The sequence below is a fragment of the Bombina bombina genome, chromosome 4 (genome assembly GCF_027579735.1).
Source record: "Bombina bombina isolate aBomBom1 chromosome 4, aBomBom1.pri, whole genome shotgun sequence".
Classification (NCBI taxonomy): Eukaryota; Metazoa; Chordata; class Amphibia; order Anura; family Bombinatoridae; genus Bombina; species Bombina bombina.
Genome location: NC_069502.1, coordinates 1,053,058,334 through 1,053,346,691, shown reverse-complemented (window position 1 = coordinate 1,053,346,691; position 288,358 = coordinate 1,053,058,334). Strand labels below are relative to the sequence as shown.

General features: G+C 40.0%; 3 protein-coding genes across 3 annotated transcripts; 2 read left to right on the top strand and 1 right to left on the bottom strand.

Annotated features, from left to right (window-relative positions):
• Positions 1 to 1,497: 1,497 nt before the first annotated feature.
• RPS27A (ribosomal protein S27a) lies at positions 1,498 to 7,478 on the top strand. The gene is made up of 5 exons (XM_053712193.1): positions 1,498 to 1,568; positions 3,224 to 3,278; positions 6,301 to 6,386; positions 6,641 to 6,772; positions 7,291 to 7,478. Exons 1-5 carry the CDS (start codon positions 1,521 to 1,523, stop codon positions 7,438 to 7,440), a joined length of 471 nt encoding a protein of 156 aa, XP_053568168.1. The 5' UTR covers positions 1,498 to 1,520; the 3' UTR covers positions 7,441 to 7,478.
• Positions 7,479 to 59,084: 51,606 nt separating this feature from the next.
• On the bottom strand, positions 59,085 to 228,006 carry MTIF2 (mitochondrial translational initiation factor 2). The gene is made up of 14 exons (XM_053712192.1): positions 227,912 to 228,006; positions 222,257 to 222,488; positions 209,301 to 209,421; positions 195,236 to 195,407; positions 176,988 to 177,148; positions 175,994 to 176,170; positions 166,392 to 166,531; positions 148,175 to 148,299; positions 147,870 to 148,074; positions 146,772 to 147,024; positions 97,847 to 97,987; positions 84,890 to 85,054; positions 67,592 to 67,732; positions 59,085 to 59,306 (listed from the first exon to the last, which is right to left on the bottom strand). The coding sequence occupies exons 2-14, from the start codon at positions 222,479 to 222,481 to the stop codon at positions 59,137 to 59,139; spliced, it is 2,196 nt and encodes a 731-aa protein (XP_053568167.1). The 5' UTR covers positions 222,482 to 222,488; positions 227,912 to 228,006; the 3' UTR covers positions 59,085 to 59,136.
• A 473-nt stretch (positions 228,007 to 228,479) lies between these two features.
• On the top strand, positions 228,480 to 239,522 carry LOC128655768 (prolyl-tRNA synthetase associated domain-containing protein 1). Its single transcript, XM_053709341.1, has 2 exons — positions 228,480 to 228,630; positions 238,734 to 239,522. The coding sequence occupies exons 1-2, from the start codon at positions 228,550 to 228,552 to the stop codon at positions 239,160 to 239,162; spliced, it is 510 nt and encodes a 169-aa protein (XP_053565316.1). The 5' UTR covers positions 228,480 to 228,549; the 3' UTR covers positions 239,163 to 239,522.
• Positions 239,523 to 288,358: the final 48,836 nt, after the last annotated feature.

Here is a 288,358-nt window from a genome sequence, read left to right as displayed (position 1 = left end):
ACAAATACTATGGCACACATTTAAAGTTCTACTTTTTCTGTGGGGCTACAAAAACTGGTGCAGGGAACCGCATGTTCCCATCCCTGGTCTAAAACATTCTTCATTCTCAATACGCCCTCTATGACACTAATCTATGGAACTTCTGAGCACTTTGTCTTTCTAACACTTTCTAAAGCTTGAAAGCCAATTATTTGTTTGCTGTGCTATCTACCAAACAAACCCTTATGACTTTCACTAATAGATATTTTTCAATATGTTAAACCTTCTGATGTTAAGACAATAAACTCATTGAAATTGTAATATAACATATTTAATATGTGTATTTAAACAAATTTGCAATATCAATTAATAATTTATTCTGCCCACTTTACAAGTAATTTAAATTTAAGTTTTCTTATTTTCAGAACTGAAATGCACACTGCAGACTTGTCAATGCTAACCATGCTACATATATGTACGTCATTTGATTTAGCAAAAATAATCAGATCACTACAAAACAATGTAATGCTTGCTAACATAATGACTGTGGCTAGCCTTGTAAATACTAGTGATTAATGTACTAATTATATTAATGTATTTACATTTTCAACTCTTAAAATATAAAAAAAAAATCAGATCCCCAACTCCTGAGGAGACTTTCTCGCTTTGGTCACAAAAAGGGTAAAAATCCCATGAAAGTGATAAATATTCATTCAAATTAGAGACAAATTTCAAGATTAAATATAACTCAAGATAACGTTTTGCACATTTTGTTTCACTAGTGTTGCCCACAGTTACCTCTCCCTGTGCTCCCGGACTTACTATGCTCTTGATCATGCACTTCAACATTATATTATTGGGATATATGCATTGACAACAGTTACTAGGGATTCTTTTAGGGGCGTGGTTTATATGTTTTGGGAATGGTTTTGCATTATTTTACCAGAGACAATGCATTGTGGGAAGTGTAGTTTATAACTGTCGTCAATTACGATATTCCAGACAGTTTATTACTTGTATAACTAATTAAAAAAACACTACTCCACGTGATATGACCTGTGCGTATTCACATAACATCACACTTGTGGTAAAACTGACAGTGAAACCCCAAAACTTAAAATCCAATACGCAACATTACTATAAATCCCATAATGCAACGCACTAATAGGTATCCACGAAATGCATCAATACAAATAACGTCTTCAATTTATATCTTTTAATTACCATATATGTTTTAGTACGTATAAACATGTTTTAAATCCAAGAAATAATTAGCGCTGTGAGTAATGTGTCTTCTCTACAACAGGCACTGACTTAGTCACCTGTCTCCGCCCACACCCCTGCAAAGAACTAGGAAAACCCCGTGCGGCCGGAAGGAGGCCCTCTTTTCAAGATCCGCCATCGGGAGTAGGTGAGCGGTGTGACTGAGCGCTGGTGAATTGGTTAATATACCGAGCGAGTCTGACCCCATAGGGTGGTTTAGTTGTGGCTGCTCGTGGTATAACATTCCCTTTCTTCCTTCAGGTGGATCCGGCAGCAAGATGCAGATCTTCGTGAAAACTCTCACGGGGAAGACCATCACCCTCGAGGTGCGTGCAGCCAGCATGGCGAGCAGAAAGTCTTAGCGTTGCGAGTGCCTGCGGTGTCGCATCCCTGTGTGGGATAGTATGTCCGCGCATTGTGATGCGCACGTGTGTAGCGCCTGAGATGCACAACTTCACCGCAATCTGCCAAATGCATCCTATGGGCCTTGGGTATTAGCACGGGCTGACAATGACAGGGCACTTACATTGGCTAATCAAGTGTTTGCTTCATGTTTTATAAACCGTGCCCTTTCCTAGATGCCCCAAACATCTAAAGTAGGCTGAAGAAAAAAATGAAAGCAATGTGAATTAGTTACTGATTATGTCACTGCTGTCCCCATGTATCCCAAAGTGGACTCCAATGTGTTGTAGTTCCCTCTGCCATACACCAACATATTTCTAGTTCTGTCTCCTGAAGTGCACTGCAAACCTAGTACAGTTTGATATACTGCATCTGTGTATGCACTGTCTACTTAAACTTGTCATTGGGGGTAAATATTAAGCAAATGATCAGGTTTAAAGAGACACTAAACCCAATTTTTTTCTTTCATGATTCAGATAGAGCATGCAACTTTCTAATTTACTCCTATTATCAAATTCTCTTGGTATCTTTATTTGATATTCAAGAATGTAAGTTTAGATGCTGGCCCATTTTTGGTGAACACACTGTTGTTCTTGCTGATTGGTGGATAAATTCACCTACCAATAAATAAACATGTGCTTTCCATGGTTCTGAACAAAAAAATAGCTTAGATGCCTTTTTCAAATAAAGCAAGAGAACAAAGAAATGAATAGGAGTAAATTAGAAAGTTGCTTAAATTTGCATACTCTATCTGAATCACAAAAGAAAAAATTTGGTTTGTGTCCCTTTAAGAGCATATTAATGTGAGTTTGTATTCCTGCCTTAGCCCACATACACTTGTAATTGGTGATAGTATGATAAATGGGTAATCACTCAACCTTAAAATTACTTTCATTTACTTATTTGGGATAAAAAAACGCCTTCCACTATATAGCTTTCTTCTTTTGAACATCAGGCTCAGCTGGTACATTCCCTTGCCATGTGAGTTTTGTGCATTACTGTTGTATAAGCTTCAGGTTGGATATGAGCACACTGGCACATACTGGAATAATTTACAGGGGAGTGTATGGAGCTTTAGAGAGTGTTGTAGGCAGTGCTGACTTTGACAGTAGCAAAAGAAAAGCTACCCTATGGAAGGTATTTCTTAAAAAATACCATTCACCCAGTCTTAAATTTATCCTTCTGAGCATAAGTTTTGTGATTTGCCTTCAGATACTTGTAGTTTACTTTAAGTAATTCTGTAACTTAGAAACTGCTTTAAAAATAAATACCATAACATAAGATCATCTTTTTGAAGAGTAACCGTTTAGGAAGTGCTTTTTGATGGGCAACTCCCCCCCCCCCCCATAATTTTTAAGAGCCAATACAGAAAAACGAATACCAGGGATATGTATTTATCTTGGAAATCTTAACTTTTAATTTTAGAATTCTGATTAACTTTTTTCTTAGCACTATTCTGAAAATAGGCCTCTAGGTTTGTTAAACATTGCTGTGATGGTTAGGGGGGAAATACTTATAAGCTGTTGCTGTCTGTGGTTTTCTTGAATTTAGTTTGACTAACATTGTTTTCATTCTATAGGTTGAGGCCTCCGATACTATAGAAAATGTCAAGGCTAAGATTCAGGATAAGGAAGGTATAGTATTGCATAAATCACACATACATTTGTCATAATGCTATTTCCTGAACCATTAAAATGACAGTAAAGTCAAAATTAAACTTTCATGATTCATACAATAAAATACTTGGCGTTTGTTCCTTATCCTGTGAGTAAACCTAGTTAGGCTCATGTACACGCCTTGTGCACTATATGTGCACATTGCAGCAATCACTAAAGTTAGGATTATACCGATACTAGTATCAGTGCCAATACCAAGTATTTAGATGGGTACTTCTACTCATGCAGATACTTAAACCGATACCTCCACTTCCTACCCATATGCCATCTTGTGGCATTTTTCAACCTGCAAGTTCCCATTTAATTTTAAGCTGGAGTGAAGACTTAAACATAAATTGTTCACTTCTGTTCCGCCAATACAAATTGCTGTTATTTGTGTTATTGTATGTTTGAGAGCAGTGCTCCAAAAGCTGCTACTATACAGCTGGAAGCCTACCTGGGATGGGTTGCACCGATACCATTTTTTTAAGACCGAGTACAAGTACCGATTCTTGTTTTCAAATACTCGCCGATACCAATTACCGATACTTTTTTTTTTTATGTCATGTGACAGTTTACCAAGCACAATACAGACTAATTATTTAAGATTCCTTCTTTATAATTATCAAGGGCTGTAGCTCAAAAGACATTATGAAATAATAAAACAGGTTTTATTTGTCACAAAGTTCACAGAACATGTTTAGAAATAAAAATATTACAATAAAATATATTAACAACAATAAATAACAAATATAAAATTGCAACCAACCAAAAGTGCCATTCAGTAACAAATAGAACAGAATACTGTTTAATCATGGTGAACAACACTATGGGCTAGATTACATTTGACTGGTAAGCTTTACCAATGCTCTCATTACACGTTCTACTCCATTAAAGGCTATGGAGTTGGAAATGTGAACAGAGCATTGGTAAAGCTTACCAATTAAATGTAATCTAAATCTAGTCCTATAATTGCAGGATGAGTGTTCATTGGGATTAACTTAATTTTTCCTATGAGTACTCTTCCTGCAATTATATAAGCTAAGATGTTCCTCAGAGTACAGTATGTTTTGAACATAATTGTGCAAGATGAAAACTAGCAGTATAAAAGGCAATCTAGCAATTAGAATAATTTTTCAAAAGTTAGTGGCAAGTTCTTTTTAAGGAACAGAAGCATCTCTGCATGTTCAGCTATAAGTCTGTTTTTGGTATCAGTAAGGAGGTTCAACTTTCCACACTACTGCATGGGGCAGAAATATATTTTTGGGCCATTTTAGCCAGAGCTGGAAATCTCAGTTTATTAACTGCCCAGTACTTCAGGGGTTTGTCTAAACAATGTAAAGTAATCTCTCCTACAATAATACAATTAAGAGCAATTTGTATTGGCAGAACAGTAGTAAACAATTTTTAGTTTAGTCTCCACTCCAGCTTTAAATGAAATGGGAACATGCAGTTTGAAAAAAACACCACAAGATAGCATATGGGTAGTAAGTGGAGGTATCGGTTTAAGTATCGGTGCATTTGCACGAGTACTCGTGCAAGTACTTGGTATCTGTACCGATACTAGTATCGGTACTAGTATAGGTATCGGTGCAACCCCATAGATCACTGTACCTCATTCAGACAAACCCCTGAAGTATTGGGCAGTTAATAAACTGAGATTTCCAGCTCTGGTTAAAATGGCCCAAAAATATCTTTCTGACCCATGAAGTTGTGTGAAAAGTGACTTGTTCAGCTTAGCATCAAACGTCCTTACTGATAAAAGAAAGACTTATAGCTGAACATGCAGAGATGCTTTTGTTCCTTAAAGGGACATTAAACACTAAATACATGCTAGATAGAATGATGCATTCAAAGAAAAGATTAGTCCATGAGTAACATGTAGATGTATTTTTTTAAGTTTCATTAGTTGTTTAAAAAGTGACAAAATAAGTGTAAAGTTTTAGTGTCTATAAAACACTGGGAGCTGCCATGTTGTAACTTGTGTTACCTTCTCTGCTGTGGCCAATTAGGGATAGTTATAAATAGGTCACTAGAGTGTGCAGCCAATGGTTGTGCTGGATTTAACAGTGTTCTGCACTTCCATTTCTAACAGGAACTGAAAAGCTCACAATTTCAGAATGGAATTACAGGCAAAGAGGGCAAAATAAATAATGAAAGTATATTGCAGAGTTGTTTTATATATACAATTTATCATTTTATATTACCATCTCAAAGTGTTTAATGCCCCTTTAATAAGAACTTGCCACTAACTTTTGAAAATGATTCTAATTGCTAGATTGCCTGTTATACTGCTAGTTCTCATCTTGCACAATTATGCTCAAAACATTCTGTACTGAGGAACATCCTTAGCCAGGGCTGGACTGGGGAAAAAAAGCAGCCTGGAAAAATATGAAGACCAGCCCTATTTTCTGTTGTCAGTAGAATGCAAATGCCCCGTTTTTTTTTTTTTGTTTTTTTTTTCCTCTCAAAGGGGATTACTGGGACACTGTCCCCAATGTTTTTTTTTCCAGAATTAAATTATATTACTTTGTATTAAATACAAATGTCAGGTTGATGTAATATAGGCACCCTACTACCCAATTGCGTTAGTCTCTATTGTGCTTGGTAAACTTGTGACTTAAAAAAAGTATCGGTAATTGGTATCGGTGAGTATTTAAAAAGGTGTCGGTACTTTTAGTACTCTGTCTTAAAAATAAAAAATGGTATCGGTGCAACCCTAACTTCAGTTACAATTTGCTAAAAACATGTGCATGCTTCTGAGTTTCTCTGAGCTAACTTAGGTTTTTTCCTCAACAAAGGAAACAAATTGATGTTCTTCTCAATCTAAAGCATTGAAGTTTAGTTTTGCTTTAATTACCCTTTAAATGTAAAATAGCATTTTCATAACCTAGAGCTGTACAAGACTTTTACAGTACAACACTACATTTGCTCTGTTCCGGTGCTAATACTGTTCTTTTAGTGGAAAGTTAATTGAGTTTGTACTTTTTGCTGTCTCTAGGTATCCCCCCTGATCAGCAGCGATTGATCTTTGCTGGCAAGCAGTTGGAAGATGGTCGCACTCTTTCCGATTACAACATCCAGAAGGTTTGTTTTACATAGTTTTGTGTTTACTGAAAATTGTAATTTCTTACAGAAATGGTAAAGGCTTTTTATCCCATCAAATGTACTCAAGTACATGCTGCTTAGTGAATGTAATGCATGTTTGAAGAAAGTGTTGGAGCAAGCTACATTTACTACGCCGTCATCCACTAATCATTCATAGCGGTGTACTTAAACACAGTATTTAGCAGTATTAGTGCATGTGCCAACTCGGCTTACTTGTTTTTGTCTCCTGGCAGGAGTCTACTCTTCACCTTGTGCTGAGGCTCCGTGGTGGTGCTAAGAAGAGAAAGAAGAAGTCTTACACCACTCCCAAGAAGAACAAGCATAAGAGAAAGAAGGTCAAGCTTGCTGTGCTTAAGTATTACAAGGTAAGGCCTTTCATATGCTGTTTCGTTATTGCTATGCTTATGTAGCTCTAGAGTTACTGTCTAAAGTTTAACGGCACAATCTAATGCAATAAAATACTCTACTAAACAAGCTTACTATGTAGCACCTAAAGAATACAGATGAGAATAGCGCAGATCTAAACCCTTAGCTCTTAAATACCCTGCTCCCATAGGCAGGTTAAAGTAGATAGAACAAATGGTGTATAATAGAGCGCTCACAGCGAAAGGGGAAGACAAAATGTATTCATCTACAATGACAATTCACACACCTTATTAAAGAATATATCAAGTTTTATAAATATTCTTAGTGTGACCGGTCACATTTTTATTTAATTGTAAAATTAAATTTTTTTGATTTTTTCATATTAGTGTGAATATTGTCATTGTCACTTTTTAAATAAAAATTCTCTGCAATCCTTTAATGTATAAATCTTACCACTAAGCTAATGTTATATCATTCTGCGTAATGTTCTGACCCTTTAATTTTTATTTTCCTTTAGGTTGACGAAAATGGCAAAATCCACCGCCTGCGTCGTGAATGTCCTTCAGATGAGTGTGGTGCTGGAGTTTTCATGGCTAGCCACTTTGACAGACATTACTGTGGAAAATGCTGTCTGACATACTGCTTTAATAAGCCAGAGGATAAATAAATGTACATTTCTTATTAAATGAATCCACATTTACCATGTCTTTAGTCAGATTTTTATTTTTTTCTTTACACTTTTCTACCTTTTCATCTATGCAATTTTATAGTTCAAATGTAGGAGCAAGAATATGTAGTTGCCAGGCCCCTTTTAGGTAGACTGCATATAAATCATTGGGGGGGGGGGGGGACACAAAATTGTAGGTGGCTCCTTAAATGCCTCCTGTTGGGTGCAAACAAGTTTTTTCCATTTGTGTCCTTGCTAAAGACGTATACAAATTTTCTGATAGTTTTACACAATTCTTTCTAATGACTGCATGCTGGATTTTTTTCACACAACTGTGTGGGGTAGGTAATTAAAACAATCCAGCAATGTTTGAGCTAGGGAAATACTACACATAAATATTATCCTCAGGAGGGCAGGCTAGAGTATTGTGTTCTATAAATATTTAGAGAAGTAATTGGAGACAATGGACGTATAAAAAAGGCTATAAGACTGCATATTTAACAAGGTTTTAACAATATTGTTTGTGCTTTATTTACCTGTCCCTATTTGTCCTCAGTAGGAGAGACGAGGGCAAACTAGTTTAAACATGGTGGTGCCAACTAACTTTAAGAAACTAAAGTTCTTTATAAAAACTAAACATTTCACTTGTGTCTTAAATAAATATTTGAAAGGGACAGTTGGCACCAAAAACGTGTTTGTGTTTAAAAAGACAGGTAATCCCTTACCCATTCCCCAGTTTTGCATAACCAACAGTTATATATTTTCACCACCGTGATTACCTAGTATCAGCCTCTGCAGACTGCCCCTTTATTTTAATTTGTGACAGACTTGCATTTCAGGCAATCAGTGCCCTCTCATAAGTAACTCCACAGGCATGAGCACAGTTGCCTATATAGCCCACAAACAAACGCCCTCTATCTGTGGAAAAAACTGTCAAATGCATTCAGATAAGACAGTCTTCGAAAGGGCTTAGAAATTAGCATATGAGCCTACCTAGGTTTGGCTTTCAACTAAGAATAAGAGATAAGGCAAATTTGATGCTAAAAGTAAATTGTAAAGTTTAAAGTAACATGGTCTCAAATAGATAATCTGTTTACCTGCAATCACTGGCATAATTTAACATTGTATAGGAGCAGGGCCTGTCAATCACTCTTAACAAAAAATTTTTGTTGGGAGAGCATAAGAACCAGGAACTGGTTATGAAGTTTGCTGTTGCAGACTTCTGTGATATGCAGGGTTTGGGATTCTTGTGGACAAAGAAAAAAAAAAAAAAAAAAACCTGCTTAATTCCTAGAAGCAGCTTCTAAGACCAATACAAAATTAACAAATATGCAAAGGGGTGTGGTTGTAAGAAGAACCTAATTCTGATCCTGTAAAAAAAAAAAAAATCCTTGGAAAGACTCATATTAAAGGGATAGTGAAGTTCAAATTAAATTTTCTTGATTCAGATGGGGCATGTCATTTTAAACAACTTTCTAATTTACTTTTATTAAATTTGCTTTATTCTCTTGTTAGTTGAAAGCTACACCTAGGTAGGCTCATATGCTAATTTCTAAGCCCTTGAAGGCCGCCTCTACATCTTACAATTTTTCACAGCTAGAGGGTGTTGGTTCACGTGTTTCATATAGATAACATTGTGCTAATACACGTTAAGTTATTTAAGTCAGCACTAATTGCATGAAATGCAAGTGTCAAAAAACCTGAGATAAGGAGGCAGTCTGTAGAGGCTTAGATACAAGGTAATTACAGAGGTAAAAAGTATATTTATATAAGTGTTGGGTATGCAAAACTGGGTAATGGTAAATAAAGGGATTATCCATCTTTTTAACCCCTTAATGATGCTTGTCATACAGGGTACGTCTTACACAAGCTGGTCTTTAAAGACCAGCGACGTACCCTGTACGTCGTTAAGGGTTTCAAGCGACTAGAAGCGATCATGATCGCTTCCACCCGCTTTCAAGGTATTGCAGTGATACCTCAATATTGAGGCATCACTGCAATACCTTTTTAGGCACACCGATGCAGAGAGCCACTCTGCATCGGCCAGTGATGGTGCAGATTGTTGGTGGGTGGGAGCCATTGCAGGGAGGTGGGTGGCCCATCACTGGGGAACTTCCTTCCGGCTGTTTACTATGCCGGGAGCATGCGATCTAAGGCAATTGTGCTGTGAATTTTTTTTTTGCTGGAAGAGGGTGGTGGGTACAGAGGAGGGGTGATCAAGGAGTGATCTGGGAGGGGGAGGGTATGGAGGGGGGCAGCTACACTACAGAAAATGTTAGGTTTAAAAAACAAAAATTAAGTTATTTTGCAAAGTGGGTACTGGCAGACAGCTGCCAGTACCCAAAATGGTGACTAATAGTGGGTGGAGGGTTAGAGCTCTTTGGGGGGGATCAGGCAGGTTGGGGGCTAAGGGGGGATCCTACACAGCAGAATATGATTTTTAATTTTTTTTTTATTATTTAAAAAAATAATACTTATTTTAGTACTGGCAGACTTTCTGCCAGTACTTAAGATGGTGGGGAAAATTGTGGGGGAGGGAAGAGAGCTGTTTGGGAGGGATCAGGGGGTGGGATGTGTCAGGTGGGAGGCTGATCTCTACACTAAAGCTAAAATTAACCCTTCAAGCTACCTAATTAACCCTGTCACTGCTGGGCATAATACAAGTTTGGTGCGCAGCGGCATTTAGCGGCCTTCTAATTACCAAAAAGCAATGCCAAAGCCATATATGTCTGCTATTTCTGAACAAAGGGGATCCCAGAGAATCATTTACAACCATTTGTGCCATAATTGCACAAGCTGTTTGTAAATAATTCCAGTGGGAAACCCAAAGTTAGTGAAAAAGTGAACAATTTTTTTTATTTGATCGCATTCGGCGGTGAAATGGTGGCATGAAATATAACAAAATTGGCCTAGATCAATACTTTGGGTTGTCTACTACCCTAAAGCTAAAATTAACCCTACAAGCTACCTAATTAACCCCTTCACTGCTGGGCCTAATACAAATGAGGTGCTTAGCGGCCTTCTAATTACCAAAAAGCAATGCCAAAGCCATATATGTCTGCTATTTCTAAACAATAGGGGATCCCAGAGAAGCATTTACAACCATTTGTGCAATAATTGCACATGTTGTTTGTAAACAATTTCAGTGAGTAACCTATTTGTGAAAAAGTGAACAATTTTATTTATTTGATCACATTTGGCGGTGAAATGGTGGCATGAAATAGACCAAAATGGGCCTAGATCAATACTTTGGGATGTCTACTAAAAAATAAAAATATACATGTCAAGGAATATTCAGGGATTCCAGACAGATATCAGTGTTCCAATATAACTATGCTATTTCCAAACCATTTTTTTTCTCCAAAATAAGCAAAAGTGCTATTTGTACTTATTGCCCTATAACTTACAAAAAAAGCAAAGAACATGTAAATATTGGGTATTTCTAAACTCAGGACAAAATTTAGAAACTATTTAGCATGAGTGTTTTTTGGTGGTTGTAGATGTGCAACAGATTTTGGGGGTCAAAGTTAGAAAACGTGTGTTTTTCCATTTTTTCATATTTTATAATTTTTTTATGGTAAATTGTAAAATATGATTAAAATAATGGTGTCTTTAGAAAGTCCATTTAATGGTGAGAAAAACGATATATAATATGTGTGGGTACAGTAAATGAGTAAGAGGGAAATTGCAGCTAAACACAAACACCGCAGAAATGTAAAAATAGCCTTGGTCCTTAAGGGAAAGAAATTGAAAAATGTCCTTGTCCTTAAGGGGTTAAACGTTTTTGGTGTGGACAAATTGAAATCAGGATCGTGAGATTTCAATCATTGAATTGGGTCTGGGGGGCGTCCCTATGACACTAGAAACACCCTCCAGACCGCAATCAAATCCAGGAAGCGCTGTTGGCTTCATGACAGCTCTTGGCTATGATGTATAACGGCGCTAAAGCCCAGCGCCATTTTGACAGAATATAACGGCGGTGAAAGGTTAAGTGTGAAGTACAGTTTTGGGGACTTATTAAAAAGGAAATTAAGAATTGGGGTTCTGAAAAGAGCTACACAATTAAGGGGATGGAGGATTTATACTATTGGGAAAGGTTAGCCAAATTAGGGCTGTTAACTTTAGAAAAGAGTTGGCAGGAGCACCCATTTTTTTTTCCAGAAATTGTGACTGACAAGGGACATGAAAAACATTTTTTTTTTTTCTTTCATGATTTTAGATACCATTTTAAAAGTTTCTAATTTATCAAATGTGCGTCATTCTCATGTTTTTCCTTTGTTGAAGAGATATGTAGAAAGGTAATGTGCACATTTCTGCAGCACTACATGACCGGAAATAGTGCTCTTCCTAATCTATAACTTGCAAAACTGCTTCCATATTAGTGCTGCAGGCACATTCACACTCCTGAATTTACCTTCATGCTTTTTAACAAAGAACAAGAAAACAATTTTATAATAGAAGTAAATTGGTTTACAATTTAGAAAAAAAACATCTGAGGCCAATTTGGGACATATATGTAGTTTTGTGAACTAGAAAACCCACAATTTTAAGAAACCTTTCAGCAAATGAGGACAAAGTAAAGTATACTGCAGATATTACAATCTGAAAGTGATTGAATCCCCTTTAATGGGACAGTCTACACCAGAATTTTTGTTGTGTAAATCAATAGATAATCCCTTTATTACCCAATCCCTAGTTTTGCATAACCAACAGTTATATAAATACACTTCTTTTTTTTTTACCTCTGAATACCTTGTATCTAAACCTCTGCAAACTGCCCCCTTATTTTAGTTCTTTTGACAGACATCCATTTTAGCCAATCAGCTGGCTCACTGGAACTCCATGTGCGTGAGGACAGTGATATCTATATGACATGCATGAACTAACACCTAGTGGTGAAAAACTGTCAAAATGCCCTGAGAGAACATATGAACCTCCTAGGTTTAGCTTTCAACTAAGAACACCAAGAGAATGAAGCAAAATTGGTGATAAAATTAAATTGGAAAATTATTTAAATTATATTCTCTTTTTTTTTTTTTAGTAATTTTTCTTTTATTGAAAATAAGAAAACAGAAAAGACAAAAACAAATCTCTAATAAAAATATGCCACACAGGGCAAAATGACAGGTTTGATAAAGATACAAATATATGTACATTAAATACAAAAGAGGAAAAAAAAGAGTTAATGTCATACACATAATATTGACATACATTGACCGTTTATATTATTATATTAATGAGCTGAACTTAGTAGCCTATGTCTTTCAGTCGTCTTAAAATAAAAAAACTACACTTAATATTGCAAGAATAAAAGACGACTAGACATAGTATCATAACTCAAATAGTGTAGACTAACTCAAGCAATAATAACCATTAGGGCACAATTGAGGTTTATAATACATAAATATCATCTTAGCTTAATACACTTAAGCCATAAGGACCCAAAAAGAAAATAACTTAACAGTCTAGAGCTCATCATTTTAACTTGATAGATCTGAAGAAAAGAAAAATAGTTTTTTACCTCTTACTTAGTTCAGTTTCCCTATCAGAGAAAAAAAAGAAAAAAAAAAAAAAGAAAAGGAAAATTAAATTCCTCCTCTCTCCCCCGCCCCCCCTCTCCCCCCACCCCCTCCCCTCTCAGTCAGCGCTGAAGCCATCATTGTGAATGATCGTTATCTTGGTTCATAGCACTCCTATTCCCTGTAACTGGAAATCCATGAAGCCGGAAATTCACCATGCAATACAAAATCTGCGAAACTATCTGAGCTTAAAAATGGGAATAAGATACGTTTTTGGATGGATAAGGTATAGGACTTAATTATGGGTAACCAGTCCAAAATGAACTTTTTTATTTTTTTTTCATTAGAGGATTTAAGGTGAAAAGATTCAAAAATTATTTGATTCTGTATCTCTTGCGTAACCATAGCGAAGGAGGGTACATACTTTGATTTCCAATTTTTTGTGATGAGATGTCTAATAGACATAATAATGGATACTAGAGTTTTTGATCTCAGAGGAGAATCATTGACATGGATATTTAGAAAGATGATATTTTCTGAGTTAAATGAGACTACAGTGGCATAGTGTATTTTTAACCAGAAGGAAAGTTTGTTCCACAATTGTTTTAATTTTGGGCAATAGTAAAACATGTGTAAAAGGTCTGCCTTGAAATATGTACATCGGGGGCATTTAGCAGATTGTGAGCTATACATTTTTGCCAGCCTAACAGGTGTTATATATGACCTATTTATGATTTTAAAGTGAGACTCTTTCCAGCTGGATGGAATTCGACATTTGTTTACTAAAGTACAACTATCCTTTAATTCTCCGTCTTCCAAGTTTGGACAATCTTGTGACCATGAAGCAGAGATATCATTAAGACTGAGTAGATTCTGCTTATTGAGCATAATGTCATACATGAGAGAAATTGAAGTTGATCCCGTTTTGTATTTCAGAATACATTTTTTGATATCAGACCATGCTAGGCATCGATCCAGCTCCCAATTATGTTTATTGAGGTAGTGTCTTATCTGAAAATAAGCAAACATATCCTGTCTGGAGAGGTCAAATTGCGTGACAAGAGACTCAAATGAACATATATAGCCATCCTCGTGAAAAATTTGATATAAATTAATGAGTCCTTTATCCGCCCATTTCTTAAAAGTTACCTGAGAATAACCAGGGGAAAAATCGACCATTCCAATTATTGGGAGTAATTCGGAAAAAGAGTAATCAACACCAGTAATTGAGCAAAATTTCTGCCAAGCTCTAATAATGTTATTTATAGTTATCAATCCCTTGATATTATAGGGTAACTCCTTTACTGGACAATGCAAACTAGCTTTAACAGAAAAGGGAGTTATCATATAATTTTCCATTATCGAACATGAAAAAATATTTGTGTCCGCTAACCAGTCTATGGCGATTTTGGCTAAGCAGGCGATATTATAATATTGTATATTTGGCAACGCTAGTCCCGCGGAATCACGTGAGTTCATTAGTTTTTTTAGTGCAATACGTGGTTTCTTATTTTTCCAAATAAATCTAGAGAAGAAAGAATATAATTTATGTTGGTCTGTCGCAGGGATCAGTAAGGGTAGGTTCTGAAGTGGGTATAATAACCGAGGAAATACGATTGTCTTAATAAGGCTAACACGCGCTGATGTCGATAAAGGTAGAGAAGTCCAATTTTCTAGATCAGTTTGAATTTTCTTTATCAAAGGAGGGAAATTTAACTTATACCAGCAATTGGGATTGGGATGAATATAAATGCCTAAATATTTAAGTGTTTCCGATATTTGGAACGGGAAGTTAAACTTAGCACGGCTATCCTTTTTAATCCACATTAGTTCACTTTTTTTTTAGTTGATTTTATAACCTGAAAATGAGCTAAAAGTGCTTAGGCAATTTAAGAGAGCAGGAATTTCTTGGACAGGATCTCCTATGAATATCAGTAAATCATCTGCGTAGATTAGAAGTTTTAAAACTTGTGGGCCAATTCTAATACCGCTAATAATGTCTCTAAGCCAAATTGCTAATGGTTCGAGAGCTATATTGAAAAGAAATGGCGAGAGAGGGCAGCCTTGCCTAGTACCTCTACCTAATGTCAACGCAGGAGAGACATTAGAGTTAACTAAAAGATATGAGATTGGGTTTCTATAGATATTGTGTATGAATCGAGTAAATTGATTTCTAAAGCCAAATTGTTCGAGCGCTCTAAATAGGTGATTCCAAGCGATTGCGTCAAACGCTTTTTCGGCGTCGAGGCTAATTAGGGCTTTATCTTGTTTCGCTTGTGTGAGTTGTGTTGGATCAGTATTATACATGTAATCTATACATGTTAGAACTTTGCGGATACTTTTTGAGGAATTCCTAGAACTCATAAAGCCTGTTTGGTCGGGGTGTATTATTTTATCGAAAGAAATCGAGAGCCTGGAAGCTATGATTGAAGTTAATATTTTGTAATCTGTATTAAGGACAGATATAGGTCTGTAAGACGCAGGGTCTTCCGGGTCTTTATCTTTTTTAAGGATTAAGGAAATATTTGCAGCAGTAAAATATTTTGAAATTGGTTGATCATTAGTGAAATAATTATTAAAAAGTTTTTCCAGAGACTCTACTATTTCCTCCGACAAAATTTTGAAGAATTCAGCTGGAATACCATCGGGACCCGCTGCCTTGTTTAATTTAGTCTTGGTTATAGATTTTCTAATTTCCTCTTGGGTTATAGGGGCATTTAATATTGCTATGTCTGTGTCTAACATTTTCGGAAGATTAATCCTGGACCAAAACCTATCTTCTTGGATTGTATCTGGTTCTATTCCAGTATATAATTGTTGATAGTAAGTATGGAAGAAATTAACAATTTTATTCGGGTCCGAGTATCTTTGGATCCCTGACTTTATAGCCAAAATATAATTTTTCTTTTTCCTATTTCTGGTTAATTTGGCTAGGAATTTAGCGGAACAGCCATGAAAGCCTTTAAAAAGAAGATTATTTCTTGTTTCTACCTCTTGAATTTTTTGCTTTATTACAATATCCCTTTCCTGCCTAGCTTCAATATATTTCTTCCAATTTTGATCATTACGCAGATTATTATACCTTTCATAGGCAATTTTGATTCGATTTGCTAATAGTGTCTCTTGTGCGGCCGATTTCTTTTTTATGGTACTCAAATAAGCCTTTATCTCTCCTCTTATGACTGCTTTAGCAGTTTCCCAAAAAATCTCTATTTTATTAATATAGGTTATGTTGTTTTCATAGTATTCTCTCCAAGTTTGTCTCAGCCAGATCTTAAATCTGGGGTTATTGTACAAATATTTAGGGAAATAGAACGTGAAATTATTACTCTTATGTTGACTCAAAGAGGGAAACAGGATCGATATACTAGCATGGTCCGATATGGCAATATCGTGTATCTGGGGGGTTAACCTAAATATAGATAAAGATTCGGATATTAAAATATAATCGATTCTCGAAAATGTCCTATACGTTTTGGATTCACAAGTGAATTTCCGAGAGTCGGGATTTTTAATTCTCCAAATATCGACAAGTTTCATCTTATTACAAAAGGATCTGAAATATTTAGCTTGCCGATCATATTCTTGTTTGTTTCTAGTGTCAAATCTATCAAGATCAGTAGATAGAGACATATTAAAATCACCCCCGACTATAACATTTTGGTTAATATGGGGAAATAGTTTAGACTGGATTAATTTCCAAAATTTGGATGAAAATTTGTTAGGAGCATATATATTGCATACAAATATTCTGGCCTCATGGATTTGAATTTGTACTAAGAGAAATCTAGCTTCTGGGTCCCTTTCTATGTTCAAAATCTTATAAGTCAAGTTTTTATTAATTAAAATTGCAACTCCATTTTTTCTAGAGGCGCATGGGGTTGCTATGACTTCCCCAACCCATTTAGACTGAAGTTTAGATATTTCAACATCTTTAAGGTGGGTTTCTTGTAGGAAAACAATTGAAGGGTTTAATTTCCCCAGTCTTTGAATAACTGTTTTACGTTTTATTACTGAGGTTATTCCTCCTACATTCCAGGAAAGGAGCTTAAATTCCTCAACTAAGTTAAATCCTGTAGTGGCCATCAACTAAAATAGGAATATTTGAATTCACATATATATCTACCAATAGCTGGTAACTATAGGATGGGGGGGGATAGGGGGAGGGAGAGAGAGAGGAAAAGAAGGAGAGATAGGAGAGAAGGGAGGAAGAGAAAAAAAAAAAAAAAAAAAAAAAAAAAAGCAAGAAAAAACAGAACAAATAAAATACTGAACTTAAAATTTACATTAGGAGCCATCTGAAAGATATTTCTGCGCTTCTTCTACAGAGCCAAGAGATATCCTGTTACCTTCCTTCAATATTATAATCCTTGCGGGATAAACCATCCGTGCATTTTCTCCTTTATTAATCAATTGGGTACAGAAGGGGGCCATACTTTTTCTCTTGAGAGCGGTTTCATTAGAGAAATCCTGAAATAACAGAATCTTCTTGCTTGCTATAGTGAATGTTTCTAGTTTTTTAAATAGTTTGAGAATTTGAAGTTTATCCTGAAATCTAAGGGTTTTAAAGATACAGATTCTATTTCTAGGTGATCCATCTTGATTGACCCTTCTAGGGCCTATTCGATGGGCTCTTTCTATTGACAGGGGGAGAAGGTGGGGGGGAACCCTAAAGCTTGTGGGAGGACTGTTGAGGAAAAGTGCAGCAGGTCCTCAAATTCTGGGGTATCGGGTAAGCCGACAATTCTAATATTATTACGCCTGGAGCGATCTTCCAGATCCTCCAGGCGATTTTGTAAATTACAGATTTTGTCATCTTGTTTTTGTAATATATTTTCTTGTGTGTTTACCAGATCTTCTAAGTCTGAAATTCTGGTTTCAGCCTCAGTGATTCTAGAAGCGAACTGTTTCACTTCTGAGGAGATTACCTCCAGCCTTGATGTAATATTTGATAGGTCTTTTTTGATAACATCAAATTGGGGTATAAACAATTGACTTAGCTGTGTTATCAATAATTGTGTATCGAAAGGGTTTATCTGGGTTTCTAGGGAGGAGTCTGAACTAACCTCCATTAGTTTATTTTTTTTGTCCTTAGTTTTGGCAGGCATTATGGGTGAATTGTGTTTCACCTGGGTGACAAATTTTTCCATTAAGTGAGTGATTCTTAGTGTTATTGTGCCTAAAAATTAATAAGAAAACGTGTAATACCCTGAATAGGGGGGGTGATATCAGAAAATGTTTAAAACCAAAAAAGATAATATTGTGTATCTAGACCAAAAAGAAAAAAAAATTTTTAAGTGTATTTCCTTCCTTTTTCTTTTTTTTTTTTTTTTTTTTTTTCCTTTTTTTAAATAGTGAAGTGTTTTTTAAAGCCTGCAAGAGTTAGGTGACAACATACAACGGGGGAGCAACGGATTTTGCTAAGTCTCCTCAATAACTACTAGACTGACAGCTCTGGACTTCTAAGTGGCAGTGGGAGAATATGCAAATAATATGAGTGACAGTGTGGTAATACTGCTTATGTTGTGACAAATATGTGTATTTTCAGTTTCGAAGCCACAATATGTCTGGTACCTTTGAAAAAAAACTTTATCTGTCGATTGATAACAGATTCTACAACATGTATATCAGCAATATATTAATTATCCTTATAGGTCAGAGGATAAATCATAGATAGATGAGAACCAGGAAAAACAAATGAACAAATACCCCAGGATACAAGACCCGGACAGCAGCTGCTAACACTCCCAGTTACAAACTTATATATATTATTAGTTTCTGTCCCAAGATTTACTAAGTACCTCAGATAGGAACAGTGCAATCGGTTTAACACCTGTACATAACTTCTATTGTATTATGAGCATTTTCTATGAAGACGATATGATTATAAACATGATTTTTATATGACTTTTTGCCTTCAGATATCTAACAGGAAAAAAAAAGAGATAGAATAAAAAATGCAAAAAAAAAAAGAAAAACAAAAGTCATTGATGATAGCAACCCAATGTTCAGGGAAAAAGTGAGGTAGAGTCAATTCAGTTTATGCTGAGAATTTCAGAAAAACAAAATCGTAATAAAGGCCAGAATGGCTCAGATACTTGCGTAGCCCAAGATAGAACAGGAACTTCTTCTTTTGTAGTAAGGGTAAGTAAGGTCCAACTGATAGTGTCGTGTCAGAAGAGGTGAACGGCACTCCTGCACCGCCAGCCGATTGGAGAGTAACAATGTAAGCACTACCTCGTGATAAGGTAAGAGGAGCCGGGCCAGGCCGGCAAATTATAGCTTTCCTTGACGAGATGTCTCCCTGCCCGGTGTCTCTCTTTGATCCGGCCCCAGTTCAGACGGGGGGAAGGCTTAACGGGCTTAAGATAGACAGCTGGTAACGAGGATTTCTTCTTATGTACCGTTAGCTAAATGCGGAGCAATAGAGTTACCACTTCCCAGCGGTAAAATAAGGAGAGCCGGTCCAGGTCAGCAGGTTATAACTTTTCCTTATCGGAATGACTCCCTGTCCGATGCCTCTCTTTAGTCCATCCACACCTCTGACCAGAGAAAGATTTACCCGACTTGGAGTAGGCAGCAGGTAGCAGGGATTTCTTTACGGGTCGTCTGCGTCTCTTACATGATATGTGCACTGTCTGGCGCTATTTCTCGGCCTTTCACCCCTCCCTCGAGGGAGCCGGACAGCAGAGTGGCCTCCCGCTTTAGATTTAGCAGATCGTGGGTTTTCACTGTGGCCGGCTACATCGGTACTATATATGGCGTCTGTACCTCTTTAGTGGACCTGCGGCTATTGTAGCTTTACCGGTCAGTATTGGAGCTGTAGCCTCTTTTTCTGTAGAAAGCACTTTTTCTTGAAAACTATAGCGATTAGGCTCGCTTTAGTGTGGCGTCTGTCTGATGGCTCTAGACGCAATGGGACCTTCGACGGTATCTCCAACACACAAGCTGTGGCCGTGGCGAATCGGCCTAACGCCACTCAGGGACTTCTGTGCCAATGGGCCGAATCTCGGCTCGGTATCCGCTCGGAAATCGGTCCTCCTTCCCGGCAAGGAAAGCGGCACTGCGGCTTGATAGAAACGCTTAGCTAGCGAGTCGGGCTCCAGCCTGCCTGACTCTCTAAGCTCCGCCCCGGAAGTCCAAAAAAAGCAGGACTCTTTTTCTTTCTATATTCTCTATCTGAATCATGAAAGCTTATTTTGGACTGGACTGTCACTTTAAACATCTAGCAACAAACGTTTTCACTAAGACAAATCACTGCAGTATTCTTTGCCAGAGGTGTTAGTGACTGCCAATACAGTGACTTTACTGAGATTTTCCCATAGTGCACTGGTTTTCAAACCTATTTTCAGGATTACCTTGGATGAGAGCAGGTAAAATAACCATGTTTACTAATCAGCTGATTATTTCACTTGTGCTCCAGTTCAGATAGCCTCAAAATCTGACCTGTTAGGGATGTCTGAGGATCGGCTCGGAAACCAATGCCATAGAGGAAGAGTCCATGATACGCCTGATATTTTTAGTTGAGTAAAAACATAATTCATATCTTAACTAATAAAATAATTTATTCCATTGTGGCGAGAGTTTATGAGCTGTTACAAATGGGATATACATTCCTACCGGGAGAAGGCAAAGTTTCCAGAAGCCTATAAAACCCCTAACTCATACCTCAGTTTGACGTATAGCTAATCGTTATGGTGTTAAGAAGTAAAAAGTCAAAAAAAATTAGGAGCAGGAAAAAAAAGTGCTTTTAACAAAAAAAACACAAATGGGTCGGGCCTTGTGGAGTCTTGCCGCCATGAAAGAAATTAATTTTTTCAGGTAAGACATACATTTTTTTTCCATATAGGTGGCAAGAGTCCATGAGCTGTTACTTATGGGATATAATACCCAAGATGTGGAAGTCCACGAATAACAATAAAGGGAAGGATTAAAATAAAACCAGGTTTTTTTTGCTGAGAAATAATTTTTTAAAACCCCAAAAATGTGTTTGATGACAATCTCAATATGTAGGCACAATTATCAAATCTAGACAACTGCCTGAAGGACCTTTCTATTAAAGGATGCTTCTGCCGAACTTAAAACATAAAAATTATAACATTTAGTAAAGGTATGCAGGGAAGACCAAGTGGCTGCTTTGCAAATTTGATCAATTGAAGCCTCATTCTTAAAAGCCCAAGATGTGGCAACTGATCTAGTAGAATGAGCTTTAATTATCTGTGATGGAGGCTGATCCGCCTCCAAATAAGCTTTGTGAATCAAACGTTTCAACCAAGAGCCTAAAGAAGTAGCAGAGGCCTTCCGGCCTTAGGACCAGAAACTAAAACAAAGAGACTAGAAGTCTGCTGAAATCCATAGTAGCATCAACATAATATTTAAATGTTCTAACAACATCCAAAGAATGCATAACATTTTCAGAAGCATTTTTTGGATTAGGACACAAGGATATAATGTTAATTTTCCTATTAAAGTTGTGTGAGGATAAAACTTTAGGCAAACATTTAAATGTAGTCTGCAAAACAACTTTATCTTTATGGAAAATCAGATGAGAATCAAGATAGAGCACACAATTCAGACACTTTCCATGAAAATAGTTTAATATCCAATTTATACATAAATGCTCAAAAGAAGGAGCCTGTACCACTTTTAATACTAGGTTAGGACACCAAGGAGGAGAAATAGGCCTAGTAACAGGTTTAATCCAGATTAAAGCCTGAACAAAACCATGAACGTCAGGAAGTTTTAGCAATCTTCCTATGAAATAATACAGAAAGCAGAGATTTGTCCTTTTAAAGAACTGGCAGATAATTCTTTATCTAAAATAGGGCTTCCTAAACTTTTTCCACTCGTGACCCCTTTTCGCACGAGAAATTTTTTATGTGACCCCAGGTATATAAAATAGGTATACAAATCAAACATTTACTGATAATAAATCATATTCAACTTGCCTCTTCATACTCATACTCCCCCTTCTATGCTCACTCACCTTCCATGTTTAAGCCCCTTCCATAGTCGTCCTTCATATTCATACCCCCTTCACACTCATTACTCCCCCCTTCAATGCTCACTCCCCTGCACCTCCCCTGTTCTTTCCATACTTCCCCTTCATATTCACAATTATACTTCCCGCTTCCATGCTCACTCCCCTGCACCTTCCATACTACCTCTTTATATTCATATCCCCTTCCATACTCATACTTCCCCTTTTCATGCTCATACTCCCCCCTTCCATGCGTCGTCCTTCATATTCATACCCCCTTCACACTCATTACTCCCCCCTTCAATGCTCACTCCCCTGCACCTCCCCTGTTCTTTCCATACTTCCCCTTCATATTCACAATTATACTTCCCGCTTCCATGCTCACTCCCATGCTCCTTCCATACTCCCCCTTCATATTCATACCCCCTTCCATGCAAGTTACTAATTGACTCCTATGTGTTTGTTTACGGATATTCATAAAATCTGGTTTGTTTCCTGCATGCAAGGAAAGAAAAACTGAATAGCCCTGGTCTGGGAGATTTTGATTGCATCTTAAAGTCTTTGTCTTCACAGGATTGGATCTCTTTGAAACCCAAACTTGGGAAACAAAAACTGTAGAAGGCTTGATGAAGTACATCTGATAACACCTGAAACAATGTTGCTTACCCAGGGACCATGTTAATATGTGAGCCATGTAGACAGGGAAAAAAAACACCTTCATGGGAGTTTGACACTGATTTCTAAGAGTAGCTACCAGTACTCTCGCTTACAATTCTTCCAAAGATAGGACCCCTACCATACCTGCTGGAGTACTTGGAGTGTGTGCGATGGCACAGTTCGCACACCCCTAAGACCGGCCTTAAGATCGCGGGATGAAATATGAAATCAGGAGGCCCCTTCTTACACAGGCCTCCCTTAATTTTTCTCGACCCCATATGGGGTTGCAACCCACAGTTTAAGAAGGGCTGATCTAAACCAATCTGCAAAAACTGAAGAATCCTAAGAAATTCTAAAATAATGCCAGACATAATCATGGTTGCTACACCATGAAATATAAGTTTTCCAAACTTTGTGATACATTTTCCTAAAAACAGGTTTGCAAGCCTGAATCAGTGTGAATCATTCGATCTCCATGCCATCAAGTGTAGAGACTTGGAAGATCTGGATGGTAGAAGGGACATTGAGACAGGTGGAAGAGGCTATGGTGGGCAACTGGACATTCGGACCAGGTCTGCATACCAAATCCTGTGAGGCCACCCCTGGGGCTATTAGGATTACAAATGATTGTTCATCACTGCTGTAACATTGTCTGAACCCAGAGATAAGGTTCCCTTTTCAGTAGAGGCCAAGCCTGAAGGGCCCTGAAGAGTGAAGAGAGTTCAAAAACAATGATTGATAACCTCACCTCCAGAGGATTTCAAACTCATTGTAATGTCAGAGACCCCCAGACAGCTCCCCATCCTGATAGACTTGCATCTGTGGTGATCACAGACAAGGTAGGACAAGCAAAAGAAGCCCCCTGAGCAAAAGACTGGTGATTCAGCCACCAAGTCAGAGATAGGTGCGTGCTGGGATCTAAGAAAATCTTCTTGGGATATCTTGAGTATAATTCTTGCAGCATACAAAGCTGAAGAAGTCTCATATGAAAGTGAGCAAATTGAATTGCGTCCAAAGCTGCAATCATGAGATCTAGTACTTCCATACGCAGAGCCACTGAAGGCAAAGAGAGAGACTGAAGATTCAGACAAGCTAATATCAATTATATTTGTCTCTTTTCTGTCAAAGAAACAGTCATGGACAGTTAATTTATCCGGAAACCTAAAAAGGTGACCTTTGAGGAATCAAGGAACTCTTTGGTAAATTAATCCTCCAACTATGTCTTTTAAGAAACAACAATAGTTGTGTTGTGGGAAATTCTGCTAAATGAAGATTGGATTGGGATGTGAAGGTAAGCATCCTGTAAATATATTGTTCCCATAACGTGACCTTGTTGAACAAAAGGCAGAATAGTCCTGATAATTCCTTTTTGAAAGTTGGGATTCTTACAAATTTGTTTCGTTTTCAGATCCAAAATTGTTCTGAAAGTATTTTCCTTCTTTGGTACAATGAAGAGATTGGAATAAAATACCATCCCCTGTTCCTGCAAAGGAACTGGAACAATTACTCTCACATATTTTAGAACTGAGACTGATTGTAGAAAAGTCTGAGCTTTTATAGAATGTTTTAGAATATGGGTGAAAAAGAAGGTCTTATTTTGAATCCAATTCAATATCCCTGAGAAATAATGTTTTGAATCCAGGGATTTTGGACAGATTGTAATCAAGCATTCTGAAAAAGGTTTCATCTGCCCACTAGCAGGTGTACTGGGCTGAGGGAGGACTGTTTTCTATTCTGATTGAAGGTATGAAAACTATTGGGAGCTTTAAATTTTCCTTTTGAATTTTTGTATTACCTCCAGTAATAGTAGAAATAATAGAATCCAGTTGAGACCCAAACAATTTCTTTCCTTGGAAAGAAAGGGACAGTAGTCTAGTTTTAGACACAATATGTCAGCATTCCATGGTTTAAGCCATATAACTCTTCTGGTAAGAATAGATAGAGACATGCTTTTGATGTTGATTTTCATATCAAATACTGCATCGCAAATAAAATTGTTTGCATTTTTAAGAAAATTTAATAAATTAGAATATTCAGGGTCAGTGGATAACTGCTGTGCAAGACTGGTTAACCAGAAAGTAGAAGCAGCAGCCACATCAGGAATAGATATAGCTGGTCTAAAAATATAGCCAGTATGTAAAAGTTTTCTGTCTAAAGGGTCTTTAAAAGAAGTACTGTCTTCTAGAGGAATAATAGCGTGTTTAGCCAGAGTGGAAATGACTCTATCAACTTTTGGAACCGTTTCCCATAACTCTAAGTTAGCAGCAGGTAGAGGATATAGTTTTTTAAACTTTGTAGAAGGGTTAAAAGAGATACCTGGTTTAAACCATTTCTTAGCAATCATATCAGAGACAGCATCAGGTATAGGGAAATATCAGGGAGATTGACAACAGTTTTATATACTGAATTTAATTGATTACAGGGTTTATCATCAGAAGGTTTAGCTTCTTCAATCATTACACTCTGTTCCAAATTATTATGCAAATTCTATTTCAGTGTCACAAAGATTACATATTTTTTTTCTTCAGTTTAACTCATGGATGGCATTGTGTCTCAGGGCTCTTTTGATCACTGAAAACAATCTCAGACACCTGTGATAATTAGATTGCCAAGTGAGCCCAATTAAAGGAAAAACTACTAAAGGAGGGTGTTCCATATTATTAAGCAGAGCACCATTTTCAAGCAATATGGGGAAGAAAAAGGATCTCTCTGCTGCCGAAAAGAGTGAAATAGTTCAATGCCTTGGACGAGGTATGAAAACATTAGATATTTCACGAAAACTTAAGCGTGATCATCGCACTATTAAGAGATTTGTGGCTGATTCAGAGCACAGACGGATTTGTGCAGATAAAGGCACATTGAGGACAATTTCTGCCAGATCCAGGCATCAGATCAAGAGAGCAGCTGCTAAAATACCATTACATAGCAGCAAACAGATATTTGAAGCTGCTGGTGCCTCTGGAGTCCCATGGACATCGAGGTGTAGAATCCTCCAGAGTGTTGCAACTGTGCATAAACCTTCCATTCGGCCACCACTAACCAATGCTCACAAGCAGAATAGGCTGCATTGGGCAGAAAAATACATGAAGACTAATTTTTAAACAGTCCTGTTCACTGATGAGTGCTGTGCAACCCTGGTTGGTCCAGATAGATGGAGTAGTGGATGGTTGGTGGACGAACACCCTGTTCCAACAAGGCTGCGACGTCAGCAAGGCGGAGGTGGAGTCATGTTTTGGGCCAGAATCATGGGAAAAGAGCTGGTCGGCCCCTTTAGGGTCCCCGAAGGTGTAAAGATGACCTCTGCAAAGTATGTGGAGTTCCTGACTGACCACTTCCTTCCCTGGTACAGAAGGAAGAACTATGCTTTCCGTAATAAAATCATCTTCATGCATGACAATGCACCATCTCATGCTGCAAAGAATACCTCTGCATCAATGGCTGCTATGGGGATAAAAGGAGAGAAATTCATGGTGTGGCCTCCATCCTCCCCTGACCTCAATCCTATTGAGAACCTTTGGAGCATCCTCAAGCAAAATATGTATGAGGGTGAGAGGCAGTTTACATCCAAACAGCAGCTCTGGGAGTCTATTCTGACATCTTGCAAACACATTCAAGCAGAAACTGTCCAAAAACTCACAAGGTCAATGGATGCAAGACTTGTGAAGCTGCCATCAAATAAGGGTCCTATTTTTAAAAATGTAACGTGACCTGTTAAAATGTTTAAAAAGTTAAAATGTTGTTCAAAGTTTGATTGAAATAGTTTTTGATTTCAGTAAATATGCTGCAAGCACAACAAATGACAATTTTCAGTTCTTTACAACCTATAAAGTGTTTTGAAACTTACTGTGCGTAATAATTTGGAACAGTGCATTGTAAGTTTTTTATTTTGAAAAAAAATACTGTTATCACTAGGTTTGTTCAATAAAATTTTAATTGTACTCTTAATAGTTGATAACATGAGAATTATGCTGACTGTTGTTTACATCAATTATTTAGGTAAATGAGAAAGATATCATTGGCATAATAATTTGGAACAGGGTGTAAAGTGACTAAGACTTCCTTCAAAAGAGAACAAATATGTTAAATTTTAAATAAAAAGGAGGAATTATCAGGTTCTACATCCTATGAGGGAGCCTCACTGGTAGAGAAATCCTCATCATTCGAAGATACTTCAGTATGTTGTAGGGCAGTACTTATATTACTGTTAGAAGGTAAAATTGGATCTGACCTTTTTCGCTTATTTGAAGGCATTAATGCAGCCATTGCCTTGGAAATGGCAGTAGAAATGAACTGATTAATTGCTGGAGGTGTGCCATCTGCATCTATCTGCAAGGAGGAGACAGTAGGTGCATTAGTGCACATACAAACATCATTAGATTGATCGGTATGTGATAAAAAATCTTAACATGAGTCACATAAATGAGCTGAACTAATTCAGTTGTTTTACAATAAGCACACTTAGCTTTGGTAGAAAGGTGTTCATGAGACTCAACTCCTATGGTAAATTTAGGGACAGATTGGTGCTGCTCTATTATGGCAATAAAATAGATTAATGCAATAAATACTATTGTTACCCCCTTAAGGCAAGCTTTATGAGGAAAAGGAAAAATATGCCCCCTTTATATAGCATTGCATAGACGTAAAAACCCTAAGCAAAAACAGCCTAGTTCAATTCAAAGACATTGATGCGCCATTCCTTCCACATAGTATGTTGCGCCAATAGAGGCGCAAGTTTGAATTTCTAAGAGCACGACATTTGGTACGCAAATCAGTACTATTAGATGCGGGCTGTCTACGTGAAAAAAAGGCTGAGCATATAAGCGCCAGTGAAAAAATGGCGCAAACCCAATGCATAAATATGGGCCAGGTTAAACGCGCATTTACGTGCGCATGTGAAAATTTTTGCGGCATAAAATAAGAAGCAAAAAACATATCAGCAGAGGTAATAGAGTAGGAGTATAACGTTGATCTGTAAAGGGAGGCAGAAGAAGAATCCCTGCAACCGAATTTACAGAGAGCCTATTAAGGATTTCCCATGAGATGTAAACATTGTATCATGAGGCAGTACTACCTTCTTATCCCTCTGACAAGCATTGTACTCTGAGGGGAACTGGGCTTCAATATGCTCTGAAGCGCCTTTCACTGAAGTAATCAAGCACTTCATCATGCTTCAACCACCTCCAACGGAGACAAAGTTTAAAACTGAGGTATGAGTGAGGTGGGAGGGGTTTTATAAGCTTTTGAGGTTTGGGAAACCTTGCCTCCTCCTGGTAGGTATGTATATCCGATACGTAACAGCTTGTGGACTCTAGCCACCTATATGAAAGAAAAATGCCATTTTGGAGATAATGCAATAACCTCTACTTTCTTTCTCAGTATATTAACTCCTTAGTGACAACAGCACTTTTCAATTTTTTTACAGTTTGGGACCAGGGCTATTTTTACGTTTAGCTGTTATTTTCCTCTTACTCATTTACTGTACCCACACATACTATATACCGTTTTTTTCTCGCCATTAAATGGAATTTCTAAAGATACCATAATTTGCATCATATCTTATAATTTACTATAAAAAATTGTAAAATATGATGAAAACATTTAAAAAGACACACTTTTTCTAACTTTGACCACCAAAATTTTTTACGCATCTACAACCACCAAAATACTCCCATGCTAAATAATTTCAAAATTTTATCCTGGGTTTAGAAATACCCAATGTTTACATGTTATTTGCTTTTTTTGCAAGTTATAGGGAAATAAGTACATTTTTTTTTATCAAAATTAGCGATTGTTACATTGTAACACTGATATCTGTCAGGAATCCCTGAATAACCCTTCACATAAATATATATTTTTTTAGTAGACAACCCAAAATATTGATCTAGACCCATTTTGGTATATTTCATGCCACCATTTCACCACCAAATGCGATCAAATAAAAAAACTTTAGGTTTCTCACTGAAATGATTTACAAACAGCTTGTGCAATTATGGCACAAATGGTTGTAAATGCTTCTCTGGGATCCCCTTTGTTCAGAAATAGCAGACATTTATGGCTTTGGCATTGCTTTTTGGTAATTTTGCACACCACACTTGTATTATGCCCAGCAGTGAAGGGTTTAATTAGGCAGCTTGTAGGGTTAATTTTAGCTTTAGTGTAGAGCATCAGCCTCCCACCTGACACATCCCACATCCCACCCCCTGATCCCTCCCTGACCCCTCTCGTCCCTCCCCCACCTCACAATTGTCACCACCATCTTTAGTACTGGCAGAAAGTCTACCAGTACTAAAATAAAAGTTTATTTTTTTATAGATTTTTATTTTTAATAACTAAATGCTTAGTTGGATCCTCCCTTAGCCCCCAACCTCCCTGATCCCCTCAAACAGCTCTCTAACCCTCCCCCTCTACCTATTTATCGCCATCTTGGGTACTGGCAGCTGTCTCTTTTTTTTATAATTATACCCCATTTTTCTGTAGTGTAGCTTTCCCCCCTCAATACCCTCCCCCTCCCAGATCCCTTTCCCAATAATTAATTCTTTATTTCCCCCCTCCCTCTCCCTCCTTCACTGTATACTATAGTCGCTGTACTGAACTCCCACTAAGTATCGCCCCTCTCGCGTGCTCCCGACGACCTCGCCGTGCTTGGCATGCCTTCGGTCGTTAAGGGGTTAAAGGGACATAATTACTCATAGGCTAAATCAGCTTGAAAGTGATGCAGCATAACTGTAAAAAGCTGACAGGAAAATATCACCTGAGCATCTCCAGACATCCCAACTCTCCATGAAGTTCAGGGAGTCTCCCTCATTGTAATAGTGGCTCCCTGACACCCGCAAATTAAATGCAATCTCCCTGAAACTACAAGTACCATGATCCAACGTGGCCCAAATCCGGAAACAGTGTTTCTTTAAGGAATGCCTCAAGTTGCGGTGACGTCATCGAGCAGGAAGGCGCTGTCACATCAAGTCTGTCTTTACTTTAGCACAAGCTGGGACGCTATGGAACCCCCAAAGGATGCATCAGTAACCAAAAAGACCCCACTGATTTGAATAAAATAAAACACAAATACTAGCTTATTTACTGCACACAATTAAAGGGACAGTTTACTCAAAAAATTCTCCCCTTTAGTTTGTTCCCAATTATACACTTTACCTGCTGGAGTGTACTTGTTTACAAGTATTTCCATTACCTTATATTGGCATTTGAAATAGTTTATTTAGCCTGTGGCATCCCATCCTGGAAGTTTTTGGCCTTGAGGCCATGCTGTGTTAACACAGACAGTAAAATAAATTACACTCCCAGTGGGTTATAGAAGAGATACAGTAATAAAATGTTAATTTTTTGTTCTCTCCAAGTATTGGCGATTGGTTTATGGACAGATATATGATAAAGAAGCAGGTATATGTACACAATGTGATAAAGTAATAAGAACTGATTATACCTACAAGCTCAACCCATTTTATTAGCTTGTGTCTTAAAAACACAAAACCAGCTAATTCATATACACAAATAAGCTTTCAAAAAGCAAATCTCATACATTTTATACCCTGCAGCTAGTAAAAAAGTAATTAGAAACACATTAAGGGAAAAACAATTTTATAGTATACTGTCCTTTTAAACTTTGTATTCTAAAATAGTTGAGCATTCAACAAGCATACGATCACTGGAAAATAGGTTTATACGATCACTGGAAAATAGGTTTGTTGTATGTGGTTGTGTAATAAAGCCATGTTTTTTAAATCTGAGTTTAATTGGAAGCTACTTTATTGATACTTTAATGATAAGTCTCTATCTTATTTAGGGTTTCCAGTTGTCTAGTATATAAATATATATATATATATATATATATATACATACACAACTACCACCCTATTTCCCTACTCCCTCTTGCCTCAAAGCTCCTCGAAAAGCTAGTTTATGCACGCCTATCTCATTTCCTTATACTAAGCTCTCTTCTTTTTTTTTTTTTTTTTATATTTTTATTGTGGTTTGAGTCAAGGCATACAAATTTTGAATGTCATTGCGAATCTAGTTACAGAACAAATGTGAGAACATAAGGGTATTAATGCTAACAGCGTAACTAAAATAGAGCGAGAGATATATATATTACATCTTTGCATGACATAAAATAAGAGAAATACAAAACATTGTTTGCCAAATATTACGGTTCACCTACATCATAATCTCATGAGGCCACTCTTGGACCTCCCAACATAGTGAGAACTGCCATGCTTTAGTAGGTACATCTGATATAGGATAGACCTCTCTTGGGTCTCCCAGAGAAACCACATTTTAGTTTTTGTTTTTTATGCATATTGAATTATGTAAACAATGTTACTCAATACATATAAAATAGTTTTATCAAGGTGAGATTAAAATTACCAGTATAAGGATTTCTGCAAATGCTTATGTGAGATATATTGATAACGGGAAATTATCTACTTAGGGAACTGTGCAATCTCAAAAGGGAAAGATCCCACAAAGTGAGATAATTTCTCCAACATAGGTGTGTCCGGTCCACGGCGTCATCCTTACTTGTGGGATATTCTCTTCCCCAACAGGAAATGGCAAAGAGCCCAGCAAAGCTGGTCACATGATCCCTCCTAGGCTCCGCCTACCCCAGTCATTCTCTTTGCCGTTGTACAGGCAACATCTCCACGGAGATGGCTTAGAGTTTTTTAGTGTTTAACTGTAGTTTTTATTATTCAATCAAGAGTTTGTTATTTTGAAATAGTGCTGGTATGTACTATTTACTCAGAAACAGAAAAGAGATGAAGATTTCTGTTTGTATGAGGAAAATGATTTTAGCAACCGTCACTAAAATCCATGGCTGTTCCACACAGGACTGTTGAGAGCAATTAACTTCAGTTGGGGGAACAGTGAGCAGTCTCTTGCTGCTTGAGGTATGACACATTCTAACAAGACGATGTAATGCTGGAAGCTGTCATTTTCCCTATGGGATCCGGTAAGCCATGTTTATTACGATCGTAAATAAGGGCTTCACAAGGGCTTATTAAGACTGTAGACTTTTTCTGGGCTAAATCGATTCATTATTAACACATATTTAGCCTTGAGGAATCATTTTATTTGGGTATTTTGATATAATAATATCGGCAGGCACTGTTTTAGACACCTTATTCTTTAGGGGCTTTCCCAAAGCATAGGCAGAGCCTCATTTTCGCGCCGGTGTTGCGCACTTGTTTTTGAGAGGCATGGCATGCAGTCGCATGTGAGAGGAGCTCTGATACTTAGAAAAGACTTTCTGAAGGCGTCATTTGGTATCGTATTCCCCTTTGGGCTTGGTTGGGTCTCAGCAAAGCAGATACCAGGGACTGTAAAGGGGTTAAAGTTACAGGCAACATCTCCACGGAGATGGCTTAGAGTTTTTTAGTGTTTAACTGTAGTTTTTATTATTCAATCAAGAGTTTGTTATTTTGAAATAGTGCTGGTATGTACTATTTACTCAGAAACAGAAAAGAGATGAAGATTTCTGTTTGTATGAGGAAAATGATTTTAGCAACCGTCACTAAAATCCATGGCTGTTCCACACAGGACTGTTGAGAGCAATTAACTTCAGTTGGGGGAACAGTGAGCAGTCTCTTGCTGCTTGAGGTATGACACATTCTAACAAGACGATGTAATGCTGGAAGCTGTCATTTTCCCTATGGGATCCGGTAAGCCATGTTTATTACGATCGTAAATAAGGGCTTCACAAGGGCTTATTAAGACTGTAGACTTTTTCTGGGCTAAATCGATTCATTATTAACACATATTTAGCCTTGAGGAATCATTTTATTTGGGTATTTTGATATAATAATATCGGCAGGCACTGTTTTAGACACCTTATTCTTTAGGGGCTTTCCCAAAGCATAGGCAGAGCCTCATTTTCGCGCCGGTGTTGCGCACTTGTTTTTGAGAGGCATGGCATGCAGTCGCATGTGAGAGGAGCTCTGATACTTAGAAAAGACTTTCTGAAGGCGTCATTTGGTATCGTATTCCCCTTTGGGCTTGGTTGGGTCTCAGCAAAGCAGATACCAGGGACTGTAAAGGGGTTAAAGTTCAAAACGGCTCCGGTTCCGTTATTTTAAGGGTTAAAGCTTCCAAATTTGGTGTGCAATACTTTTAAGGCTTTAAGACACTGTGGTGAAAATTTGGTGAATTTTGAACAATTCCTTCATGTTTTTTCGCAATTGCAGTAATAAAGTGTGTTCAGTTTAAAATTTAAAGTGACAGTAACGGTTTTATTTTAAAACGTTTTTTGTACTTTGTTATCAAGTTTATGCCTGTTTAACATGTCTGAACTACCAGATAGACTGTGTTCTGAATGTGGGGAAGCCAGAATTCCTATTCATTTAAATAAATGTGATTTATGTGACAATGACAATGATGCCCAAGATGATTCCTCAAGTGAGGGGAGTAAGCATGGTACTGCATCATTCCCTCCTTCGTCTACACGAGTCTTGCCCACTCAGGAGGCCCCTAGTACATCTAGCGCGCCAATACTCCTTACTATGCAACAATTAACGGCTGTAATGGATAATTCTGTCAAAAACATTTTAGCCAAAATGAACACTTATCAGCGTAAGCGCGACTGCTCTGTTTTAGATACTGAAGAGCATGACGACGCTGATAATAATGTTTCTGAAGGGCCCCTAACCCAGTCTGATGGGGCCAGGGAGGTTTTGTCTGAGGGAGAAATTACTGATTCAGGGAACATTTCTCAACATGCTGAACCTGATGTGATTACATTTAAATTTAAGTTGGAACATCTCCGCATTCTGCTTAAGGAGGTATTATCCACTCTGGATGATTGTGACAAGTTGGTCATCCCAGAGAAACTATGTAAAATGGACAAGTTCCTAGAGGTGCCGGGGCTCCCAGAAGCTTTTCCTATACCCAAGCGGGTGGCGGACATTGTTAATAAAGAATGGGAAAGGCCCGGTATTCCTTTCGTCCCTCCCCCCATATTTAAAAAATTGTTTCCTATGGTCGACCCCAGAAAGGACTTATGGCAGACAGTCCCCAAGGTCGAGGGAGCGGTTTCCACTTTAAACAAACGCACCACTATACCCATAGAGGATAGTTGTGCTTTCAAAGATCCTATGGATAAAAAATTAGAAGGTTTGCTTAAAAAGATGTTTGTTCAGCAGGGTTACCTTCTACAACCAATTTCATGCGTTGTCCCTGTCGCTACAGCCGCATGTTTCTGGTTCGATGAGCTGATAAAGGCGGTCGATAGTGATTCTCCTCCTTATGAGGAGATTATGGACAGAATCAATGCTCTCAAATTGGCTAATTCTTTTACCCTAGACGCCACTTTGCAATTGGCTAGGTTAGCGGCTAAGAATTCTGGGTTTGCTATTGTGGCGCGCAGAGCGCTTTGGTTGAAATCTTGGTCGGCTGATGCGTCTTCCAAGAACAAGCTACTTAACATTCCTTTCAAGGGGAAAACGCTGTTTGGCCCTGACTTGAAAGAGATTATCTCTGATATCACTGGGGGTAAGGGCCACGCCCTTCCTCAGGATCGGCCTTTCAAGGCAAAAAATAAACCTAATTTTCGTCCCTTTCGTAGAAACGGACCAGCCCAAAGTGCTACGTCCTCTAAGCAAGAGGGTAATACTTCTCAAGCCAAGCCAGCTTGGAGATCAATGCAAGGCTGGAACAAGGGAAACAGGCCAAGAAACCTGCCACTGCTACCAAGACAGCATGAAATGTTGGCCCCCGATCCGGGACCGGATCTGGTGGGGGGCAGACTCTCTCGCTTCGCTCAGGCTTGGGCAAGAGATGTTCTGGATCCTTGGGCGCTAGAAATAGTCTCCCAAGGTTATCTTCTGGAATTCAAGGGGCTTCCCCCAAGGGGGAGGTTCCACAGGTCTCAGTTGTCTTCAGACCACATAAAAAGACAGGCATTCTTACATTGTGTAGAAGACCTGTTAAAAATGGGAGTGATTCATCCTGTTCCATTAAGAGAACAAGGGATGGGGTTCTACTCCAATCTGTTCATAGTTCCCAAAAAAGAGGGAACGTTCAGACCAATCTTAGATCTCAAGATCTTAAACAAGTTTCTCAGGGTTCCATCGTTCAAGATGGAAACCATTCGAACTATTCTTCCTTCCATCCAGGAAGGTCAATTCATGACCACGGTGGATTTAAAGGATGCGTATCTACATATTCCTATCCACAAGGAACATCATCGGTTCCTAAGGTTCGCATTCCTGGACAAGCATTACCAGTTCGTGGCGCTTCCTTTCGGATTAGCCACTGCTCCAAGGATTTTCACAAAGGTACTAGGGTCCCTTCTAGCTGTGCTAAGACCAAGGGGCATTGCTGTAGTACCTTATTTGGACGACATTCTGATTCAAGCGTCGTCCCTTCCTCAAGCAAAGGCTCACACGGACATAGTCCTGGCCTTTCTCAGATCTCACGGATGGAAAGTGAACGTGGAAAAGAGTTCTCTATCTCCGTCAACAAGGGTTCCCTTCTTGGGAACAATAATAGACTCCTTAGAAATGAGGATATTTCTGACAGAGGCCAGAAAAACAAAGCTTCTAGACTCTTGTCGGATACTTCATTCCGTTCCTCTTCCTTCCATAGCTCAGTGCATGGAAGTGATCGGGTTGATGGTAGCGGCAATGGACATAGTTCCTTTTGCGCGCATTCATCTAAGACCATTACAACTGTGCATGCTCAGTCAGTGGAATGGGGATTATACAGACTTGTCTCCGAAGATACAAGTAAATCAGAGGACCAGAGACTCACTCCGTTGGTGGCTGTCCCTGGACAACCTGTCACAAGGGATGACATTCCGCAGACCAGAGTGGGTCATTGTCACGACCGACGCCAGTCTGATGGGCTGGGGCGCGGTCTGGGGATCCCTGAAAGCTCAGGGTCTTTGGTCTCGGGAAGAATCTCTTCTACCGATAAATATTCTGGAACTGAGAGCGATATTCAATGCTCTCAAGGCTTGGCCTCAGCTAGCGAGGGCCAAGTTCATACGGTTTCAATCAGACAACATGACAACTGTTGCGTACATCAACCATCAGGGGGGAACAAGGAGTTCCCTAGCGATGGAAGAAGTGACCAAAATCATTCTATGGGCGGAGTCTCACTCCTGCCACCTGTCCGCTATCCACATCCCAGGAGTGGAAAATTGGGAAGCGGATTTTCTGAGTCGTCAGACATTGCATCCGGGGGAGTGGGAACTCCATCCGGAAATCTTTGCCCAAGTCACTCAGCTGTGGGGCATTCCAGACATGGATCTGATGGCCTCTCGTCAGAACTTCAAAGTTCCTTGCTACGGGTCCAGATCCAGGGATCCCAAGGCGGCTCTAGTGGATGCACTAGTAGCACCTTGGACCTTCAAACTAGCTTATGTGTTCCCGCCGTTTCCTCTCATCCCCAGGCTGGTAGCCAGGATCAATCAGGAGAGGGCGTCGGTGATCTTGATAGCTCCTGCGTGGCCACGCAGGACTTGGTATGCAGATCTGGTGAATATGTCATCGGCTCCACCTTGGAAGCTACCTTTGAGACGAGACCTTCTTGTTCAGGGTCCGTTCGAACATCCGAACCTGGTTTCACTCCAGCTGACTGCTTGGAGATTGAACGCTTGATCTTATCGAAGCGAGGGTTCTCAGATTCTGTTATCGATACTCTTGTTCAGGCCAGAAAGCCTGTAACTAGAAAGATTTACCACAAAATTTGGAAAAAATATATCTGTTGGTGTGAATCTAAAGGATTCCCTTGGGACAAGGTTAAGATTCCTAAGATTCTATCCTTCCTTCAAGAAGGATTGGAAAAAGGATTATCTGCAAGTTCCCTGAAGGGACAGATTTCTGCCTTGTCTGTGTTACTTCACAAAAAGCTGGCAGCTGTGCCAGATGTTCAAGCCTTTGTTCAGGCTCTGGTTAGAATTAAGCCTGTTTACAAACCTTTGACTCCTCCTTGGAGTCTCAATTTAGTTCTTTCAGTTCTTCAGGGGGTTCCGTTTGAACCCTTACATTCCGTTGATATTAAGTTATTATCTTGGAAAGTTTTGTTTTTAGTTGCAATTTCTTCTGCTAGAAGAGTTTCAGAATTATCTGCTCTGCAGTGTTCTCCTCCTTATCTGGTGTTCCATGCAGATAAGGTGGTTTTACGTACTAAACCTGGTTTTCTTCCAAAAGTTGTTTCTAACAAAAACATTAACCAGGAGATTATCGTACCTTCTCTGTGTCCGAAACCAGTTTCAAAGAAGGAACGTTTGTTGCACAATTTGGATGTTGTTCGCGCTCTAAAATTCTATTTAGAAGCTACAAAGGATTTTAGACAAACATCTTCCTTGTTTGTTGTTTATTCCGGTAAAAGGAGAGGTCAAAAAGCAACTTCTACCTCTCTCTCTTTTTGGATTAAAAGCATCATCAGATTGCTGTGGCTTCCACATGGGCCTTCAAGAACGAGGCTTCTGTTGATCAGATATGTAGGGCAGCGACTTGGTCTTCACTGCACACTTTTACCAAATTTTACAAGTTTGATACTTTTGCTTCTTCTGAGGCTATTTTTGGGAGAAAGGTTTTGCAAACCGTGGTGCCTTCCATTTAGGTGACCTGATTTGTTCCCTCCCTTCATCCGTGTCCTAAAGCTTTGGTATTGGTTCCCACAAGTAAGGATGACGCCGTGGACCGGACACACCTATGTTGGAGAAAACAGAATTTATGTTTACCTGATAAATTACTTTCTCCAACGGTGTGTCCGGTCCACGGCCCGCCCTGGTTTTTTTTTTTAATCAGGTCTGATAATTTATTTTCTTTAACTACAGTCACCACGGTACCATATGGTTTCTCCTATGCAAATATTCCTCCTTAACGTCGGTCGAATGACTGGGGTAGGCGGAGCCTAGGAGGGATCATGTGACCAGCTTTGCTGGGCTCTTTGCCATTTCCTGTTGGGGAAGAGAATATCCCACAAGTAAGGATGACGCCGTGGACCGGACACACCGTTGGAGAAAGTAATTTATCAGGTAAACATAAATTCTGTTTTTTCATGCAGATTGGATTGTGTAAACAGGTAACATAATACATGGAAATATACTTTTAACAAGGTAAAATTAACAGTATAGAGATCTGAAATTTTCTGTGCTGACCAACCTGAAAAAGTATGTAAACTCAGGACAGCTTGTGTAACATGGTTAAAATGTACATGCCAAATGTTTTACTCAGCACTGATATGTAGTGCCTATCTTAGAGCCTGCTAGATGAGCATCCTTTTTTTATGTATAATAGTTCCCAACTGGAATGGGGGGACTAAAAGAATATATGGAAAATTGCAACTGTGCACTGCGAGAAGTCAATAATTGCATTTCCCCCTAATGACTTGCTAGGCAAACAGTAGGTATATTGTGGGGTCTAGGCTAATCAGCACAGCGGGGGGGGGGGGGAGAGGGGGGCATACTGTGATCTAAATCCCTCAAATTATTTTAGATGTCTCAAAATGTGGTGCAGGTCTGTAAAAGCAATATCAGTAAAAGTGCTTACATACTTAACTGCAGTCTAGACCGAGCATTATTCCAAACCTCCTGTATGATATAGAGACTAGATATATAACTATGTATATAGAGCACCGCCCCGGCCGCAGGCAGCGCACCACCACACAGTGGGTTGATAATAAAAGTATAGTGAGTGTTTAGAGAACATATATTTTGAGGTTCATTTAGTTTCTGGAAAGTAACATACAGTGCTGTAATGCAAAGCTGTAACATGCTAACTATAAGGGAAAGATAGAGCTTGCAAAGTAATAAGGGAATCCCCTATCCCGCTGTGGCTATGCGCCTCTGCGTAGAACCAGTGTAGTATTGGCTTAGGATAGTAAGTTATGATCAATTAAGGTTTTGCGCGGGGAGTCTCTATGCCAGTGGGAGCGTGCTATGTGGAACTTCATACCTATACAAGCAACAGTGCAATCATGGAGAGAACAAAACCGACAAACATTTAGAGGCAAACAATAAAGAAATATATACTGCATCACACATTGTTAGCATAAAGGGTTGTAGCAAAGGAGGTCTCAAACAGGGCTGTAAATAACATAAGTATTTATCGTAACTCAGTTCACTCATGACCGGGTCTAAGTCTAACCAATTCCGGTGCGGATCCTCCTGTAAGAATCAATTTTACCCGACAGTTGCTGCACCAGGGGTCTGAGCCATGAGCATGCAGTGACCGGAGGACAGCATCTCTGCCTCCGGATAGTGTCCCAATTGAGCAGCAATGAAGCAGAATAGCAAGGGGTCATTGGAAGCTGCAAAATCACTAAGGCGCAATGCGGTTGCGACCATATGTCTCCCTGAACTTGGGATGAATGCTCAGCAGGGGCTCTCTTGTATTTTCTTTCCCCAGCTAACAGTAATGGTGATTGGATAACTGCAGTACCGTTGTTACTGATCCCTGCACAGGTTGTGTTTCTGCCGGTAGTCCATTCAGTGTTCACAGCCGCGAGCTCCCCATTGCCTGTTTTTGGACCTATGATAGTAAGTGCCCTATCTTTTTCAAGCAGGGTTGGTGTGTAGCACTGGGGCCCCAGAGCGCCGTCACCCATACACAGCTCCAAAATAGGTCTGACTGAGATAACTTGCTGGGAAGCTATATAACCGCCTGTGTTAAATGCTAGAGCCATCTCTTCCTCTAAGGCCGCGTGGTGATCCGACAGCAGATTGCGCAGCACTTGTAGCACGGCATTGGCACTCATCTCGTTCATAGTAACCTTCTGTATAGGTTGTCCGGCCAGCACACTGAACAGGATATCATAAATAGCACTGATATTCTCCTAATGCTTTGTTAGAAAAATCACACCTGATTCTTTGCTCTCAGCACTATGTGCTGCCTAACGACAAGGCCCAAGTGTGCCTCGCCGGGGGGTAAGATGAAGGCCTCAACCTTACTGCTGGCTCCGGGTGCTCACAGTCGTCTCTATCCTTAAAGCTTGGGCTCATCTGATACAGGATATGTGAGGGGTCAATAAGCTGAGTGAATTGCTAGCAGATTAGCCGTCTGGAGCAAAATAACAGTCAAAAATAGCTAGAATGCTGGTGCAGAGTGTTAGTGTGCGACCTATCATGGCCACCTCCCGGAAGTTCCCCTAAGCTATCTTCTTGACCCACTGCAATCTGGATTTCGTTCCCATCACTCTACAGAGACAGCAATTGTCAAGGTTACCAAAGACTTACTTACAGCAAAATCCAAAGGCCACTTCTCTCTGCTTATCCTCCTTGACCTGTCTGCAGCGTTTGACACTGTTGACCACCCTCTTCTGCTCCAAACCCTCCAATCCTTCGGCATCTGTGACACAGCTCTCTCGTGGTTCTCTTCCTACCTGACTAACCGTACATTTAGTGTAGCCTTCTCCGGAGCATCCTCTGCCCCGTTACCACTTTCTGTTGGGGTACCTCAAGGCTCTGTCCTTGGTCCCCTTCTCTTTTCAATCTACACGTCATCACTAGGTTCCTTAATAAAGTCCCATATGTTTCAATACCATTTGTATGCCGATGACACCCAAATCTACCTCTCTGCACCAGACCTACCTCCTTCCTTACTAACCCGTGTCGCTAACTGTCTTTCTCACATCTCATCTTGGATGTCCTCTCACTACCTTAAGCTAAATCTCTCCAAAACTGAACTCCTTATTTTTCCCCTTTCTTCCAATGTCTCCACCCCCACAATTTCTATAACTATTGATAATTTCATCATTACCGCTACCCCGCACGCCCGATGTCTTGGGGTCACACTTGATTCAGATCTTTCCTTCACTCCTCACATTCAGTCCTTGGCTAAAGCCTGCCACTTCCACCTTAAAAACATCGCTAAAATTAGACATTTTCTTACACAAGATACAACCAAGATTTTAATCCACTCTATCATCCTTTCCCACCTTGACTACTGCAACTCCGTCCTCTCTGGTCTACCTAGCTGCCGCATAGCTCCTTTACAATCCATTATGAATGCCTCTGCCAGGCTCATCTTCCTTACTCGTCGCTCTTCATCTGCTGCACCTCTCTGCCAATCCCTTCACTGGCTTCCTCTTGCCTCTAGGATTAAACATAAAATCCTCACCCTGACATATAAAGCTCTCAACTGCACTGCTCCCCCCTACATCTCAGAACTTGTCTCTAGATACTCTCCCTCCCGTCCCCTTCGATCAGCTCAGGATCTCCTCCTCTCCTCCTCTCTTGTTACTTCCTCACATTCCCGTTTACAGGACTTCTCCAGACTGGCCCCTATCTTGTGGAATTCCCTGCCTCGCTCCATAAGACTCTCCCCTAGTTTTAACAGCTTCAAGCACTCCCTAAAAACTCTACTATTCAGGGATGCATACAACCAACACTAACCTTTCCTAACTCCATTGCTTTCCCCTTTAACCCCTTAGAATGTAAGCCTATGGGCCCAGCTGTTTACAGATGGCTTCATAACCGACTACAACAGTGAAACTCTCGGCAGGGCCCTCTACCCACTTGACCCCTACAAAAGCTATCCTGTACACCGACTATGTTAATAGCGCTGCAGAATCTGTTGGCGCTCTACAAATACCTGATAATAATAATATATATACACACAGAGAAAAGTCCAGCACTCACTTACAAGCTCTCAGCTAAGATTAAAAGCAAAAATGGAAGGGTTAGTTAACGCATTAGGCCAAATGGGACAAGCCCAGGTACTACGTCAAGGTCCCTTCCAAAAACCTGGGACCCTAAATCAGCCACACAATGAAAGCTCTCAATCCAACAAACTGGGAACAAGTGAAGGGTGCACAGGCTTATGCAATCACCCCAGACAAATACAAAACACGGAAGGTGACTTTTATCACTTTTTCAAGGCATCGGATTTATGATATTTTTACATAGTGAATTCATTTATCTGCGACACGAGATCACTTTAGAATTCTACACGGATTTATTATAGACTTTCCATCACAGACTTTTCTTTTCTGGGACTAACCAAGCATACCACTAATGTGGTCCGTTCATCATTTCTATTATATTGTCTTTTATCGTACTGTTTTTTATATGTTTTTTTATATATTTAAAGCTCATTGTACACATGGTTCCATGTTATATATTTTAACACTGTGGAATACTACTCTTTTTATAGATACAGAATAAATATGTTTTAATAGACATAGCATTGTAATAGTTACAGCATTCAACTTAAAAATGGAATCATATATGTTTTAAGATAACCATGAACTTTGCACACATTGTACTCTAATTTGCCCCAGCCTTTTTTAGTGCACTTCTAAATTATATCTCATTATTAACTCTTTCTGGGGTAGCTAGGTACCTCATTCATTTGAGGAGCAATATAGGCAGACATACACCTAGCACTAGGTTATTCAACACCTCTTTTACTGTTATCCCATGAGATTTCATAGTAAACCTCCTTAAACTAAATAGGGAAATAACATGCATGAGGCACACTCCTTTGCAGGTCCCAGGACAGACATACTAAGTTGCTGTTTAAAGTTCTTCACAATAGGGTGTGAATACTTAGGACATTTTGAGGTAAAATAACTTTCTTTTTTACATAGAGATGTTCAGGTGATATTTTCTAGTCAGCTTTTTACAGCTATGCTGCATCACTTTCAAGTGTTTCAACATTTGGGTATCATGTCCCTTTAAGTAAAGATGCATACCAGGAGACAAGTTTCTTTATAATTTGTCAAACTGCTGATAGCCCTTTCGGTGAGAGGTCTTAATTATGTAGTTGGTGACCTCCAAACCCCCCACCCACCCCTGTTGCCTCTGTAAAGTGAGTCTGATTAGGCATAAAGGAAGAATAGGGATTGGTAGGATGATATTTATTAGATCGTGATGTAATACAGCTTCTGGATTAAACCCACAAAAGTTGTTTTCATTTAAATGCATAGATCATAAATACAGAAAAAAGGCAGTACCATGTCAGCCAGTGTTTTCAAAGAAAGTAAAAGTCCTTTAGTGAGAAAATAGCTAATAGTATTTTCAGATTGATTCTACAGGTATGTTTGCAATATTATTTTAATGGATATTGGTGAGGCTGAATACTTGATATATATAAGCATAAACTAGTAGCTCTACCTTAATTACACTGTGAGGGAGCTAAAGACAGTACAGTAGACTAAATCTAATCTCATGCTGATGATATGGCAACAGCCTAGACAACATGACTAAATCTAATCTCATGCTGATTATATGGCAACAGTAAGCCTAGACAACATGACTAAAGCAGATCTAAAAAAAACTTATTGATTCTGGGAAATGTAGCTCTTCCTCTTGGCCTGCAGATATTCCCAGCAAATCAAAATCATTATGTTCCAAAGATTTGTACTTCTAGCACAGCTGCAGCTTTATAACATTGACAAGCAGTTGCGCTAATGTATTACTGAAATCAGTTTTTTTTTCTCAGTTCTTCAAGCATCCATAACAGGCCAAATTGTAATTCCATGCCTGCTCTGGTCAGCTGCTTGCGCGCTGTGACTGACCTGCTTGTTGTTAGCTAGGGAAATTCTTAGAATCTGGCCAGTTATGGACATGTGAGGACTGGAGTTAAGAAACACTGATAGAAGGGGCCCGATCACATATGCAGCATTGGGCGCAAAAGCCTGTGTCGCAAATTTTTAGTCGAATCTAGCGATCTCATATACAGCGCAGCATACAAGTTACACACGTATATTTTAGCCTTCTCCCACATTTTTTACTCCCATAAACTAACATAGAGCCGGTGACGCGAGTCGGTATCACATATTCAGCGCAAGGACTTACGCTCGCAGAATGGAGAACTTTTACTCCAATTCCACCTCGCCACACATAGGCAGGTGCAGCAAGCCTTGCGCTGACTAAAAAAGTATCGTAACTACCAGGAAGCCTTAATAAACACCTAACGCATGCGCAATATCTAATCCCTAATCCGCCAACCCACACATCGCAAAGTAAATTAAAAAAGTATTAACTTCTAATCCACCAAACCCCCACAACGCAAAGTATCTAATAAAAGTATTAACCCCTAAACCGCCATCCACCCACAACAAAAAACGAATTAACCTATTAACTTCTAAACCGCCAACCCCCCACATCACAAAGTATTAATATAATAGCTAAGCCCCCTAACCTAACACCCCCTAAATGAACCCCAATTAAAATACACTAACATAAAATAACAAAATACTAACTACTTAAAAATGTATTAAAAATTACCAAAAAAATCCTAACTTTACATTAAAATAAAAAATCCTAACATTACAAAAAATAAAAAAAGCTAAGATTACAGAAAATAACAAACTAAATTATCAAAAATAAAAAAAGTTATTCCTAATCTAATACCCCCTTAAAAAAAACACCCCAAAAAAAAAAGACCCCTAAGCTAACAATAAACTACCAATGACCCTTAAAAGGGCCTTTTGTACTGCATTGTCCTAAAGATACCAGCGGCGGTCATCAGCAATGTGGAGGTCCTCTTCATGTGATCGTCCCCCGCACATTGAAGATTGAATGCAAGGTACCCCTTTTATATTGGACTACCTTGCATTCCTATTGGCTAAAAATTTCAAATCAGCCAATAGGATGAGAGCTGCTTACATTTTATTGGCTTTGATCAGCCAATTTTTTTTTTTTTTTTTAAATGGGGTATTAGATTATATTTTATTTTGGATAATGTTAGTTAAGTAATTTTTTTTTTAAATTAATTTTAAAAGGTAGTTAGTGTTTTGTTATTTTATGTTAGTGTATTTTAATTGGGAATAATTTAGGGGGGTTAGGTTAGGGGGTTTAGTTATTAGATTAATACTTTGCGATGGGGGGTTGGTGGTTTAGGAGTTAATAGGTTAATTCGTTGTTTGCATTGTGGGTGGTTGGCGGTTTAGGGGTTATCAGTGTAATTAGGTAGTTTGCATTGTAGGGTGTTGGCAGATTAGAGGTTAATAGTGTAATTAGGTACTTTGCGTTGTGGGGGGTTGGCAGATTAGGGGTTAATACTTTTATTATTAGTTGCGATGTGGGGGGATGGCGGATTAGGGGTTAATAACTTTTATTAGTAGTTGTGGTGTGGGGGGATGGCGGATATAGGGGTTTTAACATGTCGGTTTAATAATTTTTAGACGGGTTAGATTTTACTTGGGATTTCAAGTTTTATTTTTGTAAAATTACGCGCTGGCAGATCATATACTGGCGTAAGTCACTGGTTACTCCAGAAATGTGTATTTGCAAACATTTCAGAACCTCACCAGTTTATCTGATTCACGGCAGTATAGCATCTGCCGGCGATGTTTATATGGTTCATCCGATATGCGAGGTGAATTTACGGGCGCAATGTGGGTTTCAGCAGTTGCGCTGAAATTTACGCCGCATATGTAATCTCGCACAAGGTTTGATACAGGGAAAGTGCCAGGTAAAGTATATTAGCACAGTGAAATATCACAAGCAAAATATGCCAGGTAAAGTGTATTAGCACAGTAAAGTATCACAAGGAAAACATGCCATGGTAAAATGTGCCAGGTAATGTATATTAGCACAGTGAAATATCACAAGGAATATATGCCATGGTAAAATGTGCCAGGTAAAGTATATATTTAATTTCTTTAAAAAAACTTTTAATATGTAGATATGCAAAGAAGTTTTTTTTTTTTTTAATTAAACTGTCTGCAAATATTCAAAAGCTTTTTTTAGGTTTTCAAAATTAATAAACCAGTTTTATTCTCTTGTATTCCCACTTCTCATATGTTTCAGTTGTATAACCCAAAATAAAATCTGGGTTTCCTCTAATAGGAGATATTCTGAAACAGTTATCAATTTTTTAAACTCTTTCCTAATTTATATCACATTCTCAACGGCTCTTTAAATACACACATATTCTTAATAACTAAGGATACTTTATTTATATTTAAAAGTGGCAAAGATTTCAACTAAAACGGATAGACTAGATCCTATTCTACATCTGAGATAGAGAAATGTCCTGTTTCCATTATCCAGTCCATTAACCATCTAACTTGGGAAATCATATTATATATTTTGAAGTTTGGAAGAGCAAAACCATCCATACTTTTAGACAGCATTAACTTATTTAAACTAAATACCCATAGAACATTTTAATTTCCATTCTCACTTTAGCTGTTTCCTTATTTGAATTTGGTATGGGCAAATAAAACATTAAGAATAATATTTTCTGTGTAGTTTAATCTGTTCCATTTTGAAGGTAATTTAGAGATCTTAATAGTCAAGAATTTTAAATAGTTTTTACCTTATTTAAAGGGTAATTTGATATTAGATTTTCTTTTTTTAATCCATAATATTTCAGACATATTAGTGTTAATTTTATAACCTGTAAAAGAGCTAAAGTCACTTATCAATTTAATGAGATTAAATTTAGGTTAAATGAGGTTTACCTCTGTATTCCCTACAAAGAATAAAACATCATAAACATACAGTGAATTTTGTATTTCCTTTTTTCCTACCTTAATACATTCCAAGTAGGTTCTTATTAATACAGTAAATGGTTCAATTGATAGGTCAGAGTAAAGGGGAAGTGGGCATCCTTGTCTTGTCTTTTTAAATAAGGTGAATAGGATCTGTTACAGTATAACTGACAGGAAATGAAGATATAGGATTATTATAAAGTGCTTCAACCATTCTTAATATTTCCCCTTTAAATGGATAGTCTACACCAGAATATTTATTGTTTTAAAAGAGAGATAATCCCTTTATTACCCATTCAGTAGTATTGCATAACCAACACAGTTATAATAATACACATTTTAGATCTGTAATTATCTTGTATCTATGCCTCTGCAAACTGCTCCTTATTTAAGTTCTTTTGATAGACTTGCATTTTAGCCAATCAGTGCTGGCTCATAGGAACTCCACGTACGTGAGCACAGTGCTATCTATATGAAAAACATGAACTAACACCCTCTAGTGGTGAAAAACTGTCAAAATGCCCTGAGCTAAGAGGCGGCTTTCAAGGGCTTATAAATTAACATATGAACCACCTAGATTTAGCTTTCAACTAAGAATACCAAGAGAACAAAGCAAAATTGGTGATAGAAGTCAATTGGAAAATTGTTTAAAATGACATGCCCTATCTAAAAAATGAAAGTTTGTTTTGGACTAGACTGTCCCTTTAAATCCAAATTGCCCCATTGTCTTAAACATATGGTCCCACATCAAATGCTTTCTGTGCATCTAATATCACAATAGCATAATCACCTATTTCACAATAATTTCTGCTCTTCTTCTTTTTACTTGAATAATAAGATAAGGTTAAAAATACTTTCTGTAAATTAGAGGTTAATGTTCTGTTGTTCATGAAGCCAGTTTGATCTTTATGAATAAGATTTCCTAACACTACCTACATTCTACTTGCTAGAATTGAAGTTTATAGTCAGAATTAAGCAAATATATTGGTCTATAGAATTCTATCTTATCTGCTTCTTTATCCGTGTTTAATATTAAGAAAACATAAGATTAAGAAGCTAATTTAGATGGAGCATTTTGTTTTTATAATAAAAATTGAAAAGGTCTTTCAAAGTCAACAATGTATTGTATTTTTTTTTTTTTTTTTAAATAGTTTTTATTTATTGAAGTTCAATTCACGGCATACAAGCAATGTTTTGCAGAATAATCAATACAAGGAAAAAGAAAGAAATAAAAAAAGAAATCATTGCAAAATAATCACATCAACATCATATTTGCCTATGAAACTATACGCCTTCTGGATAACAAAAGGGGCCACTTTTGGGCCTCACACAAACCAAACCAAAGCTATAGAAGACTACTATGTACCATAGGGGGCCACTTTTGGGTCCCAATTATTGAACTTCATTTTTCCTATTTTATGGGATATATGAGAGGCAAAACTGAGCCACATGATATACCTTTGCAAATTAAGTATTAGATATAATATAATGCTTTTCTTAACCTCAAACAATAACTGATATGGAGCCTCAGTGAGGACTGGCAATTTAGGGTATGTCAGGACCTTATAAATACTAGGTGACGATAGAGCAGTGGTCATGGGCGAGGCATGCAGGTTAGGGCTTGGCTTAGGAGGGTGGGGAGAAGCCACCACCAGAAGCTTTTTAGGAACAGGTAAATCTTCTGTATGGCCTAGGGTAGGAGGGGAGGGTATACTTACATATAGTTATTCGGCTCATACCTCATTCTATTTTGATACTCTTAGAGTAGGTAATGCTAAGTTAGAGAAGCCAGAAAAGTATTTGAGCCTGGCATATATGGATGAAAATGATAAACATTGTAACTTGATACATAGGGGACCGTTTTGACATAATTACTGGGTCAGAGCCATAAATGTACACAAACAGGGTATCTAACAAAAACAGTTCTGCATTGACCATAAGACATTTATATTATGTTGTCCGATTTCACACTGAATGACAGGATTTTAAGACCTGGCACTATTTACAAGTATCATATCTTCATCTATGAGTTAGAGCGCTGGACTGCAATACAATAGTTAGGTCAGATTTACAAACAACATAAAACAACCCTTTTTTGCTGTTAGTACAACATTTCTCTCTAAGGTAGGTATGCCAAAATTTATAGCCTCAAGCTAGTGCAAGCATAGTAACGATCCTGAACACTTTACATGTAGACTTGGGAATTCAGGCACATTAAATGAACTGAAAGGTCTCAGTCGAATTTTTAAGACCCTGTATGTAATAGTTTGTAAGATCAGCTTGCCAGCGTCAGTTAGTTGAGAGTCTCAGGTTGAGGGCTTGAAGGTGGAGAGTTCGGGTAGGCATAAACACACAGTTCAGCTAGGTAAATGATCAAGAAAGTCACAGTCCCACACATTAAGTGACAGCGAATGGGGATATAGTAGGAGAAAGCTACCCGACTCCTGTTTTAACGGGCTCACTCCTGAGGGACATCCCTGATAATGCCTTCGGGCTCTCAGACAACTGCCTGCCTCTCCCATCGCCGCCCGACAGAGCGCTCCACATATCTGCCTCCAGACTCAGATCTAAGTGAATTGCTAAGTAGGCTGAGCGTGTCCCTTTTGTAAATGATGCGGGGATAATAGTCACGGGGGCTCTGGGTTTTATAGGACCTGTGATTTCCACCACTGTGCTCCCTATATTTGGCTCAGGTACAGTATTCTCACCCTCTGTAGAGATGTCCTCTGTATATTGATCATACACTGGGTGTATGGCTTCGACTTGATCTGAAAGACTTAAGCGTGCTTTCGCCACAGCTATGGTGCCTAGGCCCTCAACGCCGTTTGCCATGTCGAGGTGCTCCGCTCCAGAAGGCTGTAGCAGGTCCGTTATTTCCTCCTCTACCTTAGTGGGGTATACAGATTCATCCTGTAGTGAAGATTTTTGCGGCAGAGGATCCAAAGGTAAACAAGCTGATTCCCCCTCAGAGCCGCTTGTCTGTGTCGCAGCAATGGGAAAGGCATGTAGAACCATATGGGTGACCGTTTGCACGGATTGAGAGAAGTTTTCTTCCAGTTGCATAAGGTGATATTGTAGTAGCTTCTCTAACTCTTGAAGGAGTTGTGTCTCCATATTTGTTGATTGAGCAGCCGACAATGTGGGCTGCGCGACAGTGATTGCCCTTAGGAAAGTCACTGGGGGGGTTTTGAGAAGGCCTCAGCCTTTGAAAAGCTCTGGTAACCTTAAGCGCCACACAATCCCAGAGGTGGGGGTATCAAATGAGAGCTGAACCAATGTTAACCCTGGATCCAGCAGTTTGAAGCCCCAAAGATGACTTTTTCTGGCGATATTTAGTTATTACAGCAGGAAGGTGTGAGCAGCCGACAGTTTTGCGTCCAAAGATGGCCGCCGCCCGGAAGTCCCCCCAATGTATTGTATTTTAGGATTTTATATAATTTATTAGGGAGCTTATCTGGTCCGGGAGACCTGTTTAAAGCAGCCCATTTAATAGATTGTTACACTTCTTCTGGACTGATATGTGCATTGATATTATCTAACTGTTCTTTAGTCAGACATGGTATTTTATTACCCCCCAAAAAACTTTCTCTTTATCAATGTTAGGTTTTGCATATGTTTTTAGAACTATTATTACCAACTTTTATTTTTTCCCTATAATTGCATTTTTTCTGCAATTTAACCAAGTTGGCTTGGAGTTTACATGCTTTATTACCATTTTTTTTTAAAAAGAGACTTTTTTAATAGGCAAAGGGACATACCACCTATATACTAAATCACTTGAAAGTGATGCAGCATAACTGCAAAAAGCTGACAAGAAAATATCACCTGAGCATCTCTATGTAAAAAAGGAAGATATTTTACCTCAAAATGTCTTTAGCTCACCAGAGTAAGTGTTGTGTAAACAGTTATACGTCAGCTGCAGGTTGAGAAAAACAAAACAAAAAACAATAGCCAATCAGCATCAGCAGTGCTGAGGTAATGTTTTGCCTTTGCTGTTATCTCATGAAATTTCATAGAACTTAATTAAACTGAATAGAAAAATAACATGACTGTGCCTGCACATGACAGATTCACACTCCCTAGCTTGTCCTGGGATAAGCATCCTGACTGGCTGCTTAAAGTCCCTTTACAGTGGGGTGTAAAATTTTAAGTAAAATATTTTCACACACAGATGCTCAGGTGATATTTTCTAGACTGCTTTTTACAGCTATGCTGCTTAACTTTCATATGCTTCATCATTTGGGTATCATGTCCCTTTAATATACTTTTCCCAATTTGTACAATTTTGATTATTGGTATATCTATTATAGCTATTCATAAGTTGATTCGCTAGCTGTATAATGTCTCTTTCCACATTTTTTTCTTCATAAAGACAAATATTTCCCCAAAAATGTCTGGTTTATTTACATAAGTTTTATACTCCTTTTCATAATTATTCCATACTTTCTTTTAGGTAAGATTTAAAATATACATTGTTAAATAAGTACCTAAGAAAGTTAAACCCCTGTTTAATCTTATATATTCCATTAAATATTAACCTTATTGGAGCATGATCAGATATTGTGATTGGATGGATAGTATATCTATCAACAATATTTATCAAAGGGTTATATATTAAAAATAAATATATTCTAGAATAAACCCAAAAGTCTTTGAAACACATGTAAAATCCTTAGTATCTGGATTCAAAACCCTCCATATATCCTTAAAGGGACAGTCAAGTCCAAAATAAACTTTCATGATTCAAATAGGGCATGTAATTTTAAACAACTTTCCAATTTACTTTTATCACCAATTTTGCTTTGTTCTCTTGGTATTCTTAGTTGAAAGCTAAATCTAGGTAGGATCATATGCTAATTTCTTTGATCTTGAAGGCCGCCTCTAATCTAAAAGCATTTTGACCACTAGAGGGCGTTAGTTCATGTGTTTCATATAGATAACATTGAGCTCATGCACGTTAAGTTACCTAGAATTTAGCACTGATTGGCTAAAATGCAAGTTTGTCAAAAGAACTGAAATAAGGTGGCAGTTTGCAGAGGCATAGATACAAGGTAATTACAGAGGTAAAATGTGTTTTATTATAACTGTGTTGTTTATGCAACACTGGGGAATGGGTAATAAAGGGAGTATCTATCTTTTTAAACATCAAAAATTCTGGTGCTGACTGTCCCTTTAAGTTGTAGATCATACATAAAAGACTTGAACAATCTATTTTGCTTTTTTAAATATTTTAAAGGGGATACAGACTTAGCATTACTTAACCTATCTAAAGTATATTGTGGGGTCATATTAAAATCTCCTCCCCGTATTTATTTATTAACAGGTAGATTACGAGTTGTGCGTTCGTCTTTTAAAGCTGAAAAAATGGCCATTTCAGCGTTAAAACAGCAACGCAGCTATTACGAGTCTTGTCGGTATAGCTGTACTGCAAGCCTTTTAGCCTGTAACGCAACATCAGTTCCGCACTCATAAAAATGACGTTTTTTCATGGGACTTTTATAGCGCTGCCATTCCGAGTTTTGCGGTGAGGCTAAAAAGCTTGCGTTACACTCTATAACAACACGATCCATACCGCCATCTGAGAGCAGTAGTTATGAGTTTTACACAACAAAACTATTGCATAAAACTCATAACTAAAGTGTTACAAAGTACACTAACACCCATAAACTACCTATTAACCCCTAAACCGAGGCCCTCCCGCATCGCAAATACTATATTAATGTTATTAACGCCTAATCTGCTGCTCCCGACATCGCCGCCACTAATAAAATGTATTAACCCCTATTCCGCCGCTCCCCGACATCGTCACCACTATACTAAAGTTATTAACCCTTAAACCGCCACCCTCCCGCATCGCAAACACTATTTAAATATTATTAACCCCTAATCTGCCGTCCGCCCACATCGCCCCCACTATACTAAAGTTATTAACCTCTATTCCACCGCTCCCCAACACCGTCACCACTATAATAAACGTATTAACCGTTAAACCTAACGACCCTAACTTTATATTAAAATTTAAATTTCCCTATCTTAAATTAAATCTTACCTGTCATATTAAAAAAAAACTAAGTTTAAACTAACAATTAAACTAATATAACTATTAAACTAAAATTAAACTAACTACCAATTAAAGAAAACTAAAATACACATTAAAAAAATCCTAACACTACTATAAAAATCACAAAGTATCTAATTACAAAATATAAAAAATACTAAATTACAAAAAATAAAAAATACTAAATTTGGGACAGCTTGTTTACAGCCCTATCAGTGATTGTAGCCAAGAACTATAATATAAAGGTATTTACTAGTGCCTAACTAGTGGCCTAATTTTATAACATAAACCTAGATTCTAGGAGGGAATATTTCTACTGAGACACCCTTACGTATGCTCGATTAAAGCTCCTTATAACTAAGGATATCACCTGACTATAGATTGCTCCAGCATGAGAATTATGTGGCAGTAACCAGTACATTAAGAGGTGCTATTAGCCACAGCAATCCTTAGTATATCCGTCCTCAGATCCTCCTATGTGCCTTAGTTAAATTTGATATATGGTATTTATCTGAGTGGTGTCTACCTGCTAATTCAATTTATTGGACGTACCGTAAATTTATGTTTTATTTTTACTGCTTTTACTTAAATGGTTAATTATGGGGCTGCTATATACACTATTTCTTTCATGTAATTGGCAAGAGTCCATGAGCTAATGACGTATGGGATATACAATCCTACCAGGAGGGGCAAAGTTTCCCAAACTTTAAAATGCCTATAAATACATCCCTCCCCACACCCACAATTCAGTTTTACAAACTTTGCCTCCCTATGGAGGTGGTGAAGTAAGTTTGTGCTTGATTTTCTTCTGTGATATGCAATTCTCAGCATTTTGAAGCCCGATTCCTCTCAGAGTACAGCGAATGTCAGAGGGACGTGAAGGGAGTATCACCTATTGATTCTATGATTTTCCTCTCGGGAAATCTTTTCATAGGTTCTCCGTTATCGGTCGTAGAGATTCATCTCCTACCTCCCTTTTCAGATTGACGATATACTCTCATATACCATTACCTCTACTGATAACCGTTTCAGTACTGGTTTGGCTATCTGCTATATGTGGATGAGTGTCTTTCAGTAAGTATGTTTTCAATCATTACTTAAAGGGACACTGAACCCAAATTTTTTCTTTCATGAGTCAGATAGAGCATGCAATTTTAAGCAACTTTCTAATTTGCTCCTATAATCAATTTTTCTTTGTTCTTTTAATATCTTTATTTGAAAAAGAAGGCATCTAAGCTTTTTTTTTATTCAGAACTCTGGATAGCATTTTTTCATTGGTGGATGAATTTATGCACCAATCAGCAAGGAAAACCCAGGTTGTTCACCAAAAATGGGCCGGCATCTAAACTTTCATTCTTGCATTTCAAATAAAGATACCAAGAGAATTAAGAAAATTTGACAATAGGAGTAAATTAGAAAGTTGCTTAAAATTTCATGCTCTATCTGAATCCGGAAAGAAAAAAAATTGGGTTCAGTGTCCCTTTAAGACACTCTCAGCTATGGTTTGGCACTTTATGTATTAATATAAAGTTTTAAATATATGTATTGTACTTCTATTTGCCATGAGTAAGGTTTATGTATATTTCCTTTTTGAAGACTATCAGTTTCAAATGTGGGAAACATATTTAGGAAGTTATTTTTTCTTACCTGGGGTATAGTCTTTTCTTCAAAGTGACTGCTTTTTCATTAATTTTCGTGGGCAAAATTAGGCTCGCGAGGTCGCAAAATGCTGATATTTATTGCGTCATTCTTGGCGCAATAATTTTTTTGCCACAAAGGTACGTTCGGTGACGCAAATTCGTCATGGCAGGTTGCGCCTGTCATGATGCAAGTGGCATCATTTCTATTGGCTGATTTGAACAGTCAATAGAATTTCAAAAGCTCTCAACCTATTGGCTGTTTCGAACAGCCAATAGGATTTCAGTAGCTTCCATCTTATTGGCTGATTTGAATTTCCATAATCAAATCAGTCAATAGGAATGCCAGGGACGCCATTTTGAAAAGGCTCCCTTGCATTGAAGATTCAGTATACGGCGGTGAACGTATGAAGAGGATGCTCTGCGCCGGATGTCTTCAGGATGGACCCGCTCTGTGCCGCCGGGATGAAGAGAGAAGACGCTGCCGGGATGCAGATAGAAGATGCTGCCTGGATGAAGATGGAGCCGCCTGGATTAAGGTCCTTCAAGCGGGACTTCAGCAACTGTGAGTACCTGAAAAGGAGTTAGTGTTTTTTTAAGTTTTTTTGGGTGTTTTCTTTTTTTTAGATTAGGGGTTGGGCATTTCTTAAAAGAGCTAAATGCCCTTTTAAGGGCAAGAAAAAGAGCTAAATGCCCTTTTAAGAGCAATGGGTAGATTAGGTTTTTTTTAGATAGCTTTTTTTATTTTGTGGGTTTGGGGGGTGGGGGTTTAATGTTAGTGGGTCTTTGTATTTTTGTTTCGAAAAACAGCTGATTTCTTTAGGGCAATGCCCTACAAAAGGCCCTTATAAGGGCTATTGGTAGTTTATTATAGATTAGGTTTCTTTTATTTTGGGGTGTTTTTTTCTAAAATGGGTATTAGAATAGGAATAATTGTTATTATTTTGGATAATTTGTTTGTTATTTTGTAATTTTTTTTTCGTTTTGGGGTGGGTTTTTCTTTTTAGAATAGCCATTTTTTATTTTTAATGGGCAGCAAAAGAGCTGAATACCCTTTACTAAGTAGTCTACCTAGTTAAAATAAATACAAACTTACCCATGAAATAAAAATAAAACCTAAGCTAGCTACAATATAACTATTAGTTATATTGTTGCTAGCTTAGGTTTTATTTCACAGGTAAGTATGTATTTAGTTTTAAATAGGTATTATTTAGTTAATAATTGTAACTTTAATTTAGCTCTATTTTAATTATGTTAAAGTTAGGGGGTGTTAGGGTTACGGTTAGGTTTAGGGGTTAATATAGTTTAATTTAGGTTTTTGCGATTTGGGGGGCTGGTGGTTTAGGTGTTAATAGGTTTATTTAGTGGTAGTGACAGGGCCGCCATCAGGGGGTGACAGGGGTGACTCCTGTCAGGGGCCCAATGGGCCAGGGTGGCCCCATGAGGCAAGAACTAAAAAAAAATTTTTTTTAATTTTGGCAGCCACTAGTGGGTACTACAGCAGAGTGCTAATTGGGCATGGGAAATGTTATTACAAGGAGTAAAGTATTAGCATTTGAGAGGATTTCTGACTGTGCACTAAACCACTATGCACAGTGTGAGACAGACTTGGCACTTTGTTTGTACAGTGTGTGCCTGAGCCAGACGGCAGATCACTTTCATTTGCAGAGGAATTAGGACTTACTTAGCAAATGTTTTTTATTTCTTTGGTGGGGCCAGGGGTCCATAAAAACATATTTGTTTAGCAGCAGTGTATTTATGATTATTTGACAATGCTGTAGAAATTCTATATTTAAAACCATGCAGAAATGTTTCCTCCTCAATACACAAATGGTAGGTGTCCTTTTGGCAAAATGGCAGATATGCATTTTTTTTATTTATACATATATATTACATTCCAGTTTACTGCCCCTTTATGCAAGGACTTTCCACATTCAAGGAGGCATTTTATCTAAGATTTTTACACCTGCATAAAATATTATACTCTCAGACTAAGATTGCTCAGTGTTTGAAATGAGACAGGTTAACTTAAAACTGTTTAGTTTACACTACAGCTCACTTCATTTTGAAATACATACCAACAAGCCTAAATCCTGCATTTAACCAGATCGAATGGTATGAGTACCACAGCTTACGGTTCCACCAAGACCATATAGAGTACAGCATTTTCAAAATCCATAAGTACAGCTGACAGATGGGAACATATGTACACTATATTTGAAGTGGTGCTCTTGGTTGGGGAAAATGGGGAAAAAAACAAACAAACATATGTCAACCTTTTAAAAGTACTTTTCTTCATCTAGCCATCTACCCAGATCATTAATTTACAATTTTGAATTCACAGAATTATTTTTGTTTGCACATTTACAAATATGATACTTTAAAAAGTGATCTCCTAATTTCTGCAATTTTTTATATCATGCATGTGACACACTGTTGATTTAGGGGATGCAAGGTGCATAAATGTTTCCTCCTATGAGTGTTTCTGTGGGTGTCTGTGTTTTTGTCTTAGTGCTTTGGTTTGTGTCTCTATGAGTGTGTATGTATTTTTTTCTGTGGGTCTCTCTGTGAGGGTGGGTGTGTATGTCTTTGTACATTTTCTGTGGATATCTGTGAGGGTGTGTGTATATGTCTGAGCTTTTTATGGGTGTCTCTGCGAGGGTATGTGTATGTTTGTCTTTGTGTATTTTCTGTGGATGTCTCTATGAGGGTGTGTGCGTGTGTATGTATGTCTGTGTTTTCTGTGGATGTCTCTGTGAGGGTGTGTGTGTGTCTTTGTGTGTTTTCTGTGTGTCTCAGTGATGGTGTGTGTATGTATGAATGCCTTTCTGTGTTTTATGTGGTTGTCTCTCTGTGTGTGTATGTCTTTGTGTGTTTTCTGTGGGTGTCTCTGTGTGTGTGTGTGTGTATGTCTTTGTGTGTTTTCTGAGGCTGTCTCTGTCGGTGTTTCCTTGGGTGTATGTGCAAATTTGAGTTTGTGTGTGCGTGTGTCCATTGTCTGTTTCCTTTTAGGACATTTTGACCATTCAGGGCCCTTCCTTTCAGCCACTGCATGCTGTTGTCATCATTTAGTTGGCATCTTCCTTTACAAAAAGATAATCAGAACTCCATATTTTGTTTTCTAAATCTCCTTTTTTTTTACAAAACTGTAGTTTACCTCATTACTTGTCAGGTCAATGTAAACAAGTGTCGAGTGTCTGTGTCTTAGTGTGGTTTTTGCATGTCTGCTAGAGTGTCTATATCTGAATCCTTAAGTGAGTGTGTGTGTGTTTCAGTGTATGAGTGTGTCTGTATGTTACTACCTTTACAACATTTCCAAGTTTAAATAGACACTTAAGAATAAAGTGCATATCCGTTTTAGTCACTTAGTCAAAAATTGCACATATCAAAGGAGGGGGGGGGGGGGCCCTGATCAATGGTTATGTCAGGGGCCCCAAAATTTCTAGTGGCAGCCCTGGGTAGTGATGTGGGAGGCCAGAGGTTTAGGGGTTAATAACTTTATTTAGCGGCAGGGATGTCAGGGAGCGGCAGAATAGGGGTTAAAAGATTTATTATAGTGTGGGCGATGTTGGGGTGCAGGGGAATAGGGGTTAATAACTTTAGTGGCAGCGATATCGGGAGTGGCAAATTAGGGGTTAATAGATTTATTTAGGTGGCGTTGATGTCGGGAGCGGTAGATTAGGGGTTAATATTATGTAGATGTCAGCAATGTCGGGGCAGCAGATTAGGGGTGTTTAGATGTGGAGTTTATGTTAGGGTGTTAGGTTTAAACGTAACTTTTTTTCCCCCATAGACATCAATGGGGCTGCGTTACGGAGCTTTTCATTCCGCGATCGCTGGTGTTAGTTTTTTTTTATAACTCGCTCTCCCCATTGATGTCTATGGGGAAAGCGTGTACGAGCACATAAAATCAGCGCTTGTATTTTGTGCGGTATGGAGCTCAACGCAACTATATCGCAAGCACGGGCCGGCTGTTTCAAAACTTGTAATGGCAGCGCAATGGAGGCGTTTCGCACCCCGTTGTGCCCATAACTTGTAATGTACCTGTAAGTTTGTAACATTTTATTTTGTATAATTTCCAAAATTGTAAATCATATTTGTTAGATCCATATATTTTACCTATAATACTTTTGATAATTTAATTCCACTTGCAAATATATCTATCTTGATGAGCCAATGCTTCCTCAGGGATTTAATAATGGAGACCCTTCTTAAATAAAATTGCTACTCCTTTCATCCTTCAATTATGGTGTATTTATCCCCTCTCCAACCCAACTAGATTTACATTTTTTTGTTTCTAGTTCATTTAGATGAGTCTCTTGAATTAAAGCTATACCAGCATTTAGATTTTTCAGATGTTTCAATATTGTTTTACGCTTTATTGGACAGATGACATACCACCCACATTACATAAGATCACATTAAGCACAATTATAACCTATTTCAGTAATACCATTAAAGGGGCAGTTTACTCAAAAATGTTCTCCCCTTTAATTTGTTTCTAATGATCCACATTACCTGCTGGAGTGTATTAAATTGTTTACAAGTATTTCCATTACCCTTATATTGGCAGTTAAAATAGTATATTTATCCTTTGGTATCCCCACCCATCCTGAAAGTTTCTGGCCTCCAGGCCAAGCTGTGTTAACACAGCCAGTAGAAGAAATTACACTCCCAGTGGGTTATAGAAGAGATAAGGTAATAAAATGTTAATTTTCCATTGTTCTTTCCAAGTATTGGTGATTGGTTTATAGACAGATATAAAATAAAGAAGCAGGTATATGTACACAATGTAATAAAGTAATGAGATCTGATTATACCTACAAGCTCAACCCATTTTATTAGCTTGTGGCTTCAAATCACAAAATCAGCTAATTCATATACACAAATAAGCATTAAAAAGCAAATTCTCATACATTTTATACTCTGCAGCTGGTAAAAAAAGTAATTGCAAACACATTGGGGAAAAACTATTTTATAGTATACTGTCCCCTTAATATCAGATAACATAGTGGATCTCTTGATGGAGTAGAAATCTTTTTTTTTCAGTTAGAAATCACTTTAAAATAAATTTTCCTGCAGAAACAATCCTGTTATACTTTCCAAACATAAAGTTATATTTTAAAGGTATTATGCTTTCGGAATCTAATACATACAGATTTTTTTCCTTGTAAGGTACGAATTAATTTCTTCTTTATTGTCAAATATTTGAATTCTCTCTTTCAACTCTACTCTTAACCTGACTGGATATATTATACTTACTTTAAAACCTTTTTCTAATAGTTTCAAACAACATGGCGCTTTTTGTTCACAGCCCCTTTAAATCTGATTGTATTAAGAGCCATATTTGTTGCTCCTGGGAAATTAAAGTAAAATAAATATACCACAATATGTTAAATACAAAGAAATAATTTTATTGTTGTCCCTGAAGGCAAAAATAGATATTTAAAATCCAGGGTCCCATGAGATTTTCTGCTGCACTTCTTTTTCTTCTACACAAACAATTTCATCACCAGTTTTCACTTCTATGTCTTTATCCAAACTTAGGCCACATTCAACTCCTGTTTTTATTGTCTGGACATCATCCTTGTGGTGTTTAAGAGAGGTTAGAGATCCTGTGAACAAAAATAATATATTGATGAAAGTAATCAATTATACCTAAGGGTGAAGAAGGAAAAATAGATTCAAATGATAACAGAATTTATGTTTACCTGATAAATTACTTTCTCCAACGGTGTGTCCGGTCCACGGCGTCATCCTTACTTGTGGAATATTCTCTTCCCCAACAGGAAATGGCAAAGAGCCCAGCAAAGCTGGTCACATGATCCCTCCTAGGCTCCGCTTTCCCCAGTCATTCGACCGACGTAAAGGAGGAATATTTGCATAGGAGAAATCATATGATACCGTGGTGACTGTAGTTAGAGAAAATAAATCATCAGACCTGATTAAAAAACCAGGGCGGGCCGTGGACCGGACACACCGTTGGAGAAAGTAATTTATCAGGTAAACATAAATTCTGTTTTCTCCAACATAGGTGTGTCCGGTCCACGGCGTCATCCTTACTTGTGGGAACCAATACCAAAGCTTTAGGACACGGATGATGGGAGGGAGCAAATCAGGTCACCTAGATGGAAGGCACCACGGCTTGCAAAACCTTTCTCCCAAAAATAGCCTCAGAAGAAGCAAAAGTATCAAATTTGTAAAATTTAGTAAAAGTGTGCAGTGAAGACCAAGTCGCTGCCTTACATAGCTGATCAACAGAAGCCTCGTTCTTGAAGGCCCATGTGGAAGCCACGGCCCTAGTGGAATGAGCTGTGATTCTTTCAGGAGGCTGCCGTCCGGCAGTCTCATAAGCCAATCTGATGATGCTTTTAAGCCAAAAAGAGAGAGAGGTAGAAGTTGCTTTTTGACCTCTCCTTTTACCAGAATAAACAACAAACAAGGAAGATGTTTGTCTGAAATCCTTTGTAGCCTCTAAATAGAATTTTAGAGCACGAACTACATCCAAATTGTGCAACAAACGTTCCTTCTTTGAAACTGGATTCGGACACAAAGAAGGCACGACTATCTCCTGGTTAAAATTTTTGTTAGAAACAACTTTCGGAAGAAAACCAGGTTTAGTACGCAAAACCACCTTATCTGCATGGAACACCAGATAAGGAGGAGAACACTGCAGAGCAGATAACTCTGAAACTCTTCTAGCAGAAGAAATTGCAACCAAAAACAAAACTTTCCAAGATAATAACTTGATATCAACGGAAAGTAGGGGTTCAAACGGAACCCCCTGAAGAACTGAAAGAACTAAATTAAGACTCCAAGGAGGAGTCAAAGGTTTGTAAACAGGCTTGATTCTAACCAGAGCCTGAACAAAAGCTTGAACATCTGGCACAGCCGCCAGCTTTTTGTGAAGTAAAACAGATAAAGCAGAAATCTGTCCCTTCAAAGAACTTGCAGATAATCCTTTCTCCAAACCTTCTTGAAGAAAGGATAGAATCTTAGGAATTTTTATCTTGTTCCATGGGAATCCTTTAGATTCACACCAACAGATATATTTTTTCCATATTTTATGGTAGATCTTTCTAGTTACAGGCTTTCTGGCCTGAACAAGAGTATCAATGACAGAATCTGAGAACCCTCGCTTTGATAAAATCAAGCGTTCAATCTCCAAGCAGTCAGTTGGAGTGAGGCCAGATTCGGATGTTCGAACGGACCTTGAACAAGAAGGTCCTGTCTCAAAGGTAGCCTCCATGGAGGAGCCGATGACATATTCACCAGATCTGCATACCAAGTCCTGCGTGGCCACGCAGGAGCTATCAATATCACCGATACCCTCTCCTGTTTGATCCTGGCTACCAGCCTGGGAATGAGAGGAAACGGTGGGAACACATAAGCTAGGTTGAAGCTCCAAGGTGCTACTAGTGCATCCACTAGAGTCGCCTTGGGATCCCTGGATCTGGACCCGTAGCAAGGAACCTTGAAGTTCTGACGAGACGCCAACAGATCCATGTCTGGAATGCCCCACAATTGAATTATTTGGGCAAAGATTTCCGGATGGAGTTCCCACTCCCCCGGATGAAATGTCTGACGACTCAGAAAATCCGCTTCCCAATTTTCCACTCCTGGGATGTGGATTGCAGACAAGTGGCAGGAGTGAGTCTCCGCCCATTGAATTATTTTGGTCACTTCCTCCATCGCCAGGGAACTCCTTGTTCCCCCCTGATGGTTGATATACGCAACAGTCGTCATGTTGTCTGATTGAAACCGTATGAATTTGGCCTTTGCTAGCTGAGGCCAAGCCTTGAGAGCATTGAATATCGCTCTCAGTTCCAGAATATTTATCGGGAGAAGAGATTCTTCCCGAGACCAAAGACCCTGAGCTTTCAGGGGTTCCCAGACCGCGCCCCAGCCCACCAGACTGGCGTCGGTCGTGACAATGACCCACTCTGGTCTGCGGAAGCTCATCCCTTGTGACAGGTTGTCCAGGGTCAGCCACCAACGGAGTGAATCTCTGGTCCTCTGATCTACTTGTATCGTCGGAGACAAGTCTGTATAATCCCCATTCCACTGACTGAGCATGCACAGTTGTAATGGTCTTAGATGAATTTGCGCAAAAGGAACTATGTCCATTGCCGCGACCATCAAACCTATTACTTCCATGCACTGCGCTATGGAAGGAAGAAGAACAGAATGAAGTACTTGACAAGAGCTTAGAAGTTTTGATTTTCTGTCCTCTGTCAGAAAAATCCTCATTTCTAAGGAGTCTATTATTGTTCCCAAGAAGGGAACTCTTGTTGACGGAGATAGAGAACTTTTTTCTACGTTCACTTTCCACCCGTGAGATCTGAGAAAGGCCAGGACAATGTCCGTATGAGCCTTTGCTTGTGGTAGAGACGACGCTTGAATCAGTATGTCGTCCAAGTAAGGTACTACTGCAATGCCCCTTGGTCTTAGCACCGCTAGAAGGGACCCTAGTACCTTTGTGAAAATTCTTGGAGCAGTGGCTAATCCGAATGGAAGTGCCACAAACTGGTAATGCTTGTCCAGAAAGGCGAACCTTAGGAACCGATGATGTTCCTTGTGGATAGGAATATGTAGATACGCATCCTTTAAATCCACCGTGGTCATGAATTGACCTTCCTGGATGGTAGGAAGAATTGTCCGAATGGTTTCCATTTTGAACGATGGAACCTTGAGAAATTTGTTTAGGATCTTGAGATCTAAGATTGGTCTGAATGTTCCCTCTTTTTTGGGAACTATGAACAGATTGGAGTAGAATCCCATCCCTTGTTCTCCTAATGGAACAGGATGAATCACTCCCATTTTTAACAGGTCTTCTACACAATGTAAGAATGCCTGTCTTTTTATGTGGTCTGAAGACAATTGAGACCTGTGGAACCTCCCCCTTGGGGGTAGCTCCTTGAATTCCAGAAGATAACCTTGGGAGACTACTTCTAGCGCCCAAGGATCCAGAACATCTCTTGCCCAAGCCTGAGCGAAGAGAGAAAGTCTGCCCCCCACCAGATCCGGTCCCGGATCGGGGGCCAACATCTCATGCTGTCTTGGTAGCAGTGGCAGGATTCTTGGCCTGCTTACCTTTGTTCCAGCCTTGCATTGGCCTCCAGGCTGGCTTGGTTTGAGAAGTATTACCCTCTTGCTTAGAGGATGTAGAACTTGGGGCTGGTCCGTTTCTGCGAAAGGGACGAAAATTTGGTTTATTTTTAGCCTTAAAAGACCTATCCTGAGGAAGGGCGTGGCCCTTACCCCCAGTGATATCTGAAATAATCTCTTTCAAGTCAGGGCCAAACAGCGTTTTCCCCTTGAAAGGTATGTTAAGCAATTTGTTCTTGGAAGACGCATCCGCTGACCAAGATTTTAGCCAAAGCGCTCTGCGCGCCACAATAGCAAACCCCAAATTTTTCGCCGCTAATCTAGCCAATTGCAAAGTGGCGTCTAAAGTAAAAGAGTTAGCCAATTTAAGAGCATGAATTCTGTCCATAATCTCCTCATAAGAAGAATCTTTATTGAGCGACTTTTATAGTTCATCGAACCAGAAACACGCTGCTGTAGTGACAGGAACAATGCATGAAATTGGTTGTAGAAGGTAACCTTGCTGAACAAACATCTTTTTAAGCAAACCCTCTAATTTTTATCCATAGGATCTTTGAAAGCACAACTATCTTCTATAGGGATAGTAGTGCGTTTATTTAGAGTAGAAACCGCCCCCTCGACCTTGGGGACTGTCTGCCATAAGTCCTTTCTGGGGTCGACCATAGGAAACAATTTCTTAAATATAGGGGGAGGGACAAAAGGTATGCCGGGCCTTTCCCATTCTTTGTTTACAATGTCCGCCACCTGCTTGGGTATAGGAAAAGCTTCGGGGGGCCCCGGGACCTCTAGGAACTTGTCCATCTTACATAATTTCTCTGGAATGACCAAATTGTCACAATCATCCAGAGTAGATAACACCTCCTTAAGCAGAGCGCGGAGATGTTCCAATTTAAATTTGAATGTAATCACATCAGGTTCAGCTTGTTGAGAAATTTTCCCTGAATCTGAAATTTCTCCCTCAGACAAAACCTCCCTGGCCCCCTCAGACTGGTGTAGGGGCATGTCAGAACCATTATCATCAGCGTCCTCATGCTCTTCGGTATTTTCTAAAACAGAGCAGTCGCGCTTTCGCTGATAAGTGGGCATTTTGGCTAAAATGTTTTTGATAGAATTATCCATTACAGCCGTTAATTGTTGCATAGTAAGGAGTATTGGCGCACTAGATGTACTAGGGGCCTCCTGTGTGGGCAAGACTGGCGTAGACGAAGGAGGGGAAGATGCAGTACCATGCTTACTCCCCTCACTTGAGGAATCATCTTGGGCATCATTTTCTCTAAATTTTGTGTCACATACATCACATCTATTTAAATGAGAAGGAACCTTGGCTTCCTCACATACAGAACATAGTCTATCTGATAGTTCAGACATGTTAAACAGGCATAAACTTGATAACAAAGTACAAAAAACGTTTTAAAATAAAACCGTTACTGTCACTTTAAATTTTAAACTGAACACATTTTATTACTGAATATGTGAAAAAGTATGAAGGAATTGTTCAAAATTCACCAAAATTTCACCACAGTGTCTTAAAGCCTTAAAAGTATTGCACACCAAATTTGAAAGCTTTAACTCTTAAAATAACGGAACCTGAGCCGTTTTTATATTTAACCCCTATACAGTCCCTGGTATCTGCTTTGCTGAGACCCAACCAAGCCCAGAGGGGAATACGATACCAAATGACGCCTTCAGTAAGCTTTTTCTATGTATCTGAGCTCCTCACACATGCATCTGCATGCCTTGCTTCCCAAAAACAACTGCGCATTAGTGGCGCGAAAATGAGGCTCTGCCTATGATTAGAGAAGGCCCCCAGTGAAAAAGGTGTCCAATACAGTGCCTGCCGGTTATTTAACATAATTCCCAAGAATAAAATAACTCCTCAAAGCTATAAACTATTAAAAATGCTTATAAATCAATCGTTTTAGCCCAGAAAAATGTCCACCAGTCTTTAAAGCCCTTGTGAAGCCCTTTATTCTTATTTAATAAAAATGGCTTACCGGATCCCATAGGGAAAATGACAGCTTCCAGCATTACCAAGTCTTGTTAGAAATGTGTCATACCTCAAGCAGCAAAAGTCTGCTCACTGTTTCCCCCAACTGAAGTTAATTCCTCTCAACAGTCCTGTGTGGAAACAGCCATCGATTTTAGTAACGGTTGCTAAAATCATTTTCCTCTTACAAACAGAAATCTTCATCTCTTTTCTGTTTCAGAGTAAATAGTACATACCAGCACTATTTTAAAATAACAAACTCTTGATTGAAGAATAAAAACTACATTTAAACATCAAAAAACTCTAAGCCATCTCCGTGGAGATGTTGCCTGTACAACGGCAAAGAGAATGACTGGGGAAGGCGGAGCCTAGGAGGGATCATGTGACCAGCTTTGCTGGGCTCTTTGCCATTTCCTGTTGGGGAAGAGAATATCCCACAAGTAAGGATGACGCCGTGGACCGGACACACCTATGTTGGAGAAATATATTTTTTTTTATAATTTATAGGGGAAAAAGTTGTAAGTGATAGACTCTATGATTGAGAGAATAAAAACAATATAAAAGTGTTTTGAACTAAAACAACAGCGTGTTGCAATATGTTGGGATAATGTTTTTCCCCTGGACTAGCTATTTAAATTAAAGGGACATTCCGGTTTAAAATTGAAATGCACACAGAGGAATAACATCTTTATATATAATAGAAACATATTTCAAGTATACATGTATTGTCAAAAATGCTTCTAGTAAAAGTTATCACAGTTTTAGTATTAGCATTTTAGTCTACATATAAATGTGAAGCATTGCTAGAATTTCTCAGTAAATAATGCAGCTGCTCAGAGTGCCAGTGGGGATGACATCATATCAGCCATTAACAAACTGAGTCCCTACCAGATGATACAAGCACCTTAGGCTGTCTGAACAAGTGCTGTGTTTAAAATGCTGGTGCACGGAGCAAACTTAAATAAACTTTTGAAACAGCTGTAGCTTTTATTAGAAGCATTTTTGCTATTAAATGTTTATTACAAAATTGCTTCTATTCAAAATTGAAATGCATCAATGTGGATTCCAGTTATGGCTGAAATGTCTATTTAAGAGACAATTTAAGGTTTTAAAAAATATAACAAACAGTAAATAGCTTATAAAATGCACACAATTATGGATGTATATGTACAGAGTAAGGGCAAAAGATAAATAATAAAAATAAAACAATCAGATATTTAAAAAATATAGTCTACTGTGTTTTAAGTTAATACTTCTGTATTCCATAAAGTTGATCAACATTGTTTCGTATCAGAAGAAAGAAAGCTCTCTAAACAATGTCTTTTAATAGGAAATATTTTTGCATGTGAATTACAAGATAGACTAGGGCAAGATTTATCAAAGTGAGAATAAGAATATTCTCACATTTGTCGTCAAAAAAAACCTCACAAATGATATCACCATATTTATGAAAGGTTATGCGCCAATAAAGTCGCAACTTTTCATATGTGCGAACAAATTGACTCATAACATTCGCAAGTCTTAAGTATATGCGAATAAGTTGTCTGGAAATGCCTAATTCTTGTATTAATCTCTATTGGCATTTTAAAATGCCCGTATATATTCACAGTTCTCATATATTTATGAAAAGTGGTGCATGTAATATTCACTGCTTTTAATCTCGCCAATTTGTAGGTTGCGAGGAGTGAAAAATAAAGAGCAATATTGTTGTTTGTCTGGAGGGAAAATGGAAATATGTCTTTTACTTGCTTTATCTAGGGTTAGAAATTGCCCACAACAAGGCGCAGATCCTGAATAATAATAAATATATTATAAAAAAGTAAAATAATTTAAGTGCAATTGAAATGAGTGTATTAAAAAGAACGAAGATGAGCTCCAAAAAACGGGCAACCTTCCTTAATGAAAGAGAGCCAAAGAAGGGGCAAAATAAAACTAACTTTAATATATAAGAAATAGCATTCTTTTAAACAATCACTTGATTAAAACAATAAACCATTTATTGGTGTCTAAAATTAAGATTGATAAATAAAGTGAAAATTACATTTTCGCAAGAAAACTAGGATCAGCCATTCGCTTGACATCGCAAAAAAGTTTTGCCCCAAAAATGTCTCTAGAATTTTGATAAATACTGGCGACATTTTTGAATTCACACATTGCGAACTATTGCGAAAATAATCGCGACTTTTTAGGCGCATTTTTTCGGGGCTTGATAAATTTTGCCCTAAGTCATTCCTCTCCAAGAAAAGTAAAAGTAGCAAGAAACAGAAGTATTTTAAAATAGAAACAAAAACATACAAATAGAAAAAAAAAAAAAACCTTTTAAAAACCATGTTGATTTTTTAGTTTAAATTGATAAAATTAATATTTAAAGGGAACTTTAGAAGCAGATTTAATAATAAAAAAAACCCCAACAAAAACACTACATTAAAATGTCTTAGACGACAATCTGCGGGTATAATTTAGCTGCTGGTTGGTAAATGCGCTCTTCTGCACTAGCTTGACTGACAAGCAATCTAATGCACGGATCATACTCACCAATCAACAATTGTGTAGGGTCAGAAAATGTCACCACATGCATTAATACATGAATTCTGGATACTTGAAATTGGGGCTGTTTGGTCACAGTATACTATTGTCTAGAATGTCCCTTTAAACATAATTTGTAACATATATACAGAAATAAGCCATTGACCAGTACAAATGTGTAACATAAAACATGCTCTGTAATAAGCACATACTTAAAGAAAAATATATTTTACACCACATTTTTTATGAAGCTACTACCCAGATCAGTCTGTAACTTACCTTCCCAGAGTACATCTGTACCACGGATTAATTTAAATGTCATCTTTTTATCCAACACTCCTTTCTGGACTCTGCAACCTGCCACTTGTACCTTTTTTTTCCCAATTGTAACATCAAAAGTAGCCAACACTGTCGCCACTCCTTCAGACAAAGAATAAGAAAAGACAAATATTCAGAGGCTCTGTATGTCTTACTTTATGCAGAGATACAATGTAGTATTTTAGCTCATTATAATACGTAGCACAAAGCTACAATGAAACAAAAAATGTGCCTTAAAGGGACAGTCTAGACCCAATACTTATTATTAATTATTTATTGTTACCAGACAAGTATCTTACAATGGGTTCCACATCTATAAACCTGTATGAAATACATGAAACGGTTAAATAATCATTGTTTGTTAGCAGTTGAAAATGGCTGCCAAGCTCTGCCCACAGCTTTCTTCTTGTCCAGTTAATGGTTTTCTTGTATGACAGTTTAGCAGTGCACGTTTAATATTTTTCAGTTAGTTATTTCAAATTGCACATGCACAAATCAGCAAGTGAGAGTAGGAAAACTTCTTTAAAAGTCGATCGTTATTGGATAGACAACATAGAAAAATATACATGCAATAGATGGGCGGAGCTTGGTGGACTTTTTCGGCTCCTAATAAACAATGAATATTTAAATGATTCATGTACTTCTTGCAAGATTATAGATGTGGGACCAGTTGCAGGATGCTTCTCTGGTTTGTAACAATAAGTAATCAAAATGATGTATTGGTTCTAGACTGTACCTTGAGATGTGCAGCAAAGTATTTAAAAAACATGAATTGAAGTATTTCTGCAAAAACAGAATTTATGTTTACCTGATACATTTCTTTCTCCTACGGTGTATCCGGTCCACGGCTTCATCCTTACTTGTGGGATATTCTCAATCCCTACAGGAAGTGGCAAAGAGAGCACACAGCAGAGCTGTCCATATAGCTCCCCTCAGGCTCCGCCCCCCCAGTCATTCTACCGACGGTTAGGAGAAAAAGGAGAACCATAGGGTGCAGTGGTGACTGTAGTTTACAAAAAATAAATTTAAACCTGACCAAAATGCCAGGGCGGGCCGTGGACCGGATACACCGTAGGAGAAAGAAATTTATCAGGTAAACATAAATTCTGTTTTCTCCTACATTGGTGTATCCGGTCCACGGCTTCATCCTTACTTGTGGGAACCAATACCAAAGCTTTAGGAAACGGATGAAGGGAGGGAACAAGTCAGGTAACCTAAACGGAAGGCACCACTGCTTGCAAAACCTTTCTCCCAAAAATAGCCTCGGAAGAAGCAAAAGTATCGAATTTGTAAAATTTGGCAAACGTATGCAGTGAAGACCAAGTCGCTGCCTTACAAATCTGTTCAACAGAAGCCTCATTCTTGAAAGCCCATGTGGAAGCCACAGCTCTAGTAGAGTGAGCTGTAATTTGTTCAGGATGCTGCCTTCCAGCAGTCTCATAAGCCAACCGGATGATGCTTTTCAGCCACATCAAGATTGTGTAACAGACGTTCCTTGTTAGAAACTGGATTAGGACACAGAGAAGGAACAACTATTTCCTGGTTGATATTCTTATTGGAAACCACTTTTGGAAGAAAACCAGGTTTGGTACGTAAAACGACCTTATCTGTATGAAACACCAGATAGGGTGAATTACACTGCAAAGCAGACAATTCAGAAACTCTTCTAGCAGAAGAAATAGCTACTAAAAACAAAACTTTCCAAGATAGTAACTTAATATCTATGGAATGTAGAGGTTCAAACGGAACCCCTTGAAGAACTGAAATAACTAAATTTAGACTCCATGGAGGAGCCACAGGTCTGTAGACAGGCTTGATTCTGACTAAAGTCTGTACAAACGCCTGAATATCTGGCATGGCTGCCAGACGCTTGTGTAACAAAACAGACAGAGCAGATATCTGTCCCTTTAAAGAACTAGCTGACAGACCTTTCTCCAATCCTTCTTGGAGAAAAGATAGTATCCTTGGAATCCTAATCTTACTCCATGAGTAACCCTTGGATTCGCACCAGCAAAGATATTTCCGCCATATCTTATGGTAAATTTTCCTGGTGACAGGCTTTCTAGCCTGGATCAGAGTATCTATAACTGATTCCGAAAATCCACGCTTAGCTAGAATCAAGCGTTCAATCTCCAAGCAGTCAGTTGCAGAGAAACTAGGTTTGGATGTTCAAATGGACCTTGAATTAGAAGGTCCTGCCTCAAAGGCAGCTTCCATGGTGGAACCGATGACATATTCACCAGGTCTGCATACCAAGTCCTGCGTGGCCACGCAGGAGCTATCAGAATTACCGAAGCCTTCTCCTGTTTGATCCTGGCTACTAGCCGGGGGAGAAGGGGAAACGGTGGAAAGACATAAGCTAGACTGAACGACCAAGGCGCTACTAAGGCATCTACCAATGTCACCTTGGGATCCCTGGACCTGGACCCGTAACGTGTAACTTTGGAGTTCTGACGTGACGCCAGATCTGGAATGCCCCATAGCTGGGTCAGCTGAGTAAAAACCTCTGGGTGGAGTTCCCACTCCCCCGGATGGAAAGTCTGACGACTCAGATAATCCGCTTCCCAGTTGTCCACTCCTGGGATGTGAATTGCTGATAGATGGCAGGAGTGATCCTCTGCCTATTTGATGATCTTGGATACCTCTCTCATCAGAAAAAACACAAGATATACAGCGCTAAAATCCAAGAAGATACCTTTGCCACTCTCCAACTATCTCCCCCAAATAGATATTATATCAAACTAATACTATAATGAGAGGGCGCTAAAGCTAAAGTAACTTGACACACCTAATCATATGAATAATACATACAATGGAGGTTAAGAATAATCAATTTTACTCAGTATTTTAAAAGATAACAGGGACGTCTCCCTAATAAAGATACATTTCTCATACAAAATAAAAAACAATAAAAATCGATCAGAATAACAATATTACAAAATATCTATAAGGAATACCACCCTATTAAAAATATCAAAAAATATCAAAAAATAAAGATGTCAAAAATTAAAGATGTGTTCAAAAACTAGTTAAAAAATAAAATACGGGTTTTCAAGTTCCGATCATTACATATATCTTATGGTGAATCTTCAACTTATAATGTCCCTTTATCCGGAGTTAGTCCAATGGACCTTTCTGATAATACAACAGGTGTTAGTTCGATATAGCTTTGCTTGTAATTTTGTAAGTGTAACTTTCACTCTATAGCCGTAATATGTAACAATGTTCCATTTGTTATATGTATATAACAGAATCTGTTTAAGTACACCAAAGTGTATTATTTTATGTCTTTTGTATCCGTATATCACCTCTGAATGTGGACAGTTATAACAGTGACTCACGTAATGTTGCAGCAGCTACGGTCAGATTGCTGCTGGTGTCGGTCTGATTGCCTTTAGCACGCCGCTCTTTGCGTATGTGAGGCTTGTCAACCTTAGGCTTTTCGTCCTCCGTAAAAAAGACTCACCGCTCCTTGCGTATGCGAGTCCTGCTGGATCCCGGCTGACGGCCCCTGGGATGTAAGACACGCCGTTTCTTGCGTGTGAATGATCCACTGTGTCCCGGTTCAAATGAATGAATGGTTTGAGCAAACACCCGCTCTTAGCGTATTACACGCGCGGGCTAAAACTAGGTACCTAGTGTAGTGGGTTCTTGGCAGGTGAGCAACTTCCTCCTTCTACGCGTTTCACCCGTATATCTGGGCTTTTTCAAGATGTCAGTTGCTCCCAGAACTTCATTTAAAAATCTGCCGGTTCTTTCTTATTGGTTGATCAGTTTCTAATACTTTTGACTTAAGGTGGATTTGTGGAATCATTGTATTTTAGGTGGAATTTTGGGGTGATATGTTTATACGACTTTTGTTTGCTATATCGGTTCTCTATTTTTCTAAAATTGAAAACATTTATATAAAAATTAATAAAAAATATATAAAAAGTATGGACGTAATTATGAAAAAAAGTATATGTAAAAAGCATATAGAATATTATTTCAGGGTGGTAATTCCAAAGGGTGGTATTCTACTTAATATATTGATCTATATAAACATGTATATGTTTGACATTATATTTTATGAGTAGTCATGAAATATATTATTTCCGGGTGGTAATTCCAAAGGGTGGCGATCTGCTTAATATATAGGTCTATATGAACATGTATATGTTTGACATTATATTTTATAAGTGGTCGTGAAATATATTCTTAATGTGTGAATAGATATTAATTTTTTGGTCACCTTAATATTATATATATGTTATTTTTGTGTTCCTCATTCTTAATTAATTGTTATTTGGTTATAGTCTCCACCTTTTGTAAACTATAAAGAGATGGTGAATGAACTATCTAGATATCGGGTCTTAATGTGCCATATAAAGTCCTAACCTGGACATTTCCATTATGATAATATAATTATGTCAACTTGAAAATTGATGTGGATTTAGTACCATGGATACCGGATTAGATATTAAAATTTACTATTATGGTATATTACTTTTAGGATTTAATCTCCTAGAAATGGAGACAGATGATACCATAGATACTAAATTAGATACTAAAAGTATTTTTGCTGTGTATATTATTCTTAGGATTTAATCTCCTAGAAATGGAGACAAGTCCATCTCTGAATTTAGACCTCTTGGATAGAGGGTGTCCAATTTATATATTAATTCTGATTCTTTTTTTAGGAGTTTGGTCTCAAAATTGCCCCCTCTCCAATCCCCTCTTACTTTACATATACCCCAGAATTTGAAATGTTGTAAGTTGTTATTATGAATATCCCTGAAATGTTTATATAGGTGGGTGTCAAGGTTACCTTTATCGATATTACATAAATGTTCTCGGATTCTGTCCCGTAACATTCGGGTGGTCTCTCCAATGTAAATCAAATTACAGGAACATTTTATAAGGTTATAGGAGATTAAATCCTAAGAATAATATACACAGCAAAAATACTTTTAGTATCTAATTTAGTATCTATGGTATCATCTGTCTCCATTTCTAGGAGATTAAATCCTAAAAGTAATATACCATAATAGTAAATTTTAATATCTAATCCGGTATCCATGGTACTAAATCCACATCAATTTTCAAGTCGACATAATTATATTATCATAATGGAAATGTCCAGGTTAGGACTTTATATGGCACATTAAGACCCGATATCTAGATAGTTCATTCACCATCTCTTTATAGTTTACAAAAGGTGGAGACTATAACCAAATAACAATTAATTAAGAATGAGGAACACAAAAATAACATATATATAATATTAAGGTGACCAAAAAATTAATATCTATTCACACATTAAGAATATATTTCACGACCACTTATAAAATATAATGTCAAACATATACATGTTCATATAGACCTATATATTAAGCAGATCGCCACCCTTTGGAATTACCACCCGGAAATAATATATTTCATGACTACTCATAAAATATAATCTCAAACATATACATGTTTATATAGATCAATATATTAAGTAGAATACCACCCTTTGGAATTACCACCCTGAAATAATATTCTATATGCTTTTTACATATACTTTTTTTCATAATTACGTCCATACTTTTTATATATTTTTTATTAATTTTTATATAAATGTTTTCAATTTTAGAAAAATAGAGAACCGATATAGCAAACAAAAGTCGTATAAACATATCACCCCCAAAATTCCACCTAAAATACAATGATTCCACAAATCCACCTTAAGTCAAAAGTATTAGAAACTGATCAACCAATAAGAAAGAACCGGCAGATTTTTAAATGAAAGTTCTGGGAGCAACTGACATCTTGAAAAAGCCCAGATATACGGGTGAAACGCGTAGAAGGAGGAAGTTGCTCACCTGCCAAGAACCCACTACACTAGGTACCTAGTTTTAGCCCGCGCGTGTAATACGCTAAGAGCGGGTGTTTGCTCAAACCATTCATTCATTTGAACCGGGACACAGTGGATCATTCACACGTAAGAAACGGCGTGTCTTACATCCCAGGGGCCGTCAGCCGGGATCCAGCAGGACTCGCATACGCAAGGAGCGGTGAGTCTTTTTTACGGAGGACGAAAAGCCTAAGGTTGACAAGCCTCACATACGCAAAGAGCGGCGTGCTAAAGGCAATCAGACCGACACCAGCAGCAATCTGACCGTAGCTGCTGCAACATTACGTGAGTCACTGTTATAACTGTCCACATTCAGAGGTGATATACGGATACAAAAGACATAAAATAATACACTTTGGTGTACTTAAACAGATTCTGTTATATACATATAACAAATGGAACATTGTTACATATTACGGCTATAGAGTGAAAGTTACACTTACAAAATTACAAGCAAAGCTATATCGAACTAACACCTGTTGTATTATCAGAAAGGTCCATTGGACTAACTCCGGATAAAGGGACATTATAAGTTGAAGATTCACCATAAGATATATGTAATGATCGGAACTTGAAAACCCGTATTTTATTTTTTAACTAGTTTTTGAACACATCTTTAATTTTTGACATCTTTATTTTTTGATATTTTTTGATATTTTTAATAAGGTGGTATTCCTTATAGATATTTTGTAATATTGTTATTCTGATCGATTTTTATTGTTTTTTATTTTGTATGAGAAATGTATCTTTATTAGGGAGACGTCCCTGTTATCTTTTAAAATACTGAGTAAAATTGATTATTCTTAACCTCCATTGTATGTATTATTCATATGATTAGGTGTGTCAAGTTACTTTAGCTTTAGCGCCCTCTCATTATAGTATTAATACCTCTCTCATCGCCAGGGAACTCTTTGTTCCCCCCTGATGATTGATGTACGCTACAGTCGTCATGTTGTCCGACTGAAATCTGATGAATTTGGCCTCCGCTAGTTGAGGCCATGCCTGGAGCGCATTGAATATCGCTCTCAATTCCAAAATGTTTATCGGGAGCAGAGATTCTTCCCGAGAACATAGACCCTGAGTCTTCAGGGACTTGCAGACCGCGCCCCACCTTAAGAGGCTGGCGTCGGTCGTGACAATGATCCACTCCGGTCTTCGGAAACTCATTCCCTGAGACAGGTGATCCTGAGACAACCACCAGAGGAGTGAGTCTCTGGTTTGCTGGTCCATCTGAATCTGGGGAGACAAATCTGCATAATCCCCATTCCATTGTTTGAGCATGCACAGTTGTAATGGTCTTAAATGAATTAGAGCAAAAGGAACCACGTCCATTGCCGCAACCATTAGTCCTATTACCTCCATGCACTGAGCTATGGAGGGTTGAGGAATGGATTGAAGAACTCGACAAGTGTTCAAAAGTTTTAATTTCCTGACCTCTGTCAGAAAGATTTTCATTTCTACCGAGTCTATTATTGTTCCCAGGAAGGGAACCCTTGTGAACGGGGACAGAGAACTTTTTTCTATGTTCACCTTCCACCCGTGAGACCTTAGAAAGGCTAGAACAATGTCCGTATGAGCCCTTGCTTTGTGAAAGGACGACGCCTGTAATAAAATGTCGTCTAGGTAAGGTGCTACTGCAATGCCCCTTGGCCTTAGCACCGCTAGAAGAGACCCTAGCACCTTTGTGAAAATTCTGGGAGCAGTGGCCAATCCGAAGGGAAGAGCCATGAACTGGTAATGCTTGTCCAGAAAGGCGAACCTCAGAAACTGATGGTGATCTTTGTGGATAGGAATATGCAGGTACGCATCCTTTAAGTCCACGGTAGTCATATATTGACCCTCCTGGATCATTGGTAAAATTGTCCGAATGGTTTCCATTTTGAATGATGGAACTCTGAGGAATTTGTTTAGGATCTTTAAATCCAGAATTGGCCTGAAAGTTCCTTCCTTTTTGGGAACTACAAACAGGTTTGAGTAAAATCCCAGTGCTTGTTCTGCTGTTGGAACTGGGTTTATCACTCCCATTTTTAAAAGGTCTTCTACGCAATGTAAGAATGCCTGTCTCTTTATCTGGTCTAAAGATAAGCGAGACATGTGGACCCTTCCCCTTGGAGGAAGGCCCTTGAATTCTAGAAGATACCCCTGAGAGACAATTTCTAGTGCCCAGGGGTCCGGAACATCTCTTGCCCAGGCCTGAGCAAAGAGAGAAAGTCTGCCCCCTACTAGATCCGGTCCTGGATCGGGGGCTACCCCTTCATGCTGTCTTGGTAGCAGCAGCAGGCTTTTTGGCCTGTTTACCCTTGTTCCAGCCTTGCAATGGTTTCCATGCTGGTTTGGGCTGGGGTGCGTTACCCTCTTGCCTAGTGGCTGTAGAGGTAGAAGCCGGTCCGTTCCTGAAATTGCGAAAGGAACGAAAATTAGACTTATTTTTAGCTTTGAAAGGTCTATCCTGTGGAAGGACATGGCCCTTTCCCCCAGTGATATCTGAAATAATTTCTTTCAACTCTGGCCCGAATAGGGTCTTACCCTTGAAAGGAATATTAAGCAATTTTGTTTTGGACGACACATCCGCCGACTACGATTTTAGCCAAAGCGCCCTACGCGCCACTATTGCGAAACCAGAATTTTTCGCCACGCAAATTTAACTAACTGAAAAACGGCATCTGTAATGAAAGAATTAGCCAACTTCAGGGCGTGAATTCTATCCATGACTTCATCATAAGAAGTCTCCTTCTGGAGCGAGTTTCTAATTCCTCAAACCAAAAAGCAGCTGCAGTGGTTACAGGAATAATGCAAGAAATTGGTTGAAGAAGAAAACCTTGTTGAACAAAAATTTTCTTAAGTAAACCTTCTAATTTTTTATCCATAGGATCTTTGAAAGCGCAACTGTCTTCTATTGGTATAGTTGTGCGCTTAGCTAGCGTTGAAACTGCCCCCTCTACCTTAGGGAACGTCTGCCACGCGTCCCTTCTGGGGTCAACAATGGGGAACATTTTCTTAAATATAGGAGGGGGAACAAAAGGTACACCTGGCTTCTCCCACTCCTTATTCACTATATCTGCCACCCTCTTAGGTATCGGAAACGCATCAGTGTGTACTGGGACCTCTAAGAATTTGTCCATTTTACACAATTTTTCTGGGACCACCAAAGGGTCACAATCATCAAGAGAAGCTAGGACCTCCTTAAGTAGAGCGCGGAGGTGTTCAAGCTTAAATTTAAATGCTATGGTATCAGGCTCTGCCTGCTGAGAAACTTTTCCTGTGTCAGAAATTTCTCCCTCAGACAGGCCCTCCCTCACCGCCAAGTCAGATTGATGTGAGGGCACTACAGATAAATTATCCTCTGCGTCTGCTTGCTCATTTTCTGTATTTAAAACTGAGCAATCACGCTTCCTAGGAAAAGCTGGCAGTTTGGATAAAAATGCTGCGAGAGAATTATCCATTACTGCTGCTAACTGTTGCATAGTAATAGCAATTGGCGCGCTAGATGTACTGGGCATCGCTTGCGCGGGCATAGCTGGTGTTGACACAGCTAAAGAATCATCTTGGGCTATATCTTTAAGCGTGATTGTAGGTCTTTAAGCTGTTTGGACGCTATGGCACACTTCACACATAAATTTAATGGGGGAACCATCTTGGCCTTTGAACATACAGAACATAGGTTATCTGAAGGGTCAGACATGTTTGACAGACTTAAACAGATCTTCAATGCAATAAAAATTATTTTTGACAAAAACGTTACTGTGTCTTTAAATAATAAAAGTGCACACTTTATTACTAAAACATCAAAAAAACATCAAATAAACATCCGATTTTAATGAAATTTTCACCACAGTGTCTTAATGCTTTGAAATGATTGCACACAAATTTTCAGACCAATTAACCCCTTAATGCCCAAACCGGAGCTAATAACAGCAATTAACCTGTTAAAAACACTACAGTACTATGCCACAGTGGCCTTTACCTTCCTTAGGGATTATTTTAGTAGGAAATAAGCCTCTCTGGAGTCTTTTCCTGATGCCTCTGGACTCCCCACGTGAAGCTGCATGAACTGCCTAAGCAAAACAACTGTGCAATTGAGGCCTGAAAATGAGGCCTCCTCCCTCTTCATTCCAGAGTGGAGGGGCCTTTCTGACTAGAATAGGTGTCCAAATAAGTGCGCAAAATAAAACCCCAAAAGTGTTTTAAAGTCTTAAAAAACACCTTATTTATAGTGAAAACATGCTAAAAAGCAATCGATTTAGCCCACAATAGTGTCAACCAGCATAGAGCCCTTAATATAAGCCATAATTTTATACAGAGTCTAAGAAAAATGGCTTATCTATCCCAGAGGGGATTGCTGACAGTCTTCTAGCATTACTAGGTCTTGTTAGAAAAATGACTGATCATACCTGAAGCAGTTAAACCTGCAACCTGTTCCCCCCAACTGAAGTTCTCTGGTTTCAACAGTCCTGCGTGGGAACAGCAATGGATTTTAGTTACTGGTGCTAAAATCATATTCCTCTCGGCAGAAATCTTCATCACTTTCTGCTGCAGAGTAAATAGTACAAGCCGGCACAAACAAAATAACAAACTCTTGATAGAAGAATAAAAAAACATAATTTATGCTTACCTGATAAATTCCTTTCTTCTGTTGTGTGATCAGTCCACGGGTCATCATTACTTCTGGGATATAACTCCTCCCCAACAGGAAATGCAAGAGGATTCACCCAGCAGAGCTGCATATAGCTCCTCCCCTCTACGTCAGTCCCAGTCATTCGACCAAGAATCAACGAGAAAGGAGTAACCAAGGGTGAAGTGGTGACTGGAGTATAATTTAAAAGATATTTACCTGCCTTAAAACAGGGCGGGCCGTGGACTGATCACACAACAGAAGAAAGGAATTTATCAGGTAAGCATAAATTATGTTTTCTTCTGTTATGTGTGATCAGTCCACGGGTCATCATTACTTCTGGGATACCAATACCAAAGCAAAAGTACACGGATGACGGGAGGGATAGGCAGGCTCATTATACAGAAGGAACCACTGCCTGAAGAACCTTTCTCCCAAAAATAGCCTCCGAAGAAGCAAAAGTGTCAAATTTGTAAAATTTGGAAAAAGTATGAAGCGAAGACCAAGTTGCAGCCTTGCAAATCTGTTCAACAGAGGCCTCATTCTTAAAGGCCCAAGTGGAAGCCACAGCTCTAGTGGAGTGAGCTGTAATTCTTTCAGGAGGCTGCTGTCCAGCAGTCTCATAGGCTAAACGTATTATGCTACGAAGCCAAAAAGAGAGAGAGGTAGCAGAAGCTTTTTGACCTCTCCTCTGTCCAGAGTAAACGACAAACAAGGAAGAAGTTTGGCGAAAATCTTTAGTTGCCTGCAAGTAGAACTTGAGGGCACGAACTACATCCAGATTGTGTAAAAGACGTTCCTTCTTTGAAGAAGGATTTGGACACAAGGATGGGACAACAATCTCTTGATTGATGTTCCTGTTAGTGACTACCTTAGGTAAGAACCCAGGTTTAGTACGCAGAACTACCTTGTCTGAGTGAAAAATCAGATAAGGGGAATCACAATGTAAGGCTGATAACTCAGAGACTCTTCGAGCCGAGGAAATAGCCATTAAAAACAGAACTTTCCAAGATAACATTTTTATATCAATGGAATGAAGGGGTTCAAACGGAACACCCTGTAAAACGTTAAGAACTAAGTTTAAACTCCATGGTGGAGCAACAGCTTTAAACACAGGCTTGATCCTAGCTAAAGCCTGACAAAAGGACTGGACGTCTGGATTTTCTGACAGACGTCTGTGTAACAAGATGGACAGAGCTGAAATCTGTCCCTTTAATGAACTAGCTGATAAACCCTTTTCTAAACCTTCTTGTAGAAAAGACAATATCCTAGCGATCCTAACCTTACTCCAGGAGTAACCTTTGGATTCGCACCAGTATAGGTATTTCCGCCATATTTTATGGTAAATCCTTCTGGTAACAGGCTTCCTAGCCTGAATCAGGGTATCAATAACCGACTCAGAAAAACCACGTTTTGATAAAATCAAGCGTTCAATTTCCAAGCAGTCAGCTTCAGAGAAGTTAGATTTTGATGTTTGAATGGACCCTGTATCAGAAGGTCCTGTCTTAGAGGTAGAGACCAAGGCGGACAGGATGACATGTCCACTAGATCTGCATACCAAGTCCTGCGTGGCCAAGCAGGTGCTATTAGAATTACTGATGCTCACTCCTGTTTGATTTTGGCAATCAATCGAGGAAGCAGCGGGAAGGGTGGAAACACATAAGCCATCCTGAATTTCCAAGGTGCTGTCAAAGCATCTATCAGAACTGCTCCCGGATCCCTGGATCTGGACCCGTAGCGAGGAAGTTTGGCGTTCTGGCGAGACGCCATGAGATCTATCTCTGGTTTGCCCCAACGTCGAAGTATTTGGGCAAAGACCTCCGGATGAAGTTCCCACTCCCCCGGATGAAAAGTCTGGCGACTCAAGAAATCCGCCTCCCAGTTCTCCACTCCCGGGATGTGGATTGCTGACAGGTGGCAAGAGTGAGACTCTGCCCAGCGAATTATCTTTGATACTTCCATCATTGCTAGGGAGCTTCTTGTCCCTCCCTGATGGTTGATGTAAGCTACAGTCGTGATGTTGTCCGACTGAAACCTGGTGAACCCCCGAGTTGTTAACTGGGGCCAAGCCAGAAGGGCATTGAGAACTGCTCTCAATTCCAGAATGTTTATTGGTAGGAGACTCTCCTCCTGATTCCATAGTCCCTGAGCCTTCAGAGAATTCCAGACAGCGCCCCAACCTAGTAGGCTGGCGTCTGTTGTTACAATTGTCCAGTCTGGCCTGCTGAATGGCATCCCCCTGGACAGGTGTGGCCGATAAAGCCACCATAGAAGAGAATTTCTGGTCTCTTGATTCAGATTCAGAGTAGGGGACAAATCTGAGTAATCCCCATTCCACTGACTTAGCATGCATAATTGCAGCGGTCTGAGGTGTAGGCGTGCAAAAGGTACTATGTCCATTGCCGCTACCATTAAGCCGATCACCTCCATGCATTGAGCTACTGACGGGTGTTGAATGGAATGAAGGACGCGGCATGCATTTTGAAGTCTTGTTAACCTGTCTTCTGTCAGGTAAATCTTCATTTTTACAGAATCTATAAGAGTCCCCAAGAATGGAACTCTTGTGAGAGGAAAGAGAGAACTCTTCTTTTCGTTCACTTTCCATCCATGCGACCTTAGAAATGCCAGAACTAACTCTGTATGAGACTTGGCAGTTTGAAAACTTGAAGCTTGTATTAGAATGTCGTCTAGGTACGGAGCTACCGAAATCCCTCGCGGTCTTAGTACCGCTAGAAGGGCACCCAGAACCTTTGTGAAGATTCTTGGAGCCGTAGCCAATCCGAATGGAAGAGCTACAAACTGGTAGTGCCTGTCTAAGAAGGCAAACCTTAGATACCGGTGATGATCTTTGTGGATCGGTATGTGAAGGTAAGCATCCTTTAAATCCACTGTGGTCATGTACTGACCCTCTTGGATCATGGGTAAGATTGTCCGAATAGTTTCCATTTTGAACGATGGAACTCTTAGGAATTTGTTTAGAGTCTTTAAATCTAAGATTGGCCTGAAAGTTCCCTCTTTTTTGGGAACCACAAACAGGTTTGAGTAGAACCCTTGTCCTTGTTCCGACCACGGAACCGGATGGATCACTCCCATTGTTAACAGATCTTGTACGCAGCGTAGAAACGCTTCTTTCTTTATCTGGTTTGTTGACAACCTTGACAGATGAAATCTCCCTCTTGGGGGAGATAATTTGAAGTCTAGAAGGTATCCCTGAGATATGATCTCTAGTGCCCAGGGATCCTGAACATCTCTTGCCCAGGCCTGGGCGAAGAGAGAGAGTCTGCCCCCTACTAGATCCGGTCCCGGATCGGGGGCTCTCGGTTCATGCTGTCTTTGGGGCAGCAGCAGGTTTCCTGGCCTGCTTGCTTTTGTTCCAGGACTGGTTAGGCTTCCAGCCTTGCCTGTAACGAGCAACAGCTCCTTCCTGTTTTGGTGCAGTGGAGGTTGATGCTGCTCCTGTCTTGAAATTCCGAAAGGGACGAAAATTAGACTGTCTAGCCTTAGCTTTGGCCTTGTCTTGAGGTAGGGCGTGGCCCTTACCTCCCGTAATGTCAGCGATAATTTCTTTCAAACCGGGCCCGAATAAGGACTGCCCCTTGAAAGGTATATTAAGTAATTTGGACTTAGAAGTAACATCAGCTGACCAGGATTTTAGCCACAGTGCCCTGCGTGCCTGTATGGCGAATCCTGAGTTCTTAGCCGTAAGTTTGGTTAAATGTACTACGGCCTCCGAAATGAAAGAATTAGCTAGTTTAAGGACTCTAAGCCTGTCCGTAATGTCGTCTAGCGTAGAGGAACTAAGGTTCTCTTCAAGCGACTCAATCCAAAATGCTGCCGCAGCCGTAATCGGTGCGATACATGCAAGGGGTTGTAATATAAAACCTTGTTGAACAAACATTTTCTTAAGGTAACCCTCTAATCTTTTATCCATTGGATCTGAGAAAGCACAGCTATCCTCCACCGGGATAGTGGTACGCTTAGCTAAAGTAGAAACTGCTCCCTCCACCTTGGGGACCGTTTGCCATAAGTCCCGAGTGGTGGCGTCTATTGGAAACATCTTTCTAAATATTGGAGGGGGTGAGAACGGCACACCGGGTCTATCCCACTCCTTAGTAACAATTTCAGTTAGTCTCTTAGGTATAGGAAAAACGTCAGTACTCGCCGGTACCGCAAAGTATTTATCCAACCTACACAGTTTCTCTGGTATTGCAACGGTGTTACAATCGTTGAGAGCTGCTAAGACCTCCCCTAGTAGTACACGGAGGTTCTCCAATTTAAATTTAAAATTTGAAATATCTGAGTCCAATCTGTTTGGATCAGAACCGTCACCCACAGAATGAAGCTCTCCGTCCTCATGCTCTGCGAGCTGTGACGCAGTATCAGACATGGCCCTAGCATTGTCAGCGCACTCTGTTCTCACCCCAGAGTGATCACGCTTGCCTCTTAGTTCTGGTAATTTAGACAAAACTTCAGTCATAACAGTAGCCATATCTTGTAATGTTATCTGTAATGGCCGCCCAGATGTACTAGGCGCCAAAATATCACGCACCTCCCGGGCGGGAGATGCAGGTACTGTCGCGTGAGGCGAGTTAGTCGGCATAACTCTCCCCTCGCTGTTTGGTGAAATTTGTTCACATTGTACAGATTGACTTTTATTTAAAGTAGCATCAATACAGTTAGTACATAAATTTCTATTGGGCTCCACCTTGGCATTGGAACAAATGACACAGATATCTTCCTCTGAGTCAGACATGTTTAACACACTAGCAAAAAAACTTACAACTTGGTTATAATCTTTTTTAGCAAAAAAACGCACTGTGCCTCAAAGAGGTACTAACGATTAAATGACAGTTGAAATAATGAACTGAAAAACAGTTATAGCATCAAACTTTAAAACAACACAACTTTTAGCAAAGGTTTGTTCCCATTAGTAAAAAACAACACTAATTAAATTTGTACATAAGAAAACAAAACAACGTTTTTTATTCACAGTCACTATAAGAATTCTCACAGCTCTGCTGAGAGAATTTACCTCCCTTCAAAGAAGTTTGAAGACCCCTGAGATCTGTCAGAGATGAACCGGATCATGTAGGAAATATAAAAGTAGCTGACTGGAATTTTTTGATGCGTAGCAAAGAGCGCCAAAAACGGCCCCTCCCTCTCCCACACAGCAGTGAAGAGAAACGAAACTGTCACAATTAAAGCAAAAAAACTGCCAAGTGGAAAATAATGCCCAAATATTTATTCACACAGTACCTCAGCAATGTAAACGATTCTACATTCCAGCAAAAACGTTTAACATGAGAATAGTTATTAAAAGGATTAGTGACCTTTAACACAGTAGTTCCGGTGAAATACCATCCCCAGAATACTGAAGTGTATACATACATGTCATTTTAACGGTATGGCAGGCTTTTCTCATCAATTCCATTCAGAAAATAAAAACTGCCACATACCTCAATGCAGATTCATCTGCCCGCTGTCCCCTGATCTGAAGCCTTTACCTCCCTCAGATGGTCGAGAACAGCAATATGATCTTAACGACTCCGGTTAAAATCATAGTAAAAAATCTCTGTCAGATTCTTCCTCAAACTCTGCCAGAGAAGTAATAACACGCTCCGGTGCTATTTTAAAATAACAAACTTTTGATTGAAGTCATAAAAACTAAGTATAATCACCATAGTCCTCTCACACATCCTATCTAGTCGTTGGGTGCAAGAGAATGACTGGGACTGACGTAGAGGGGAGGAGCTATATGCAGCTCTGCTGGGTGAATCCTCTTGCATTTCCTGTTGGGGAGGAGTTATATCCCAGAAGTAATGATGACCCGTGGACTGATCACACATAACAGAAGAAACTACAACTAAACACCACATACTCTTTACCACCCCCGTGGAGATGCTACTAGATAGAGCGGCAAAGAGAATGACTGGGGGGGCGGAGCCTGAGGGGAGCTATATGGACAGCTCTGCTGTGTGCTCTCTTTGCCACTTCCTGTAGGGATTGAGAATATCCCACAAGTAAGGATGAAGCCGTGGACCGGATACACCAATGTAGGAGAAATAAGAATCACAGAATTTATGATATCCCTTACTGTGACCCTGCATGCATACTGTGGTATGTCGTGTATATGCCAGACAGGGTTACGTTGACACATGACCTACCTCTGTATGTGTGCTAGGGTTGTAATCTCAGTAAGAAGCATGTGTGCAAACACATGTATATTGTAAAGATGTGTTTTAAATTTTGTCCTATTAAAGTGAATGTAAATTTAGAAGATAAAGTTACCGGTTTATAAAAATCCGATTAAAAACAGGGGCACTTTAATTCATCAAAATTTACATTTCACTTGTGTTGTGAAAATACTTACCTTTTAATCTTGCCAGCCGCTGCATCGCTTCCCCCGCCCGTAGCAAAGCCTCTTCCCGGGTCTAAAATGAGGAATCCAGCTTCCTCCAATCACAGCGTTGAATCAGACACTGATTCCCCAGGGGGGGGGGGGGAGCCGTGATTGGAGAATGACCGATCCCTCATTTCTGACATATGAAGAAGCTTGCAACGACCAGGGGAGTAGCTGGAGCGGCTGTCAAGATTAAAAGGTAAGTATTTTCACAACACGAGTGAAATGTAAATTTTGATGAATTAAAGTGCCCCTGTTTTTAATTGGATTTTTAAAAACCGGGCACTTTATCATCTAAATTTACATTCACTTTAATTGAATTGCATTATATAGGCTAAAAAACAACAACTTTTTAATAAAACATTAAATTACCTTTTATGTTTTCTTCTAATATTGGGTGCAATTTACTACTGAGTTGTTCTTTTAAATCTTCAACCAGGTGATAAATGATCCTATGAAGCTTGACTGGAACATCTTTTTTGGCTGCAAGCTGCTGTACAGCTTTGTTACAGTTCACATTGAAGCCATATACATAACCTACATAAGAAGAAAACACTGTATGTCAATGTGCCACAGTTGAGAATAAAATATTTGGAAAAGCAAGAAAATATCTAAGGCACATGACCCAGAGAAGCGAGAAAAAAGTGGACGATACTTCAGGAAACATTAGGAAGAGCGCCAGGCCTAGATTCTGCAAAAACAATATTCACACCAACAGTGCCAGTTACAGAAACCTTATTATGGGGGACAGGAGAAAACACTTCTTGTGTGGACAGAGTAGCTGGTGTTCTGTAGGTAGGGGGTCTAGGCGGGTGGAGGATAAACAGAGAGCATTCTGGGGCACGCTTAGTTCGTCTGGGACATGGATAAGGATTCCTAAGTGTGACTTGCTCCCTGTCAGATGTTTTATAGTCACACAAATATGGTAAATATGAATGATATATTTCTACTAATGGATATGATGAAAAAAAGTAAATGCTTTAGGATGAACAATGGGATGATAGTGATTTGTTGAGAAGGCCACAGCAGTATCTGCAAGGACTGTTCACTTCTAAAACAATCAATTGTGTACTTTTGAGTTTTAATAAGAGAACACAAAAACAAGATACAAAGTCTAACACACCTGAGGAAATATCATTGTGGTCTAAATCCTGGTCTGACAAAGAATACATAAACCAAAGGCTTCAATATGCAATATAAGATTCTGTACCATCCCATCAGGAGGGTCCTCACTCACTCTATTCCTGACCAATTACCAGATACAGCTTTATCCTGCCCCGGGTCTATACTACTGGTTGGTAAAGTAGAACTACTATTCCATAATTAATATTGCCTGAAACTGTGATATCAAACCAAATAAATGGTGGTTTGTTTAACCCTTTATAGCATAAGCAAGTTTTTATTCTTAACTGCAGAAAGGATAAAAATGAATTAAACAGAGAGTCCAGTTAATTTTCATAGGTTAGTATATGTATTTGGTTTGTATAGAATGGTACTTAAAAAGGGATAGTAAAGCCCAAATTAAACTTTCATGATTCAAATAAGACATGTCATTTTAAACAACTTTCTAATTTACTTTTTATCATCAAATTTGTATGTTCTCTTATTCGTAGTTGAAAGCTTAACCTAGGTAGGCTCTTATGTTATTTTCTAAGCCTTTGAAGGCCGCTTCTTCTCTGAATGCATTTGACAGTTTTTCACAGCTAGAGGGCATTGGTTCATGTGTTTCATATATTTTACTAATTGCCTGAAATGCAAGGCTGACAAAAGATCTGAGATAAGGAGGCAGTCAGCAGAAGCTTAGATACAAGGTAATTACAGAGATAAAAAGTGTATTAATATAACTGTGTTGGTTATGCAAAACTGGGGAATGGTAAATAAAGGGATTATCTATCTTTTTAAACAATAACATTTTTGGTGTCTACTATCCCTTTAATGTGGGGATATTGATATAATTGGGCTATCCCCACACAGTAGCTAAAATAAATGTATATTAGTTCATCTGGCTCTTGGTGTAGCAGATGGATTTATATTGTGCCAATACTATGGTGACTTGGTGACTCTTCATTAGTCTATTTATCTAAATGTACTAACGTGAATGTTGGGATTATCTGATTGATATACTTTAGTGTTTTTCTTTCTAGCTTTAAAAACAGAATTTATGTTTACCTGATAAATTACTTTCTCCAACGGTGTGTCCGGTCCACGGCGTCATCCTTACTTGTGGGATATTCTCTTCCCCAACAGGAAATGGCAAAGAGCCCAGCAAAGCTGGTCACATGATCCCTCCTAGGCTCCGCCTACCCCAGTCATTCGACCGACGTTAAGGAGGAATATTTGCATAGGAGAAACCATATGAAACCGTGGTGACTGTAGTTAAAGAAAATAAATTATCAGACCTGATTAAAAAACCAGGGCGGGCCGTGGACCGGACACACCGTTGGAGAAAGTAATTTATCAGGTAAACATAAATTCTGTTTTCTCCAACATAGGTGTGTCCGGTCCACGGCGTCATCCTTACTTGTGGGAACCAATACCAAAGCTTTAGGACACGGATGATGGGAGGGAGCAAATCAGGTCACCTAGATGGAAGGCACCACGGCTTGCAAAACCTTTCTCCCAAAAATAGCCTCAGAAGAAGCAAAAGTATCAAACTTGTAAAATTTGGTAAAAGTGTGCAGTGAAGACCAAGTCGCTGCCCTACATATCTGATCAACAGAAGCCTCGTTCTTGAAGGCCCATGTGGAAGCCACAGCCCTAGTGGAATGAGCTGTGATTCTTTCGGGAGGCTGCCGTCCGGCAGTCTCGTAAGCCAATCTGATGATGCTTTTAATCCAAAAAGAGAGAGAGGTAGAAGTTGCTTTTTGACCTCTCCTTTTACCGGAATAAACAACAAACAAGGAAGATGTTTGTCTAAAATCCTTTGTAGCATCTAAATAGAATTTTAGAGCGCGAACAACATCCAAATTGTGCAACAAACGTTCCTTCTTCGAAACTGGTTTCGGACACAGAGAAGGTACGATAATCTCCTGGTTAATGTTTTTGTTAGAAACACCTTTTGGAAGAAAACCAGGTTTAGTACGTAAAACCACCTTATCTGCATGGAACACCAGATAAGGAGGAGAACACTGCAGAGCAGATAATTCTGAAACTCTTCTAGCAGAAGAAATTGCAACCAAAAACAAAACTTTCCAAGATAATAACTTAATATCAACGGAATGTAAGGGTTCAAACGGAACCCCCTGAAGAACTGAAAGAACTAAGTTGAGACTCCAAGGAGGAGTCAAAGGTTTGTAAACAGGCTTGATTCTAACCAGAGCCTGAACAAAGGCTTGAACATCTGGCACAGCTGCCAGCTTTTTGTGAAGTAACACAGACAAGGCAGAAATCTGTCCCTTCAGGGAACTTGCAGATAATCCTTTTTCCAATCCTTCTTGAAGGAAGGATAGAATCTCAGGAATCTTAACCTTGTCCCAAGGGAATCCTTTAGATTCACACCAACAGATATATTTTTTCCAAATTTTGTGGTAAATCTTTCTAGTTACAGGCTTTCTGGCCTGAACAAGAGTATCGATAACAGAATCTGAGAACCCTCGCTTCGATAAGATCAAGCGTTCAATCTCCAAGCAGTCAGCTGGAGTGAGACCAGATTCGGATGTTCGAACGGACCTTGAACAAGAAGGTCTCGTCTCAAAGGTAGCTTCCATGGTGGAGCCGATGACATATTCACCAGATCTGCATACCAAGTCCTGCGTGGCCACGCAGGAGCTATCAAGATCACCGACGCCCTTTCCTGATTGATCCTGGCTACCAGCCTGGGGATGAGAGGAAACGGCGGGAATACATAAGCTAGTTTGAAGGTCCAAGGTGCTACTAGTGCATCCACTAGAGCCGCCTTGGGATCCCTGGATCTGGACCCGTAGCAAGGAACTTTGAAGTTCTGACGAGAGGCCATCAGATCCATGTCTGGAATGCCCCACAGTTGAGTGACTTGGGCAAAGATTTCCGGATGGAGTTCCCACTCCCCCGGATGCAATGTCTGACGACTCAGAAAATCCGCTTCCCAATTTTCCACTCCTGGGATGTGGATAGCAGACAGGTGGCAGGAGTGAGACTCCGCCCATAGAATGATTTTGGTCACTTCTTCCATCGCCAGGGAACTCCTTGTTCCCCCCTGATGGTTGATGTACGCAACAGTTGTCATGTTGTCTGATTGAAACCGTATGAACTTGGCCCTCGCTAGCTGAGGCCAAGCCTTGAGAGCATTGAATATCGCTCTCAGTTCCAGAATATTTATCGGTAGAAGAGATTCTTCCCGAGACCAAAGACCCTGAGCTTTCAGGGATCCCCAGACCGCGCCCCAGCCCATCAGACTGGCGTCGGTCGTGACAATGACCCACTCTGGTCTGCGGAAGGTCATCCCTTGTGACAGGTTGTCCAGGGACAGCCACCAACGGAGTGAGTCTCTGGTCCTCTGATTTACTTGTATCCTCGGAGACAAGTTTGTATAGTCCCCATTCCACTGACTGAGCATGCACAGTTGTAATGGTCTTAGATGAATGCGCGCAAAAGGAACTATGTCCATTGCCGCTACCATCAAACCTATCACTTCCATGCACTGCGCTATGGAAGGAAGAGGAACGGAATGAAGTATCCGACAAGAGTCTAGAAGTTTTGTTTTTCTGGCCTCTGTCAGAAAAATCCTCATTTCTAAGGAGTCTATTATTGTCCCCAAGAAGGGAACCCTTGTTGACGGAGATAGAGAACTCTTTTCCACGTTCACTTTCCATCCATGAGATCTGAGAAAGGCCAGGACAATGTCCGTGTGAGCCTTTGCTTGAGGAAGGGACGACGCTTGAATCAGAATGTCGTCCAAGTAAGGTACTACAGCAATGCCCCTTGGTCTTAGCACAGCTAGAAGGGACCCTAGTACCTTTGTGAAAATCCTTGGAGCAGTGGCTAATCCGAAAGGAAGCGCCACGAACTGGTAATGCTTGTCCAGGAATGCGAACCTTAGGAACCGATGATGTTCCTTGTGGATAGGAATATGTAGATACGCATCCTTTAAATCCACCGTGGTCATGAATTGACCTTCCTGGATGGAAGGAAGAATTGTTCGAATGGTTTCCATTTTGAACGATGGAACCTTGAGAAACTTGTTTAAGATCTTGAGATCTAAGATTGGTCTGAACGTTCCCTCTTTTTTGGGAACTATGAACAGATTGGAGTAGAACCCCATCCCTTGTTCTCCTAATGGAACAGGATGAATCACTCCCATTTTTAACAGGTCTTCTACACAACGTAAGAATGCCTGTCTTTTTATGTGGTCTGAAGACAACTGAGACCTGTGGAACCTCCCCCTTGGGGGAAGCCCCTTGAATTCCAGAAGATAACCTTGGGAGACTATTTCTAGCGCCCAAGGATCCAGAACATCTCTTGCCCAAGCCCGAGCGAAGAGAGAGAGTCTGCCCCCCACCAGATCCGGTCCCGGATCGGGGGCCAACATTTCATGCTGTCTTGGTAGCAGTGGCAGGTTTCTTGGCCTGCTTTCCCTTGTTCCAGCCTTGCATTGGTCTCCAAGCTGGCTTGGCTTGAGAAGTATTACCCTCTTGCTTAGAGGACGTAGCACTTTGGGCTGGTCCGTTTCTACGAAAGGGACGAAAATTAGGTTTATTTTTGGCCTTGAAAGGCCGATCCTGAGGAAGGGCATGGCCCTTACCCCCAGTGATATCAGAGATAATCTCTTTCAAGTCAGGGCCAAACAGCGTTTTCCCCTTGAAAGGAATGTTAAGTAGCTTGTTCTTGGAAGACGCATCAGCTGACCAAGATTTCAACCAAAGCGCTCTGCGCGCCACAATAGCAAACCCAGAATTCTTAGCCGCTAACCTAGCCAATTGCAAAGTGGCGTCTAGGGTGAAAGAATTAGCCAATTTGAGAGCATTGATTCTGTCCATAATCTCCTCATAAGGAGGAGAATCACTATCGACCGCCTTTACCAGCTCATCGAACCAGAAACACGCGGCTGTAGCGACAGGGACAATGCATGAAATTGGTTGTAGAAGGTAACCCTGCTGAACAAACATCTTTTTAAGTAAACCTTCTAATTTTTTATCCATAGGATCTTTGAAAGCACAACTATCTTCTATGGGTATAGTGGTGCGTTTGTTTAAAGTGGAAACCGCTCCCTCGACCTTGGGGACTGTCTGCCATAAGTCCTTTCTGGGGTCGACCATAGGAAACAATTTTTTAAATATGGGGGGAGGGACGAAAGGAATACCGGGCCTTTCCCATTCTTTATTTACAATGTCCGCCACCCGCTTGGGTATAGGAAAAGCTTCTGGGAGCCCCGGGACCTCTAGGAACTTGTCCATTTTACATAGTTTCTCTGGGATGACCAACTTGTCACAATCATCCAGAGTGGATAATACCTCCTTAAGCAGAATGCGGAGATGTTCCAACTTAAATTTAAACGTAATCACATCAGGTTCAGCTTGTTGAGAAATGTTCCCTGAATCAGTAATTTCTCCCTCAGACAAAACCTCCCTGGCCCCATCAGACTGGTTTAGGGGCCCTTCAGAACCATTATTATCAGCGTCGTCATGCTCTTCAGTATCTAAAACAGAGCAGTCGCGCTTACGCTGATAAGTGTGCATTTTGGCTAAAATGTTTTTGACAGAATTATCCATTACAGCCGTTAATTGTTGCATAGTAAGGAGTATTGGCGCGCTAGATGTACTAGGGGCCTCCTGAGTGGGCAAGACTCGTGTAGACGAAGGAGGGAATGATGCAGTACCATGCTTACTCCCCTCACTTGAGGAATCATCTTGGGCATCATTGTCATTGTCACATAAATCACATTTATTTAAATGAGAAGGAACTCTGGCTTCCCCACATTCAGAACACAGTCTATCTGGTAGTTCAGACATGTTAAACAGGCATAAACTTGATAACAAAGTACAAAAAACGTTTTAAAATAAAACCGTTACTGTCACTTTAAATTTTAAACTGAACACACTTTATTACTGCAATTGCGAAAAAATATGAAGGAATTGTTCAAAATTCACCAAAATTTCACCACAGTGTCTTAAAGCCTTAAAAGTATTGCACCCCAAATTTGGAAGCTTTAACCCTTAAAATAACGGAACCGGAGCCGTTTTTAACTTTAACCCCTTTACAGTCCCTGGTGTCTGCTTTGCTGAGACCCAACCAAGCCCAAAGGGGAATACGATACCAAATGACGCCTTCAGAAAGTCTTTTCTATGTATCAGAGCTCCTCACACATGCGACTGCATGTCATGCCTCTCAAAAACAAGTGCGCAACACCGGCGCGAAAATGAGGCTCTGCCTATGATTTGGGAAAGCCCCTAAAGAGAAAGGTGTCTAAAAAAGTGCCTGCCGATATAAACTTATCAAAATACCCAGATTAAATGATTCCTCAAGGCTAAATATGTGTTAATAATGAATCGATTTAGCCCAGAAAAAGTCTACAGTCTTAATAAGCCCTTGTGAAGCCCTTATTTACAATCTTAATAAACATGGCTTACCGGATCCCATAGGGAAAATGACAGCTTCCAGCATTACATCGTCTTGTTAGAATGTGTCATACCTCAAGCAGCAAGAGACTGCTCACTGTTCCCCCAACTGAAGTTAATTCCTCTCAACAGTCCTGTGTGGAACAGCCATGGATTTTAGTAACGGTTGCTAAAATCATTTTCCTCATACAAACAGAAATCTTCATCTCTTTTCTGTTTCTGAGTAAATAGTACATACCAGCACTATTTTAAAATAACAAACTCTTGATTGAATAATAAAAACTACAGTTAAACACTAAAAAACTCTAAGCCATCTCCGTGGAGATGTTGCCTGTACAACGGCAAAGAGAATGACTGGGGTAGGCGGAGCCTAGGAGGGATCATGTGACCAGCTTTGCTGGGCTCTTTGCCATTTCCTGTTGGGGAAGAGAATATCCCACAAGTAAGGATGACGCCGTGGACCGGACACACCTATGTTGGAGAAAGAAATGTAATTTTAAATTGTAATAGCGAGAGTTTAACAAGAAATGTGATATCAATTAATTTGGAAATTAATTCATAGAGCTTTAATCTTGTATAGTTATGCAAGTCATCTAGTATCTCCTAATATTCGCTGAATTGAATTTTATTAACCATTTACATTGGCAGTCTGTAGTTGCATCTAATCTACTATTTTTATTATAACATTAAAAGGACATGAAACCCAAACATACTCTTTTGTGATTCAGATAGCGCATACAAATTTAAATAACTTTCCAACTTACTTTATTTAATGTGCTATGTTCTCTTGGTATCTCTTATAGACACCTCTGTACCACTGGGACCCTATAAGACAATGGACACTATGGGGGGCAACAGCCTGTCTGGAGGGACGGGAAAGGCGGGAGATCTGGGGGTCTGATAAGACTCCTTATCAAGATGAGTTGGTGTATAAAAAAGTCGTGTGTTTCCACAATAAAGTTGTTCACCCGAAAACTGGTTCTATCTGGTTATTTGGGTAGGCTCTGCTATAATCACTTTGCTCCGCTACATAGCGGCATGTTCCAGGTATAGGAAGGACCCTTCTGGCGGAGCTACCCAGTCGGGGTAGCCGGAGTCCGTTACATTTGGTTGGCAGCAGTGGGATGCTTCCGTCTACCTGGAACATCTAAACCACCAACAGAAGCCCTATTCGGATGGAGCAGCAGTACGCTGGGCTCCAGAAGAATACGCTGCAAGACTTGCTGGAAGCTCGGGGGAAAGTTGTCAGCAGCAAGTCCAAGGCAGCAATCATCGCCGAACTGATGGAAGGCGACCGGGCGATAACGAGCTGGCCAGCTCACTTCAGGGGTGCTTTGGGTGCAGTCAGATGGGTCATATCCAAAGGCACTGCCAGCAGTGGAGAGGCCAAAGTATCCCCCTCCGGCTCAGTGGACAAGGGCTCTGGCTGGAGGCTACAGAGCCGCCGCCCACTGCTTGGATGGCCCTGCGGATTATGCAGAATGAGCAGGGGAAGAGGTCGGGGTCCTACATGAGGTCGACCCCACCACTGGAGACAACCGCCTGCACCACCGTCAGGTTGTCTGGATCAACAGCCAACTGGCCCAGGGATTACGAGACAGTGGGGCAACTGTTACCCTTGTCCAGTCACACATGGTAACCCATTCGTACCAGACAGGTAAGTCTTGCAGTTAGTGTGGCTAGGGTTAAGGTGCTCCGGATCCCTACTACATGGGTGCACCTGGATTGGGGTGCCGGCTCACCATGCTGTGGAAGTAGGGGTTATGAACCATTTGCCCGCTGAGGTCTTGTTAGGGAACGACCTGGGACACCTTGAAGCAATCCCCCTGTCCCAGAAGCAATCCCCCTGTCCAATATCCAGACAGAGACAGTGGCGGATGCACTGCTCCGGTTATTAGCCAGGGTGGGTTGTCCCCGGGAAGTGAGCTCACCCGGCAGCTGTGGAGGCTTTGTGGGATAAAACCCCTGCAAAGCGCTCCATACCACCCCCAGACCAATGGGTTGTGTGAGAGGTTCAACAGGACCCTGAAGAAGTTGCTTAAGACATTCTCGGCCTCTCACAAAGACTGGGAAAGATACCTGCCGCACCTCCTGTTTGCATACCGAGAGGTGCCCCAGGAATCTACTGGGTTCTCCCCCTTTGAATTAGTATATGGCTGGAGAGTGAGTGGGCCCCTAGACCTATTGAGAGCCCACTGGGAAGGATCAGTGGGGAAGGAAGGACCCTCTATTGTGGTGTACGTCCTAGAATTCAGAGACCGACTGAAAGACCTCGCGGAGAAGGTGCGAGACAACTTTCTGGTCACTCAAGGTAGGCAGAAGCGGTGGTACGACCGGAATGCCCGTAACCGAACCCTAGCAGTAGGGCAGAAGGTCCTGGCCCTGAAGCCTGTCAAAACAGACAAGCTACAGGCTTCCTGGCAGGGACCCTATTGAGTGGTAGAACAGCTGAATGACACAACCTATCTAGTAGCCAAATGCTCAGATGAAAGGGTCCACCGGACCTTTCATGTGAACATGCTGATGGCATACTAGGAAACAGCAGAGGATGTAGCCGCCATATGTGCCCCAGCCATGGAGGATTTAGAGAGTCTTCCCATGCCAGGGCTTCCCAGGCAAAATAGGATGCCCCCAGCCATGGGTGACATACAGTTAGATGAGAGGCTAGGGACTAGGCAGCAGGATCAAGTCAGACAGGTGCTAGAGGACAGGAGGGACATGTTCTCCACTACTCCTGGGTACACCACAGTAGAGGTGCACCGAGTGGAGACCCCGGGACAGGTGCCCTTGCGACAGCCAGCGTATTGGGTCCCCGAGCAAGTTAGGGAAAATATGCGCAGCAAACTCAGGGAGATGCTGGCCATGGGTGTTATTGAACTGTCCATCAGCCCCTGGGCATCTCCGGTGGTACTGGTGCCGAAGCGGGACGGGACCACCCGGTTCTGCATAGAATACCGTAGGCTCAATGACAGAACCACGACCGACACCTACCCTATGCCCTGGGTCGATGATCTTCTAGACCGCATCGCCCGCGGCAACTTCCTGACCACTCTAGCCATTTGCAAGGGATACTGGCCGATCCCCCTGGACCTGGAGTCTATTCCAAAGTCGGCGTTCATCACCCCCTTCGGCCTATACCAGTTTAAGGTCATGATGTTTGGGATGAAGAATGCTCCAGAGAATATGATATTACTATTCTACAGCAACACCTGGGAGGACCATTTAATCCATCTAGGCATCGTTCTAGACCGCAGCAGGGCCGCCAGTCTGACCCTGAAGCCCGGCAAATGTACGATAGGATGCTCGGAGATCCAGTACCTTGGACACCGAGTAGGCTGCGGGAAGCAGCGGCCGGAGCAGGCCAAGATTGAGGCAGTTGCAAACTGGCCAACCCTCTAGACCAAGATCCAGGTCTTAGCTTTCCTAGGGACCGCAGGGTACTACCGCATGTTGGTTCCCAACTACAGTGCCCTGGCCAAAACCCTGACCGACCTAACCCGAAAATAGTTGCCCCGACAGGTCATGTAGTCCCCCGAGTGTGAGGCCGTCTTCCAAAGCCTTACGACAGCCTTGATTACTGCCCCTATCCTGGCCGCTCCTAACCCAAACAAATGTTTTTGTGTTCATACAGATGCCTCCATGTTTGGGTTGGGAGCAGTGCTGAGCCAGGTGGACGAAGAAGGGCACGACCACCCCGTAGCCTATATCAGTAGGAAGTTGTTACCCAGAGAGGCTACGCGGCTCTCACGGACCAGAACCCACTGGTTTGGCTCAACCGAGTTGCTGGGGACAATGGACGCCTGTTGCGGTGGAGTTTAGCCTTGCAGTCCTTCAACTTCACTATCCAATATCGGCCAGGAAAAAGCAATGGGAATGCGGACAGACTTTCCCAGCAAACTGAATTGGGATAGCTCCCCGGACAGCCCCAGGCCAACTCTTAAGTGGTTCTAGCCAGGTCTGCTGGACTTTTCTAGGGGGGCACTGTTATGGATACCAGGCTGCAAGGGCTACCCCCACCGTCCTACTACCCAGCTTACTCCTTTTTACCTCGGATATGGCCTTTTTGTGTCATTTGTGATCTCCAAGACTCTGCAAAACAAGGTTTGCTTGTTTTGTGATCTGTACACCCTCACGGAAGAGGTGATCTCTGACCAACTAAACCCCTTTCCGGCTGGCCGGGCTCCTGGAACTACCGGCCAGGCCACCCTGCATACCCGCTGACTTGTACACCAGGTCGCTCCAGCAGCCCTTCACCCCAGAGCTCTGCTCTTTTAGGGATTGGTACTCCCTAGGGAGGGCAAGAGGTGGGGTGATTGCCGGAGGGAAACTCCCTTTGGAACTGGGGTTCCAGACCCCCCTACAACTCTTATTTCCCCTTGGCCTACCCGGTGTACATCTGATCACCCGTAGCTCTGGCCCCCAGCCATGGATCACGTCGCTTTTTGGACTGTAGCATCTCTGGGACTGAGGGCTTTCTAACGACACCCTGGAAGTGCAGCTGCTCCCCCAGGATCACCCCAGAATAGCCACCTCTGTACCACTGGGACATTATAATACAATGGACAATATGGGGGGCGCCAGTCTGTCTGGAGGGGCAGGAAAGGCGGAAGATCTGGGGGTCTGATAAGACTCCTTATCAAGATGAGTTGGTGTATAAAAGTAGTGTGTTTCCATAATAAAGTTGTTCTTTTGTTTCACCCGAATACTGGTTCTGTCTGGTTATTTGGGTAGGCTCTACTATAATCACTTTGCTCCGCAACATAGCGGCATGTTCCAGGTATAGGAAGGACCATTCTGGCGGAGCTACTTAGTCGGGGTAGTCGGAGTCCATCACTATATAATCCATCTGATCCTTAGTCATGCATGAGACGTCCCAGGACTGATTTTCCATTTTGGAATTTTATGTACTAATGTGATATTTATCTGGTTCTAATTTTGTTTAATATAAAGGATATTATCTATGTATGATTTAATTTCATTCAATGATTCTGCTATTGTAGCACCCCCCACTTTTTAACTTCAATTAACTCTGTGGTATTTGAATATCTGGTAAGAAAGGAGATATTGTTAGGAGAGGATATGAGTCTGAGTCTAGTGTGGCACTGATACACTTCTTGTATAAATAAGGGCAGTCAATAGTGTTGTTATTTGTTATGCTACCCCCAAAATCCCATCATCCTCGACAACTATAGCTCATATTTGCCTTGTATATTTCTCAGGGAGGAGTCCTGCACGACCGCTAGACAACAAGGGATAGTGGATTTGTAACAACATTATTACATACAAATTTGGAGAGTACAAGATTTGGAAGGCTTAATGCCATATGACTACCTCTCAAAATTTGCTGCCCCTCTAAATGCTAATGCCAAAGCCACATACGTAGCTGGCTGAGGCAAACAAATATGCCCCTGATTGTTGGACCATTTCAACACTTGAAAAAGCAAGAAAATCTGTGTAAAATGCTCTCTTTCTTTCTTTTTTTAAGTTACAAACATATTTATGAATATGTGCTTACATTCATGCATAAACAAAAATTGTCACCGTAAATAAATACTCAAGGTATAACAGTCAATAAGCTCAAATATCTCTCTCTCTCTATTCATACTCCAGAGCTCCATTAGTTAAAAAAAATCTAATTTGTCAAGATAGCATAAAGTAAATGAAGCCATATACATAAATATATGTAAAAAAGGGGTTTTCATCACTTAATGTGTAGTTTAAATGAGTACCGTAATATAGTTTATAGCCGATTCAAAATAAAGAAAACAGAACAGTATTAGTGAAAAACGTACGTTACCTTTAAATGTTTCTGCAAGTTCAATGTCATTTTCACTAATGTCTCCAACACCAAAATGTATCAAATCAAGCTGGCACTGATCTTCAGCATCATATGTATCTATAATAGCGAGAATGGCTTCCACAGAACCGTCAACATCACCTGCTCATCACACCATAAAAATAAATAAATATTAGGAGATTCTCTGTAAACAGACCAAAAAAAATATTTTTTAAAGGACATTAAACACTTTTTAACATTGTAACATAAAATGCTTAATTAAGATCCCCCCCCACACCGTCGGCCATCATTATACATCAAGCAAAACAAGATATACATAACCTCCTTCCAATATATTTTACTTACAGATCCATCCGTTACCTAAATATCAGATTGAATATATGGGATAGGCTTTTTTTTTTACACCTCTTTGCAGATATATCATCAACTCAACCATTTTAAATCAACGCACAGAAAGAAATCAAATTTAACACTGATTTTGAAAAACTGCAGTTCAAATGCACCCAGTAGACACGCTCTTAACTCCTCCCTCAAACAAAGAACATAGCCATGATTATCCTGACTAGTTTCGTGCCACACCAGGCACTTAATCATAGGATACTGAACACTGCACAGACTCCCTATTTAAAGAGACATTAAACACTAAATAAATGCTAGATAGAATTATGCATTCAAAGAAAAGACTAATCTGAGATTAACATGTAGATGTATTTTTTAAAGTTTTATTGGTTGTTAAAATAGTGAGAAAGTAAGTGTAAAGTTTAATGTCTATAACACAATGGGAGCTGCCATGTTGTAACTTAGGTTACTTTCTCTGCTGTGGCCAATAAGAGACAGTTATAAAAAAGGTCACTAGAGTATGGAGCCAATGACTGTGTGGATTATAACCGTGGTCTGCAATTTCATTTCTAACAGGAACTGAAATACTCACAATTTAAGAATGGAATTACTGTAAAAGGGGACAAAATAAACAATGAAAGTATATTGTAGAGTCTTTTTATATTTACGATTTACCATTTTATATTACCATCTAAAAGTGTTTAATGTACCTTTAAATGTGAACACACCAGCCTGGAATCAAGCAATTAATTAAAAACATTTAGAAATAAATTAAATATCTGCACAAGCAGTAAAAAATATATATCATATTTCTATAAGCAAGTGGAGCACTAGCATACAGATAATACATACAAATATGCAAGTATATAAATGACAGGCTAGAACGGCAAGAGTTAAACAACCTAATTACTAAACACATGTATACATATTCTAAGTAATGCATTTGAATTGTAAACCTAACAAGAAAAAAGGTGGGTAACTCAGGATGTATGTATGTATGTATGTATGTATGTATGTATATATATATATATATATATACACACATATATACATATATATGCACACAAACAATTATCGTGCATATTAATGTTGATATCCTATATACATGCAAAAAATCTATCATATGCACAAACATACAAAAACATGTATATACACTGCTTAGTGTACTGTGTGCGCAAAATAAAGGCTACTAAATCCTCTCCCAAGGTTAAAATCACCAGGTCCTTCAAAAAAAAATAATATTCAATCATTTCTAAATGACATCAAGAACCTCCCCTGGCACAGATTAAACCTAATCCCAGATCTAGACTCTGCAGTTTAATTCTTTCAGTCTGAACTCCTACAAGTTTGGAATTTACATGCCCCGCTGCGTAAGGTGAGAGTAAAAGGAGCACACTTGAATTGGATCACAGCTGACCTCATTCAAATGTACCAATTTTGGGATTCATTGTGGTCAAAGTTCAAGCATACTGGCTCTATGAATGATTACTGTGTATATAGACAATGGCGAAATATATGTACTATCAAACAAAATTGGCTAAGGCCCAATATTTCTGTAAAAATCTGAACAATAACATATCTAACCCTAGAAAGTTTTGGAAACTCATAAATAACTTACAAAATCCACCAATCCACTCACAACCCTCCACTGTCAATGTGGATAACCAAAACCTGCAACTCCCCTTAGAAGTAACAAAAGCCTTTAACAATTATTTTGTCGGATGCTCCACCACCCTGATTGACAAACTAATAAATGGCACGCATCCCGAAGCTACAAATGTGGATCAGGCTCTAAAACAGCAAAGACCCAATATAGAGAAGTTCAATTTTAGACTTGTACCCATCAATGTCATTAAGAAACACCTTAATAATCTAAAAATGAAAAACCAGTCTGGACCTGATCAAATCCAAGCAATGCTGTTGAAGCTCAGTGCGCCGGCAATTGCTAAGCCTGTCAAAACCCTAATTAACGAATCCTTGGTGTCTGGATACATACCCAAACTCTGGAAAACTGCAAGAGTAGTGCCTATTCATAGAAGTGGAGAGTTAACCTTGGTTTCTAACTATTGCCCTATATCATTGTTCCCAGTATTGTCAAAAATCTTAGAAAAATGCGTCCATACGCAATTGTGCGAGTATTACCAACTTTCTAACTATCTAACCCCTGATCAATCAGGTTTTCGACCAAATCACTCCACTACAACTGCCCTCCTAAAAGTTTGCAACGACATCCAAATTGGCATGGAACAAGGAGACCTAACTGGAGCTATTTTCCTTGATTTTGCTAAGGCTTTTGACACAGTGGACCACGAAATACTACTGCTCAAACTAAAAAACTCTGGTATTGCTGATCGTCCGTTAACCTGGTTTAGATCATATGTATCGGATCGATCACAATAGGTCTCTGTTTCTAACAGTGACTCCCTCCCTCTCCCAGTCACGTGTGGTGTTCCCCAAGGTTCCATTCTTGGCCCCCTACTATTTACATCATTTATAAATGATTTGCCTAATGTCTGCAAATCCTCAACTGTACACATGTACGCAGACGACACAGTAATCTATGCAAACAAATCTGATCTGCCGCAGCTTGAAGCAGTGCTCCAAGACCAGTTCACAGAGGTAGAAAAGTGGATCTCAAAAAACAAACTCTTCCTACACACTGACAAAACTGTCACAATGATCTTTGGAACTGGGCCTAAATTACACAAATTACAAAATTCCCATCTACGCGTCAAAACAAAATCCAATTGCACGCTTACCGCAGTCCACTCTTTCAAATACTTGGGAATGTTCTTAGACCCTAATCTATCTTTTGGCCTCCACATAGAAAAACTTGCATCTAAACTTTATCCAAAATTAGGTGCCCTGTACAGAAACAAATTTTGCCTCAGCCCTACAGTAAAGGAAAAAATTGTATAGCAAATGCTGATGACTATCATGGATTATGGGGACGTAGTATACGCACCTGCACCGCAAACTCACCTTAATAAACTTAATACATTGTATAACTCATTCTGCCTCTTTGTGCTACAAAGTAACTACAAGACCCACCATTGTGACATGCTAAAAGAACTAAACTGGCTGACGCTGGAATCCAGACGCACCCTCCATCTTTCCTGCCTTGTGTTTAAGAGCCTTTCTGGGAAGCTCCCACCCTACCTGAGCAGAATGCTCTCCCTGGCTACTCCCACCTCCTATAACCTCCGATCAAGTACCAGCACATTATTTAGCTTGCCTCAATACAAAAAGAAAGCAGCTCGATCCTCCTTTTCCTACCGAGCGCCACAGTTATGGAATGACCTCCCGCACATTTTCAGACCTTCCCCAGGCCTAATATCCTTTAAGAGATCCCTCTCTACATATCTCAAAACAGAATGCACCTGTCATGGTTGATTATATATTTCTTACCTGGTCTATGTAAAATTTTTGCATCTATTGTGTATTATTATTGTTTTTTAATTTTATTGTACCCTATTGTATCAATGCAATGTTTTGTGGACCCAGGACATACTTGAAAACGAGAGAAATCTCAATGTATCCTTCCTGGTAAAATATTTTATAAATAAATAAATCCTTAAATAGACACTTTTTAATGTAAATCAAAAGAACAAAAAAAACTATTCTATGAAATAACTTATATCCTATTCTCTATTGAGCCCTGAGGGAGTGATTGTACGCATCCTATAAATCTAATATAATTCTTGCTTTTGTAGCAGCTTATACCTATCACCACCAATTAGTGGGGGCATTACCCTGTCAATTACTTTTAATTTCATATTGAACACATTGGTCATGTGGAACAAATTATGATGTCTTGCCACTGCGGACTTTTTAACAAAGTCCTTAGTGTCACTCGTGATCTCAATTCTCTAGAGATCTGACCTATGTATTGAAGGGAACAAACCTTGCACTCCAGTAAGTAAACCACAAATGAGCTCCGACAGCTTGCATAGAATTTACTGGCAAACTCCTCATTAGTGACTGTGCTTTTAAAGCCATTGCCAACCTGTAGTATTCCACAAGTAATGCAGGTGCCATTCCCACACATATGTGCCTTTCCTCTTTAGCCATTCACTTATACTGTTAGACCTTGTACAAACAAGACTCAGGGCCAATTTAGTTGATAATGTCATCGTTTTTTTGGGAACAAATTAACATTTCTCAATTACATCAGCTAAAAAATTTCCGTCTTTTAGTATGTTTTAAGTTTTTCCTCAATATGGAACGTACCTCATAGAACTGACTAAAATACTCTGTTGAGAAGACTACTTTATCCTGGGTGACCGTATTAGTTTTCTTAGTGGTAGAGATCAAGTCACTTTACTTTAATTTTTTGACCTTATTTAAAGTGTTTTCTAACTGTTTTTTATCATATCTTCTTACTTGGAGGCGTTCAATTAGAGCTCTAGCTTGTCTGTCAAATAGCTCATTTAAATTTGTGTTTTGTCGTAATCTCATATACTGAATGAATTTCGCTCCCATGGCAGTTTTGCAAATCTGTATGTAGAACTCTCAGTCAAACATGAAAAAATTATGCTTCAATAGAAAATCAACCATCTCACACAAAAAGACCTTGCTCTCACTTGAAAATCTGGTGTGGTTATCCAAAAAATAGTTGACAGCCTGTATGCCAAGCGAATGTGGTATGCAGGAATACAATTAAACTGCATCCAAAACAACCAATTTGAAATTGCTTTCCCATTTAATGCTTGAAACCACCTTTAGTAAATGACTAGAGTCCCTCAGATAGCTTTTTAGATTTTGCATAAGGGGTTGGAGGATTGAGTCAATCCACTCTGAGGTAGGCTCAAATAGGGACCTAATCCCTGAAATGATGGAACGTCCAGGAGGATTATTTACACTCTTGTGGGTTTTGGGTAGATAATGGAATATGGGTATACGGGGTTATCAGGAATAAGTGACTCAACGAGAACCCAATCCAGTAAACCTGAAGCAATGGCCTGTTCAAGAATCTCGGACAACTTTGATCTAAATACATGGGTGGGATTGGTATGTAACTTCCTATATGTGCTCATGTCTAAGAGTTTTTTTATACTTTTATTAATATAATCAATTTTATTCAGCACAATGACATTCCCACCCTTGTCAGAAGATCTGATGACAATGTCTTTGTTATCTCCAAGTGTAACTAGCGCTGCTCTTTCTCTACGTGTAAAATTGTGAATATCTTTTTGTGTCTTGGCTTTTTCTTCCAACTGCAAGATTTCCTTTTCAATAAGCTTCTGATACAAATTCAAGGCAGAATCCCTAAATTGAATGGGGTAAAAATCAGATGAGCGTTTGGTTGGTAAGGGAATGCCGCAGTCATTAGGCCCATATTCATTCTCCAGGCTTTGTAATTTGGCCAAAGCTATGTTGTCCCCAAAGTTTAAATGTACCTCAGAAGATGAATGTAAAATTTCAACATTTGAGCCAGAAGATGAATGTAAAATTTCAACATCTAAACCTCTAGAGTCTACCTGTTGGTCTACAGGACGAATTTGTCCCTGATCTTGTAGTGCAAAAAACCTCTTCAGGGTTAATTTTCTAACAAATTTATTTACATCTAAGAGTGTTCTAAATGCTGAAAAGGTGTTAGTGGAAGCAAAACCTAAACCCTTACAGCCAGATTACGAGTTTTGCATTATGGCTGGCTCGCTACTAACTTTGCAAAAAAACGGCATTTGTGGGCAATATGGCAGCGTTGAGCTCCATACCGCACACAAATACCAGAGCTGCTTTGACATGCTCATGCATGATTTCCCCATAGACATCAATGGGGAAAGCCGGCTAAAAAAAAGCCTAACACCTGCAATAACGGAGCATAAAGCTCCGTAATGCAGCCCCACTGATTCCTATAGGGAAAGAAAATTTATGCTAAACACCCCTAATCTGCCGCCCCCGACATTGCCGACACCTACATTACACTTATTAACCCCCTAATCTGACGCCCCCAACGTTGCAGAAATCTACATTACACTTATTAACCCCTAATCTGATGCCCCCAACATCGCCGCCACCTACATAAATTTATTAACCCCTAATCTGCCGCCCCCAATGTCGCCGCCACCTACCTACACTTATTAACCCCTAATTTGCCGCCCCCAATGTCGCCACCGCCACTATACTAAAGTTATTAACTCCTAAACCTCTGGCCTCCCACATCACTAACACTAAATAAATATATTAACCCCTAAACCTAACCCCCCCTAACTTTAATATAATTAAAATAAATCCAATCAGCCAATAGAAAGCAAGCTCAATCCAATTAGCTGATTGGATCAGCCAATAGGATTAAAGCTAAATCCTATTGGCTGATTGCATCAGCCAATAGGATTTTTTTACCCTTTAATTACGTTTGGCTGATAGAATTCTATCAGACAATTGGAATTCAAGGGACGCCATCTTGGATGACGTCATTTAAAGGGAAACTTCTCCGCGCCGGATGTCTTGAAGATGGAGCCGCTCCGCGTCGGAAGGATGAATATATAAGATGCCGTCTGGATGAAGACTTCTGCTCGCCTGGAGAACGAATTCTTGCCGCTTGGATGAAGACTTCTCCCGGCTTCGTTGAGGACTTCTTGCCGCTTGGATGAAGACTTCTCCTGGCTGGATGAGGATGGATGTCCGGTATTCAAAAACTGTAAGTGGATCTTCGAGGGTTAGTGTTAGGTTTTTTTAAGGGTTTATTGGGTGGGTTTTATTTTTAGATTAGGGACTTTGGGCACCGTAAAAGAGCTAAATGTCCTTTTAAGGGCAATGCCCATTCAAATGCCCTTTCAGGGCAATGTAGAGCTTAGGTTTTTTAGGTAGGTTTTTATTTGGGGGGGTTGGTTGTGTGGGTGGTGGGTTTTACTGTTGGAGGGTTGTTTTTACTTTTGTTTTACAGGTAAAAGAGTTGATTTCTTTGGGGCAATGCCCCGCAAAAGGCCCTTTTAAGGGTCATTGGCAGTTTAGTGTAGGCTAGGGTTTTTTTTTTAAATTTTTGTTTTTTTTATTTTTATTTTGATAGGGCTATTAAATTAGGTGTAATTAGTTTAAATATAATTTCTTTCTTATTTTTTGTAATTTAGATAATAGTTTTTTTTAATTTAATTTATTTAATTTTAGTGTAATGTTAGGTTTTACTGTAAGACAGGTTAGGTTTTATTTTACAGGTAACTTTGTATTTATTTTAGCTAGGTAGTTGGTAAATAGTTAATAACTATTTACTAACTAATCAACCTTGTTAAAATAAATACAAACTTACCTGTGAAATAAAAATAAAACATAAGCTAGATACAATATAACTATTAGTTATATTGTAGCTAGCTTAGGTTTTATTTTACAGGTATGTATTTATTTAGTTTTAAACAGGAATAATTTAGTTATTAATTGTAATTTTTATTTGGAATTATTTTAATTATGTTAAAGTTAGTGGGTGTTAGGGTTACGTTAGGGTTAGACTTAGGGTTAGGTTTAGGGGTTAATAACTTTAGTATAGTGGCGGTGACATTGGGGGCAGCAGATTAGGGGTTAATAAGTGTAGTTAGCTGGCGACGATTTTGGGGGCAGCAGATAAGGGGTTAATAATATTTAACTAGTGTTTACGATGTGGGAGTGCGGCTGTTTAGGGGTTAATATGTTTATTATAGTGGTGGCGATGTCCGGAGCAGCAGATTAGGGGTTAATTAATTTATTTTAGTGTTTGTGATGCGGGAGGGCCTCGGTTTAGGGGTTAATAGGTAGTTTATGGGTGTTAGTGTACTTTGTAACACTTTAGTTATGAGTTTTATGCTACAGCTTTGTAATGTAAAACTCATAACTACTGACTTTTAGATGACGGTACGGATCTTGTAGTTATAGGCTGTACCGCTCACTTTTTGGCCAGACAGGCAAACTCGTTATACCGGCGCTGTGGAAGTCCCATTGAAAAAGGACTTTTTGAAAGGTGGGGTAGTTACGTTGCATGACAGCCAAAAAAGTGTGCGGTACACCTATATCTACAAGACTCGTAATACCAGCGGTAGTGAAAAAGCTGCGTTATACTCATAACGCAAAACTCATAATCTAGCCATTAGTTAGTAATAAAATATGATCTTCAGTCAAATCAAAGTTTGAAAGATTAAGAACAGTTAGCGTCTCTTTTGATCTTTGTGCTTCCTTGTGGATTTTCTTGTTTCTTCTCCCTGCTCGCCTGGTCCCTTTTCTAAAGGGATACCACATTGCTTATTTTCCTTAGGACGTACCACTCTCTCGACATCTTCTAAATCTCCAAACGTCTGTGACCTGCAATGACATAGATGAGCGAGAAGAGAGGAAGAAGACAAAAGAGAAGAAGAGGAGGAAGAAGAAGAAGAAAGAGGATGCAGTGCATGGTGCAAAGGCACTACTGCCATCTGAGACATTCGATTCTTGATCAGAATTCTCTGTTTTGCAGTACAAGATCAGGGACAAAAAGCTATCTGAGGGACTCCAGTCATTTACTAAAGGTGGTTTTAAGCGTTAAATGGGAAAGCAATTTCAAATTGGTTGTTTTGGATGCAGTTTCATTGTATTCCTGCATACCACATTCGCTTGGCATACAGGCTGTCAACTATTTTTAGGATAACCACACCAGATTTTCAAGTGAGAGCAAGGTCTTTTTGTGTGAGATGGTTGATTTTCTATTGAAGCATAATTTTTTCATGTTTGACTGAGAGTTCTACATACAGATTTGCGGAACTGCCATGGGGGCGAAATTCGCTCCCTCTTTCGCAAATCTGTATGTAGGCTGGTGGGAAGGTGTTTATTTATACACTGATAATAACCCTTTCAAGGATAGCATAGTAATGTATATGCGGTTTATTGATGATTTGGTTTTCATTGTTAAAAGAACCATTTGATTATGTGAGTTTTACACAAATATTTCAATTTTGCAAAACTATGTGGAGATGCCATAAGTAATGTTGTTATCAGTGATACATTTCGTAAACCTACCGCTGGGAATACCATCTTGCACACTAAGTCGTGTCATCCACCACATTTGTGGAGGTCTATTCCCAGGGGACAGTTTATGAGATTATGACGAAACACAAATTCGAATGAGCTATTTGACAGACAAGCTAGAGCTCTAATTGAACGCCTCCAAGTAAGAGAATATGATCAAAAACAGTTAGAAAACACTTTTGATGAGGTCAAAAAATTAAAGCAAAGTGACTTGATCTCTACCACTAAGAAAAATAATACGGTCACCCAGGATAAAGTAGCCTTCTCAACAGAGTATTCTAGTCAGTTCTATGAGGTATGTTCCATATTGAGGAAAAACTTAAACATACTAAAAGATGATAATTCTTTAGCTAATGTAATTGAGAAATGTAAATTTGTTCCCAAAAAAACGATGACATTATGAACTAAATTGGTCCCGAGTCTTGTATGTACAGAAATTAAAAGAGAGAAGCACTCAACCTGGGAATGAACAATAGCATAATAGTTTGTTCTATGGCTAGTGACCACCCAAGAAGCATCCTCTTTTTACTCAACACGTGCCTTTCACAGAGAAGAACTTTCCTGTAGCATATCAGTCTGATCCTTACTTAACAGTACAGTCCAGCCCCAAAATACCAGGTAATCCCTCTCTGAAGAAGGGAAATGGCAAAACCCAAGACGTACATTTTGGCCTAGTATGGGCCTCGTCAGTGAGGTATAGCCATATCCCTCTAGGCACACTGAGCAACGGGTCCACGTCTGGATTCCCGCATCACACTTAGGGAGATTTCCCTAAGAGTCATAATTTGCATAAATTAAAAGAGAGAAGCACTCAACCAGGGAACGAACAATAGCATAATAGCTTGTTCTATGGCTAGTTACCACCCAAGAAGCAGCCTCTTTTTGCTCAACACGTGCCTTTCATAGAGAAGAACTTTCCTGTAGCATATCAGTCTGATCCTGACTTAAAGGGACAGTACACTGTAAAATTGTTTTTCCATAAATGTATTTTAAATGACTTGTTATACCAACTGCAGAGTATAAAATATTTGAGAAATTGCATTTTCGGGTTTATTTGTGTATCTTAAGTAGCTGGTTTTGTGCTTTGAAACCACAGCCTATTACAATGGGTTGAGCTTCAGGTAATATCAGATCTCATTATGTTATCACTTTCATGTACACAGACTTGCTTCCTTATCTTATATTTGTCTGGAACACCAAAGCTCAATACATAGAGAGAACAATGGAAAATTATCATTTTATTACTTAACTATCATGCCCCCCACTGAGGGTGTAATCTCTTCTGCTGGCTGTGTTTACTTAGTCTTGTCAATAGCGTATACGCCAGTATCAAAACTTTCAGTATAGGTTGGGAAACCACAAGCTAAATCAGCTATTTCAAATGCTGAAATATGAGTAAAGGAGCTACTTGCAACCAATTTAATACACTCTAGCAGGTAAAAAGGATCATTGGGAATAATTTAAAGGGGAGAAAGTTTTTGGGTGAACTGTCCCTTTAACAGTACAGTCCAGCCCCGAAATACAAGGCAATCCCTCTCTGAACCAGAGAAATGGCAAAACCCCAGACGTACGTTTCGGCCTAGTGTGGGCCTTGTCAGTGAGGTACAGCCATATCCCTCTAGGCACACTGAGCAACGGGTTCACGTCTGGATTCCCGCTTCACAATTAGGAATGTACAGGGTCTACCAGTAAAAGTGAATGGCTAAAGAGGAAAGGCACATATAGGTGTGGGAATGGCATGTGCATTACTTATGAAGTACTACAGGTTGGCAATGGCTTTAAAAGCACAGTCACTAATGAGGAGTTTGCCAGTAAATTCTATGCAAGCTGTCGGAGCTCATTTGTGGTTTACTTACTGGAGTGCAATATTTGTTCCCTTCAATACATAGGTCAGATCTCTAGAGAATTGAGATCACGAGTGAGGGAACATATTAGAGACACTAAGGACTTTGTTAAAGAGTCCGCAGTGGCAACACTTCATAATTTGTTCCACATGACCAATGTGTTAAATATGAAAGTAAAAGTAATTGACAGGGTAATGCCCCCACTAAGACGTGGTGATAAGTATAAGCTGCTACAAAAGCAAGAATTATATTGGATTTATAGGCTGCGTACAATCACTCCCTCAGGGCTCAATAGAGAATGGGATATAAGTTATTTCATAAAATAGTTTTTTTTGTTCTTTTGATTTACATTAATATATTCATGCACATAATATCTATGCACATATTTGAAAGTGTCTTTTTAAAGAATATTTTTGTATGTTTGTGCATATTGTAGATTTTTTGCATGTATAAAGGATATCAACATTAATATGCACGATAATTGTTTGTGTATATATATATATACGCATACATATATATACACACACACACACACACACACATACTGAATTACCCACCTTTTTTCATGTTAGGTTTACAATTCAAATGCATTACTTAGAATATGTATATGTACATGTATTTAGTAATTAGGTTGTTTAACTCTTGCCGTTCTAGCCTGTCATTCATATACTTGCATATTTGTATGCATTATCTGTATGCTAATGCTCCACTTGCTCATAGTAATATGATATATATTTTTAACTTCTTGTGCACATATTTATTTTATTTCTAAATGTTTTCAATAAATTTCTTGATTGCAGGCTGGTGTGTTCCCCTTTAATCAGGGAGTCTGCACAGTGTTCAGTATCCTATGATTACGTGCCTGGTGTGTCACAAAACTAGTCAGGATAACCATGGCTATGTACTTTGATTTTTAATCAAATAAAGTTGTTCATATTTTTACAGCCCTTTGGTGCCTCTTTTATACTTGTGCGGCCGCATACTCTCCTTTTGTGATATTGATGAAAGTTAGTCTTGAGATGCAGGGAAAGTTTTTCTGGGAACCCATCCAGACTGTCGTCTAACAGCTCCTGAGCAATCAGTGTTGACGAGTTTCACTGCTTGCTGTTACACACTCAGGTCCATGTCAGAAGTGTCGCTGCAAGACTGTCACACTTGAGAGGCTATGCCTGTTCCACAGCATGAATCCTGGAGGTAAGACCGTTTTATATATACACTTTTGCTATACAGGGTGACAGTGCGGCTCCTTTATGCCTCAATAGGATCAAGGGTTAATATCTCCTTCAGGGAGATTATTTGAACAGCAAGAGGTTATTTATTACTGCTTTAATGTTAGAGTTTTTGGGCTCACAGACTGTGTGTTTTTGGCTTGGAACAAACAGGTTTTATTTTCGTTTTTGTGTGTTGCGCAGCTTATAATAGCTTAGCGCCTTTTTCATAGCAGGGGTAGTCCTGTCCTACGCACCACGTGACCGGGTGCAGTCTTTTCATTTTCCTACGATCTTGCTGTGAACATCACTCCTAAGGAAAGTGTTTCACGGTTAGCTGTCTGGGTCTAGGAGATGGTAAGTGCCCCAGCCATTGGAATTATAAAAGGTGCAGTTTTTGAATAAAGCAATTACTTTTTGTCTGTCCTTCTGTGAATATATCTTAGCTATGGAGGACTCTAATATTACATTAGAAGGTTCCGCTCCTTCTGTACTGATTAATAATTCCTGTTTATATTGTGAGGAGGCCATGGTTTGCCTGCCTGCTAAATTTTGTTCCCTTTGCCTAAGCTCTGTTCTAAAGTCTAAGAAGGGAGACAAGCCTGCTAATACTAATAGCGCTATTAGCCCCTCAGAGCCATCTACCTCTCAGGAGTCTGTGTCCCGAGAGATTACTACCCTTTCTACACTACCCTTTTTTTCTGGCGGACTTTACCATGCAGTTACAATCAGCGGTCTGCGCAGACCTGAGTGCCTACCTCACTCTAGCAAACATAAGAAAAAGGTTAAACATAGGTCTCCTGACCTAGAGTCATCTAAATATTTGTCGGATTTAGCTACTATGTCCCAGCTATCCGAGGATAAGTTAACCTCTGTAGCTTCAGAGGGAGACTTCAGTTTCTAAACCTCCTTCAACGGAGGAACCCTCCTTTTGGCTTAAAATTGAGCACCTGTGTTTTTTTTTAAAGGAGGTTCTGTCTACGCTAGAGGATCCAGAGGCTACACTCCCTGAGGAACCTAAGCTTCTTAAACTAGACAGGGTTTATGAAGACAGGAAGGTCCCTCTGACTTTTCCTGTGCCAGTTAAGATGGCGAAGATTATTAGTAACAAATGGGAAACAATAGGATCTTCTTTTTCCCCCTCGTATACTTTTAAAAGATTATTCCCGGTCCCTGACTCTCAATTGGATTTGTGGGGCTCCATCCCTAAGGTGGATGGCGCTATTTCTACGTTGGCTAAGTGTACTACTATCCCTCTGGAGGATAGTTCTTATTTTAGAGAGCCTATGGATAAGAAAATGGAAACCTTTCTGAGAAAGATGTTTCAACATACAGGGTTTTTATTTCAACCGGCGGCAGCTGTAGCCGTGGTTGCTGGAACCTACTGGTGCGACACTCTGTCGGAGCTCATTGAGGTGGAGACTCCCCTCGAGGATATTCAGGAGAGAATTAAGGCCCTAAAAATTGCTAACTCCTTCATCTGTGATGCGAATATGCAGATTATTCGCCTAAATGCAAAGGCTTCTAGCTTTGCGGTTCTAGTCCGCTGGGCTCTCTGGTTGAAGTCTTAGTCTGTGGATATTACTTCTAAATCCAGACTCCTTTCTCCTCCTTTTAAGGGGAAGATTTTATTCGGTCCAGGGCTGGACTCCATTATTTCTACAGTTACCGGAGGGAAAGGCACCTTCCTACCGCAGGATAAGAAAAATAGGCCTAAGGGAAGGCAATTGTCTAATTTTCGTTCTGACAAATCACAACAACAGCAATCCTCATCCAAGTCTGAGCAGCCCAAGAGTACTTGGAAGCCGGCTCAGTCCTGGAATAAGTCCAAACAGACTAAGAAGCCCGCCGAGAACAAATCAGCATGAAGGGGGTGGCCCCCGATCCGGGATCGGATTGAGTAGGGGGCAAACTGTCTCTTTTTTCAGACGCTTGGTTCCATGTACAAGATCCTTGGGTCCTGGAGGTTGTATCTCAAGGATACAGGATAGGATTCAAGTCTTATCTGCCCAGGAGCAGATTTCTACAAGACTAGAAAAGAGGGCTGCCTTCTTAGGTTGCGTACGGGATCTCTCCTCTCTAGGAGTAATTGTCCCCGCACCTACAGCAGAAAGAGGTCTGGGGTTTTATTCAAAACTTTTCATGATTCCAAAGAAGGAGGGAACTTTTTATCCAATTCTGGATCTAAAGTGCCTAAATAAGATAGACCTGAAGGATGCATACCTTCACGTTCCAATACACAGGGAACATTTTCAGTTCCTGAGGTTTGCCTTTCTGGACCAGCACTTCCAGTTCATAGCTCTTCCGTTTGGCCTAGCTACTGCTCCAAGGATATTTATGAAGGTTCTGGGGGCTCTTCTAGCCATTGTTAGAGCATGAGGTATTGCAGTAGCGCTTTATCTGGACAATATCTTGGTGCAGGATCCATCTTTTTCGTCGATCACATGGATGGAAGATAAACTTGAAAAAGAGTTCTTACTCCAAATACAAGGATTCATTTCCTGGGGACAATAATAGACTCCATATCCATGAGAATATTCCTCACAGACCAGAGACATTGCAAGCTAACTTCTGTATGTCTTGCCCTCCAGGCCTCTTTGAGACCCTCAGTGGCTCAGTGTATGGAGGTGATCGGACTCATGGTGTCCTGTATGGACATAATTCTTTTCGCCAGATTCGGTCTCAGACCCTTACAGCTATGCATGCTGAGACAATGGAACGGTGACCATTCAGATCTGTCTCAACAGATTGTGCTGGACAACCTGTCGAGAGACTTGCTTTCTTGGTGGCTCTGTCCAGATCATCTGTCTTAAGGCACGTGCTTCTTGAGATTGTCCTGGGAGATTGTGACTACTGCCGCAAGCCTTTCCGGCTGGGGAGACATTTGGGGTGCCAAGAAGGCACAAGGACTGTGGACTCAGGAGTCTTCCCTTCCAATCTATATATTTACTCCAGGCAATCTTCAATGCCTTGAAGGCTTGGCCCCTTCTGGGTTTGTCCCAGTTTATCAGATTCCAATCAGACAATACAACCTCTGTTGCCTACATCAACCATCAGGGGGGGAACAAGAAGTTCCTTGGCGATGAGAGAAATATCTCAGATACTACAGTGGGCAGAGACTCACAGATGTACGCTGTCAGTGATCCACATTCCTGGGTGTGGACAACTGGGAAGAGGACTTCCTCAGCAGGCAATCCTTTCACCCAGGGGAATGGTCTCTCCACCCGAGGTGTTTGCAGAGATATGCAGCGAGTGGGGGACGCTGAAGATAGATCTCATGGCATCCCGCCTCAATACCAAGCTATCTAGGTACGGGTTGAGGTATCCTCAGGCGAAATTGATAGATGCCCTAGCAGTACCATGGAGGTTCAGACTCATATCTTTTTCCTCCATTACCGCTTCTCCCTCGTGTGGTGGCTCGCATCAAGCAGGAGTGAGCATCATGATTCTGATTGCTCCATCATGGCCGCGAAGGACGTGGTTTGCGGATCTGGTGGGTATGTCCTCATCTCCTCAGTGGAGGTTACCTTGACGCAGAGATCTGCTGATACAGGGTCCCTTCGTTCATCAAAATCTAGATTCTCTGAGGCTGACTGCGTGGGGATTGAACACTTAGTCTTAGCCAAAAGAGGGTTCTCTGAGATGTTATTGACACTCTGGTTCAAGCTAGTAAGCCAGTTACTCGTCGTATCTACCATAAAGTGTGGAGGACTTTTGTACTGGTGTGAGGAGCATGGCTTTTCCTGGCATAAGGCTAAGGTTTCCAGAATTTTATCTTTTCTCCAGGATGGACTGGAGAAGGGTCTATCTGCTAGTTCCCCGAATTGACAGATATTGGCCCTGTCGGTGTTACTGCACAAGAGATTGGCTGAGCTTCCAGATGTGCAGTCCTTTGTTAAGGCTCTGACTAGGATCAGACCTGTGTTTAGATCTGGGGCTCCGCCTTGGAGCCTAAATCTTGTTCTTAGTGTTTTGCAGCAGGCTCCGTTTGAGCCTATGCATACTGTTGACATTAAATTGTTATCTTAGAAGGTTCTTTTTTTGCTGGCTATTGCCTCTGCACACAGAGTTTCTGAGATTTCTGCTTTGCAATGTGAATCAGATCACTCTACCACGCTACTGGAAACAAACTCCTAATGGCTAAATCAGCTCACTCTACTGAAGACAAACGCTTACTGGTTAAATCAGATCACTCTACCACGCTATTGGAGACAAGCTCTTACTGGCTAAATCAGCTCACTGACTCCAGCAACAACTAATCACTATTGTTGTAAATGTGTGGTCACAGGTTCCTTATTTCATATTAGGTGAGCATGCCCCAAATTATGGAGGAGTTAAAGGGACGTTAAACCCAAAAATTTTCTTTCATGATCCAGATCCAGAATACAATTTTAAATAACATTTCAATTTACTTCTATTATCTAATTTGCTACACTCTTTAGATATACTTTGTTGAAGAAATAGCAATAGCCAATCACACAAGGCATATATGTGCAGCCACCAATCAGCAGCTGCTGAGCCTATCTAGATATGTTTTTTTTTTCAGAAAAGTATATAAAGAGAATGAAGTAAATTAGATAATAGAAGAAAATTGGAATGTTGTTTAAATTTATATTTTTTATCTGAATCATGAAAGATTTTTTTATTTATTTATTTTTTAAAGAATTATGTCACTAAGATACTTGGTTGTACTATTCTACTTAAGCAGATACAGTTTTTGCTTAGTACCCCAACTACACTAAATTCTTTTAACTGCCCATTGGCAAACAGTTCATGTCTAGGCTCTGGAAAACTGAAGAGATCCCTTCACTACAATCCTACATTGTCTCAAACAATTTAACTTGTATAGCGATATGCTAGGCCAAGGTCATAATGAAGGGTCCTCTCCACTGTACCACCATTCAAAGCATTTGATAAAATGCCACAATTAAGAACATTTGGGTGGTAAGCTGTGAAAACTTTCTTTTGGATGTACTAAACGTTATATAGAATCACAGCCCAATAACGGACCTGTTTTTTTTGTGTACACGCACCTCCTTTAAAAATAAGGACTTTTGTTATAAATGTTTAAGAATTTTATAAGATTTTATAAATAAATCTATATTTGAATATATATTGTTGTTTGTATTGTGGTGTTAGACATACACATTTGTGCTCTAGCTTGTTTCTAGCACAACTTTTTATTTTCTACAAAAACCTTTGATAAGATGCCTACATATTCTCTGACGCAAATTACATTTTTAATACAAAAAGCCAAAAACACTCTTTTGCTTTTTCTCATCATGATAACTCCTAAGATTTATCTTTGTTCCAATTATATTACTCTGCACGATTATATTTCTCATTTTTACTGTTTCTTTAGTGTTGGAAGTACTTTAAAATGCTTGAATACCCAACAAGCTACAATGAATAACTACCAACTACTATATCACTCTCGCCTTGGGGATGTTATCAGTTCTACTATAAATGGATAGCCTTGTTCACAGATGTCATTCTTGTTGTTCAGTATTATAAATCTTTAAAATAAAATAAATACAAAATATTTAATTATGCAAAAAGCTTTGCAATATTCTTTTATTATTGTCCCCATTTCCCTTAATTTAACTATACATTTTTTGTAAATTTAAAGAAAAGGACACCACCATCTTGTAACTTACGGCTAGATTTAGAGTTTTGTCGGTAACGACCCGCGTAGCTAACGCTGGGTTATTTCTGGCCGCACCTTTAAAATAACTCTGGTATTGAGAGTCCACAGAATGGCTGCGTTAGGCTCCAAAAAAGGAGCGTAGAGCATATTTAACGCAACTTCAACTCTCGATACCAGAGTTGCTTACGGACGCGGCCAGCCTCAAAAACGTGCTTGTGCACGATTCCCCCATAGGAAACAATGGGGCTGTTTGAGCTGAAAAAAAACCTAACACCTGCAAAAAAGCCGCGTTCAGCTCCTAACGCAGCCCCATTGTTTCCTATGGGGAAACACTTCCTACGTCTGCACCTAACACTCTAACATGTACCCCGAGTCTAAACACCCCTAACCTTACAATTATTAACCCCTATTCTGCCGCCCCCGCTATCGCTGACACCTGCATATTATTATTAACCCCTAATCTGCCGCTCCGTAAACCGCCGCTACTTACATTATCCCTATGTACCCCTAATCTGCTGCCCCTAACACCGCCGACCCCTATATTATATTTATTAACCCCTAACCTGCCCCCCACAACGTCGCCGACACCTGCCTACACTTATTAACCCCTAATCTGCCGAGCGGACCTGAGCGCTACTATAATAAAGTTATTAACCCCTAATCCGCCTCACTAGCCCTATAATAAATAGTATTAACCCCTAATCTGCCCTCCCTAACATCGCCGACACCGAACTTCAATTATTAACCCCTAATCTGCTGACTGGAGCTCACCGCTATTCTAATAAATGTATTAACCACTAAAGCTAAGTCTAACCCTAACACTAACACCCCCCTAAATTAAATATAATTTTAATCTAACGAAATTAACTCTTATTAAATAAATTATTCCTATTTAAAGCTAAATACTTACCTGTAAAATAAATCCTAATATAGCTACAATATAAATTATAATGATATTATAGCTATTTTAGGATTTATATTTATTTTACAGGTAACTTTGTATTTATTTTAACCAGGTACAATAGCTATTAAATAGTTAAGAACTATTTAATAGCTAAAATAGTTAAATAATTACAAATTTACCTGTAAAATAAATCCTAACCTAAGTTACAATTAAACCTAACACTACACTATCAATAAATAAATTAAATAAAATACCTATAATTATCTACAATTAAACCTAACACTACACTATCAATAAATAAATTAAATACAATTCCTACAAATAAATACAATGAAATAAACAAACTAAAGTACAAAAAATAAAAAAGAACTAAGTTACAAAAAATAAAAAAATATTTACAAACATTAGAAATATATTACAACAATTTGAAACTAATTACACCTACTCTAAGCCCCCTAATAAAATAACAAAGCCCCCCAAAATAAAAAAATGCCCTACCCTATTCTAAATTACTAAAGTTCAAAGCTCTTTTACCTTACCAGCTCTGAACAGGGCCCTTTGCGGGGCATGCCCCAAGAAGTTCAGCTCTTTGGCCTGTAAAAAAAAACATACAATACCCCCCCCCCAACATTACAACCCACCACCCACATACCCCTAATCTAACCCAAACCCCCCTTAAATAAACCTAACACTAAGCCCCTGAAGATCTCCCTACCTTGAGTCGTCTTCACCCAGCGGAGCCAAATTCTTCATCCAAGCGGAGCAAAAAGAGGTCCTCCATCCAGTAGAAGTCTTCATCCAAGCGGGGCAGAAGAGGTCTTCCATCCGATTGAAGTCTTCATCGAAGCGGAATCTTCTATCGTCATCCATCCGGAGCGGAGCGGCAGCATCCTGAAGACCTCCGACGCGGAACATCCATCCTGGCCGACGACTGAACGACGAATGACGGTTCCTTTAAATGATGTCATCCAAGATGGCGTCCCTCGAATTCCGATTGGCTGATAGGATTCTATCAGCCAATCGGAATTAAGTTAGGAATATTGTGATTGGCTGATGGAGTCAGCCAATCAGAATCAAGTTGAATCCGATTGGCTGATCCAATCAGCCAATCAGATTGAGCTCGCATTCTATTGGCTGATCGGAAGACTTCTACCGGATGGAGGACCTCTTCTTGCTCTGCTTGGATGAAGAATTTGGCTCGGCTGGGTGAAGACGACTCAAGGTAGGGAGATCTTCAGGGGCTTAGTGTTAGGTTTATTTAAGGGGGGTTTGGGTTAGATTAGGGGTATGTGGGTGGTGGGGTGTAATGTTGGGGGGGGGGTATTGTATGTTTTTTTTTACAGGCAAAAGAGCTGAACTTCTTGGGGCATGCCCCGCAAAGGGCCTTGTTCAGGGCTGGTAAGGTAAAAGAGCTTTGAACTTTAGTAATTTAGAATAGGGTAGGGCATTTTTTTATTTTGGGGGGCTTTGTTATTTTATTAGGGGGCTTAGAGTAGGTGTAATTAGTTTAAAATTGTTGTAATATATTTCTAATGTTTGTAAATATTTTTTTATTTTTTGTAACTTAGTTCTTTTTTATTTTTTGTACTTTAGTTAGTTTATTTCATTGTATTTATTTGTAGGAATTGTATTTAATTTATTTATTGATAGTGTAGTGTTAGGTTTAATTGTAACTTAGGTTAGGATTTATTTTACAGGTAAGTATTTAGCTTTAAATAGGAATAATTTATTTAATAAGAGTTAATTAATTTCGTTAGATTAAAATTATATTTAATTTAGGGGGGTGTTAGTGTTAGGGTTAGACTTAGCTTTAGTGGTTAATACATTTATTAGAATAGCGGTGAGCTCCAGTCAGCAGATTAGGGGTTAATAATTGAAGTTAGGTGTCGGCGATGTTAGGGAGGGCAGATTAGGGGTTAATACTATTTATTATAGGGCTAGTGAGGCGGATTAGGGGTTAATAACTTTATTATAGTAGCGGTGCGGTCCGCTCGGCAGATTAGGGGTTAAAAAGTGTAGGCAGGTGGAGGCGACGTTGAGTGGGGCAGATTAGGGGTTAATAAATATAATATAGGAATCGGCGGTGTTAGGGGCAGCAGATTAGGGGTACATAGCTATAATGTAGGTGGCGGCTCTTTGCGGTCGGCAGATTAGGGGTTAATTATTGTAGGTAGCTGGCTGCGACGTTGTGGGGGGCAGGTTAGGGGTTAATAAATATAATATAGGGGTCGGCGGTGTTAGGGGCAGCAGATTAGGGGTACATAAGTATAACGTAGGTGGCGGTCGGCAGATTAGGGGTTAAAAAAATTTAATCGAGTGTCGGCGATGTGGGGGGGCCTTGGTTTAGGGGTAAATAGGTAGTTTATGGGTGTTAGTGTACTTTAGAGCACAGTAGTTAAGAGCTTTATAAACCGGCGTTAGCCCAGAAAGCTCTTAACTACTGACTTTTTTCTGCGGCTGGAGTTTTGTCGTTAGAATTCTAACGCTTACTTCAGACACGACTCTAAATACCGGCGTTAGAAAGATCCCATTGAAAAGATAGGATACGCAATTGACGTAAGGGGATCTGCAGTATGGAAAAGTCGCGGCTGAAAAGTGAGCGTTAGACCCTTTTTTGAATGACTCCAAATACCGGCGGTAGCCTAAAACCAGCGTTAGGAGCCTCTAACGCTGGTTTTCACGGCTACCGCCAAACTCCAAATCTAGGCCTTAGTTATCCTAAATTTAAAAAACAGAATTTATGCTTACCTAATAAATTACTTTCTCTTGTGGTGTATCCAGTCCACGGATTCATCCTTTACTTGTGGGATATTCTCCTTCCCTACAGGAAGTGGCAAAGAGAGCACACAGCAGAGCTGTCCATATAGCTCCCCCTCTAGCTCCACCCCCCAGTCATTCGACCGAAGGTTAGGAAGAAAAAGGAGAAACCATAGGGTGCAGTGGTGACTGTAGTTTAAAAATAAAAACCACCTGTCTTAAAATGACAGGGTGGGCCATGGACTGGATACACCACAAGAGAAAGTAATTTATCAGGTAAGCATAAATTCTGTTTTCTCTTGTAAGGTGTATCCAGTCCACGGATTCATCCTTTACTTGTGGGATACCAATACCAAAGCTTTAGGACACGGATGAAGGGAGGGAACAAGACAGGTACCTTAAACGGAAGGCACCACTGCTTGCAAAACCTTTCTCCCAAAAATAGCCTCCGAAGAAGCAAAAGTATCGAATTTGTAAAATTTGGAAAAAGTATGCAGCGAAGACCAAGTCGCTGCCTTACAAATCTGTTCAACAGAAGCTTCATTTTTAAAAGCCCATGTGGAAGCCACTGCTCTGGTAGAATGAGCAGAAATTGTTTCAGGAGGCTGCTGGCCAGCAGTCTCATAGGCCAAACGGATGATGCTTTTCAGCCAAAAGGAAAGAGAGGTAGCGTCGCCTTCTGACCTCTCCTCTTACCAGAATAGATAACAAACAAGGAAGTTGTTTGTCTGAAATCCTTAGTTGCTTGTAAATAGAACTTTAAAGCACGAACCACATCAAGGTTGTGTAACAGACGTTCCTTCTTTGACGAAGGATTAGGACACAGAGAAGGAACAACAATTTCCTGGTTAATATTCCTATTAGACACAACCTTAGGAAGAAAACTGGGTTTGGTACGCAAAACTACCTTATCTGCATGGAACACCAAGTAAGGTGAGTCACACTGTAAAGCAGATAACTCTGAAACTCTTCGAGCAGAAGAGATAGCTACCAAAAACAAAACTTTCCAAGACAAAAGTTTAATATCTATGGAATGTAAAGGTTCAAACGGAACCCCTTGCAGAACTGAAAGAACTAAATTCAGACTCCATGGCGGAGCCACAGGTGTATAAACAGGCTTGATTCTGACTAAAGCCTGAGTAAACGCTTGAACGTCTGGTGCCTCCACCAGACGTTTGTTTAAAAGAATAGACAAAACAGATATCTGTCCCTTTAAGGAACTAGCTGACAAACCTTTCTCCAATCCATCTTGGAGAAAAGACAATATCCTGGGAATCCTAATCTTACTCCATGAGTAACCCTTGGATTCACACCAACAAAGACATTTTCGCCAAATCTTATGGTAGATTTTCCTGGTGACAGGCTTTCTATCCTGAATCAGGGTATCGATAACCGACTCAGAGAAACCACGCTTAGATAGAATTAGGCGTTCAATCTCCAAGCAGTCAGACGCAGAGAAATTAGATTTGGATGCTTGAAAGGACCTTGAAGTAGAAGGTCCTGCCTCATTGGCAGAGTCCATGGTGGAACGGATGACATGTCCACTAGGTCTGCATACCAAGTCGACGCTATTAGAATCACTGACGCCCTCTCCTGCTTGATTCTGGCAACCAGACGCGGAAGGAGAGGAAACGGTGGAAACACATAGGCCAGATTGAAGGACCAAGGCGCTGCTAGAGCATCTATTAACACCGCCTGGGGATCCCGGGACCTGGACCCATAAAGAGGAAGTTTGGCATTCTGACGGGGCGCCATCAGATCCAATTCTGGAGTACCCCATAGCTGAGTCAGCTGGGAAAATGCCTCCGGGTGGAGTTCCCACTCCCCCGGATGAAAAGTCTTACGACTTCCCAGTTGTTTACTCCTGGGATGTGAATTGCTGAGAGATGGCAAGAGTAATCCTCCGCCCAACTGATTATTTTGGTTACTTCCATCATTGCTAGGGGACTCCTTGTTCCCCCCTGATGGTTGATGTAAGCTACAGTCGTGATGTTGTCCGACTGGAATCTGATGAATTTGGCCGCAGCTAGCTGAGGCCATGCCTGAAGAGTGTTGAATATCGCCCTCAGTTCCAGAATGTTTATTGGGAGAAGAGCTTCTTCCCAAGACCATAAGCCCTGAGCTTTCAGGGAGTCCCAGACTGCACCCCAGTCCAACAGACTGGCGTCGGTCGTTACGATGATCCACTCTGGTCTGCGGAAACACATTCCCTGAGACAGGTGATCCTGAGACAACCACCAGAGAAGAGAATCTCTGGTCCCCTGGTCCAACTGTATTTGAGGAGACAAATCTGCATAATCCCCATTCCACTGTTTGAGCATGCATAGTTGCAGTGGTCTGAGGTGTATCCGTGCAAAAGGGACTATGTCCATTGCCGCTACCATTAGTCCGATTGTCTCCATGCACTGAGCTACAGATGGCTGAGGAATGGAATGAAGAACTCAGCAAGTAGTTAAGAGTTTTAACTTTCTGACCTCCGTCAGAAATATTTTCATTTCTACCGAGTCTATCAGGGTTCCTAGGAAGGGAACTCTTGTGAGGGGGGGAGAGAGAACTCTTTTTGATGTTCACCTTCCACCCGTGAGACCTCAGAAAGGCCACTACAATTTCCGTGTGAGACTTGGCTCTTTGGAAAGTCGACGCCTGAATTAAGATGTCGTCTAGATAAGGCGCCACTGATATGCCCCGCGGTCTTAGTACCGCCAGGAGGGACCCTAGCACCTTTGTGAAAATTCTGGGAGCAGTGGCCAACCCGAAAGGAAGAGCCACAAACTGATAATGCTTGTTCAGAAAGGCGAACCTGAGAAACTGGTGATGATCTTTGTGGATAGGAATGTGCAGATACGCATCCTTTAGATCCACGGTAGTCATATATTGACCCTCCTGGATCATCGGTAAGATTGTCCGAATGGTCTCCATCTTGAATGATGGGACTCTGAGGAATTTGTTTAGAATTTTGAGATCCAGGATTGGTCTGAAAGTTCCTTCTTTTTTGGGAACCACAAACAGGTTTGAGTGAAACCCCAGCCCTTGTTCCGCAAATGGAACTGGGTGGATCACTCCCATTGTATGTAGGTCTTCTACGCCTCTTTCTTTGTCATGTCTGTAGACACATGGGAAATATGGAACCTTCCCCTTGGATGGGAGTCCTTGAATTCTAAAAGATACCCCTGGGATACAATCTCTAAGGACCAGGGATCATGTACATCTCTTGCCCAGGCCTGAGCGAAGAGAGAGAGTCTGCCCCCTACTAGATCCGGTCCTGGATCTGGGGCTACCCCATCATGCTGTCTTGGAGGCAGCTGCAGGCTTCTTGGCCTGTTTACCCTTGTTCCAGCCCTGGTAAGGTTTCCAGGCTGCTCTGGGTTGTGAAGTGTTACCCTCGTGCTTTGCAGCAGGGGAGGATGAAGCAAGACCGCTCCTGAAATTTCAAAGGAACGAAAATTATTTTGTTTGGTCTTTGTCTTAAAGGACTTGTCCTGAGGGAGGGCATGGCTTTTTCCCCCAGTGATTTCTGAGATAATCTCTTTCAATTCAGGCCCGAAAAGGGTCTTTCCTTTGAAAGGGATGTTCAGTAGTTTAGATTTTGACGACACATCGGCCGACCAGGACTTTAGCCATAACGCCCTGCACGCTAAAATGGCGAAACCTGAATTTTTTGCCTCTAACTTAGCTAGTTGGAATGTCCATAATGTCCTCATATGAGGTCTCCGTCTGGAGCGCATCTTCCAGCGCCTCGAACCAGAAAGCAGCTGCAGTGGTTACAGGAACAATGCACGCAATAGGTTGGAGAAGAAAACCTTGTTGAACAAAAATTTTCTTAAGTAAACCCTCTAATTTTTTATCCATCGGGTCTTTAAAAGCACAACTGTCCTCAATTGGTATGGTTGTGCGTTTAGCAAGTGAAGAAACAGCCCCCTCCACCTTAGGGACCGTCTGCCACGAGTCCCGCGTGGTGTCAGATATGGGGAACATTTTCTTAAAAACAGGAGGGGGAACAAACGGAATACCTGGTCTATCCCACTCCCTAGTTACTATATCCGCAATCCTCTTAGGGACCGGGAACACATCCGTGTAAACAGGAACTTCTAGTATTTGTCCATTTTACACAATTTCTCTGGATCCACCAAAGGGTCGCAGTCGTCCAGAGTAACTAATACCTCCCTGAGCAATAAGCGGAGGTGTTCTACAGACATGTTTAACAGACTAGTAGTAAGACAAACAGGCTTAGAAATCACTTTAATCAAGTAAAAACACACTTTGCAAAAAAACGTTACTGTGCCTTTAAGAGATAAAAAAGGCACACAATTTTCCAAAACAGTGAAAAATGCAGCAAACTTTTTGAAATTTTCACAGTATGTACCTAAAGCATTGGTAAGATTGCACAGCAAGCAAGAAAACGATTAACCCCTTAATGCCCAAACCGGATCAATAGCAAGCTAACAACCGGTTAAAACTACTTCAGCACCTTGCCACAGCTCTGCTGTGGCCCTACCTGCCCTTAGGAACCAGATTTGTGGGGAAAAAGCTTCTATATAGGCCCTCAAACTGCAGCAGGACCCTCCATGTGAAACAGCCTGAAGATCTAGTCAATCTAACTGCGCATCTGAGGCGCAAAATTAGGCCCCTCCCACCTTACTCCGGTGCTGTGAGGCCTAAAGAAACACTCCTAAGAGTTATATTATTAGCCATGTGGGTAACAACCCCTGAAAGAAACCCAAAGGGACCTTCAAAGTGTCTCACAAACGATATTAATTAGTAAAAAACGTTTGCCATAAAAAAGTGTCAACTTGCCATAAAATAGTGTCAACCAGCATATATTGCCCCTGTTATGTAAGCTTGTTTTTTCATACTTAGTCTCTGAATAAAGCTTACCCTTCCCTCATGGGGATCTTATCAGTTCTTTTCTAGCATTATCACAGTCTTGTCTAGAAATAAATGACTGAACATACCTTTTTTTTGCAGCCTACCTTGCAAACCGTTCCCCCAACTGAAGTTTTCTTGTACTCCTCAGTCCTGTGTGGGAACAGCAGTGGATTTTAGTTACAACATGCTAAAATCATCTTCCTCCCTGCAGAAATCTTCATCTCTTTTCTGCTGGAGAGTAAATAGTACACACCGGTACCATTTAAAATAACAAACTGTTGCTTGTAGATCAAAAACTACAAATCTAACACCACATTCACTTTACCCTTCCGAGAGAGACAATATTGCTTAGAGCCGGCAAAGAGAATGACTGGGGGGTGGAGCTAGAGGGGGAGATATATGGACAGCTCTGCTGTGTGCTCTCTTTGCCACTTCCTGTAGGGAAGGAGAATATCCCACAAGTAAAGGATGAATCCGTGGACTGGATACACCTTACAACAGAACTATATTTTCTTTTAATCTGATATACAGTACTTTACTGAGGCCAGTTATTAAACGGTTACAAATAAACTGATAAAGTATAACTATCTCACAGGGTTTAAAATCCATTTAACCTTGTTATATTTCACACAGCCGTTGTTTGCACAGTTTAGTGACTCTTATATATGTACCTAATTTTCCACAGAAGACATGAAATAAGAGAAGCCTAAGCAACACTTTACTGTAATAAGTGTAAGGTTTTAGTTTCTATATTTTAACAACTAGTATACTTTAAAACAATAAATCTGCACGCTATTCTCAGGATATAATAAATATACAATCCACAGCTGTCTCTGTTACAAAATATGTAATTTATTTAGAACAAGTTTAAAAAAAAATAATAATAATAATGACAAGCAAGCTTGTGAATCAATGGTTTACAGTTAAAAAAAAAATGTCCGACTAGCTCCGGCCAACACTATCGTATTCATAGACCATGAATTTACATAGAGTCCCTTCTCCACTAAAAAATGTGCAACACAGATTGGTGAGCCAATTTGGAAGAAAAAGTTAACCCTTCTAATACCTTAGTACATTTAAATGGAATAAGCAATGTTAACAATTTATTTAAACAAATGTGAGCAATGAATGAATAGGTATATGAAATAGCGAGCTAGAGGGATAATTGGCAATCCACATATAGACTAAACAGTAAACCATTAATTTTACCAGTCCTTACCCTCTATAAATGACACGACTAGCACAAAAGCTAATTTTAGTATTATGTAAAATGAGACTAGCTCACTGATAATACACAATAAGGAGATGTAACAAAGGTTAATATCTTAAAGTGATTGTAAAGTTTAATGAATAAGTGCCCGGTTCATTAAACTTTACAAAGACGCTTATTTTTTAAAATACCTTTACGTTATGGTAAACATAACGCTGATCCTCTGTCCGCAGCTCCTGCTTTTATTAGCATATCGATGACAATCCGGCTATGACTAAGCGCCCTGTTGCGGAGCGAAACGCGTAAGGGATGCTCCCTCCTTGGTGCATATTTGAATGTATTTTCAATAAAATGTCTATTTTTTTAATCTGTTGTCCCGTTGCAGCTTGTTTCTTTGGATTACTGCATAGCAGTGTGTCCGTCACTTTCAGATGGCACCACGTAGCCTCGGTTTAATCTGGATTGGTCCTGTTGCTTTTCAAACAGCCTTTATTCCTGCAAGGTGCTCAGAGCGGCGTTCTCTCTGATTATCCGGCTTCCTACAATCACTGCGTATCCCATGAGCTGGACGCCAAAAGGGGCACATAACGATTGGAGGAAGACGGATTTGTCATCTATCTGCTAAAGAAAGCAGGAGCTGCGGGCGGAGGATCGGCGTTATGTTTAACATAACGGTAAGGTAAGTTTTTTTAAAAATAAGCATCTTTGTAAAGTTTAATGAATGAAAGATTATTTTTACAATCACTTTAACAATATTTATTATTTATTCTTGTCAACCTAAACCTAGTAATAAAACTGTCAATAGGAAGATGAATCTTATACATGAATATAAGATGTGTAAACAAAAATCAAATGCCCTGTATTAATATTGTACACATTTTCATACCTAATCTATGCTATTCCCAGTAATTAATAATATAAAATTTGGAAATGAATCATTAAATCCATTAACAGATGATTTCTTGTTGGCACAGTGGTCTACATGATAAAAAGCAGCCAAAGAATAAAAAACCTTTATGTATGTATGTATGTATGTATGTATGTATGTATGTATGTATGTATGTATGTATGTATGTATGTATGTATGTATATATATATATATATATATATATATATATATATATATATATATATATATATATATATATATATATATATATATATATATATATAGAGAGAGAGAGAAATATATAACTATTTAATCTATAATGATAGAGAGTATAGATTCCTGTATTCTCTATAGCTGTAATGGTTAATTTCTGCATGATGTAACATACCAAAGTGGTGGCTCTGCATAACATAGCAATTCAGTGGTGGCTCTGCATAATGAATCACCCAGTGGTGACAACATATAAAAAACACATGGACCTGGAGGCAGGATGAACTCTTTTCCTTTTCACCATTATATCTCGACTGATAGTAGTCTAACAGGAAAGCGGCAGGCGAACAAGTTCTCAAGCAGAGAACCTGTCCACCTGCAATTGCCACTTCGTTCACTCCTTCACCCTGATCTTGGGAAACCACTTGTGTGATAGCAGGGCCTGTCAACTCCGCCCAAATAAGGGAGTTTGAGTCAGATTATTAAAGGTCAAAATTGAAATATACAAGGGTGCATTTTAATATTTTTTTTTTTTTAAGTTTTAAATGTTTTTATTAAGATAAATTACCTTCAGGTACAAAAATGGAATAGAAATTGTGCTTGGAGCGCGCAGGCTCCTACGTAACACGCAAATAGACATTCTAAACAGTGGAAACATTTGAGGTTGATATTTATGTAAATTATGTAAAGTAAACATAATATAGTACTCTTTAAAATGAGTATAGTGGTGAGGGAGGGGGGGGGGGGAAAGGGGGGGAGGTAAAGTGGATTGAAGGAGATAGAAAGAAGATTTCAGTCTTAGGAGTAAACTATGTAAGAATATCTAACTTACGGTTGTCACAATGTTCGGGGACCAAGTAGTTTCATAACGAGTTTGCCAATCTGCCCACACTAGTTCAAACAGGTCTGAGTTGTTTAAAGTGTAAAATACATTTTTCTCCATGTTATAGATATATGCCATATAGTTTAAAATATATATATAATAGAGTCGTGGTTTTCCAATATTTGGCTATTGCCGCTTTAGTAGCTGTTAGTAAATAAATACATACATAGATATGCTTGGTGTTTGGGTAGGTCGCGGATACCAATGTGAAGAAGAGCATTTGAGGGGGTTTTGGGGAGCTTTATGCCCAAACCGGCTATTATTCGAAAACAAATATTCCATAAGGGTCTTAACGTAGGGAAGTCCCACCATATGTGTAAGGAATCTCCTTTTTTCCCCACAATTACGCCAACACAAAGGCGAAGAAGATCCATACATTTTGTGAAGTCTAGTGGGGGTAAGGTACCAGTGCGTTAGGAGTTTGTAATACGTTTCAAAGAGGGTGACGCAGTGTAGGGCTTTCTTGGTAAGGGATATTACGTGTTGCCATGTCTGTGGGGATATGGTCATGTTCAGGGATGATTCCCACTTAAGTAGGTGAGGGAGCTTATTCTCAGAATCTGAGTTTCCTATTAGAGAATAATGAATTGAAAGGGGTCTGTGTAACTTGTCCCCTTGTTGCCAAGTTATTTCCCAAAATGTTCGAGGTCGATGTTGTTTGGGTTTGAATCCCCAGCTTAGGAGAAAGCTCCTCAACCTTGTATATTCGTAAGTCATCTGTCTGGGAAGAGCAAGTTCAGTCTGTAGTTCTGTAAGTGTTAAGAAGCGCGGGGTTGGGGAAGTAACCCAGAGGTCTGAAACGGTCTGGATTCCTACTTGGACCCAACCATGCGGGTGAGAGTCAGACCATTTGCTAGGAGCAAACAAACCAGCCCCATGACAAGGATGATCCGTCCATCGGCACACAGACTTACTCCTGTCATGTTGAGCCCTGCTAAAGTGTGTCTCACCATATCGTAATAAGCACTGGTAATTGGAAGACTTAAAAGGGACATGACACCCACATTTTTTCTTTTATGATTTAGAAAGAGAATGCAATTTTAAACATCTTTCTAATTTACTTATATTATCTAATTTGTTTTATTCTCTTGATATTCTTTGCTGAAAAGCATATCTAGATATGCTCAGTAGCTGCCGATTGGTTGCTGCACATAGAAACCTTGTGTGATTGGCTCACCTTGTGCATTGCTTTTTCTTCAACTAAGGATATCTAAAAAATGAAGCAAAATAAATAATGGAAGTAAATTGTAATGTTGTTTAAATTTCTATTCTCTATCTGAATCATGAAAGAAAGATTTTGGTGGCCCTTTAATTCAGCAGATGAAGTGACTGTCCAGCGGAACTTATGCCAGCTCTTATAGTAGATGAGACCTGCATAGGCTAGCATCTTTTGCGAGTGCAGCTTCTTCCCTAGTGGGTTCATCTCTACTGACATAGATCTGCATGTCGCATTTGAGATCTCCGTGTAAGTGAAGAGGTCCTGGGAATGCACAGTCTCAAGTCCTGTGTGGTAAAAGTCGAGAGCAGGCGCCTCAGCAACCGCGGATAACACGGGCCTCTGGGGATCCAGACTGTTAGCTTCAATCTGCTGAATCAGCCGCGGCATCTCTCCTCCTGTAAATTTAGCCCCGCAGCTCTCAGTGCAACCCGTTAATGCATCTCTCCACTTCAGATCAGCCGGCCGCTTCATCCATTTGTCAGACGGTTCACTCGCAGCCTCCATGTCTGCACTTTGGTGAATTGTTAGAGTTTGAAGAAGCTTCCCCGTTTGGTTTAGTATGGGTACTTGGGTCAGGCATGTAAGAGGTTTGGTGGATAGCTCCAGTGAAGGCTGCGTCTCTCCCTTTGCTTTGACACATATATCTTTTAGAGAAGCGAATTCCTCTTTAAGTGTTGTACATAGTTCTTTAAAGTGGGCATCCAGCATGGCTTTCATTTCCCTTAGGATCAGCTCAGTATCTAGCGCCATTGTAAATATATTATATACGATGCTTGATCAGATGTGATATGTCCCTTGTCACAAAGGATGACAAAAAGAAGGTTCCACTTTATCCTATTGCAGGATATCGTAACCCCGGAGTTCGGGGGGGGGGGGTAGGGGGTAATAGTGTGGCAGCCCCAGGCCTACAGTCCATAACCCATTCAGGATCTGTTTCTATATCTCAGGTTGCTGCGTAGTTACACAGAAAGAAAATGGCTCCCATACCTGATATCAAGCTTGTCCCGTAGCTGACTCAAAGAACATAGACATAGACTCCATCAAACCATCAGCTCCTAGAAGAAATCTGTTCACCTTGATATATATCTAGTGCAGGGCAATAAATATTTAAATTTGGTTATATTTAGTTAGTAAACTTAGAGTCCAGTTCAGAGAGCTTCACAAAGATGCGATCAGCCGCAGTGAGTGTAGGCTCCGCCCCCTGTCGCATTTTAAATTTAAACATAAGCATTTTTAAAATATACTTCCATTAGCAAAAATGCTTCATGTTAAAGTTATTGCTGTTTTTCAGTGGCATACACACATATCCTGGGATAGCCTGTGCACCAGTATTCAAGCTCAGAGAGCTGATAGTTGTGTGTATTGTGTCTGTGAATACGTAATTTGTGTCATAAAAACCACTGCTGACTCTCTGATAAGGTGTGGTGTTTGAGTACTGGTGCACATTCCCTCACAGGCTATGTGCGTATGCCCCTGAGAAACAATAATAACTTTTACTAGAAGCATTTTTGCTAATTAAAAGTATATTACATACATCCTTCTATTTAAAATTGAAAGCCACCCATGCAGATTTCAATTTTGATCTTTCTTTCCCTTTAACCCCTTAAGGACCAAGGCCATTTTTCAATTTCTTTCCCTTAAGGACCAGGGCTATTTTTACATTTCTGCGGTGTTTGTGTTTAGCTGTAATTTTCTTCTTACTCATTTATTGTAACCACACATATTATATACCGTTTTTCTCGCCATTAAATGGACTTTCTAAAGATACCATTATTTTCATCATATCTTATAATTTACTATAAAATTTTTTATAAAATATGAGGAAAAAATTGAAAAAAAAACACACTTTTTCTAACTTTGTCCCCCAAAATCTGTTACACATCTACAACCACCAAAAAACACCCATGGTAAATAGTTTCTAAATTTTGTCCTGAGTTTAGAAATACCCAATGTTTACATGATCTTTGCAAGTTATAGGGCAATAAGTACAAGTAGCACTTGGCTATTTCCAAACCACTTTTTTTCAAAATTAGCGCTAGTTATAATCGAACACTGATATCTTTCTGGAATTCTTGAATATCCCTTGACGTGTATATATTTTTCTTTAGAAGATATCCCAAAGTATTGATCTAGGCCCATTTTGGTATATTTCAAGCCACCATTTCACTGCCAAATGCGATCAAATAAAAAAAATTGTTCACTTTTTCACAAATTTTTTCACAAACTTTAGGTTTGTCACTGAAATTATTTACAAACAACTTGTGCAATTATGGCATATATGGTTGTAAATGCTTCTCTGGGATCCCCTTTGTTCAGAAATAACAGACATATATGGCTTTGGCGTTGCTTTTTGGTAATTAGAAGGCCGCTAAATACCACTGCGCATTACACGTGTATTATGCCCAGCAGTGAAGGGGTTAATTAGGGAGCATGTAGGGAACTTCTAGGGTTAATTTTAGCTTTAGTGTAGTGTAGTAGACAACCTCAAGTATTGATCAAGGCCCATCTTGGTATATTTCATGTCACCATTTCACCGCCAAATGCCATCAAATTAAAAAAAACGTAACATTTTTCACAATTTTAGGTTTCTCACTGAAATTATTTACTAACAGCTTGTGCAATTATGGCACACATGGTTGTAAATGCTTCTCTGGGATCCCCTTTGTTCAGAAAACAGAATTTATGTTTACCTGATAAATTACTTTCTCCAACGGTGTGTCCGGTCCACGGCGTCATCCTTACTTGTGGGATATTCTCTTCCCCAACAGGAAATGGCAAAGAGCCCAGCAAAGCTGGTCACATGATCCCTCCTAGGCTCCGCCTACCCCAGTCATTCGACCGACGTTAAGGAGGAATATTTGCATAGGAGAAACCATATGATACCGTGGTGACTGTAGTTAAAGAAAATAAATTATCAGACCTGATTAAAAAACCAGGGCGGGCCGTGGACCGGACACACCGTTGGAGAAAGTAATTTATCAGGTAAACATAAATTCTGTTTTCTCCAACATAGGTGTGTCCGGTCCACGGCGTCATCCTTACTTGTGGGAACCAATACCAAAGCTTTAGGACACGGATGAAGGGAGGGAGCAAATCAGGTCACCTAAATGGAAGGCACCACGGCTTGCAAAACCTTTCTCCCAAAAAATAGCCTCAGAAGAAGCAAAAGTATCAAACTTGTAAAATTTGGTAAAAGTGTGCAGTGAAGACCAAGTCGCTGCCCTACATATCTGATCAACAGAAGCCTCGTTCTTGAAGGCCCATGTGGAAGCCACAGCCCTAGTGGAATGAGCTGTGATTCTTTCAGGAGGCTGCCGTCCGGCAGTCACATAAGCCAATCTGATGATGCTTTTAATCCAAAAAGAGAGAGAGGTAGAAGTTGCTTTTTGACCTCTCCTTTTACCAGAATAAACAACAAACAAGGAAGATGTTTGTCTAAAATCCTTTGTAGCATCTAAATAGAATTTTAGAGCGCGAACAACATCCAAATTGTGCAACAAACGTTCCTTCTTCGAAACTGGTTTCGGACACAAAGAAGGTACGACTATCTCCTGGTTAATGTTTTTGTTAGAAACAACTTTTGGAAGAAAACCAGGTTTAGTACGTAAAACCACCTTATCTGCATGGAACACCAGATAAGGAGGAGAACACTGCAGAGCAGATAATTCTGAAACTCTTCTAGCAGAAGAAATTGCAACCAAAAACAAAACTTTCCAAGATAATAACTTAATATCAACGGAATGTAAGGGTTCAAACGGAACCCCCTGAAGAACTGAAAGAACTAAGTTGAGACTCCAAGGAGGAGTCAAAGGTTTGTAAACAGGCTTGATTCTAACCAGAGCCTGAACAAAGGCTTGAACATCTGGCACAGCTGCCAGCTTTTTGTGAAGTAACACAGACAAGGCAGAAATCTGTCCCTTCAAGGAACTTGCAGATAATCCTATCTCCAATCCTTCTTGAAGAAAGGATAGAATCTTAGGAATCTTTACCTTGTCCCAAGGGAATCCTTTAGATTCACACCAACAGATATATTTTTTCCATATTTTGTGGTAAATTTTTCTAGTTACAGGCTTTCTGGCCTGAACAAGAGTATCAATAACAGAATCTGAGAACCCTCGTTTTGATAAGATCAAGCGTTCAATCTCCAAGCAGTCAGCTGGAGTGAGATCAGATTCGGATGTTCGAACGGACCTTGAACAAGAAGGTCTCGTCTCAAAGGTAGCTTCCATGGTGGAGCCGATGACTTATTCACCAGATCTGCATACCAAGTCCTGCGTGGCCCCGCAGGAGCTATCAAGATCACCGACGCCCTCTCTTGATTGATCCTGGCTACCAGCCTGGGGATGAGAGGAAACGGCGGGAATACATAAGCTAGTTTGAAGGTCCAAGGTGCTACTAGTGCATCTACTAGAGTCGCCTTGGGATCCCTGGATCTGGACCCGTAGCAAGGAACCTTGAAGTTCTGACGAGAGGCCATCAGATCCATGTCTGGAATGCCCCACAGTTGAGTAATTTGGGCAAAGATTTCCGGATGGAGTTCCCACTCCCCCGGATGTAATGTCTGACGACTCAGAAAATCCGCTTCCCAATTTTCCACTCCTGGGATGTGGATTGCAGATAGGTGGCAGGAGTGAGTCTCCGCCCATTGAATGATTTTGGTCACTTCTTCCATCGCCAGGGAACTCCTTGTTCCCCCCTGATGGTTGATGTACGCAACAGTCGTCATGTTGTCTGATTGAAACCGTATGAACTTGGCCTTTGCTAGCTGAGGCCAAGCCTTGAGAGCATTGAATATCGCTCTCAGTTCCAGAATATTTATCGGTAGAAGAGATTCTTCCCGAGACCAAAGACCCTGAGCTTTCAGGGGTCCCCAGACCGCGCCCCAGCCCATCAGACTGGCGTCGGTCGTGACAATGACCCACTCTGGTCTGCGGAAGGTCATCCCTTGAGACAGGTTGTCCAGGGACAGCCACCAACGGAGTGAGTCTCTGGTCCTCTGATTTACTTGTATCTTCGGAGACAAGTCTGTATAGTCCCCATTCCACTGACTGAGCATGCACAGTTGTAATGGTCTTAGATGAATGCGCGCAAAAGGAACTATGTCCATTGCCGCTACCATCAAACCTATTACTTCCATGCACTGTGCTATGGAAGGAAGAGGAACGGAATGAAGTGTTTGACAAGAGTTTAGAAGTTTTGTTTTTCTGGCCTCTGTCAGAAAAATCCTCATTTCTAAGGAGTCTATTATTGTTCCCAAGAAGGGAACCCTTGTCGACGGAGATAGAGAACTCTTTTCCACGTTCACTTTCCATCCGTGAGATCTGAGAAAGGCCAGGACTATGTCCGTGTGAGCCTTTGCTTGAGGAAGGGACGACGCTTGAATCAGAATGTCGTCCAAGTAAGGAACTACTGCAATGCCCCTTGGTCTTAGTACCGCTAGAAGGGACCCTAGTACCTTTGTGAAAATCCTTGGAGCAGTGGCTAATCCGAAAGGAAGCGCCACGAACTGGTAATGCTTGTCCAGGAATGCGAACCTTAGGAACCGATGATGTTCCTTGTGGATAGGAATATGTAGATACGCATCCTTTAAATCCACCGTGGTCATGAATTGACCTTCCTGGATGGAAGGAAGAATTGTTCGAATGGTTTCCATTTTGAACGATGGAACCTTGAGAAACTTGTTTAAGATCTTGAGATCTAAGATTGGTCTGAACGTTCCCTCTTTTTTGGGAACTATGAACAGATTGGAGTAGAACCCCATCCCTTGTTCTCCTAATGGAACAGGATGAATCACTCCCATTTTTAACAGGTCTTCTACACAATGTAAGAATGCCTGTCTCTTTATATGGTCTGAAGACAATTGAGACCTGTGGAACCTCCCCCTTGGGGGAAGCCCCTTGAATTCCAGAAGATAACCTTGGGAGACTATTTCTAGTGCCCAAGGATCCAGAACATCTCTTGCCCAAGCCTGAGCAAAGAGAGAGAGTCTGCCCCCCACCAGATCCGGTCCCGGATCGGGGGCAAACATTTCATGCTGTCTTGGTAGCAGTGGCAGGTTTCTTGGCCTGCTTTCCCTTGTTCCAGCCTTGCATTGGTCTCCAGGCTGGCTTGGCTTGAGAAGTATTACCCTCTTGCTTAGAGGACGTAGCACTTGGGGCTGGTCCGTTTCTACGAAAGGGACGAAAATTAGGTTTATTTTTGGCCTTGAAAGACCTATCCTGAGGAAGGGCGTGGCCCTTACCCCCAGTGATATCAGAGATAATCTCTTTCAAGTCAGGGCCAAACAGCGTTTTCCCCTTGAAAGGAATGTTAAGTAGTTTGTTCTTGGAAGACGCATCCGCTGACCAAGATTTCAACCAAAGCGCTCTGCGCGCCACAATAGCAAACCCAGAATTTTTCGCCGCTAACCTAGCCAATTGCAAAGTGGCGTCTAGGGTGAAAGAATTGGCCAATTTGAGAGCACGGATTCTGTCCATAATCTCCTCATAAGGAGGAGAATCACTATCGATCGCCTTTACTAGCTCATCGAACCAGAAACACGCGGCTGTAGTGACAGGGACAATGCATGAAATTGGTTGTAGAAGGTAACCTTGCTGAACAAACATCTTTTTAAGCAAACCCTCTAATTTTTTATCCATAGGATCTTTGAAAGCACAACTATCTTCTATGGGTATAGTGGTGCGTTTGTTTAAAGTAGAAACCGCTCCCTCGACCTTGGGGACTGTCTGCCATAAGTCCTTTCTGGGGTCGACCATAGGAAACAATTTTTTAAATATGGGGGGAGGGACGAAAGGTATACCGGGCCTTTCCCATTCTTTATTTACAATGTCCGCCACCCGCTTGGGTATAGGAAAAGCTTCTGGGAGCCCCGGGACCTCTAGGAACTTGTCCATTTTACATAGTTTCTCTGGGATGATCAAATTCTCACAATCATCCAGAGTGGATAATACCTCCTTAAGCAGAGCGCGGAGATGTTCCAACTTAAATTTAAATGTAATCACATCGGGTTCAGCTTGTTGAGAAATTTTCCCTGAATCTGAAATTTCTCCCTCAGACAAAACCTCCCTGGCCCCCTCAGACTGGTGTAGGGGCATTTCAGAACCATTATCATCAGCGTCCCCATGCTCTTTAGTATCTAAAACAGAGCAGTCGCGCTTGCGCTGATAAGTGGGCATTTTGGCTAAAATGTTTTTGATAGAATTATCCATTACAGCCGTTAATTGTTGCATAGTAAGGAGTATTGGCGCGCTAGATGTACTAGGGGCCTCCTGAGTGGGCAAGACTGGTGTAGACGAAGGAGGGAATGATGCAGTACCATGCTTACTCCCCTCACTTGAGGAATCATCTTGGGCATCATTTTCAGTGTCACATAAATCACATCTATTTAAATGAGAAGGAACCTTGGCTTCCCCACATTCAGAACACAGTCTATCTGGTAGTTCAGACATGTTAAACAGGCATAATCTTGATAACAAAGTTCAAAAAACGTTTTAAAATAAAACCGTTACTGTCACTTTAAATTTTAAACTGAACACACTTTATTACTTCAATTGCGAAAAAGTATGAAGGAATTGTTCAAAATTCACCAAAATTTCACCACAGTGTCTTAAAGCCTTAAAAGTATTGCACACCAAATTTGGAAGCTTTAACCCTTAAAATAACGGAACCGGAGCCGTTTTTATCTTTAACCCCTTTACAGTCCCTGGTATCTGCTTTGCTGAGACCCAACCAAGCCCAAAGGGGAATACGATACCAAATGACGCCTTCAGAAAGTCTTTTCTATGTATCAGAGCTCCTCACACATGCGACTGCATGTCATGCTTCTCAAAAACAAGTGAGCAATACCGGCGCGAAAATGAGGCTCTGCCTATGATTAGGGAAAGCCCCTAGAGAATAAGGTGTCTAAAACAGTGCCTGCCGATATTATTTTACAAAAATACCCAGATTAAATGATTCCTCAAGGCTAAATATGTGTATATATGAATCGATTTAGCCCAGAAAATGTCTACAGTCTTAATAAGCCCTTGTGAAGCCCTTATTTACTGTCTGAATAAAAATGGCTTACCGGATCCCATAGGGAAAATGACAGCTTCCAGCATTACATCGTCTTGTTAGAATGTGTCATACCTCAAGCAGCAAAAGACTGCTCACTGTTCCCCCAACTGAAGTTAATTCCTCTCAACAGTCCTGTGTGGAACAGCCATGGATTTTAGTAACGGTTGCTAAAATCATTTTCCTCTTACAAACAGAAATCTTCATCTCTTTTCTGTTTCAGAGTAAATAGTACATACCAGCACTATTTTAAAATAACAAACTCTTGATTGAATAAAAAAACTACAGTTAAACACTAAAAAACTATAAGCCATCTCCGTGGAGATGTTGCCTGTACAACGGCAAAGAGAATGACTGGGGTAGGTGGAGCCTAGGAGGGATCATGTGACCAGCTTTGCTGGGCTCTTTGCCATTTCCTGTTGGGGAAGAGAATATCCCACAAGTAAGGATGACGCCGTGGACCGGACACACCTATGTTGGAGAAATAGCAGACATATATGGCTTTGGAGTTTCTTTTTGGTAATTACAAGGCGGCAAAATGCCGCTGCGCATCACACGTGTATTTTGTCTAGCAGTGAAGGGGTTAATTAGGTAGCTTGTAGGGAGCTTGCAGGGTTAATTTTAGCTTTAGTGTAGAGATCAGCCTCCCACCTGACACATCCCACCCCCTGATCCCTCCCAAACAGTTCTCTTCCCTCCCTCACCCCAAAATTGTCCCCGCCATCTTAAGTACTGGCAGAAAGTCTGCCAGTACAAAAATAAAAGCTCTCTTAATTTTTTTGATTTTTTCCCCAGCATATTTACATATGCTGCTGTGTAGGAGCCCCCCATAGCACCCAACCTCCCTGAGCCCCCCCACACAGCTCTCTAATCTCCCCCCTCTCACTATTTGGTGCCATTTTGGGTACTGGCAGCAGTCTGCCAGTACCCACTTTTCAAACTTTAGTGCACTTTTTTTTTATATATTTTTTTTCTGTAGTGTAGCTGGCCCCCCTCAATACCCCCCACCCCTCTCTCCCACCACAACCGGACCGTTTATGTGGCATGCTATGTTAAGATTGGGGGCGCACGCACGCAGCCCTGCCCCCGTGCACGCGCCCGCACGCACCGGGACTCTCTGCATCGGTGTGCCAGAAAAGGTATTGCCATGATACCTCAATATCGAGGCATCACGGCAATACCGCTTCCAGCCGCTTTAAACACTTAGGTCGTACAGGGTACGTCGCTGGTCTTTAAAGACCAGGTTGTGTGCAACGTACCCTGTATGACTCGTGTCGTTAAGGGGTTAAAAGGGAAAAATAAATTTAATTTATTATTCCTTTTTCGTTACGCAATCTTTTATTTTAATCAATATTAATTTAATCATCATCTATATGGATACTGTGAGTAAACTAATCCTTTAATGAAGAACTCTAGTATCAACAATTTAATCAAGGGAACATTGAATAATGCGACATTTTCTTTAAGCCAAGACTCGAAGTATTGTTCGAAATCTAGGAGCCAGCCCGCAAATTTAGGAGACAGAAATTTGATTTATTAATGATATAAATATATACATACATATACACAAATAAATATATTTTTATTTAATAATACAATAAAAGAGACTGGTAGGGGGCACTCATGGGACTCTAATCCAGGGCGCCAGGGCCTAATTTTAAAGGTGTATATATACAGTATATATAGCACCCCTGACAATTTCCATTAATTTCATTTATAAATAATTGGGTGTTTGGATCAGCAATTTCATTTTGATCTATCAAATAACTGAAGGACACAGTAATATTTCAGAAGTGAAATGAGGTTTATTGGATTAAAAGAAAATGTGCAATATGCATCCAAACGAAATTAGACAAGTACATAAATTTGGCCACTCCAACAGAAATATTGCATCAATATTTAGTAGAGCCTCCTTTAGCAGAAATAACAGCCTCTAGACGCTTCCTATAGCCTGTAATGAGTGTCTGGATTCTGGATGAAGGTATTTTGGACCATTCCTCCTTGCAAAACATCTCCAGTTCAGTTAGGTTTAAAGGTTGCCGAGCATGGACAGCCCGCTTCAAATCACCCAACAGATTTTCAATGATATTCAGGTCTGGGGACTGGGATGGCCATTCCAGAACATTGTACTTGTTCCTCTGCATAAATGCCAGAGTAGATTTTTAGCAGTGTTTTGGGTCGCTGTCTTGTTGAAATATCCAGCCCCGGCATAACTTCAACTTTGTGACTGATTCCTCAACATTATTCTCCAGTATCTTCTGATATTGAGTGGAATCTATGCGACCCTCAACTTTAACAATATTTCCAGTACTGGCACTGGCCACACAGCCCTACAGCATGATGGAACATCCACCAAATTTTACTGTGGGTAGCAAATGTTTGTCTTGGAACACTGTGTTCTTTTGCTGCCATGCATAATGCCCCTTGTTATGACCAAATAACTCAATCTTTGTTTCATCAGTCCACAGCACCTTCTTCCAAAATGAAGCTGGCTTGTCCAAATGTGCAATTGCATACCTCAAATGATGTTTGTGGCGTGTGTGCAGAAAAGGCTTCTTCCTCATCACTCAATTGTTGAACGATGCACAGTGACACCATCTGCAGCAAGATGATGATGTAGGTCTGTGGAGGTGGTCTGTGGGCTGTTTTTGACCAGTCTCACCATGCTTTGCCTTTGCCTCTCTGATATAAAATATATGGCCTTAACAAGAACTGTACCTGTGGTCTTCCATTTCCTCACTATGTTCCTCACAGTGGACACCGACAGCTTAAATCTCTGCAATAGCTTTTTGTAGCCTTCCCCTAAACCATAATGTTGAACAATCTTTGTTTTCAGGTCATTTGAGAGTTGTTTTGAGGCCCCCATGTTGCCACTCTTCAGAGGAGAGTCAAAGAGAACAACAACTTGCAATTAGCCACTTTAGATACCTTTTCTCAGGATTGGATGCACCTGTCTATGAAGTACAAGGCTTAATGGGCTCAACAAACCAATTGTGTGTTCCAATTAATCAGTGCTAGGTAGTTACAGGTATTCAAATCAACAAAATGACTAGGGTGCTCAAATGTATGCACCTGTCTAATTTCGTTTTGATGCATATCGCACATTTTCTGTTAAGACAATAAACCTAATTTCACTACTGAAATATTACTGTGTCCTTCAGTTATTTGATAGATCAAAATGAAATTGCTGAGCCAAACACCCAATTATTTATAAATGAAAATCATGCAAATTGTCAGGGGTGCCTAAACTTTTGGATAAAAATGACTGGGGAAGGGCCCACAAAAAGACTTTCCTATGACAACTTGCAGTTGAAAAGATACAATACAAACATTCTTGGCAAATGACAATGTTTGGCACCAAGATGCTTGAAATATATATTTCTCCAACATTGGTGTGTCCGGTCCACGGCGTCATCCTTACTTGTGGGATATTCTCTTCCCCAACAGGAAATGGCAAAGAGTCCCAGCAAAGCTGGCCATATAGTCCCTCCTAGGCTCCGCCCACCCCAGTCATTCTCTTTGCCGTTGCACAGGCAACATCTCCACGGAGCTGGTTAAGAGTTTTTTGGTGTTTAAATGTAGTTTTTATTCTTCTATCAAGTGTTTGTTATTTTAAAATAGTGCTGGTATGTACTATTTACTCTGAAACAGAAAAGGATGAAGATTTCTGTTTGTGAGAGGAAGATGATTTTAGCAGACAGTAACTAAAATCGATTGCTGTTTCCACATAGGACTGTTGAGATGAAGTAACTTCAGTTGGGGGAAGCAGTTAGCAGACTTTTCTGCTTAAGGTATGACTAGCCATATTTCTAACAAGACCATGTAATGCTGGAAGGCTGTCATTTCCCCTCATGGGGACCGGTAAGCCATTTTCTTAGTCAAACAAACAGAATAAAGGGCTTATTATGGGCTAAAAAACTGGTAGACATTTTTATGGGCTAAATCGATTGCTTTATTTGGGCATTTTATTCATATTTATGCTGACAATTTGCATTTATAAACTTGGGGAACGTTTATTAAACGGCAGGCACTGTGTTAGACACCTTTTCCAGTCAGGGGGCCTTCCTAGTTGTAGACTGAGCCTCATTTTCGCGCCATTGCTGCGCAGTTGTTTTTTGAGAGCAGGGCATGCAGATGCATGTGTGAGGATCTAAAAATTGCTGGAAAAGCTTCTAGAAGGCGTCAATTGGTATCGTATTCCCCTCTGGGCTTGGTTGGGTCTCAGCAAAGACTATAGCTGGGACTGTATAGGGGTTAAATTTATAAACGGCTCCGGTTCCGTTATTTTAAGGGTTAAAGCTCTGAAATTTGGTGTGCAATACTATTAATGCTTTAAGACACTGTGGTGAAATTTTGGTAATTTTTGAACAATTTCTTCATACTTTTTCACATATTCAGTAATAAAGTGTTTTCTGTTTAAAATTTAAAGAGACAGTAACGGTTTTGTTTTAAAAGTTTTTTGTGCTTTGTTGACAAGTTTAAGCCTGTTTAACATGTCTGTACCTTCAGATAAGCTATGTTCTATATGTATGAAAGCCAATGTGTCTCCCCATTTAAATTTATGTGATAATTGTGCCATAGCGTCCAAACAAAGTAAGGACAGTACTGCCACAGATAATGAAATTGCCCAAGATAATTCCTCAGATGAGGGGAGTAAACATGATACTACATCATCTCCTACTGTGTCTACACCAGTTTTGCCCATGCAGGAGGCCCTTAGTACATCTAGTGCGCCAATGCTTATTACCATGCAACAATTAACGGCTGTAATGGATAACTCCATAGCAAATATTTTATCCAAAATGCCTACTTATCAGAGAAAGCGCGATTGCTCTGTTTTAAACACTGAAGAGCAGGAGGGAGCTGGTGATAATTGTTCTGTCATACCCTCACACCAATCTGAAGGGGCCATGAGGGAGGTTTTGTCAGATGGAGAAATCTCAGATTCAGGAAAGATTTCTCAACAAGCTGAACCTGATGTTGTGACATTTAAATTTAAATTAGAACATCTCCGCGCACTGCTTAAGGAGGTGTTATCTACTCTGGATGATTGTGACAACTTGGTCATTCCAGAGAAATTATGCAAGATGGACAAGTTCCTAGAGGTTCCGGTGCACCCCGACGCTTTTCCTATACCCAAGCGGGTGGCGGACATAGTAAATAAGGAGTGGGAAAAGCCCGGCATACCTTTTGTTCCCCCCCCTATATTTAAGAAATTATTTCCTATGGTCGACCCCAGAAAGGACTTATGGCAGACAGTCCCGAAGGTCGAGGGGGCAGTTTCTACTCTAAACAAACGCACTACTATTCCTATCGAAGATAGTTGTGCTTTCAAAGATCCTATGGATAAAAAATTGGAAGGTTTGCTTAAAAAGATTTTTGTACAGCAAGGTTACCTTCTACAACCAATTTCGTGCATTGTTCCTGTCACTACAGCAGCGTGGTTCTGGTTCGAGGAACTAGAAAAGTCGCTCAGTAGAGAGACTCCATATGAGGAGGTTATGGACAGAGTTCACGCACTTAAATTGGCTAACTCTTTTATTTTAGATGCCGCTTTGCAATTAGCTAGATTAGCGGCGAAAAATTCAGGGTTTGCTATCGTGGCGCGCAGAGCGCTTTGGCTAAAGTCTTGGTCAGCGGATGTGTCATCCAAGACAAAATTGCTTAACATCCCTTTCAAAGGTAAAACTCTATTTGGACCAGAATTGAAAGAGATTATTTCAGACATCACTGGGGGAAAGGGCCACGCCCTTCCACAAGATAGGTCTTTCAAGGCTAAAAATAAGTCTAATTTTCGTTCCTTTCGCAATTTCAGGAACGGACCGGCCTCTAATTCTGCATCCTCTAAGCAAGAGAGTAATGCCTCACAACCCAAACCAGCCTGGAAACCGATGCAAGGCTGGAACAAGGGTAAGCAGGCCAAGAAGCCTGCCGCTGCTAACAAAACAGCATGAAGGAGTAGCCCCCGATCCGGGACCGGATCTAGTGGGGGGCAGACTCTCTCTCTTTGCTCAGGCCTGGGCAAGAGATGTTCAGGATCCCTGGGCGCTAGAAATAGTTTCTCAGGGTTATCTCCTGGAATTCAAGGAACTACCCCCAAGGGGAAGGTTCCACATGTCTCACTTATCCTCAAACCAAATAAAGAGACAGGCATTCTTACTTTGTGTAGAAGACCTGTTAAAGATGGGAGTGATACACCCAGTTCCAATAAAGGAACAAGGAATGGGATTTTATTCCAATCTGTTCGTAGTTCCCAAAAAAGAGGGAACTTTCAGACCAATTTTGGATTTGAAGATCCTAAACAAATTTCTCAGGGTACCATCGTTCAAGATGGAAACCATTCGAACGATTCTACCCACTATCCAGGAAAGTCAATTTATGACTACCGTGGATCTAAAGGATGCGTACCTACATATTCCTATCCACAAAGAACATCATCAGTTCCTAAGGTTCGCTTTTCTGGACAAGCATTGTCTGTGGCCCTCCCATTCGGGTTAGCCACTGCTCCAAGGATTTTCACAAAGGTGCTAGGGTCCCTTCTAGCGGTTCTAAGACCGAGGGGCATTGCAGTAGTACCTTACTTGGACGACATTCTTAATACAAGCGTCGTCCCTGTCAAAAGCAAAGGCTCATACAGACATAGTTCTAGCCTTTCTCAGATCACACGGATGGAAGGTGAACATAGAAAAAAGTTCTCTGTCTCCGTCGACAAGAGTTCCCTTCTTGGGACCAATAATAGATTCCTTAGAAATGAGGATTTTTCTGACAGAGGTCAGAAAATCAAAACTTCTAAGCTCTTGTCAAGTGCTTCATTCTGTTCCTCGTCCTTCCATAGCGCAGTGCATGGAAGTAGTAGGGTTGATGGTTGCAACAATGGACATAGATCCTTTTGCACGAATTCATCTAAGACCATTACAACTGTGCATGCTCAAACAGTGGAATGGGGACTATACAGACTTGTCTCCAATGATTCAAGTAGATCAGAAGACCAGAGATTCACTCCGTTGGTGGCTGACCCTGGACCATCTGTCCCAGGGAATGAGCTTCCGCAGACCAGAGTGGGTCATTGTCACGACCGACGCCAGTCTAGTGGGCTGGGGCGCGGTCTGGGAATCCCTAAAAGCTCAGGGTCTATGGTCTCGGGAAGAGTCTCTTCTCCCGATAAACATTCTGGAACTCAGAGCGATATTCAATGCTCTCAGGGCTTGGCCTCAACTAGCAAAGGCCAGATTCATAAGGTTCCAATCAGACAACATGACGACCGTTGCGTATATCAATCATCAGGGGGGAACAAGGAGTTCCCTGGCGATGAAAGAAGTGACCAAGATCATTCAATGGGCGGAGGATCACTCCTGCCACCTGTCTGCGATCCACATCCCAGGTGTGGAAAACTGGGAGGCGGATTTTCTGAGTCGTCAGACATTCCATCCGGGGGAGTGGGAACTCCATCCGGAGATCTTTGCCCAAATAACTCAATTATGGGGCATTCCAGACATGGATCTGATGGCGTCTCGTCAGAACTTCAAGGTTCCTTGCTACGGGTCCAGATCCAGGGATCCCAAGGCGACTCTAGTAGATGCACTAGTAGCACCTTGGACCTTCAACCTAGCTTATGTATTTCCACCGTTTCCTCTCATTCCCAGGCTGGTAGCCAGGATCAATCAGGAGAGGGCCTCGGTGATCTTGATAGCGCCTGCGTGGCCACGCAGGACTTGGTATGCAGACCTGGTGAATATGTCATCGGCTCCACCATGGAAGCTACCTTTGAGACAGGACCTTCTTGTTCAGGGTCCATTCGAACATCCAAATCTGGTCTCCCTCCAGCTGACGGCTTGGAGATTGAACGCTTGATTCTATCGAAGCGTGGGTTTTCAGATTCTGTGATAGATACTCTGGTTCAGGACAGAAAACCGGTAACTAGAAAGATTTACCATAAAATATGGAAAAAATATATCTGTTGGTGTGAATCCAAAGGATTCACATGGGATAAGATAAAAATTCCTAAGATTCTCTCCTTTCTACAAGAAGGTTTGGAGAAAGGATTATCTGCAAGTTCTCTAAAGGGACAGATCTCTGCTTTATCTGTCTTACTACACAAAAGACTGGCAGCTGTGCCAGATGTTCAAGCATTTGTTCAGGCTCTGGTTAGGATCAAGCCTGTTTACAGACCTTTGACTCCTCCCTGGAGTCTAAATCTAGTTCTTTCAGTTCTTCAAGGGGTTCCGTTTGAACCTTTACATTCCATAGATATTAAGTTACTATCTTGGAAAGTTTTGTTTTTGGTTGCTATTTCTTCTGCTAGAAGAGTTTCAGAGTTATCTGCTCTGCAGTGTTCTCCTCCCTATCTGGTGTTCCATGCAGATAAGGTGGTTTTGCGTACTAAGCCTGGTTTTCTTCCGAAGGTTGTTTCTAACAAGAATATTAACCAGGAGATAGTTGTACCTTCTTTATGTCCGAATCCAGTTTCAAAGAAGGAACGTTTGTTACACAATTTGGACGTAGTCCGTGCTCTAAAATTCTATTTAGAGGCTACAAAAGATTTCAGACAAACATCTTCTTTGTTTGTTGTCTATTCTGGTAAAAGGAGAGGTCAAAAAGCGACTTCTACCTCTCTTTCTTTTTGGCTTAAAAGCATCATCCGATTGGCTTATGAGACTGCCGGACGGCAGCCTCCTGAAAGAATCACAGCTCACTCCACTAGGGCTGTGGCTTCCACATGGCACTTCAAGAACGAGGCTTCTGTTGACCAGATATGTAAGGCAGCGACTTGGTCTTCACTGCACACTTTTGCCAAATTTTACAAATTTGATACTTTTGCTTCTTCGGAGGCTATTTTTGGGAGAAAGGTTTTGCAAGCTGTGGTGCCTTCCGTTTAGGTAACCTGATTTGCTCCCTCCCTTCATCCGTGTCCTAAAGCTTTGGTATTGGTTCCCACAAGTAAGGATGACGCCGTGGACCGGACACACCAATGTTGGAGAAAACAGAATTTATGCTTACCTGATAAATTACTTTCTCCAACGGTGTGTCCGGTCCACGGCCCGCCCTGGTTTTTTAATCAGGTCTGATGAATTATTTTCTCTAACTACAGTCACCACTGTACCATATGGTTTCTCCTATATATATTTCCTCCTGTCCGTCGGTCGAATGACTGGGGTGGGCGGAGCCTAGGAGGGACTATATGGCCAGCTTTGCTGGGACTCTTTGCCATTTCCTGTTGGGGAAGAGAATATCCCACAAGTAAGGATGACGCCGTGGACCGGACACACCGTTGGAGAAAGTAATTTATCAGGTAAGCATAAATTCTGTTTTTGTTATGAAATTTCTCCTATAATGAACACAAATATAGATTATGATGGCAGACGAGCATCACAAAGCCCGTGTAATCTGTCTGTATTATTACCTAAAATGTACACCTCATTAATCTTCATGATGGGCTTAGGTAGCCTGATTATTTTTTTCAGTTATCTCTACCACCTCTGTTGAATGGTTATTCAATGCATCAACTACACTTTCAGTTTACAACTAGTGCCAATACTGGTTTCTACGATAAAGTCAACATTTGGTATAGCTATATTCTGTCAGTGCCACATATAACCACTATAGTATTTCATCAGCGTTAAACTGTAGTCTAAAGCAAAAAACAAACCATCTCTATACAACTGTTTATCCTTTTACAAGCAGGCCCCAGATCATGTGAAACATTGTGCTGAAAAGTCAATGCCCAGTCACAATGAAATGCAGAGGCTATTTAGAAAGGTGGCAGAGGCTTATTTGACATACTTACATTACAGTCTATTCAAGTCAGTAGGCATAACAGATCTACCTGGATCGGAGGACTTTGCTTTTGAGACTGTAACATAGGACTAGTCATTACAGAAACTTTTAAAAAGTTAAGTTGTAGAAAGACAAAAAATTATATAAAAAAGTCACCTTTAATGATGATAGGGAACATCAGTTTGTCACTCTCTACATTCTCTGCAGGCCTTGAGGACATCATCTGCTTATTGGCCTTGTACATAGCAGATTTCCTTTGTCTCCAATTTAAGTTACTGTAAGAGTCCAACTGTTTCTTGTAGGCATCTCTGTGTTCCTTTTGCTTAATTTCAATTACTTCCATATCTTCCTTTATCTTTTCTTGTTCCTCCACATATTTTCTCCATTCAATAACTTCCCGAGCCCGTTGCTAGAAAAGTCAAAAGGTAGAGACTTGGCAAGGGAGCCTTAGAAATACACACACATTACAAGTGATGTCACTGATGATGTAATTAAATGTAGATATTACTAGGCATGGGAGAAAATTCAGAACCACATTTTCTCCCATGTATTGTCATTTCTAATGTCGTGCAATTATGGAATTTTCTTGTCTTTTGTTAATATTCTATGATATGCTTGACACACTAGCATGTGCATTATGGTTCCGTAAGTGCAACTTAAAGGGACATGAAACCCAAAATGTTTCTTTCATGATTTAGGTAGGACATACAATTTTAAACAACCTTCCAGTTTACTTCTATTATCAAATTTGTTTCATTCTCTTAGTATCATTTGTTCAAGGAGCACTATTGGTTTATAACTGAACACATGGGTGAGCCCATGACAATTGGTATATATATGCAGCCACCAATCAGCAGCTAGAACCTAGGTTCTTTGCTGCTCCTGAGCTTACCTAGATACACCTTTCAGCAAATGTTAACAAGAGAAAGAAGCAAATTAAATAATAAATGTAAATTGAAAAGTTGTTTAAAATTCTATGCTCTGACTTAACCACGAATGTCTAATTATGACTTTACTGTCCCTTTAATGAGAGAATTTATAGAATGGATATTGCATGTTTACTGGTAATGTGGCAAGGCAGAGGGTAGACATCAAAAGGAGACTTATCAACTTGCTACAATAATTTGGTTTGCTATATTCTTCTGATAAATCACAGTACTATCTGCAGTAATCTCAATATTATTTATTTAATTGCTAACAGTTGGCTTTGCAAGATTTTGTTTCTATGAAAGTGGAACATGATGTGACATTTACCTCCGATTCTACTTCAAGAATTTCATCTCCAGCAGATGGAAGCTCTTTCCAGCCAACAATCTCCACTGGCAAGCTGGGGCCTGCCTGATTCAAGGAGGTGCCATTCTCATCAAACATTAGTCGCACTTTTGCCCAGCTTTTACCAGCTACCAACACTGCGCCCTTTTTAAGCGTTCCCCTCTGTACAATGGCTGTGGTCACCGGACTAAAACAATATGAACATAAAGCAAGAAGTATATTTCCTTATTTTTGGTTATCTATTTACAGGATAAGAAATACAAATACAAAAAGTATTGGATAATTACCCTTTCCCTTTATCTGAGCGACTCTCTATAATGGTTCCCTCAATAAGTCCTGTAGGGTCAGCCTTCAGTTCTAAGACTTCTGCTAAAGTGACCGTAGCTTCTGCTAATGCCTGCAAGTTCTCCCCCTGAAGCAGCAAACACAGGACATTTAATAAATAAAATAATACATGTATCTTTCTTTGTAGATAGATGGCAGAAGTGTTGGGGCCAAGCTCCCTAGAGAGCTTACAATCTAAGTAATAGATGGAGAAAAAGGTAGGGGAGGAGTAACTTGTTAGTGGTGATTGTAGGCCATGGTCAGATGAGGATGATGAGCTTCTGGTTGGAGAATTGTACGTTGATGTGCAGTTAATTTTATGAAAGCATCTTGTATGCTTCTCTGAAAAGGCAGGTTTTGACAGAAGATTTAAAGGCTTTGAATACTTTGAGAGGCTCTAATAAACTGAAGAGTAGAGCTCCAAAGGGTATCATGTGAGAAGTCCTGAAGAGGGCAGTAGGAGGTGGTGATGAAAAGGAGTAAGAGGCATAGGTCAGAAGCAGAGTGAAGGAGATATAGATAAGACAAAAATACAGTGGGGTACAGTATTGTGGAAGGCTATATAGGTGAGGGTTAAAATTTTGAATCTTCTGTTGGAGGATTATGGAAACCAGTGTAGGAAGTGGCACAGCAAAGGAGAAACAAAGGGTGATGTGGATGTGCCTGGAAGCAGGATTTGGAAAAGACCAAAGTGGAGCTAGCCTGTTGAGTGGTATACAAGTAAAAAGGGCACTGCAAATGTAATATGATCAGAGTGGACCCGAATTTTGTTATGTCTTGAGTGAGGAATGGTCCAATGCTTTAGAAATGGAGGCAACAAGATGCGAAATGAAGGTATTATGGAGATTGCAGGGAGTGAATAAGAAATCAGTTAATATTCAATCTTGGATTATTTTTAGGTGATGGGAGGATATCCAGTATGAGATGTTAGTGAGGGAGATAGGGATGAATAAGATATATATTTTTGGATGATGTCCACATAGAGGTGGCATTACAACCCAAAAGAACTCAATGAAGCGTAGATTGAAACCAGGAGAGTTGACATATTTTCTAGAGACTGTTGAAGATGGAGATATATAGAAATGATTGTTGTAGGTTAAGAGCATGTGTCTTGTTCTATAGTATAGATATCAACTGTCAGATTAGATGGTGAAAAAGGTACTGGAGTACAGAAGAGGATGTTGAAGGTAGTAGTGTTTGGGATTTAAGAAAAACCGCGAGAGTATGCAATTTTTTTAGCCCCACCCCCTATGACATATGTCGAAAGAAGCTGATCAAAAACTTAGAAGTGGCCAGAGGGGAAGCAATTTTGCCTTTATATAACAAGGTAGTGTTTTAATTTGACAGACCCACAGTGTCAGATATTAAACATGTAAATGTGTTAGTGTTTTTGTGTGATCACACTTAAGATTTACACTTTTTTTTTTTACCCCTCCATAATGTGATCTGCTGAAAATACCTCAAACAGTGTCATACTGTCTCATAGTGGGACAAACCAATCCCAAATATGTATTGGCTGGATGATAAAATTAATATAGTTTAACAAGACCAAGCTATGTAGCTAAGCAAACTAAATTACATTTAACCGCTGAATTATTTGTGTGATGTCCCTCTCTAATAGTAATAACACCTCAACTCAGTTACTCTCTCGTCTCAACCCTAAACGTCACGGTAAGACAGCATCACTACTTATAAGAGTATGCGTGACCCGTCAAATGTCAATCAACTAATATGGGCGTGTTTAGATAAGATCTGTCACTCATTGAACATAGGAGGCGTTACTTTAAGGTAATAGTGTAAGGTCGTTGAGAAGTCTACTGCGTTGTGATGTCCTACGACTCCAATGCCTTCAAAGTAATGGCATAACAGCCACGCCCACGTTTACCATAGCTTTTTATACCGGGCCCCGACCCCTCCAGTTTCCTGCTGACAAGACGACGGCGGAGAGCAGAACATTGTCGTACACTGTGTGCAGGTGGAGTTCTTTCTCCTCCAGTTATTTACCTGAGTGAGTACCGGCCTGCGTGTGCCGCAGGGTCTGTGGGTGTAGCCTGTGTATCTGATGTCACTTTGTAATACCGCTGAATGCATAAGAAGACCTGTATTACCCCAGTATAGCGGTATCTGCATGTACGTTTAGGGACAGACATGCAGAAAACAGAATTTATGCTTACCTGATAAATTACTTTCTCCAACGGTGTGTCCGGTCCACGGCGTCATCCATTACTTGTGGGATATTCTCCTCCCCTACAGGGAATGGCAAGGAGAGCACACAGCAAGAGCCGTCCACACAGTCCCTCCCAGGCTCCGCCCCCCCAGTCATTCGACCGACGGTTAGGAGAAAAAAAAAAAAGGAGAAACTATAGGGTGCCGTGGTGACTGTAGTGTATAGAGAAAGAAATTTTTCAAACCTGATTAAAAAACCAGGGCGGGCCGTGGACCGGACACACCGTTGGAGAAAGTAATTTATCAGGTAAGCATAAATTCTGTTTTCTCCAACATTGGTGTGTCCGGTCCACGGCGTCATCCTTACTTGTGGGAACCAATACCAAAGCTTTAGGACACGGATGAAGGGAGGGAGCAAATCAGGTTACCTAAACGGAAGGCACCACAGCTTGCAAAACCTTTCTCCCAAAAATAGCATCCGAAGAAGCAAAAGTATCAAATTTGTAAAATTTGGCAAAAGTGTGCAGTGAAGACCAAGTCGCTGCCTTACATATCTGGTCAACAGAAGCCTCGTTCTTGAAGGCCCATGTGGAAGCCACAGCCCTAGTGGAGTGAGCTGTGATTCGTTCAGGAGGCTGCCGTCCGGCAGTCTCATAAGCCAAACGGATAATGCTTTTAAGCCAAAAAGGAAAGAGGTAGAAGTCGCTTTTTGACCTCTCCTTTTACCAGAATAAACAACAAACAAGGATGATGTTTGTCTGAAATCTTTAGTAGCCTCTAAATAGAATTTTAGAGCACGGACAACGTCCAAATTGTGTAATAAACGCTCCTTCTTTGAAACTGGATTCGGACACAAAGAAGGTACAACTATCTCCTGGTTAATATTTTTGTTAGAAACAACTTTAGGAAGAAAACCAGGCTTAGTACGCAAAACCACCTTATCTGCATGGAACACCAGATAAGGAGGAGAACACTGCAGAGCAGATAACTCTGAAACTCTTCTAGCAGAAGAGATTGCAACCAAAAACAAAACTTTCCAAGATAGTAACTTAATGTCTACGGAATGTAAGGGTTCAAACGGAACCCCTTGAAGAACTGAAAGAACTAGATTTAAACTCCAGGGAGGAGTCAAAGGTCTATAAACAGGCTTGATCCTAACCAGAGCCTGAACAAATGCTTGAACATCTGGCATAGCTGCCAGTCGTTTGTGTAGTAAGACAGATAAAGCAGAAATCTGTCCCTTAAGAGAACTTGCAGATAATCCTTTCTCCAAACCTTCTTGTAGAAAGGATAGAATCTTAGGAATCTTTATCTTGTTCCATGGCAATCCTTTGGATTCACACCAACAGATATATTTTTTCCATATTTTATGGTAAATTTTTCTAGTTACAGGCTTTCTAGCCTGAATCAGAGTATCTATTACAGAATCTGAAAACCCACGCTTTGATAAAATCAAGCGTTCAATCTCCAAGCCGTCAGCTGGAGGGAAACCAGATTCGGATGTTCGAATGGACCTTGAACAAGAAGGTCCTGTCTCAAAGGTAGCTTCCATGGTGGAGCCGATGACATATTCACCAGGTCTGCATACCAAGTCCTGCGTGGCCACGCAGGAGCTATCAAGATCACCGAAGCCCTCTCCTGATTGATCCTGGCTACCAGCCTGGGAATGAGAGGAAACGGTGGGAATACATAAGCTAGGTTGAAGGTCCAAGGTGCTACTAGTGCATCTACTAGAGTCGCCTTGGGATCCCTGGATCTGGACCCGTAGCAAGGAACCTTGAAGTTCTGACGAGACGCCATCAGATCCATGTCTGGAATGCCCCATAATTGAGTTATTTGGCAAAGATTTCCGGATGGAGTTCCCACTCCCCCGGATGGAATGTCTGACGACTCAGAAAATCCGCTTCCCAATTTTCCACTCCTGGGATGTGGATTGCAGACAAGTGGCAGGAGTGATCCTCCGCCCATTGAATTATTTTGGTCACTTCTTCCATCGCCAGGGAACTCCTTGTTCCCCCCTGATGATTGATATATGCAACAGTCGTCATGTTGTCTGATTGAAACCTTATGAATTTGGCCTTTGCTAGTTGAGGCCAAGCTTTGAGTGCATTGAATATCGCTCTCAGTTCCAGAATGTTTATCGGGAGAAGAGATTCTTCCCGAGACCATAGACCCTGAGCTTTCAGGGGTTCCCAGACCGCGCCCCAGCCCACCAGGCTGGCGTCGGTCGTGACAATGACCCACTCTGGTCTGCGGAAGCTCATTCCCTGTGACAGATTGTCCAGGGTCAGCCACCAACGGAGTGAATCTCTGGTCTTTTGATCTACTTGAATCGTCGGAGACAAGTCTGTATAATCCCCATTCCACTGTCTGAGCATGCACAGTTGTAATGGTCTTAGATGAATTCGTGCAAAAGGAACTATGTCCATTGCTGCAACCATCAATCCTATTACTTCCATGCACTGCGCTATGGAAGGACGAAGAACAGAATGAAGTACTTGACAAGAGCTTAGAATTTTTGATTTTCTGACCTCTGTCAGAAAAATCCTCATTTCTAAGGAATCTATTATTGTTCCCAAGAAGGGAACTCTTGTTGACGGGGACAGAGAACTTTTTTCTTTGTTCACCTTCCATCCGTGAGATCTGAGAAAGGCTAGGACGATGTCCGTATGAGCCTTTGCTTTTGACAGACGACGCTTGAATCAGGATGTCGTCCAAGTAAGGTACTACTGCAATGCCCCTTGGTCTTAGAACCGCTAGAAGGGACCCTAGTACCTTTGTGAAAATCCTTGGAGCAGTGGCTAATCCGAATGGAAGTGCCACAAACTGGTAATGCTTGTCCAGAAAAGCGAACCTTAGGAACTGATGATGTTCCTTGTGGATAGGAATATGTAGGTACGCATCCTTTAAATCCACGGTAGTCATAAATTGATTTTCCTGGATAGTAGGTAGGATCGTTCGAATAGTTTCCATTTTGAACGATGGAACCTTGAGAAATTTGTTTAGGATCTTGAGATCCAAAATTGGTCTGAATGTTCCCTCTTTTTTGGGAACTATGAACAGGTTGGAATAAAAACCCATCCCTTGTTCTCTTATTGGAACTGGATGAATCACTCCCATCTTTAACAGGTCTTCTACACAATGTAAGAATGCCTGTCTTTTTATTTGGTTTGAAGATAATTGAGACCTGTGGAACCTTCCCCTTGGGGGTAGTCCCTTGAATTCCAGGAGATAACCTTGAGAAACTATTTCTAGCGCCCAAGGATCCTGAACATCTCTTGCCCAAGCCTGAGCAAAGAGAGAAAGTCTGCCCCCCACCAGATCCGGTCCCGGATCGGGGGCCATCCCTTCATGCTGTTTTGGTAGCAGTGGTAGGCTTCTTGGCCTGCTTACCCTTGTTCCAGCCTTGCATTGGTCTCCAGGCTGGTTTGGGTTGTGAAGTATTACCCTCTTGCTTAGAGGATGTAGAATTAGAGGCTGGTCCGTTTCTGCGAAAGGGACGAAAATTAGGCTTATTTTTAGCCTTAAAAGACCTATCCTGTGGGAGGGCGTGGCCCTTTCCCCCAGTGATGTCTGAAATAATCTCTTTCAAATCAGGTCCAAATAATGTTTTACCCTTGAAAGGAATGTTAAGCAATTTTGTCTTGGAAGACACATCCGCTGACCAAGACTTTAGCCAAAGCGCTCTGCGCGCCACGATAGCAAACCCTGAATTTTTCGCCGCTAATCTAGCTAATTGCAAAGCGGCATCTAAAACAAAAGAGTTAGCCAATTTAAGTGCTTGAACTCTGTCCATAACCTCCTCATACGAAGATTCTTTATTGAGCGACTTTTCTAGTTCCTCGAACCAGAAACACGCTGCCGTAGTGACAGGAACAATGCATGAAATTGGTTGTAGAAGGTAACCTTGCTGAACAAAAATCTTTTTAAGCAAACCCTCTAATTTTTTATCCATAGGATCTTTGAAAGCACAACTATCTTCGATAGGAATAGTAGTGCGTTTGTTTAGAGTAGAAACCGCCCCCTCGACCTTGGGGACTGTCTGCCATAAGTCCTTTCTGGGGTCGACTATAGGAAATAATTTCTTAAATATAGGGGGGGGGGACAAAAGGTATGCCGGGCCTTTCCCACTCTTTATTTACTATGTCCGCCACCCGCTTGGGTATAGGAAAAGCGTCGGGGGGCACCAGAACCTCTAGGAACTTGTCCATCTTACATAACTTCTCTGGAATGACCAAATTGTCACAATCATCCAGAGTAGATAATACCTCCTTAAGCAGTGCGCGGAGATGTTCTAATTTAAATTTAAATGTCACAACATCAGGTTCAGCTTGATGAGAAATCTTTCCTGAATCTGAAATTTCTCCCTCAGACAAAACCTCCCTCATGGCCCCTTCAGATTGGTGTGAGGGTATGACAGAACAATTATCATCAGCGTCCTCTTGCTCTTCAGTGTTTAAAACAGAGCAATCGCGCTTTCTCTGATAAGTAGGCATTTTGGATAAAATATTTGCTATAGAGTTATCCATTACAGCCGTTAATTGTTGCATGGTAATAAGTATTGGCGCACTAGATGTACTAGGGGCCTCCTGTGTGGGCAAAACTGGTGTAGACACAGAAGGGGATGATGTAGTATCATGTTTACTCCCCTCATTTGAGGAATCATCTTGGGCAATATCATTATCTGTGGCATTACTGTCCTTACTTTGTTTGGACACTATGGCACAATTATCACATAAATTTAAATGGGGAGACATATTGGCTTTCATACATATAGAACATAGCTTATCTGATGGTACAGACATGTTAAACAGGCTTAAACTTGTCAACAAAGCACAAAAAACGTTTTAAAATAAAACCGTTACTGTCACTTTAAATTTCAAACTGAAAACACTTTATTACTGAATATGTGAAAAAGTATGAAGGAATTGTTCAAAATTCACCAAAATTTCACCACAGTGTCTTAAAGCATTAAAAGTATTGCACACCAAATTTCAACCCTTAAAATAACGGAACCGGAGCCGTTTTTACATTTAACCCCTATACAGTCCCAGCTATATGCTTTGCTGAGACCCAACCAAGCCCAGAGGGGAATACGATACCAAATGATACCCTCTATAAGCTTTTTCAGTGATTCTTAGCTCCTCACACATGCATCTGCATGCCTTGCTCTCCAAAAACAACTGCGCATTAATGGCGCGAAAATGAGGCTCTGTCTATAACTAGAAAAGGCCCCCATCTGAAAAAGGTGTCCAACACAGTGCCTGCCGTTTTTCTAAACAATCCCCAAGATTATAATAACCATTAATAGTTAGAATCTGCATAATATGCCTAGTAAAGCAATCGTTTTAGCCCAGAAAAATGTCTACCAGTTTTTTAAGCCCTTTTGAAGCCCTTTATTCTTTTATGTTGAACTAAGAAAATGGCTTACCGGTCCCCATGAGGGGAAATGACAGCCTTCCAGCATTACATGGTCTTGTTAGAAATATGTCTAGTCATACCTTAAGCAGAAAAGTCTGCTAACTGTTTCCCCCAACTGAAGTTACTTCATCTCAACAGTCCTGTGTGGAAACAGCAATCGATTTTAGTAACTTCTGCTAAAATCATCTTCCTCTTACAAACAGAAATCTTCATCCTTTTTCTGTTTCAGAGTAAATAGTACATACCAGCACTATTTTAAAATAACAAACACTTGATAGAAGAATAAAACTACAAAAAACTCTTAACCATCTCCGTGGAGATGTTGCCTGTGCAACGGCAAAGAGAATGACTGGGGTGGGCGGAGCCTAGGAGGGATCATGTGACCAGCTTTGCTGGGACTCTTTGCCATTTCCTGTTGGGGAAGAGAATATCCCACAAGTAAGGATGACGCCGTGGACCGGACACACCAATGTTGGAGAAATTGGACTTATTCTTAGCCTTGAAAGGTTTATCTTGTGGGAGGGCAAGGCCCTTTCCCCCAGTGATGTCTGAAATAATCTCTTTCAATTCTGGCCCAAGGGTCTTAAATTAAGCAATTTTGTCTTGGAAGATACATCCGCCGACCAAGACTTTAGCCAGAGCGCTCTGCGCGCCACATTTGCAAACCCTGAATTTTTTGCCGCTAACCTCGCTAACTGCAAAGCGGCGTCTAAAATAAAGGAATTAGCTAACTTAAGTGCGTGAATTCTGTCCATGAGATACGGAGTCTCCCTACTGAGCGACTTTTCCAGTTCCTCGAACCAGAACCACGCCGCTGTAGTGACAGGAATAATGCACGAAATAGGTTGAAGGAGGTAACCTTGCTGTACAAAAAACAGAATTTATGTTTACCTGATAAATTACTTTCTCCAACGGTGTGTCCGGTCCACGGCGTCATCCTTACTTGTGGGATATTCTCCTCCCCAACAGGAAATGGCAAAGAGCCCAGCAAAGCTGGTCACATGATCCCTCCTAGGCTCCGCCTTCCCCAGTCATTCGACCGACGTAAAGGAGGAATATTTGCATAGGAGAAATCATATGATACCGTGGTGACTGTAGTTAGAGAAAATAATTCATCAGACCTGATTAAAAAACCAGGGCGGGCCGTGGACCGGACACACCGTTGGAGAAAGTAATTTATCAGGTAAACATAAATTCTGTTTTCTCCAACATAGGTGTGTCCGGTCCACGGCGTCATCCTTACTTGTGGGAACCAATACCAAAGCTTTAGGACACGGATGATGGGAGGGAGCAAATCAGGTCACCTAGATGGAAGGCACCACGGTTTGCAAAACCTTTCTCCCAAAAATAGCCTCAGAAGAAGCAAAAGTATCAAATTTGTAAAATTTGGTAAAAGTGTGCAGTGAAGACCAAGTCGCTGCCTTACATATCTGATCAACAGAAGCCTTGTTCTTGAAGGCCCATGTGGAAGCCACAGCCCTAGTGGAATGAGCTGTGATTCTTTCAGGAGGCTGCCGTCCGGCAGTCTCATAAGCCAATCTGATGATGCTTTTAAGCCAAAAAGAGAGAGAGGTAGAAGTTGCTTTTGACCTCTCCTTTTACCAGAATAAACAACAAACAAGGAAGATGTTTGTCTGAAATCCTTTGTAGCCTCTAAATAGAATTTTAGAGCACGAACTACATCCAAATTGTGCAACAAACGTTCCTTCTTTGAAACTGGATTCGGACACAAAGAAGGCACAACTATCTCCTGGTTAATATTTTTGTTAGAAACAACTTTCGGAAGAAAACCAGGTTTAGTACGCAAAACCACCTTATCTGCATGGAACACCAGATAAGGAGGAGAACACTGCAGAGCAGATAACTCTGAAACTCCTCTAGCAGAAGAAATTGCAACCAAAAACAAAACTTTCCAAGATAATAACTTAATATCTACGGAATGTAAGGGTTCAAACGGAACCCCTTGAAGAACTGAAAGAACTAAATTGAGACTCCAAGGAGGAGTCAAAGGTTTGTAAACAGGCTTGATTCTAACCAGAGCCTGAACAAAAGCCTGAACATCTGGCACAGCCGCCAGCTTCTTGTGGAGTAAAACAGATAAAGCAGAAATCTGTCCCTTCAAAGAACTTGCAGATAATCCTTTCTCCAAACCCTCTTGTAGAAAGGATAGAATCTTAGGAATTTTTACCCTGTTCCATGGGAATCCTTTCGATTCGCACCAACAGATATATTTCTTCCATACTTTATGGTAAATTTTTCTAGTTACAGGCTTTCTAGCCTGAATAAGAGTATCAATGACAGAATCTGAGAACCCACGCTTTGATAAAATCAAGCGTTCAATCTCCAAGCAGTCAGTTGGAGTGATGCCAGATTCGGATGTTCGAACGGACCTTGAACAAGAAGGTCCCGTCTCAAAGGTAGCTTCCATGGTGGAGCCGATGACATATTCACCAGGTCTGCATACCAAGTTCTGCGTGGCCACGCAGGAGCTATCAAGATCACCGAAGCCCTCTCCTGATTGATCCTGGCTACCAGCCTGGGAATGAGAGGAAACGGTGGGAACACATAAGCTAGGTTGAAGGTCCAGGGCGCTACTAGTGCATCTACTAGAGTCGCCTTGGGATCCCTGGATCTGGACCCGTAGCAAGGAACCTTGAAGTTCTGACGAGACGCCATCAGATCCATGTCTGGAATGCCCCATAATTGAGTTATTTGGGCAAAGATTTCCGGATGGAGTTCCCACTCCCCCGGATGAAATGTCTGACGACTCAGAAAATCCGCTTCCCAATTTTCCACTCCTGGGATGTGGATTGCAGACAAGTGGCAGGAGTGAATCTCCGCCCATTGAATTACTTTGGTCACTTCTTCCATCGCCAGGGAACTCCTTGTTCCCCCCTGATGGTTGATATATGCAACAGTCGCCATGTTGTCTGATTGAAACCTTATGAATTTGGCCTTTGCTAGTTGAGGCCAAGCCTTGAGAGCATTGAATATCGCTCTCAGTTCCAGAATGTTTATCGGGAGAAGAGATTCTTCCCGAGACCATAGACCCTGAGCTTTCAGGTGTTTCCAGACCGCGCCCCAGCCCACCAGGCTGGCGTCGGTCGTTACAATGACCCACTCTGGTCTTCTGAAGCTCATCCCTTGGGACAGGTTGTCCAGGGTCAGCCACCAACGGAGTGAATCTCTGGTCCTCTGATCTACTTGGATCTTCGGGGACAAATCTGTATAATCCCCATTCCACTGTCTGAGCATGCACAGTTGTAATGGTCTTAGATGAATTCGCGCAACAGGAACTATGTCCATTGCCGCAACCATCAAACCTATTACTTCCATGCACTGCGCTATGGAAGGAAGAAGAACAGAATGAAGTACTTGACAAGAGTTTAGAAGTTTTGATTTTCTGGCTTCTGTCAGAAAAATCTTCATTTCTAAGGAGTCTATTATTGTTCCCAAGAAGGGAACTCTTGTTGACGGGAATAGAGAACTTTTTTCTACGTTCACTTTCCACCCGTGAGATCTGAGAAAGGCTAGGACAATGTCCGTATGAGCCTTTGCTTGTGGCAGAGACGACGCTTGAATCAGTATGTCGTCCAAGTAGGGTACTACTGCAATGCCCCTTGGCCTTAGCACCGCTAGAAGGGACCCTAGTACCTTTGTGAAAATTCTTGGAGCAGTGGCTAGTCCGAATGGAAGTGCCACAAACTGGTAATGCTTGTCCAGAAAGGCGAATCTTAGGAACCGATGATGTTCCTTGTGGATAGGAATATATAGATACGCATCCTTTAAATCCACCGTGGTCATGAATTGACCTTCCTGGATGGTAGGAAGAATTGTCCGAATGGTTTCCATCTTGAACGATGGAACCTTGAGAAATTTGTTTAGGATCTTGAGATCCAAAATTGGCCTGAATGTTCCCTCTTTTTTGGGAACTATGAACAGATTGGAGTAAAACCCCATCCCTTGTTCTCCTAATGGAACAGGATGAATCACTCCCATTTTTAACAGGTCTTCTACACAATGTAAGAATGCCTGTCTTTTTATTTGGTCTGAAGACAATTGAGACCTGTGGAACCTTCCCCTTGGGGGTAGTTCCTTGAATTCCAGGAGATAACCTTGAGAAACTATTTCTAGCGCCCAAGGATCCTGAACATCTCATGCCCAAGCCTGAGCGAAGAGAGAGAGTCTGCCCCCCACCAGATCCGGTCCCGGATCGGGGGCCAGCATCTCATGCTGTCTTGGTAGCGGTAGCGGGCTTCTTGGCCTGCTTACCTTTGTTCCAGCCTTGCATCGGTCTCCAGGCTGGCTTGGTTTGAGAAGAATTACCCTCTTGCTTAGAGGATGTAGAATTTGAGGCTGGTCCGTTTCTGCGAAAGGGACGAAAATTTGTTTTATTTTTAGCCTTAAAAGACCTATCCTGAGGAAGGGCGTGGCCCTTTCCCCCAGTGATGTCTGAAATAATCTCTTTCAAGTCAGGGCCAAACAGCGTTTTCCCCTTGAAAGGGATGTTAAGCAATCTGTTCTTGGAGGACACATCCGCTGACCAAGACTTCAGCCAAAGCGCTCTGCGCGCCACAATAGCAAACCCTGAATTTTTCGCCGCTAATCTAGCTAATTGCAAAGTGGCGTCTAAGGTAAAAGAGTTAGCCAACTTAAGTGCTTGAACTCTGTCCATAACCTCCTCATAAGAAGATGCTTTATTGAGCGACTTTTCTAGTTCCTCGAACCAGAAACACGCTGCTGTAGTGACAGGAACAATGCATGAAATTGGTTGTAGAAGGTAACCTTGCTGAACAAACATCTTTTTAAGCAAACCCTCTAATTTTTTATCCATAGGATCTTTGAAAGCACAACTATCTTCTATAGGGATAGTGGTGCGTTTGTTTAGAGTAGAAACCGCCCCCTCGACCTTGGGGACTGTCTGCCATAAGTCCTTCCTGGGGTCGACCATAGGAAATAATTTCTTAAATATAGGGGGAGGGACAAAAGGTATGCCGGGCCTTTCCCATTCTTTATTTACAATGTCCGCCACCCGCTTGGGTATAGGAAAAGCTTCGGGGGGCACCGGGACCTCTAGGAACCTGTCCATCTTACATAATTTCTCTGGAATGACCAAATTGTCACAATCATCCAGAGTAGATAACACCTCCTTAAGCAGAGCGCGGAGATGTTCCAATTTAAATTTGAATGTAATAACGTCAGGTTCAGCTTGTTGAGAAATTTTTCCTGAATCTGAAATTTCTCCCTCAGACAAAACCTCCCTAGCCCCTTCAGACTGGTGTAAGGGCATGTCAGAACCATTATCATCAGCGTCCTCATGCTCTTCAGTATCTAAAACAGAGCAGTCGCGCTTTCGCTGATAAGTGGGCATTTTGGCTAAAATGTTTTTAATAGAATTATCCATTACAGCCTTTAATTGTTGCATAGTAAGGAGGATTGGCGCACTAGATGCACTAGGGACCTCCTGAGTGGGCAAGACTGGTGTAGACATAGAAGGAGATGATGCAGTACCATGCTTACTCCCCTCACTTAAGGAATCATTTTGGGCAACATTATTATCAGTTGCATCATTGTCCCTACTTTGTTTGTCACATTCATCACATATATTTAAATGGAGAGGAACCTTGGCTTCCGAACATACAGAACATCGTCTATCTGATAGTTCAGACATGTTAATAGGCATAAACTTGATAACAAAGCACAAAAAACGTTTTAAAATAAAACCGTTACTGTCTCTTTAAATTTTAAACTGAACACACTTTTTTACTGAATATACGCAAAAGTATGAAGGAATTGTTCAAAATTCACCAAAATTTCACCACAGTGTCATAAAGCCTTAAAAGTATTGCACACCAAATTTGAAAGCTTTAACTCTTAAAATAACAGAACCGGAGCCGTTTTTACATTTAACCCCTATACAGTCCCTGGTATCTGCTTTGCTGAGACCCAACCAAGCCCAGAGGGGAATACGATACCAAATGACGCCTTCAATAAGCTTTTTCAGTGGATCTGAGCTCCTCACACATGCATCTGCATGCCTTGCTTCTCAAAAACAACTGCGCATTAGTGGCGCGAAAATGAGGCTCTGCCTATGACTAGAGAAGGCCCCCAGTGAAAAAGGTGTCCAATACAGTGCCTGCCGTTTTTTTAACAGAATTCCCAAGATTAAAATAACTCTCCAAAGTTGTAAACCATTAAATATGTTTATAAAGTAATCGTTTTGGCCCAGAAAAATGTCTACCAGTCTTTAAAGCCCTTGTGAAGCCCTTATTCTTATATTGAAAATTCAGAAAATGGCTTACCGGATCCCATAGGGAAAATGACAGCTTCCAGCATTACCAAGTCTTGTTAGAAATGTGTCATACCTCAAGCAGCCAAAGTCTGCTCACTGTTTCCCCCAACTGAAGTTAATTCCTCTCAACAGTCCTGTGTGGAAACAGCCATCGATTTTAGTAACGGTTGCTAAAATCATTTTCCTCTTACAAACAGAAATCTTCATCTCTTTTCTGTTTCAGAGTAAATAGTACATACCAGCACTATTTTAAAATAAACTCTTGATTGAAGAATAAAAACTACATTTAAACACCAAAAAACTCTGAGCCATCTCCGTGGAGATGTTGCCTGTGCAACGGCAAAGAGAATGACTGGGGAAGGCGGAGCCTAGGAGGGATCATGTGACCAGCTTTGCTGGGCTCTTTGCCATTTCCTGTTGGGGAGGAGAATATCCCACAAGTAAGGATGACGCCGTGGACCGGACACACCTATGTTGGAGAAATCTTTTTAAGCAAACCCTCCAATTTTTTATCCATAGGATCTTTGAAAGCACAATTGTCCTCAATAGGAATGGTCGTGCGCTTGGCTAGAGTAGAAACCGCCCCCTCAACCTTAGGGACTGTTTGCCATGTGTCCTTCCTGGGGTCGACCATAGGGAACAATTTCTTAAATATAGGAGGAGGGACAAAAGGTATGCCTGGCTTCTCCCACTCCTTATTCACTATGTCCGCCACCCGTTTAGGTATCGGAAAAGCATCAGGGTGCACCGGGACCTCAAGGAATTGTCACAATCATCCAGAGTAGATAGCACCTCCTTAAGTAATGCGCGGAGATGCTCTAATTTAAATTTAAATGTCACAACATCAGGTTCTGCCTGCTGAGAAATTCTTCCTGTATCAGAAATTTCCCCATCTGACAAACCCTCCCTCACTGCCACTTCAGAGTGGTGTGAGGGTATGACAGAAAAATTATCATCAGCGCCCTCCTGCTCTACAGTGTTTAAAACAGAGCAATCGCGCTTTCTCTGAAATGCTGGCATTTTGGATAAAATATTAGCTATGGAGTTATCCATTACTGCCGTCAATTGTTGCATAGTAACAAGCATTGGCGCGCTAGACACAGAAGGAGATGATATAGAACTATGTCTACTTCCTCCATCTGAGGAATCATCCTGGGTAACTTTACTATTTGTGACAGTACTGTCCTTACTTTGTTTGGACGCTATGGCACAATTATCACACATATTTGAAGGGGAAACCACATTGGCTTCCATACATACAGAACATGATCTATCTAAAGGTACAGACATGTTAAACAGGCTTAAACTGGTTAATAAAGCACAAAAACCGTTTTAAAACAAAACCGTTACTGTCTCTTTAAATGTTAAACAGGGCACACTTTATTACTGAATATGTGAAAAACTATGAAGGAATTATCCAATCTTTACCAAATTTCACCACAGTGTCTTAATGCATTCAAAGTATTGCACCCCAATTTTCAAGTTGTTAACCCTTAAAATGTGGAAACCGGAGCCGTTTACAATTTTAACCCCCTTACAGTCCCAGCCACAGCCTTTGCTGCGACTTCACCAATCCCAGGGGGGTATACGATACCAAATGAAGCCTTCTAGGAACGTTTTTAGTGGATTCCAGACCATCACACATGCAGCTGCATGTACTGTACTCAAAAGTAACTGCACAGTAATGGCGCGAAAATGAGGCTCTGTCTACTACAGAGAAAGGCCCTTCCTGACTGGGAAGGTGTCTTAACAAGTGCCTGGCGCTAAAAACGTTCCCCAATGTTATAAAAGTGTGAAATTCAACTTCAAACTGCATATAATACTTAAATAAAGCAATCGATTTAGCCCCTAAAAGTGTCTACCAGTTTATAGCCCATAATAAGCCCTTTATTCTGTTTGAGACTAAGAAAATGGCTTACCGATCCCCATGAGGGAAAAATGACAGCCTTCCAGCATTACACAGTCTTGTTAGAAAAATGGCTAGTCATACCTTGAGCAGAAAAGTCTGCAAACTGTTCCCTCCAACTGAAGTTCTCTCAGCTCAACAGTCCTGTGTGGGAACAGCAATTGATTTTAGTTACTGCTGCTAAAATCATACTCCTCTTTTAAACAGAACTCTTCATCTCTTTCTGTTTCAGAGTAAATAGTACATACCAGCACTATTTTAAAATAACAAACTCTTGATAGAAGAATAAAAAACTACAACTAAACACCACAAACTCCTCACAATCCCCGTGGAGATGCTACTTGTTCAGAGCGGCAAGGAGAATGACTGGGGGGGGGCGGAGCCTGGGAGGGACTGTGTGGACCGGACACACCAATGTTGGAGAAATACATACTCTGACATAGCTTACCTCTGTATAACACCCAGTTGCTTGTGTAAGCGGCCAGAGGGGAAGCAAGGGAGGTGGCGTGGTGAAAATACAGATAGTGGTGTTTATTCGGATTGCATTAAATCCAGATATAAAATCAACTTAAAATGACAATAAAAATAATAAAATCATGGATCCATGAATTAACAATCAAAATTAAATAGCACATTAGTATACACAGCACATGTTAAATGACCATATATGTTAAAAAATAAATAAAAAAATGATGGTGGTGTGCTCTCCTGGGGGACGGCCCTTATTAGTATACCGTCTAAGGTGCTTATAATATGAGATCTCACTTGTAATGATGGTGGGCTGAAATTATATGTCCCAGATAGAATGTTTAACGTGTCTTTTAATGTCTAAATTAATTGATTGTGAAAATCCAGTGCTGGATGTGTAGCTGTCCAAAATCCAATGGGGACGAAAAGAAGAATCAAATGATGAAATAAAGATGGTGAAGATAATGGGAAAAACAGATGTGAAAAATGGATACTTCTTAAAAAATGTGAAATATGTAAAAATAGTCCTATATGAAAAAAAAATTGAATGTGATTTATATAATATAAGTGTCCAAAATGTGATAGTGGATCAATGGTCCTCCTGTGTATCCTATAAGAAGTCCTATCTGGTGGTGAAAAGATCCTAAAATATTCCTGTGGGAAACAAAAAACAATAGTGCAAAACTGCTTAAACACCTAGTTAAGGTATTAAAAAGGAGATTACCTGTTAAATGTCAACGCGTTTCGGCCTGTTAACAGGCCAAAACACATTGACATTTAACTGGTAAGCTCCTTTTCAATACCTTAACTAGGTGTTAAGCTGTTTAGCACTATTGTTTTTTCCTGTTTCCCACAGGAATATTTTAGGATCTTTTCACCACCAGATGGGACTTCACTAAAAGGATACACAGGAGGACCACTGGTCCACTATCACATTTTGGACACTTATTATATTATATAAATCACATTGGAATTTTTTCATATAGGACTATTTTTACATATTTCACATTTTTCATATATTTTTTCATACTTCTTTTATTTTTCATTTTAATTTTTTTCCATTTTTAATTTTTTCAATTTTTTAATTTATTCACATTTTTGTATATTTTAAATTTTTTCACGAAGTATCCATTTTTTTCACATCTGTTTTTCCATTATCTTCACCATCTTTATTTCATCATTCGATTCTTCTCTTCGTCCCCATTAGATTTTGGACAGCTACAGATCCAGCAATGGATTTTCACAATCAATTCATTTAGACATTAAAAAGACACGTTGGACATTCTATCTGGGACATATAATTTCAGTCCACCATCATCACAAGTGAGATCTCATATTATAAGCACCTTAGACGGTATACTATTAAGGGCCGTCCCCCAGGAGAGCACACCACCATTTTTTATTTATTTTTTTAACATATATGGTCATTTAACATGTGCTGTGTATACTAATGCGCTATTTAATTTAGTTAGTTTGTTAATTCATGGATCCATGATTTTATTATTTTTATGGTAATTTTAAGTTTATTTTATATCTGGATTTAAAGCTATCCGAATAAATACCACTATCTGTATTTTCACCACGCCCTGTATTTTCACCACGCCACCTTAACCTTTGATTTAGGCGCTAACTTTACTTATATTCTAGATCGATATTTACTAGGTCCACTAGGAGACCCATTGAAGAGAGCCATAGGTGTTACCACTAGCACTAGGTCTACTACCACACAACACATTAATATACTGTAGGTTTAAATCAGGTTGATGTATTAATGCAGTATTTAGGGGTATTTCAGAGTGGAAATACATTTTCTTTCAGTTTTTTTTCACCGTCTTACAGTGGACAGCTTTTCTCACATGTTTACCATATCATATGACATATGCTTCAACAGTTTCTGACCAATATATTTAATATATATGTACTTTACCTTCAGTGCCGAAATATGTATTGCTTGTATGTCACCACCAAATTCTTCACATACTATTTCATGAGACAGAAGTTCCTTCTTTACTCTCTCTGGATCTGCTCCATGTTTGTCACATTTATTTATAGCAAGGATTATGGGAACTGTCATAGGAGAAAAAACAAACAAAAAATCATTCATTAATAGACACATGAAAATGTTTAGGATACAACTTAAAAAATGATCTGCATTTTTTGTTTCTAGGAGCATATTAAAGAACCCCAATGAGCAATGGATGTAACTAAATACCAAACACACAGGTTACTAAGGCAGATTTAAAAAAATATATTTAGAAATAACATTTATATTATTATAGCAATACTGTACTACATCTATGAACTTTTTTAAAAAAAAATGTAAGAGAATGTTTCTAAAGCTTTTGAATAACATGATCATTGTATTGCTTAATTCATTTGAAATTGTGACCTGGATATTGTTTGGATAAAGGTTGCTTTTGAAAGAAAAAAAAAAAGTATTTAAAACAGAATTCTGAGACTGTACAAATCGCCTTTCATAAAGATTATGTGTGTGACACAGAAAGATGCTAATAAGGAAGCACTGTTGCTGGAGGGGTGAAAGATATCAACCCAACTGAAAGCCAATTATGCACAAATGCCATCTACCCAAAGCATTTGACAGCTATGATGCTCTTTCTAAACAGATATTTCACAAACTCCTATAGGTCAACAATTTCAGTTAAAGAATTACTCATTATAATAAAATTTTGTAGCACTGGACTGCGCCCTACCTTTAGCATTCTGTTGCATTAGACTGCGCCCTACCTTTAGCATTTTGTTGCATTGGACTGCGCCCTACCTTTAACATTTTGTTGCATTGGACCGCACCCTACCTTTAGCATTTTGTTGCATTTGACTGCGCCCTACCTTTAACATTTTGTAGCATTAGACTGCTCCTACCTTTAGCATTTTGTAGCATTAGACTGCTCCTACCTTTAGCATTTTGTAGCACTGGACTGCTCCTACATTTAGCATTTTGTAGCACTGGACTGCACCCTACCTTTAGCATTTTGTAGCACTAGACTGCTCCTACCTTTAGCATTTTATAGCACTGGACTGTTACTACCTTTAGCATTGTGTAGCACGGGACTGTACTCTACCTTTAGCATTTTGTAGCACTGGACTGTACCCTATCTTTAGCATTTTGTTGCATTGGACTGCGCCCTACCTTAAGCATTTTGTTTCATTGGACTGCGCCCTACCTTTAGCATTTTGTTGCAGTGGACTGCACCCTACCTTTAGCATTTTGTAGCACTGCCTGAACCTTATCTTTAGCATTTTGTTGCATTGGACTGCGCCCTACTGTTAGCATTTTGTTGCACTGGACTGTACTGTCAGGGTTTTTTTCCCCTGTTTTGTTTGCCATGTGCTGCTGGCAGCCATTTTACTCACCTCTCTTGCTGACTATGGTGCATTGTGGGGGATGCTGCTCATTTCCTGCACTTCCTTTTATGGCCAGACTGGTGTGCATCATCTGTGTGAGACAGGATGCAGTCTCAGAATTGTGATGTCATCACTTATTATTTAAAGGGCCTCTGTTCAGTATGCTTTGCCTTTGCGTTGTCTCAGACCTGTTTGTGAGAGTTCCTGTGTATTACCTGGTTGTCTGACATCCTTCATGGTTCCTGATCCCTGGCTTGTTCCTGACTCTGCTGTTTTCCTTGTTCCTGATTGTCTCCTGGCTTGTTATTTGACTTGTGGACTTTTTATTATTTTTTTGTTATTAATAAAGTTGTGATTATTTTTCCACTTCTCGTCTCAGTCTGATTCCTGGCACCCGGACATTACGCAAAGGCCATGATGGTGCTAATAATCCACCTTTACCTGCCATCATTTCCAGGATGGATGAACAGGATCACCGCTTGGATCAATTTGCACTAGCCCTGCAAACCCTGCTGACTCGCACTGCACATTTGGACCAAAGTTATGGCAAGTTATGGCTGCTCCTGTTTCCGCTGCTGCACCTAGTCATACAAGGAGCATGTCCGGTTCTGCACCTCTACCTCAGCGATATGGAGGCGATCCTATTCAGTGCAGAGGGTTTTTGAACCAGGTGGGCATTTACTTTGAGATGTTACCTCAGGCGTTTCCCTCTGACAGAGCTAAGGTGGGATTTCTCATCTCGTTACTCTCTGACACAGCTCTTGCCTGGGCTAATCCCTTGTGGGAGACTAATAAACCTGTGATTTCAAATTAACCTGAATTTGTGGCCTCCTTTCGAAGGGTATTTGATGTTCCGGCTTGCTCCTCCTCTGCTGCTAAATGACTCTTGTCCATTCAGCAAGGTACAAGATCTGTTGCTCAGTATGCTATTGAGTTCCGTACGCTTGCCGCAGAGGTTGGTTGGAACAATGAAGCCCTTGTTGCCACCTTCTTTCATGGGCTCTCTGGTGCGATTAAAGACGAAGTTGCTGCCAGAGATTTACCAGAGGATCTCGAGGCATTGGTGTCTTTTTTGATCCTAATTGACATCAGACTCAGTGAGAGGCCCTCTTTCAAGGAGCGCTTGCGGAAGCCTCCTGTTCCGTTGTCTCCTACGTGTTCGTTCCCACCCATGCCTCCCTCTCCTCCCATGCCTCCTGGTCCCGAGTCACCAGGTACTGCTGAGCAGATGCAGTTGGGATTCACGCGTCTCTCCGCGGCGGAGAGGGCCTTTAGGTGGAGGGAGGGCTCTGCCTCTATTGTGGGTTACAGGGCCACCTTTTGAAATCTTGTCCTACACGGCCGGGAAATGCTCACACCTAAGGTCCTGTCGGGGACAGACCTTGGGTGGTTTATCCTCGTCCCCGGAACCGCTTAAGGAAAAACCTTTGGTCACGGTTGTCCTTTCCTGGATGGACTCCTCCATAGTCACCCAGGCTCTTGTTGACTCCGGTGCTGCAGGCTATTTCATTGACAGTGCTTTTGTATCGAAGCACTCAATTCCTGTTTTGCCTCGGTCTGTTCCACTTGCTATTGAGGCCATTGATGGCAGGCTCCTTCAGCCCGCACTCGTTACTCACGAAACTGCTCCGTTGTCCATGGCTGTTGGGGCTCTCCATTTTGAAACCCTCCAGTTCCAGATGATAAACTCTCCGCATTTTCCGGTTGTTCTGGGTTATCCATGGCTCCAAAAGCACAATCCCAGTCTCGACTGAAGCAGGTCCGAAATTTTGTTGTGGTCCCCACAATGTATTTCCACTTGTCTTCGGAAACCAGTTAAAGTCTTGTGCGCTTTTTCGGTATCTCAATTACCAGAGGAGTACCGAGAGTTCCTAGAAGTTTTTGACAAGGTGCGTGCCGGTACGTTCCCTTCTTACCGGTCTTACGATTGTGCCATAGACCTGCAATCCGGAGCCATTCCTCCTCGGGGCCGGGTTTACCCTCTGTCTGTTGCAGATAATTGTGCTATGGAGGAGTATGTTGCCGATGCTCTGTCGCGGGGGATCATCCGCAAATCCTGCTCTTCTGCAGGGGCTGGCTTCTTCTTTGTGAAGAGAAAGGGTGGCGAGTTAAGACCATGCATCGATTATAGGGGTCTTAATCGTCTTACCATTAAGAATGCATACCCTATTCCGCTCATTACGGAACTCTTTGACCGCCTCAAGGGAGCTACGGTCTTTACTAAACTTGATTTGAGAGGAGCATACAATCTCGTTAGGATCAAGGAGGGCCACGAATGGAAAACAGCGTTTAACACCAGGAGCGGGCATTATGAGTATCTTGTAATGCCCTTTGACCTATGTAATGCTCCTGCTGTTTTCCAGGAATTTATTAATGATGTCCTACAAGATATGTTGCAACAGTGTGTTGTGGTGTACTTAGACGACATCCTCATATACTCACCCACACTTGAGGCTCATCGTTCTGATGTTACACGGGTTCTTCAGAGATTACGCAAGAACGGCCTGTTTTGTAAACTCGAGAAATGTGAGTTCCATCAGACTCAAGTAACCTTCCTAAGTTATGTTATCTCCGTTGCAGGGTTCTCCATGGATCCTGACAAGTTATCTGCAGTTCTGCAGTGGCCTCGCCCAGTTGGTCTTTGGTCTATTCAACATTTTTTGGGGATTGCCAATTACTATAGAAAGTTTATTAAAAACTTTTCTTCCTTGGTCAAACCTATCACAGACATGACCCATAAAGAGAATGATCCACTCCATTGGTCACCTACTGCCATTAAGGCCTTTGATAGTCTTAAGACTGCCTTTGCTGCCGCTCCAGTTCTAGCTCATCCTAACCCTGTCCTGCCTTTCGTTCTTGAAGTTGATGCGTCTGAGACTGGAGTAGGTGCCCTCTTGTCTCAACGTCCTACGCCTGACGGTTCCTTGCATCCATGTGGTTTCTTCTCTAAGAAATTGTCTCCAGCGGAGTGCAATTATGAAATTGGCGACAGGGAATTACTGGCCATAATTTTGGCACTCAAGGAATGGAGAAATCTTCTCGAGGGTACTAGCGTGCCAGTGCTCATTCTTACTAACCACAAGAATTTAACTTATCTATCTGAAGCAAAACGTTTGTCGCCCGACAGGCCAGATGGGCGCTATTTTTGTCTCGGTTTAATTTTGTGGTCTCCTACCTGCCTGGTAGTAAGAATGTTAGGGCTGATGCCATCTCTCGACAATTTTCGCCTCTGGCCAAGGAGGAGTCTGTACCTACTCCTGTTATACCTCCTGACCCTATTTTAGCTACCATACATACTAATTTGACTTCTCCCTTGGGGGAGGAGATCCTGGCTGCAGAAACCAATGCACCTCCTGAGAAACCTAGTGGTAAGTGTTTTGTTCCTGAGAATCTTCGAACTAAACTTTTGCACACTTACCACTATCCTAAAGCCGCAGGTCACCCAGGCAAGAACCAAATGATTTGGTCTGTCACTCGACAATTCTGGTGGCCAGGTCTTCGTTCTGATGTTGCTGCGTATGTTGCCTCCTGCTCAGTTTGTGCACAGAATAAGACTCTTCGACGTCTTCCTGTGGGTCTTCTTCAACCTATTGCTAATGGTAAGCGTCCTTGGACACATCTTTCCATGGACTTCATTTCGAGCTCCCTGTTTCCAATGGCAATACTGTTATCCTTATGGTGGTTGACTATTTTTCTAAAATGTCACATTGCATTCCCTTGATGAAGCTGCCTACCGCTCAGGAGCTTGCTTCAATTTTTGCCCGGAAGGTCTTCCATTTACATGGGTTACCCAAGGAGATAGTGTCGGACCAGGGTAGCCAGTTTGTCTCCAGATTTTGGCGTTCCTTTTGTGCTCAAATGGGGATCCAGCTTTCCTTCTCCTCGGCATATCACCCTCAATCCAATGGGACTGCGGAACGGTCTAATCAAGCTCTGGAACAGTTCCTCCGTTGCTATGTCTCAGATCACCACAATAATTAGTCTGAACTGTTATCTTGGGCAGAGTTTGCTCGTAATAGTGCTATTAATGCTTCCTCCAAGTTATCCCCGTTCATGGCGGATTATGGGTTTCAACCATCCTTGTTGCCCAATTCATTTATGTCTCAGGGTATTCCGGCTTTGGAGGAGCATCTCCAGCAACTCCATTCCACGTGGGTGCAGATTCAAGATTGCCTTCATCGTTCTATGCAGCGCCAAAAGTTCCAGGCTAATCGTAGGCGTCTGCCCACACCTTCCTACCAGGTAGGTGAGAGATTTTGGCTGTCCTCCCCCAACTTGAAACTTCGTGTGCCTTCCAATAAACTGGCTCCCCGTTATGTTGGTCCTTTTCTAATACTCCGAAGGGTCAATCCTGTGGCCTACGCTCTTGACCTTCCTCCTGCAATGCGCATCTCCAATGTTTTTCATGTCTCCCTCTTGAAATCATTGGTTTGTAATCGGTTTACCACTGTGTTGCCTCGTCCCCATCCTATCTTTGTTGACAACCATGAGGAGTATGAGGTCAGCAGCATTATTGACTCTCGTATGTCCAGGGGCTGTGTACAGTATTATGTTCACTGGAGGGGCTACGGTCCAGAGGAGCGTTCTTGGGTTCCCTCCTCTGATGTTCATGCTCCCGCCCTCCTCCGTGCCTTCCATGCCCGTTTCCCGAATAATCCTTTTGTCCTCCCGCGGGGGAGGGGTCGTTGAGGGGAGGGTACTTTGTAACAAATAGCAGAAAGGTGACAGCAAATTTCAAAAATTATTTATAAAAGACAAAATTACAGGGCAACGTTTCGGGACCTTATCCCTTAGTCATGCCATGCCTAACAAACACATTCAAGTAATTTATATACTAATGTGCCACTAGGTGGCGCACAAGAACATTTAACCCATTCCATGAAAAAATCTAATACCAATTCATCTATTAATTTATACTTATAATCTAAATTATTATATACTCTACTTACAACTCTTTATATGTAAAACAGCAAGTAATGATAATACATTTTGAAACATCAGTAAATATTGATGAAAACTATCCATCATTCATAGAAACACTGTTAGATCCAATTCTCTATTTAACCCTTTTGGTTCTAAACATTCCAATTCATAAATCCAGTAAGACTCTCTCTGTTTAAGCAATAACTCCCTGTTCCCACCTCTGCGTGGTATATTAATCCAATCTATAATCTGAAATTTCAATTGACTGATTGAATGGCCAGCCTTTAAGAAGTGAGCAGCAAGAGGGGCTTTTATGTTACCAGTGCGTATATTGCTCTTATGTTCAATAATCCGGTCCTTAGCGGACCTCGTCCACTCTCCTATATAAAAACCCCCACACAGACATTTTATAGCATCCTTTATTTTTTAGTAGTAATATATCTAAGATTGGATTTGATATTAGAACCAATATCTGATTTTACTAATTTACTTTGAATATTAGCTCCTCTTTTAAAGGCAGGCATAGGCGGTTTCTGAAATTAGGCTGTAGAAGAGTTACATTCAGATAGTACATTCCAATGTTTTTTAATAATCCGTTGGATCTCTTTACTTTGAGCATTATACTCACACACAAAAATAAGCCTTAGATATATTACTACTAAAAATCAAGGATGCTACCCTTGCTTGGGGTGCTCATGTTGTTGTAATATGACCAAAGGGCAAGTATTTTATCATCTCCACACTGAAAAGAAATATAATATAAAAGTTTTTTTTTTACATGTTTAACTACATTTATAATATATATGATAAATTGTCCATGTGGGGTGTTTATATAGGAGAGTCGATGAGGTCCGCTAAGGACCGGATTATTGAACATAAGAGCAATATACGCACTGGTAACATAAAAGCCCCTCTTGCTGCTCACTTCTGAAAGGCTGGCCAATCAGTCAAATGAAATTTCAGATTATAGATTGGACTAATATGCCACGCAGAGGTGGGAACAGGGAGTTATTGCTTAAACAGAGAGAGTCTTATACGGCTGTTTCAGCTCTACTTAATCACCTGTACCTTATTTTACTGCTATATTACAGCAAAGTTATAGAGGTTGATCTCAAATGTATATCTGCTCGTTAGATATTCTTATACAAAACCTCACTAACTTCTATAAAGGCAGGTGTTAGCAATATTGGCAGGCATTATACAGTTATAAAGATATTTTAATGACATAAGAAAATAAGTTCCTGCACTAGTCCTATGGATTCAGGGGGAAACAAAAACTGGAGTATATGTATTTAAAGGCTTAAGAACTCACATTTACAAAGTCTCTAATAAGTCTCAGACTTAGGCAGGTATACAGAGCAGAGATAAAAGTATGGCTAAGATCCAAACCTTGTGGTAGTTACAAAAGGTTAAGCAGCAGTTCCTACCTTTTTTTTTTTTTCAATGCTTCACACAGTCTTTTATTTAGGAGCTGAAGACCTCTATCAGAGGCAACTTTGCAATCCTACGGTGCCAATCTCCAACCTCCAAGACACCAGACAATCACATTGTTGGTCGGTAGCTATTTCTTTAATAGCTCCTAGACCCTCCTTGTGTTGCTGCTCTTACAGCCTGCACGGTCTCCCGTGCCTCAGCGCTCACACTTCCATTTCCCTCCGGTCAGGAGGTTCTGGCTCAGATGGCTCCTGCCGTTACAAAAACCCTCCTTCGGCTCCAGGAAAGAAGGCTCACAAGTCCCAGCTTCAGTGGCAAATGCGGTATCTTCTCCACCGCAACTCTGTCTCCACTTCGTCCTGTGTTTGCGCTCCTCACGCTGCGTGTTGACGTAGCAACATACACGCCCCTCAAGCTGCTGGACAGGAAGACAATAGGGAAGTGGCTGCTAAAACTTGTTGCTCGATGACAACAGAGAGAGTCTTACTGGATTTATGAATTGGAATGTTTAGAACCAAAAGGGTTAAATAGAGAATTTGATCTAACAGTGTTTCTATGAATGATGGATAGTTTTCATCAATATTTACTGATGTTTCAAAATGTATTATCATTACTTGCTGTTTTACATATAAAGAGTTGTAAGTAGAGTACATAATAATTTAGATTATAAGTATAAATTAATAGATGAATTGGTATTAGATTTTTTCATAGAATGGGTTAAATGTTCTTGTGCGCCACCTAGTGGCACATTAGTATATAAATCACTTGAATGTGTTTGCTAGGCATGGCATGACTAAGGGATAAGGTCCCGAAACGTTGCCCTGTAATTTTGTCTTTTATAAATAAATTTTGGAATTTGCTGTCACCTTTCTGCTATTTGTTACAAAGTTTTTTTGGGCTTAAGGCAGTGGCCCTTAGGTGACTTGCAATACCTGGCTGGAGTGCTGAAAAATACCTTGTTTTGTAGAGGGGAGGGTACTGTCAGGGTTTTTTCCCTGTTTTGTTTGCCATGTGCTGCTGGCAGCCATTTTACTCACCTCTCTTACTGACTATGGTGCATTGTGGGGGATGCTGCTCATTTCCTGCACTTCCTTTTATGGCTAGACTGGTGTGCATCATCTGTGTGAGACAGGATGCAGTCTCAGAATTGTGATGTCATCACTTATTATTTAAAGGGCCTCTGTTCAATATGCTTTGCCTTTGCGTTGTCTCAGACCTGTTTGTGAGAGTTCCTGTGTATTACCTGGCTGCCTGACGTCCTTCCTGGTTCCTGATCCCTGGCTTGTTCATGACTCTGCTGTTTTCCTTGTTCCTGATTCCGGCTCGTCTGACTATCCACTTTGGCTCCTGACTCGGCTCGTGTGACTACCAGCTCTAGTTTTGTCTCCTGGCTTGTTATTTGACTTGTGGACTTTTTATAATTTTTTTGTTATTAATAAAGGTGTGATTATTTTTGCACTTCTCGTCTCAGTCTGATTCCTGGCACCCTGACATGTACCCTACCTTTAGCATTTTGTAGCACTGGACTGAACCCTATCTTTAGCATTTTGTTGCATTGGACTGCGCCCTACCTTTAGCATTTTGTTTCATTGGACTGCGCCCTACCTTTAGCATTTTATTGCATTGGACTGCGTCCTACCTTTAGCATTTTGTAGCATTGGACTGTGCCCTACCTTTAGCATTTTGTTGCATTGGACTGCGCCCTACCTTTAGCATTTTGTAGCATTGGACTGTGCCCTACCTTTAGCATTTTGTGGCATTGGACTGCGCCCTACTGTTAGCATTTTGTAGCATTGGATTGCACGCTACCTTTAGCATTTTTGGCATGATCGATGGACTCTATTGTTTGTTTCATGACGCCATCATCTGCTGCTACCACTAATATAACAATGTCGGTGACATGGGCTCCTCTGGCTCTGATTGCTGAAAAGGCTGCATGTCCTGGTGTATCAAGGAATGTAATCTTTTCTCCTGACGTTAACTGGACTGGAAAAACAAAAGAATATAATAACATTCTAATAAAGGAGCAGTAAATAACAACCAGGAACAATTCATTCACTTACAATGTATTCAATATAGGATATTTTGAAATTAAACAAAATAAGAGAATGCATAATCTATGCAGACCTCATAATAATCATGGCCTCAGTTCTTTACAGTTACTGAGTGACTTTGGATTTACATTATGTAGATATCTAATAAATATGGAATTATAAACATGCTGATTGAAGTCAAATTAGTTGTGCAAATGTTTTTTTTTCTCAGATACCACTCAGTACTAATGTTAAACTAAAGGAAATTAAACAAAAATCAATGCATTGTTTACCAGTGTGAAGATATTTGGAACTAGGAATTTGTTTATCTGTACTAGATGTACCTAGCGCATAATAGGACTTTACTGTAGCTGAGACTCACTTCTTTTTTTTTTTTACATCTTAGCTGCATCTAATACCCATTTAATACATATTCAATGTATATCCACCTTTTTCCACCACCGAGGAGCACAACACGATAAGATATGGACAGAAGCAAAAATATGCTGATAGATTGGTTGTTATAGCTCAGCATCTGCCCTCTTCTGTCTCCTAAAATTGGCAACTTATCCTGCTGGGCTTCTTGATCAAAACTGATAAGTAAACATTTCAAAACTTTTTCATCCCTGCAACTATTTTATACATTAATATTTTTATGTTAGTATTTGAATTAAATAATTCATTTCTGTGTGTTACAGAAGGACAGGAAACTGCTGCCTGTTGTCTGGAAACATAACAGATAAAGTTTGGCAAAAAGCAGTAAAACCTACCATTGAATGCACCAATGTGCTGAGTGATGCCTCCTGCTTCCATTGCTGCCACTTGTGTTTTCCTTAGCTGATCAAGCAGTGTTGTTTTTCCATGGTCAACATGTCCCATTATAGTAACTACTGGTGGTCTGGACACTAACACAGCTGGGTCTGCAGGAGACCTATAATAAAAATACACTATCATGTAAAACAGGTCATTTCCCAGAAGTAAATATGCACCGCAATCTGCTGAACTAATGCAACCATTACTACGTCTTAGTTCTCAGAAAAATTACCAGATCAAAATATGGTTCACTATAAAATGATTAAAGTGATCATAAACACTAGCATTTTTAAAAATATAGGATTTACCAGTGCTACAAATAAATGGTACTTTCAGTCATGAAGTATATAAAAAAAACTTCATGCTGAAAGTTCCTTTATTTCCAGCGAGCTTATGCCGAGCTGAGTGCCTCTGGCTTCCCACGGCAAAACGCTATTTCCTCAATGAGGTGACGTTTTAACCTCTTAGCCAATAGCGTGCTAGCCATCCAGCATAATGCCATCGTTGTGGGCGGCAGGAGGAGCTTAGCTAGACATAAACTCAAAGTTTTTTATACTTTATGACTAAAGGTTCCGTTTTATATGTAGCACTGGTTAATCCTAGCATTTTTTACCATCAATTTAATTATGTCTGGTGAACAAAAGAAAAAAAAAATAGCAAAAGCTTTGTGATGTTTTTTCATTATTTAGACTATTTGTAATTAAATTATTTTTCTGTCTTGTGTAATGATTGCTCACTCATCTATATATACAGTGGGTATTGAAAAGAATCACCCCCTTGAAAATAATCACATTTTGTTGCTTTGTAGCCTGAAATAAATACAGACACAGTTTTTGTTTATCCAGTTGTATTTACTCAGTGCAACTTATAACATCCAAATGAAAGATATAACACCAACATGTCAGGCAAAAAAGACAATTCAACAACAGAATCACTGAGTTGGAAAAAGGATCACCCCTCCTAAAATTACTTGTAAACTCAATCAGGTGTAGTCAATCCCCTTCTCAATGGCACACACAAAGCCATTTCACCTTCAACTGTGATCAGCTGTGGGCATATTGATTAGCTCAGCATGAAAAGAGCTTTCCTGGAGCATCTCAGTCCTTGGCAGTGCAACTGAAGCAAACAATCAACTATGGGTGGCAAGGCACTGTCAAAAGTCCTCCGGGATAAAGTTGTGGACAGGCAAGAAAATATCAAAGGCTTTATCAATGCCTAGAAGCACAGTGAAGTCTATTATTAAGAAGTGGAAGGTATTTGGAACAACACAGACCCTCTTTGGATCAGGACATCGCTCCAAACTGGATGAAATAGCCAGGAGGAAACTGGTCAGAGAGGCTACCAATAGGCCCACAGCAACTCTGAAGCAGTTGCAGCAATTTATGACAAAGAGTGGTCATTGTGTGCATGTGACAATATCACAAATGTGGCTTGTATGGGAGGTTTGCAAGATAAAAACCACTCCTCAAGACAGGCCACATGCAGTCACGACTGAGCTTTGCCATAACACACCTAGGAGATTCTGAGGCCACATGGAAAAAGGTGTTATGGTCAGATGAGACTAAAATTGAATTATTTGGCCTCAACACCAAACGATATGCCTAGAGGAAATCCAATACACCTCACCATCCAAATAACACCATACCTACAGTAAAGCATGGAAGTGGTAATATCCTGTTATGGGGTGTTTCTCTGCAGCAGGCACTGGAGCACTTGTCAGAATAGAAGGAATAATGGATGGGGCAAAATACCGTCAAATTATTGAAGAACATCTGCTGCCCTCTGCCAGGAAGTTGTCAATGGGAAGGTTTACCTTCCAACATGACAATGACCCAAAGCACACAGCAAAAATGACCACACAGTGGTTGAAGGAGAAAAAGGAGAATGTCCTTGGATGGCCTAGTCAGAGCCCAGACTTAAACCCCATTGAATGTCTGTGGCATGACTTGAAGACTGCAGTCCACAAACGGTCACAATCAAATATAACGGAACTGGAACAAATATTGCACAGTCTAGATGTGCAAAGTTAGTAGAGACATATCCCAACAGACTAAAGGCTGTAATTAAAGCAAAAGGTGGTTCAACAACATACTGACACAATGGGGTGATCCTTTTTCCAACTCAGTGATTCTGTTTTTGAATTGTCTTTATTTTTGCCTGACATGTTGGTGTTATATCTTTTACTTGGATGTTATAAGTTGCACTGAGTAAATAGAACTGGATAAACAAAAACTGTGTCTGTCTTTATTTCAGTCTGCAAAGCAACAAATTGTGATTCTTTTCAAGGGGGGTGATTCTTTTCAATACCCACTGTTTACAAATATATATTTTTGGGAGGTAATAATCTTGAGGTAAGGTGAGACTAAGGGCCATTTTGGTTTTATCTTGGTTTTGTAAAATCAAAGCAATATTTCCACTTTAAAGGAAATGTAACAGTATTACAGATTTCTAAATCTAACCATTCAAAAGTCTACATTGCTTGCAACCTAGTTTCACCCACTGACTTAGGGCCTGATGGCCGGCATTGAGAGAAACCATACAAAATCTGTGGAGGCTTATTTTGAGCATTATTTTGTAATGTACGTGTCTTTCCTAAACATTCAGAACCATGAAACAGCTCTCAAGGTAAAATGTCCCTTTCTAAAATATGTTGAAGGACCCCACAGTACTGATAAGACCTCTTAGATCATCTCACCAGACCAGAGAGCTTTAGATTATTGGGCCATAAGGGAGTACCGCCGCCATTTACAATTAGTCATTTTTACTTCTGTGTTGCTTTTAAAAGGAACACCAAAATCTATTACAGCATTGTCTTTCTTTTTTTCCCCTCAAATGTATATTTTTGTCCTGAATAAACCATCATTTCTTAGTAAGGCTGGTAGAGGTGGGTCTTCCTCTCCAATTGTATAACCAACAAATGCATTTGAAAAAGTCAATGCAAAAATAGTCTGATTTCAAATGAGTAGTAGATTTTTTTTCTTGCAAATTTCAAAGTTTCTTCCATTTTCATTGCCCCTGGTTTTATGTGGCAGCCATCAGCCATTCACAAAGCACATATACATATATACTGTGAATTCTTGCACATGCTCAGTAGGAGCTGGTGACTGTAAATTCTGGTAATGGAAGTAAATTTTAATGTTTTTTTAAAACTGCATGCACTATCTGAATCATAAAAGTTCATTTTTGACTAGTGTCCATTTAAAGGGATATGAAACCCCAAAATTGTTTTTTGTTACTCAGGCAGAGCATACCATTAAAAAAAAAAAAAGTTTCCAATTTACTTATTTTATTAAATGTGCTCTGTTCCCATGATATTCTGTGTTGAAGTGATATATATATATATATATATATATATATACACACACATATACTTATATATACATATACACACACACATATACATACACACACACACACACACAGAGAGAGAAGTGCACTCACAAGAATGAACAACCAGCTCAATACCATTGTTAGCCTATACAAAAAACAAGGCTGCAACAGCTCTACACAAATGGTAAGGGGATACCTTATCTGGTTGCTTTTATTAATAAACTTTTTTTGGCTGCAGTGCTCATGCATAAACAGACTTTAGAACAGTTGAAGTCAAAAAGAAGACTTGACCAAAAACAGAATGCGTCTAGGACTTCTCTCTCCCCTGATAAAATTTAAAGCATCATATTTTCAGGGGGTGATAATTAGGTAATATAAAAAAATGACGTTAAAAAACACAAATAGAGTATAGACATATGCAAATAATGCACATTGGTATTATGGGAATCGGAGTTGATTTATCTTCAGGATTGTACAATTTTGAAGATATGTGATTTTGTAAACCAACTGCAAATGTACTGGATAGATGTATTAAGATTTGACCTACTATCTATTATCTATGATTGGCTCTTGCCAGTTCATACTATAAAGGTCAATTTCGTTCGTTTCTTGTATAATTCACAAGTTGGTCACTTAATAAATGAGTTAGGATACACTCTGTTAATTAAAGCTTAGTAAGCAATTAATTAACATAGGTTATAAGGTTATAATGTGCTGTGTGATGAAATGGACCCCAGAGGCAGAACTTTTTCTCAGTTTTCTGCAATGAGATTTTTTTAGTAAAACATTTTCTGCAGGTCCTTTTAAAAAATAATTTAATTTCAATTAGGCAATTACACTAAAGCACCAGTTCAATTGCATTGCAATTTTGCTGCAGACAAAAAAAAAAATGTTTCTTAAATAAATGTGTTTCCTTTTCTCGTGGTCTAACATCACAAGGTAGTAATGTAGTAATACAAAAAGGTGCATTGCTCACAAGAACGTCTTGCATTCAGAAGTCACAGCTTTACAGACTAAGAAAAATCACTGAGAGACAGTCATCAATCAGTGTGCTGCTGCTTTGCAGCACTGCTTCATAGTTAACTGTTCTCTACAAACAGCACTTTACTCTGGATGCACTGTGTTAGGGAAAACTTACACAGTGCAGCCAGAGCAAAACTCTGTTAGAAGAGAACTATCTAATGTGGAGCAGCGCTGCAAAGTGTAAGAGCTAACAGCTCCTGCATGTTTCCCATTTCTGCACACATGCTGCATTTTCTGCAATTACATCTCAGATCACAGCATGTTCTGCCTTAGGGGAAATGACATGCACTTTGGAGTTACAAATTTGATACAGGGCTTGCTATCCCTTTAATTAGATAAGGGTTGCACTGTATTGCAATGATGCACACTTAAAGAGTCCAAGTTTGTCACAGGTCTTGCTGTCCTACATGAATACGATTATCTACATTTCTAGGATAGTAGTGGAAATATATATATTAAATACTAATCATGCTATATGCATTTATCAATTTCATAATATTGAAACTATCAGGTTAGAGATTTGGCAATTTCCTCATAAGACTTGTAAGGGGTTATCTTATTTTTCGAGAAGCACTCTATGTTATATATATATATATATATATAATATAATTCATAATCTGAATATAACGTACTTCCGTATTTCTTAAGATCCCCGACTTGGTACTTTGTATTGGTATTTAAACTGATTGTGTTATTTTAAGTGTTAGTGCTTGAAATAGTGTATTTTCGGTATCAGAGATCTGACAGCACTCAATAGCATTTCATACGAAATTAATTGTATGTACAACAGTTGAGATTTGGCAGTGCGTACAACTTATTTATACACTTGGAATAATATATTTTTCAAAAATACCCCATACAGACGGTCAAATGTTACGTGGTTGTAAATAATAATAGTCTGTTTGAAGTAAACCTGGAAGGTTAAGTTTGCTTGAGAATGTTAGATAGAAAAATGTTTGTAAATAAACTAGCAACATTTTCTAGCAATTTATAGAGTAGCGCTGATATTTGAATTAACCAAAGTTCTCAATCAACTTGAAAAAGTACTTGCTCTTGTCTAATATATTTAGAGTGAATGACAACAGCGTGACGGTTAATATTCTTTATCTATTTGTATTCAACAGTACGTTCATCTTATCTGAACATACTATGAACTTTATAATATCTGATACTCCTGTTGGATATCTAAATGTTTTGAAAAAAATAGCGACTTTTTACTGGAATAATTGTTACTGGCTGTTTGTCGGCGGCGTCTGAAGTTTGAATATTGCCATCTTGTAACCGCTATGCTTTAACTTGTATCCACTCTAGGCTGTATTGCTCTAACCTTGTTGGTAATATTTATAGCATTTCAAGCGACTGATATTAACAATGATATTAAGTTATCCCAACCACATGTGCAATTATAATTCAATTAACTTAATGTGTGTGTCTCATCTATTTGCTAACAGTTAAAATAAGGAGTTGAAAACGATTCAACAGCCCTCCCTTAACATGTTTCGCCGTTTTATATTCTGGCTTTTCAAAAGGTGACGCGCGCCGGCGTCTGCGAGTATATATCACCTAAAACCCGCCCCTTGATCAATCCAAATCCAATCCGAGCCTTCCTTGATTTGATTGGCATTTGGATGCGATTAGGACTTGAGAGATGACTTGAAGACCTATCAAAAATAGTTATGTGTACGTACTGGTTAAGATAATTTTACATCACTATATATTCTTTATAGATATGTATCTACTTTGACATGATGAAATTTACATAATTTTTTGGGAGACTGTCATATGTTTCGATGTTAAACATTCCTGAGCATATCTTAATATATCTCTACACTCTTATTAGATGTTTTAGTTATGCCAATCTAAATGATTCATTTGCTAATCTTAATAAGGTTTTACCTCCAAATATTCCTGCCCCATATGAACCTATTATTTATTGGAAATTACACATGCATGGTCTTGGATTTTAGCTGGTTATGTTGAAAGTATTATTTGGAAATTTTACACTTACTCGATTCAATTCTTGAATTCGTTGAATCCGTTTATTGAATTGTAAGTGTTAATACATTTCAAAAAGATATTTTTTTTATATATGATATTAACAATTTAAAATATGCTTATATTTCTCTTATCCATATGAATTTAAATTTGCCTGATAATTAACTTTATATGAAAACCTTAATTGTAAAGGAATAATTTGATACATATTAGATATCCTGGATTAAAGTTATTCCTGTAGTTAGGTATTTAAAAGGGTATCATTAGTGACAATACCAAATTATGTGTCTGTGCTGCTGTAACAATCCAATTAAACTTTCTTCATCAGGTGTAAAAATGTATATTCTAGAAGTAGGGTGATAATAATCGATAATGAGAAATTGCATAAGAAGATTATGGAACACCTTCAAAATATTCGTAATGCTCCCCAAGATATGTCCAAAAATAAAAAGATCACATCCGTAGCTTCACATTTCTATAAGCATCATCAATCCAAAACATCCGAATTGGAATGTTATGGTGTACAAAAAATGTCGATAATGAGAATTACTATAATGATACTTCTTTCATATTATATTTCTCAATGTGTATTGGTAAAATGTGTTAGTGTGAGGTGAGTGTTCAGTGAAAAGAAATCTTCAGTACTTCATGCACATTGGAGTTCTTTATATCTGAGTGAATGTCAAGTGTGAATGATAATATTAGCCTAAAATAAGTATGTGTTTATAAACTTAGATGCTTCAGTGGCGTGCTCAATAGTGGGAATGTGTGTTGAAGTGTGTGTTTTTAGAAAAAGAGGTGACAGTTGGAGTAAATTAAAATAAACAAGTGTTGCTCTCGTGAGATGAATTGAGCATCTAAATGTGATAAATAAATATCTGGTATTGTGCAAAAAAAGAAGAATCTTGGTGCCTGACTTATTCTGTAGTTTCCCTAACCTAAAGGAATTGGATGCTATTAAGTGATATATCTCCTTTTATTTGAATATCTAATATGCAAATACTTATTTTGATATCCAAAATTGACAGTGTTTGTAAATAGATTATATATATTTTCTAATGGCCACAAAGTGCCATATAATTGGTATGATAAGTCTGGATCGTGGTCCATTGGGGTTCCTCTCTCCTGTATTATTAAGATTTTTTAAATTAACATTGAGTAATTGTTCTGTTCATTTAAACTTTTAGGATGTACACAATCCATAAGGTAAATCCATCTAGTTTCAGCTTGTAGTAGGGCTTTTTCTCGGTCTCCTCCTCTTAAGCCTTAAAGACCTTTTTTATACACCATAACATTCCAATTCGGATGTTTTGGATTGATGATGCTTATAGAAATTTGAAGCTACGGACGTGATTTTTTTATTTTTGGACATATCTTGGGGAGCATTACGAATATTTTGAAGGTGTTCCATAATCTTTGTATGCAATTTTCTAGTTGTCATACCAATATAAGTACAAGGACATTTGCATTGGAGAGCATACATAACTCCAACAGTGTTACAGCTTATGTATGTTTTGATTTGGTGTTGTTTACCAAATCTGTCTGTAATTGTTTTTTTGTTTTTTATCATGTTGGCACAAGTTGAGCAACTCCCACATGGAAAAGAGCCTTGTTCCACAGTTCTTAGTTTTTTCGTTTTCTTCACGTAGTGACTTGGGCTCAGGATCTCTTTTAAGTTTCTTGATCTTCTATAGCCGATTTCTGCCCTAGATCAAATTAAATCCTTTAATAATGGGTCTGCTTGCAATATGTACCACTTTTGTTGGATTATGTTGATAACCTGCTTCGATTGATCATTGTATGTTAGTACCAATCGAGTTTTATTAGCAGGATTTTTATTTCGGACCTTTAATAGATATGCTCTTGGAGTTTTGAGAGCTCTTCTTTTGGCCTTACGGATTGATCTTTTACTATATCCTCTTGAAAGTAACCTATTTTCCAGTTCGAATGCTCTTGTTCTGAACATTTTTTCATCAGAGCAATTACGCTTCATTCTTATAAATTCCCCAATAGGTAGGGATTTGGTTATATTGGGTGCATGAGCACTTGTTGAGTGAAGAATATTATTTGTTGCAGTTTCTTTTCTAAATACATCCTTACTCAAAGAACCATTATTTTCTTTGTAAATAAGTCAATCTAAAAAAAGAAATATCAGTCAGACTTTTTTGATACATAAGTTTGATATTCAGGTTGTTCTTGTTCAGTTGATTTAAAAATGCATCTAATTCAGATTCTGATCCCTCCCATAGGAATAGGATATCATCAATACATCTAATACACAAAGGGATATTCTTGGTATATTGATCATTGACATCTGAAAAAACTGTTGTGTGCCCCCACCAACCTAGAAATAAATTTGCATAGGTTGGTGCACAAGCAGTACCCATGGCTGTGCCCTGGGTCTGTAGATAGTATTTGTTGTTGAATAGGAAGTAATTTTTTGTGAGAACGAACTTTAATAAGTCTATCATGAATTGGTTGTGATCTTGGCTCTCATCTGTTGACTTGTCTAGGACATACTTCACTGCCTTTAGTCCCAGCTTGTGGTTGATACTGGTGTACAGTGATTCCACGTCTGAAGTTACCAACCAGGTGGTCTCAGAAATATTGATATCTTTTTTTTTTAAAATAAGTTTTTTTATTGAGGTAATAAACAATAATATAGCAACAGTACATATGTCCAGATACAGATCAAATTTGAAAAAAAAAAACATCTTTACCATTCTAATGTAGTAAATAGGCTAAGTCTAAAGCCATAAGGTGCCAGTGACATAGTCATAAATGCCATGTCCAACCCAGAACTATACTAAGCACCTGCGAATGAGAGCTTGAACTGTACAAAGTAACAAAACAGCAATTCTAGCAATGAGAATATAGGTTCTGGCAGAGATTATAGAAGTATATCTGGGGTGTGAATTATAAGATGTATAATATATATGGTTGAAAGTAAAAAGAAAAAAGACTTGCGTATGGTAAAGATAACTAACTGGAACATATATTACAAAAACCTCTTTTTATAACCTTAAACTTAATACAGGTAAGAATGGTCCCCAACTTACTGTGTAAACCATATAGCAATTTATCTATTCAGAGTGTATTGTGGTAAGATGGGGGTTAGTATCTTGGTTTTATTTTTTTTGGGGGGGGGGGGGGGGAGATTCAGCGGGCAAGAGCCGCTCTGGTTAAAAGAAAAAGGAGAAAGAGGGGACGTGTCCGGGTGTTAAGGGGGGTATAGTGTTGTTGCTATGATATGGTTTAGTAGGATCTCTATTGAGCTAATTATAAACTTAATGGGATGGGCTGAAGTACAGATAAAGCATAAATTCCTCCTAAAGTATCTAAGGACACTCTTAGGTCTTACCAAACTTATGAACTAAATGAGGGGGGCTTAGCGTATGAAGAGGTCATTATGTAGACCAGGGAGGGATTGGCTGGATTAGTTACTAAGATAATTGAGCATAATATATAGTAGGTGGTATATAGTGTTTACGAACTAGATACTGGTAAACATTCAACAAAATATATGTGTCAAACAACTAGAGTTCAATTAAAGGTGTAACAATATAAACAAGGTAAAAATTGCCTAGTGAGGGTAATGAGATAAAATAGCAGATGTGAATGTCACTTTCAGACAATAGAAATTACTACAGCATATAATATTGTGGAGGGGTTGTATGCCTCTAGTGAGGCAGAGCTGCCGATACAATATGACCGTGAATATTAAATAGGCGATGGGAAAATAAATCAATACCTCCCAGCTGGGAATTTGAAGTAACTTTAAACTGGTTATTTGTGCCTCATATTATAAAATGCAAAACTTGGCTACTTTGAATAAGGATTTTAACGAGTTTATATAGTAAAAGGATCTTATTCAAAATGAATGTCAAGTGGAGTGGGGAGAGGCTAAAAGATTAGCTGTGCTGTATGAGCTTTTAGGATTTTATGGTAGTTGTTATGAGAGACTGTTGAATAAAAAGATGCATAAGAGCCAGGCACTACATTCATACCGGACTAAAGCCAGATGTGTATGGAAGCAGAAAAGCTATCATAAAACTTTCTATGCATACTATAATACTTAATAATATTATGTTGTCCGCGTCTAACCTGCAGATAGTATTTGAAAGCTAAGCAATACATGAATCCATCAGAAACAGAGTAGGACATTTTATAACATTGCCTGCTGATGACAAAACCTTGCTCGCCAAGTTAAATGTATATCGGCCTTTTAAACCTTATAATATTGCGTGCACCATAACCATGAACAACAAAGAAGCGTGCAAGGGGGTTTATGTACAGTCCCTTAGCTGAATCAAGCTCGAAGTCCAGGTTTAAACCCTCCTATGCAAACGTTTGCGGGGCCAGCGTAACAGCATAATTTTGGTAAGGAACTCAGGTTGGGAATTAAAAGTTGGAGAATATAATAAAGAGAGTTAGGGCATCTACTACTGGTACATCCCCGAGATATCTTTATAAGCACATAGTATTAAAATATATAAAACCTCCTTGGAAATTGCTTGATGTCTATAACTTCTATCATAACATACCTCTTGTCTGAGATTATCCACAAAAAGAGTTAAACATAGTTAAGAATGATATAAAAGGGCTGCTAGCTAATATGATGTGAATGGGCAAACATGTTAATACGGCCACAGCCTAGTCATCAAATAATATGTACATACATTCTTGGATTAACATATGATAAGAATGAAGGTGTATCTCAGACTTTCAGTTGATATCCAAGAGTGATACTGTCCTCCTAAATATGTCCTCCAAAGAATATTTGAAGTATTTCCAGGCCATGGGTGCATCGAACAGTGTATCGCACAGGGCAGACATATCTCAACTAGCCAACTCCAACTTCGTTGTTAAATCTATAAAGGAGTCTCGCAAATGTGGTTTTCCAGAGCCCCATATGTGGACCTTGATGAAGCTTAGACGTACTCTCCCTGTAAAGATCCGCAGGCTTATAACTGTAAATAAGGCAACATGAGGGAGCGATTATCAGGGACAGTGGGCAGTCATTGTAAGTGGCTTTTAGGGAACAACCGCTGCTCATAAATGGGGTCCGGTGCTGTATATGAGGTGGAGCTGGTATGAGGTGCTGCAAAGTATACTCATCTGTAATATCTGGACTCGTGACGATCGACTGCCAATCGCCATAGAATCCAGGGGTGCTGTAGCAGCCTCAGAGCACTTGTACAATTGTCCATTTAGATGTACCGAGAGGATCGCTCGAACTCGGACCTCCTTAGTCCGTTTAGAATATTCATCAAGGCATTCACTAAGCGCAGAGGAAGACCGGGCTTCAGAAATTTCTGCCGAGTGCAGCAGCAAAGTATCACACCCGCCCTCCTTCATCCTAGGGTGAGTAGTTGGCTGACTAGCTTCATAAGTAAGTGATTCAGGCACTCCATTTCGGAAAAGGAGAATATGTTGCCTCAGATCATCGAATTGCATATCCATGGTACGCTCCAGTGCTGCGAGTGCAGCAATGACTTCTGCCTCCATCTTAGTTTAATGTTAGGTGCATGTTTGGAAGTGCCTCACTTCTTTCCTCCAAATATATGGTACTTGAGTAGCCGGTGTACCACTATTCGCTAAGCCATGTATGGGTTGTTAAATTGTTCAGTAGTAGTTGCTTTATTTGGTGCGCCGGGAGAGGGTGATGAGGGTTCTGCGCCTTTAGGCCTCCATACTTCTGATCAGGGCATAAACAAAATGAGTATCCCAGAGCTTGATATTTTCGTGTTCAGCACATATTCAGTAAGGTAAATGCACAGTTTTAAACACAATTTGCTATCTGGTTCCTTATACAATTTGAGAGATTTAAATCTCAGACAAGAGGACTCTGGTTTTGCGTCCTCTCCCGGCGCTGCCTGGACACGCCCCAGAAATATTGATATCTTTGATTAACTGTAAAACTTCCATTGTATCTCTCACATAAGAAGGAAGTTTAGTTAGACATTGTCTTACAGGCCCATTTATCAAGCTCCGTACGGAGCTTGAAGGGCCGTGTTTCTGGCGAGTCTTCAGACTCGCCAGAAACACAACTTATGAAGCAGCGGTCTAAAGACCGCTGCTTCATAACCCTGTCCGCCTGCTCTGAGCAGGCGGACAGGAATCGCCGGAAATCAACCCGATCGAATACGATCGGGTTGATTGACACCTCCCTGCTGGCGGCCAATTGGCCGCGAGTCAGCAAGGGCGGCGTTGCACCAGCAGCTCTTGTGAGCTGCTGGTGCAATGTTAAATGCGGAGAGCGTATTGCTCTCCGCATTTAGCGAGGTCTTGCGGACCTGATCCGCAGTATCGGATCAGGTCCGCAAGCCCTTTGATAAATGGGCCCCCATGTCTGAGATCAATGTACTGACTTGCTCTTTCCGTTAGGTTCTCATTTCCTGAGACAATTGGGCGACCAGGAGGTTGCTTATTGTTCTTATGAACTTTTGGGATTAAATAGAAAAAGTAGCAGTTTTGGGGTTTAATACATTCAGAAATTTCTTCTCTTTATTGGTAATGAGGCCATTTTTCTTTGCTTCATCAATTAGCTTGTTATATTGTTGATGGAACTGTATAGTTGGATTGCCCCATAATTCTTTATAACACCATTGATTTTTTAGTTGAGAAATGGCTTCTTTCAAGTACATATCCTCTGGCCATAAGACAATATTTCCTCCCTTATCCGCGCTTCTGATAATGATATCATCCCAGGATTCCATGTCTTCTCTTTTTTGATAGATTTTTTCATTTTGGGTGAATTGTTAGTTTGTTGATGGAATTACATACAATTTGATTAAATACATCAATGTTGGAACTTGTGTTGCTTGATGGAACAAATTTACATTTAATTTTAAGAGCTTTCCGCCAGTTAGATATTTCTATTGGATCTTGTTCGGCCAGTAGGTCCTCCAAATTATGGAGTGATTCTAGTTGTCAGGGTTTTTCCCTGCTTTTTTTGCCATGTGCTGCTGGCAGCCATTTTACTCACCTCTCTTGCTGACTCTGGTGCATACTGTGTGATCCTGCTCATTTCCTGCACTTCCTTTTATGGCCAGACTGGTGTACATCATCCGTGTGAGACAGGATGCAGTCTCAGAATTGTGATGTCATCACTTATTATTTAAAGGGCCTCTGTTCAGTATGCTTTGCCCTTGCGTTGTCTCAGACCTGTTTGTGAGAGCTCCTGTGTATTACCTGGCTGTCTGACGTCCCTCCTGGTTCCTGATCCCTGGCTTGTTCCTAACTCTGCTGTTCTCTTTGTTCCCAATTCCGGCTTGTATGACTACTCACTTTGGCTCCTGACTCGGCTCATCTGACTATTCGCTTTGGCTCCTGACTCGGCTCGTCTGACTACCAGCTCTGGTTTTTATTCCTGGCTTGTTATTTGACTTGTGGACTTTTTATTATTTTTGCTATTAATAAAGGTGTTATTATTTTTGCACTTCTCGTCTCAGTCAGATTCCTGGCATCCTGACACTAGTTCATCCTCTGACAGATCTGTCGGAGCTTCTTTCAAGTCTTTATTGGAAAAGTGCTTTTTTAGAAGTAACTTACGTAGGAACAATTGTATTTCTTTTATTGTTTCAAATTTGTCCAACTGAGTTTGGACAAAATGATAAACCTTTTGATAATACGCTTATATGATATTAAAACTCTGTCTCATAAGTTGATAATCCTTAGTTCTTCATTCTTATTAAGGAGAATGGACTTGGATACCTTTTGTAAGGTTTGGTTGTTTGGGACTTGTCTTTGGAGTTTTTCTTGTTCCTTGTATTTCTTTTGTTTGTTCCACCCACCTCTTCTGGTGGTTTTGAATCTGTACTTAAGTCGTCTTCTAAAAAAGACTTTCTTTTCCTATTTTCAACAACAGTCGAGTTGGCAGAATCTAAAATGGCGAAACATGTTATGGGAGGGCTGTTGAATCCTTTTCAACTCCTTACTTATTTTAACTGTTAGCAAATAGATGACACAAACATTAAGTTAATTTAATTATAATTGCACATGTGGTTGGGATAACTTAATATCGTTGTTAATATCAGTCGCTTGAAATGCTATAAATAATACCAACAAGGTTAGAGCAATACAGCCTAGAGTGGATACAAGTAAAAGCATAGTGGTTACAAGGCGGCAATATTCATACTTCAGATGCCGCCGACAAACAGCCAGTAACAATTATTCCAGTAAAAAGTCGCTATTTGCTCAAAACATTTAGATATCCAACAGGAGTATCAGATATTATAAAATTCATAGTATGTTCAGATAAGATGAACAACGTACTGTTGAATACAAATAGTTAAAGAATATTAACCATCACACTGTTGTTATTCACTCTAAATATATTAGACAAGCGCAAGTACTTTTTCAAGTTGATTGAGAACTTTGGTTAATTCAAATATCAGCGCTACTCTATAAATTGCTAGAAAGTGTTGCTAGATTATTTACAAACATTTTTCTATCTAACATTCTCAAGCGAACTTAACCCTCCAGGTTTACTTCAAACAGACTATTATTATTTACAACCACGTAACATTTTGACCGTCTGTATGGGGTATTTTTGAAAAATATATTATTCCAACTGAAGTCAAGTGTATAAATAAGTTGAAAGCAGTGCCTAATCTCAACTGTTCTAAATACAAGTAATTTCGTATGAAATGCTATCGAGTGCCGTCAGATCTCTGATACGGAAAATACACTATTGCAAGCACTAACACTTAAAATAACACAATCAGTTTAAATACCAATACAAAGTACCAAGTCAGGGGATCTTAAGAAAAATGGAAGTACGTTATATTCAGATTATGAATTAGATTTTATATATATATATATATATATATATCATAGAGTGCTTCTCGAAAAATAAGATAACCCTTACAAGTCTTATGAGGAAATTGCTGAATCTCTAACCGGATCGTTTCAATATTATGAAATTAATAAATGCATATAGCATGATTAGTATTTAATATATATATATATATATATATATATATTTCCACTACTATCCTAGAAATATAGTTAATCTTATTCATGTAGAAGGACAGCAAGACCTGTGACAAACTTGGACTCTTTAAGTGTGCATCATTGCAATACAGTGCAACCCTTATCTAATTAAAGGGATAGCAAGCCCTGTATCAAATTTGTAACTCCAAAGTGCATGTCATTTCATCACACAGCACATTATAACCTTATAACCTATGTTAATTAATTGCTTACTAAGCTTTAATTAACAGAGTGTACCCTAACTCATTTATCAAGTGACCAACTTGTGAATTATACAAGAAACAAACGAAATTGACCTTTATAGTATGAACTGACAAGAGCCAATCATTGATAATAGATAGTAGGTGAAATCTTAATACATCTATCCAGTACATTTGCAGTTGGTTTACAAAATCACATATCTTCAAAATTGTACAATCCTGGAGATAAATCAACTCCGATTCCCATAATACCAATGTGCATTATTTGCATATGTCCATACTCTATTTGTGTTTTTTAATGTCATTTTTTAAGTTTTAATATTCTTTAATAAAAGTTAAATTTTAAAATATTACCTAATTATCACCCCCTGAAAATATGATGCTTTAAATTTTATCAGGGGAGAGACAAGTGCTACCTAGATGCATTCTGTTTTTGGTCAATTCTTCTTTTTGACTTCAACTGTTCTAAAACCATTGTTAGCCTGTTCTATGGTGATTTACCACCTGGGTGCAACTTATTTTAGCCCAGTAATGCTTTTCACAGAGTAGAACTTTCCTGTAGTATATCAGTCTAATCCCGCCTATTACGGTCAGTCCAGCGCCGAAATACCAGGCAATTCCTCTCTGAACAAAGAACACAGCAACCCCAGACGATCGTTTTGGCCTTCATTGGGCCTCGCCAGTGAGGTGTAGCAGTATTCCTCTAAGCACACTGAGCAAGGAGTCCACGTCTGATTGCCCCTTTTTCCCATTGGGAGACTAAATACACACAGAGTGAAGTGCACTCACAGGAACGAACAACCAGCTCAATACCATTGTTAGCCTGTTCTATGGCGATTTACCACCTGGGTGCAACTTCTTTTGGCCAAGTAATATTGCCATAGAACTAGCTGATGAGCTGTTGTTCGTTCCTGGTAGAGCGCTTCTCTCTTCGTATGCAAATTAATATGACCCTGGGGAAGTCTCCCTATGGGTGATGGGGGAAACCAGACGTGGACTCCTTGCCCAGTGTGCGTAGAGGAATGTGGCTGCACCTCACTGACGAGGCCCATAAGAGGCCGAAACGATCGTCTGGGGTTGTCATGTTCCTTTTTTTAGAGGAGAATTGCCTGGTATTTCAGGGCTGGACTGACCCTACTTGGCGGGATCAGACTGATATGCTTAAGGAAAGTTTTTCTCTGTAAAAAAAAGCACACTGGTCTAAAAGAGGCTGCTCCTGGGTGGTAAATCGCAATAGAACTAGCTAATGAGCTGTTGTTCGTTCCTAGTAGAGCGCTTCTCTCTTTGTATGTATGTATGTATGTATGTATATATATATATATATATATATGTGCATTTGTGTGTGTGTGTGTGTAATTGTTTATTTATATAGTTTTTGGTGCAACTTTTTTTTAACCAGTACACTTTACACTAGGTCTTAAGGCGTGCTAATTTGTTGAGTGCAAATTTTGTTTGTGCTTGAGCGTCACCGTTTACTTTCAACTTGCAATATGGCTGAAAGTTAGTACTATTGCAATATTGTTTATCGCGTCATGCGACAAGAATAGTGAGCCACTTAATCTAGCCCAAGGTAACAAAGATAAATATCATTGGTAACTACGTGAATACCGCTAAAACCACAGTTGCTGTACTCTATACGTTTATGTATCTACTTTGACAATGTCCTTGTTCTTAAGTTTATGGTGTAATACCTAATTGCATACCGTTAAACAATGCCTATTCCTTATTGTTTTTTCTTTCTGTGTTACACTGAAAAAGTTAATAAAAACATTATACTAAAAAAGTGCTTTCGGTTTTCATTTGCAAAAAATAAATAATCATATTATATGGATCATTCGTACTAAATTAATGTATGCTGTGTATAACCAGTGTTGAGAAAAAAAAAAAAGAAAAAAAGGGATGAACAAAATTCTTAGGGTATATGAGAAAGGTAGGAAGAGAACAAACAAAGGGCTAGATTACATAAGGGGTTGATCATTGGGCTTACTGCTGGTATAACAAGTTGAAAGTAAACACGATCTATTGAGCGCAACCGCGATTTTTTCTAGAATGATTACCGCAACTTTAGAGCTCTGGTTAACTGTTTTACGAAACATAAAAATTGCACAAAACACATCAAAAATACATTGCAAAGTATATTTACACACTCATAATAACACCATCTAATAAACATTATAAAAAGGCAGGCAAAGGGCTTTACCCTTGAGATACATACAGATACATGTCTAAATAGGGATATGTATATATATTACTATATATGTGCAGATCATTGGAATGTGAAATATTCATATTTTAAATTTCTGGTTAGTGCAAATGAGAATATGCAATCGTGTTTGCGTGAGAGTGGGGTGTAAGGTTTTTTTACACTTTGTTTTTTTCACTATTGACTTCTATGGGGGAATACGTGAACGCAATATTCTCACTTTAGATTTTTGCGCTAGTCGGGTAACCGCGGGAGCGAAAACAGTTTACTTTCAACTCATTATACGAACGGAACCCAACGAGTGCAAAAAAATATTACTTCTAGCGCAATTACCGCTCAAGAGAGAGCGTTAATTTGCACTCCAAATGTAATCTGGCCCGAAATTGGTAAATATATTATTAGCAACTGTGTTATTGACCTCTTATTGCCAACTAAAATAAAACCATATTAACAGTACCTCCTCACAGCATCTTTATTTTCCCTGACTTTTTCTTCTTTCACCTTTGCCCACTTTAACTTCATCCCAGATTTCTTAACAGCTTCCTTCACCCACTGCTCACTTAGAATGGATGTTTCATCTAAAGAATCCAAATCAAGGCTTGTATGTAGCAGAGCCTCATACACGTGATCTAATAATGAATTAAAGGGACACAAAATAGATAATAAAGCCCAAAGTCAATTTATTTTTATGTAATCAATGGAGCAACTGCATTTGTGTAAAAAAAATTAAAAAAATTAATTTTTAGATTCAAGCCTCTCATGCAACATATAAAATACAAACAAACCACTCTAGTATAAGTAAAATACTCTAATTTGTTAGATCATTTTTTTTTTTATTTTATTTTTTAAATATTTATTTATATCCAGTAGTGTACATAAGAAGGGAAAAAAAAAAAAAAACATGGTCACAAATAATAGTACATTTCTTAATCGAGACCACGCAGGGCCATAAATGTATCTCTAACAATAAGAGAAAGAGCAAAATGATAAGGTACACCACTGTTTAAATAAAATTTTTAGACTTCTTTCTTTGAGTGATTTCAAATAGACGAACCTTGGATACATTTCATAAATAATAAATCATCTTTGTACCAAAGAGAAATAATAACAAACTGCGAACTTTAGTGAGGACTTTACACTCACTCTAGAATGAGTGTTATCTGTATTATATTGTTTTTCTTATCTGTTAGGTTTAATCAACCAATCTCTTAGTTTGTATTCCTGGATCCGTGAATATTCATTCATACACACACATACATTCGTACCTATAGAGCCAGTCGGTAGGTACCACAACCCACACCGGGGAAGAACGGGGTAGAGAGAAAAGAGAAAAAAAAAAAAAAAAAACACCAAACTACTCCATAACCCTCAGTATACCTTCTTAACTAATTTGACCATTCTTTGGGGAAATGCCCTGTAAGTATATTTTGAAGAACAAAAGTGGCATTGCACAGTGGACGAACTATTTGAATTTGAGTGCTATTCGGGAATGACTTAATAATGCCCTCCCATTTATTGAAGAAAGCTTGCACCTGTTCGTCATTAGAAGTTTTTATATTATACTGTTCCAACGTAATTTGCATGATGACTGCTTTCTTAAAGCCTGAGAATTCTACTATCTGTGCAGCCTTCCAATTTTTCAAGATAATATTACGGGCTAACATCAATAATGTATTAATAAGTTTGTACTCTCTACCACCCGTAGACCGCGTGGTGAGAAACACTACCTCTTGCGGGCCTATATTTATTCTCGAGTTAACTACCCGCTTGATCCAATAAAATATCTTGCTCCAAAATTGCATAATTTTAGGACAGCACCATAAACAGTGCATAATATCGGCGTTTTCTATACTACATTTTGTGCACTGATGGGCTTTTTTATACCACATGGTCATTTTGTTTGGAGTAATATAAACATTATATAGCAACTTCAATTGGGATTCACGCCATGCTGTCGGGACCCAAGAGTCATTAATTATTGTTAGACAATTCTGCACATCTATAACAAGAATCTCTGGAAAATATCTTAGCCATATCGAGTGTATATACTTGATTTGTCTAGTTTTAATATTGGCATTCAAAATTTTGTACAGGTTAGCTATTGAGAAACTTCCTGCTTGATAGATTTTAATCCCGATTGCTAAAGGCCCCCGTATTCCACTGAGACTTAAATTCTGTTTGGATAGAAGTTAAATAATGTCGTATTTGGAGATAGGCAAAAAACTCCTTATTCTGTATTCCATACTTAAATCTAAGCGTGTCAAATGTATCAATTATGCCAGGTTCCACCATTAACTGGCTGACATATCTTAAGCCTCTTTCTCGCCAACCCTGAAAAACTTGAGACTGGTACCCCGGTTGAAATCCCGGGTTTCCTTGAATTGTTAAAAATTCAGTGGCAAATGGAACAACCTTAATTTCCAAGCAGAATTTTTGCCACACCCTGATAACATTTTTAAACGTTATCAGATTATCAATGTTACAGGGGAGGTTTCTAATTGGGCAATGTAGTATAGCTTTCAAGTCAAATGGAGCAACAATACTGGTTTCATACTGATATAAAGTAACATATTCCTTTTCAGTAATCCAGTCAATAGCATATTTTAATATTGTGACCCAGTTATAATATTTAATGTTAGGGAAAGATAAGCCAGCAGACATATTATCATTCATTAATCTATTTAACGCCATCCGAGGTTTCCTCCCCTTCCAAATAAACTTAGAGCACATCTGATTGAATCTGTCGATATCTCTATTTTTAAGTAGAATTGGAATATTCTGTAACAAGTACAATAACTTGGGAAACAGTATTTTCTTAATTAACATTAAACGTGGTATAAGTGAAATCGGAAGACTCATCCAATTATCTAATTGCTTCTGTATTTCCTGCAAACAAGAAGGGAAATTTAAAGTATACCACTCTAACGGATTATCACTAAGAACTATACCTAAATAGTTTATATGCTTGGTTTCTTTGAAAGGGTGCCTCACATTCCCTTTTAGCGGTCTCCTTATCCATAATAATTCAGATTTACTTGAATTGGTTTTATAGCCTGATATTGAGCCAAATAAATGCAAACGTTTAAGCAATATTGGTAGATTAAGCTCCACATTATTTAAAAAGAGCAATAAATCGTCTGCGTATAGTGAAAGAATAAACTTATGCCCCCTAATAGTGATACCCTCTAACTGATCGCGCAACAATATAGCCAATGGTTCGAGTGATATGTTAAAAAGAAGGGGAGATAAAGGACACCCCTGCCTTGTACCTCTATGGAGAGAAAAAAAATCGGTAGTTACATTATTTACAATAATGGAGGAAACCGGATTACTATATATCAATTTAATGAAATTAGCAAAATTACCACTAAATCCAAACTTATCTATCGCCATGAAGAGATGACCCCAATCTATATAATCAAAAGCTTTCTCCGCATCCAATGCCACCACTGCAGCGCTCAATCTGTCCGCGGTTTTCTCTGATAGATTGTTCCAAAAATAATCCAATATCAACATAGTTTTACGAATACTTTTTACTGGGTTTCTCCCCTGTATAAAACCGACTTGATTCTCATGTATAATATTTCTAAGAACAGGTTGTAATCGCATAGCAATAATCGATGTCAATAGCTTATAGTCTACATTTAATAATGATATAGGCCTATATGATTCAACTCTCTCTGGGTCCTTGTTCTTCTTTAGAATGAGTGATATATTAGATGCTGTAAAATACCGAGAACAACTTAAATGTGAGCCATAGTAGCTGTTGAATAACTTATATAAGATTGGAGTCACCTCCTCCTGTAACATTCTATAGAACTCTATCGGGAGGCAGTCAGGCCCAGCAGCTTTATTAAGCTTAGCTTGTTTAATTGCTGTGTTTATTTCTTGTAATGTAATTGGCAAGTTCAAATCTCGTTCTTCCTCTAACGAGATTCTTGGAAGTTTTACCCTAGACCAAAATACCTCTCTATCTACCTGATTAGGAGGATCTGACCTGTAAATTCCTTGAAAATATTTAAAGAATACCTTCTTTATTTCTTCTGTCTGTGTATACCTGCTATTGCTCTGTCTAATTGCAACAATCCGGTTGCTATCTTTAGGTTTAGCTATTCTAGCCAAATATTTTGCAGCCCGGCCAGTAAATCCTCTGTATAACGCTTTCTGCTTTAGACCTTCTTGCATAGCTTTCTGTTTTAAGAAAATGTTCCACTGGGATTTAGCCTCAGCATATCTCTTCCAATTATTGTTGGTTCTAAGGGATATATATGTGTTATAACAGTTCCTAACTGTGTTTGAAAGTTGTAATTCTGTCTGTTTGTTTTTTTTCTTTAATATACCTAGATAAACTTTAATGTGCCCTCTAAGAACAGCCTTTGCTGCCTCCCAGTAGATTTCCGTCTTCTCCAGATAATTCTCATTAAAACTATGATAATCAATCCATTTATTTCTAAGGTAATTCTGAAAACCACTGTTTGTTGCAAGATATTTGGGGAAAAACAAATTGTTATTATTCGCCTTTTTAAATGCGCTACACCCAAACTCCAGAGAAATAATGGCATGATCTGACAACACAATATCTTTAATGTCAGTTTTACAATCTGAGCCAAGCAAATTCTCTGCAATTAGGAACATATCGATTCTAGAAAGGCTTTGAAAACTTGATGATGCACAAGTGTATGCCTTACTGTCTGGATGATGGATTCTCCAGATATCCCGAACCCCAAGTTGAGCACATAATTTTTGGAATATACGTGTTTTCTTATCCCCCTTATAGGATTCCTTCTTCCCAATTCTATCTAAATTAGGTAGGGGTGTCAAGTTGAAGTCTCCCGCTATTATTAAATTCTGCCCTATATATCCCAATAACTTGTTTATTAAGCCATTCCAGAAATATGTGTCTAACACGTTGGGCCCATATACATTACAAATTATAAAACAAGCTGTATTAATTTTTATCTGCATAATTTGAAATCTGCCTCCAGGGTCCTGTTCTGTGCCAATTATTTCATACCTTAATTTTTTATTGATCAGAATTGCCAGTCCTTTCTTCCTGCCCTCCCCCGCTAATGCAACAATTTCTCCCACCCATTTTGTTTTTAATTTCATGATCTCAGACTCTTTAAGGTGAAGTTCCTGCAACATTACTAGATCAGGTTTATATACCCCAAGCTGTCTAATGATGGCTTTTCTCTTAATTGGTGATGTTATCCCACCTACGTTCCATGAGAGGAAGTTTAAGGGGCTCATGTCTACCTTCATTCCTTTAAGTGTAAAATTAAACTATATGACTCCATTCTGAGAGAAGAAAAAAAAAAAAAAAAAAAAAGGGGGAAGATCAACATCACCACACCAACAGGCAACACAAACATACAACCATACATTCACTGATCTACATACAATCAACACAATCATATCGTGACCTGACTACCTGTCCATAGTAAATTTTAATTTATTATATTTATTGTATATCCTTACAAAAGGCCTGTGCTTCTTTATAATTGTTCAATACCTTCTGAGTTCCATCTATAAATAACACCAGCTTAGCCGGGTATAACATCCTGACATTATAGTTTGCATTTAAAAGTTTAGAGCAGAATGGAGACATCTCTTTGCGCCTTGCTACGGTCTCACTAGAGAAATCCTGAAAAATTCAGATCTTGTGTTGATCTATCACAAGTGGATACATTTTCCTATATTGACGTAAGAAAGTTACTTTATCTTGAAAATTTAAAAACTTCAGTACAATAGGTCTACTAGTATTATGATCTTTTCTCACTGGACGTACTGCTCCTATTCTGTGTATCCTCTCTATCAGTACTGGCGTAGCTGAATTAATTCCAAGACTCTGAGATAATGTGACCGTAGCAAAGTACATTAAATCTTGGTAAGTATCATCTTCTGGAAGACCGATAATTCTAAGATTGTTGCGCCTGGATCGGTCTTCCAGATCCTCAACTCTGGCTTGCAACTTATCAAGACGCGCCATATAATCAATAGTAATAGGTTCAGCTGTGTTGAGTTTATCCTCTATATCTGAAATCCTTGTCTCTACCTCTGTCAGTCTTGTGGAGAAATGCCTTATTTCTGCCGTAAGACTACAAATATCATTTTTAATATCTGATTTCATACTATCCAATTGTGGTGTAATGGACTTAGTGATTTGAAGAACCAGTTCCTGCATGTCAATATGTGTCTCACTCTGAATTTGTGATAAATCTAATGTCTGATCGGTATGTTTAGCCATTTTTTTTTCCTTCTGTTTAGCAGGCATAATAGGAGAAGGATTCCGAGTTGTAAATGTGAATTTATCCATATATACAAAATCTAATCAAGTCCACTACTTTTATTAGGCCACTCAAAGTGACTGTGCCACACAATTTACAGGACTATTGAATTCGTGTATTGTATAGAAGTGCTTAAAAAAGTCCAGGGGATGTGGAAATATATTCACAAAGGGAAAGAATAGGCAACACGTGCCTGTGCTACTGAGCCAAGGGAGGCTAATCAATATCTACGTGCAGAAGGGGTCAGTGAGGAGTGCGAGAGGAAATGTGAGGTGAGAGAAAAAAAAAAAAAAAAGGAGTGCAATACAAGGAACGTGAAAAGTGAGAAGTGATGAGAAACAAACCAAAGAGTGGCCTGAATGAAAAATTATCAGACTCTGAAATACTTAGGACCTTTTTAGAGATTTTAAGTTGTTCTCACTCCCACTTAATAAACCACTAGCTGTTAAGTGTATTTACCAATATAGGAGATATGAGTTTTAAAGTGATTACTCTCTCAAAACATATTTAGACCATCAAATTTCAGCATTTTGTACCAAACAATACCTATTGCGAGTCTATGCCGTATAATTACTCTAAGAGTTTGTCTTGGCAGGCTAACTTTCTACCCACATTTTGCTTATATCTGCTAAATTTTATACAGTAGTGAAAAAATCTTACAGCCTGAATAATATTTCTAGTGTCCACACTAGGGGCTTCCTTCTAGCATTTAGAGACCAAGCAATTTAACCAGCATAATTTGACTAAGAATCACAATCCAGAAGACTGACAGCCTTATTTGTCAGCCTAAAAATACACCCTCAGGCGATGTAATATCTCATTCAACCACAATTTACAGTATGATCCAATATTCTTACCCTTAAGCACAATATAAGCACAATATAATCCTGCCTAAACCATGATGCATACAGTAAATTGTACCCGTAAGAAAAAGCATTACCCCCTTATATTGGCATATATATATATATATCCAATAATAATTTCTTTTAAAGTGTCCAGAGGGAACCATGTCATTGTCCATAAACATAACCAATTTACTGAAATTTATTGCAAGATAAGTGTTTAAATGTCCAGATGTCCAAATGATTATTTAGATGTATTTGCAGCTACAAGGAGCCACCTTCAGGGAATATGTCCAAATTCTATAGGATAAGTTCCTTATCGATATAACATAAATCCAACCCGTTCAATTATAACTGACATATACAGCCAGTACATAGGGATATTGCCCAACATGTGTGTCCCCTACTCCATGGCCTAGAGAGGGCCAGGCCTCTCCCCTTCCACTTGTCGTACTTTCACAGGTCGTATTTGAATTTCGGGAGGGATACTGAAAAACAGTAGCAAAGTACCTTAATTATGGAGAGGGGGTCACTCCGGGTGCTCTTTTCGTCAGGCCTTCCTGAACCCACACTGTATCCTTATGCTAATCCTTCTGTGGATCCGTTCGTGGGACCAAGCTTGGCGTGCCCCAGCCGTTTTCCGTTTGATGCTCCAGCTCCACTGTCAGCTCTCTATGGGGATGCACCTCTCTGCCGGCACTATGCTTTACGCTACAGTCGTAGCGCTACAGAACGTCTGTATTCATCCGCTGAAACGCCACCGGTTCTACACCTGACGCCTCGGTCTATGCGCTCACCAGGGAGCCACCAGGCATCTTCGCGACCTCCAACACTCCGGTAGACACAGGACACTACAGCAGGCAGGTATGTTTTTCACCTGCTTTCTCCTCTCAGCGTTAGGGCCAAATTCTTGTTATAGAGGTACAGGTAGTGGACACTTTTACTTGAAGGCCTAATTCCCATCAGGCGGGCCAGCGTGATATTCCTTCTATTTCTTGTACCCCCGCATGACAAGGATTTCACCTCTGTAGGTTCACCAGGGAACTATCCGGCCTCTCGTCTCCACCTAAGTTTCACCACTCACATCAGGATAGTGAATTTGCCGTAGGGGGGCTTTATTTATCGGCAGAACAAGCCACTGCCAGGCCTGAAAATCTTCTTTTACAAAGTATCAAGTCTCTGAACAGGTAGTCAAGTGTTTATTTGCAACAATTAAAACAAACACCGCTACAGTCTAATTACTCCAATCAGGGCACAGAATAACAAGATTGTAGTAGATTGCTTCCGCCACGAAGCATAGAAATGGCGCTTAGCAGACTTCCACTTTGTGGATCCAGGATCCTATGCCTGGGCCAGTGGAAGATCCGCGGCCAAGGGTCAGTTGAACAGGGCCGGATTGGGCAGGCGGGATACCGGGAAAAATCCCGGTGGGCCGCCGGCCGACAGCTCAGCTGGGCTGGCCTAGCCCTGGCTGCTGCTGTTGTCTGTGTATAAAAATATTTCTGCAATTGCAGCTTTGCTGAGCCTGATTTCAATATAATTGTGGTCCTGTTACAGTGTAGTAATTTTTTTTTATTAAACTTTATTATTTGTTTCATAATTTAACCCCCTCGCCGCTGGCCCGCTACCTCTGCAAGTTAAACCGGCCGGTGCTGCGGCCGCTGGTGCTAACTAACCCCCTAAGGCCGTCACCCACCTTACTATAAAACCAGCCAGCCTGTCATCTTTACAGTGATTGAGTCTGTGTCTGTCACAGTGACAGTCTCACACAGTCACAGGCTCAGTATGTCTGAGGCAGGCCAGCGAAGGAGGACTCAGGAGGATTCAGGTCAGGAATCCTCATATGCGGACCGGGTCAGGTGGGGCGGGCCGGCGGCTGTGATGTCACAACAAGTTGACTCACCGCACCACTTGACATAGTGGAGGGAGCGGGAGCCTCAGCCTGGGAGCAGCAGCGTGCCAGCGTCTGCGTCGCAGCGTCAGTGAGTGAGCACTGAGCTCAAGCAGGCCATGTGGGGGCACATGTGACACACTGCTATCGAGTGGCCCAGTGCAGTGGACAGTGGGAGTCAGAGCCAGCAGGGAGGGACAACACAGCAGCACTGTACTGAAGTTGCTGCAACTTTGGGCAGCACCCGGCATTGGCACATTTGGAAGAAGGCAGCAGAGCAGAGACTGAGAGGCAGGCAGCCAGCAGGGAAGGCACATCATCTTTATTCGGTAAAGGGTTCAAGACAAGTCACATTTGTTTGCAGTATATATATATATTTTTATATTATTATTGTGATGAATGTTTTGTGAAGTTGACTTTTAAACAGATTGTGATGATAGTATAGTGACTGAGACTGAGTGTGAAAGTCCAGAACTGTAGAAGACTGTGTCAAAAATTAAAAAATATGGCAGACTGTTTTATATAAGCATCATGGCATCAGACATCTACACTTACACAACACTTCATGCAGATATATTCATTATGGTGGAGATATATTTATTCATAGTGTTTTTACTTGGAGCATTAAAAAAAACACTATGAATAAATATATCTCCACCATAGTTGCTATTATCTAATCCCAAAAAGGTTATCTGAATTGTTTGCTGGATTTTCTAAATGGGTAGATGTTGCAGAGATAATAGTATGTATGTAACCCCAATCTATTACTCCAGTCAATATTGTAGCCAGCTACTGTCTGGCTAAGCAAATAGTTTAGAGCACTAATATATTACTAAATTTGATACAGCAATCAAATATGTTTTAAGTAGTATACATATTTTTTTTAATTGATATTATTTTTAGACTATGCATCTATTTTAATTGGCATATTAAATAATCCTATACTCTGAAAGTTTTAGTTTTGAGGGGTCATGTGGTGTGTGTATGTTTTGCACCTGCATGTATGTGTATGTGGTGTGTGTCGGTTTGTATGTGTATGTTTGTGTCTGCATGTATGTGTGTGTTGTGGTATGCATGTGTATATAGTGTGTCTGCATGTATGTGTACGCTGTGTCTGCAAGTATGTGTAAGTATATCTGCAAGTATTTCATTTGTGTATAAACTGCCTGCTTAACTCACAATATTTTTATTTTATAATATATATATATATATATATATATATATATATATATATATATATATATATATATATATATATATATATATATATATATATAACAACAATTAAAATTATGGGGAGGTGAAAAGTGAGTTTAAAATCCTCCACTAAATACAAAATATAGAGAAAATAACTCATTGTATAAACCATTTACAAATCTAAACAAGTCAGAAGACTTGCAGTTTCTGGGTTTATAGCAAGTCTTCTGACTTGTTTAGATTTGTAAATGGTTTATACAATGAGTTATTTTCTCTATATTTTATATATATATATATATATATATATATATATATATATATATATATATATATATATATATATATATATATATATATCTATATCTATATGAGTTGAAGGGAAAACCAGCTAGAGCATAGTTGGCTGGCTTGGAGAGGGCGTGGCTAGGTTGGAGGGGGCGGGGTTGGGCTGGTCTATACAAATTTCCAGGGCTGGTCTAATTTCCCAGTCCGGCCCTGCAGTTGAAGGCGGGAGTGGTTGGTTCAAGCTGCAAGCAGGAGCAGCCCAACGCACAGCACCTTGCTTGCTCCTCCCTCAAACGGAAGTCAGCTACTCAGATCATTTTATTTTGAAACAAACTATAGCATATTATTATTAAAAGTTCCTTTTTAAATAACAAATATTAGTAATCTATTAAATTAACTTAGCAAAAAAAATAAACCAAAGGAGTTCCAGCAAGAAACAAGAGTGCTGGTTGAGTAAAAACAGACTTTTATTAGGACATAATAAAACAAGTACAAAAATAGGCAGACTCCTAACAAACGAATGGGAGTATCAAAAATAGGTCTGACCGGTTTCAGCCAAGCTGGCTGTAGTCATAGACATGTAATTTTGTTTCTTGCTGGAACTCCTTTGGATTATTTTTTTGCTATTCTATATGGAGTACTGGGTATCCATTCCTACATCACAGTTCACAGCAAGTCTGGACTGCCTTGCCGGGTGACGTCACAGCCGGAGGAGGAGTTAAGTGGCGTGCCACTACAGTGGAGACCAGCTGAGCAGAGTTGGAGCCGCATACACAGCGCCAGAGACCGCAGTTGAAGCACTTAAGGGCACAATCTAATGGAGCACGAAGACCGGGTAGTGAGTAACAGATGATTACTACTTATTACGACTTGGGGCACATTGCATGATATTGTACAGGGTTGTTGTAACCACTGAATGTGGGCCCGGCTATTTTGCATAATTATAACTTTTCCAGCCAATTGGAACCTGTTTTTTTCTGACATTTGTTACCTACCTTTCTATATGGACTTTATACATTTGCTATGAATGACAAATCTGCCTGCCATACATGCTTCCTACGCCTGCCTCTATACTAACAGCAATGAATAGCATTTGAGCGACTGGTGTGGTATTTGCAGCCTGCCTTTGAATGAGGATCACACGCTCTGCATTTCCTTTGCTAGATTACATATAACAGGGTCTGTGGTTTGAATGATTCATCACACCTAAGTGTAATTACAAGCATCTATATATGCGGGACCTGGTATTTCCTGACATCTGCAGCCTGATATTATTATTCACTCATATATCATCTCTACACGCTTCCTTGCTTTGCCTTGCCTTGCTTTGCTCTGTTACATGATGCTGTGATTCTCTAACGTATAAATGCTCTTTATGTGCTATATAAGAAGTGGTGATATTAACCCCTAAGAGCCTAACTCACTCTGCATGTTGCGACTGTAACAGCTTGGTCTCCACTCATGCCTGCACCATTTGTTTGTTCTCTGTTCTACCTATTAAATTAACTTGTTTAGAATAAATAATTTTCGAGCAGACTGAACAACCCACTCTTAAAATCACATGCTCTTACGGGTTAGATAATGGTCCTTTAAGATAATCGACCTGCAGTACTGTGTGTTTAAGCTGGACAATGGGGTTAAAGACACAGTAGAAGTAACGCCTGGTCCCAAGCGGAAAAAGTCACAGATTTAATCAGCAGTGCTAGTTGCATATTTGAGTTGTGTAACTAGTACTGCTTATTGGATCAGCAGCGAGTTCTGCTCGGGACAAGCAGTGCACCTTAAGTTCCAACTGGTATTTCTATTATGTGTTTAAAGAGACAGACTAGTCAAAATTTAACTTTTACCCCATCCCTTCCTTCCCCTTCTGGACCACCCCCTACCTCCCTTTTTCTACTGGATAGTCTACCCTTAATGTTATTGCATTAAATAAAGTAACCATGTGGTCACTGTGATTAACTATCACAGTGATCACATGACTGGCCTGGGTTTAGAACAGACTGCTTCAGTTGCGAGCCAAGATCTAGGGCTGTAGGCGAGTCAGGAACTGCGGGGAATCACCTGTGAAGTGGCCAAAAAGGAAGGACATACCATTACATCACAAGGGTCCTTAAGACTTGGTGTTTTTGTGACACAATGGTGCGTCTGTTTGGCCAAAGGGGCTATACAAAAACATTGTTTACACACTATATTTAAATAATTTGGAACTCATGTTGCTAGCAAAATTTACAGGGCTTTAATATTGCAGAGCAATCATAGATCAATCATAGGTGAAATATGAGATTCACTGTATCACTGCCCTACACACAGACAGACAATCTCATGATAGCCGCATGCACCCCAGGCCTCCTATGAAAAATGATACCCATTTGTACAAGAATACATACATTAGACATGAATATGGAATAAAAAACAACATAATATTACTTGTGAAACGGAATAGAGTTTATTCTAAACACAAATTATTTTTAATTTGATGGGAATTTATATCTACATATTATGGGGACAGCTTTGGGCACAAGGTTTGCCCCCAGATACATCAATTTATTTATGGGCCTGGGGGAAAGTGATTTCCTCGCCCGCCACCACCAGCTGGGGACAAACCTTGTGCTCTATAAAAGATACATAGACGATATCCTCATGAACTGGAAAGGACAGAACGATTTATTAGAAATATTTCTGTCTGATATGAATAATAACAATATGGGGCTACAGTTCACTAGTGCACATAGCCAAGACAAGATTACATTTTTAGATTTGATGTAAATAGCTACAATAAAGTAAACACTGTTTTTATTTTACATTTAGCGTACACTGCATATGTTTTTTATCCTATCCTTAAACAAGTGTGCTTAAAGAAATTTACAGTTGTGAAATTAGAATATTTATTAGAACTCCATACGCCCCCTTATGACATTTTGGACATTGTACAAACATACATACAACATAATCTGTATGTAACAATTTTTACATTACAGACTGCATAACATCTCCCCATTGTAGAATATTACTAAAACCATATCATCATCTACAGGGTGGCAGACATACCATGACCCAGTGATCATTGAGCCACATGCCCAGGGCAAATAAGCAAAACCTCCTCTTAACCAAAAGACAACTTATTAATGACTAAATTGCATTAACTGTAGTTATCAGCAAACACACTACTGATTACAAAATGCCATCATGCTGAAGATGTATCAAAGCACCATCGCCACATCTTCTCGCCTGCTGGTCTAGGCAGCCATGATAGAAACAGCAGCAGCATTACATCACATATTAAATGTGACATAAACACAATGCAAATAAATATTTACATCCACAATGATTAAAAAACTGATGCATTTACCAAACATTTAATAAACAAACATCAATATCACTTTGTGGAAATAACTAAACAAAATCCAGAAAAGGGAATAGCAGGGAAAATGGAGGCATTACATACCCATTATCCCAAACAACTGGGCATACAACATGACACCCATTATGTACTTTTAACAAGACAGGGGTCAACCATACATGCACAGGGCTGAGTAGACACAAAACACAGGTAACCAGCCAACAGAAGAATCCCTGAAACCATCCTGTGTGCTCTTGTAGAATCATGGCGTATGAGAGAGGGTTACCAGCAGGGGGAAGCCATTGACGGTCTACTAAAGTCCATAAATCGAGGGAAATTCGTCTCACTTGTGTACATATATCTTGGGGCTACATGCAAAGTCACAAGCTTGGGCCCTAACAACAGTAGGAGGTGGCTTGACCCTTGCAATACCAAGTATGCTGTTATGAATGCAGTCAAGTAATTTCCTTCTTTTGTCCACAATGCACACTTCTGTAGCTCAGCATACTTTATGTCAAACAAATAGAAATAGAACTGCTCTCAAGCAGGGAGGGATATATGTCAGGGCTGTGGCTCCCACCTTCTCAGACGTCTGAGTGAAGTTTCTACCTACACATGCGATCAGATGCTATAACCATAGGCGTACTGATAAGGGTCTATGAGAATAAGCAAACACTCACCAGCATCTTTATCCATAGCCTTTGCTAGATCACCAACAGTCATATTTTGCCATATTTCAACCTCCTGTTTTTCTTTCTTGGGTTTGATTGGGGACAACTTATTTTTCTTTGTAGATTGAATCTAAAAGGAAATCATTATAGCACCAAGAGGATAAGTCAATATCATCAGTCTGTGATTATCTATTATAGGTCTTAAACAGGAATACTTTTATCAAATTAAAATAGTAATACACAGATATTCATAGGTCTGTGGTTATGTAAATAAAAGTATACCTTATAGCCTAACACATGTCAACTTTTACCATTTATTTATAACAAAAACACAAAACATTCAAGTACAGTATCTACAAAAGCCTCAGAAAGATAGACATTTTCCATATCCCATGCAAAAGATATAAAACAACTGACACTAAACAAAAAGAAAATACATTAATACAGGAAATACCTCGTTTTAGTGCGTTTCACAGATATTGTGCTTTTGTGCCACTTTTCCAACATATATACACATATAAACAAATACACATGAATATACATATAAACAAATACACATGAATATACATATATACACATATAAACAAATACACATGAATATACACAAATACACATATATACACACACCTATATATACACACACCAGAAAAAAAATTATGACTCACTGAAAGCTCAGATGATAATTAGCATAAAAGTATTTTTTAATTAAGGTATGTACATTTTTGTTTTAGACATAATGCTAATGCACACTTAATATACTACAGTATGGTGTAAATATAACTTTTACATGCACTGGGAAAAATATATATATATATATATATATTTATTTTTGTTGCTATATTCACTGAATTTGGTGGTCTGGAACTAAACCCGCAAGGTACACCAGTAATTATCTTGATGTGCGCACATTACACATATATATACATACATATATATACATACATATATATACATATATATATATTTCTTCTGTTAAGTGTGATCAGTCCACGGGTCATCATTACTTCTGGGATATTACTCCTCCCCAACAGGAAGTGCAAGAGGATTCACCCAGCAGAGCTGCATATAGCTCCTCCCCTCTACGTCACTCCCAGTCATTCTCTTGCACCCAACGACTAGATAGGATGTGTGAGAGGACTATGGTGATTATACTTAGTTTTATATCTTCAATCAAAAGTTTGTTATTTTAAAATAGCACCGGAGTGTGTTATTACCTCTCTGGCAGAGTTTGAAGAAGAATCTACCAGAGTTTTTGCTATGATTTTAGCCGGAGTAGTTAAGATCATATTGCTGTTTCTCGGCCATCTGAGGAGAGGTAAACTTCAGATCAGGGGACAGCGGGCAGATGAATCTGCATAGAGGTATGTAGCAGCTTTTATTTTCTGACAATGGAATTGATGAGAAAATCCTGCCATACCGATATAATGTCATGTATGTATACTTTACACTTCAGTATTCTGGGGAATGGTACTTCACTAGAATTACACTGTAAGAATTACATAAAATTATGTTTAACGTTTTTGCTGGAATGTAAAATCGTTTTCATTTGCTGAGGTACTGAGTGAATAAATGTTTGGGCACTATTTTTCCACTTGGCAGTTGCTTAATCTTCTTTCTGACAGTTTCTGTTCTCTCTCACTGCTGTGTGTGAGGGGGAGGGGCCGTTTTTTGGCGCTTTTGCTACGCATCAAATATTTCAGTCAGCAGCTCATTGTATTTCCTGCATGATCGGGTTCATCTCTACAGAGCTCAGGGGTCTTCAAAACTTATTTTGAGGGAGGTAATTTCTCTCAGCAGAGCTGTGAGAATTATAGTTGACTGAAATAAAAAAAAAACAAAAAAAAAAAAAAAAGTTTATTCTGTAATTTGTTTCCTGCTTTCAGAATTTGTTATCTTTGCTAATGGGATTAAACCTTTGCTAAAGTTGTGTTGTTTACACTATAACTGTTTTCAATTTATTAATTTTCAACTGTCATAGATCTTCTGTGCTTCTTAAAGGCACAGTACGTTTTTAATATTATTCTAATTGAATTGTATTCCAAGTTGCAAGTTTATTTGCTAGTGTGTTAAACATGTCTGATTCAGAGGATGATACCTGTGTCATTTGTTGCAATGCCAAAGTGGAGCCCAATAGAAATTTATGTACTAACTGTATTGATGCTACTTTAAATAAAAGTCAATCTGTACAAATTGAACAAATTTCACCAAACAACGAGGGGAGAGTTATGCCGACTAACTCGCCTCACGTGTCAGTACCTGCATCTCCCGATCGGGAGGTGCGTGATATTGTAGCGCCGAGTACATCTGGGCGGCCATTACAAATCACATTACAGGATATGGCTACTGTTATGACTGAAGTTTTGGCTAAATTAGCGGAACTAAGAGGTAAGCGTGATCACTCTGGGGTGAGAACAGAGTGCGCTGATAATATTAGGGCCATGTCAGACACTGCGTCACAGGTGGCAGAACATGAGGACGGAGAACTTCATTCTGTGGGTGACGGTTCTGATCCAAACAGACTGGATTCAGATATTTCAAATTTTAAATTTAAACTGGAAAACCTCCGTGTATTACTAGGGGAGGTGTTAGCGGCTCTGAATGATTGTAACACAGTTGCAATACCAGAGAAAATGTGTAGGTTGGATAAATATTTTGCGGTACCGGTGAGTACTGAGGTTTTTCCTATACCTAAGAGACTTACTGAAATTGTTACTAAGGAGTGGGATAGACCCGGTGTGCCGTTCTCACCCCCTCCGATATTTAGAAAAATGTTTCCAATAGACGCCACCACACGGGACTTATGGCAAACGGTCCCTAAGGTGGAGGGAGCAGTTTCTACTTTAGCTAAGCGTACCACTATCCCGGTGGAGGATAGCTGTGCTTTTTCAGATCCAATGGATAAAAAATTAGAGGGTTACCTTAAGAAAATGTTTGTTCAACAAGGTTTTATATTGCAACCCCTTGCATGCATTGCGCCGATCACGGCTGCAGCGGCATTCTGGATTGAGTCTCTGGAAGAGAACATTAGTTCAGCTACTCTGGACGACATTACGGACAGGCTTAGAGTCCTTAAACTAGCTAATTCATTCATTTCGGAGGCCGTAGTACATCTTACTAAACTTACGGCGAAGAATTCAGGATTCGCCATTCAGGCACGCAGGGCGCTGTGGCTAAAATCCTGGTCAGCTGATGTTACTTCTAAGTCTAAATTGCTTAATATACCTTTCAAAGGGCAGACCTTATTCGGGCCCGGGTTGAAAGAGATTATCGCTGACATTACAGGAGGTAAAGGCCATGCCCTGCCTCAGGACAAAGCCAAAGCTAAGGCTAGACAGTCTAATTTTCGTTCCTTTCGTAATTTCAAAGCTGGAGCAGCATCAACTTCCTCTGCACCAAGACAGGAAGGAGCTGTTGCTCGCTACAGACAAGGCTGGAAACCTAACCAGTCCTGGAACAAGGGCAAGCAGACCAGGAAACCTGCTGCTGCCCCTAAAACAGCATGAATTGAGGGCCCCCGATCCGGGATCGGATCTAGTGGGGGGCAAACTTTCTCTCTTCGCCCAGGCTTGGGCAAGAGATGTCCAGGATCCCTGGGCGCTAGAGATAATATCTCAGGGATACCTTCTGGACTTCAAATACTCTCCTCCAAGAGAGAGATTTCATCTGTCAAGGTTGTCAACAATCCAGACAAAGAAAGAGGCGTTTCTACGCTGCGTACAAGAGCTCTTGTTAATGGGAGTAATCCATCCTGTTCCACGATCGGAACAGGGACAGGGGTTTTACTCAAATCTGTTTGTGGTTCCCAAAAAAGAGGGAACTTTCAGACCAATCCTGGACTTAAAGATCCTAAACAAATTCCTAAGAGTTCCATCGTTCAAGATGGAGACTATTCGGACAATTTTACCTATGATCCAAGAGGGTCAGTACATGACCACTGTAGATTTAAAAGATGCCTACCTTCACATACCGATTCACAAAGATCATTACCGGTACCTAAGGTTTGCCTTCCTAGACAGGCATTACCAGTTTGTGGCTCTTCCATTCGGATTGGCTACAGCTCCAAGAATCTTCACAAAGGTTCTGGGTGCTCTTCTGGCGGTACTAAGACCGCGGGGAATCTCGGTAGCTCCATACCTAGACGACATTCTGATTCAAGCTTCAAGCTTTCAAACTGCCAAGTCTCATACAGAGTTAGTACTGGCATTTCTAAGGTCACATGGATGGAAGGTGAACGAAAAGAAAAGTTCACTCGTTCCACTCTCAAGAGTTCCCTTCCTGGGGACTCTTATAGATTCTGTAGAAATGAAGATTTACCTGACAGAGGACAGGCAAACAAGACTTCAAAGTGCTTGCCGCACCCTTCATTCCATTCAACACCCGTCAGTGGCTCAATGCATGGAGGTAATCGGCTTAATGGTAGCGGCAATGGACATAGTACCCTTTGCACGCTTACACCTCAGACCACTGCAACTGTGCATGCTAAGTCAGTGGAATGGGGATTACTCAGACTTATCCCCTTCTCTGAATCTGGATCAAGAGACCAGAAATTCTCTTCTATGGTGGCTTTCTCGGCCACATCTGTCCAGGGGGATGCCATTCAGCAGACCAGACTGGACAATTGTAACAACAGACGCCAGCCTTCTAGGTTGGGGTGCCGTCTGGAATTCTCTGAAGGCTCAGGGACAATGGAGTCAGGAGGAGAGTCTCCTGCCAATAAACATTCTGGAATTGAGAGCAGTTCTCAATGCCCTCCTGGCTTGGCCCCAGTTGACAACTCGGGGGTTCATCAGGTTTCAGTCGGACAACATCACGACTGTAGCTTACATCAACCATCAGGGAGGGACAAGAAGCTCCCTAGCTATGATGGAAGTATCAAAGATAATTCGCTGGGCAGAGTCTCACTCTTGCCACCTGTCAGCAATCCACATCCCGGGAGTGGAGAACTGGGAGGCGGATTTCTTAAGTCGTCAGACTTTTCATCCGGGGGAGTGGGAACTCCATCCGGAGGTCTTTGCCCAAATACTTCGACGTTGGGGCAAACCAGAGATAGATCTCATGGCGTCTCGACAGAACGCCAAGCTTCCTCGTTACGGGTCCTGATCCAGGGATCCAGGAGCAGTCCTGATAGATGCCCTGACAGCACCTTGGGACTTCAGGATGGCTTACGTGTTTCCACCCTTCCCGATGCTTCCTCGATTGATTGCCAGAATCAAACAAGAGAGAGCATCAGTGATTCTAATAGCTCCTGCGTGGCCACGCAGGACTTGGCATGCAGACCTGGTGGACATGTCATCCTGTCCACCTTGGTCTCTACCTCTGAAACAGGACCTTCTGATACAGGGTCCCTTCAAACATCAAAATCTAACTTCTCTGAAGCTGACTGCTTGGAAATTGAACGCTTGATTTTATCAAGACGTGGGTTTTCCGAGTCAGTTATTGATACCTTAATACAGGCTAGGAAGCCTGTTACCAGAAAGATTTACCATAAGATATGGCGTAAATACCTATATATTGGTGTGAATCCAAAGGTTACTCTTGGAGTAAGGTTAGGATTCCTAGGATATTGTCTTTTCTACAAGAAGGTTTAGAAAAGGGTTTATCTGCTAGTTCATTAAAGGGACAGATCTCAGCTCTGTCCATTCTGTTACACAAACGTCTGTCAGAAGTTCCTGACGTCCAGGCTTTTTGTCAGGCTTTGGCCAGGATTAAGCCTGTGTTTAAAACTGTTGCTCCACCATGGAGTTTAAACCTTGTTCTTAATGTTTTACAGGGCGTTCCGTTTGAACCCCTTCATTCCATTGATATAAAGTTGTTATCTTGGAAAGTTCTATTTTTAATGGCTATTTCCTCGGCTCGAAGAGTCTCTGAATTATCAGCCTTACATTGTGATTCTCCTTATTTGATTTTTCATTCGGATAAGGTAGTTCTGCGTACTAAACCTGGGTTCTTACCTAAGGTAGTTACTAACAGGAATATCAATCAAGAGATTGTTGTTCCTTCCTTGTGCCCAAATCCTTCTTCGAAGAAGGAACGTCTACTGCACAACCTGGATGTAGTCCGCGCTCTAAAATTTTACTTACAGGCAACTAAGGAATTTCGACAAACGTCTTCTCTATTTGTCGTTTACTCTGGGCAGAGGAGAGGTCAAAAAGCTTCTGCTACCTCTCTTTCTTTTTGGCTTCGTAGCATAATTCGTTTAGCTTATGAGACTGCTGGACAGCAGCCTCCTGAAAGAATTACAGCTCATTCTACTAGAGCTGTGGCTTCCACTTGGGCCTTCAAGAATGAGGCCTCTGTTGAGCAGATTTGCAAGGCTGCAACTTGGTCTTCGCTTCATACTTTTTCCAAATTTTACAAATTTGACACTTTTGCTTCATCGGAAGCTATTTTTGGGAGAAAGGTTCTTCAGGCAGTGGTTCCTTCTGTATAAAGAGCCTGCCTATCCCTCCCGTTATCCGTGTACTTTTGCTTTGGTATTGGTATCCCAGAAGTAATGATGACCCGTGGACTGATCACACTTAACAGAAGAAAACATAATTTATGCTTACCTGATAAATTCCTTTCTTCTGTAGTGTGATCAGTCCACGGCCCGCCCTGTTTTTAAGGCAGGTAAATATTTTTTAATTTATACTCCAGTCACCACTTCACCCTTGGCTTTTCCTTTCTCGTTGGTCCTTGGTCGAATGACTGGGAGTGACGTAGAGGGGAGGAGCTATATGCAGCTCTGCTGGGTGAATCCTCTTGCACTTCCTGTTGGGGAGGAGTAATATCCCAGAAGTAATGATGACCCGTGGACTGATCACACTACAGAAGAAAGGAATTTATCAGGTAAGCATAAATTATGTTTATATATATATATATATATATATATATATATATACACACACACACACACACATTAGATATATATATATATATATATATGATATGTGATACAAAAAGTACACAAAATTCACTTAGTGTATAACAGAATAAAAATAAAAAAGTGATTGATTTAAAATTACAAAATATTTAAGGAATTATATATTCCAATTTAAGGATGTGTGTGATCCGTGTGGTTTCTCCTTCCTCTTGGTAAATTAGGATTTCCTTCAAACCTCCAAAATAAAAATAGTTACAATATAGTGCAATATGTTTGATAACAAAGATATTATTCACACCGGTGGTCCCTTAAAAATTTATAGTTACTCGGGTATCTATTCCACTTTCTGTTATTAGTGGGAGCGGTATAACAAATTTGTAATGGACTTGTGGTAAAATAGCCTGCAAAATGGCTTAAGCTTAACCCCAATCCAATAAATGTCAAACCCTCGATACCTGTCTTGGTAACCAAATTGTTTTAGAGGCGTGGTGGCAATAGAGATTCCAAAGTACGTTTCGCCGTAAGCGTACGGCTTTTTCAAGGTAGTGGATGGTGTGCGTCTCCTCTCCCAAGGAATATATAGGGTGAATGATGATCCTATTGGTTGTTACAAATGATGTCATCAAATCATGTGTGGATTTCAATGTCACCTGGTTATGTTTGAAAGTTTTGTCCACCATCTTTGATAAGGGCAAGAGTTCTTCATATATGTTTGAAAGTTCCGTCCGCCATATTTGATAAGGGCAAGAGTTTCCCATATGGGAAAATGCCGTCCGCCATCTTTGATTTGGGCAGAAGTGTTCATGTTAATAATTTCATCTACGAAATCCATTAACGGACCAAAAGGATCATATTTATGAGTTTAAAATCATATCTGTTGTTAATTATAGTAAGGAAAAAGTACAATAAATCCCAGAAAGTTATTTTATATTGTTAAAAGTACCAATAGTATTAGTATACCAGTAGCATTCTTTTGCTTTACTGATATATGTAAAATACATAGTAATACATGATTTTTATGACTATTGCTAATAATTTTGCTTTGCAAGTATGTCCATGAAAATTCACAATACATGGATTGTATACCATATGTAAATACTGTACAGTTGTTAAACAGTTATTTTAAATTCTTAAAATAATGATTGTGTTGCTGTCTCGTTTTACTACATCATATATATTCACAATTGTTAAAATAGACCTATCCAGCATTTTTTGTTAAATGAAATGCTGTTGTATCTAAATGATGTCTGACTATTGTGATAGACCTTTCAGCATTTGAGTTGTCTCTAAATAATGACTATTATATTATCCTACAATGTATAACAAAAATTGGTGAGCTGCTTGTTTATAGTGATTACATAATAATACTTATACAGACCGACATATAGAAAAGGGGAACCTATCTCCAATAGATAGTGAATATTGAAGAAAATTAAAATAAAATTACAGAAAAATGTAATTAATTGAGAAAATGATGAAGTACAAAATCCTTGTTCAAACCATGAGGTATTAGAGTGTTTAGGATGTATATCCATTCCATCTCTAATTGTCCAAGATCTTGTAATCTATCACCTCCTCTCCAATGTTGATGGACTTTTCTAATCCCTATAAATTCCAAATCCATAGGATTTCTATAGTGTACTTTATCAAAATGAGCTGAAACTGAATGTTTTTTTAAGCCAGTTTTTATGTTATATACATGCTCGTCGATCCTGGTTTTCAGTAGTCAAGTGGTTCTACCTACATATAATAAATTGCAGGTACAACGTAACAGGTATATAACATATTTACTGTTACAGGTGATAAGATATTTTATATCAAATTTTCTTCCATCATTGACTGTATATTGTTTTCTAACTTTTTCTGTTTTTATGGTAATCTGACATGCATTACATGAATGGCATTAGGAAGAACCAATTTGTGCTGTGTGTAACCAGTCCATGTTTTTATCTTTTATATAGCTCCTTGTCAATTGGTCTTTAATGTTGGGTACCTTTCTACAGACAATATTGGGCCTTTCCTCTAACATGGTTTCCAATACCGGGTCCCTGAATAGTATTTTCCAATGTTTATTGATAATGTCTTTTATCTGGTTATATTGTGAACTGTGTCTCAACACCATAGGACCTAAAGACTTATTTGCAATACTCATTGGATTCTTATCTTTATATTTTAAAAGATTTTTCCTTTCCATTCTTTCAAACGTCTTCTATGGTTTTTTCAATAGCTGTTACCTGGTAGTTCTTTTCTATAAATCTTTTTTTTAAGTATTTCTGCCTGTTCTACGTATTTTTTATTTTATTTGCAATTCCTCTTAAAGGGACACTGAACCCCAAATTTTTCTTTTGTGATTCAGATAGAGCATGAATTTTTAAGCAACTTTCTAATTTACTCCTATTACTCCTGGTTGGCTCTTCTAAGTGTGAGTAGCCCCATGGAGGGACCACTGGTGTGAATAATATATTTGTTATCAAACATATTGCACTATATTGATAGAGATATATATATATATATATATATATATATATATATATATATATATATATATATATATATATACACATACATACATACAGGGAGTGCAGAATAATTAGGCAAATGAGTATTTTGACCACATCATCCTCTTTATGCATGTTGTCTTACTCCAAGCTGTATAGGCTCGAAAGCCTACTACCAATTAAGCATATTAGGTGATGTGCATCTCTGTAATGAGAAGGGGTGTGGTCTAATGACATCAACACCCTATATCAGGTGTGCATAATTATTAGGCAACTTCCTTTCCTTTGGCAAAATGGGTCAAAAGAAGGACTTGACAGGCTCAGAAAAGTAAAAAATAGTGAGATATCTTGCAGAGGGATGCAGCACTTTTAAAATTGCAAAGCTTCTGAAGCGTGATCATCGACCAATCAAGTGTTTTATTCAAAATAGTCAACAGGGTCGCAAGAAGCGTGTGGAAAAACCAAGGCGCAAAATAACTGCCCATGAACTGAGAAAAGTCAAGCGTGCAGCTGCCAAGATGCCACTTGCCACCAGTTTGGCCATATTTCAGAGCTGCAACATCACTGGAGTGCCCAAAAGCACAAGGTGTGCAATACTCAGAGACATGGTCAAGGTAAGAAAGGCTGAAAGACGACCACCACTGAACAAGACACACAAGCTGAAACGTCAAGACTGGGCCAAGAAATATCTCAAGACTGATTTTTCTAAGGTTTTATGGACTGATGAAATGAGAGTGAGTCTTGATGGGCCAGATGGATGGGCCCGTGGCTGGATTGGTAAAGGGCAGAGAGCTCCAGTCCGACTCATACGCCAGCAGGGTGGAGGTGGAGTACTGGTTTGGGCTGGTATCATCAAAGATGAGCTTGTGGGGCCTTTTCGGGTTGAGGATGGAGTCAAGCTCAACTCCCAGTCCTACTGCCAGTTTCTGGAAGACACCTTCTTCAAGCAGTGGTACAGGAGGAAGTCTGCATCCTTCAAGAAAAACATGATTTTCATGCAGGACAATGCTCCATCACACGCTTCCAAGTACTCCACAGCGTGGCTGGCAAGAAAGGGTATAAAAGAAGAAAATCTAATGACATGGCCTCCTTGTTCACCTGATCTGAACCCCATTGAGAACCTGTGGTCCATCATCAAATGTGAGATTTACAAGGAGGGAAAACAGTACACCTCTCTGAACAGTGTCTGGGAGGCTGTGGTTGCTGCTGCACGCAATGTTGATGGTGAACAGATCAAAACACTGACAGAATCCATGGATGGCAGGCTTTTGAGTGTCCTTGCAAAGAAAGGTGGCTATATTGGTCACTGATTTGTTTTTGTTTTGTTTTTGAATGTCAGAAATGTATATTTGTGAATGTTGAGATGTTATATTGGTTTCACTGGTAAAAATAAATAATTGAAATGGGTATATAATTGTTTTTTGTTAAGTTGCCTAATAATTATGCACAGTAATAGTCACCTGCACACACAGATATCCCCCTAAAATAGCTAAAACTAAAAACAAACTAAAAACTACTTCCAAAAATATTCAGCTTTGATATTAATGAGTTTTTTGGGTTCATTGAGAACATGGTTGTTGTTGTTCAATAATAAAATTAATCCTCAAAAATACAACTTGCCTAATAATTCTGCACTCCCTGTGTATATATATATATATATATATATATATATATATATATATATATATATATATATATATATATATATATATATATATATATATATATATATATATATATATATATATATATATATATATATATATATATATATAGTCAGAATTCTTCAGCAAAAATATATTATCACAAAAATCTGTACTCATAACATGTTGGCATGCATCAATTACGTCTTACACACAGAAACCAATTAAATAAATAAATATGACCAGTCTATGTCCTATTGTTCAGCTGTAGGGTTTTAGCTAAAGCATTTTTATAAAACAATGCTAGACAAATACCAGAGGCCAGAAACCTACAACATCTAGAAAAATACGCACTGACAGACGCTAATATGTGGTTTCATCCAACAGTCACTGCAACACTTTATGCACAGTGCACCAGCACAGCTGCTTGTCACTTCTGTTCAGCTTCTGCATGTGCACTTGGCAGTCAGACTCAACACTTTCCACCTTTCTTGTTCCCTTCATCACTTTACTCACGGCACGGACAATCAGGGGTAGCTACCACAAGTAAGGGGTAATAAAAGGGGTTAAAAACACACAGGTACAAAACCCTATTTCCAAACTGCTTGGGACCAGAAAATGTTTGAATTTCGGAATAGTTTGGATTTTGGAATATTTCTATTTTTTGGCATCAGTAAAATGTGACAGCCTGGATGGGACCTACATGCTAGTTGCTCAAATCACACTAGGCCACTAGTTTTAAACCTGTCCTCACGCCTCCCCGAGAGGCCAGGTTTTCTGGATTACCTAGGATAAGGGCAGGTAAAACGGCCATGTTTACTAATCAGCTGATTATTTTATCTGTGCTCTAGTTCAGATATCCACAAAATGTGTCCTGTTAGGGAGGTCTGAGGACAGGATTAAAAACCAGTGCACTAGGCTAATGCGGTAATTCCTTATCCATACACTCAAACCATAGTGCCGCCCTCTGACAAGCCTTCAAATTGTTGTTTACTAAAAAACGAGCTATTCAAAAATCACTGTGTCTACTCTGACCAAACATTGCAGTATCACTTAAATCCCTGCATTTCGACCTCATCCCTGCATTTCGACCTCATAGCCATGTTGGGGGTTCACCACTGCATTGCTTGCTCAATGTTATGGTCTTCACACACATATAATATTATTTTGTTTGATTTTTTATTACATAAATTAAAACTGCATTAGGGAGTTGTTGTTTTTTAATAATAATAATAATAATAATAATAATGCATTGCTTTGCGGTTACTATCTGCAAAATCAAATTAGAGATATGTAGCAGGGTTAGCCATGAGAAGTTTGCAGAGTGATTTATCAGTTTTGAGAATTAGAAAAGCCACAATTTTCAGACCTAAATTACATAAAATTGGGGCAAAATAAACAAACATATATTGCACACTTGCTTTACTATACATAATTAAACATTTTATAATAAAATCTCAAGGTGTATACTATCCTTTTAAGAACATTTTAGTTTAGTTAAAGGGACACTGAAACCAATTTTTTCTTTCATGATTCAGATAGAGCATGACATTTTAAGCAACTTTGTAATTTACTCCTATTATCAAATTTTCTTCATTCTCTTGCTATCTTTATTTGAAATGCAAGAATGTAAGTTTAGATGCCAGCCCATTTTTGGTGAACAACCTGGGTTGTTCTTGCTGATTGGTGGATATATTCATCCACCAAAAAAAAGTGCTGTCCAGAGGCTGAACCAAAAAAAAGCTTAGATGCCTTCTTTTTCAAATAAAGATAGCAAGAGAACGAAGAAAAATTGATAATAGGAGTAAATTAGAAAGTTGCTTAAAATTGCATGCTCTATCTGAATCACAAAAGAAAAAATTTGGGTTGTGTCCTTTTAATATGGATTATACAAACATTGTTTGACATTTCAGATTGTGCCTCCAATGAGCAAATAAAATGTTGCTCTAAGTATTATACTACCTCTTTAGTTGACAAAAATCGGTATTGTGAGAGAGCCACTCTTATAAAGGTATCTGTTTGCCATAGCTGTGTGTGGTACTTGGCAGGACACACTGACTGTGGGCAGCAATGCAGAGGCTTCCATTGTATCCTGGCTGAATTTGGAAGGCACAGTGTGTGCAAGTGTCGGCAAATATTGTGAATCTGGACCAGTCGTTCTAACTGCAACAGGGCATTCCTGTTCATTTTCTTTCTGTGAACAAAAAGAAATCAACTATATATTACTATTTTAGATATAACTAAGCACTTTTAGAAAAAATAGATAAATGCTTAGCTGCTAGTCTGGCATACAGCTTAACCCCTTAATGACCGGACCATTTTTAAATTTTCTTACCCTTAATGACAACGGCTATTTTTAGATTTCTGCAGTGTTTGCGTTTAGCTGTAATTTTCCTCTTACTCGTTTACTGTACCCACACATATTATATACCGTTTTTCTCGTCATTAAATGGACTTTCTAAAGATACCATTATTTTCATCATATCTTATAATTTACTAAAAAAAAAAAATGATAAAATATGAGGAAAAAATGGAAAAAAAACACACTTTTTCTAACTTTGACCCCAAAAATCTGTTACACATCTACAATCACCAAAAAACACCCATGCTAAATAGCTTATAAATTTTGTCCTGAGTTGAGAAATACCCAATGTTTACACGTTCTTTGCTTTTTTTGCAATTTATGGGGCAATAAATACAAGTAGCACTTTGCTATTTCCAAACCACTTTTTTTCAAAATTAGCGCTAGTTACTTTGGAACCCTGATATCTGTCAGGAATACCTGAATATCCCTTGACATGTATATATTTTGTTTTAGAAGACATCCCAAAGTATTGATCTAGGCCCATTTTGGTATATTTCATGCCACCATTTCACCGCCAAATGCGATAAAAAAAAAAAAAAAGTTCACTTTTTCACAAATTTTGTCACAAACTTTAGGTTTCCCACTGAAATTATTTACAAACAGCTTCTGCAATTATGGCACAAATGGTTGTAAATGCTTCTCTGGGATCCCCTTTTTCAGAAATAACAGACTTATATGGCTTTGTGGTTGCTTTTTGGTAATTAGAAGGCCACTAAATGCCGCTGCGCACCACACATGTTTTATGCCCAGGAGTGAAGGGGTTAATTAGGGAGCTTGTAGGGTTAATTTTAGCTTTAGTGTAGTGTACAACCCCAAGTATTGATCTAGGCCCATTTTGGTATATTTTATGCCACCATTTCACCGCCAAATGCGAGCAAATAAAAAAAAAAAACTTTATATTTTTCACAATTTTAGGTTTCTCACTGAAATTATTTACAAACAGCTTGTGCTATTATGGCAGAAATTGATGTAAAAGCTTCTCTGGGATCCCCTTTGTTCAGAAATAGCAGACTTATATGGCTTTGGCGTTGCTTTTTGGTAATTAGAAGGCTGCTAAATGCTGCTGCGCACCACACGTGAATTATGCCCAGCAGTGAAGGGGTTAAATTAGGTAGCTTGTAGGGAGCTTGCAGGGTTAATTTTAGAGATCAGCCTCCCACCTGACACATCCCACCCCCTGATCCCTCCCAAACAGCTCTCTTCCCTCCCCCACCCCACAAAGTCTGCCAGTACTAAATAAGAGTTTTTTTTTTTTTTTAAATAAAAATTATAAAATATTTTAGTTGTGATGGACCCCTGCCTTAGCACCAACCTCCCTGATCCCCCCCTCCAGCTCTCTAACCCTCTCCCCTACCCAATTACCGCCATCTTGGGTACTGGCAGCTGTCTGCCAGTACCCAGTTTGGCCCCACAAACCAAACTATTTTAATTTTATTTATAACTTTTATTTGTATGTTTAATTATTTCTGCAGAGAGTGGCTCTCTCTGCATCGGAGGCTTGTAAAGGGGTATTGCAGGATGCCTCCATATCGAGGCATCACTGCAATACCCTCAGAGCTGCTGGAAGCGATTGTGATCACTTCCAGCACTCTGTTAGACAACTGACGTACCAGGTACGTCTATTGTCATTAACAGTTAGTTTTTGCATGACGTACCTGGTACGTCAGTTGTCATTAAGGGGTTAAAGGGATACTAAAAACATTTTTTTTTTCTTTCATGATTCAGATAGAGCATGCAATTTTAAGCAACTTTCCAATTTACTCCTATTATCAATTTGTCTTAGTTATCTTGCTATCTTTATTTAAAAAGCAGGAATTTAAAGCTTAGGAGCCAGCCCATTTTAGGTTCAGCACCCCGGATAGCGCTTGCTTATTGGTGGCTACATTTAGCAAACCAATAAGAAAGAATAACCCAGGTTCTTAACCAAAAATGGGCAGGCTCTTAAAGGGACATGAAACCCAAATTTTTTCTTTCGTGGTTTAGAAAGAGCATGCAATTTTAAACAACTTTCTAATTGACTTCTATTATCTAATCTGCTTCATTCTCTTGATATACTTTGTTGAAAAGCATATCTAGATAGGCTCAGTATTTGCTGACTGGTTGCTGCACATAGATGCCTCGTGTGATTGGCTCACCTATGTGCATTGCTATTTCTTCAACAAAGGATATCTAAAGAATGAAGCACATTAGATAATAGAAGTAAATTGGAATGTTGTTTAAAATTGTATTCTCTACTTGAATCATGAAAGAAAAAGTTTGGGTTTAGTGTCCCTTTAAGCTTTACATTCCTGTTTTTTTTTTTTAAATAAAGATAGCAAAAGAACAAATAAAAATTTGATAATAGGAGTAAATTAGAAAGTTGCTTAAAATTGCATGCTCTATCTGAATCATTAAAGAAAAAAATATGGGTTCAGTGTCGGAGATATAGAACCTACTTGATACTAAAAAGCTCAGTGTTCATAAACTAAAATGTATTGCAACCCTGGTCAAGGGTATGACTGACCAAAAGAATAACTCTAGTTACAACTTTGTACATTCTGTTATTTTGAATGTTGAAATGAAGTCAGAATTATAGTTAGATTGTTCATACAAAACTTTTAAATTTACTTCTATATTCAAATTTACTTTGTTTTCTTTGTATCCTTTGATGAAAAAGCATAGCTGGTTATTGGCTTCTACACACATATCTATGCCTCTTGACATGTGTAGGTATGTCCCTGCTTCAGCACAAATTTTTTTGAATTTAACTTTTTTTTAAAACTTTTTTTGGGGTTTCCGACTTTCCGCCTGCCTGCTACGAATATAACACGGGGTTGACATGTGATTGATACCTAGTGGGTTACAGATCATCTTAACCTATTGGCGCAGCTCAGTTGGTTACTGAAACTATTCCCATTGGTGACTTTGGCGGCACATTGGCCCCTGACAGCACGTGTTGTCTCCTCAATCAGCTCGTGACTCCATAGTGAGTGAATGGGACAGCAGTGTGTTTGCTGCACGGGCTGAACTGAAGTCGGAAGTCAAAGTGTTTTTTTTTTTTTTTTTTTAAGCTAGCTCCCAGTAGTGCATTGCTGCTCCTGCTCTTGATATATGGATAGGAAGTGGAAGCTTAAAAATGCTTAATGATAAAACGCGAGTGTCTTTATCTAATATTCCACCAAATATTCAGAAACTGTGTTCATCCCATCAACCTCATACATCCCATTAAAATAGCAATTAGCCATTGGTGTTATTAAACTTTCTTTTAATTCTGGCACATACTTACTGTTACTTGTAAATACATTTAGTTATTATATAATTTATGTATGTGTCTGTATCTCTTAAAAAAAGTTAGTTTAACCTTCTGTTTGCTAGTACAACTGAATTACTGTTTCTAAATGATGTAGGTCTAAAAAGTGTGTCACCAACATGAAAAGTTTGGAAAGCTCTGCTTTTAACACTTAAAGGGACATTCTGGTGAAAATGAAAATTTGCATAGATGAATTAAATCTTTGAATAGTAACATATTTGCAAAAACGCTTCTATTAAAAGTAGGGTTATACCGATACCATTTTTTTATGACCGAGTACAAGTACTGATACTTGTTTTCAAATACTCGCCGATACCAATTACTGATACTTTTTTTTTTATGTCATGTGACAGTTTACCAAGCACAATACAGACTAATTATTTAAGATTCCTTCTTTATAATTATAAAGGACTGTAATTCAAAAGACATTATGAAATAATAAAGAAAAACAAAAGTACTAATGGCACTGCTGAAAGTTGAGGATTAGGGTAGCCTATTAATCTCTGAATTTATAGATAAAATATACACAAGTTTGTGTCTATAACTCAGGCTTAATTACAACATGGCTGAGGTGCTGTGCACTTGTTTACTGAAACACACAAAATCAATCCTTGGATTGATAAATTGTACACCTAGATAGCACTCTTCCCCCAATCAAGGATGGCTGGATTGGGCAAAGACTGGATATTTTTGGAGAGGGAGTACTTAGGGGTATAGAAATAATAAAACAGTTTTATTTGTCACAAAGTTCACTGAACATGTTTATAAATAACAAATAGTACAATAAAATATTAAATTTAAAGGGGTTATGCAATTGGGTTGTAGGGCTGTTATATAACATCAATCTGACATTTGTATGGAGGTTCGACTCTAAGTTGAACTTTCCACACTACTGCATGGGGCAGAAAGATATTTTTGGTCCATTTTAGCCAGAGCTGGAAATCTGTTTATTAACTGCCCAGTACTTGAGGGGTTTGTCTGAACGAGGTACAGTGATCTCTCCTACAATAATACAAATAACAGCAATTTGTATTGGCAGAACAGTAGTAAACAATTTTTAGTTTAGTCTCCACTCCAGTTTAAAATGAAATGGGAACATGCAGTTTGAAAAAACACCACAAGATAGCATATGGGTAGGAAGTGGAGGTATCAGTTTAAGTATCGGTGCATTTGCACGAGTACAAGTACTCATGCAAATACTTGGTATAGGTGCAACCCTAATTAAAAAAGTTATAACTGTTTTAGTGTTAACATTTTTCTATGCACGTGCATGTGAATCATAACTAGATATTCTCAGTGCACCAGCATTTTAAGTGATGCAGCTGCTCAGAGTGCCAGTGGGGCTTGTAATCATGTCCGCAATTAACAAATTGAGTCATTACCAGATGGTACAAGCACTTAGGCTCTGTGAGCAAGTGCTGTATTTAAAATGCTGGTGCACGCTGCATACTTAGATACACATTTGAAACAGCTATAGCTTTTATTAGAAGCATTTTTGCTAATGCATGTATATTATAAAAATCCTTCTATTCAAATCTGAAATGTATCCATGTGTATTCCAATTTTGGCTGGAATATCCCTTTAAATCAGTGACACTAACACGGTATGCTGCATTAAATAAAGAACAACTACACTGTCTAAATAATTCAAATGATAATAAACATGTTTAGTCTATCGATATAAATCAATTTCCACAAGTTCTAAGTAACTATGTCTGCTCTGAATTATTTTGGCTGAGCTGAAAACGGATACATTTAAAGAAACAAAGCTGTGGCAAAGGTAAAGCTCAGATACATGAGATTGTCAGAATTTGACATTCATAGACAAATTGAGATTATTACTAGAAATTCAATGGAGATTTAACCGTGAATCTGAGTGACAGCGCACAGGTCATTCATCCGTCTTAACCCTTGCATGTCACTCTTCACAGGATCTATAACATATACTCAATTAGCACTTTTACCTTCCTATATCTTCAGGGAGAACATGCTGACCCTTTCAGGGAGTCACGTGACGTGTTACCGCAACTCACAAGTCAAGCCAGAATTTGCGCAGTTGTCATGTGACCTGAAATCGCATTCATTTTATTTGTGGGCAAAAAAGCTGAAACATGATCAGCCATGTTACATTTGGGATTCTAGTAAACTGGATAGAAACACACGGGAATTAAACTATTAGTATTAAATATGTCTAAATGTATTTAATACAGTAAACAATATTGAGTTTGTTTCTATGCAAAAGATTAATTTGAACGTAATGCATAAAAGTTTTAAAACCTATGATATTTTTAACGAGCTTTCCATTACTATTACTATTACATAAAAAAGGATACCTGCAAAAATAACAATGTATCAAAGATACAATTAAATACAATGTAATAACAAAAGCCGTACAGTCCAGGATCATATATTGATATATTGTAAGAAAATGCTAATTATTGCAACTGAAATGATTTTGTCAGAGATGGAAATAATCTGTATTTTTTTAATAAAGTTTTTTGCAGATAAAAAAAAAAAAATCACAACGTGTGCTGTGTACGCCCCGCCCGTGTGCTCAGTGCTGTTAGTTATAGCACTTAGCGGTGGAGTAAGACAGCTCAGCATGTCTGGGGCTCTGCGGGAGGAATTGGAGCGTTACTTGCTGGAGCTGGGCATCCAGCCTGTGTGCGTGGAGCACCCTGAGGTGGGTTATTATTAGTGTTCACATCCATCCTGACCCGTATAAAAGGCGGAAAGCAATCATTATCATATCCTTCAGTTGCACCAGATAATCATATTGTTTTTCTCAGGTGCACACAAGCCTTCATCCTAGGTACACTAAACTATAAGAACTTTATTACTCACCTGACGTTATAGACACTTTTTTTTATTCATTATTCAAAATCTAAAGGGGATTTTAATATTGTGTAAAAACAGACAACATAAAAAAATAAGATTTATGTCACTTAGTGTCTGCTACCCCCAAACATAACCATACCCCTGACTGAGCATAACAAAATAATATCAAAGTTAGGAATCTAACTTGGGGATAAGACCCCTCAGGTGCCGCCTAAATGCACTGCCCTCTAATCAGCTTCCTCCAATTGTTTTGTGCCCCCTTTGGCGTCCAGCTTGCGGGGCACGCAACAATTGGAGGAAGCCAGGTTTGTCATCGATATGCTAACTACAGTAGGAGATGCGGGCGGAGGATCGGCGGTATGTTTACCATAATACAATGGTAAATATTTTTAAAAAGAAGCGTAATTGTAAAGTTTAATAAATTAAAGGGCCCCTCTATTTTTTTATACTTGGCAGTAATTCAATAAACTTTACAATCACTTTAAATTGACATTCTAGTGCTAAAATGATATGCTCTAATTTGTTACAGCATGTTATGTTCACCCTGTTGAGGTTCAATACTATGGGCCCCATTTATGAAGCTGCAAAAGCAGCTTTGGTGTCTGTTTCAAGCTTGCGCAAATGAACCTGAAATGCTAGTCCAACTCTCCACCTCCTAAAATGTGGCAGATTGGGATGATTGACAGCCCCTGCTCGCACAGGATTGGCTGCAGTCAAGCAGTAGGGTGGTATTGCAAAAGCAATGGCTTGTGCAATGTTAAATACGGGCAGCATATGTTGCCACTCTCAGCAATGCCATTAATAATTGGGGCTCTATATGTTTATAAAACACAAAAGTGTCCAGTACTCCTGCAAACGGTGCATGTTGAGGGGCTCTATACTCAACCCAGAAAAAATAAAAATAAGTCCAAACAGCAGCCCTATATGTTTAACCCCTCCAAAGGTGTTAAACACCAAATTAAAGTCCTGCTCGGGAGTCACAGCAAACTGCTGGTCCCGAGCAGGAAGATCACAGCTGTGTTCTGCACAACAGCTGCAGAGCTGGTGGCTCTATGTGGAACTTCAGCTATTTAACACCTTTGTGGAGGTTAAAGGAACATGAAATCCAAACATTATCTTTCATGATTTAGATGAATACAATTTTAAACAACATTCCAATTTACTTATTTTCATTTGTTTCATGCTTTAAATATCCTTTATTGAAGAAATACCAATGCACATGGGGGAGCCAATCACACAAAGCATCTATGTGCAGCCACCAATCAGCAGCTACTGAGCCTATTTAGATATGCTTTTCAGCAAAGGATATAAAGAAAATGAAGCAAATTAGATAATAGAAGTAAATGGGAAGGTTGTTTTCTAAATCACGAAAGAAAAACAAATGTGGGTTTCATGTCCCTTTAAACAGAGTTGGAGCTTCAATAGTGCAAAAACTACATGCTCTATTGAATTACAACATGTAATGTGTGCACTAGAATGTCCCTTTACCCCCACTCCACTGCAGAGTAGCTATTTCCTCCACTACCAGCCTATTACAAAGCCACAATTTTCTTGCGCTAAGCTCTCCCACCTAGGTAGTTTCTCTTTCCTATTGTATCATGGCATATAGGGCACTAGTTCCCAGACACCGGATTGGTGAGATCAAGTCCAATGCAATTACACAACAGAACCTGCCAAGATCCAGGCCCCTAAACACAAATTACTCTCTATCTATCTATCTATCTATCTATCTATCTAAAAAGCTGGGGATACTGAACAATCCAGTTAACAAGGGGATGCCTGAACAAACTCTAATTACTGTAACTAATTTATAGTTGTCCCTAACTGACCTCACTAGAGAGGAGGTAAAATAAATTTAAAAAGGTTCTTCCACGGACTACAAAACAATGCATGTTTGTATGGAGAGCTTTTGCAATGTGTATATACTATACACGTGTGAAATGTGTTTTATGCCCCTTAAATTCCATGGCTTCAGGTTGCAGTTAATGCCTGCTGGCCCAGCTATTTAAAGACGAGATTATGGTGTCCAACTCAGGAATTCCTTTTGGCTGTTATACTTGGTATTCACAAAACTTAGTAAAGCTGCGCTAATAGAGTTAAAATATGTTTGTTCCGTCGCTATAAAACAAAACTAAAAGATTACTTTATGTATATAATATAACAATTTATTAATAAAACATTTTCTTTAGGCAATATTGCACCATATAAAATGTCTTTAACAAAGAAATTGCAGTCTCTGTTGTGTACTATAATAATTAAATCAAAGAGGTTCCAAAAGTTCTTGATCCTATTAATGAACTTAAAGTAACTTAAAATGTTTAAGGGACTCGATGGTATTTAATAACCGTAGACTTACATCAAGTGTGGCAATAGAAAAGCAAGTGACGGCAAAACAAACAAATATGGTGTGAAATAAAAATGAACTTCCCTTCTTGAGGTGGAACGCAGCCTGCTCCGGCATCTCTTCTGCTGTATATTAGCAATGCAAGAAAAATGAGTGGCACTATTCTCCCCTGGGGCTTGTGGCAGAATCTGACAGTGTTTCTTCAAGTGGGTTTGGCTTCAGTAATCTCAGAAGGAAAACATCAACGTAGTGCAGTATTGTTAGACTTGAAAAATGCACTCAGAGCTTTAATATTGGATGTTGTATTAAACTGTATTTTGTTGTCAATGGAACAAGAATTTGGTGATTGCTGAATAAACCAGATTATTTCTACGTATTCCTGTGAGTACATTCCTTTTAGTGCATTTTTGATCAATTGCATTTTTCAAGTATGAGGATACTGTACTATGTTAAACATAGAATTTGACGGTAGATAAGAACCAAAAAGGCCCATCAAGTATACCCATATTACATGTTACTTTTTACTTAGGATAGCCTTATGCATGTCCCAGTCATTTTTGAATTCCTTTACAGTCTTTGTGTTTACCACCTCAAATGGAAGTTTATTCCATGAATCCACCACCATTTCTATAAAAAAAAATGCTTCCTTCTGAGGTTACTGAAGCCAGGAACTCACTTGAAGAAATACTGTCACCAGATTCTGCCACAAGCCCCAGGGGAGAACAGTGCCGCTAATTTTTCTTGCATTACATCAAGAGTGGAACTGTTAACTCTTATCTTCACCCGGATTCAACAAATGGCTCCTTGATACTTCAAAGGACACTGCAATTGATCCAAAATCATGTGATTTATCAGGTAGCCCACTCACTGGGACTCAACGGCTTATCCAAAACGCCGGAGGCTTTACATAGTATGCCAGTGAAGATCGCTAAGATTCCACTCATGTGACTTATCACATGACCTTCTGAAGGGGCTCAACAGTTTTAACAAAAACCTGGGGACTTTAACTGCTTTCATTAAAATCAAGAAAATAAATTCTTATGCCAGTGAGGGATACTTCATAATCAACGTGTTTTGACCACTCAGAGAATTTCTTGTATTTAAAAGGGAAATGTCCATTTTTTTTAGAACACCAAATGTTTATGTAGACAAAAAAAACCATCAAATGTTAATTTTTTTTTTTATTTTTTTTTGGAATAATTTTTTGAGGGTTTTTCATAGTGACAACAAAAAAACTATGGCATATACATATTTCAAAACATAGCAATGATTGTCGCAATAACAATATAACAGGCAAAAAATAAGATAAAATATATATAATGAATGCCAAAATACATCTGAAAACCTCATTTTGTGTTTTAATGTGATAATATGGGTAGCTATTATCCCAGGCCATAATGTTAAAAAAAGGCACTCTGAAAGAGCGCTGTAGCTACCATATAGACCCATTTTATTCTGAACTAGTTTGTACTTGAATGCTTCGTATTGTTAAAGTTAGGGTCATAATATCAAGAGCTTCATAAAAAAACAAGGGGGGAATTAGGGAATTGTCAGCGGGTAAGCACCGCTTATACAAATAAATTTTTCTATATAACAATATTATAGCATATTTAAATTATTTGAAGGAAATAATAATAATAATAATATAGATAGCTATGGTCAACTACAGTGGGGGGGGGGGCGGAAGACCATAGGAATGTTAATGAGTCTTGGGAAGTGCATAGTAGTTATGTGTCGGCATCATGACCAGCATTAGGAACATATAAAGAGCACTATACCAAGATTCACATAATTGAAGCCCTAACTTAGGAGCCCTAGTGTGCTGGTTACTAACATTAAGGTTACAGCCTATATGTATTATTCAGTTTCATCTCAGGTAGACATAAGTTAATACATAACAACATAGTGTTAAAGGAGCAGACATTATACTAATATATAACAGCTAGTTAATATAATACAGCAAAGTTTTTTTTTTTTTTTATTTCACGAGTACAAGATTAGGCAATAGTATACTAGAAGGCTCCATTGACATGTTTAGCTCGAAAAACAGTAAGTTAGTGATACATTATCAATCACACAAAATCAATATTGCTTAATGTGGCATTCTGTTATATATGAGACCTTTCATGTATCTAGTTAATATTGCAGTATAAACAGCTTAATGACAGCACCAATGCCACTGGACATTTGTGGGTAATAGCACCGTCCTGAACAGTGTCAGACCTGCAGATAAAGCAAATAATTGCAGTGTAATGAAAAGTTTAATCTAGAGGAGTAACTATATATAGAGATTTAGCATGTACATAACTGAATTAATAATTATCAAACAATTTAGGTAGGCAGGCTCTAAGTAATAACCGGGTTATCCTCAAAAGCCTTCCGATAAAGACATTAGTAGATGAACACAATAGTATAACTATAGTATAGACAGGGGAATATTGGTATAATTTTGGCCCTGTATGAGGAGGTTCAGGCTTATGTTGTATTGGGCATAGACTCCCTAACAAGGTGGTCATACATTAGTATTATGAGTGTCACTAAGTGGGTGAGCAGCCCAGAGCCCATGTAAACTCAACAATCTGAACATAAGGTAATAGCTTAATCTGGTTAGGCAGGGGAGTGTACCCCATTATATTAGTGGTAGACAATCTTAGTGTAGCAGGTATATGTTGCTCAAGAACCCCTAGAAAACGTAAATATATAAGTATCTCATACTGTGTAATTAGGTAGCAATTGCTGAAATTATCCCTGTGTTAAGGGATGATATATCATTTTCAGGCAGTCAAGACACAGGGTCAACAAACAGGTAACCAGGTACCCCGTAGTGTGGTGGCTTTAGAAGTTGCTGGGCTAACCAATCCCAAGTCTATAATGAGCTGTTGCAATCTGCCCATACTCGGTACATAACACGAATTGAGCTAGATGACCGTTCCTGAGAACCGCTGAGTAGCTGGATACAGAGTCCAAAAGGGCATTGTGAAGACTTAAGCCTAAAGCTGTATACCAGCATCTAGGGGATCCTGAGATTGGTAATGCTGCAGGTCCATTTGTTTGAGATGCTCCCCATACCTCTAACTCAGTAAGCAGGCCATCTGGTGTAAGATCACCATGGGTCACTGAAGAGCGGGCGACATCTCTCTGTAGGTACTCATTGTCTGCGGGTGAATCTGCAAAACGTCCGGGCTGAAGGTCTTCTATGATCGCTGAACCCGCAGTCTGCAGAGTGTCATCTGACTCCTGCTCTCTTTGTAGTGTGGGCTTAGCGGCGATTTCACCTGCCTCATCTAACATCTCGGCTTCGGTGCTGCTATCATGGAGAGTTGTGACAAGACCCGTGTCATAGGAGGATGTCATAGCGGTATGTAGTGCATCCACTAGGTCCGCCTGGTAGCCGTCCAGCCGATCAAATAGCGCTCTCAGGAGAGAGATCTCCAGCTCCATGGTTTGAGGGCTCATTCGTTGCTGGCGTTGGTTGCACTGTATACGTGTCGTCTCTGTTGAGAAATTCGATGTGGGTGCCAGAAGTAATATGCAGGACAGACTCAAGCCAAAATGGCGATTCGCGCCATATAAGTGCAATTTTATAGTGGTGTTAGCGAGCCGTTTAACTGTCTATTGTGCTGCTGCATTAAGTCTTTTTGTAGGAATCCAAATCGTCACAATGCTGAGAATATATAGTGATGGTAATGTCGTGAGTACTCGCATAAAGAGCATATGGGCCTGTTAGGTGCTTTCTTGATGTTATAGTCCGGGGTGCAAAAGGTGCTTGTAGCGTCTACTCCAATTCAGAAGCTTATCTTCATCTTAAGTTACATTTGGTGTGACTCTGTACTTCTTTTCATAAGCTGTTTAAAATAACTTTAAGTGAAATAGTACCTAATTAAGTTATTTAGTAGAGGAGCTCCTGCAATGTGCGTCTTCTCCCTTCCATAGTTGGCTCCGCCCCCCATAAAATGTTAATTTGATAAAAAAAAATTGACGAAAAAAATATTAACCTCATTAATATAAGGAGTTTAATGTCAAAAACAAATAAATTCTATGGTTGGAATGGATATATAATACATAAACAAACAACACAATAAAAATGGACATTGCCACTTTAATAATAATAATGAACATTGCCCATTTTAAATGGAAATTCTCTGATTGGTCAAAAAAACAATGAAAAAATATTTTGTATGTGCATACCAGGGGGCGTTAATTTTCACATGCTGGATGCCAAAGGGTGCACTCAGCGATTGGATAGAACCGGATTCTTTATCAAATACACAAATATGAGTTGCAGGTGGAAGAACGACGCAATTGTTTAACTACACTAAAGGTGAATAATTTTGAAAATAAAGTGTTTAAGTTTATTTTCATGAATGAAAGTGCCCCTCATTTAATGATTCATTACAAATATTTTTGATGGAATCACCGAAGTTGAAATAGTTTTAAGGGAACATTGCAACTTTAAAAAGAGTAAATGTTGCAAACTCAAAATAATATTTGTAAACTTAGAAACAAAATGTTACCTTGGGATGAGAGGAATACAATTAAAAAAAAAAAAGTACATAGGCTGTACAATATTTTTTTATTTTCTTACACTTTCCTAGGTCGCCTAGCAGGGGTCACTTTCCCAGGGTACCTTAGTACATACTGGCAAGCAGGGGCCACTTTCCTGGGGTATCTTGGTGCATATTGGTGAGCTGGAGCCACTTTTCTTAAAGTGAAGGTCAATTCTGGGGGTCTTGCTCACGCCGTTGTATAGGGAGTTAAAAATGAACTTAATTTTCATTCATCATTTTTTTTTTCTACCTAACACTAAATATTGCTGTTTTTTACCTTACAAACAGCCTCCGGTACACTCCTTTCTCGCAACGTCATAAGATTGTTTAGCGCATGCGTTAAAGCTTCAATTGCGCTGTTATTTCCTCATGCTCGTTCGTGAGACGCGCATGAGTACTCTGCATCCTGTCAATCAATTGGATACAAAACAAGTACAAAACCTGCCAATATGTTTTAAAAAACACACACACACACACATATATATTTTTTTTTAAAAAAAGGTAGCGACTACATTAATGTAATATTGCTTAATACATTACTCTAAAATTGACCTTCACTTTAAAGGTTCCTAGGTAGCTATTTGTGAGAAGGGGCCACTTGGTGCGTATTGACAAGCAAGGGCCACTTTCCCAGAGTGCTTCAGCACCTATTGGTGAGCAGGGGTCACTTCCCTGGGGTATCTGTGTGTGTGTGTGTGTATTGATATGCAGGGGCCACTTTCCTTGAGGGTTCCTAGGTTGGCTGGTGGTGAGAAGGGGCCACTTTCCTGGGGTTTCTAGGAGACAATTGATGAGCAGAGGGCCACTTCCCCAGGGTACCTGCCTGAGCACCTATTTGCAAGCAGAAGCTACTTTCCCGGGGTGCCTGGTTGCATATTGATGAGCAGGGGTCACTTTCCTGAGTGCATATTGGTGAGCAGGGGCCACTTTCCTGGGATGCCTGGGTGCATATTGGTGAGCAGGGGCCACTTTCCTGGGGTGTTTGGGTATCTGTGTGCAGGGGCCATTGGCACCTCCTATTAGTGAGCAGGCACCACTTTCTTGGAGTACATGGGCATTTATCGGCAAGCAGGTATCACTTCACCGGGGTGCTTGGGCATGTATTGGTGAGCAGGGGCCATTTTCCTTGAAGGTTCCTAGGTGGCTACTTACAAGCAGGTGCCACTTTCCCAGGGTACCTGTGCACCTATTAGGGAGCAGGGGCCACTTTCCAAGGGTCAGAGATATGTGGGGAGTGGTGGGTGCGTCTGAACTGGGCTGCAGTTGTTGTAGTTTTTTTTTTTTTTTTTTTCCCCTTTCTCCACTTCCTACATTTCACTGAACTATGCTACATATCTTTCTTATTTACACTATATGTTTAAAGGATTACTTTCTGTTTTAATTTTTAAGCCAAACAACTAACATATTAAAGTTAATAAACATTAATTAAAACCTACTGACCTATATTTTCTCCAAATCGAAGTTTCATAACGTTATAAAAGTTATCTTTTATTCCCCGATGATGTCACGTTATCCTGCCCACTATTTTCAGCACTGCGTGTTCATGAAATTGTGTTTAAAGCGCCATTTTGAAACCTAGGTATTGTAAACGGATTGGTACAGAGCAAAGGATACCCACGGAGTGGGTTTGGAAAACAATTACATTTTCAGACAAGATTTCTGATATACGGTAGAGATATGTTAATGAAATGCTATTGATAAAAAGCTTATTTGGGGTAGTTAGTAACAGGCATAGAAAATATTTACTTACAGTGGCCCTTTTAAAGGGCCACTAAACCCAAAATCTTTTTTTCATGATTCAGATAGAGAATACAAATGTAAACAACATTACAATTTACTTTTATTATTTATTTTGCTTCATTTTTTAGATATCCTTAGTTGAAGAAAAATCAATGCACATGGGTGAGCCAATCACACGAGACTTCTATGTGCAGCGACCAATCAGCAGCTACTGAGCATATCTAGATATGCTTTTCAGCAAAGAATATCAAGAGAATAAAACAAATTAGATAATAGAAGTAAATTAGAAAGATGTTTAAAATTGCATTCTCTTTCTAAATCATGAAAGAAAAAATGTGGGTTTAATGTCCCTTTAAGTCTATAATTTTCTAGTTGGAGAAGGGTATCTGCACACCTTACTATGCAATTTGGGACTTTGCAGGTTCTCTTGTTATACTTTTAATTTGGTAGACTGCTCCATTACTACATGGTTGTTTAAACTATTTTTTGTTATAGTTTCTATGATTACAGATCATACCAATTCACTGTTTCCCACATTTTGTAATATGTGCCTTATGTCTAGATCTTTGTAGGATATGTATTTTCATTGTACCTAATATTGTATTTTGCATAGTCTATGAGAGTCTTCATAGTGCTTAGATAACTTATAAAATATAACTGCAGGTAGCCCATACACTGATGTGATGAAGGTATAGAGCTTGTGTGCATTGACTGTGAAGGAACATAAGTTGATTTTTGTTTTTGGTTTAAAAAATGTAGTAGTTGGTTAGAATATTTATATAAAGGTATTACTTTACAAATAAATATTATCCCCAAATTCCTAATCCCTGGGTACACAGTGACGCAAATTTATGTTTTAAAAATAAAAAAATACAGATGCATAAAACAGACTAAATAAAGCAAATTAACACACATGGCTGACACTGCTCCAAAAGCTTACTATCTCTAATTGTTTTTAAATATAAATTATAGCTCCCTGGACTTATCATACCCTGATTTAAAGGGGCATTGTAGTGCATACATTATTTGCACTAATTCGTTGATTGGCTCACTATCTTTCTCTGTATTTTGCTGGTTTAATACATAAATAGACTTGAAGGGTCAGTAGTGCTAAACTTACATAAGTTAAAAAATGAGAGCATATCATTTTTGCACTACAATGTCTGTGTAATCCCTTGATATATATTGCAGTTAGTTTTCTGATTTTCGTGCTCTTTCATCTTCACGTTTCACTGTTCAGCTAATTTACCATGTTGGCGTGTAATTACAACAGGCTGGGAAAATGTTTGCCGTAACAAAATACTTACTCTGTTACAGGTTTTTACGGTTGAGGAAATGATGCCTCATGTCCAGCACTTGAAAGGAGCTCACAGTAAAAACCTGTTTTTGAAAGACAAAAAGAAGAAAGGCTTCTGGCTGGTGACAGTTCTCCATGACAGACAAGTAAATCTCAATGACCTTGCTAAAAAGTTGAATGTTGGCAGTGGGAACCTTAGGTTTGCTGATGAAGCTTCAATGTTAGAAAAATTAAAGGTGGGTCAAGGTTGTGCCACACCCCTAGCACTGTTCTGTGACAAAGGAGACGTGAAGTTTGTACTGGATGCCAAATTTCTGGAAGGCGATCACGAAAGAGTCTATTTTCATCCAATGACGAATTCTGCTACCATGGGAATAACTCCTGATGAATTTTGTACCTTCTTGAAAAAAACTGGACATGATCCAATACTAATTAATTTTGATGACTAAATACAGTTGTATATTAGAAACCAAGACTGATGTAATATGGGAACAAAAACATATTTATGAAAGTTTTATACTTGCCAACTAGATTTTTATTCTTGGTAAACATATCTCTTCTAGATATGTGAAAAATGTGACGCATCTAAAATCATATAAAAATGTTTATGCATTTTATTTTTTCTTTCAAATTTTAACTCATTTAAACAAAACATCATTATAATGCTTTTAAGTACCTTGGAGAGCCCAAATTAATTACACCATTTGGAACTATATTGTAGCTGTTGTGACACTATTTGTCATTTATGAAAAATTTAGAAGTATCTTCTATGTTCTTTATGCCTGATAAAGTCCTTGTGATCAATTTAATCCGTTGTTTGTTTTTATGATTCCTCTCTTGTCTAGCTCCTTTACAATCCATAATGAATGCCTCTACCAGGCTCATCTTCCTTACATGTCGCTCTTCAACTGCTGCACCTCTGCCAATCGCTTTTACTGGCTTCCTCTTGCCTCCAGGATTAAACACAAAACTGACTCTGACATACAAAGCCATCAACTGCACTGCTCCCCTCTATAGACGTTGTCTCCAGATACTCTCCCTCCCGTCCCCTTCGCTCTGCTCACAACCTTTTACTCTCCTCCTCTCTTGTTACTCCTAGTTACAGGACTTCTCCAGACTGGTTCCCATCTTGTGAAACCCTCTGCCTTGCTCCACAAGACTCTCCCCTAGTTTTGAAAGCTTTAAGCACTCCATAAAGACTCTACTGTTGCCACCACCAAAACTTTTTTTACTGTATTCTTTTTTTTTTTTTTGAAAAAGCTTTATTGAATGAGTAGAATACAGAAGTCCAAGTACAATCATAAAAATACAGACACTATGAGCAAAATAATACTTCCAAGTTATAACATAGTGCAATTAGTAATAACAGTAGTCTGTCAGTGCCTCTTGCCTACTTTTCTCATTGTTCATAAGTAGGCTTATAGTGTTATACAGTGCAATTATATTTAGGCTTGTAAATTTTGTAAAAGCTCGGGTATTGCTTCATACCCAGGAGGAAAAAGGAAAGACAGGGGGGTTATGGGTAGAAAAGGAGAGAGGGAAGGGGGGGGGAAGGGGGCGGGTCTCAAAATTACAGGCGACTTACATCCAACCTCCAGTGTTCTTATAATATTCAATTTTCTAGATCCCCTCAAGGGGACATCGGGTAAGTGCACCCCCAGGAGCAGTAGCTGTGTGTTAACCAGATCAATATTTGTCCAAGAGGGCTAGTAAATGCCCCTGCCCTCTCAGATCAGAACCATATGTTCATGCGTCTACAGTTTCCCAGTTTTGAGGTAATGATACCGTTCCAGACCGAGCAGATCATGAACTCCATGCTCACCACCAAAACTTTTAAATTAAAGGGGAATTTTGGGGAACCCCTATAAACTCACACTATTTAACAATTAGGTAACGTGCCTTTAACCTTGTCTCAACAGGAGTGTGAATTTGGATATTAGAGCCCAAAAAGACAGAATTAGATTTTCTATGTGTTTAATAACAAAATATCAATACAGGTTACACAGTGCAAAATTATAAAGACATTCAAAATAACATACAATTGCAAAGCTACAGTTCTTTAAAAAGAAAATGGTACATGAAAAGAATTACACACAATATCTAACTTATTACCAAGTTCCTTTAGATATGTGGAGAGCTGCCATTCCAGATGTTTAGTGGCTTGAGTCCCAGGCAGTTCTGCCTAAAAAGTCTTTCTGTTGCATACTTAAACCAAACTTTCTTTGTCTTGTCAAAGACAACGCCCTGGTTATAATTTACGAGTTTAACCAATGCAAACAAGTCTTAGCTCCCACTATCAGTCTCCAAGGGGAGGAGCGTTCTGCATTCCTACACACAGTTACACTACTAAGGAGGGGGGTCTCAGCTTACAGCTTTTCTGAAAGCAGTTTTCACACACAGAAAAAGGCAATTCACATTAACCTTTTCCAGGCTGAAAACACAATACCACCTCTGCGGGGTAGCCAATCCAGGTATCAACTACTCCACATGATTGTATAATGACACCTCCCCTTTTAAAATGGTGCAAATAGGGGGTCAACCTAAATCGTAGTCTTTCCTCGTTCATAAGACCAGATCTGCCCTTTCTGCACACTCTCTGCATTCATTTGCCCACTGTAACAGTTAGCATCAGCTGACACAATTTCCCTTGTGAAGGACATTTCCTTGCAGGATATCGCACACTCGCTCTCACTCATAAAGGGATCTAGCACCCCATCAGGGTTACTCACTAGGGGACTAAGAGACATTCTTGCTATGCTTAGGCCAGATACTCCACTGTTCACACCTACCCCAGTATGCTCTATAGGAGTATCCGGTTCATTAGTCACTGCAGCTACATCTCCCTCCCCCTCTTCTTCACATCTGCCATCCCTGTAGGGGAGGCCCACAGCCACACTCAGGGTCCCATCCTTTTTTACTCTCTGTAACAGGGCAGGATGTACTCTGGCCCCTACACTAGCCATGCCATTCACTCCTCCTTGCATATGCAATACTGGTTCTAGCACAGAAGGGTACAGGGAGTGCAGAATTATTAGGCAAGTTGTATTTTTGAGGATTAATTTTATTATTTAACAACAACCATGTTCTCAATGAACCCAAAAAACTCATTAATATCAAAGCTGAATAGTTTAGTTTGTTTTTAGTTATAGCTATTTTAGGGGGATATCTGTGTGTGCAGGTGACTATTACTGTGCATAATTATTAGGCAACTTAACAAAAAACAAATATATACCCATTTCAATTATTTATTTTTACCAGTGAAACCAATATAACATCTCAACATTCACAAATATACATTTCTGACATTCAAAAACAAATCAGTGACCAATATAGCCACCTTTCTTTGCAAGGACACTCAAAAGCCTGCCATCCATGGATTCGGTCAGTGTTTTGATCTGTTCACCATCAACGTTGCGTGCAGCAGCAACCACAGCCTCCCAGAGACTGTTTAGAGAGGTGTACTGTTTTCCCTCCTTGTAAATCTCACATTTGATGATGGACCACAGGTTCTCAATGGGGTTCAGATCAGGTGAACAAGGAGGCCATGTCATTAGATTTTCTTCTTTTATACCCTTTCTTGCCAGCCACGCTGTGGAGTACTTGGAAGCGTGTGATGGAGCATTGTCCTGCATGAAAATCATGTTTTTCTTGAAGGATGCAGACTTCTTCCTGTACCACTGCTTGAAGAAGGTGTCTTCCAGAAACTGGCAGTAGGACTGGGAGTTGAGTTTGACTCCATCCTCAACCCGAAAAGGCCCCACAAGCTCATCTTTGATGATACCAGCCCAAACCAGTACTCCACCTTGCTGGCGTCTGAGTCGGACTGGAGCTCTCTGCCCTTTACCAATCCAGCCACGGGCCCATCCATCTGGCCCATCAAGACTCACTCTCATTTCATCAGTCCATAAAACCTTAGAAAAATCAGTCTTGAGATATTTCTTGGCCCAGTCTTGACGTTTCAGCTTGTGTGTCTTGTTCAGTGGTGGTCGTCTTTCAGCCTTTCTTACCTTGGCCATGTCTCTGAGTATTGCACACCTTGTGCTTTTGGGCACTCCAGTGATGTTGCAGCTCTGAAATATGGCCAAACTGGTGGCATCTTGGCAGCTGCACGCTTGACTTTTCTCAGTTCATGGGCAGTTATTTTGCGCCTTGGTTTTTCCATACGCTTCTTGCGACCCTGTTGACTATTTTGAATGAAACGCTTGATTGTTCGATGATCACGCTTCAGAAGCTTTGCAATTTTAAGAGTGCTGCATCCCTCTGCAAGATATCTCACTATTTTTTACTTTTCTGAGCCTGTCAAGTCCTTCTTTTGACCCATTTTGCCAAAGGAAAGGAAGTTGCCTAATAATTATGCACACCTGATATAGGGTGTTGATGTCATTAGACCACACCCCTTCTCATTACAGAGATGCACATCACCTAATATGCTTAATTGGTAGTAGGCTTTCGAGCCTATACAGCTTGGAGTAAGACAACATGCATAAAGAGGATGATGTGGTCAAAATACTCATTTGCCTAATAATTCTGCACTCCCTGTATACACACACACTCAGTCTGCCCTTCTGCCCAGCCCTGCTGCTCTCTCACATTCCCACACACTGCATCAGGCATCCCATTGTCACAATCAATGGCAGTATAACCCTTTTCACTGGCACAATACAGTACATGTACAGGTTCAGGTAAATCATCATTAACCCTAGGCTCTCCCTCCCAGCACCCAGGTTCAATAGAAGCAACATTGTCACAAACATTTTCAATACATTCCTACCTAGGCTCTCCCTCCCAGCGCCCAGGTTCAATAGAAGCAACATTGTCACAAACATTTTCAATACATCCCTCTTCATCAGAACAAGACATTACTGGTGTACACAAAGGCAGAGCTGCATTAACCCTCAGCCCCCCTCCCAGCAATCATGTTCAAGGGAATCATTCATTCTTTTTTGGGATACCTCCAGCTCTGGTGCAGCTAGCGATGTGTCCATCCCCAGCCTCCCCTCTGGGTCCCCCAAAGTTTCACACAGTACCTCAGTTGGTGCAGGGCCCTCTACTGGCCCTTCCAGGTTGCAGGTGTTGTCTTCTGGGGCGTACTGACAAAGCATCTGGACCACATCATCCCCAGCAAAACAGGGATATCCACAGAAATCCCCACCTCCTGCAAACCTTTTCCCACACCCCAATCCAGCGGCACACATGCCGCAGGGCACTCCTCGCAAACTTCTTCATTATCCACAGTCTCTCCTGGGATAATATCCTCTGCCACTTCAGGGCGCACCAAGCAATATCCAGCCCCAGTGTCCTGAAGTCTCATGGTCGGTCACAGTCTCCCTCTGTGACACTCTGCAGATTACCTGCCGACCCACCCACAAACAAAGCTGCTGTAGGTTTCCCTGCTGTATTCCCACCCCAGACTACATGTTGAGGTTTATCCTTGGTGGGGCAGGCAAAACTCAGGTGCCCAAACTCATGGCACCAAATGCATGGGCAGGTATCCCCCTTGCCCAATGCAACTTCTGCCCCCTTGATGGGAGATGTTCCAGGGGAAGGTACTTCTGTAGAATCAGTTATCAGTTGCTGGCACATTCCCTCCCTCCAGGGAGGTGATAAAGCTTGCACAGTGGAACACTACTGGGGCTTCGTTGTTAGTGCTGTCTGTAGCCCCTGCTGCTGAATCAGGTTCCATTCCCAGGAGCACTCTTCTGGCCATCAGGCTCACTGTCTGGCAAATATATTTTAAAAAATCTGGGTACAGGAGAGGTGCCTCGGTTATGGTAAACTTAAAAACCTCTAGCGCATGTCTCCGCTGGGTATCCCTTATAGCCATTTTGTGATTTCTTTTTCTCTCAGCAGCTTCTCTCTCTTTTTCTCTCAGCAGCCTCTCTTTCTTCTTTTTTTTTTCTCCTCCTCCTCCTCTCCTCTTGATACTGGAGGATCAGTTCCATTCTTAGTTTGAGGTCAACATCCCCCAAGTATCTGAGTGCTGTCTGTAGCTCAGACTCCATGAGACTTACAGGGTTAACAGCACCAGGTAACAGTCCTTGGGCTACAGGAGGGTCAACAGTGTTGGGTACTAGGTCTTGAGTTACAGCTTCCACAGTAACACTTTCTGTGAATGTTTCAAACTCTGTTGTGAGGCCCTCTGCCTCCAGCAATTTCAGTATCAGCTGTTCTTTCCCTTTGCCAAGAATAGTAAGTCCTCTTTTCTTGCAAAGAAACTCCAAAGACCATTCAGGCATTCTCCTATATTCTTCCATACTGAGCGTAGCAACAAACAACAAGAGGAAGGGAAAGAACTACTTATTTGCACTGTATGTCTCTCTCTAATTAGGCACTGAGTTCTGTCTTTGGGAAATTACACAAAAACATGTAATTTCTTTTAGTACTATCCAAATGTCACTAAAAAACTCTAAATATCCCCACCGCTGCCAGCCAGTTTGTGACGAATCAAACCTTCTCAGCGTCACAATAGAGGGGTGTGGGCATGAAGGGGCTAATGGCACACAACTCTGGTTCCCTTATCCTTGCAACTCTGCAAAAGGACCTTAAAAGGGACACCTCATTAGTCCCCAAATCTTGTCCACACTGCTCTAATTAACAATTTCCTTGCTGCCACCACCAAAACTTTTAAATTAAAGGGGAGTTTTGGGGAACCCCTATAAACTCACACTATTTAACAATTAGGTAACGTGCCTTTAACCTTATCTCAACAGGAGTGTGAATTTGGATATTAGAGCCCAAAAGACAGAATTGTATTTTCTACGTGTTTAATAACAAAATATCAATACAGGTTACACAGTGCAAAATTATAAAGACATTCAAAATAACATACAATTGCAAAGCTACAGTTCTTTAAAAAGAAATTGGGACATGAAATGAATTACACACAATATCTAACTTATTACCAAGTTCCTTTAGATATGTGGAGAGCTGCCGTTCCAGATGTTTAGTGGCTTGAGTCCCAGACAGTTCTGCCTAAAAAGTCTTTCTGTTGCATACTTAAACCAAACTTTCTTTGCCTTGTCAAAGACAATGCCCTGGTTATAATTTACGAGTCCAACCAATGCAAACAAGTCTTAGCTCCCACTATCAGTCTCCAAGGGGAGGAGCGTTCTGCATTCCTACACACAGTTACACTACTAAGGAGGGGGGTCTCAGCTTACAGCTTTTCTGAAAGCAATTTTCACACACAGAAAAAGGCAATTCACATTAACCTTTTCCAGGCTGAGAACACAATACCACCTCTGCGGGGTATCCAATCCAGGTATCAACTACTCCACATGATTGTATCATGACAAATACATTTTTAACCAATCCGAAAAAAAGCAAAATAGGAAGATCCAATCAAATGTGTGATAGCCAATATATTTAAAATTTATTATGTATATCTATGAATATAATTTCAAATGTCCTTTTTCTAAAACTTTCTAGATAGACTTGTGTAATGGCTAATTTCTTTCTTAACGTGAGGACAATATATCACAGAGATCCATATAGTTTCCCTTTCCCTCCTATAAAAGTCGTACCAATAATTTGACTATATTTAACAATATACAATGGCATTTTGTTAGACTTAGTTTAGAATCTCTGTTTTGAGAACAGACCAGAGCATATATATATATATTATGAAACAAAGACTATAGTCGAGTCTGTTACTCCATGAAAATGTATTATTTAATTTTTAGGCCATTTTAGTCTTTATACTTCATTTCCCTTTATCATGTCTCCATCATCATTTCATCACCAGCATGTTCCAATATGTTTCTAATGATTTTTTTTTACCGTTTCTATACTTTATTACAGGGTTAGGGTGACACTAGTCACCTGATGAAAGTTTGTGGATGTTTTTAGATCTGGGGTCTTCCTATATTATTAAGTAAGGTACAACATTTTGCATCCCATAAGAATCACTAGGTGTGAGTATGAAAACAGCCTCTATTCATTGCTTGATGCTATGTTAAAAATATAGAGAAGCCCTTTTAGCCAAATATACCAGTTCAGATACTGTTTTTTTTTCTATGCAAGGTATAATTAAGGTAATACTAGCAGTCCAGGGATACCCTAACAAATTTATGGGCTATTATACTTGAAATTATATTTAAAAAGGTTAAAGGTCTAATGAGCTTCTTGTTTTGATCCACTGTTTTCATATACTGTTTTGCAGCTCATTTTTTGTCTTTAAAATTCTGCTGTTTGTTATGTATATACAGAAAGAAGTGTCACGTAGAAAAACAACTAATAATTTGCATTTGCATTGTAATTTATATGAACTATTTACTATGTCTCAAATAACTTGGTAAATTGCCCCTTTTTTGAATGAGATTGAAGTGCTCTAACATTATGAATTTGTTTAAATAAGGTAGCTTTTTGTCTGAGCACTGATTGAGTTAATCAATATGATACACTACAAGGGGGCTGGGTCGGTAGCATCATTTATTTTAACCTATCATATTGCAGGACACAAAGTAAAAGGTTTTAGTCCGGATAGGCAGATCACACAGCTAGGACTAAGGCCATTGGCCGAAACGCGTCAGCTGGTCTGTGACGCTGCCGACACATCCGGGTACAGTGGATGAAGTGTTTTCACTTTTTTAACGTGATGGAAATAAAAGTTTATTTTTATTGAAGAAAGCTCCCCGGTTTGTTCATTTCTTGGCTGTTATATTTGCAATATTTTTGCCTGTTACCGGGTGGAGCAGCAGGAGTTACGGCACAGCTGGGAGCATTTGCTGCACAGCTGGGAGCATAGCATTTGCACCGGGCTGAACGAAGAAAGCAGTCATGGTTACAGACTTACCCTGAGGAGGAGAAGTTATACAGCGGACGAAAGGGACACGGATCCATGTCTGTCCCTCTCTGTGGACCGGGGTAAGATCAAGTTATAACATATATGCTTCTCTGACTGACAGTGTGACTTTGGTTTAGGGCTGCAACTAACGATTATTTTCATAATCGATTAATCGGCCGATTATTTTTTTGACTAATCAGATAAAAAGAGAATCAATAATAGTTTTCTATGTTTTCAATAAAATCCACATAATGAGTGTTACAAATATAAACTTCAGACTAAAATTTTACATTAACACAACTGTTTCTTCAATTTTTAAGCAGCAGAGCACAGTTTTATAATTAAACAAAACAAAACCACAAACTGTTTGAAAAGAGGTAGAACTAGAAAGAGGTAGACTATCACTGTTAATAACATTCTGTTATTCACTTTTTCAGAAACTTTGCATTGAAATGCAAAAATCTCAACATGTCCACATGCTTCTGGCTAAGGCTGGTTCTCTGTGTGCAGCTATATTTCCTGCAGCAGAGAAAAGGCTGTTGAGGTGTATAAGTAGGGTTTTGCCAATTTCACCAAAGTGTTTTCTACCTTGGCAAGGGGCCTCTCAATAAAGTAACCCTTGACTTCATTCTAACATAAAAATATCTTGAATATCTATATGCAATGGTAAATAACCAGCTATAAGGTTAGGGGAAATATCTAGTCCACTCTAAAAATAACAAATATATACTTATAAAGGTTGAATCTGGTACATATTATCACACTATATTAAAAATATTAAAAAAAACAAAATCAAAAGCGCTAAGGACTGTATATCAATAACAGGACAAAGCGTTACACATTTATTTATACAGTACATATAATCAGCAATAGCAAGTAATACGCTAATAATTGTGCACACAGATAATAGTGCACATCAATTTAAATAACTCCCATCAGTCTAGGGGCTAGGTGTAAATAACAAGCTCAGCAGTATATCATGAAAAGCATAGTTCCAAATCACCTGATTTTATATAAACGATACAAATGATGACTATTATTTCTGGGTTGCACATAAGCCAGGGGTAGTTGTAAACCTATACTGTCCTGAAAAAGTGAAAAGTAGATGTATGTAGACGTCCTTTAGGCTAAGGACATAACCATAAAACACAATACCATGTGCAGGAGTCCATTGGCGTGAAGCAGCTGGTGTTGTGCACAGACCAACTAATTGCAAGCCAACTAATCGATTATGAGATTCGTTGACAACTATTTTCATAATCGATTATTATCGATTATGACGATTAGTTGTTGCAGCTCTACTTTGGTTTTATCATAAATGACACGAAGTTCTGATTTACTAAGTCAGTTTGCCCTAAGGTGCTTGAACTAACCCAGCAGGGAATAATTGGTTTAACTTTACCACAATATGTCTATCCCGGCTTAGATGAAGAGACCAGCTTTGAGGATATATCATTATTAAATTTGATGATAGTTCACAGGGGCCATATTTCTGATTTGTTAAGATTATTGGGTATCAGGCTAGATCTGTTAACCCACATAGAAAGAAATCCATCTGGGAACAAATTAGTTGTGCTGTGTCTGCAGAAGGAAGTTTTCCCAACGAGGATCAACCATTTGAGTCGGAATCTAATTCTCAAGAGCCACAACCCTCCACCTCACATGATATCCCATCCAGGGAAGAAAGTGTCAGTAAGTAGAAATAAATTTCATAATATCATAATTATGTATATTATGGTTATAGAGTATATTAATTTTAACCTTTGACATGTTTTTAAAATCCAAATTTAAATTAAAATGTATAGTTTATAATTATGAAATCAAGAAAAGTCAGTCACACATTTCAAAGATTAGGATAGTGGTCAATGTAATTGTAGTATAGACCTGATTTGTAGCTTGTATATAACCCTTTGGGAAAAAAAAGAATTTGAAATAATTTAATACGTCTGGATTAGTCAAAGGGTTACATACAAGCTACATTATTTCAAATATAAAATTGATATTAATATTTTTTTTCAGAAAAAATGACAAATGTTTTAGAAGTCAACAAAAATCCAACAATAAAAATTGCTCAGTTTGGCATAAAGTACAGAGATATATTAAGATCAGTTTAATAATTTAAGTAATCTAGCTTTAATATTACCCTTTGCCAAATCCACCAATATTTTAATGTTTTGCAAAAGGGTATAAGAATTGATCCAATTATAGAATTGAATGTTGTAACTCTACCTGCGTATTCACAATTTAATATCTATTGCACACACAAAATAGCGCCCTCTATTTATTACTAGTACTAATGGCATATGATTTTTAATAATGGCCAACCTAAAAAGTAAAATTTGTAAAATAATATAAAAAAAATTGAATTTTAAAACCTAAAATTGTAATGGAATTTCTAAATATTATGTTAATTTAAACAAATGCATCATTCTCTATATATTTTGTAGAAAAGCATATATATATATATATAATCATTTGTTGATGTTTGGTTGATGCATAGTTCCTGTATTTTATTGCCTCACCCATGTGCATAATTTATAAAAAAAAAAAAAAATTATTGATGTGATTTTAATAATATGACTGACTTTTAATGTGGTTGAACATTTATATTCTCAACGTGAAACAAGGAAGATAATAGATGTGCTAATTGAGCATGCACTAGTAGACATGTTTTGCTATAGATTCTTGTGTGATTTCAATTATTAAAAGTTAGAAATTGCACACTTTTATAGAGGGGACATTTTTAAATCTTTATTTCTATCTATTGTTAAAGTTTGATATACATTTTTACATTTAAAAATTAATTTATTTGTTTATTGAATTTTTTTCAGGTGTACACGCATTACTGCAGACAATGCAGGATTAATCAATTTCATTATTTGATGGTAAGTATTTTTAATTTTATTTGTAATTTTTAATAAATTTCTATATTAATAATAATTAATTTGAATTTCAATCATAGAACAAGTTGAAATAAATTTGGAACCCCTGGTGGAGGACACTATTTGTCAGGAGGAGGAAGATGACACACAGAGGGACATACTCCATCAGAACTAAATACACCTCAAAGATAAAATATTGAATCTGACATTGAGGAAATAAATGAGGATAAAGAACGACCACAACAAGCATGAGCTAATGACATTGAAACTCTTACTGATATGGCATTATCTTTTCGCACAGAACAGAGCAAATTTTTTAGATAAATTGTTGACTTACAGAAAGAAAGAAATAATATACTTAAAGAGTTACTGAATAGGAGATATCAAGAGATATCAAGAATAATGATATTTTTAAAAATAAAAATACAATAATTTTGCACTTGCATTTATAATTTTTTTTGTGCTTTGATTTTTTTTTTGTATGTCAAGTATGGTTATAATTTATAAAAATATTAACATAGTTAAATAAAAATTATTTTAAACAATTTCTGTAATTCTTGTAAGATTGAAACAGGTGTACCAAATTTTAAATAATCTGAATCATTATTTCAAAAGATTGAAAATTTGGTAAAAAATGTAGTACTGCAGCATGTAAGGCCAGCTGAATGCTTGGATGTATTGGTAGAGGTATTTGCAGCAGAAATATTAAGGTTCTTATGCCACTTTATAGATCATTAGTTAGGCCTCAGCTTGAGTATTGTGTGCAGTTCTGGAGGCAATATCTTCAGAAGGATATTTATAAATTTGAATCTTTGCAAGTATGTTAAAGGGTTTTGTAAAACAGGCTGTATTTTACATAAAAATAAAAATTCAAGAACATGGGGTCATGATCAAGCTGAAGGGTAGTAGATTCAGGAGTAATTTGAGGAAGCACTTCTTTACAGAAAGAGTTATTGATTTATGGAATAAACTTCCTCAAGAGGTAGAAATGACAAACACTGTGGGGGGCTTTAAAAATGCCTGGGACAAGCATAAGGCTATCCTACAAACTAGATAAGTTTATACTTTTAGGTAATATTGGGCAGACTTGCTGGGCCTATGGCTCTTATCTGCCGTCAATATCTATGTTTCTATGTACACATTGTATAATATACTATTAAAAAATTGAAGTAATACAACAATAATATATATATTTTATTAAGAAATACATATATATATATATATATATATATATATATATAAAGACAATAACAAAATGAAAGAGAAAGTCAGAAGAAGGGTAGTCTTTATCTCCAAGTCATTTGAAATGCTATCCACTGAAATAATTTCTGTAAAAGATAAAAGAAAAAATATAATTACAAATAATGTTACCAAATTTTGATAATGTAAATTAATGTTTTGTTTTTTTATTAAATACTATTAAATAGACACTAACAGTTTGATTTTGAACTCCGGCTCTAGTGGTATGTCTTCTTACTATCTCTTGAGGTACATAAACATAATTTGGAACATCTTCAAGACACACCTCCTCTAGGTTTCCTTGAGAAATAACTATATTGAGCATAATGCATGTCACAAGAATTATATCATTACATATTTTGGGTGAATATTGTAAGTTACCACCAGAACAGTCCAAAACTCTGAATCTCATCTTTAATATGCCAAATGTTCTCTCAATTGCACTCCTTGTTGGCCTGTGAGACTCATTAAATTTAATTTCTGCACCTGTATGAGGCATTGGGACAGGTGTCAAGAGCCAGGGCCTACAGGGATAACCACTGTCACCTAAAAAAAAAATGAAAATAAAAAATTAATCATATAGATTTTATATATATTTATAGACTAAATGAGCATGTAACCAATATAGAATGTTGCATGAATTGGATATATATAGAATAACAAATGGATAGCAATGTAATTTTTGTTTTACAGTTAAAATTTATCTACAAATATATAAATGTCTAAACGGTCAATACAGGTAAGCTAATGAGAATGAAAGAAAATATGTTAAATATTTTGAAATATTGAGGGATCATTATGTTTGGGTTACATGTTCATTTAAGAAAACAACACAAATAGAAATTTACACTTATGCAATTTGAAAATAATAGTAATATTCACCCAATAGCCAACCATGTGTCATGTCTCCACGTTCAAATGCTGTAAATAATGCAGACTGCTTTAAAATGTTAAAATCGTGGCATGACCCTGGAAATCCTGATCGCACTGCCCAAAATGGTTTGCATCACATACTCCCTGAACATTGAGTGAGTGTAAGTGTTTTCTGTTCCTATATTGCTCCTCCCTAGACGCAGGTGGTCTTAGTGCTATGTGAGTGCAATCTATTGCACCGAGAACATTTGGAATACCAGCAGCTTGGTAAAAAGCATCCTTAACTTGGTGCCATTCATAAACATTCCTGGGTACATAAATTAACTTATTTAGATGCTTCAGAATAGCTTTTAAAACTGTCCTTAAATGTCTGCAAAATTAAGGCTGGCTCATGCCCACCACAGCACTGGACACAGCCTGAAATGAACCTGTAGCCAGAAAATGCAACAAAGCCAATAATTTTAACATTCCTGGGATTACCCTTGTTCTTCTGGTGCTAGGCTCTAGATCATTTTGTATAAGAGCATAGAGATTGTGTATGCTCTCCCTATTAATAAGAAATCTTTGTTTAATCTCATTATCTGACAATGCCTGTAGTCCACAATGGGGTAGAAACACTCTGGACACTTGTTGGCATCTGCATAAGGGCATATTTTCATCGTCTTGTCAACTTTCGCGGCCCCTTGCCAATGAAATAGCTGCCAAAACTAGGAAATATTCCATCTTCTGCCACCAAAAAATTGGAGTAAATTGAATGTTCTCCACTGTGGTTAGGGAGAACTTTGGTGGACGTATTATTAGGAGAACTTTATATTCTTCTAAGGCGCAAAATAATGATAGATATTTCAACGAGTAGTAAGGCGGATTATTTACAATACAACCGAAAAAGGGCATTTTAAAGCTTTATTTGGCGAAAATGTGCGCCTAGGCAAGAGAGAATAGAGTGGGAGAATTTTGCAGTCGGATTAGCTGATTTTTAGATGTATTTTGCTATGATACATAGGAGATAAATTACGACAGTATAATTTAAAGGGACACTAAACCCAAATGTTTTCTTTCGTGATTCAGATAGAGCATGCAATTTTAAGCAACTTTTTAATTTACTCCTATTATCATTTTTTCTTCGTTTTCTTGCTATCTTTATTTGAAAAAGAAGGCATCTAAGGAGCCAGCCATTTTTTGGTTCAGACGCTGGACAGCACTTGTTTATTTATCCACCAATCAGCAAGAACAACCCAGGTTGTTCACCAAAAATGGGCCGGCATCTAAACTTACATTCTTGCTTTTAAAATAAAGATACCAAGAGAATTAAGAAAATTTGATAATAGGAGTAAATTAGAAAGTTGCTTAAAATTGCACGCTGTATCTGAATCACAAAAGAAAACATTTGAGTTCAGTGTCCCTTTAAGGCGCAAATCTAGGAGAATATGAATGATAAATCGAGCCCTTAGTAGTCCTTTATTTTCTGATCAAATAAACTTCAGATAGTAGCTGGACATACAGGTATGAAATTAGATTGGTTACTTCTATGCTTGTAAATCAATGGTTTTTAAACCTGTCCTCAGGCCTCACTAACAGGCCAGATTTTAAGGCTATCTCCACTAGAGTACAGGTGAAATAATCCGCTAATTAGAAACATGGTTATGTTACCTGCTCTCACCCAAGGTAATCCTGAAAATCTGGCATGTTAGGGAGGCCCGAGGACAGTTTTAAAAACCAGTGTTGTAAATCATAGTGGGTTAATAAAAATGAGATTGAATTGAGTCCTAAATGGCAAAATGTCAGATGTGTGAAATTAACCAAGGTTCTTATGATTCCATGTAACCATCTAGGCTTTATGAGGTGCAGCTCCTTTAAAGAAGATTACCAGGGCCTTAATAGTTTCCAGCATGTAATTATAAATGAATTAAAAGGGGAAATTGAAAACCTACATCACAGCCACTGTTGCATCTCACCAACTACTTACAAAGATAATGTTTTTTCCCACATTTTAAAGGAACAATCTACTCCAGAATTTATATTGTTTAAAAAGATAGTTAATCCCTTTATTACCCATTCCCTAGTTCTGCATATCCAACACTGTTATATTAATATACTTTATATCTCTATGCTTACCTTGTATCTAAGCTTCTGCAGACTGCCCCATTATTTCCGTTCTTTTGACATACTTGCATTTTAGCCAATCAGTGCTCACTCATAAATAACCACGCAAGAGTTAGCAGAATGTTACCTATATGACACACATGAACAAACTGCCAAAATGCACTAAGAGATGGCCTTCAAGGGCTTAGAAATTAGCATATGAGCCTACATAGGTTTAGTTTTCAACAAAAAATACCAAGAGAATAAAGCAAATGTGATGATAAAAGTAAATGGGAAAGTTGCTTAAAATTGCATGCCCTATCTGAATCATGAACGTTTAATTTTGACTATATTGTCCAATTTAAATCTGCTACTTATAAAAAAAACACACCTGCAAAATACAATAAACATTGTCGAAATTCCCTGGCCTGCAATTAACAGTTAATCCGTCTCTTCTTTACAAACAAGTAAAAACCTTCAATATAACAAATCTCACAAAATCAGTTCCTAGATTCTGAATATGGCAACTACCATATTTTAATAAGTTGCTTTTATCAGTGGATTTCACAAATAAATGTTAGTGTCAAAAAATAGACACTATGTTCATTATATGTGACCGTAATTTTCAACCCATTAACTGAAGCATTAACCCCTTAGTGACCAGACTAGACCATTTTTCAATTTTCTTACCAGACCAGGGCTATTTTTACATTTCTGCAGTGTTTCTGTTTAGCTGTAATTCTCCTCTTGTACCCACACATATTATATACCGTTTTTCTCGCTATTAAATGGACTTTCTAAAGATACCATTATTCTCATCATATAATTTACTATAAAAAAAATATATAAAATATGATGGGGGAAAAAAACACACTTTTTCTAACATATATATTTTAGTAGGCAACCCAAAGTATTGATCTAGGCCCATTTTGGTATATTTCATGCCACCATTTCAGCGGTTGCCAACCAGTGGTCCATGAGAAGCTGTTGGTGGTCCTTGACACCATCAAGCAGGAATTAATCTCCTCTGATGGTGTCACCCCTGTCGTGCCGCAACTCCCTACAGTGCCTGGCTGGACATCAGTGAAAACCAACAGAGGAGGAGTTAAATTACAATCTCCCTACGCACATTGCGTAATACTGCACAATTTGCGTAGCTAGATTGTATTTTTAACTCCTCCCATCCATCACGCTGTTCAGAGGAAGATGATTCCATTCTAAAGCCAGCAGAGGTTGGTATAGTCTTGGATTGAAATAGTGGAATTAAAGTATATAAAAAAAGAAAATTTTAATTTTTTCCCCCCTCATATTTAATTTATTTTCTTCCCTTTACCCGTCTCTTTGTAGTAGTTTTCCTAATTCCTTCAGATGGACTTACATCACGGTTTGTCTTCCTCCCATCCATCTTCTTTTTTTTTTATTAAATGTTAACTATTTTTCATTTTGGTGGAATGGCGCACAAAGCCATTCCACCTGAATTCCAGTAATTGCCATGGGATTCAAAATTGTGAGTTTAGTAGTCCCTGAGGTCCAAAAGGTTGGCAACCCCTGCACCATTTCACTGGCAAATGCGATCAAATAAAAAAAAAATAGCTAACTTTAGGTTTCTCACTGAAATTATTTACAAACAGCTTGTGTAATTATGGCACAAATGGTTTTAAATGCTTCTCTGGGATCCCCTTTGTTCGGAAATAGCAGACATATATGGCTTTGGCATTGCTTTTTGGTAATTAGAAGGCCGCTAAATGCTGCGAACCGGAACCACACTTGTGTTATGCCCAGCAGTGAAGGGGTTAATTAGGTAGCATGTAGGGTTAATTTTAGTTTAAGTGTAGTGATCAGCCTCCCACCCCCTGATCCCTCCCTGACCCCTCTCAAACAGCTCTCTTCCCTCCCCCACCTCACAATTGTAACTGCCATGTTAAGTACTGGCAGAAAGTCTGCCAATACTAAAATAAAAGTTTTTTTTTTAATTATATAATTTCTGAAGTGTAGGATCCCCTCTTACCACCCAACCTCCCTGAGCCCCCCCAAACAGCTCTCTAAACCTACCCCTCTACCTATTTGCCACCATCTTAGGTACTGGCAGCTGTCTGCCAGTACCCAGTTTGCTATAAATTTTTGCTGATTTTTGGAAAAAATAAAAAAACACTTTTTCCAAAGTGTAGCTGCCCCCCCCCCTCATTAGCAAACCGCCTCCCCTTCCCACATCCCTTTACAAACATGGATCCCACATAGGATCCCCCTCTCTTCCTTCCCACTCTTCCCTCCTTCCCACTGCTGTGATTGATGTAGCTTGGTCATAGCGGTCCTGTCCCCCTTCACGCCCTCCTCCCGTCTCCTCCAGCGATAGGCCGCCCACCCGCTTCCCTTCAAGCCCTCCCACGCCACCAATGATTAGCACTCTTTACATCGGTTGCTTAGGAAAGGGTATTGCAAGATGCTTCAATATTGAAGCATCGCTGCAATACCCTGAAAGCGTCTGGAAGTGATCACAATTGCTTCCACCACTTGAAACCCCTGAGAATATGCCAGACAGGTCCTTGGTCATTAACGTTAAGGGGTTAAGAAATTTGACAAATTTCAATAGGCTACCAACGTCACACACATGCACAAAGGGTTCCTCAAAGGTGTTCATAAAAAATATTGGCATATGAAGGGGCGATGTTGGAGTCCATTGCAGTTCCCTGTTTCTGCAAATAAAAAGTATCTAAGAACATTTGTATCAGTTCCTCTCCATATTGTCAGTCTGTTCTGAGAAACTGAAACACCACTAGTGTGCTTAATAGAGGTGTAGAGACTAGCAACATCCATAGTAAATAAAATATATTTACTACCTAAATAATCCAAATTCTTCACTTTCAATAAATAAAGCATTATCTTTTAAATATGATGTGGTCTTACTTACCAGAGGTTGTAGGATTTTATCCAAGGTATAAAATACAGTGCATTAATTCATCTGATCTAATGTCATTTTTTAACATATAGACAGATACTATTGCTATTGTGAAAAAATTAAAACTTCCTATTAAAAAAATGAGATGTACTTTTGAGATGCAATAATACTTTTTGACCGCTAGATGGAGTCATTGTATTAGAGGAAGTAACAATTTGGTTATAAAAGGATCTGTGTACAGTATATGTGATTTTAGTGACATGACTATGGGTTAAGTGGTAACCTGAAAGGTTGTCTTTTAAATTCATGTTGTTGGACCAATAAAGTATTTTGTATGTTCCTACTCCAGGCTGGATTCCATTATTGCACATTAGATTATGATGTTATCCATCATTTTTCTGAACTTTTACAATCAATGTTGTTGTTTTTTCCCCCCAAATATATGATAAGTTAAAGTCTGCTATGCCATATTTTTTTATTAAAAAAGTGAGGATTTTGAATTAAAAGCCATATTGCCAGAAATTATGTCACCTAAGAAGTTATGTTACCTATTTCTTAGGGCTAGATTTATGAAGCTGCATTGGCAGCTTTTTGGGCTATTTGCCCAAGCGAGCAAAACTTAAATGGATAGTAAACCCCAAAATTTTATTTTATGATTCAGATTGAACATACAATTTGAAACAACTTTCCAATTAATTCTATTATCAAATGTTCTTCATTCTCTTGTTATCTATTGCTGAAGGGACAGCATTGCACTACTGCCAGGAAGCTGAAAATATTTATTTAGCCAATCACAAGCGATAAATGTGTGCAGGCACCAATTAGCAGCATCTCCCACTAGTGTATGATATGGGCATATTCATTTTTAAACAAGGAATACTAAGAGAACGAAGCACATTTGAAAATAGAAGTGAATTTAAAAGTGTCTTAAAATGACATGCTCTATATGAATCATGCAAGTTTTATTTTAACTTTTCTATCCCTTTAATAAAGGTACATTTATTATGAGTAAATAGTCACAGTGCATTTGTATAAGAAAAAAAAGTGTTTAACAAAAAATATGACACAAGGCAAACCAGTCTTAAAAATAAAATGGAAAAAACAGATCATAACACTGTACTAGCTTAGTTACCTGTGACAAGGGAACTTAGCAAGAAAGGATGGTCATTCACACTGCTGTTATGTAGTTTCCCATGTAGAATGACAAACTTATTTTTTTGGAATCAAAGTTATATACCATTTTCTCTATCAGATTTCTGGATCAGAGTGGGCCCAGAAAGTAACCACCTCTCTTCTTTATGGCCTGTAATAAAACTCTGAATCCCTGGATGAAATTATAGAACACCTTATAACATCTGTTATGTAAATCTAGTTCATATACACATATAGGCAATCCCCCTGCGATTTCATGAGGATTATTTTGATACCAAATATGACATGTCTAACATATCTGGTCCCCCCAATCACATGTGATAAAAATATGTCATAAGATATTCCAGGTTGTCTTCTCTGATTAACCTCAGCTCTCTCTGCGTAGAGGGCACTGGTTTTTTATCAAGTCCCTGCATCATAAAAATCCCTATTTGTGTTAAAGGGACATTATACACTAGATTTTTCTCTGCATAAATGTTTTGTAGATGATACATTTATATAGCCTATACAGGTTTTAAAATATAAAAAAGTATAGATTTGCTTATTTTTAAATAACATTGCACTGATTTTCAGACTCCTAACCAAGCCCAATGTTTTAGAAGTATACTGATGTCTACCTACTCCAGCTTGCTCCTGTTTGTGTAAAGAGTCTTTTCATATGCAGTAGAAATGGGGAGTGTCTTCTCTTTTTGGTATACAACTACTTTCAGTGGGTGTTCCAGCTCAACAGAGCTAAACTGGGAGCTTCTAAATAAGTTTTTAAACGGTTTTATACTGGATTTTTATATTTGTACCTGTGCATATTATTCTTTATAGTAGTGTCTATACAGTTATATGAAAATTGGTGAATACTGTCCCTTTTAAGTTGGGACTGTAAAACTGATCTAACGCAATAACTTTTTCTCCAGTGAAGCTTACAGCTCTTTATGATGGAACTCTGTTTTTTTATTAACAAAAAAACCCCACAGGGACACATATCCTATGGAAAAACAAAAAACACACAGATAAAAAGTTAACTCCTTGCGCCAAAAATCACGAGGCCTATTTAAACAAAAAGGAGGGTGTGTGAGTCTTATTCATTAACCCCTTCCTGCTAGTACTTATTTGTTACGTCGGAGCAAAGTTCCCATGTAAACAAATAAGTAAAAAATTTAAATCACGTGATTGTACATGTGATCTTGTGATTTCAATGATAGGATCGGGTCAGGTGGGAGTGCCTATGACTCTAGGCACGCCCTACAACCCATGATCCCAGTTAGGAAGCCATTATAACTTCAGGACAGTAGAAGGGCTTGGACGTTCCATGCTGTCATATCAGCGCTAAAGCCCAGCACGGTTAGGATGGCATTCAACATACTAATGGTGGGAAGGGGTTAAGATGTTTTATTTGCAAAACTTGGAGTCGAAGTTGACTCTCAAGGATCTTTTTTCATCAGTTTGCAAATTAGAAAATGTCCAGTACTCACTAGAGTCCTTCTATGGTCCCAACTTGGGCCAAGTCAAGGTTCTTAATTCATCTGGGGAGCAGAGACAGGGCCACATTTTTATCCTGTCTGGGGTACTTGAGGACTGGAGTTAAAAAAAGCAATGGACTACAGCAGTAGTAATTGGCACAAATGTATTTCCCAGTACTTACCATGTCCTTGACACAGGCACTTATTCCCAGTGGTGCAGGGGTTGCTTTTATGGACCCCATTTTTCAGCACATTTGGGAGGGGAGTCTGCCATTTAAAGTTATGGTCCTATAATATTCTGGTTTGACTAAGGAAGTGGGGAACTCTAATGCAGCCTTCACCTCACCCCTATTTGACCTTGAGGCAAGTTACCCTTCATTTGAAAGGGGTATTTACTTGTCCCCCTAGGATGCATGTTATTACTGGGAAAACCTGTGATCACCTGCTTCACTAGGCACCCGAGTTTATTCTTGGAGGGTAATATGCAGTCCCTATCTTTCCCTCTAATATAATTAGAGGCACAGGAGGCCGTTACATGAAAATAGGGATTGTTCTCCTTTGAATAAAGTCTTACATCTCCCTCTAAAGTTAAAGTGACAGCCTACACTAAAATTGTTTTTGTTTACAAAGATAGATAATGCCTTTACTACCCATTCCCCAGCTTTGCACAACCAACATTGTTATATTAATATACTTTATAAAATTTAATCCTCTAAAATTCTGCCTGTTTCTAAGCCACTAGAGACAGCCTCTTATCAAATGCTTTTGTATTTATTTTTCTTAACAGGAGACTGCTAGTTCATGTGGGCCATATAGATAACATTGTGTTCACACCCGAGAAGTTATTTAAGAGTTAGCACAACACAGTACTAAATGCAAGTCAAAAGATAATAAATAAAAAGTCATGTGATCGGGGTCTGTCAGAAGATGCTTAGATACAAGGTAATCACAGAGGTAAACAGTACATTATTATAACTGTGTTGGTTATGCAAAACTAGGGAAAGGGTAATAAAGGGATTATCTATCTTTTAAAATAATACAAATTATATTGAAGACTGTCCCTTTAATTTTATTTACCTACCTCAACCATGTAGCTGATTGCTAAGTGGGAGGGGCTTTTTAATCACCCCTAAAAGCCACACACATAGGCATAAGAGGGGAGTCTTCTTTCAGTTGGTGGGTGTTAACTACTTAACTGCCTGTAAGATTCAGTAAAAAACAGCAATCAACCTCAGCATCCGTTATATTCAGATGTTTGTAAAGCACCACTAAATTACTATATGTAGCTATGGATACCTGCTGATTTGGTAGAGCAGCACGACTATACCAAAGCCCATATATTTCCCCTGCTTGAGCTAGAGGGACATGACACCCTCAATAAAAATGGGATGCAGTGATCTTTGTTAAAAACTAAACTCACCTACTCCATTGGTCACTAAGGCATTTTCTACAGAGAGGAGGCTATTTCAGTCCAAATGACCACCTGTTATTTAGTTTACCCCCTCATTTGAAAGTGGGGATTGTCTGCTTCTGTATTAAGGCTCACATGTCTCTTCTATTTGCAGGTGATAACCAATGTTATATTGATCACCTACCCCAACTAGGCACCAGGGTGGTATTTTTAATAGAGGGGGGGGGGGTTGACTCCCCATATCACCCCCCCCCTTGAACCACAGAGCGGGCGGGAGATTCCATTGTGGGAAACTGGTGTGTTATACCTTTGTAATTAATAGGTGTTTGTTGTAAGAATGGTTCAAAAATGCTTTCCCCCTAAATACAACATCAAACACACTCACCTTGAAAAGTTTACAATAATATTACTTCTTATAGTTTTATGCTTAACTAAATGTAACTGTTTTAATGGTTACTAAATACAGTGGTGGCTGTAATGGATTATAATGGCTGAAGAAAAAAATCAACAAATTAAATACAGTGCTTTATCATGGGAGTTTTAACAAATTGGAATGAGGTCCATTGCCACAAAGCAAGGTGACTTCTTTGTTTTAAAAGTAATAAATGCATTCAACTAGCAATGCAATGAAAGGGTTAAGTGCAACATTTTTATCTTGAAACTTCCCCTAAGACAAGCAGTGATAGGAATGCTAACTTATTTATTTTAAAGGACAGTTTACCCAAAAACTTTCTCTCCTTTAATTTGTTCCCAATGATCCATTTCACCTGCTGAAGTGTATTAAATTGTTTACAAATAGCTCCTTAGCCTTTATTCTGGCATTCTGATTTACCCTGTAGTATCCCTACCTATTCTGAAGGTTTCTATACATATATATAGGTATAAGCTATTGAGAAACAACGTAAACACAACCAGCAGAAGATATTACACTCACATTGGGAGGTGGAAGAGATAAAGCTCTAAAATGTTAATTTTCAATGGTTCTTTCTAAATATTGTCCAGAGACAGAGATAAGAAAGCATTTGAGTGAAACGATAAGGAGATCTGATCTGTCAGAAAGCCAAGCCTATGTTGATGGGTGGTGGTTTCATAGAGCAATCCAGCTATTTATTTTGCAAAAAAGAACCATAAATGAGCATACATTTTATATGCTGCATCTGGTATAACAAGTTATTGGGAACATAAACAGAAAAGCAAATTTCTCCAAGTTAAAATTGCTAGTACTGGGTATTCATATATGTACACCGATAATTACTGGATTAAGGCAAACAAAGATCCTTGAGCGAACAGTTCTCACAGCGCCCGACTCACCACTCCAAGGAAGCTTCCAACCTGAGACCGGTGGGGGACCATGGTAAGTAACCAACCCTACCCCCTTCCATTCTGGTCAATATCTAGCGTGTTTCAGATCTAAGCGTTCCTTCAGCCTTAGTACGCTATACATACCGCAGTTAGACTTCTGTAACCTTGCACAACATGTGCAATCCTCACATCCGGGTCACGTCATCTGCCAAAACACAGGCCGGCTACTAGTGACGTATACACTCGCTCCATTCGCCTTCAACAAAATCGGTTGATCCACAATAAATCAGTACCCAAATCTGTGAGGTAGGTATTGGACAGGAGGGCTCCTCTCCCTCCTAAGTAGCAATAGAAGAAAAAAAGTCCAAAGCGAACCACCTGTTATTGGAAAAAGTAAAAACAAGGCTTAATTATCATCAGTTTAAAAGTACATGGATACCATGCCAGAAGGGGAAAAAGAATCAAACCGTTTTAGGCATTTTGGTAATGCGTAGCCGTAATCCTAGACCATACATTCATACAGGTGTTACACAAATTTAAACAATATACATGATGCCCATTGGTTAATAAAAACACACCCCTTCCTCCCACTTAAGGTAGGAACAGAGTTAACTATTTTATTGCAGGCACAGGGAGAACTTTATCACAGTATAAATATATATATGATCAAGTATGTACGGATCATGTGACAATTTCATTCTAACCATCTTTAGCATGCATATTTATACAGTTATAGATCAAATGAGGGCTCAATACATATCTCAATATCATAAATAGTGGCTCATTCAGTTGTTCCATATAAATCAAAGGGTAACTATAAGGTATCCACCAGGCAGAAAGTTAGGCATGATTACTAATGCATAAGCATACAGAGGCAGCATATACACATACATTTGTGATATACCTCATAGGGTGTACATACCATAAACAACAATATATAGGCATGATAACCCACGATGTTCGCACGAGAATACGTGAACATCTGGGGTATATCAAGAATGAAATTCGTTGACTTGAACTAGCCAGACATTTTATTGACACACACAAAGGGAATGTGTGCAATTTTGAATGGAATGCAATAGAAAAGATCAGATGACCTCCCAGGGGTGGAGATAAGTGGCTAACTTTCAGCCAGACAGGAGGTCTATTGAATCAATAAAATGTGCACACTTAGGGCTAGATTTAGCCTGTGGCGGGGTGAAATTACCCGCAGGTATTCGCCATTGCACACGAGCGCAATCCCGCCCCCTGCCCGCGCACAACCAATCACGCACGGGCAGGAGCTGTCAATCTCCTTGGTCTGACTAGACCGAGGAGATTGAATGTCTCCACAATAGAGGTGGCAAAGAGGTTAGGGAAGCGGCGGTCTGGTGACCGCTGCTTGATAAATGACGGCGAGCAAGTTCTTGTGAGAACTTGCAGCCATAGGGCTTTAATAAATCTAGCCCTTACTCCCAATGGATTTATCTCAGAAAATTATATCATCAATTTTTGGGAAAAACTATATAAATATAATTTACAGTGGATGTTTAAGTGAATTATATTACTAATACAGCATTAATATGTACTAGGGTAATATGTATGTGTATATGCTGCCTCTGTATGCTTATGCATTAGTAATCATGCCTGTCTGCCTGGTGGATACCTTATAGTTACCCTTTGATTTATATGGAACAACTGAATGAGCCACTATTTATGAAATTGAGATATGTATTAAGCCCTCATTTGATCTATAACTGTATAAATATGCTTGCTAAAGATGGTTAGAATGAAACTGTTGTCACCTGATCCCTACATACTTGATCATATATATATTTATACTGTGATAAAGTTCTCCCTGTGCCTGCAATAAAATAGTTAACTCTGTTCCTATCTTAAGTGGGAGGAAGGGGTGTGTTTTTATTAACCAATAGGCATCATGTATATTGTTTAAACTTGTGTAACACCTGTATGAATGTATGGTCTAGGATTACGGCTATGCATTTCCGAAACGCGTAAGACTGGTTTGATTATTTTTCCCCTTGTGCATGGTACCCATGTACTTTTTAAACTGATGATAATTAAGCCTTGTTTTTACTTTTTCCAATAAAAGGTGGTTCGCTTGGACTTTCTTTCTTCTAAAGTTATCGGGAACACATTGAGGGAAAAACAATTTTACAGTGAACTGTACCTTTAAAGGGAAATTCCGGTCAAAATTTAAATGCACATAGATGAATTACATATTTGAATAGAAACATATTTGCAATATACATGTATTGGAAAACCTGCTTCTAGTAAAAATAATCACTGTTTTATTGTTAAAAATGTTCCCTGCACGTGCATGCGAAGCATACCTAGATATTCTCAGTGCACCAGCATTTTAAATACTGCAGCTGCTCATAGTGCTAATGGGACTTGATTTATCTTAGCAATTAACACATTGAGTCATTATCATACAGTACATTCACCAAAGGCTCTCTGAGCAAGTGTTTAAAATGCTGGTGCACAGTGCATACTTATTGTCCATGCTCAGTAGAGGACTTTTGCTGCAAAAATCATTTTACAATGAAATCTAAGTCCTGCAATGTCTGCTTGCTTATCTAGCTGTATCCTGTGGCTAAGTCCTGCAATGTCTGCTTGCTTATCTAGCTGTAGGCTGTGGCTAAGTCCTGCAATGTCTGCTTGCTTATCTAGCTATGTCCTTTGGCTAAGTCATGCAATGTCTGCTTGCTTATCTAGCTGTAGGCTGTGGCTAAGTCCTGCAATGTCTGCTTGCTTATCTAGCTATGTCCTGTGGCTAAGTCCTGCAATGTCTGCTTGCTTATCTAGCTGTATGCTGTGGCTAAGTCCTGCAATGTCTGCTTGCTTATCTAGATGTATCCTGTGGCTAAGTCCTGCAATGTCTGCTTGCTTATCTAGCTGTATCCTGTGGCTAAGTCCTGCAATGTCTGTTTGCTTATCTAGCTGTAGGCTGCGGCTAAGTCCTGCAATGTCTGCTTGCTTATCTAGCTATGTCCTGTGGCTAAGTCCTGCAATGTCTGCTTGCTTATCTAGCTGTATGCTGTGGCTAAGTCCTGCAATGTCTGCTTGCTTATCTAGATGTATCCTGTGGCTAAGTCCTGCAATGTCTGCTTGCTTATCTAGCTGTATCCTGTGGCTAAGTCCTGCAATGTCTGCTTGCTTATCTAGCTGTAGGCTGTGGCTAAGTCCTGCAATGTCTGCTTGCTTATCTAGCTGTATGCTGTGGCTACGTCCTGCAATATCTGCTTGCTTATCTAGATGTATCCTGTGGCTAAGTCCTGCAATGTCTGCTTGCTTATCTAGCTGTATCCTGTGGCTAAGTCCTGCAATGTCTGCTTGCTTATCTAGCTGTAGGCTGTGGCTAAGTCCTGCAATGTCTGCTTGCTTATCTAGCTATGTCCTGTGGCTAAGTCCTGCAATGTCTGCTTGCTTATCTAGCTGTATGCTGTGGCTATGTCCTGCAATATCTGCTTGCTTATCTAGATGTATCCTGTGGCTAAGTCCTGCAATGTCTGCTTGCTTATCTAGCTGTATCCTGTGGCTAAGTCCTGCAATGTCTGCTTGCTTATCTAGCTGTAGGCTGTGGCTAAGTCCTGCAATGTCTGCTTGCTTATCTAGCTATGTCCTGTGGCTAAGTCCTGCAATGTCTGCTTGCTTATCTAGCTGTATGCTGTGGCTAAGTCCTGCAATGTCTGCTTGCTTATCTAGATGTATCCTGTGGCTAAGTCCTGCAATGTCTGCTTGCTTATCTAGCTGTATCCTGTGGCTAAGTCCTGCAATGTCTGCTTGCTTATCTAGCTGTAGGCTGTGGCTAAGTCCTGCAATGTCTGCTTGCTTATCTAGCTATGTCCTGTGGCTAAGTCCTGCAATGTCTGCTTGCTTATCTAGCTGTATGCTGCGGCTACACCCTGCAATATCTGCTTGCTTATCTAGATGTATCCTGTGGCTAAGTCCTGCAATGTCTGCTTGCTTATATAGCTGTATGCTGTGGCTAAGTCCTGCAATGTCTGCTTGCTTATCTAGCTGTAGGCTGTGGCTAAGTCCTGCAATGTCTGCTTGGTTATCTAGCTGTAGGCTGTAGCTAAGTCCAGCAATGTCTGCTTGCTTATCTAGCTATGTCCTGTGGCTAAGTCCTGCAATGTCTGCTTGCTTATCTAGCTATGTCCTGTGGCTAAGTCCTGCAATGTCTGCTTGCTTATCTAGCTGTAACCTGTGGCTAAGTCCTGCAATGTCTGCTTGCTTATCTAGTTGTAGGCTGTGGCTAAGTCCTGCAATGTCTGCTTGCTTATCTAGCTGTATGCTGTGGCTAAGTCCTGCAATGTCTGCTTGCTTATCTAGCTGTATGCTGTGGCTAAATCCTGCAATGCCTGCTTGCTTATCTAGCTGTAGGCTGTGGCTAAGTCCTGCAATGTCTGCTTGCTTATCTAGCTGTAGGCTGTGGCTAAGTCCTGCAATGTCTGTTTGCTTATCTAGCTGTAGGCTGTGGCTAAGTCCTGTAATGTCTGCTTGCTTATCTATTTGTAGGCTGTGGCTAAGTCCTGCAATGTCTGCTTGCTTATCTAGCTGTAGGCTGTGGCTAAGTCCAGCAATGTCTGCTTGCTTATCTAGCTGTAGGCTGTGGCTAAGTCCTGCAATGTCTGCTTGCTTATCTAGCTGTATCCTGTGGCTAAGTCCTGCAATGTCTGCTTGCTTATCTAGCTTTAAATACTGCAGCTGCTCATAGTGCTAATGGGACTTGATTTATCTTAGCAATTAACACATTGAGTCATTATCATACAGTACATTCACCAAAGGCTCTCTGAGCAAGTGTTTAAAATGCTGGTGCACAGTGCATACTTATTGTCCATGCTCAGTAGAGGACTTTTGCTGCAAAAATCATTTTACAATGAAATCTAAGTCCTGCAATGTCTGCTTGCTTATCTAGCTGTATCCTGTGGCTAAGTCCTGCAATGTCTGCTTGCTTATCTAGCTGTAGGCTGTGGCTAAGTCCTGCAATGTCTGCTTGCTTATCTAGCTATGTCCTGTGGCTAAGTCCTGCAATGTCTGCTTGCTTATCTAGCTGTATGCTGTGGCTAAGTCCTGCAATGTCTGCTTGCTTATCTAGATGTATCCTGTGGCTAAGTCCTGCAATGTCTGCTTGCTTATCTAGCTGTATCCTGTGGCTAAGTCCTGCAATGTCTGCTTGCTTATCTAGCTGTAGGCTGTGGCTAAGTCCTGCAATGTCTGCTTGCTTATCTAGCTGTATGCTGTGGCTACGTCCTGCAATATCTGCTTGCTTATCTAGATGTATCCTGTGGCTAAGTCCTGCAATGTCTGCTTGCTTATCTAGCTGTATCCTGTGGCTAAGTCCTGCAATGTCTGCTTGCTTATCTAGCTGTAGGCTGTGGCTAAGTCCTGCAATGTCTGCTTGCTTATCTAGCTATGTCCTGTGGCTAAGTCCTGCAATGTCTGCTTGCTTATCTAGCTGTATGCTGTGGCTATGTCCTGCAATATCTGCTTGCTTATCTAGATGTATCCTGTGGCTAAGTCCTGCAATGTCTGCTTGCTTATCTAGCTGTATCCTGTGGCTAAGTCCTGCAATGTCTGCTTGCTTATCTAGCTGTAGGCTGTGGCTAAGTCCTGCAATGTCTGCTTGCTTATCTAGCTATGTCCTGTGGCTAAGTCCTGCAATGTCTGCTTGCTTATCTAGCTGTATGCTGTGGCTAAGTCCTGCAATGTCTGCTTGCTTATCTAGATGTATCCTGTGGCTAAGTCCTGCAATGTCTGCTTGCTTATCTAGCTGTATCCTGTGGCTAAGTCCTGCAATGTCTGCTTGCTTATCTAGCTGTAGGCTGTGGCTAAGTCCTGCAATGTCTGCTTGCTTATCTAGCTATGTCCTGTGGCTAAGTCCTGCAATGTCTGCTTGCTTATCTAGCTGTATGCTGCGGCTACGCCCTGCAATATCTGCTTGCTTATCTAGATGTATCCTGTGGCTAAGTCCTGCAATGTCTGCTTGCTTATATAGCTGTATGCTGTGGCTAAGTCCTGCAATGTCTGCTTGCTTATCTAGCTGTAGGCTGTGGCTAAGTCCTGCAATGTCTGCTTGGTTATCTAGCTGTAGGCTGTAGCTAAGTCCAGCAATGTCTGCTTGCTTATCTAGCTATGTCCTGTGGCTAAGTCCTGCAATGTCTGCTTGCTTATCTAGCTATGTCCTGTGGCTAAGTCCTGCAATGTCTGCTTGCTTATCTAGCTGTAACCTGTGGCTAAGTCCTGCAATGTCTGCTTGCTTATCTAGTTGTAGGCTGTGGCTAAGTCCTGCAATGTCTGCTTGCTTATCTAGCTGTATGCTGTGGCTAAGTCCTGCAATGTCTGCTTGCTTATCTAGCTGTATGCTGTGGCTAAATCCTGCAATGCCTGCTTGCTTATCTAGCTGTAGGCTGTGGCTAAGTCCTGCAATGTCTGCTTGCTTATCTAGCTGTAGGCTGTGGCTAAGTCCTGCAATGTCTGTTTGCTTATCTAGCTGTAGGCTGTGGCTAAGTCCTGTAATGTCTGCTTGCTTATCTATTTGTAGGCTGTGGCTAAGTCCTGCAATGTCTGCTTGCTTATCTAGCTGTAGGCTGTGGCTAAGTCCAGCAATAACTGCTTGCTTATCTAGCTGTAGGCTGTGGCTAAGTCCTGCAATGTCTGCTTGCTTATCTAGCTGTATCCTGTGGCTAAGTCCTGCAATGTCTGCTTGCTTATCTAGCTGTAGGCTGTGGCTAAGTCCTGTAATTTCTGCTTGCTTATCCAGTTGTAGGCTGTGGCTAAGTCCAGCAATGTCTGCTTGCTTATCTAGCTGTAGGCTGTGGCTAAGTCCTGCAATGTCTGTTTGCTTATCTAGCTGTATCCTGTGGCTAACTCCAGCAATGTCTTCTTGCTTATCTAGCTGTATTCTGTGACTAAGTCCTGTAATGTTGGCTTGCTTATCTAGCTGTGTCCTGTGGCTAAGTCCTGCAATGTCTGCTTGCTTATCTAGATGTATCCTGTGGCTAAGTCCTACAATGTATGCTTGCTTATCTAGCTGTAGGCTGTGGCTAAGTCCTGCAATGTCTGTTTGCTTATCTAGCTGTAGGCTGTGGCTAAGTCCTGCAATGTCTGCCTGCTTATCTAGCTGTATCCTGTGGCTAAGTCCTGCAATGTCTGCTTGCTTATCTAGCTGTAGGCTGTGGCTAAGTCCTGCAATGTCTGCTTGCTTATCTAGCTGTATGCTGTGGCTAAGTCCTGCAATGTCTGCTTGCTTATCTAGCTGTAGGCTGTGGCTAAGTCCTGCAATGCCTGCTTGCTTATCTAGCTGTAGACTGTGGCTAAGTCCTGCAATGTCTGCTTGCTTATCTAGCTGTAGGCTGTGGCTAAGTCCTGTAATGTCTGCTTGCTTATCTAGTTGTAGGCTGTGGCTAAGTCCAGCAATGTCTGCTTGCTTATCTAACTGTAAGCTGTGGCTAAGCCCTGCAATGTCTGCATGCTTATCTAGCTGTATCCTGTGGCTAACTCCAGCAATGTCTTCTTGCTTATCTAGCTGTATTCTGTGTCTATGTCCTGCAATGTCTGCTTGCTTATCTAGCTATGTCCTGTGGCTAAGTCCTGCAATGTCTGCTTGCTTATCTAGCTGTATGCTGTGGCTATGTCCTGCAATGTCTGCTTGCTTATCTAGCTATGTCCTGTGGCTAAGTCCTGCAATGTCTGCTTGCTTATCTAGCTGTATGCTGTGGCTACGTCCTGCAATGTCTGCTTGCTTATCTAGCTGTATGCTGTAGCTAAGTCCTGCAATGTCTGCTTGCTTATCTAGCTATGTCCTGTGGCTAAGTCCTGCAATGTCTGCTTGCTTATCTAGCTATGTCCTGTGGCTAAGTCCTGCAATGTCTGCTTGCTTATCTAGCTGTAGGCTGTGGCTAAGTCCTGCAATGTCTGCTTGGTTATCTAGCTGTAGGCTGTAGCTAAGTCCAGCAATGTCTGCTTGCTTATCTAGCTATGTCCTGTGGCTAAGTCCTGCAATGTCTGATTGCTTATCTAGCTATGTCCTGTGGCTAAGTCCTGCAATGTCTGCTTACTTATCTAGCTGTAACCTGTGGCTAAGTCCTGCAATGTCTGCTTGCTTATCTAGTTGTAGGCTGTGGCTAAGTCCTGCAATGTCTGCTTGCTTATCTAGCTGTATGCTGTGGCTAAGTCCTGCAATGTCTGCTTGCTTATCTAGCTGTATGCTGTGGCTAAATCCTGCAATGCCTGCTTGCTTATCTAGCTGTAGGCTGTGGCTAAGTCCTGCAATGTCTGCTTGCTTATCTAGCTGTAGGCTGTGGCTAAGTCCTGCAATGTCTGTTTGCTTATCTAGCTGTAGGCTGTGGCTAAGTCCTGTAATGTCTGCTTGCTTATCTATTTGTAGGCTGTGGCTAAGTCCTGCAATGTCTGCTTGCTTATCTAGCTGTAGGCTGTGGCTAAGTCCAGCAATGTCTGCTTGCTTATCTAGCTGTAGGCTGTGGCTAAGTCCTGCAATGTCTGCTTGCTTATCTAGCTGTATCCTGTGGCTAAGTCCTGCAATGTCTGCTTGCTTGTCTAGCTGTAGGCTGTGGCTAAGTCCTGTAATTTCTGCTTGCTTATCTAGTTGTAGGCTGTGGCTAAGTCCAGCAATGTCTGCTTGCTTATCTAGCTGTAGGCTGTGGCTAAGTCCTGCAATGTCTGTTTGCTTATCTAGCTGTATCCTGTGGCTAACTCCAGCAATGTCTTCTTGCTTATCTAGCTGTATTCTGTGACTAAGTCCTGTAATGTTGGCTTGCTTATCTAGCTGTGTCCTGTGGCTAAGTCCTGCAATGTCTGCTTGCTTATCTAGATGTATCCTGTGGCTAAGTCCTGCAATGTCTGCTTGCTTATCTAGCTGTAGGCTGTGGCTAAGTCCTGCAATGTCTGTTTGCTTATCTAGCTGTAGGCTGTGGCTAAGTCCTGCAATGTCTGCCTGCTTATCTAGCTGTATCCTGTGGCTAAGTCCTGCAATGTCTGCTTGCTTATCTAGCTGTAGGCTGTGGCTAAGTCCTGCAATGTCTGCTTGCTTATCTAGCTGTATGCTGTGGCTAAGTCCTGCAATGTCTGCTTGCTTATCTAGCTGTAGGCTGTGGCTAAGTCCTGCAATGCCTGCTTGCTTATCTAGCTGTAGACTGTGGCTAAGTCCTGCAATGTCTGCTTGCTTATCTAGCTGTAGGCTGTGGCTAAGTCCTGTAATGTCTGCTTGCTTATCTAGTTGTAGGCTGTGGCTAAGTCCAGCAATGTCTGCTTGCTTATCTAACTGTAAGCTGTGGCTAAGCCCTGCAATGTCTGCATGCTTATCTAGCTGTATCCTGTGGCTAACTCCAGCAATGTCTTCTTGCTTATCTAGCTGTATTCTGTGTCTATGTCCTGCAATGTCTGCTTGCTTATCTAGCTATGTCCTGTGGCTAAGTCCTGCAATGTCTGCTTGCTTATCTAGCAGTATGCTGTGGCTATGTCCTGCAATGTCTGCTTGCTTATCTAGCTATGTCCTGTGGCTAAGTCCTGCAATGTCTGCTTGCTTATCTAGCTGTATGCTGTGGCTACGTCCTGCAATGTCTGCTTGCTTATCTAGCTGTATGCTGTGGCTAAGTCCTGCAATGTCTGCTTGCTTATCTAGCTATGTCCTGTGGCTAAGTCCTGCAATGTCTGCTTGCTTATCTAGCTATGTCCTGTGGCTAAGTCCTGCAATGTCTGCTTGCTTATCTAGCTGTATCCTGTGGCTAAGTCCTGCAATGTCTGCTTGCTTATCTAGTTGTAGACTGTGGCTAAGTCCTGCAATGTCTGCTTGCTTATCTAGCTGTATGCTGTGGCTAAGTCCTGCAATGTCTGCGTGCTTATCTAGCTGTATGCTGTGGCTAAATCCTGCAATGCCTGCTTGCTTATCTAGCTGTAGGCTGTGGCTAAGTCCTGCAATGTCTGCTTGCTTATCTAGCTGTAGGCTGTGGCTAAGTCCTGCAATGTCTGCTTGCTTATCTAGCTGTATGCTGCGGCTAAGTCCTGAAATGTCTGCTTGCTTATCTAGGTGTATCCTGTGGCTAAGTCCTGCAATGTCTGCTTGCTTATCTAGCTGTAGGCTGTGGCTAAGTCCTGCAATGTCTGTTTGCTTATCTAGCTGTAGGCTGTGGCTAAGTCCTGCAATGTCTGCTTGCTTATCTAGCTGTATCCTGTGGCTAAGTCCTGCAATGTCTGCTTGCCTATCTAGCTGTAGGCTGTGGCTAAGTCCTGCAATGTCTGCTTGCTTATCTAGCTGTAGGCTGTGTCTATGTCCTGCAATGTCTGCTTGCTTATCTAGCTATGTCCTGTGGCTAAGTCCTGCAATGTCTGCTTGCTTATCTAGCTGTATGCTGTGGCTATGTCCTGCAATGTCTGCTTGCTTATCTAGCTATGTCCTGTGGCTAAGTCCTGCAATGTCTGCTTGCTTATCTAGCTGTATGCTGTGGCTATGTCCTGCAATGTCTGCTTGCTTATCTAGCTGTATGCTGTGGCTAAGTCCTGCAATGTCTGCTTGCTTATCTAGCTATGTCCTGTGGCTAAGTCCTGCAATGTCTGCTTGCTTATCTAGCTGTATCCTGTGGCTAAGTCCTGCAATGTCTGCTTGCTTATCTAGCTGTATGCTGTGGCTAAGTCCTGCAATGTCTGCTTGCTTATCTAGCTGTATGCTGTGGCTAAATCCTGCAATGTCTGCTTGCTTATCTAGCTGTATGCTGTGGCTAAATCCTGCAATGCCTGCTTGCTTATCTAGCTGTAGGCTGTGGCTAAGTCCTGCAATGTCTGCTTGCTTATCTAGCTGTAGGCTGTGGCTAAGTCCTGCAATGTCTGCTTGCTTATCTAGCTGTAGGCTGTGGCTAAGTCCAGCAATGTCTGCTTGCTTATCTATTTGTAGGCTGTGGCTAAGTCCTTCAATGTCTGCTTGCTTATCTAGCTGTAGGCTGTGGCTAAGTCCTGCAATGTCTGCTTGCTTATCTAGCTGTATCCTGTGGCTAAGTCCTGCAATGTCTGCTTGCTTATCTAGCTGTAGGCTGTGGCTAAGTCCAGCAATGTCTGCTTGCTTATCTAGCTGTAGGCTGTGGCTAAGTCCTGCAATGTCTGCTTGCTTATCTAGCTGTATCCTGTGGCTAACTCCAGCAATGTCTTCTTGCTTATCTAGCTGTATTCTGTGACTAAGTCCTGTAATGTCGGCTTGCTTATCTAGCTGTGTCCTGTGGCTAAGTCCTGCAATGTCTGCTTGCTTATCTAGCTGTATGCTGTGGCTAAGTCCTGCAATGTCTGCTTGCTTATCTAGCTGTAGGCTGTGGCTAAGTCCTGCAATGTCTGCTTGCTTATCTAGCTGTATCCTGTGGCTAAGTCCTGCAATGTCTGCTTGCTTATCTAGCTGTAGGCTGTGGCTAAGTCCTGCAATGTCTGCTTGCTTATCTAGCTATGTCCTGTGGCTAAGTCCTGCAATGTCTGCTTGCTTATCTAGCTGTATGCTGTGGCTAAGTCCTGCAATGTCTGCTTGCTTATCTAGATGTATGCTGTGGCTAAGTCCTGCAATGTCTGCTTGCTTATCTAGATGTATCCTGTGGCTAAGTCCTGCAATGTCTGCTTGCTTATCTAGCTGTATCCTGTGTCTAAGTCCTGCAATGTCTGCTTGCTTATCTAGCTGTAGGCTGTGGCTAAGTCCTGCAATGTCTGCTTGCTTATCTAGCTATGTCCTGTGGCTAAGTCCTGCAATGTCTGCTTGCTTATCTAGCTGTATGCTGCGGCTACGCCCTGCAATATCTGCTTGCTTATCTAGATGTATCCTGTGGCTAAGTCCTGCAATGTCTGCTTGCTTATCTAGCTGTATGCTGTGGCTAAGTCCTGCAATGTCTGCTTGCTTATCTAGCTGTAGGCTGTGGCTAAGTCCTGCAATGCCTGCTTGCTTATCTAGCTGTAGACTGTGGCTAAGTCCTGCAATGTCTGCTTGCTTATCTAGCTGTAGGCTGTGGCTAAGTCCTGTAATGTCTGCTTGCTTATCTAGTTGTAGGCTGTGGCTAAGTCCAGCAATGTCTGCTTGCTTATCTAACTGTAAGCTGTGGCTAAGCCCTGCAATGTCTGCATGCTTATCTAGCTGTATCCTGTGGCTAACTCCAGCAATGTCTTCTTGCTTATCTAGCTGTATTCTGTGTCTATGTCCTGCAATGTCTGCTTGCTTATCTAGCTATGTCCTGTGGCTAAGTCCTGCAATGTCTGCTTGCTTATCTAGCTGTATGCTGTGGCTATGTCCTGCAATGTCTGCTTGCTTATCTAGCTATGTCCTGTGGCTAAGTCCTGCAATGTCTGCTTGCTTATCTAGCTGTATGCTGTGGCTACGTCCTGCAATGTCTGCTTGCTTATCTAGCTGTATGCTGTAGCTAAGTCCTGCAATGTCTGCTTGCTTATCTAGCTATGTCCTGTGGCTAAGTCCTGCAATGTCTGCTTGCTTATCTAGCTATGTCCTGTGGCTAAGTCCTGCAATGTCTGCTTGCTTATCTAGCTATGTCCTGTGGCTAAGTCCTGCAATGTCTGCTTGCTTATCTAGCTGTATGCTGTGGCTAAGTCCTGCAATGTCTGCTTGCTTATCTAGATGTATCCTGTGGCTAAGTCCTGCAATGTCTGCTTGCTTATCTAGCTGTATCCTGTGGCTAAGTCCTGCAATGTCTGCTTGCTTATCTAGCTGTAGGCTGTGGCTAAGTCCTGCAATGTCTGCTTGCTTATCTAGCTATGTCCTGTGGCTAAGTCCTGCAATGTCTGCTTGCTTATCTAGCTGTATGCTGCGGCTACGCCCTGCAATATCTGCTTGCTTATCTAGATGTATCCTGTGGCTAAGTCCTGCAATGTCTGCTTGCTTATATAGCTGTATGCTGTGGCTAAGTCCTGCAATGTCTGCTTGCTTATCTAGCTGTAGGCTGTGGCTAAGTCCTGCAATGTCTGCTTGGTTATCTAGCTGTAGGCTGTAGCTAAGTCCAGCAATGTCTGCTTGCTTATCTAGCTATGTCCTGTGGCTAAGTCCTGCAATGTCTGATTGCTTATCTAGCTATGTCCTGTGGCTAAGTCCTGCAATGTCTGATTGCTTATCTAGCTATGTCCTGTGGCTAAGTCCTGCAATGTCTGCTTGCTTATCTAGCTGTAACCTGTGGCTAAGTCCTGCAATGTCTGCTTGCTTATCTAGTTGTAGGCTGTGGCTAAGTCCTGCAATGTCTGCTTGCTTATCTAGCTGTATGCTGTGGCTAAGTCCTGCAATGTCTGCTTGCTTATCTAGCTGTATGCTGTGGCTAAATCCTGCAATGCCTGCTTGCTTATCTAGCTGTAGGCTGTGGCTAAGTCCTGCAATGTCTGCTTGCTTATCTAGCTGTAGGCTGTGGCTAAGTCCTGCAATGTCTGTTTGCTTATCTAGCTGTAGGCTGTGGCTAAGTCCTGTAATGTCTGCTTGCTTATCTATTTGTAGGCTGTGGCTAAGTCCTGCAATGTCTGCTTGCTTATCTAGCTGTAGGCTGTGGCTAAGTCCAGCAATGTCTGCTTGCTTATCTAGCTGTAGGCTGTGGCTAAGTCCTGCAATGTCTGCTTGCTTATCTAGCTGTATCCTGTGGCTAAGTCCTGCAATGTCTGCTTGCTTATCTAGCTGTAGGCTGTGGCTAAGTCCTGTAATTTCTGCTTGCTTATCTAGTTGTAGGCTGTGGCTAAGTCCAGCAATGTCTGCTTGCTTATCTAGCTGTAGGCTGTGGCTAAGTCCTGCAATGTCTGTTTGCTTATCTAGCTGTATCCTGTGGCTAACTCCAGCAATGTCTTCTTGCTTATCTAGCTGTATTCTGTGACTAAGTCCTGTAATGTTGGCTTGCTTATCTAGCTGTGTCCTGTGGCTAAGTCCTGCAATGTCTGCTTGCTTATCTAGCTGTATCCTGTGGCTAAGTCCTGCAATGTCTGCTTGCTTATCTAGCTGTAGGCTGTGGCTAAGTCCTGCAATGTCTGCTTGCTTATCTAGCTGTAGGCTGTGGCTAAGTCCTGCAATGTCTGCCTGCTTATCTAGCTGTATCCTGTGGCTAAGTCCTGCAATGTCTGCTTGCTTATCTAGCTGTAGGCTGTGGCTAAGTCCTGCAATGTCTGCTTGCTTATCTAGCTGTATGCTGTGGCTAAGTCCTGCAATGTCTGCTTGCTTATCTAGCTGTAGGCTGTGGCTAAGTCCTGCAATGCCTGCTTGCTTATCTAGCTGTAGACTGTGGCTAAGTCCTGCAATGTCTGCTTGCTTATCTAGCTGTAGGCTGTGGCTAAGTCCTGTAATGTCTGCTTGCTTATCTAGCTGTAGGCTGTGGCTAAGTCCAGCAATGTCTGCTTGCTTATCTAACTGTAAGCTGTGGCTAAGCCCTGCAATGTCTGCATGCTTATCTAGCTGTATCCTGTGGCTAACTCCAGCAATGTCTTCTTGCTTATCTAGCTGTATTCTGTGTCTATGTCCTGCAATGTCTGCTTGCTTATCTAGCTATGTCCTGTGGCTAAGTCCTGCAATGTCTGCTTGCTTATCTAGCTGTATGCTGTGGCTATGTCCTGCAATGTCTGCTTGCTTATCTAGCTATGTCCTGTGGCTAAGTCCTGCAATGTCTGCTTGCTTATCTAGCTGTATGCTGTGGCTAAGTCCTGCAATGTCTGCTTGCTTATCTAGCTGTATGCTGTAGCTAAGTCCTGCAATGTCTGCTTGCTTATCTAGCTATGTCCTGTGGCTAAGTCCTGCAATGTCTGCTTGCTTATCTAGCTATGTCCTGTGGCTAAGTCCTGCAATGTCTGCTTGCTTATCTAGCTGTATCCTGTGGCTAAGTCCTGCAATGTCTGCTTGCTTATCTAGTTGTAGACTGTGGCTAAGTCCTGCAATGTCTGCTTGCTTATCTAGCTGTATGCTGTGGCTAAGTCCTGCAATGTCTGCGTGCTTATCTAGCTGTATGCTGTGGCTAAATCCTGCAATGCCTGCTTGCTTATCTAGCTGTAGGCTGTGGCTAAGTCCTGCAATGTCTGCTTGCTTATCTAGCTGTAGGCTGTGGCTAAGTCCTGCAATGTCTGCTTGCTTATCTAGCTGTATGCTGCGGCTAAGTCCTGAAATGTCTGCTTGCTTATCTAGGTGTATCCTGTGGCTAAGTCCTGCAATGTCTGCTTGCTTATCTAGCTGTAGGCTGTGGCTAAGTCCTGCAATGTCTGTTTGCTTATCTAGCTGTAGGCTGTGGCTAAGTCCTGCAATGTCTGTTTGCTTATCTAGCTGTAGGCTGTGGCTAAGTCCTGTAATGTCTGCTTGCTTATCTATTTGTAGGCTGTGGCTAAGTCCTGCAATGTCTGCTTGCTTATCTAGCTGTAGGCTGTGGCTAAGTCCAGCAATGTCTGCTTGCTTATCTAGCTGTAGGCTGTGGCTAAGTCCTGCAATGTCTGCTTGCTTATCTAGCTGTATCCTGTGGCTAAGTCCTGCAATGTCTGCTTGCTTATCTAGCTGTAGGCTGTGGCTAAGTCCTGTAATTTCTGCTTGCTTATCTAGTTGTAGGCTGTGGCTAAGTCCAGCAATGTCTGCTTGCTTATCTAGCTGTAGGCTGTGGCTAAGTCCTGCAATGTCTGTTTGCTTATCTAGCTGTATCCTGTGGCTAACTCCAGCAATGTCTTCTTGCTTATCTAGCTGTATTCTGTGACTAAGTCCTGTAATGTTGGCTTGCTTATCTAGCTGTGTCCTGTGGCTAAGTCCTGCAATGTCTGCTTGCTTATCTAGATGTATGCTGTGGCTAAATCCTGCAATGTCTGCTTGCTTATCTAGCTGTAGGCTGTGGCTAAGTCCTGCAATGTCTGCTTGCTTATCTAGCTGTAGGCTGTGGCTAAGTCCTGCAATGTCTGTTTGCTTATCTAGCTGTAGGCTGTGGCTAAGTCCTGTAATGTCTGCTTGCTTATCTATTTGTAGGCTGTGGCTAAGTCCTGCAATGTCTGCTTGCTTATCTAGCTGTAGGCTGTGGCTAAGTCCAGCAATGTCTGCTTGCTTATCTAGCTGTAGGCTGTGGCTAAGTCCTGCAATGTCTGCTTGCTTATCTAGCTGTATCCTGTGGCTAAGTCCTGCAATGTCTGCTTGCTTATCTAGCTGTAGGCTGTGGCTAAGTCCTGTAATGTCTGCTTGCTTATCTAGATGTAGGCTGTGGCTAAGTCCAGCAATGTCTGCTTGCTTATCTAGCTGTAGGCTGTGGCTAAGTCCTGCAATGTCTGCTTGCTTATCTAGCTGTATCCTGTGGCTAACTCCAGCAATGTCTTCTTGCTTATCTAGCTGTATTCTGTGACTAAGTCCTGTAATGTTGGCTTGCTTATCTAGCTGTGTCCTGTGGCTAAGTCCTGCAATGTCTGCTTGCTTATCTAGATGTATCCTGTGGCTAAGTCCTGCAATGTCTGCTTGCTTATCTAGCTGTAGGCTGTGGCTAAGTCCTGCAATGTCTGCTTGCTTATCTAGCTGTATGCTGTGGCTAAGTCCTGCAATGTCTGCCTGCTTATCTAGCTGTATGCTGTGGCTAAGTCCTGCAATGTCTGCTTGCTTATCTAGCTGTAGGCTGTGGCTAAGTCCTGCAATGTCTGCTTGCTTATCTAGCTGTATGCTGTGGCTAAGTCCTGCAATGTCTGCTTGCTTATCTAGCTGTAGGCTGTGGCTAAGTCCTGCAATGTCTGCTTGCTTATCTAGCTGTAGGCTGTGGCTAAGTCCTGCAATGTCTGCTTGCTTATCTAGCTGTATGCTGTGGCTAAGTCCTGCAATGTCTGCTTGCTTATCTAGCTGTAGGCTGTGGCTAAGTCCTGCAATGTCTGCTTGCTTATCTAGCTGTAGGCTGTGGCTAAGTCCTGCAATGTCTGCTTGCTTATCTAGCTGTAGGCTGTGGCTAAGTCCTGTAATGTCTGCTTGCTTATCTAGTTGTAGGCTGTGGCTAAGTCCAGCAATGTCTGCTTGCTTATCTAACTGTAAGCTGTGGCTAAGCCCTGCAATGTCTGCATGCTTATCTAGCTGTATCCTGTGGCTAACTCCAGCAATGTCTGCTTGCTTATCTAGCTGTATGCTGTGGCTATGTCCTGCAATGTCTGCTTGCTTATCTAGCTATGTCCTGTGGCTAAGTCCTGCAATGTCTGCTTGCTTATCTAGCTGTATGCTGTGGCTACGTCCTGCAATGTCTGCTTGCTTATCTAGCTGTATGCTGTAGCTAAGTCCTGCAATGTCTGCTTGCTTATCTAGCTATGTCCTGTGGCTAAGTCCTGCAATGTCTGCTTGCTTATCTAGCTATGTCCTGTGGCTAAGTCCTGCAATGTCTGCTTGCTTATCTAGCTGTATGCTGTGGCTAAGTCCTGCAATGTCTGCTTGCTTATCTAGCTGTAGACTGTGGCTAAGTCCTGCAATGTCTGCTTGCTTATCTAGCTGTATGCTGTGGCTAAGTCCTGCAATGTCTGCTTGCTTATCTAGCTGTATGCTGTGGCTAAATCCTGCAATGCCTGCTTGCTTATCTAGCTGTAGGCTGTGGCTAAGTCCTGCAATGTCTGCTTGCTTATCTAGCTGTATGCTGTGGCTAAGTCCTGCAATGTCTGCTTGCTTATCTAGCTGTATGCTGCGGCTAAGTCCTGAAATGTCTGCTTGCTTATCTAGGTGTATCCTGTGGCTAAGTCCTGCAATGTCTGCTTGCTTATCTAGCTGTATGCTGTGGCTAAGTCCTGCAATGTCTGTTTGCTTATCTAGCTGTAGGCTGTGGCTAAGTCCTGCAATGTCTGTTTGCTTATCTAGCTGTAGGCTGTGGCTAAGTCCTGTAATGTCTGCTTGCTTATCTATTTGTAGGCTGTGGCTAAGTCCTGCAATGTCTGCTTGCTTATCTAGCTGTAGGCTGTGGCTAAGTCCAGCAATGTCTGCTTGCTTATCTAGCTGTAGGCTGTGGCTAAGTCCTGCAATGTCTGCTTGCTTATCTAGCTGTATGCTGTGGCTAAGTCCTGCAATGTCTGCTTGCTTATCTAGCTGTAGGCTGTGGCTAAGTCCTGTAATTTCTGCTTGCTTATCTAGTTGTAGGCTGTGGCTAAGTCCAGCAATGTCTGCTTGCTTATCTAGCTGTAGGCTGTGGCTAAGTCCTGCAATGTCTGCTTGCTTATCTAGCTGTATCCTGTGGCTAACTCCAGCAATGTCTTCTTGCTTATCTAGCTGTATTCTGTGACTAAGTCCTGTAATGTTGGCTTGCTTATCTAGCTGTGTCCTGTGGCTAAGTCCTGCAATGTCTGCTTGCTTATCTAGATGTATCCTGTGGCTAAGTCCTGCAATGTCTGCTTGCTTATCTAGCTGTAGGCTGTGGCAAAGTCCTGCAATGTCTGTTTGCTTATCTAGCTGTAGGCTGTGGCTAAGTCCTGCAATGTCTGCCTGCTTATCTAGCTGTATCCTGTGGCTAAGTCCTGCAATGTCTGCTTGCTTATCTAGCTGTAGGCTGTGGCTAAGTCCTGCAATGTCTGCTTGCTTATCTAGCTGTATGCTGTGGCTAAGTCCTGCAATGTCTGCTTGCTTATCTAGCTGTAGGCTGTGGCTAAGTCCTGCAATGCCTGCTTGCTTATCGAGCTGTAGACTGTGGCTAAGTCCTGCAATGTCTGCTTGCTTATCTAGCTGTAGGCTGTGGCTAAGTCCTGTAATGTCTGCTTGCTTATCTAGTTGTAGGCTGTGGCTAAGTCCAGCAATGTCTGCTTGCTTATCTAACTGTAAGCTGTGGCTAAGCCCTGCAATGTCTGCATGCTTATCTAGCTGTATCCTGTGGCTAACTCCAGCAATGTCTTCTTGCTTATCTAGCTGTATTCTGTGTCTATGTCCTGCAATGTCTGCTTGCTTATCTAGCTATGTCCTGTGGCTAAGTCCTGCAATGTCTGCTTGCTTATCTAGCTGTATGCTGTGGCTATGTCCTGCAATGTCTGCTTGCTTATCTAGCTATGTCCTGTGGCTAAGTCCTGCAATGTCTGCTTGCTTATCTAGCTGTATGCTGTGGCTAAGTCCTGCAATGTCTGCTTGCTTATCTAGCTGTATGCTGTGGCTAAGTCCTGCAATGTCTGCTTGCTTATCTAGCTATGTCCTGTGGCTAAGTCCTGCAATGTCTGCTTGCTTATCTAGCTATGTCCTGTGGCTAAGTCCTGCAATGTCTGCTTGCTTATCTAGCTGTATCCTGTGGCTAAGTCCTGCAATGTCTGCTTGCTTATCTAGTTGTAGACTGTGGCTAAGTCCTGCAATGTCTGCTTGCTTATCTAGCTGTATGCTGTGGCTAAGTCCTGCAATGTCTGCGTGCTTATCTAGCTGTATGCTGTGGCTAAATCCTGCAATGCCTGCTTGCTTATCTAGCTGTAGGCTGTGGCTAAGTCCTGCAATGTCTGCTTGCTTATCTAGCTGTAGGCTGTGGCTAAGTCCTGCAATGTCTGCTTGCTTATCTAGCTGTATGCTGCGGCTAAGTCCTGAAATGTCTGCTTGCTTATCTAGGTGTATCCTGTGGCTAAGTCCTGCAATGTCTGCTTGCTTATCTAGCTGTAGGCTGTGGCTAAGTCCTGCAATGTCTGTTTGCTTATCTAGCTGTAGGCTGTGGCTAAGTCCTGCAATGTCTGCCTGCTTATCTAGCTGTATCCTGTGGCTAAGTCCTGCAATGTCTGCTTGCCTATCTAGCTGTAGGCTGTGGCTAAGTCCTGCAATGTCTGCTTGCTTATCTAGCTGTAGGCTGTGTCTATGTCCTGCAATGTCTGCTTGCTTATCTAGCTATGTCCTGTGGCTAAGTCCTGCAATGTCTGCTTGCTTATCTAGCTGTATGCTGTGGCTATGTCCTGCAATGTCTGCTTGCTTATCTAGCTATGTCCTGTGGCTAAGTCCTGCAATGTCTGCTTGCTTATCTAGCTGTATGCTGTGGCTGCGTCCTGCAATGTCTGCTTGCTTATCTAGCTGTATGCTGTAGCTAAGTCCTGCAATGTCTGCTTGCTTATCTAGCTATGTCCTGTGGCTAAGTCCTGCAATGTCTGCTTGCTTATCTAGCTGTATCCTGTGGCTAAGTCCTGCAATGTCTGCTTGCTTATCTAGCTGTAGGCTGTGGCTAAGTCCTGCAATGTCTGCTTGCTTATCTAGCTGTATGCTGTGGCTAAGTCCTGCAATGTCTGCTTGCTTATCTAGCTGTATGCTGTGGCTAAATCCTGCAATGTCTGCTTGCTTATCTAGCTGTAGGCTGTGGCTAAGTCCTGCAATGTCTGCTTGCTTATCTAGCTGTAGGCTGTGGCTAAGTCCTGCAATGTCTGCTTGCTTATCTAGCTGTAGGCTGTGGCTAAGTCCTGTAATGTCTGCTTGCTTATCTAGTTGTAGGCTGTGGCTAAGTCCTGCAATGTCTGCTTGCTTATCTAGCTGTAGGCTGTGGCTAAGTCCAGCAATGTCTGCTTGCTTATCTAGCTGTAGGCTGTGGCTAAGTCCTGCAATGTCTGCTTGCTTATCTAGCTGTATCCTGTGGCTAAGTCCTGCAATGTCTGCTTGCTTATCTAGCTGTAGGCTGTGGCTAAGTCCTGTAATGTCTGCTTGCTTATCTAGTTGTAGGCTGTGGCTAAGTCCAGCAATGTCTGCTTGCTTATCTAGCTGTAGGCTGTGGCTAAGTCCTGCAATGTCTGTTTGCTTATCTAGCTGTATCCTGTGGCTAACTCCAGCAATGTCTTCTTGCTTATCTAGCTGTATTCTGTGACTAAGTCCTGTAATGTTGGCTTGCTTATCTAGCTGTGTCCTGTGGCTAAGTCCTGCAATGTCTGCTTGCTTATCTAGATGTATGCTGTGGCTAAATCCTGCAATGCCTGCTTGCTTATCTAGCTGTAGGCTGTGGCTAAGTCCTGCAATGTCTGCTTGCTTATCTAGCTGTAGGCTGTGGCTAAGTCCTGCAATGTCTGTTTGCTTATCTAGCTGTAGGCTGTGGCTAAGTCCTGTAATGTCTGCTTGCTTATCTAGTTGTAGGCTGTGGCTAAGTCCTGCAATGTCTGCTTGCTTATCTAGCTGTAGGCTGTGGCTAAGTCCTGCAATGTCTGCTTGCTTATCTAGCTGTAGGCTGTGGCTAAGTCCTGCAATGTCTGCTTGCTTATCTAGCTGTATCCTGTGGCTAAGTCCTGCAATGTCTGCTTGCTTATCTAGCTGTAGGCTGTGGCTAAGTCCTGTAATGTCTGCTTGCTTATCTAGTTGTAGGCTGTGGCTAAGTCCAGCAATGTCTGCTTGCTTATCTAGCTGTAGGCTGTGGCTAAGTCCTGCAATGTCTGCTTGCTTATCTAGCTGTATCCTGTGGCTAACTCCAGCAATGTCTTCTTGCTTATCTAGCTGTATTCTGTGACTAAGTCCTGTAATGTTGGCTTGCTTATCTAGCTGTGTCCTGTGGCTAAGTCCTGCAATGTCTGCTTGCTTATCTAGATGTATCCTGTGGCTAAGTCCTGCAATGTCTGCTTGCTTATCTAGCTGTAGGCTGTGGCTAAGTCCTGCAATGTCTGTTTGCTTATCTAGCTGTAGGCTGTGGCTAAGTCCTGCAATGTCTGCCTGCTTATCTAGCTGTATCCTGTGGCTAAGTCCTGCAATGTCTGCTTGCTTATCTAGCTGTAGGCTGTGGCTAAGTCCTGCAATGTCTGCTTGCTTATCTAGCTGTATGCTGTGGCTAAGTCCTGCAATGTCTGCTTGCTTATCTAGCTGTAGGCTGTGGCTAAGTCCTGCAATGTCTGCTTGCTTATCTAGCTGTAGGCTGTGGCTAAGTCCTGCAATGTCTGCTTGCTTATCTAGCTGTATGCTGTGGCTAAGTCCTGCAATGTCTGCTTGCTTATCTAGCTGTAGGCTGTGGCTAAGTCCTGCAATGCCTGCTTGCTTATCTAGCTGTAGACTGTGGCTAAGTCCTGCAATGTCTGCTTGCTTATCTAGCTGTAGGCTGTGGCTAAGTCCTGTAATGTCTGCTTGCTTATCTAGTTGTAGGCTGTGGCTAAGTCCAGCAATGTCTGCTTGCTTATCTAACTGTAAGCTGTGGCTAAGCCCTGCAATGTCTGCATGCTTATCTAGCTGTATCCTGTGGCTAACTCCAGCAATGTCTGCTTGCTTATCTAGCTGTATGCTGTGGCTATGTCCTGCAATGTCTGCTTGCTTATCTAGCTATGTCCTGTGGCTAAGTCCTGCAATGTCTGCTTGCTTATCTAGCTGTATGCTGTGGCTAAGTCCTGCAATGTCTGCTTGCTTATCTAGCTGTATGCTGTAGCTAAGTCCTGCAATGTCTGCTTGCTTATCTAGCTATGTCCTGTGGCTAAGTCCTGCAATGTCTGCTTGCTTATCTAGCTATGTCCTGTGGCTAAGTCCTGCAATGTCTGCTTGCTTATCTAGCTGTATCCTGTGGCTAAGTCCTGCAATGTCTGCTTGCTTATCTAGTTGTAGACTGTGGCTAAGTCCTGCAATGTCTGCTTGCTTATCTAGCTGTATGCTGTGGCTAAGTCCTGCAATGTCTGCGTGCTTATCTAGCTGTATGCTGTGGCTAAATCCTGCAATGTCTGCTTGCTTATCTAGCTGTAGGCTGTGGCTAAGTCCTGCAATGTCTGCTTGCTTATCTAGCTGTAGGCTGTGGCTAAGTCCTGCAATGTCTGCTTGCTTATCTAGCTGTATGCTGTGGCTAAGTCCTGAAATGTCTGCTTGCTTATCTAGGTGTATCCTGTGGCTAAGTCCTGCAATGTCTGCTTGCTTATCTAGCTGTAGGCTGTGGCTAAGTCCTGCAATGTCTGTTTGCTTATCTAGCTGTATCCTGTGGCTAAGTCCTGCAATGTCTGTTTGCTTATCTAGCTGTAGGCTGTGGCTAAGTCCTGTAATGTCTGCTTGCTTATCTATTTGTAGGCTGTGGCTAAGTCCTGCAATGTCTGCTTGCTTATCTAGCTGTAGGCTGTGGCTAAGTCCTGCAATGTCTGCTTGCTTATCTAGCTGTAGGCTGTGGCTAAGTCCTGCAATGTCTGCTTGCTTATCTAGCTGTATCCTGTGGCTAAGTCCTGCAATGTCTGCTTGCTTATCTAGCTGTAGGCTGTGGCTAAGTCCTGTAATTTCTGCTTGCTTATCTAGTTGTAGGCTGTGGCTAAGTCCTGCAATGTCTGCTTGCTTATCTAGCTGTAGGCTGTGGCTAAGTCCTGCAATGTCTGTTTGCTTATCTAGCTGTATCCTGTGGCTAACTCCAGCAATGTCTTCTTGCTTATCTAGCTGTATTCTGTGACTAAGTCCTGTAATGTTGGCTTGCTTATCTAGCTGTGTCCTGTGGCTAAGTCCTGCAATGTCTGCTTGCTTATCTAGATGTATCCTGTGGCTAAGTCCTGCAATGTCTGCTTGCTTATCTAGCTGTAGGCTGTGGCAAAGTCCTGCAATGTCTGTTTGCTTATCTAGCTGTAGGCTGTGGCTAAGTCCTGCAATGTCTGCCTGCTTATCTAGCTGTATCCTGTGGCTAAGTCCTGCAATGTCTGCTTGCTTATCTAGCTGTAGGCTGTGGCTAAGTCCTGCAATGTCTGCTTGCTTATCTAGCTGTATGCTGTGGCTAAGTCCTGCAATGTCTGCTTGCTTATCTAGCTGTAGGCTGTGGCTAAGTCCTGCAATGCCTGCTTGCTTATCGAGCTGTAGACTGTGGCTAAGTCCTGCAATGTCTGCTTGCTTATCTAGCTGTAGGCTGTGGCTAAGTCCTGTAATGTCTGCTTGCTTATCTAGTTGTAGGCTGTGGCTAAGTCCAGCAATGTCTGCTTGCTTATCTAACTGTAAGCTGTGGCTAAGCCCTGCAATGTCTGCATGCTTATCTAGCTGTATCCTGTGGCTAACTCCAGCAATGTCTTCTTGCTTATCTAGCTGTATTCTGTGTCTATGTCCTGCAATGTCTGCTTGCTTATCTAGCTATGTCCTGTGGCTAAGTCCTGCAATGTCTGCTTGCTTATCTAGCTGTATGCTGTGGCTATGTCCTGCAATGTCTGCTTGCTTATCTAGCTATGTCCTGTGGCTAAGTCCTGCAATGTCTGCTTGCTTATCTAGCTGTATGCTGTGGCTACGTCCTGCAATGTCTGCTTGCTTATCTAGCTGTATGCTGTAGCTAAGTCCTGCAATGTCTGCTTGCTTATCTAGCTATGTCCTGTGGCTAAGTCCTGCAATGTCTGCTTGCTTATCTAGATGTATCCTGTGGCTAAGTCCTGCAATGTCTGCTTGCTTATCTAGCTGTAGGCTGTGGCTAAGTCCTGCAATGTCTGTTTGCTTATCTAGCTGTAGGCTGTGGCTAAGTCCTGCAATGTCTGCCTGCTTATCTAGCTGTATCCTGTGGCTAAGTCCTGCAATGTCTGCTTGCTTATCTAGCTGTAGGCTGTGGCTAAGTCCTGCAATGTCTGCTTGCTTATCTAGCTGTATGCTGTGGCTAAGTCCTGCAATGTCTGCTTGCTTATCTAGCTGTAGGCTGTGGCTAAGTCCTGCAATGCCTGCTTGCTTATCTAGCTGTAGGCTGTGGCTAAGTCCTGCAATGTCTGCTTGCTTATCTAGCTGTATGCTGTGGCTAAGTCCTGCAATGTCTGCTTGCTTATCTAGCTGTAGGCTGTGGCTAAGTCCTGCAATGCCTGCTTGCTTATCTAGCTGTAGACTGTGGCTAAGTCCTGCAATGTCTGCTTGCTTATCTAGCTGTAGGCTGTGGCTAAGTCCTGTAATGTCTGCTTGCTTATCTAGTTGTAGGCTGTGGCTAAGTCCAGCAATGTCTGCTTGCTTATCTAACTGTAAGCTGTGGCTAAGCCCTGCAATGTCTGCATGCTTATCTAGCTGTATCCTGTGGCTAACTCCAGCAATGTCTGCTTGCTTATCTAGCTGTATGCTGTGGCTATGTCCTGCAATGTCTGCTTGCTTATCTAGCTATGTCCTGTGGCTAAGTCCTGCAATGTCTGCTTGCTTATCTAGCTGTATGCTGTGGCTAAGTCCTGCAATGTCTGCTTGCTTATCTAGCTGTATGCTGTAGCTAAGTCCTGCAATGTCTGCTTGCTTATCTAGCTGTTTCCTGTGGCTAAGTCCTGCAATGTCTGCTTGCTTATCTAGCTATGTCCTGTGGCTAAGTCCTGCAATGTCTGCTTGCTTATCTAGCTGTATCCTGTGGCTAAGTCCTGCAATGTCTGCTTGCTTATCTAGTTGTAGACTGTGGCTAAGTCCTGCAATGTCTGCTTGCTTATCTAGCTGTATGCTGTGGCTAAGTCCTGCAATGTCTGCTTGCTTATCTAGCTGTATGCTGTGGCTAAATCCTGCAATGCCTGCTTGCTTATCTAGCTGTAGGCTGTGGCTAAGTCCTGCAATGTCTGCTTGCTTATCTAGCTGTAGGCTGTGGCTAAGTCCTGCAATGTCTGCTTGCTTATCTAGCTGTATGCTGTGGCTAAGTCCTGCAATGTCTGCTTGCTTATCTAGCTGTATCCTGTGGCTAAGTCCTGCAATGTCTGCTTGCTTATCTAGCTGTAGGCTGTGGCTAAGTCCTGCAATGTCTGTTTGCTTATCTAGCTGTAGGCTGTGGCTAAGTCCTGCAATGTCTGCTT

What these genes read in the sequence shown, in the direction of transcription:
- RPS27A (XM_053712193.1), top strand. Translation starts at nt 1,521, where the DNA reads ATGCAGATCTTCGTGAAAACTCTCACGGGGAAGACCATCACCCTCGAG. An exon ending in GGAAGACCATCACCCTCGAG is followed by an intron (nt 1,569 to 3,223) that starts GTGCGTGCAGCC and finishes TTCATTCTATAG; the next exon opens with GTTGAGGCCTCCGATACTAT. An exon ending in TAAGATTCAGGATAAGGAAG is followed by an intron (nt 3,279 to 6,300) that starts GTATAGTATTGC and finishes TGCTGTCTCTAG; the next exon opens with GTATCCCCCCTGATCAGCAG.
- MTIF2 (XM_053712192.1), bottom strand. Translation starts at nt 222,481, where the DNA reads ATGAACAGGAATGCCCTGTTGCAGTTAGAACGACTGGTCCAGATTCAC. An exon ending in TACATATTTCGGCACTGAAG is followed by an intron (nt 148,300 to 166,391) that starts GTAAAGTACATA and finishes TTGCTGCTTCAG; the next exon opens with GGGGAGAACTTGCAGGCATT. An exon ending in ATTAGAAGAAAACATAAAAG is followed by an intron (nt 67,733 to 84,889) that starts GTAATTTAATGT and finishes CTTTGTCTGAAG; the next exon opens with GAGTGGCGACAGTGTTGGCT.
- LOC128655768 (XM_053709341.1), top strand. Translation starts at nt 228,550, where the DNA reads ATGTCTGGGGCTCTGCGGGAGGAATTGGAGCGTTACTTGCTGGAGCTG. An exon ending in TGTGCGTGGAGCACCCTGAG is followed by an intron (nt 228,631 to 238,733) that starts GTGGGTTATTAT and finishes ACTCTGTTACAG; the next exon opens with GTTTTTACGGTTGAGGAAAT.